Source organism: Lemur catta, chromosome 7, assembly GCF_020740605.2.
Source record: "Lemur catta isolate mLemCat1 chromosome 7, mLemCat1.pri, whole genome shotgun sequence".
In the NCBI taxonomy this organism is placed as follows: domain Eukaryota; kingdom Metazoa; phylum Chordata; class Mammalia; order Primates; family Lemuridae; genus Lemur; species Lemur catta.
This window is the reverse complement of record NC_059134.1, coordinates 91,190,454-91,478,811: the sequence shown is the minus strand read 5'-3', so window position 1 is coordinate 91,478,811 and position 288,358 is coordinate 91,190,454. Positions and strand designations below refer to the sequence as shown.

Below are 288,358 nucleotides of genomic sequence, written 5' to 3'. Positions count from 1 at the left end.
ACTCAAATTTAGAGACATTATACAAAGTGACTGGTTCATACTCTTTAAAGATGTAAGAACATGAAAGACAAAGGCAGACTGAGGGACTGTTCTAGACTGGAGATCTGACAACTAAGCACAACATGTGTTTCTGGGCCAGAACAGGAACATTACTGGGACAACCGGAAACTACGAATGTCTATAAGTTACATCACAGTATTGTATTCATGTTAATTTCCTGAATTGATAATTGTACCGTGGATATGAGAAAGGATGTGCTCATTTTCAGGGATACACACTAAGGGGTCCTCGGGGGTAAAGGAGCTGATATTTGCAGCTATCAAATGGCCCAGAAAATAATCATCATAATCTGTGTGCACAGATGCGGACAGATGGATGATTGATTGATAGATGGAAAATAATAAAGCAAATAAGGTAAACTGTGAACATTTGGAGAATCTGGATTAAGGACATACAATAGTTTTTTGTAGTATCTTTGCACACTTTTCCTCCTAAATCTAGGATTATCTAAAAATTAAAAGCTACCAACACATCAAGAAAAACTCCAACCCTCCCCCATACCTATCTGGGAGGAGGGGGACAGGGTGTGTGGGGAGACAGAGACAGAGATTGGACGGAGAGCGGTGCCTCTCTGCAGACAGAGTGGTTCCTGGCTGGTTGGTGCCAACAGTGAGCAACATTATTTCTGGCCGGTTTCCAGTGAGGGAGGAAACAACAAAGGAAACAGAGAAAGCTCTGTAGGCTGAGGGGCTGGTCGCTAGGGCAGGGAGGGGGAAGCAGGCCTGGGTGTCCTGGTAGCTCTGCAGTCACTGCCCCAGGGCTCTCTTCCCCCCAGGGAGGGGGCAGGAGAGAACAGGCTGCGGAGAAGGGAAGGGAAGAAGCCAGCATCCTAGTTAGTTTCTGCTAACCTACTATGTGCCAGGCACTATTTTGGGCAATTTACATATGCTACCTCACTCATTCTTGCAAACATTTCTGAGATAAACTCTGTTATTATCCCCATTTTAGAGATGAGGAAACAGCAGCTTAGACAGGTAAGGGCAGAGATTCCATTTGGAGCAGCATAGCGGAAGAGATACGCTATCTGACCCACATGCTGACAGCAACTAAAAACACTGGTTATTGATAAAATAAGAATTTTTAAAAAATAATTGATGACAAGACAGTATGGGACATTCAGAAGCCAAAAACTAAGTGAAAGTGGGAACCCAGGGAGGGAGACAGGGCAGGAAGCAGCCTTTGACCTTGAGGGCATTTGCCAAGCTAAGCAAGCCTTAGCTTTGTTACTCAGGGACTCATAGAGATTGTGTGGGACACAGGAGTCAATTCCCAGAGCCCTGGAGACTAACAGGACACCCCACCCCACCGCCTGCACAAGGCTGGATCTCCAGTAGTCTCCACCCTCAGGTCAGCGAGACACTAGGAGTGGGTCCCAACACTCACCTTCCCCACTAACATCTACAAAGAAGTCTCAGCACAGAGCTGAGAGTGAAAACATCTTCCCTGAGATTTCAGAATCCCAGCAGACTGTCAGTGATTTTGAAGCCTGAATTCACATTCCCTCATTAAACTAAAACATCTCAAGCTGAAGTTTTATATTAAAGTGTTCCTTCCGAGATTTTGGTATAGATGTAGAAGCAGAAGGCGGCAAATTCCCTCTTCTTTTCCTGGATGTTCAAAAAGCAGAAAGGTAAGCAGAAAAATAGTGCAGACTCCGTTGTACAAACCACAAACTCAAAAACACATGAAGACTGGCAAAAGCAATTCACACAACAGCCATGAAGGTGAAGTACACAGAAATTGCTTAGGGTAGCGAGTGAGGGAGGGGGGATGTTGAATAGCAAAGTAGCTCAGGAGTGGCCAATTTCAGAGAAATTCCAGCAAAAATACTTTACCTGTAGCCGAGGGCTCACTGTAAAGCAGAAGTCCTCAACCTTGGCACTATTGACCTTTCGGGCTAGATAATTCTTTGTTGTGGGGGCTGTACTATGCATTGTAGGGTGTTAAGCAGCATCTCTTAATGCTGGGTTCTACCTACTAGATGCCAGTAGCATCAAACCCCACCCCAAATTGTGACAACCAAAAATGTCTCCAGACAGTACTAAATATACTTGGGGGTGGGGGGCAGCAAAAATGAGCCTGGTTGCCAACTACTGCTCTAAAATAATAAACCTATACCACAAGCTATAGGTCAGAGGAGCACGGAGCAGAGATGGAGAAGCCTCATTGTGGCTGAGGGTGGCTGGGGGCAGGGAACAAATGTGCAGAGAAAATGGCACAATAGCCCAGGGCAGTGTATCTCAGAGAGCACCCGCAGAATTACACTCCCTTAAAGAAACTACAAATAGCTGGGCATGAAAATCCAGTTCATTCTATGATGTTTTAAGTTGAATTAGCACAGAATCAATACAAACATATTAAAGGAAAACTGTGAGAAAGGACAGGAAAGCCTACCAGACAGAGAACACTGGCCAGAAACAAAATTGCTACCATGGAATAGATGAAAAATCTGACCAAACAGTGTTCCATGAATTAATAAATCTTAATTAAAACAGTTGCCCCTGTGAGGGGAGGCCATACAGCAGAAATACAACAACTCGGTGAAGAAAGGCCAGACAATGGGAGGCAATGAAATGAGAACTGGAAGAACTGAGGGAAGAAGTATAAGAACAACAAAACTATTTCAAAAATGAAGACACCATTGGAAGGAGAACCTAGACACAACACAGTATGGAAACAGAGGATAGGAAAAGAAAAGTGAACAAGATGAGGCAGAATGAAGTAAATGATTTTTTTTAACTAGAAAGAAAATAGCAGATATAGAAAAAAAAAGACAAAAGAGAAACAACGGATACACAATTGGAATCTCTAAAGAAGAAAAAGAAAACAATAAAATACAATAAATACTTAAAAAATAGAAGGTAACTCTTTAAAAATCAAAGATGTGAATCTACCTAAAAGGTATTCTGTGTGCCAGGGAAAGTTGTCCTAGAATAGTCAACTCCTAGGCTCCTAATAAAAATCATTAGAAAGACAAAGAAAATATCATTTGAGCAGCCAGGCCAAATTTAAAAAAAATCAAATCATTTATAAAGGAATTATTCCCAGCAATATTCAAATATCAAACAGTGGCACAAAACTCACAGGATATTTAAGCCATTTGTATTTCTTCTTTGGATAAATGTCGGTTAAGTCCTTTGCCCATTTTTTAATTGGGTTGTTTGTGTTTTTGTTGCTGAGTTGAAATGTTCTCCATATACTCTAAATACTAGACTCTTATCAGATTTATGATTTGCAAACATTTTTTCCCATTTTTTGGGTTTTTTACTTTCTTTACAGTGTTCTTCTATAAAGAAAAAGAAAGCTTCTTTAATTCTGATGAAGTCCAACTTACCTATTTTTTCGTTAGTTGGTTGTGCATTTGGTGTTATATCTAAGAAATCATTGACAAATCCAAAGGCATGAAGCCTTATCCCTATGTTTTCTTGTATGAGTTTTATGGTTGTAACTCTTATATTTAGGTTTTGATCCCTTTTGAGTTGATTTTTGTATATGATGTGGGGCAAGGCCTCAACTTCAATCTTCTCCATGTGGATATCCAGTTGTTCCAGCATCACTTGTTGAAGAAACTATTCTTTACCCATTGGATGGTTTTGAGACCCTTGTCAAAAAACAACTGGCTATCAATGTATGGGTTTCTTTCTGAAGTCTCAATTCTATTCCATGATCTATATGTTTATCCTCGTACCACATTGTTTTGATTATTGTAGCTTTGTAGTAAATTCTGAAATTGGAAGTGTGTCTTCCAACTTTGTTCTTTTTCAAGATTGTTTTTTCTGTTCAGAGTCCCTTGCAATTTTACATGAATTATAGGATCAGCTTTTCCATTTCTGAATAAAAAAAAAAAAGGTCATTGGTATTTTTATAGGTATTACATATATTCAGGGTAATTGGATTCATTGTAATATAATTCAATTACGGATTCAGCAGATCAATTTCAGGAGTATTACATTAAATCTTCCAATCCATGAACTTGTGATATCTTTTCATTTACTTAGGTCCTCTTTAATTTCTTTCAGCAATATTTTGTAGCTTTCAGTGTACAAGTCTTGTACCTTCTTGCTTGAATTTATTTGTAAGTATTTTATCTTTTTCATGCTATTATAAATGGAATTGTTTCCTTAGTTTCTTTTTCAGATGGTTCGTTGCTAGTGTATAGAAATACAACTGATTTTTGTATGTCAATCTTATATCTTGCAAATTTTATGAATATGTTTATTAGCTCTATTGTGTTTGTTGTTGTTTCTTTAGGATTTTCTATGTAGAAATAGGATCATGTTATCTGTGAATAGAGATAGTTTTACTTCTTCCTTTCTAATTTGGATGCCTTTTATTTATTTTTCTTGCTTAATTGCTCTGGCTAGAACTTTCAGTACAATATTGAGTAGCAGTGGCAGAAGTAGGCATTTGTGCCTTGGTCCTGACCTTAAGGGGAAAGTTTTAAGTCATTCATCATTGAATTTGATATTAGCTCTGGCTTTTTTGATAACTGTGCTTTACCATATTGAGAAAGTTTCCTTCTATTCCTAATTTTCTGAGTGTTTTTATTATGAAAAGGTGTTAGATTTTGTCAAATGCTTTTTCTGCATCAATCGAGATGATTATGCGGTTTTTTTTTCCTTTGTTCTCTTAATGTAGTATATCACATTGATTGATTTTCTTATACTGAACCACCCTTGCATCATAAATCTCACTTGGTAATGCTGTATAATTCTTTTAATATACTGTTGCACTTGGTTTGCTAGCGTGATGTGAGAGACCAAAATAGATGCACCTATATCATTTAAGATGGACCCTAACATTAAGGAAATCAAGTTCCCTGTGGGTTAGGGGCTCAGGGCCCAGTTAGCATGGCAAATTTCTAAATTCCTATGGCTATAAGAAAAACCACACTTGCTAAATTCCCTAACACTAGGAATTATCAAATTCCTCCTAACTCTAATTTACAACCCTGACCATTACAACTCTGGTTGGACAGAGGACCAGCCTTACAAACATTTTTTCTGAGGAGTAACTACAGACCTTAAGCCAGTTTCAGCCAGCTTATAGAAGTTGCTCACAAACTGTCTTTGCTGATAGTTTGCCTTTTGATGTAAAGAGCCAATTCCATCTCATTTTAATGTTAAACCCTGCCCTAAAGTGAACATGGGTTGTATGTTACACATATGTTTACCCATTTTGCATGTGCTCAGCTCCTCTCATAAATATGTGTAGCTTCCCGTCCCAAACCTGCTGAATATGTATGACTCTATTGTGTAATACGGACCTTGTGAGTCATAAAAACCCGACCTGCCCCTTCCCTCCTCAAAAAGAATGTACCTTCAGCACATGCCGAAAACTGTCTCTTCCTGGTATATAAACAGATACAAACAATAAAGCTCTCCTTTTTACTATTTAGCCATCCTAGTGCTCTTTTGGATGCTACTAGTAATTTGCTAAGGATTTATGCATCTAGATGCATGAGGGATATTGGTCTGTAGTTTTCTTGTGGTGTCTTTGGCTTTGGTATCAGGGTGATGCTGGCCTCCTGTAGCGAGTTAGGAAGTGTTCCCTCCTGTTCTATTTTCTTGATGATTTTGAGAAGTATTGTTAATTCTTCTTTAAATGTTCAGTAAAAATCATCAGTGAAGCCATCTGGCCCTAGACTTTTGTTTGTTGGGAGGTTTTCGATTACTAATTCAATCTCTTTAGTTGTTATAGGTCTATAATGCACTTGGTTTTTAAAAAGCATTTTCAGATTAAGTCTCAAAATAAAATCCAACTCTACACTGTGTGCAAGAGACACACCTGATACAAGCTCAAGAGGTTGAAAACTAAAGGACGAGCAAAGGCAGACCAGGCAAATAAAAATAATAATGATGTCATGATGTGATTATCAAACAAGAATCAATTCAAGCCAAAAAACACTGATCAAAATGACAAGGTACTATGTAACATATCAGAGTGCCACACAAATTAAATGCAGATATGGCTGCTATGAATATCTGTGCAACAGGTAACCTAGTTGTTACATTTGTCAGGATTAATTATAGCAATGCAAGGAGGATAAGAGGAGACTTGAATTCACCTTGCATGGTGAGTCACACGGACAGCTCTGCTGCAACACAAGAGACCCACAGCCCAATGCCTAAGAGAAGACACAACTGTATTTTTCTCTATTACAACAGTGCAGAGAGGCAGACAGCTTTGTTTCACTCGGTAGGTCAGAGACCCAGGTTCCTTCCAAGTTGTGGTCCCATCATCCCCTAAGGCTGTGTCATCATCTCCTTGATAGAAGCCAAGTTACCACCTTATCCAAGTTATTCCTGGCAGGGGGGAGAGGAGATTGTGGAGCAGGAATGCCCATGATCCTGGGCCTGGTCCAGAGTGGCAAATATTACTTGCACTCACATATAATTGGAGAAAACTTGCCACTGGGTAAACCTAAATGCAAGGAGTAGGGTGGGCTGAGAGTGGTCTAGCTTCATGCCCAGGAAAAAGGATAGGACAGATTTTAGGGGAGTCTACCAGTCTATGCCCCAGTCTCTCCCTCTGGCCACTACACAACTGGGCGTGCTCATTTCCCCAGGAATAGAACACACCTGACCGTTCTCCCTGGGGGACAAACCGACATCCATCCAGCTGTTGTACCCATGGTCTCTGTGTGATGCACAGACCTTTCATAGGTTCAGACATGGTTCCTTGTGGTCTGATGACCTATAAGCTAAAAAACGATTCATCTGTCCCACCCACCTGCCAAATACACGGTGGTGGAACACGGAAAGGAAACCCACAGTAATACCCCCATTCGGAAGCAAAAGCATGGGCAATACAGAGTAGTCTCTGGGCAGGAACTGTGAGGACCCCTGTCCTGACAGGGGAAGATGTCTGGCTGCTCTGGTTTTGCCCTCTAGAACATTCTGCCTTGTTGTCTGTTATACTCATCTGAAGTAGGTATCAGAAAATATGTCTTCCTTGAGGGCTGTTTGGGAACCTAAACAATTATGGGCTTTTATAGTTTCTTTGGAAAAAACAATTCCCTGGAAGATTTATTAGGGTGCAAGTCTATTTGCTCCCAGTCATTGCATGAGGCAGTAACCACAGGTTGTGCTATTTTCTCACATATTTCTCAAGCCTGCTTCACTTCTTTGCTTCCTTGTCTAGCCACACCTCTCCGCCTCACATTAATGACAGCTATTTTGAGAACTCCTGCATAATAGGCTTAAGAGAGAAGCAACACCTTTAGTCTAATCCTTGCCTTGGGGCTGGATCCCTTGTATAGATGTTTTGCTTAATTGGATAGTGTTTGAGAAAGGCTCTGGGCCCAGACTCTCTGATCTCCTGCTGTTTGGGTTACAGAAGCAGTAGGCTTTTTCAAGGAGCCCCTAGATTTCTAGACACTTCCCTTTCATCTCTGTTTGAAATCTGGCCAGTACTTGCAGAAGTCATCTCTTTTCTTTGCATATCTTCCCGAAAGTATTGAGAAACAACTGTTAATAATACTTACTAACTTTTTAGCTTTTCCCAACTTCTCCCTGAGTTACAGCCTTGGAAGGCACAGGATCTGCCTTTCAGGCTATTGCAAGAGAGAATTTCACCTATTATTTGGCCAAGAGTCCCCAGATTTTTCAGCCAATAATATCTGTGTGCCTGCTGCCTGCCTGCCTGCCCGCTAGGTTTCAGTGAGGCAGCACCTCACTCTTGGAGCCAATCTTTAGATTTGTTAGGGTGAGGATTGTTGACTTTGAGAGAATAAGAGAGAGCGAGACAGACAACAAAACAGGGACTTACAGAACAAAGAAGTTTCCCTCTTTCTCACTTAGTAGAAGGAGCTGAGCATTCCAGGCTGGCGGGTTCCTTCCAAACGGCCAGTGCACCATCTCTAGGGCCGTGTCCTCACTAGCACGGTGGAATGAGCCGCCACCACATCCGGTTGCAGCTGGTAGGAAGAAGGCAGGCAACATGGAAGCGGCATATTTACAGTCGTGAGACCTACTAGGTCTAGAAATGGTACAGGTCTTTCTACTCATATTCCATTGAACAGAACTTAAGTCTTGAGAAATAAAAATAAAATCCTAAGCCTCCTATAAGTGACTGCACAGACCTTCTTTTAGCCAAGGGGACCCCAGAAAAATCTTAAGAACAGCTCCCAGCCGTAACTGGAGAGGAGGTCAGACGTGTACCCCTCTCTTGCTCACGGCCATTAGGTTTTCTTTCCTAAGGGCCAAACAGAAACCAGCCCTTTGGAAAGACTTGCCCACCGCTGATTTCAACCAACCTCGAGACTGCCCCTCCCTTGTGCAGGTTTGCTCCAGCGAACGGGCATTCCTTCCTGGTAGGAGACCACCGACCATGCAGCGGTTGTGGCCAGTCTACAGAGGCTGCACACAAAGGGTTTTCGTGTCTTCTGCTTCAGCTTTTGACGTCAAAGGGTTGAAAACTCCACCCTGGTATCATGCTAATGCCGTCAAGCATATGAAGCCCAATTGCGCATGCCCATGTTTCTCTTGCCATCAATATTCATGACTCCTCCTGTAACTTACTAAATATGTATATGCAGGCACCCCACTCAGCATAAATTCCTGAATTACCCCTCCCTTGAAGTGCCTGTCTCTGGTCTTTGCTTTTCTTCCCAGCCTGCAAGATGGTCAGCCTGTAGGCTCCAACCCTTTATGAGAAATAAGGCTCTCCCTTTCCAAATTTATGAACGTTGTCATTCTTCAGTTGACAGTCTCACGGGCCCACCAATCTATAAGAAGGGCTAGTAAATGTAATCTAGTCCTGTCCCAGGAAAAATATGAAGGCAGATTGCAGTAAATATCTATCGGTCTGTATCGCAGATACATAGGATATAAATAATATAACTTATTAGGTAGATCTAACATATGAAAAGAGTAAGCACACCATTATTTTCATGTGACCATGGGACTTTTACAAGGTCACAAAGAATAATCTCAATAACTATCCAAAAAGAGTAGTACTATAGAAAACATTATCTGCCATAATGAAACCAAAGAAAAAATAATAATAACTAAGAAAAGAAATATATCCCTCCAGTTGGAAAAAAATTACAACTTGCATTTAAACAACTTTTGGGTCAAATAGAAAATACAAACTAAAACTTCAGTATTCCCATAAAATAGTAAAAATCAAATATACTTAAAGAAGTACTTGGAGGAACAGTCATAGCCTTAAATATCTACATCAATTAAAACATAAACAAAGAATAGTTCAAAGCAGGTTCAGCTGATCCAGCCACTTTCCGTGGGGTTTGCATCCTATGGCAGACCAAAGGCAGGTAATTGATAAACCTCAGAACACACAACAGCCAGTAAGATGGGTATCACGGGGCATGGGCTGGGGGTTGCCGGCTCCTGGGTCTGGCCTCTCCTGGAACATCTCCCACATTCTGGACAATGGGGGAAGGGAGCATCTCTGTCAGATCTTCCCCGGAAGAGAGGCAGCCAGAGGTTTCCTACAGGCCAGCCAGCTGGTCCCAAAGAGCTCCAGTGGGGGCAGGAGCAGGGCTGCAGGGCAGGGGCACATTGGCAGGGGATCCAAGCCTGCTGTGGGATGGTGCTCAGGCTGTTATTTTGAGTTTGGCATAAATTACTCAGCACAGAACAGTCCAGCTCAGTTTCTGGGGCTCTCCCCAAGTCTAGAAAGAGGAGTGGGGTGGGGATGCTGCAGTTTCAGAGAAGGTTCTGCCTCTGCCTCCTCATCTGTACATGAGGGGGCCTGAATGCCTGATCTCTATAAACACTGCCTGCCTGCACGGTCCCTAGGGCCAGGATTCTAAGACTTTAAGTTAACTGCAGAATTTAAAGCTTGGAGGGCCCTCAGGGAAGGAGAGCGAAAGTGATTTGTTCAAGGACACACAGGAAGGGAGGAGCAGAGCCTGGGCTAGGGTCTGGCATGTCCCAGTCCCAGCCAAGACTCTTACTGTGTCACTTCCATCTCTCCTGCCCCCTGCCCCTACTGCCAGTAGAGAACATCCTCCTAGTCTGAAGCAGATTGAGGGAAAGGACTTGCATTCGTTATGTTAATTCCAAGTGCAATAATCAAGAGACCCAGCAGGAATGCACCGGTTTGGAAAGAAGACAAGTGTATTTCTCTCTCAGCTTGAGACCATTCCACAGCCACAGGCAGCTCAGTGTCATGAGGCCCTGTGGGCACTGTCATCATGCTTGGTCAAAGGCAGGCCACAGATATGCCATGTTGTGTCTTTTGGGAAGAACAAGAGCATGAGGGCGACATGCACACAGTCTTAAGGCCTAGGCTAGGCCCCTTCCCCTGGGGGGAACTTAGTCCCACGCTATGGTTTGAACGTGTCTTCTTTCTCCAAAATTCACATTGAAACGTAATCCCCACTGTGGCGGTATGAACAGGTGAGGCCTTTTGGGAATCAATTATGTCATTAGTGCTTCACCCTCAGGAATGGATTAGTGCCTTATAAAAGGGCTGGAAGGAACTAGCTCAGGCCCCTTTTTGTCCTTCCCTTTCCATCATGTAAGGACAAGGCGTTAATCCCCTCCGGAGGATGGAGCAACCAGGCACCATCCTGAAGCAGAAAACAGCCCTCACCAGACCCCAGTCCTGCAGGCACCTTGATCTTGGCCTTTCCAGCCTCCAGAATGATGAGAAATAAATTTCTGTTCTTTATAAATTACCCAGTCTAAGGTATTTTGTCATAGCAGCACAAGTGGACCAAGACAGCCTATGACCATGCTCGCCACAAAGGAAGGAGGCTGTGGGACTTAGTCTAGCCTTGTGCGAGGAGGATGGATTTTCATGGACCATTGGCAGTCTCCACTGCGGTTGGCCCGACTGGCTACCAGATATCCGTGTGATCCTTCTTCTCACAACAAATCACTCTTGTCCCTCTTCAAGAAAATCAATCTCCAAGTCCGCCTAGTCGCACGCCCAGATCAAAGCGCAGGACATCTCAGAGACAGGAAGTGCTCTCCAGAGCCACAGGTGGTTCCTCGTGGTCCAGTGACATATAAACTGCAGTACGAGTCTCTCCCCACCCCCACCCCCACCCCCACCCCCTCACACACACCCCATACAGCAGTGGACAGGGAAAGGAAAACCACAATAAAAACTTTTATTTGGAAAAGAGAGGAATGGAAGCACCCAGAAGGCCCCAGTGCACAGCCACAGGCAAACTCCGCTGGCAGGAATGGTAAGGACCCTGTTCTAGCCAAGAAGGACATTCCCCGGGTGGCTAATCTGGCCAACTGCTGCTGGGAGATTCTTTTCCCCTCATCCTCTGTGGCCACATCTGCAGCGAAGCAGATACTAAAAGGCCTGGCCTCCTCAGGGTTTGTTTGGGGGTCAGTCATAATCACCAGCTCCTATTCCTAGTTTCCTTGGCAATAAAATTCCTTCAAACGCTTAAAAGGCTTCTTCTGGTCTATGTGCTTCCAGATGGTTCCAGGTGCCAATAACCACACCCAGAGATGTCTTCTCTGCAGAGGTCTGAGGCCTTTTATATTACTTTGTTCCTGCTTTGGCTGTCTGCATTTTGGCTACCTTGGGGCTATTCTAAAACAACAGATTTGAGTGGGAAGATAATGCCCTTAATCTAACCTTGCTCCAGGCTGGATCTTTTGCTGGGCTTCTTGGGTGGCCTTTGAGAAAGGCTCTGAACAACAGTCAGAACTCCTGCTGTGTGGGTTACAAATGGCTTTCTGTAAGGACCCAGGTTTCTAGATACTCCATTACTTTTTATCTCTCCTCTCTTTCTTCTAATAATTTACTAAAAGCCACAAAAAGCAGCTAATGCATACTAATATTCTGGTTCTAGGCTGAGCATGGTGGCTCACCTGTAATCCTAGCACTTTGGGAGACAGAGGCAAGAGGATCACTAGAGGCTGGGAGTTTGAGACCAGCCTGGGCAATATGGCAAAACCCCATCTCTACAAAAAATTAAAAAAATTAGCTGGGCATGGTGGCACATGCCTGTAGTCCCAGCTGCTGGGGGCGCTGAGGAAGGACGATCACTTGAGCCCAGGAGTTTGAGGCTGCAGTGAGCTATGATCGTGCTACTGTGCTCCAACCTGGGTGACAAAGCAAGACCCTGTCTCTAAAAAGAAAACAAATTCTGGCTCTTTCCAACCACTTCCCCTAGATCTACGGGCTTGGTTATCACATGATCAGCCTTCCAAAGTGTCATAAAAAGGGTTTTACCGAATGCTTTGCCAAGGGAAAATAAGGGTCTCCAACTTTCCAGCCTGCAATATGTGTACCTTCCCTGCATGCAGCAAAGCCACTGTCACTGCCTTGTATTTTAGGGGTTTTCTCAGGACAGCACCCCACTGCCAGAACTGTACTAATTTCTGTTTATATGTCATAAGCGAAGTCTATTATAATAAAGACTCCCCAGTAGTGGCTCAGAGAAGACAGAGGCGTAAGCTGTCATGTGTCTATGGTGATCATTCCTGACTGACAGGCTGTTCGGTTCCACAAGGTCACTCAGGGGTCTGAGGCCCTTCCACCTTGTTTCTCTGACATCCCCTCATTGGGAGAACGAGCTTGGTCACCGCTAGGTTGCAGGCACAACTATGTTCCTACTTGTGGGAAGGGGAAAGACGGCCAGGCAGGGAGGTGGGTACCCCACAATCTTAAGGCCACACAAGAGAATCTGGCACAGGGCCAGCAGACCATCATGACACAGATCTACTTGGTAAACTTTGCCATCTCCCTATAGCCTCCCTATAATAGTGCCCACCATCCTCCCCTGTGCCAAGTGGGCATGGAAGCACTGGGAACCTGCCGGGGGTTGGAGGGTGTGCTAGACCCGGTTCTCCAGGAAGCAGACGCCAGGATGGGATTAAACATGCAAGGATCTCATGAGGAGACATGTCTGTGTGAAATGACATAGGGAGGGAGCCAAGAAAGGCTGCGAAGACCACAGGCTGCGGGGCAAGTGTGACCCTGAGTCATGCAGAGAGGGAGAGAGGTTGTCTGTAGACTGCTCTGCAGGCTAAGAAAGCTTCAGCAGAGCCACTAGGAAATCTTTGAACCAAAGGCCACCAACAAAGAAATCTAAGAAATCTCATGTCTCCCAGGAATGGTTCTGCCTCAGTACCCCAGCCATGCACAGGTTGGTAGGGAGCAGCCTGTGGAGGTTCAGCCTTAGCCAAAGGAGGTAGTGGGTGTCAATGCCAGGCCGCTGTCGGTCAGTTACACTCCTTGTAGCAGGAGATCTGCAAAGCTCATTATCCTCATAGCTACCACAAGGGGTTACAGTAAGAAGTTGGGGTTTATATCCTAGAAAGAGCACAGACTTTGGGATTAACAAAATACTAGGTTGCAAGACAGTTCACCCCTGACTACCTGTGGCTATTGTCAAGAAACTTAACCTCTCTGATCCTCAGTTTTCTCATCTGTAAAATGCCTGAGAAACTTTATCAGGATGAAGGTGGACTACCAACAGGAGGTGCTCCCTGAATGGTGGCCTTCATCCCCGCTCCCATGTTTCCAGAGCCCAAAGGGGCTAGGGGCTGCCCCAGATGTGCCTCAGGAGGAAGGACTCCCAAGCCCACAGCGGACACGATTTCCTGGGATGGCAGACGGCCCTTCCCTCCCAACCCCACACCAGGTGGGCCCAGAATCGGACACAGTGGCTGCAAAGGCCGAGCTGGCTTTTAAATCAGTCCAAGACAAGCCCTGCTAAACATCTCCTCCAGGGCCAAAGGGAAATATTTAGGAGAGGCTGTGGCCAGAGCTGGGATGGCCTCTTGTTACCTTTGCCTTGCCTGGGCTCCAGCTTGTTTGAAAACTCATCACCCAGGAGAGGATTGTGGGCTGAGGCCCAGGCAGGGAAGGGAAGGAAGCAGGCCTGTAACTCCAGACGGCTGGGCAGGCGTCCACCCACCCAGGCTCATGCCTGCTCTACAGCTCCTGACCCTCTCTCCTCCAGCCCCCATTCTCCCGAGCACTTCTTTCTACTCCTTCCCTCCTTCCTATCCACATGGGCCTCTCTTTCTCTCTGTCTCTCACTCTGTCTCCACCCCAGGGTGGTGAACCAACACCAGTGAGCACCTATCAAGCTGTCCACCCTAACAGGCGGTCCTCGTGCTTCTCATCTCTTCCCGTTCTCTGGTTCCTGACTCTGTCTCTCCGTATCTCCACATCTCTTTCCATTGACTTCTCTCTGTGTCTCTGAGTTTCCCTGTCTCCCTGAGAGATCTCCTTCCTCTCCACCTCTCTGGCTCTCCTGCTCTCTCTTGCTCCTTCACTGCATGTCTCTCCTGTGCTTCCCTCCTCTTCCACCATTTGGCCACCCAGCCAGGCCCAGCCCACCTCTCCCTGGAGCTGTGCACTCCCGTGGGATGCCTTAGGGCACAGGGAACAGCCCAGCCCAGCAGTTCCTCAGGGACCTGGTGGGGGCTCACTACCCCCCAGTCTCTCCTGCCCCTCCCTCTGTGCAGGGCAGCGACATTCAGAACCAGAGAGCACCCCCAGTGTCATGCAGGGGCCACAACCCCTCTAACTCTGCAGTACCCCCCCCCACGTCACTGCTCCCACCAGACTTCTTTCCACTTCAACCCTTAGAACTGCCAGTTATAGGCCAAACTAAGAAACTGGGACAAATAGGACATCACTTTTATACTAAGCAGTGGAGCATTAGCTTAATTAAATGTGGAGTATCTATTCAACAGAATTTGTAAAAATTATGATGAAGATCCTTACATACTGACATTAAATACAAATGCAATGAAGCAAAAAAGCAAGTTGAAAAATAGCATGTAGAACATAAACGCACCTTATAAAAGAAACTAAACATGCATATATAGGCATAACTTCCAAAATGTTAACCTATTTATCTCTGAGTGGTGGGAGTATAAGTCACTTGTTTTAAATTATAATGAACAAATATTTCTTGGGCAATAAAAAATTAGAAGAATAATTTAAAAGCAAACTAGGAAGTAGGCAAGATGGTTGCTGATCTTTCTCATTGCCTCTTTGTTTCTTCTAACCCAACAAACATTTCAGAAGCACCTCGTCAGTGCTGGGCCTGCCTGCAGCTGAGCAGGGAGTCGAGTGGCGGGACAAGGTCCCAGAAATAACCCTCGATACTGGCCAGGGTGATCCAAGGAGACCCTAGGGTAGGCCGTCAGCTGGGTAGGGATGAGGGCCGGCAGGAGGAGGAGGTTCTTCTGCAGGAGAAGGCTGTCCAGAGGGGAGGATCTCGGCCTGAAGGGTCTAGAAAGCCCCCTGGGGGGTGTTCCAGATTCTTGGGGCATGTGGCTGTTGAAGAGTAGAAACATGAGCCACTGCGGAAGAGGTAAGCGGGGGAAGGATGTCGGGGTCCTTCCCTCTGCCCTCGGTGAGTCTCTTTGGGGAAAGAGCCTGGGGCTGGGCTCTGAGGGTGTCCCAGCCCTTCCCCCCTCCTCCTGCCCTAGGGAGCTCAAAGCAGCCCAGTGACAGCAGCTGGGGACTGGAATAAAGCATCAACCTGAGGTGGCCTTTGCAGATAAGGACCTCCTGTCACGACTCCCCTCCCCCCCCCCACCACAATGGAACCCCGTCGTTGGGGACTGCTGTGGCCGATGTGTCCTCAGGGGCTGGGACAGGGGCCAAAGACTACAGCAGCCAAGGTCACGGGCCTGTCCTCTCTCTGAGCAAGTGGGAAGGACATCCTCTCAGGCCCTGTGGTTCTATTTTTGTTTCTTTGTTTTATTTCCTCTGCTCTCTCTTCTTCTGCGAAGCCCAGGGCTGCCAGAGGTGCGGCGTGACGGAGACGGCCGTTCCCACGGCGGGTGGCGGAGCTGAGAGGACGGGTTTGCTGGGGAGACGCCTGCGCCCCCAACCCCACCACTAGAGGGCGCCCGAGCACGGAGCCGCGGCAGCCGGGACACGGAGTGGCAGCGCCTCTGCGCTCTGCTTCAGTCTCCGCTCCTCAGCCCACAGCCTGGACTGGGGGGGTCAGCCTGGAGAACTCCCGGGGGGGGACGGTGGGCTGGGAGGGGGCCCGAGGTGTGCGGACTCGCCCTCCTCAACGAGTGTTGTTTGTTACACCTGACCACCTGCTGCCAGGTGACGCTGCTACGCTGCTAACCCGGAGGACGTAGGGTGCCGCTGCTAACGAGCACTGCAAAGACACTGCTGTGGTGCAAGGAGCAGGGGACCGGGAGTCGGGAGCACTGGCTGAGCCTCCGCTCCTGTCCGTGTGATCTTTCCCTTGCCGCTGGCTTTGCCTCCCCATCTGTAAACAGAGGCAGGGGCGGCGTGGGGCAGGACTCGGTGGCACCCAAGCACCCTTCAGGCTCCGACCCAAGACAAGCCCCACCCTCCTCGAGGAACCCCAAAGTGGGCAAAAGAGGACTGGAAGAACGGACCGAAGGACAGAGCCGCCGTTTGCTCCCGCAGCACCGCTGTGGCTGAGTTAGCTGCAGAGGCACCTGCAGGCGACAGTGAGTGCGCACCCACTACTCCCGCCCAGCCCAGGGGGGTTCCTGGCCCTCCCTCGGGTCCCACGGCCCAAATAACCCCGCCCGGGTCTCGGAGTGCTGGCTCCGGCATCCCCCCACCCGCCGCCAGAGCGAGTGGTGTCTTCTGCGGCGGGTGTGGGGCGGGGACACTAACCCCCGGCTCCCTGAAAGGTCAGCTGAGCCGAGGAGGGCGCTGTCCAGCCTCACACGCCCACTTTGCCCCGCCAGCGGCATCACTCCGTCCCGGACGCGGGCGATGGGGGTGGGGGATGGGACAGGAGCGCTCTGGGCCGGGTGTGGGTCCATTAGAGGCAGGTGATGGACCCGCGCATTGGGGCGCGACCTCGTTCTGGTGACTGAAGCTAGTGGAGGCACCTCCACCCGGGGCTCCCCAGCTCCCTGGCCCCATCACCACCTCCCTCGCCTCTCCCAGTCTTGGGAACCTGGGCCCCGAGGGTTCAAGAAGTCAAGAGCCTGGAGAAATGCACTGTGCAAATATATTGACTTTATTTGTCTCCGTTCGGGAGCCTCACAGACATATTCAGGTAAAAAGATCGTTAAATAAACGCCTTCAGCCATCGCAATGCAAAAATAAATATCAATCCTCCGGCCGCAGCAGCAGCTGCGCTGCGCCCAAGTCCCATCGGCTGCGCCTAAGAATTATAAAAGTGTTCAGCGAGAGTGTGTTGGCGTGAGTGTGGACGGGTGTGCGCTGGGGCCACGGTGCGGCGGTGTGCAAAATCGGAGTTGCAAACCACTAAACAAGGGCGTGGAGCGGCGACCCGGGCGGCCCCGGCGACCGCGACCCGACTCAGCGTGGGCGCGGCTCCCCGCACACACTCACGGAAGAGTTCGTACTGGGAAGAGTTAAAAAATAAACATTTACAAGGGCAAAGAAAGCGGCCCCCCTCCCTGGCGCCCCGCGCGCTCCGAGCCAGGGCGAGCGCAGTGGAGGACGCCCCGACCAGCTCGCAGTCGGGCGGTAGGTAGTCCAAGCGCGCTACAGGCGGGGGTCCCCGGTCCTCAGGGGTCCCCCGGGGCGGGGCGCGGGCCCTCTCGGGGTTCGCCCGCCGGTCCCCTGGCGGGCCGCGGAGGCGCGCGCGTCCCCCTTCCGGGCGGAGCCCCTCACAGGGCCGAGTCGGAGTCGCTGGAGTCCAGGCTGTTCCTCAGTTTGCAGCTGCTGAGCTGCTCCCTCTGCAGCGACAGGCTCTGCGTGCTGCGGCGCAGGCACTCCAGGCTCTGCAGGAACGACTTCTTGGCCTTCTCCTCTTCCATGGGGGACACCCCCTCCTCCTCCACCTCCTGGATCTCGTCGAAGGTCACCGGCTGCGTCTTGAAGCGGGACTGGCGCGGCCGCCGCAGCCGGCCCTTGCCCTTGGACAGCTTGGCGGGCCGCACGGGCTGCGGGAACTCGTCGGCCAGGCACACGAAGTGCGGCATCACCGCCTGGTAGCTGGAGCAGATGCCCATCAGCTCGCCGGGCTTGGCGGCCGCCATGGCGCCGCCGGCGTCTGCGGGGCCGGGCGGCGGGGCTCCGGGACTCTCCGGGGGCGGCCGCTGCGCCGGGGCCCCCCGGGAGGCAGCAGCCTGGGGCTCACCGGGCGGGGGATCCAAATCTGCTGCGGGGTGGCGGCGGCCCTCGCGGGCCCGGGCCAGCGCTCCTCGGGAGGGCGGGCGAGCGGGCCCGTCGGGGGGCGCGGGGCTCCGGGGACGCTGCTCCGAAGCGCTCGCCGCCGCTGCTGTCGCCGTCTGCCCCGCGGCTGCCCGGCTCGCGGCTTATATAGCCCGCTCCTGCCCACACGGCTGCGAGCTCGGATGACAGCGAATGCCATTTAAAGCGTGCGCGCCCCGCGCCCTTCCGCCTGACGTCGCCCCGCCACTCTGGAAAAGTATCGGCCCCTTCCCCGGAGCCGCCCGCCCCCTGCCAACCCGGCTCCGGAAGGCAGGCCCCGCCCGCGGGGGTTCCGGGCGGATCCGAGGCCCCGAGAGCACGCGGCGCCGCCGAGCTGCTCACGGGCCAGGGGTCCTCGGATGCGCAGGACTGGGCGGGCGCTGTCCCTTCTGGGATCACCCCACTCCCCACGTCTGTAGCAACCCAGGTGTCCGCGGGGACGCAGGTCCCCCGCCCCCAACCCCAGATGCACACACTCAAGGAGCTGGTTATTCCGCCGCGGGTTCCGCGCGGGGCGCCAGGCAGCTACTAGCTCTGCTTGCAGCCAGGAGAACCGGGGCGCCCGGCTCCCCAGAGCTGAGCTCGGAGGAAGGGGCGGGCTTCTACTCTAGATCCTCTCCACCCCCTCCCCAGACACGCACACACACAGACACGCGCGCCCGCGCACGAATGCAAACACACCCCAATTATTCCACTCCGGTTCTTCCCTTCCCTGGATGTCTTCTCTCTGTCTCCTCACTCCTCCTCCCACCAGGTCACCCCCATTCATGCTCTGAAGAATGACACTTAGATAAGGCACTGACAACAACAACAATAGCTACCATCTGGAGAGCTTACTCCAAGCCAACCAGTGAGCTCTGTTTTACATATATCATCCTATTTAATCTTCCTAACAGCCCTGCGAGGTAATTGGTATTCTCTCAGTTTTACCTATGAGCAAACAGAGGCACAGGGGGGTAAGTAGCTAGTGCCCTAGTCACTGATGGAGCCAGGGGGGTGGACTCTAAAGTCCGCGCTCTTACAGCCCCCTGCTAAGGGCTGAGACGCCTGAGCAACATCCTACCAGTGCCCCAGGGTCTCTAAGTGCAGGTCCAGCGGGCGGCCCCTGCCCGGTGCCCTGGGACTCCCAGAGCAAACTGGGCCTGAGACGCCCAGCGCACAGAGAGCAGTGCCCTCCCTGGCACCCAGCAAGGTGCACAGCGCCAGCCACCGGCAAAGGAGGGAATCGGTGGGGTTTGGCCTCCCTGCCTTCCATACCCACTCAACAAAGACTTACCAAGAACCTACTGTATAGCGGCTCAGCCTGGAAGTGAACAAGAAAGATAAAGTCCCTGCCCTCATGATAGTTACATTCTGGGGGGGCAGGGGGCGGGGGGACCAGACAATAAACACATCAACAAGAACATGTGCAGTGGTGGAAATCAAATAGCATGGTGTGACAGGGGTGCAGATGGAGAGAGTCGCCGAGCAGGTGGCCAGGAAAGGCTTCCCAGAGTGGGGGATATCTAAGCTGACACCCGAAGGACAGCAATAACACTGCTAAGTGCTTAATATGTGCGATGCTCTGAGTTACAACCCTGGGTAACAAGGGCCGCACATTTATCATTGCCGCTTGCAGACAGCAAAACCAAGGCACAGAGAAGCCAAGCAGCCTGTCCCAAGGTCCCACAGCTAGTAAGTAGCAGAGCTGAGCTTCAAGCCTAGGCAGCGCCGCTCCCGAGCCCACACTCTTGCCCACTGCGCTGAAGTGGTTGCCCCATGGTGGACAAAGGAGGAACCGTCCATGTGGCCAAGTGTGAGGAGAGTGCTGGGCACAGGGAACCCTAGTGCAAAGGCGCTAAAGCAAGAACAAGGTTAGATTACTCAAGGAGCTCCAAGGAGGCCTGCGTGGCTGACGCAGAGTGTGTGACGGGGATGGGAAGGTCACTTAAGGCCTTGGCTGCTGTGTTACCAACATGGAGTTTCATTCCAAGGCCCAATATAAGGCACTGGAGGGTTCTGAGCACAAGGAGCTACATGCTCCAATTTATGTTTTTCAAAACACTGTGGCTGTCATGTGGAGAGGAGCCAGGGAAGAAGCAGGCAGCCCACTTTGAAGATTGTTACTGACCCCAGAGACAAGACAGTGGAGGCTTGGGGTGGGGTGGAGGCAACAGAGATGTAGGGAATGTCAGATTTGGGATTTGTCTGCAGATAGAATTGAGAGAACTTGCTGACAGATTAGATGGGGCGTGGGGTGGGGGAGGGGGAGGAATCAAGTTTGGCTTCTGTGTATTTGGCTTGAGCAAGTGCTCTACGGTGGTGCCACTGATAGAAGGGAATGCCTTGGGGAAAAGAAGGGTGGCCACCCATGAAAACCTGCCACCCGCCTGGGTGAGGCCTGGAACGCTCATGTCAGAACTATATTACATGAGAGAAAAATCACCTTCTATAATTTTAAGACCACTGTATTTTGGAATTCCTTTTCTTTCTTTCTCTTTTTTTTTTTTTTTTGTTGAGACAAGGTATTGCTCTGTTGCCCAGGCTGAAGTGCAGTGGCATCACCCTCAATGCCTGGGCTCGAATGATCCTCCTGCTTCAGCCTCCCAAGTAGCTGGGACCATAGGTGCCCATGCCCAGCTACTTTTTCTATTTTTTGTAGAGATGGTGTCATGCTCAGGCTCAGGCTGGTCTTGAACTCCTAGTCTCAAGCAATCCTCCCACCTTGGCCTCCCGAAGTGCTAGGATTACAGGTGTGAGCCACCATGCCAGGCCTGGAGTTCCTTTTAACAAGAGCTTAGCAATGCCCTAACTAATACAGAAATTGGTACCAGAAGTAGAAACTGCCATGTATAAAACCCCTAAAACATGTGCCATTGGCTTGGCCCATAGGTGGTGAGCAATATAAAAACAGATACTGGAGGATGGGAAGCTGGTGACCCTTGTTATGCTGGGACAAAACATTTATTGCAAACATCACCTGTGATAATTTGGAAGACAGCCCACATGCCTATTGAGCCTATAATTCTAGAAAAATGGTTGAAAAGAGAAAACATTTGCATGTGTTGGCTGCTTGATGCTCTTTCGGGAAAATATTACAAGAAAGACATTGGCTAGTTTGCAAGAAAAGATGGACAGAAACAAAAAGAATCCAGAAAACTGGTGTCCTCTGGGTTGAAAAAGCCAACTGGTTTTTTTCAAAGGACAGGAGATCACACTGACATGGCTCAGAGCCTCTCTCAAAGCTTGTCTATTAGGCCAAACATTAAGCCAAACGAAATTATCCCTGTGGCAAAGTATTATGTTAAGGGCTAGCCTTGCTATCCAAGTCTGTTATTTCAATGTCCTTAGGGTAACCCTTATTTCTAATGAGTAAGAAAGAAATAGGTTGGGCAAGGAAGACAGACTTAATAACTGTCAAGAAAGGAACTACCTGTGTGGTTTCTGGCACACAGAACTAACTAGAACCACCTGGAACTGAAGTCTACTAAGTTTTTGAAGGAATTGTTGTTGCCAACAAAATTGCAAGGGGACTGCAAAAGCCCATGATTGTTCAAGCCCATGGCTGTGGAGAATGATAGACAAGGAGGAATTCTCAAAGGGCAAAGCCAAGGACCAAGGAGACAGGGGGCAAGGGGGTCACCCCCAGAGAACTTCCCCTGCTGCCAGGGCAGGGGAGTCCTCACTGTTCTAGAGGGCAGCTGCAGCAGAGACAGCCAGCTGCCCATCCAGCTGGGTCATGTTTCCCAACTTCCCTTGAAGCCTGGTGGGCCATATGTCTGAACTCTCATCTGTGGAACACAAGCAGAAGTGGTATTCTGCCTCGCTTGGTTAAGAAGACATTCCTGCCCTGGATGTCTGTGTTCTTCCCTTCACATTGGCCGGAGAGTGATACCCAGAGAGACCTTGGAAGCATCATGCCAAAGACAGCCGTCATTAGTCTGGGTCCCTAAATGACCACATGGAACTGAGCTACCTGCCAACCTGAAATGCTTCCCTTGGAACTATTATATGATGGAGGATTCAATTGAATATTTTAAAACTACTCTGATTTGGGGTTTCTTTATTATATCAACTTAGCATTGTTCTAAGAGACCATTAGACATCCAAGTGGAGCCGTTAAGCAGGCCACTGGCACTCAGGGGAGAGGGGAGGGGTAGAGGTGGAAGTTTTTGAGTCTTCAGGGTATATATGGGGGTTCACACTGGGGGGCAGATAGAGGAGGGCTGGGATAAGCCAGCTCTGGGGGGAGGGCGAGCCAGTCAAGGACTCAGCGAAGCAGCATCCAACAGGGTGAGAGGGAAACTGGGAGAACATGTCAGAACCCAAGAGATGGATGTTTCTAGGAGGAGGGAACTGTTAGTACGGGAGTCCAGAGACGGGTCCTAGCCTGGCTCTACCCAAGCTTACTGTGTGGCCTGGACAAGCCACTTGTCTGTCTGTCCTGCAGGGCTCTTGGCTCAAATGCTCCCTCCCTGGAGAAGCCTTCCCTGGCCACATGACTTAAGGCTACCCCTAGTCACTCTATCCCCTTTTTCTCTGAAGCATGTTTATCACCATCCAAAGGGTCCTCTTGTTTATTGTTGACTCTGTAGTGTCTGTCTTGCCCACTGCCTTTCCCAGCACCCAGCACAGAGTTGGCACACAGAGGAGCTCTTGGGTCCCTGTGGTGTAGACTGTCACCATGTTCGTTCTGCTTCCATGGCTCTTGCCAGACCAGCAACGGGGGTACATTGTCTTCAACACACACAGTTCCTCTGGACCGCAATTTCCCAGGCCAGGGACTGGCGCTCCCTAAGTCATCTCTCTCCACTCCCCTGGATGGGAGGCTCCCCTACCCTGGCCCAGGACAGTGAAAATAGGAAAAGAGGTGTGTACTCCACAGCAAGGGTCCCAAATTAGCAATGAGATCACCCCTTCCTTGGGCTTGGGCCCTGCTCACAGGGGAACTCTAAGAAGAGAGGGGGCTGGGCACTGTGGCTCACGCCTGTAATCCTAGCACTCTGGGAGGCCGAGGCGGGTGGATCTGGATCGTTTGAGCTCAGGAGTTCGAGACCAGCCTGAGCAAGAGTGAGACCCAGTCTCTACTAAAAATGGAAAGAAATTATATGGACAAGTAAAAATATATATAGAGAGAAAAAATTAGCTGGGCTTGGTGGCACATGCCTGTAGTCCCAGCTACTCGGGAGGCTGAGGCAGACGGATTTCTTGAGCCCAGGAGTTTGAGGTTGCTGTGAGCTAGGCTGACGCCATGGCACTCTAGCCCGGGCAACAGAGTGAGACTCTGTCTCAAAAAAAAAAAGAAGAGAGGAGAGACCCAAGCTCCCACACTGCCTAGATCCTGGTCCTGCTACCGACCTTCCCCATCTATGACCACACACCCCCAACCTCAGGAGGGCTCTAGGGCCAGCCCCCACCCTAGGTGGCCTTTTTGTGCTTTCTGTGCCCTTCCCTATTTGCAAGAGCCAGCTAAAGGCCACTGTCAGGTTAAGAAAACACAGACCTAGATTCTAACCCAAGCCCTGCCAGGGACTCATTCTGTAAACTCGGGTGGGTCACACTCTTCAAGACCGGTTTCCGCACCTGGAAAGCATAAATAATGCCCCGGGAGTCAATGATGTAATGTACGAAGCAACTAGCATAGTGCCCAGAATGTCTTAAGCATAAAATAAAAGTTCCTTTTGCTTTCATGATCTCATCCTCAAACCTACCCAGCCCCCGACTTGGTTGAGAATATATCAGGGAGAGGTTCCAAGAAATTCCTGCTCCAGGGGGCATTTGGGAGTTTTGGTGGCTTGTACCTCCTCGTCTGACTCACAGTTTAAAAGCAGCAGCCAGACAGAGCAATGCTGAGCTCGAAGTAATGTCTCCGGGGTGGAATTCCACATTGCAGAGGGGAACCACTGGGGTGTTTGTTGTTACTGCTAGTTCCCAGAGGGGGTCCCAGAAGGCCTCAGGGGGCATCAACCCCTCTTTCAACAGACCCTCCCCCACACCTATCCTTCTTTCAAAGGCTGGAGGGCCAAGACCTTCCAGGTGCAGGGGGTGAGGAGAGTGGGCAGGGGGTGGGGGGCTTGGTAGTGGGGTCCTCCAGGCATCAGGTCCTGGTCTCTTTTGCCTCCAGGCCTTGCTGAGTTCGCAGAGGCTGGGAGGGGTCAATGTCAGCTTTTCCTGCCTCACCGGGCCATCCTGGGGCAGGGGACGGCCATTAAAGGGGAGGCAGGACAATCCCTCTTAGCAGGCCTGTAGCCCTGGGACTACAGAGAAGGAACAGAGAAATGTCACCTGTTGAACACCTACTATGTGCCCAGCACTGTGCCGATCATGTTTGGCACACACTGCCTCATCTAAACCATCCCCACTGCATCCTTTGAGCAGCATCCTAGGATCACCCCTATTTTACAGATGAGGACTCTGGGTGCTTGGCAGTTTGCCAGGGGCACACTATGTACTAAATGCTGAGGCCGGAATGCAAGGCCAGGCCTGCCTGACTCAGAAATCAGTGCTCACCACTTGCACGCCCATGCCACTGTCTCCCTGATGCGGTGGGAACAGCCCTGGGCCGGAGTCAGACACCCAGGCTGAGGTGGCAGCTCCATCCCCCACGCGCTCTGTGGCCTGAACCAGCTGCTCCCCATCTCTGAGCCGTAGTTTCCCCATCTGTGAAGCCAGGAGGCTAGACTCTGATCTGCTTGGGGTCCCTCTATCTGTAACATTCTAGAATCCTCGGGAGGGTGAGGGGATGCGGGGACCCATTCACAGGATGTAGATGCTTCCCCTCAGGCGAGAGAGTGGCAAGCAGCCGGGCTGAGGCTGCAGGGGAAGCTGGCCTCCAGTGGGGGCTGCCGGGGAGAGATGGGGTGGGAAGATGGAAGCAGGTGGGGTGGGGGGCTGTGCACCTCCTGCTCCACCATTCGCACCCATGCTTTAGCTTTTGGGCAGAGCTGGGGTTTTAAAAAAGCAACCACCAGTTCTTCACCCATTAGCAGGGCTCTGTCTGTCTCCAAGCGAGCCTGCGGTACCCTGGGCCCGGGTCGGATGGAGACAGGGATGCAGTGGGTCCAGGGATGCAGGGGCCATGAGCACAGAGGACGCACGTCAAGGCAGGAAGAACGGGGCTGGGTGGTTCTGTTCACAGGGACTCCTCTGCTTTTCCCTGGGAGGTGGGCAAGAGACTCAGGCCCCTTCCCCTGACTGCTCTGCTGCCCTGGCACAGACCCATTGCCAGCTAGAAGCCTTGGGCAGCTGGCTGTCCTCCTGCCTCACCCAGAAGTCTCCCCACAGTGGGTCTCAGGGGTCCAAGCACTGAATGAGGGGATAAAGATTCCAGATGGTTCTGTTTGGGTCAATCTGCACTTTGGGTGTTTTCGGCCCTCCACCACATGTGTGTATACAATGCAAATGTGAATGTGGCACAAGGAGTGGGGAAGGGACTGTGGCGAACATATCTCCATTGCTGGCAGGCCAGTGACTGGGCCTTTTCAGGATGGTCCTACCTCCTGGCCGAGCCCTCACCTCCCACTGTTGCTCACCCTGCCCCCAGAGGGCCCTCCACACAAAGCCTGTGACTTCAGCATCCTACCACCTGCTTCAGCCTTACTCAGAATTAGCACTTCGTCTGGTATGACTGGGAGCATAAAAGTGTTTTGATAATTTTGCTGGAGGGTTGCCATGACAATCCCCAGCAAGCTCCAAGAGGGGGTGTCAGTGTGCACGAGAGGGAGAGACAGAGAGGAAGACAGTCCAAAAGACACAGAGAGGGAGGCGGAGAGAGAAGGGAGAGGGTCCAGGGAGGCCCCCAGTGAGATGCCCCCCATCGGGCCACCAGTCCCCGGCACGGCCCCATTCATGCTGCGATGAGCTCACTGTCTAATCTGGGCCACACTGTAACAGTGCAACGGATACCAGCTGCTGGCACGGAGGCTGCCGGAGCTGTCAGGGCAGGGCTGGCCCCCTCCCCCCAGGGGAGGCACCCTGGCACCCCACTCCCAGAATGAGTCCCAGGGAACACCAGGCTGAAGTCGGGGGCAGGGAGAGTCCTGGGGACTCAGAGGGAGCCAGAGCCCAGGGAAACCTCCCGAAAATCTTGCCCAGCCTGTGCCCAGCTATGGTGACGTAGTAATGGGAACTCATTTCCCTGCGAAGGGCCTGCTTTCTGGCCCAGCTCTGCCAGCCCAGGGTCCACGGCTCGGTCCTTCCCACAGGCTTTCTTGCAGGCCTCAGTGTCTCTCTTCTGGCCCACCAGTCTGAGAGTCATTAAATGGCTGAGGATAAAAATCCCACACAATCTACGGCCCTTGAGCTTTGCAAAATAGTTTCCTCTCTGCGACTTCTGCAAAACAGGTACATCTTTGCTGTCTTTTGAGATGAAGACAGAGAAGCCCAGAGAGAGGAGAATACTAGACCAAGGTGACACAGCAAGGCATGGCAGAGGCAGGATTCAACCAGTCTTGGACTTTACCCTGAGCCTCACTGCCTCCTAGGAGGACAGGTTTTCCGGAATAGGTCCATCCGACACTACACCCTCATACATGGACAGGGAGACTAAGGTCCAGGGACATCCCCCAGCTAGTAAGCAGAAAGCCTGGGCTTGCAGCCTCCGATCCTGAGAAGTTTTGCTGCCTCTACTGAACCACAAGCCGGTACCAGGTCTTCCATAAATAAAGCCCGAGTGACTTATCGTATGCTCCATGGTTAAAGCACAAGTCTCTCCCTTGGAAGCACAGCCGTCTGGTTACTGGCAAAACAGAGCAGAGAGCAGCTGGAGCCAGGAGCAGTGCCAAGTGCCAGTGGTGTAAGGCAGGCCTGCAAAGGGCCTCCGGCCTCCCTGTTAGAGCTGCGTGGCCCTGGGCAAGTGCCTTTGGCTCTCAAAGGCCCAGGTGCTGCAGCTGTCAAGAGCTAATGTGACAAAGCGTGTGGCTACTGAGTCAGGAGCCCTGGAAGGAACTGCCTTCCAAGGCCTTCCAAGTTCTGGGAAGCGTTGACCCTGGAACAGCAATATCTGGTGATGGAGGTGCCCTCATCCCTCGTCTGTCTCCAGCCTGGTTCAAATCCACATTCCAATAATTTACTGTCATGGGCGGCACCATAAAGAAAGTGCTGTGGGCTCTGAAGCCACCTGCAAAGATGACTTTCGTGCAGCCTTGGTAAGGGGAAGAGAGAGAGAAGCAGTCTCAAGACTGTCTGCTTGGATATCCTGCTCTGCTGCTTGCTGAGAATTTCTTGCTACCCTGGCATTGCAGAAGTGTTGTGCCAGCCCCCTCCTTCTGCCAGGGTGGTGGTTATGAGGATCAAACCAGATGATTTATGAGAACACCCTGGGGTAAAACTTGAGGCCCTGTAGGAGGGTGAGTTTTTAGATGGATTCCAAGAATTAGGGTCAAAATGATGCCCTGTCACATAACGTTCTGTGCTTGGCCGTGGGATAGGACACACCATCACCTGTGGAAATAGCTGCTGGCCCACTTTTGGGGGCCCAGAGAGTCTGTGCCCTCCAAGCCCTGCGTCCCTCCCCAGACACTGCCTCAGGCTGCCTCGTGGACACCAGAGGTGCCTGCTGCACCCCAGTCCCTGCACTTTTATGACATGTTGGGGTAGTTAGGGGTTACTCCCAGGGCACCCCGCTTAACAAGCCTCTCTCTGATGTTGCCCCACCTGTAGAGGCATCTCCCCCTTCTTCCTTCAAGGTGGCAACAGCTGCCATTTCTCCAGGCATCCCCTTAAAGGGACACACAGGGGATGGGATTTAAAAGGATGAGTTTTTCCTGAGCACCTAATGCATGCCAGGCACCAGTGCAAAGCACTTTGTACCAATCATCTCATCCTTAGGTTTATCCTCCAAGATGAATATTATCATCTCCAAGCTTTTGTTGAGGAGAGAGGCTCAGAGATGTCAGGGAACTTTCCCAAGGCCACCCAGCTAGGCAGGGGAGGAGCTGAAATGTGAACTCAGGTCTGTCAGCTGCTAAAGCTCTTCTCACCCATCAGCACCTCCCATGGGGGTGAGCCCTAGGCCTGCCCAGGGAAGGGTTCATGGACAGGGTGAAGAGAGAGCTGGCTGGGCCTGGGAAAGGGCCCAGGAGTCTAAATGGCAGCCAGACTCCACTTCCCAGCATTCGCAGGGACTAGACTGGTGCAGCAGAGCCTTGGGGTGGGGCCAGGAGGGGAGTGTGGATGACATCCAAGCCCACTCCTCCTTTTCTCACAGTGACGGGAGGAGCACGGGGGCCCCTCCCTCCTCATGATGCCCCAGCACGTGAGAGGGACAGGCAGCACCCCGCCAGGGGACCTCCGGCCTTGAACTCAGGCAGGAGGGGTGGCCCCCCAGCACCTGGCCTCGTGACCATGCCTTCAGACCAGAGTCTCTGGCATCTGAGATTGGAAACCACTGTTTCAAAGAGTACAACAAAGAAAACCACAAAGGCTCAGCTGATGGGCGTTGTGAGGCCTCAGGAAATGGAACAGAACTGTAGGCTGCCAGAGCGGGAAGGAACCTTCCAGATGAGCTGGGTCAGCATTTTCAGACCATGGAGTGTGGCTCATTAATGGCCCGTACAATCAGTTTAGGGGGCTGGGACCAGCATTTTTAATGATATACAACCGAAGACAAAATATCACAGTAAATATCATAAAGTATTGTTTCATGAAGCTTTAGTTTTAGTTGTGTGTGTATGTGAAAACTTTTTTTTTTTTTTTTAACCGTAGGTTGTAGTCAAAGAGCTAAAACACAAAAACAAAACAGAACAAAAAACAAAAAATAAAACCCATTAAGTTGGTTCCCCCTGGATTTTACATGTGGGAAAACCAAGGCCAGGGGCAAGAAAAGGCTTTGCTCAGGAGCCAGGGATGGGACGAGGACCCAGACAGTCTCCTACGCCAGGACACAGGCCTGATTTCTGTCTTTACCCTTAGACACCAACCACCTTTCAACCCTTAACCCCGGCTGGTTCCCAGACTAGAGTGGAAGGATCCAGGGCTTTGCATGGGGTTGGGGATGGGGAGGGCGTCCAGTACTGCCTCCCTCCTCTCTGCACTGCTCCTTCTCTGTCTCTTTCACTGCCTTTCCTCCTCCTGTCCCTCCCTGTGGGAGCACCCAGAGTCAGGTCCCCTCCACACCCCTCACACCTGTCCACACAGCCCCTGAGCACATGCCTCCCCAGTCTCTCTTGGCCAGATTGGGCCCACCCTCCCCACAAGTCCTTGTTCTAGACACATCTGCACAGAAGTTGCTCCATGGCAGTGAGACCTGCCCAAAGCCCGCACGAACTCTTCCCTTCCCATCTACATGCCGCTCCATAAGAACAGCTGCTGCTACTGGGACGGACATAAATGGTCTCACTCAATGTTTTCCAGGTAGAAAAACTCAGGCTAAGAAATTTGCCAAAGTGGAGGAGCTGGGACTAGAACCAGGGCCACAGCACAGCACCAGCCTGCCTGGCTGGTTGCTGGATTGGGCCAGGGGGAGGTGAGAGCACCAGGGTCGGGCAGGGGGCGGGGAGGGGGGTGCATGGCTGCAACTCCCACCTTACGTTGCAATAAGGAGAGGAGTGTTCCACTGCCAGGAGGGAAGAACATTGGAAAGGCGGCACCCACCCTTCTTCCAGCCTCCTCCCAAGAGAGGAGGAATGATTTGTCTGATAGGGGACATGGGGAGGCCAGCCCTTTCCTGCTCCTCAGCTCCTGTGTCCCCCACGGGTGAAGGATGCCCGAGAAGGGCCGTCAGCCTCCACCCTCTGGAAGCAGGCCTGGAGGCCCATGTCCTCTGCTCCCCACCGCAGCTCAGTGGAGGAGGCAGTGACCCCCTGTGCCTGCAGCACAGAGTGCTTCCTGGGACAGGGTGCCTGAGGCCCAGACTTGGCGAGGGGGTATCAAGAAGTCTGACTGTGGTCGTGGAGATAAGCCAAGGTCTCCCAGCTTTATCAGTAATAACCTTGATATTCTGACCTTGTGTCTGTTTTTCTCTTGCTTCAGCACTCATGGGAAGAAGGGACGTCACCAGCACCAGAAAATGCAACATCTTTTCTCCTCGACATTCCCAGAGGTGCCCACCAGGCCACATGGCAGACCTCGCACTCAGGCTCCTGCGATGGCCTCCCCCAGGTCCTCTCACCTCCAGTGCCATCCTCTTACTCCATCTGATAAATCCATTTCCCTAAAAGTCACCCTCCCAGCCCTCAGTGGCTCTGCACTGCCAGAGCCAGCTCCTACCTGTTCTGGGCCGATCTTCCTCTCAGCTCGACACCAGCCACTGACAGCCCCTCCCTGTCAGCCTTGCAGCTGTCACTTCCCAGAGTTCTACCCCCCGACCCCAGCCACCGTTCTCCAAATGACTCCTCCACCCCGAAGCCTGCCCTGACCACTACCCCACACATTCTGCCAACTCCTGTCACTCCCATTGTCAGAATCCCTCGTTCCACTTTCATCTCATTATTGAGGTTCTTCAAGTGTATGTCTTGTTTTCCCAACAAATGACACAAAATATAACAAATAACAGCAACGATGCTAATACTGGCTGAGACGTACAGAGTTCTTGCTTACCCTGTGCCAGGCGCAGGACAGCTTCTCCTTCAAGAAGGGAGGCATCATAGAAAACCGAGCCTGGGACCTGGCACACAGTAGGTGCTCAAGCATGGCAGGTGTTTCTCGGATATGCTTAAACACTGTTGTTAAGAGGATAAATTGGCATACTCTTTCTGGAAAGCCATTTACATTATGTATTCAAAGCCTTAAAATATGCATAGCCTTCCGGATCTGGGACAGTGACCCCACTTTTAGGAATTTATTCTAAGAAACAATCCTAGATGTGCACAAAGGTTTAGCTACAGGACAGCTGCACTCAGCCATGCTGCTGATACGTGGAGGTGCTATGCCTCTGTTTCTTCACTTGTAAAATGAGAATAAAAACAGTGCCTTGTCCAAAGGCTATTGAGAGGATTAATAAATCAGGCATCAAGATATGTAAAAGCACTTAACGCAGTGTCTGGCATATATCCCGGCGCTATAAAAGTGTTACCTGTTCTTTTTATGATTAGAATTGAGGTCTGAATGCGGCCAAAACCTGAACTCAGCTATGACACCTTCTTTCCTCCCTCCATCCATTCTTAAGATTTCCAAAATCAACAGAAGGGTTACTAACAGCAGAAACAACAACATCAACAACAATCTAAATACTCAACACAAAGGAACAGCTTAAATAAAAATTTGACTATATTCAACACTATGTAGCCACTCAAAATGATGTAGAATAATTAACGTCATGCACCAACGTACATAAATAAAAAAAGGCAGTATAAGACTGTAAGTTCAGTATGATGTTACTTTTATAAAAAAAAAAAAGCACACAAATGTGTAGAAAAAATATACTGCAAAATCTGAAGAGTTGTCATCCCTAACTCGTGAAGTTATAAATGCTTTTTGTTTTTCTTTTTATCTTTCTTTTTAACTTCTTGCAAAGAACACATACTCCCTTTGTAATAAGGAGAAAAAAGTAATTTTGCAAAAGAAAATAAAAGCCATGTTGCTTTACTTCTATCTGTAATGGAAGGGATTGTGTCTTCCTTTTATATATCTCCCCCACTGCATCTGATATACAATCTCTAGACATAAAAGCCCTGGTTTGGAACAGAATTCCAGTCTGGCAATCTTGTTTAATCTTCCAGGCCAAGGTGTTCTGTACAGAGTTTAGAAATGGCCTACAAGAACAAGAAAACAATGCAGGCTGGCAGGGGTGCACCCAAGCCGGATCGTGACACAGTCACTGGGCTAGGAAACATCAACAACTGACCTCAAAGGACAAGGTGGTGGAATCCTGGAATCTGTCCAGGGACGGTGTATTAGGACACCAATTACCTGGGGAGCATGTGGCGGGGCTGCCGAGAGCGAGCTGAGCATCAACACGAGGCCACTTTGGCACCTGGGAACCCTCTTCAATTTGGCCTCAAGAACTTCTGAGGGGAAGCTTAAGTGCAGCTGGATCTTAATATGATCAGCTCCACTCGTGCACAATTTTCATTTTGGCCCTCCTCCCGAAAGCCTCAGGGGCCCCCCTTGCTGACTGTGACAGACTTGAGGGCACCAGGGGAGCCTGCCAAGGGGAAAGGCAGGGTCACAGGGCCATCCGTCAGCCACAGTGGGACTGCCCACCCAGGGTAAGGGTCAAGGTTGGGGTTAGTTAGCAGGGCATGTGAAATGGTGCACTTAAATTGTTTACTACGTATGTTAGTGTCAGGCATGTTTACATGCAAGATCTCAAGCCTCACAAGACCCCTCAGGAAGGGGCTGCTCCTGAGTCTATTTCCCAGCTGAGGAAACTGAGGCTTGGAGGTGGACTGGTCCAAGGTGACTCCGCTAGGAAGGGCAGAGCTGGGATTTGAGCCCAGGTCCACCTGACTTAAGCTGAGGCTCTTTCCACATCGCTCCCCACAAGGGCTCTAACAGTGACCCCAACAGATATGGAGGCTGGGCTAGGGGTGTCAGAGGTGCTCCCTAATTTTACCCTTGCAGGCAGCACTGTGACTATGCGAGGGTGCCAGTCTTGCCAGAGGTTGTCCAGGTCATTCCCCTCAGCTACTGGTGCAGAGCTCAGCCGGCACTATATTCAGCAGGACGACGCTACCACACGCTGCAGCAGGGATCCTGGCCACATATCGAGCCACCTGGCTGGTGCGGTGCAGACACTATCGATATCACTGCTTGAAGGGCTGCCCCAATAGGCACTGTGACCTTCTGCGGCTGCATGTCCCTTGTGTTCCCTTTTGTCACCAGGTCTCTCAGGGTGGCAGAAAGAACACTGGCGAAGGCACTTAATATGAGTCTTCCTCCTGGTGCTGCCTCATTCCCTGGGTGGGTGGCCTTTAGATGCTGTGTACTTAACTCCTCAGTTTTCTCATCTGTTCAGTGGGGAGAGTGGTCCCTAACTGACACTCCCACAGGGCTTTGGGGAGAAAAAGGGCAGGGTGCACAGAAGAGTTCACCAGCTCTCCTCTCCGGCCACCTCCTCCCAGCGCAAGCGGAGAGGAGGGCTCCCTGGGCAGAGTGCAGGGGGAGGCCCCGCATTCAGATCTCCAGGTAAAAACCTCCCCTTCCCTCTCACTCCAGGTGAACAGAGGCTAAAGGTCAGAGACAGAGGATGCTGGGAAGAAATTGGTGGCTAATCCCTTGATGTATTTTCAGAGGAAAAACCCCGGGAGTGGGCCTGAGGAAGACACCCCCGTGGGGTTCCTGTCCTCCCCCTGAGAGTCCTATCGGGTGGTCCCAGTAGCCTGAATACCCCTGGGCTGGAGTCTGGGAAGTCGCCGTGGCATCCTTCTTCCTGCTATCCTACATTCTTTAGGCAGGGAGGACACAGCTGTAAACCCAGAATCGCTTTTGGAGGGTGTGGATTCACCCCCTGGACGGTCCCCTGGCCCTTGTCCAAGTGCAGACTGATGGCAGAGGCTGGTGTCCCGATGGGAGGCGCCTGTACCGGCAGCGGCAGCGGAGGGCCCAGCGCCTCCCAGGGTGCGAGGGGCTCGGGGCTCCTTCCCGCGGCCCTTGGTTCTTGCCGCCAGCGCCTGGGGAACGGGTTTGGCCAGATGCAGCCCCGGCGGCTCGCGGCTCCCTCGCGGGCCCGGATCCCGGCAGGCGCCGCAGCGGCAGGCGCTTGTCACAGCGCCCGCCCACGCCCTTCCTGCGCCGCGGCTGATGGCAGCTCCGCGGCGGCCCACCACTTCCTCCGCCCCCGGCCCTGCCCCGGGCCCTCGGCGAGCTTCTGCCGAGCTTCCCGGGAAGGGCCGAGAGGGCGCATCCTCCAGCCCTGGAGGCCCCGCTGCCGCCCGGTCCTTGTCTGCTGGCAAAGCCGACCACTCAGGGGTCTCCCAGCCCACCAGGGCCACCGGATCCCAGGATCTGATAAACCCTCAGGGTACCTCAGCTTCCCTAGGTGTTTAGAAACAATCAAACAGACTCAAAAGATTGCCTTTAGGAATAAATCAGATTGTGGAGGTAATGGCCCAACACAGTTACTCTGTAAACTCCCTCCTGACTCCCACCTTTCCTTCCCTTTCAGATACCAGAATTTGCCTCCAGAGCTAAGGTCAGAGGGGTCAGAGGCCAGAAGGCACATCCACACTCCCGAAGGCCACATGAGAACAGGGACTGTCCCTGTGCAGAGGGAGTGTGACATCACCATTCCAATGAGGGGGAGTGATAGCATAGACATCACTCTAACAGCATCACACATACATACTTCTGCCAGCTCCAAGCAGCTCATTTGAGAAAACAATCTTGTTGGTAGTGCTGGCCACCAGGTACTATCTAATTTATCCTGTTTTCCTACACTGTCCTCTGAGACCGCCCGTTGCCCCCAGCTTTATGGCTAACATGGCTCAGCCCAACACAAGCTGGAGAAGGGCTTTATAATACGCAGGCGCATGAGTACCAAGCCAGCTGGAAAAGGCACCATTAGTCTGTTCCACTCTGGTAAATAAACATCGAAGTCATTTCCCTACTGACACCCAGACACAGCAATCATATCTGAGAACGGATTCCAGCGGTACAAATTTGACAGGGGTCTCATATGGGGGTTCCTTCCAAAGAAAAAGTGGGGAGGGGAAAGAGGACAGTTGTAGACGAGGTCCCTCTGAGGAGAGTATGTGGGTGGAATTACGTACAAGTAAAGACTTAAATAAACAGAATGCATCACTATGGAAACATTCGGCTTTATCAAAGGCACCCTTAAGAAAAATAATCAAGACTTCAGATTCAACACCACAAGTGTTTATGACCAGAAAAGGCAAAGCGGGTCTTAGATATTCCGCAGCCAAGTAAAAGTTGCCAGAACTCAAGGAAGAAATATTCCCAGCAGGGCAGGAAACCATCATTTGTCGGGACTTTCTCTGAAACCCTCCAACTGGAGCAGTCTGTTCACTGCAGCACCTACTTAACTCTTTGGGGTCTCAATGACACAATTCAGGAGACAGTTCCAGTTACTGACCAGGTTCAGACAGACCTGCCATGCACTAGGGCAGGATCTCAGCCACAGAGGCAGCAGGGAGAGGGTGTCACAGGGAAATGGCAGGTTTATTAGCTGTGACCCAAACTTATTAGGAAGCATCAATGCCACCTGAGCTGGTGGTTAATTAATGAAGGATCAATGAGGATCCTGATTTCAACACTAGGGACACAATCGGATACTGTGTGTCACAGTGTTCCAACCCTGTGCTTGGAGGCAAGTTGTCCTTGTGAAAAAAAGACATTTTTAGTGTTGAGCCTGATCTGTTTCTTTGGGCTCTCTGCTGACTGGAGTAGTGCTATTGGCAAATATTGTGAAGAAGCCTCATACTGAGTTTGGGTGTCATTCAGGGTCTGCAAAAGGACTCGCAGATAAGAATGGGGGAGAAGGACCACAAGGGAAAACTCAATTACCTCTGAAAGTTTCCAAGTGTATCTACTCGAATACGGTGAGGATATTGCCAGGAAGTCACTTGCCAGGAAGGTTGGCCAAGAATTTGTCATAACACCAGAAATTGCATTCTGTCCCCCAAAAATGAGCTTCCCCAGTTAAATGGCCAATTGCCACTCCAGTCAGCAGTAGTTTCTGACTAGGGATGCTAATGTTGATTAAGGGGAGATGAGATGCAGATGCTTGCCCTGAAGCACAGGAAAGCCAGGAAACAAACGGGTGGCCTGTGGGCAGCTGTGACCAGCTCTGCAGGAACAAGCCCTGAGTGAGGCTCAGGCTTCCAGGGACGTCCAGCAGACTATTCCACCAAAATTCAGCACAGCAGAGGAAAAAGCACACAGGTTGAGGGACTAGCCTGTGGTTTGAATTCTAGCTCTGCCACTACAAGTCCTGTTAAATTACTTAACCTCTCGGAGACTCAGTTTCCTAGTCTCTGTGAGGGGAGTAGTATCTCTTTCTTGCAGGGCTATGGGGAGAATTAGGAATCATGTCTATAAGCTCCAAGGACAGTGCCTGGCAGGCTGCTGAAGCTCAGAAAAAGGGCAGCTAAAAAAACCAAACCTGATTTTCTTCGTGCTATTGCTGTTACATTTGCTTCCTCTGCTTTACAGGTAATGTAAGCAAAAAATACTTTACCCCTAATTCCCAGCTCAGATCTACCATCAGTAACATGTAGCAACAAGCTGATGCAGTCACTGCATAGGGCTGTCTTTAGCCATGGACTGGAACTCCCGTCCATTATTAAACCCTGTAATTTTACTCCACAGCAAGTACCTACTTGATGTTTCAGAAGGGACATTATCTCAGTGGTGGAAAAAAATGTCACTTCTGGCATATGGTATTTACAGTGACAGCAAGAAACAAAACCTAAGATTTGCTGCTTTCAGACCAAGAAACCCAGGTGGCAGCCCACCCTGTCTGCTGTAGAGTAAGCATTTGTTGCCCTGAGAGACAGGGGTGTGACAGAGCAGAGAGATCAAACGCACAGCTGACGCAGGAGGAGATCATGACACTCCATTAGGAGGGAGGGAGGCTGGAAGACTTGGAACCATCTGCCAGTTCTTTCATTTGTAAGGAAGGGAAGAGAAATCTCCCAGTGTCACGCATCAAGCTTAGAACCAAAGCGGGCTATGCCACCTGGCCAGGTGTTGTCTGCTTTAGTAGAAGAACAGCTGGAATTAAAAAGACGCTTTATTTTATTTTTATGCAGATTTGTACCTCCGTCACTGGAAGGCTTAGTGTGATGCTCAAATTTTATAAAGCATTTAGTATTTTTTAGAGAAGGAACATATTTAAAAAAAGAAAAATAGGGACTACGACGCAAGGAGCCAGAGAGCTTGTGAGAGAACAGTGTGGCCAGGCAAGGCGGTACACCTGAGCTGAGTAAGGGCCTGTAGGGCCTGCGGCACCGTACCATGACAGATTCAATCCCACAGCATGGGATGGAAGTAGGACAGAAAGCAAGAAGGTGCTGTAAATTTCCCTCACAGGCAGACAGGGGAACTCTAACTCTCTTGCCCTATTTTCATCCATTTAAATTCGTTTTCTTTCTCTCAGGTTTTCCATATCTTGGTTTGGAATGAATCTAGCACACTGTTCCTGAGTCCAGAGGTCAAGATGACACGTGCTTTTATGATGCAACAAGGGGCAGCACTCTGTTTTGTTTTGGGAACCTCACTGACATCACAGCCTAACCCTTGTACCTTGGGAAATTGTATGTAAGAGAACACTGAGTCAGAAGAGAGCCTTAGTCATCAGGCTACTGAAATTGAAGGTGACGAGAACTATTAGGCAATTGAGTGTATTCCCCACAGGGCTGCTCCCACTTCTATCTGGTTGAGGTTTAAATGACTCAAGTGATTCTCTAGGGGGATCTAATCTGTGTGGAACAGCTGTCATTAGCAGGGCATGTGCTGCGCTTCTGCCTGTATTTCAGCCTGCTCCTTATCATGACATCACCCAGTTATTCCTCCCTCCAAGGGCACAGTGGGCTCTCATAATACAAGGAGTCCAGGTGACTGCTTGCAGGTGGCTGGACTCGAGCATCCTGCCTTCACTCTTTATTCAGAGGCCTGTGACCTGTCTGAGTGTCGCAGGAAGACTGACAGGCAAGGAGACTCAGTTAAATCCTGTGTTCCCTGAATGTGCAGCTTTTCATTACAGCAGCACACAAGCCAGGGTGAAACCACCTCTGTTTGGGTTTCAGCAGCTGTCTGCCTAGGGAAGGCTCCAGAGTCACTGATACATATTTACATCTCCACTAAAGTCACATGGAACAAACATGTGCAGATTTTCCCCAGAGGCACAAGTCCATTCATATTTCCTCAAATGAAGGGGTAGGGGAGGGCAGGAGAAAAACTGCTTATGGACAAAATCATCCATGAGCACAGCCACATGGATTTTAATTTGCCTAAAGATAATATGCAATTTTGCAATGTGATTAGTGATAACCATTCCCACCATAGACATAGTACCAATATGAACTGCTGGCTCTCATTTAATAGGAGCTGGGAAACAAACCCCACCATCTTCCAAACAGCCACACCATGAGATCAGTGGGAACCGGCCTCTTGAAGTTTCTTCTCCGTGGAAGGGTTGCTCAGTCTCAGTGCGGCTTCTCTCTCAAAGATCTCACATCACTGGGGTGCCCCTCTAGGGTCTGGATAAACTGTCCGAAAGGTCAGGTTGACTCTCGGGTCTCTAGAGTGGTATTCTTTGGGCACTCGATGCTATATGGAAATATACATAGCTCTCTGACATAAATACACACACACATATTTTAGTTGAAAGCAATTTAAGACTTATTTATAAGAATACAGAAATATTTCCATTTTATCCCCCTTTAAATGAGCCGCAATAAGTTCTTTACATTCTTGTGGACACAGGTCTCCTTCCCTGAAACAAATTCCCATCCCTGCCCCCACGGTGCTATGCCAGCATCCCTGCAGTGAGATATTTTCATCTTTCCCAATTGTTGCTCTTCCTCTCAGACTCCTGCCAGTTTTCCAAATATCATAAGGAAAACATAAATAGATGAGACCAAAGAAAGGCATGTGATTCCACTCTCATGCTAAGTGTTTTTACATTAATATGCACACCATAGAAATGATCTGGCCTAAAAATGGCCTGGCCTAGCTGTGGAACTTTTGGTCCAGTGACAAAGTCACTAGCTACCTGAAGCTATTTAGATTTAATTAAAATTAAATTAGAAATGCAGTTCTTTATAGCACGCTAGCCACATTTTAAGAAGTCAATAGTCACTCATGGCTAGTGGCTACCACACAGAATACTTCCATCATCATGGAAAGTTCCACCAGATACCACTGCTGCAGAGGTGCATTTTGATTGTCAGTAAGTATCAAAATTCCTTGGAAATAAGGCCGCCCTATTGCCTCTTGCTCATTATAAAAGGAACCTACTTTTCACGTTTACTTAGCAACTGCTAATCCTCAGCCAGTCAGGAAACCGCCTTCACGCGAGAGTGACTCCACATTACGTGTGCATTCTCACCTGCCAGTCAGCTTGTGTGGCGCCCTCCATGATTAACAAGGTCCCGTGATCCAAGGGTATCTTCACTCTTTCCACATACGTGTAGTCTCCATTCTCTTCCTAGAAAACAGCATTCACTGCACTGAATTTTTTCCTGGCGTGATCCAGATGCAACAAACCTGACAGCGGTCAAAACAATGGAACCCTCTACTCCTCAGCCAGACTGCGGGGGTTCACGTACTGGCTCTGGCATTTGGCAGCTGCTTGGCTGTGGACAAGTTATCTCACCTCTCTGTACCTTGGTTTACTTATTTGTAAAATGGGGATGATGACAGTATCTGCCACCCAGGGCTACTGTGAGCCTTGATAGAATATGTGTAAACCACCTGGAGCCTGGCACATCGTAAGGACAGCGTAAGTGCTAGCTATTATCACCACCATCTGAAACCCAGAAAAGCCCATTTTGGCCTGTGAAGGAATGAAAAGTCACATACACAAGAATTCTTTGCATCTGCCTATTGTGTGCTCTACATTTTAACATAGTCAGTGTGGAAAATACGGCCTTTTAACCAAGACTTGATGTGATGAGTTCTGCTTCTCCTTGTCACAATTTATGCTAATTTAATAATTGGCACCCATGCTAAAAGTAGGCACAACTCTTCCATGGCTACTTTGCTGTTTTGGAGATGTCCTCTTGCCTCTTTCTAGAACAGACAACAGAAATATTTCCTCAAAGAAGGGAGCTCTGGCTTGACCGGAACAGTGCTGCCAAACGGAGATTGGCTAGTTAAGCCTTTAAGGATGGATCACAACTCCTGAACAAATGCCGTGTCTTTACACTGCCACTTTCTTCCAGAGAGCTCAAAATCAATTTGTGTCCAATATTATCGTGAGTCTTCACAGCATAGCCTGTGAAGCAATCAATAGGTGGTGTTACTCCTCCTTCAAGCTGACAAAGGGGTATGTTCAACAACTTTCTTGCCCAGAGCAACAAAAAGCATGTCAAGGTTGAGGCTAGGACAGACCTGAGCTTCCATTTCTTCATCTCCATTCAGGCCAGAACTGACAGGCCGCTCCATTCATCTGCTTCACTTCCCATGCAAGGGGTTACCTTTGGGTTACTGCAGGATTGATGTCAGTGCAATACTGTGTTTATGTTTATTACTGGAGGGGTGCTTCTGAGAACTTAACTGTTTATAATGATTTCCCCCAAGAAAATCAAAATCAAAACAATAATGAACTTGCATAAACAGTCTAAGTTCCAGGCCCCAACCCTTGGCAGTGACTTTGTCAAGTACAGTCATAATTTTTACAGGCAGAAGACAGAAGCAATATTTGAAATAACTTTTGGCTTCAGTGATTGATTTTAATTGTGTCTGCCACCTTTTCTCTTACAATAATAAGCAGGCTCTAAAACATTTACATCTGGCCCCTCAGCCAACCAGAGAACAGTGGGAAGGTGACCCTGCCCTCAGGGTAGCCCAGCTCCATTGCAGAAAAGCAAAAGACTACCTTCTGGAAAAAAATATGCCAGCCACAGGAGCTATATGTCCTACTGGAGAAGAGATATCAGAAGGGAGTGCATTGTATCGTCCATGAGATTAGAGAGTCCAGGGCTCCTTAATTTAGGCTGTAAAGTCAGTTACCAGATCAAGGTTTAACATAGCTAGAAGCAGAAGAATTTCTGCTACCCTCCACATAATTAGGGAGTGCAACAAGGCCTTAATCCATAAATCAAGTATAGACACTAGGACAGGAGAGTAGAATGACGCAGAGAAGAAAGACTTAACCACATGAGGACAATTCTGAGATGAGGATCTCTTAGAACATTAAAAACATTATTGGGAAGGAAGAGGTGCTAACACCAATGGAAGAGAAGAGGTGAGCACTGTAATTCCTGGAAATCTGAAGCAGGCGTATCCCTCACAAATGAAAAACAATTCCAAATGCAAGAGACAAGTATCAGCACTGGACGGAAAGTGATGTTCAACAGATCCACATTTCACTGAATGTTCCTAAGATCTGAAATTTTCAAATGACAGAGAGCCTCAGGTTGGTTTGAATACATTACACCCAATAAATAGAATGATTAGTCATACCAAAAAGTAGAAGAGAATGAGGCTTCATCTGGGAGGGAGCCACTTGAGTCAGTCCACAGAGGAGACAGTGATACACAGTCCACCCACTGTGAGAGGCGATGTCATTAATTTGCTGCTTGTTTATTCCTCCCAACACCCTTGGCTTAGGAAGTGCATTCCTAATTTGCAGAAGGAGGTGGACAGGAAAGAGGACAAGGGATCCTACCAACACAACAGACCTCACAAATGCATCGTTCTCTGGAGGCCAGTGACCCCAGACCATAGTGCCACCCTTTAACTTACCCAAGGTGCATGGAGACTTTTTCCACTTAGGAGGCAGATAAAGGTCAGAGGAGTTTACGTGGCTACGCACAAAGGCTCAGGTTGATAAATGGATAAGCAACAGTGGAAGCACAGGTCAGACTGTTCAGAGGAGCGCCTTCACAGTCATTAAGCATGGCTAAGTTCCCAAAACAAGTCTCTGTAGACCTTTTGATTTACTCAGGACTTTGTTCAAAACAAAACACAACACACCCCCGGAAAACCATGGCTTAGGATAAAATTTTCCATCCTTGATCCTGGTTAAAAGAAGCTTTTGGGATCACAATGAATCAACAGGATAGGTTTTGGTGTTGGTTTTCTATACATTGAAACCTTACAAGTACATGGAAAAAGCAAATATATATATATATATATATTTTTTTTTTTTACATTAATGTTGATCAACATTCTCCCTCTCTCTCCAACCACAGTCAATTCATTTGAATGTTTAATTCTGCTTTTCTAAGGCTTCCCACAACTCTTACCTCCACCTCACCAAGATATTATCCTCCTCAGTTTTCTTTAGTAAAATGCTATTTAGGAAAAAAAATCTGGGTGTATTTATTGTTGTCATTACTACCCATCCAACAGACAGGAAACTAAAACATTTTTCTTTTCATTGGAAGGGTAATTCATATTGTATGAGATTTGGATTTTTCTTATAATCACCCCCTTCTTGTCCTAAAAGGGTATCTTGGAAATTACAAATAATCATTGATGCTTTAAAATCATCGTCATAGTTTTTCTTTCTAGAATATAAAAGTAACGTAAGTTCACTAAAGTAAATGATGCATTTGTAATTACTTATTCAATGTCTGGCTTCCTACTCTCTTATAAACTCCATGAGGAAAGGCCTATGTGGCCCTGCTCTTAAGAAACATATACAGTGTCTACTACACATATCAAGAAATATGTGCTGAATGACTGAGGAAAAGTACCCAGAAAATATTTAAAAAAATCACCATTAGGCCGGGCGCGGTGGCTCACGCCTGTAATCCTAGCACTCTGGGAGGCCGAGGAGGGTGGATCACTGAAGGTCAGGAGTTCGAGACCACCCTGAGCAAGAGTGAGACCCCGTCTCTACTAAAAAAATGGAAAGAAATTATCTGGCCAACTAAAAATATATATGGAAAAAATTAGCTGGGCATGGCGGTGCATGCCTGTAGTCCCAGCTACTCGGGAGGCTGAGGCAGTAGGATCAGTTAAGCCAAGGAGTTTGAGGTTGCTGTGAGCTAGGCTGACGCCACGGCACTCAGTCTAGCCCGGGCAACAAAGCGAGACTCTGTCTCAAAAAAAAAAAAAAAAATCACCTTTAATCCAGCATTCACACAAGCACACACATGGAATATTCTATGTTCTATATTGTAGGGTACAATTGTGCAGTCTACATTTTTAACATTATATTGTGAGCATTTTTCTACATATTTAAATATACACTCTTTCAAAAATATAGTTATATAATATTCCTTCATATGAACATATCCTTCCTTCTTTAAACTCATAAATACTTTGTGACCACCTGTATGTGTCAGGCATTGTGCTAGTGCAAGGATACAGCAGTAAGGAAAACATTGTTGGAGACTGAAATTTTAATATACTAGTATTATTTTAAAAAAAAAAGAAAAGAAAAAGCTACTGCAAGTAGATTTGAGGGCAAAACATTTCTGACTATATTTATAGAATATATATGTATTCTAGAAAAAATATATATATATTTAGACAGCGTCTCACTCTGTTGCCTAGGCTAGCATGCATTGGTGTCATATTAGCTCACTGCAACTTCAAACTCCTGGGCTCAAGCAATTCTCATGCCTCAGTCTCCCAAATAGCTGGGACTACAGGCATGTACCATTACACGCAGCTAATTTTTCTACTTTTTGTAGAGATGGAGTCTTGCTCTTGCTCAGGCTGGTCTTGAACTCCTAGCCTCAAGCAATACTCCCACCTTGGCCTCCCAAAGTGCTAGGCATGAGCCACCATGCCCAGTCTCTAAAATATATTCTTAAAGAATGAAATTACTAGAGCCAAGGGTACAAACTTTAAGGCACTTGATTTATACTGCCAAACTGCTTTCTTGGGAAGGCTACGGCAATTTATAATTCCATCAGAAAAGAATGACAGTACCTATCTTCTGGCTGACAATGATGAAAAAAATTAGGGGAGAAATGGCAACTCATTCAAACTTAGAATTCTTGGTTTACTAGCCCAGTTCAACTTTTTCTTACATGCCTATTTGCTGTTTGTGTTTCTTCTACTGTGAACTCTCTTCTCTGTTCATGTCCTTTGTCCATTATTCTACGGGGATGTTAATGTTTTTTCTTATTGATCTATAACCATGAATAGTGGGATATTAGCCCTCTGTCATACTTTTTGCAAATACTTTTCTCATTTGCTATCTTTTAACTGTGCTTATAATATTTAACATAGAATAGCTCAAAAATTTTAGAGTCAACTCTCCTGACCTTTCTTTGGCTCTCCTTCATGGTTTTCATGCTTAGAAAGCTTTTTCTCATCCTGAGGAAAGTTAAATATACAACTGCATTTCCTTTTAGTTAAAAAAGAAAAAAGATACATTTTTTAGATTTAACTCTTTAGTCTACCTGAAGTTTTGTGGGGTTTTTGTCCCCTATGCTTCTTTTTATAACAATTTCCAAGTACTTAAACCAAGGTGTCCTGTTGGACTTTTTGGACAGGATCAACCATGGAATGTGCTCAGGTGCCAAGCATGTTAGGTAACTATTACATATACACATTATGGCTAATCCTCACTACAACCCTGTAAAAGTAGTGGGTGGGGGGCAATATTATCCATTTTATAATCAGCAAAGGGAGCTAGAGGGAGAATACCTGTCTAAGGCAAAAGGCTAGCTGGAGGCCAGGCTAGCATTTGAACAATAGATCTGCCTGGCTCTAAAGCTTATATTCTTTCCACTATACTGTGTTCTCCAAAGTGAGCTCTATTCCTTCTGAAACCCTATAATATTTCCTGTCCTAATTATATGGCACCCCAAATATACTGTAGGGGTCACAAACACCAGCAAGTAGCATAAACAAGAGGCATGGGCCAGGTGCAACACATAGGGAGTGGGGGCCGTGGGGAACCAGTGGCCTGCATAAAGTGGTAGCTGCTCTGCCAATGAGCTGCTCCAGCTCATTGCTCCGCAGTGTTGTCTCATCTTCTGGGTTTTCCAGGGAAATTGATCAGTGGGATTTTCATGTGAAATCTCCTGAGTCATAAATTTTAGCAACGAAATTCGTTTCTTTAAAAACACTGGGGGCCAGGCATGGTGGCTCACGCCTGTAATCCTAGAATTTTGTAGAAAGTGATGACTGGAAACTTGAGATAAAAGTTTAAGCTGCAGATAAGGGACATAATGATAAACAAGAAAGGGACCTTCCCCATATGGCATTTACAATATACTGCCAGTTTATAATCTCTGAAAAAATAATGTACAGAAAAATAACAGAATGAAAAAGTATGAGAATACCAAATAAAATAGTATTTCAGAAGCCAATGGGAGGAAGAAAAGGCAGCAAATAGAGGCCGAGTTTCATGCACAGTGGTGACAGATCCTGGTGACTGGATGCAGCAGAGGCTCTCCCTGCAGGCACTGAAAGCACAGCACTACAGCCCAAACTAGTAGATACACTCCTGCCTTCCCTTCTGGATTGTACACATTGAAAGGTAAATGAAATTTAGAGTGAAATACCTGCTGACAGAGTATATTGTTCAGATTTATTGTTAATATAGTACTGAGGGTAGGATGGGAGTGAGAAGTTAATGAATTTAAGCAAAAACAAACTCAGCTCTCCACCCACATTGTAGCTGTTCCAGCTTCACTGAATGTGCATTTGAAATCAGAAGAGTTAATGTGATGAAGATCCATTCTTGGTAATATAATATTTCCAAGAAATGCAGCTTAAAAGAACTGCTGTCTTGAAAGAGCTTCTACTCCAGACCATAGCACCAGAAATAAACACCCTCCATCCTCTAAAAGCATATGAGAACAAATTCCGCCATTCCTGACATCCAGCTGAGCCCAGTCATTAGCAGAAGTGCAAGCCTCTCCAGCCATCTGTTAATACCAGTATACTCATTCCCAAACTGTTCCTGGGCATAATCTGATTACACATAACCCCTCACTACTTTCCCTCTGTACCCTTCCACTGTGTTCTCTGGAATTCTCATTCAGAGATGAGCAAACTCACCTATATCCTCAACCTCCATGAGCTCTGAAGGCTCCCTCTGCTTCCTTGTCCTAGCTGAAATCTGGCTATCTCCAGAAGATTGCAAATTCCCTGAACCCTTTCATGTGGAAGGTAAACATGTCTCCTAATCCAGTGGATCACGGAGCCAGGTGACAGAGTATTCTCCTCCCTCCTCATTAGCACTTTCAGATTATTATTCCCATGACTCCCTTAAAAATCCCTGCTCCTCTTATTCCCATGACTCCCTTAAAAATCCCTGCTCCTCTGAGCTCATGATCGCTCTCTCTCCTTCTCAACCTTGGTCCCAAGTATACATAAGGTCTAACAACCTCCTAATTGATCTCCTTGTTTCTACTCTTGTTCCTTTCTAGTCTAGGCTCCATGCGGTAGTAATAGTGACCTTTTAAAATTGCCAATCAGATCATGTCACTCTTCCACTTAACATACCTCAATGGCCTCTTCATGTATGTAAAATAAAACCCACTCTTTCCGGAGGCTCCCAAGTCTCTGCATGACCAGGCCCTGCCCACTTTCTCGATCTCATCACCTGCTACGCTCCTCACACTGGCTCACTCTGCTCTAGGGCAGGGCCTCCTTTCCCATCTTCAAACACATTTAGCTCTTTTCTGCCTCAGCTAGGCAGCCATCCTCCATGAAAATGTGACTTCTGAAAGATGAGAAAATCACCAGAAGGCTCGAGAATAGTTCTTAAAAAGTCTGGCAAGGGGAGAAAAAAACTCTACCACTGGGACAAGATCTGAAAGTCAGGTTTGCAAGCCAACCCCATCATAATCACGGCACACACAGAAACAGAATGAATCACTTTGCAAAAGGTTGCCCTCCTAAAGCTAAAAGTGCTGTCACTAGCAATACAAAACTGGGAGGCTTGTTGCAAAAATTAATTATTCCCAGTGGGAGTCAGGGCGTGAATTTTAGCCTGAGACAAGGCCGCAGGGAAGCAAATGATTCCAACTCCCAGAGGATCTCAAGTCGGAAGATAATTCAAGTCCTACCAGGACTACCTATCTTAATCTGCCTAAACACACATACATATATTCACTTATCCAATCACTCTCACATTCTCCAAACCATTAAATGGTCCTAGAGATAGAAGCTCAAAAACTTAATCATCATTTCTCATCCACAGGCCGCCTCACCCTCCCTGAGACTTCCCTGTACTCTCTCAATGAATACCCATTTTGCAGACCACTGGTACCTTGGAGTTTTAGGAAATGCTATGCATTTCCTTTTTCAATTTCCACACCTGAAAAGTCACCATGGCATCTACCATTTATGATAGCTTAAATATTCACTGAGTACTGCAACAATTTTCATGGGAAAACTTTTCAATGACTCCCATGAAGTATCTACCAAGTATCATTCCCATTCACAGAAAAGGAATAAAAATAAATGAGGCAGTTAAGTGCTTTTTAAACATCAGGGACAGAAACAGGAAACAAAACCTGATTTTTAAAATTTCATTAGGGTATGTTTTAAAATGATCATGGTTATCAATAATTTCTTCCAAGTATTTCCTGTGCTCTCTCAGAGGAGAGGCTACAATCAGCAGATGGATTAATAAGGGTGGATGATTGGACTAGCAGCAGTAGGAGCTGCTAAGGTGGAGGTTCAGTCGCTACTCTATGAAATGCTGCACAGTTCTAGCTTATTCAGTTTCCAAATTTAAGCTATTCAGTATCATATTGTTTTGGATTCCAATATCCTCATTTTTTCCAAAGTCCTAGAAAAAAATAACAATATTTATAATCAGATTGACCTTTTTATATTCCACTCTTCCCAGTAGTGTGTAAAGAAAACCAACCAGGCTGGGCGTGGTGGCATGTAATCCTAGCATTCTGGGAGGCCAAGGTAGGTGGATCATTTGAGCTCAGGAGTTCGAGACCAGCCTGAGCAAGGGCGGGATCCCATCTCTACTAAAAATAGAAAGAAATTAGCTGGACAACTAAAAATATATAGAAAAAATTAGCTGGGCATGGTGGTGCATGCCTGCAGTCCCAGCTACTCGGGACGCTGAGGCAGGAGGATTGCTTGAGCCCAGGAGTTTAAGGTTGCTGTGAGCTAGGCTGACATCACAGCACTCTAGCCTGGGCAACAGAGCGAGACTCTGTCTCAAAAAAAAAAAAAAAAAAGAAAAAGAAAAAAAAAAAAGAAAACCAACCAATTAGAAAGGGAGGTCCTGGGACCGACAATGCACTGGGTGCTCTCAGAGTCTCTACCACCAGATGTGCTTTCACGGCCATCTCTTCCAGTGATACGAACAGGGTTCACATCCTTCAGAAGGACTAGAGTGAGAAGTGGTTAGAGAAAGGCCCAACTTTCCTCAGCAAAATCACTTTGAGCCCCTCACATTCCCAGGATTCAGCTGATGAAGGACACAGTTTATCCAGCGGTAATTTGCTAGAAAAACAAGGCTTTTGGCATCTAAACCTCCAGTGCATCACAAACTTCCTGCTATTATCTAATAATACCCCCCCAGCCATCACTGTTTCCATGGTAACCGACAGAGAAATAGCAGCCTGCCAAATGGCTTTTGTAGTTCCTTTTCCAGTTTGTTTTTCAGTAAAGAATTAAAGCTAGCTGGGAAAAGAACCAGACTAATCTTTGCAAACAGGGACACAATGTGGTTTGGAAAGTACAACTGGGTTTGGGAAAAGAAGCGTAGAAAAGCTCTGATGAACCCCACCTGACAGAATAATAAAGGTCTACTGCAATGTATTTGGTAAGCTTTAGCTTGGTCTTAAGACAGTATAGCCTGACTGGCCGGAATACAGATACAGAAGATCACTTAGTCTTTGATTTGAACTAAACAAAATAAGGGATTGGACAGAATGGAAAAGCAAGCTCCAACAAGTCTACCATGTCCCCACATGCTTTACTATCATTAAAGGAAATGGCAACTTATTCTAAAATCAAAACGAATACACAGGAGTTGGCAGACTTGGACTACAGGACAGTGAAAAAAGGATCAGCACCTCGGAGGAGTAAAATATTTAATTCCAGGGATGATGTATGCTGACTGAGCCAAGCGTATGAATCAGAGGGGCACTGGTGTTTAGGAAACAAAGATCTCCTTACCATCTCAGCACAGGGAGAGATTGTTAGGAATACAGTGTGTGGAACTGGGGCAGCTTTCAGAAGATAAGCAGCTCTAGAGATGTGCTCAAGGTGCCAGATTGCAAAACAAATAGCTGCTGCAGGGATGGAGGAGTTTGAATTCTTTAAAAATCATGACTAATTCTCTTTGAAAGTGGCCCAAAACAAATGCTTTTCTGTCTCAAAGCTGCATGCTTAAATGAAGTGCAGGAAATCTCATGACTCTTCTATGCCCGCTTCAGATGAGAAACTGTGACTCAAGTCAGCCAGGTATTAGCTTCTCCTTTGATGGGCCAAAGCTAATAGGAGTTTGAAAGATTCCCTCCCACAACCTTAACATACTCCAAATGTCTTGTCAACAGACATGAAAATTACAGTCTATAGTGGCATACTGAGACAGGTCCCTAAGAGTTACAGGAAGTCAGACTCCCACAAATCCCACACAGAAGACTAACCTAATTTACAGTTTTTAATTTATGCTTTTACCTTGAGTTGTATGAATCATGAGTTATGTTCTCAGAGTTAGAGTTTAGGGAAAAAAGTAGACAAAGACTTGCAATAACTATTTCCTTTCAATCCTTCAGAAAAAGGATCATTTATAAGATAAAGATGATGTACTCTAAGATACTTCCAAGGCTGTCAAGTCAAAGAAAGGCTTCTGAACTTCTAGTTTAGCTACATTTGTGGATTTGGATTTTTGGAATCTATTAATGAAACTTGAAGGAATCTTTTCAAAAGTTTAAACCTGTGTCCTGTTTACACAAGAATGGAACTTACAGGTTCTGAAAAAAAAAAAGGCATTTTAAACTGTATTTACTAATGTGTGATTATCATTTCAAATATAACATTCAACTTCTCCATCTTAAACAAAAGCCAGAATTGAGAGGATATACAAAAATTGCCTCAAATTCATAGTTAAGACTAGATGAGAAGCCAAAACTTACTAGAGTCAATAACCTGAAGTACTGACATGTTTATATTTCTTTCCAAATCTGTTTCCTCAGCCAACTTTATTTGAAAATCTCAGACAAATTTTCTTACTTACTAGATCTGTATTTTCAACAACTCAGCTACCACAGTTACTGTGCGTATTCCTTTGCTACCAGTAAATAATTAAGGGGACTTTACTACTTTTTGAGTGTTTCATGGCCTGTGCTTTTCATTTGTGTTCATCAAAACAGACTCCAAGAAGGCTGAGGAGAAGAGAAAGCTTTAGTGTGGGGTATGGGCAATCTCCCTCTTAAACACAGAGTCTGTTCCAAACAGTTGCTCACAGAAACAGTGCTGTATGTGGTAGTTATGTTCTCTGTCTGCACATTAACTTGTAACATAACTGAATTACCAAAAAGTAGCTCTTGATTACCATGCATTATATATTTATATGAGAAAATGAAGAGCTTCAGCTGCCTGGAGGGGAGACGGAATGGGGTATTTCTGGGCACCAGAAGATAGTTAATGCTTAATAGTTGGAAACTGTTTCTATAGTAAAACTAATTATCCAGAAAGCATACTTTGGGGATTCTTAAGCTCTCAATCTATAAAAAGGCCAAAAATGTTTTTAAAAGGGGGTAGTAGTGGTGAATGTATGTGTGTAAAGAAATAGTAACTGAATATTTAAATACTTAGCAACAAAGAAAATAGCTGCAAAGGACCAAAGACCAAGATTATACCAAAGATTATATACACTATAACTTGTTTGCCAATCAGAAGGCATGAAGGCTAACTCTAGGAGGGAGGCACAGCACGAGCATGTGCTAGATGAGCTCCAGGAGGAGAGCTCATTCACTGCTAGAGTCTCAGGCCCCATGACCACACCTGGCAAAAAGTTGATGTTCCGTATGTCTGGCCTGAGAAGAAGGTCTGCACTTAAATAATGAGACATACAGGGTTTCTCTGCTTTTCTATAACATGAGCTAAGGGCAGGATGAATTCTTCACATGTGTGAACTTGCTATTTAACTGAGTGGAAGGGTGTGTACAGAAATATAACCACACCTAAAAAGAATATAGCAAAGGTTGGGTTGTCTCATTCTCAAACAGTGCTCCTTGCTACATGAGAAGGCAGGTTACCAACGTAACCGTGAAGGCTACTCAAAGTGCCCAGGGAGCAAGTTCACTCAATATGACACGGCAACTGACAATCACTACTAACAATGACCAAAGTTTCTGTGTAAACAAAAGCAGAGAAAACATAATCAAGGGAAATTATACCAACAAAAGGAGCTTAATGGCATATATGCAAAATAATGCAATATGCTTCAAAGTACCATGCATGGAAACTCAAATACACATGAGGGAAAGACCCAGTCTGTTAATGGTATTCTCAGAGATGTATATCCGATGAGGAACAAACATGCGCACTGACTGACTAATAATGATGTGGTCTGGATTAGGTCATGGACAACAAACAGCCCACTGGTTGGCCTTCCACACTGACTGGGTCTGGTATAATGTTATAAGCCAGAATGATCAGGAATTTTGGTTAGGAAAATTCACAAACCCTGGAAATAAAATAATTTGGTAGAAGTTTGCTCTTTTCTTGGAGTTCTTTCTACCTTAGTCCTAAGGTACTACACTGTTGATTCAAAAGAATTAATAACCCTAGTATCCCTCAAATGTCATGCAATCTAGGTAAGAACTGCAGTGGAAAACTGAAGTTACTATATGGTAAGTTCAGTCATGGCTTTTGTACCTGACTGTGGACAGACCATCACCTCTGATAATCTGGCTTGAGTTTGCTCTCTCTGAAAGAGTTACAGATCCATCTGTGTTTCAGGAGAAGGCTAAGAAGGAATGAGGATGCACGTGATGCTCCCTTACAGAGAAGTGGCACATCACCATGAAGAATACTTACAATGAAGACTTCTTCAGGGGCATCTTCCTTGTGCCTCCTTTCTTTCCCTTCTTGCCCCCACTAGCTTGAGTCATCCTTCTATAAACTTTCTTTCTTAGCATTTACCACGATTGCAGTGATTTGAGTAATCAGCAGTATCTGTCCACCCCCACTAGACTGTATCTCCATGAGGACAGGGACTGTGTCTGTCCTTTCCTTCAATGGAAACGAGCCCCCAGCAACAGGGGTACAAGGGCAGGTAATTCCTGTTGAATAAGTAAATGAATGGGCACTTTGGAAGCCAAAAGTTAACCATGGGGTAAACAATCAGTTGAAAATGTTTTATCGATGAAACGTGTATTCCCATCCTCTAAATCTGAAAGTAGGAGCTTTTAGGAGCTCCACTTTTCACAGAATAATGGAAGGAAGAAAGAGCATAAGAAAAGGAGAGTACTCACTGGCGGTGGCTTCTTCCTCATCTCAAAAGTGCGTGTGGCACCAAAACTGAGTGAAGCAATGATGGGGCACCTCCCGAGTGAGGGTTCATCGTCGCTATGCCAGTCCACACTGTCCTTCTCATTTCGGTAAAGATTGCAGAGCAAGGAGTTGAAGGTGTGGCCGGTGTTCTCCTCAATGCGGTGCTTTAGTGTGCTCAGCACAGGATGCCACTGCAATCAACAGGCAAGCAAAGGGCAGAGACAGTCACATAAGACACAGGGTGGCAGCCACATGGAAAAACAGAAAGGGCAAAATCATTCAAGTTATAAACTGGGACATGAAATAAACTGCTTGGAGTGCAATAAACAGAAGGCAAGAAGAATAGTTCAATTCCCTCCTATCATTTCTACTCTGAAGAAAGTTGAACTCTTCAATTTTATAGAAGTACTAAATTTGGTATAGCAATGTCATGAGGACCAGGGTCTATTTACCCATCTCATCCTTTCTATGATGCTTGCAAAGAAGATGTCAGTATATTCAGGGCAGTGACCTTGATAAGTCCCCAAGGTGGTAGGTGCAGCAGTAAAGCGGACACGTTGCCAGGTAGTTAGCAGACTCAGAGTGACGTCTAAAGAGTGAAACAACTTTCCTACCGGATGGCTCTCTGTTCAGTCTATTTCTATTTTATTCTGAACGGCAGAATTGCTTTTTTAAAAAGATATTTAAAACTTCCAGAGTGGCTAACTTCCTAAAAACAGAATCTGAAAGGGGAAAACATTCTTTTCTACAGAATGGGAATCATGACACGCTCTTAACAAGTGCATGGACTGTGAACTACAGAAGACGTAAACAGATTCCATGGCCCCACCTCCTGGGCATTGAGTTCACTGATGCAGTTTATATTTTGAACTGTCTTGCCAGGTGTACTACAGGAGGCTGGGACCCCTGACCTTGGGTTGTACTTGGGAGCTACAAAGAGAATAGCTACTATTGGTTCTAACTAGAATTCTGTCTTTCTTCCCAGAAATCAATTGCTTTATAGAGCTTCCTTTAGAACAGTGGTTCTCAAACTTCACACTATTAAAAATTATTGAGAACCCCAAAGAACTTTTGTTTATATGGGTTATACCAATTGGTAGGTGCCATATTTAAAATGAAAACTCAAAAAAATTTAAAATACTGGTTAATTCATTTAAAATGCAATAACACAAATATTTTTTGAAAAATAATTATAATTTCCAATACAAAAAATTGATGAGAGGAGTGGCATTGTTATGTAAATCTCTTTAATGTCTGACTTAACAGAAGAGAGTTGATTCTCATATCTGCTTCTGCATTCAATCTGTTAAAATAGGTTGTTTTGTTGAAGCATATGAACAAAACTGGATTCACACACATAGTTTATATCCTTTTTCAAATAATTGTAGATATTTTTCTTTGATATTATACCAAAAATCATCAAGTGGTGATTTTTTAGAGATTAGCTGAAATGTGGAATCTAAAACCATATCAAATTTTTCATATTTTTTACATTTAAATCCACTGGTCCAGCTTGCAATTTGAAAAGATCTTTAACCTTGTACGGTTTTATAACATCAACCATTGGTCATCTGGAAAATATTAGTTCACCGAATTACAGGGATCTTCTAAATGCTGACGCCATTTCATTACACAATAACAAAAAATCACATCTGTTATTACCACTGATCATCAGAAAAGTATAAGTAATGGGAAGAGATCAGGCTCACAGTGGCAGATACCATTTTTCTAAAATTCTAATTTTTGCTTGAAAACTCAACTTTTATCATTAGTAACAAATTCTGTCCATTGTTTTCTTGAAGTGACATTCACTTCATTCATTTATGAGAAAGTATCTGCTAAATACTCAAGTTTTAATAGTTACAAGTCTGTTTGCCAGTTGTCTTTTAAGTAAAAACAGTCCATGAAAAAAGTAGCTACTTCAGCATACAGCTCAAACGATCACACCTTGATTTGTATCACGAGTGCTTTAGGCATACTTCCAATTTTATCAGAAAAACTATTAAGAAGACATTTGTTCAAAGACTGAGATTTAGTAAAACTAATAATGTTTACTGCTTCATCAAGGGACATTCTTAAATCAAATAATCATTTTAAACATTTTAAACTGGAAGTGCACGGTGATGAAGAACACAATGACTACTAGTATAGTTTGATGACAATGACTTGATTCATGCTAAGGTGCCAGTGGTTTTATCCGTTATTACTTTTGCACCATCAGTGCAAATTCAACACAGTGAAAATGTCCTATTTTCTTACTATTGTTACAAAAATAGTTTTACTTACAGATTCCAAAAAAGAGTTTCCCATCCAGGGAATCCTAAGATTACACTGTACGAACTGCCACTTTAGAGAACTCCTCCAATGTCTGACTATGTTGTATGTTTGGTAGTGAAGGAATGGATGTTCAGCAAAGGAAAGATAATGTTAAGGATGTCCCATGGCTGCCATCAGGTAAAACTGCCGGGGAAACATGTGAGAATCACTCAGCTTTTCTATAATGTGAAAACCATGCTTAAAGCTGGAATTCTTGTTGTGGATATTAGTATTACATTCTAAGCAGAGGATTTAAACCTGGAAAGACTCACGAAGGCTCTGGAAGTTGGAAGTTTCTGCATCTTTCTCTATTGTGGTAGAAAAAAATATAACATGAGATCTACCCTCACAAAACAAAAATGTTATTAAACTAACCTATGTTCAAGAGAATAAATTCCAAAGTGAAATTCCAATAATAATGTCAGCAAGCTGTATTTCCTATTTATTTTGCAGCTTTAAATTTATCTTCATGGAGATAAAGATCAGATGCTACAATTATACACTTAAGGAGAAAAACAAGAATGAAAAAGAGAAAGATAGCTTTTCTACAATGTGACTGTGAATCTAATTAGCACTTCCCTGTCTTGCTTGGGGACTAAGCACTATGATAACATCAAGTTTGCATTATGTTTCTAAGTAGGTATTTTTTCTCTTGGTTATTTTTGGTAGTGAAGTACAGAGAAAAGGGAAAAAAAGGGGGGGGATAATGAACTACAGGATTAATTTAGACTCTCCAACCAATACTCTATATACAGATCCCTCAGAACTGAATGTCTAAATTAAAATTCAGCATCATCTCACTGTTCAGTGAAGACATTCTATCCTTAAAAGACATTTGAGGAAAAGAGTACAAGAAAATATGAATCACAGAAGTAAAAGGACCTATTCAGTGGATTTCAAACAATGTTTTATAGAGCCCTGGGTACCACAGTGGTGCCTCCAGGTCGATAGCAGGAGAAAGGAGAGGTCAAGTTGGTGAACTCCCAGCCAGTAAAGGCTTTGATCTGTTTTATACATTGGGTTCATATAAGATTTAGTTTGAACAAAGACTAAAAGAAATTTAAAAACCTATGACTGAACCTGTTCCTCTTCTATGGCATATTAAGCTTGAGGTAGTAACAATTTTTAAATTAAACAAGTGCCCTCAACATACATACAGACAACATCCATATACACTAGTGTGTCCTCCTTTAAGAAAATCTGAGAAGGGCAACTCTTTTGATTTTGTTTAAGACAGCATATAAATGAACTAAATCTCTTAACAATAAACACAAAGTTATGAGCCAGTCAAATCCAAATTAAAGAACTCTAATTTGACCACCTTAATATCCAACTACAGATGGTTGTTTGAATAAATTACGGTAAACACAGATTACAGAGTACTATGCAGCTATTGAATATGATGTTGCAGAATATTTAATGATACTATAACATGTTAATGACACATAATTAAATGAAACATAGTATACAGAATTTAATTTTATAGAAAAAAGATTCTCTAAATATATTTTCCTAAAATAAAAAAGATTAGAACTAAAACATCAGGTGCCAGCATTACCAAAAATTTTAATATTCTTCTTTATGTTTATCTGCAGTTTCTAAATTTTCAATAATCACATATTATTCACATTTTTTTTTAAGACAGGGTCTCACTCTGTTGCCTGGGCTAGAGTGCAGTGGCGTCAACACAGCTCACTGCAACCTCAAACTCCCAGGCTCCACTGATCCTCCTGTCTCAGCCTTCCAAGTAGCTGGGACTACAGGTGGGCACCACCATAAATGGTTAAGTTTTTTAGTTTTTGCAGAGATGTGGTCTTGCTACGTTGCTCAGGCTTGTCTTGAACTCCTGGACTCAAGTGATCCTCCCGTCTCAGCCTCCCAAAGTGCTGGGATTACAGGTGTGAGCCACCGTGCCTGGCCATTATTTATATTTTTGAAAAAGGACTATCATAAAAAAATTCTTTTGAAGAGCTGTCAAAATGTTCCCAAAGTGTCAGAAAATAAGGGGTTACTTTACTCAGCAGATCCTGTGTACTTTAAGTTTATTCTCAAAGAGTGGATCTTAACCAGGGGCAATTTTGCCCACCCCAGCAGATATCTGACAATGTCTGGAGTCAGTTTTAGTTGTCATGACTGGGTGAGAGGTGCCACTGGCAACTAGTGGATAGATACTGCTAAACATCCTACAGTGCACAGGACAGCCCCACAAGAAAGAATTATCTAGCCCAAAATGTCAACAGTACTGAGGTTGAGACATCCTGTTCTAATAGCTAAACTAGAATGAATGAGAAAGGACTTCGTCCCCACATGCCTGTTTAATCCTCAACTTCTCTGCTATGACTGTTGACAAGATGATAAATTAATTCTGACAGGAACAGGGAAGCAACCTATGCTGGACTGGCCTAATTCAATTCTCTCTGTTTCCAAATCAATCACAGATATAAAGGGTCTCAACACTTCCCTGGATCAAATTCTAAATGCAGCCCTAGAAACCAAAGCACGCAATTATCTCCTTATGTGAAAAAGCCATGCACTTTCAGTGAATATTTTATCCCTGAACATCTTAGTAAGGTGGTAGTCTGTGATTACAGATTACTAGAAGCTCTGAAATGTGTCACATTTCTGTGTATCTCAATGCCATAAGCAAAACTCCATTTTCTTCAAAGTCTCTTTCAATAAAGCATAACACTGTTTGCCAAAGGCAAGATTCCAGAGACTAAACAGGGAGCTATTTCTTGGACCTTAACTCCATCCTCTGGACAAGCTTAATTTATATACTAGAATATCTTTGTCTACTGTCATGGAAATTTTTAAAAACAAAAGAAGCAGTAGAAACAAGCTAAAGCAGTAATAAGTTGGAAGTCTGAGAACTGCAGCCATAGAATGAATACAGTGTCAACAAGAAAAACACTAGATTTTTTCTCAAACAGCAAAAGAGCCTGAGAAATGGAAAAAGACATTCTGACCTTACTGGCCAGTCATAAGGATGTAGCCCCACAGCAAACGCATAGCACAGTGTACACAGGAGGATTGCAGCCAGAAAAGCCTGAGGGAGGGGGATATTAGGAGGAGAAATAGTTTCTTTTCCTGAAATCCTGGACTCTGTTTCCTGTTTACTCTAGTTCCAGTTTTTTCTCACCCTCCGAGTTCATGTGTGGATCAAAAGCACATAAAGGATGATGAGCACAAAGACTCATGCTTGAACTCAGAGGCTTTTCTGAACTAGGAACCAGCATGCATCTCTACAAGGTAATTTATTGTTATTTTATAGCACTGAACACTTATAGTATATAGTCTATAAAACCATACCAACAACAATATTTCAACATACGTGAGGGTTTGGTTCCATAGTGACTCTTGAATAAGTGTAAGGAAGTTCTCCATACCATGCTGTAAGTCTTGGTTGCTGATAAGTTATATCTAAGAAAGAAAATACAGGGCCTTTGAAATGGTTTAGTGCTATTGAAGGTATACTGAGTGCCAACTCTGTGCCTTGCAATGTGTAAGAAATTATGAGAAATACAAAGGAAAAGTAAAGATAGTCTCTGACCCAAGGTTCCACCTCCACAGAGGATATGAAAGAAAAGATAGAGAAGGCATGGCAGTCACAGCATGGGCAAAGGCTCCAAGACGAGAATGTGTGTGACTTGCTTACATCAGTGATGACATAAACAAAAGAGAAGGAGTCACACTTGGGAATAGTAGGGCTCAGATTAGGGATGATCTCAAAAAGCAGGATATGGAGCCTGAACCCATGCCATAGGAATTTGTGGCACCAACATTCATACGAGAAACAAGAGGAACCATTCATCCCTGTGTCCAATATTGTATAAGGCCTTTTGATCCCAAGCAAAGGAAATAGTGCTCTGACCAACTGTAGCATGTTGCCAATTTTAGTCAGAGTTTTTGATGTTCAAATTTGTGTAGAGAGGGAGTTATCTATAGATCTTCTATTTTCCCAAAATTGTTTTGTTTTGTTTTTTTGAGACAGAGTCTCACTCCACTGCCCTGAGTAGAATGTCATGGTGTCAGCCTAGCTCACAGCAAACTCAAACTCATGGGCTCAAGCGATCCTCCTGCCTCAGCCTCCCAAGTAGCTGGGACTACAGGCGCACACCCTGATGCCTGGCTAATTTTTCTATTTTTAGTAGAGACGGGGGTCTCACTCTTGCTCAAGCCGGTCTCGAATTCCTGAGCTCAAGTGATCCTCCGGCCTTCGCCTCCTAGGGTGCTAGGATTACAGGCATGAGCCACTTCATCTGGCCTATTTTCCCCAAACTGGAATTACTCAGGACAACAATAAGAACAATAATAATAAAAGCAGCTAATGTTCACTGAAGGCTGACTATGTACCAGGCATTCTGTTAAGCACTTATCATGCATTATCTCATTTAATTAGCACAACTTTATAAGGTAGAAATTATTATTAGCTCAGTTTTACAGATAAGAAAACCAAAGATCTGAGAGTTACTTAACTGTAATTTGCCTAAAATTAACAATTACTTAGAATGACAAGCCAACAATCAAATAGAAGTCTGTCTCCCAAAGCCCTCTAAAGAAACTGCTGGGAGTTGAGAGAAGGCTGCCCTGAAAAAGCTAACACCCATTCTGACGTGTAACAAAAATGAAGCCAGTACAGTTGGCCCTCCCAACTATGGACCGACAATATTCAAAAAAATAAAAATAACAATGCAACAATAAAAAATACAAATAAAAAACACAAAATAACAACTATTTATATAGCATCTACATTGTATTAGGCATTATAAGTAATCTAGAAATTTAAAGTATACTGCAGGATGTTCATAGGTAATATGCAGATTCTGTGCTGTTTTACATAAAGCGACTGAGGATCCTTGGATTTTGGTATCCACAGGGGGTCCTGGAGCCAATCTCCCATGGATACCAAGGGACAACTGTATATACTTTGCCTCTTTCTTTACAGAAAATTTAAATTCATTCACTGTGCCAGAAAAGAAATTCTATGCTAGAGTACAGACGCCCCCCAGTGACCATCTGGGGTATAACAGGCACTGGTGGCTTGTGGATGCCCACAGAGGAGCAGGTTTAAGTCAGGTAATAAACTGCTGTGTCACCTTTACAAGCTCAGGAGCGTACAGATGCTGAAGCTAAAGAAGACTGGATTTTTCTGGTGAAAGTTACATAAGAATAAAAAGTCAGTAAGAAGGATCATGAAAGAATGTATGCAAAACAGGATCAGAAAAAAGAAAGCTCTGGAAGTTTCTATAAAGAAAGAGGAAAGTTGGCACCATTTGAACTAATAGAGGCAGTGAACAAATGCAAAGGGAGATAAGTATGTTAACTACAGTTTAGCCAAACCGGACTTCCTTTGTTTCCTTGAACTCTCACCTCTTCATTTTTGCCAGGTTCTCTCTGATCTCTGGGCCTTTCACCTGTTGTTCCTTCTGCCTGGAATATTCTTCCCTGTCCCCTCTGACTGGCTAATTCTATTCATCCTTAAGGTCTCAGGTTTTGAAACACTGTTTAAGACTAGCTGTGGTGAGCAGAGGCAATAGTATTAGAGAACATTTTGGAGAAGACCAGCAGCAACAACTGCAACCTCAAAAATCTACTTACCCTCTCTGATGCTGGTCCTCTGTTTCCAGGGAACATCTTGACAAAGCTGTTTCAATATCCAGTCTGCTTCTTTTAAGTCAACAAAGCCAGGATACAAACACACCCTTGATACAAAAAGAACCATTAATAACCAAAGAACATGGAAAAGATGAGTTAGACTCTTATTGTTAGTGGAAAATAAGTTAATCTGGATGTATCTTCCAGTGAGATGATGAAATCATCTTACCACAGCTCCCATGGTAAGCAGAGCCTAATATCACCCAGGTCATGATGTTCCTGATGTAAAATAAGCTCCTTTCATGTTAAGACAAATAAAAGAGGCAGTGAAGGATAAAAAGATGATGCATCATGGCCTCTATAGATCATAATTAAAATACTACTCCAGCACTGCTTAGCTGTGAAACCTTGGGCAAGTTACTTAACCTCTCTGAACCTTGGTTTTCTCATCTGTAACCTGAAGATGATATCTACCTTACAGGGTCACTGTGGAGAATAAATAGAGTAACTAATAAGATGCATGGCCCTGTGTTATTTAAATAATTGGTAGTCTTCTGAGACTATGCTGATTCTAGGGAAAGTTCGAGATCATTATGACTGTATCAAGGTAAACATTTCTGATGAGGGTTCTTTTTTCCCACTAAATATAAGCTTATTTTAACAATCCCAGTTCAGCTTAAAATCATTTTGGATATCTTTCTTAAGAAATGTTCTGAAAGCCCACAGAACATTCTCTTGAATAGTCTTCGTGGTAGCAAATCTTCACTTTCTGAAAGTGCATTTGATTTTCTGAAAGAGCCAAAGCTAACTGAAGCCATATCAGATTAACAATGACATGTGACCAAAATAATGCAACCGGTTTTCATGTGTGACTTGCTTTAAAGGGGAATTCCAAAAAAGGTTATAACAATGGCAGTGCCAATGGACTGCACAGAGCCAAGTCCAGCAGAAGCTTTTTAAAAGCAATTCATTCAAATATGTAAGTTCTAATATATTTATTTTAAACGTCTCATTTTATAGTGACAGTCAGTATACTCGTGCATAAGATGATGCTTTCAAAATGTTTTTAAAACAATGACTAATGCTTAATATACCCTAAATAGTATATACTTTAATTTTATTGAAATCCACCCTAGTGTAGCAATATAATACACTATATAACACATGATTAATATAAAAATATATGTATAATAATACATGCAATATAATAAAAATATAACATAGCACAACATAGAAGTCCAGGCTAGACCCAACTCTAACATAAAACTACTATGTGGCACTTGGGAAAAAGTACTCAATCTCCCTAGGCCTCATCTCCTCTTCTAAAAACCTGGGAAGTAACAGTTACTATATTGACAGCCTGCTAAAATGTTTTGAAGCTAGAAATAGTACATAAAAAGGAGATATTACCAAATTTTTGCTTCCCAAGAATTTAAGGGGCAGAAGTTACCTTTTTCAAATAAGAAAGTAGACTATTTTAAGAGAATATAACTTGGTGATAATTATAATCACTTTTTTTTTTTTTACTTTTAAAAGACTCCATTCCATTGTAATATGATCACTTTCTAGTGAGGATTCACTTACCTAGATACGCCTGTAGGTGATAGGCTGATTTCATACACACCCTCTCTGCTAAAGAAACAAAGGAAACGGACATGTTGGGTTTGAGGCAAAACAATACACTCCAGTTTTGGTCCAGTGGAAAATTCTAATTCACCCTTCAAAAAACCCAGCTCCGCATCACCTCCTCTAAACCTTTCCTTACCTTTAATCCAGGCAAGTCACGTTGATCATCTCATCCTCTGCGCTACTACACCAAAAATATAGGCCTACTGTTTCATAATGTACAAGATTACAATTTATCTGTTTACAGGTCTATTTCATTTACTAGACTGTGAGCTCCTTAGGAGCAAGGGTTATTACTCTGTTTCCTAGTGCCTGCACATAGTAGATAGCCAATAAAATCTTACTGAATTACATCAAATGTAGAAACATATAAAACTGTTACAAATGTGCCAGGTAGTGAGGTCCATGATGAGAAAGTGACACAGACTGGATAGGTTCATCTATCAAGAACACTGTGTCAGATCCTTCTCAGAGAGAGATTACATTATAGAGAATAATATAAACGGACAGTTTTCATATCATCCTCTGTCATGGGAGTTAGCAGTTCATGATTGCTGAGCTAGGTTCTTAGGTAGATGTGTGGACCTCTTTGAGCCAAAATGTAGGCATAGTTGTCATACATATTTACCACATTTCTACATAAGTTGTACATAAAGTTTCCCAGATTATACAGAGAATACAACACTTTAATGTGGTATATTTTGGCCCACATTTAGAAACTTGCTCACTTCAAATGTGCAGAATGTTTCTGGCTATTAAAAAAAAATCTAGCATAGTTAACTTTAGATAACCAGAACTGACAAACTCTAAGGCCAAGTTAGAATGGGTTCTTTCATTTTTCTCTGACTCGCAAACTCACAATTGTCAACTTTTTCAGCTTGAATGTCCCATCTATACATTGTAACAGGCATCATGGTTTTTGTTTATTCTCTTTATTACCAATGAAGGCAATACCACATTGCCTTAAAACAGTCAAACACTATCAGAACTAAATTAAGTCTTAAGTGATTATACAGCTCAAACACTTAATTTCACGTATAAGGAAAATGAAATCCAGAGAGATGGAAAAAACTTACTGAAGGACTAGTTATATAGCTAACTAGTGGCAAGGCCAAGACTAGATACTCTCTTTGAAAGTATGTTGTCATTTGTGTTAGTTTCAAATTTTTCTAAGGTACACAATTCAACCTGCAAACAGCCAAACAGCATGACAGATTGCTCATGGGCAAGAACATACACCTAATGCTAATTTGCTAAAATAAAAGAATAGTTTCTACTAACAATTTATCTATGTCAGATGGAAACTGACAAGCAGGAAAAGAGCAGGCAAAGCATCTCTCATCAATTCTGGACAAGGACATTTTAGACACAAATCAATATAGGAGGAATATTTACTATCATTTACATTGTTCCCAAACAATTATGTGGTTTTAATAAATGGACTGTAAGGTCATCTACATTGCTAGCAGCTTTCATAAGCATTGCTAGTAAAATTACCGGTATTTAAAGGCTTCTCATACAGCCATGCTTCAATGACTCAGGAAAAATCCCCTTCTGTCTTTACCAGAGATGTGTTAGCTTAGTATTCACAGATATCCTGACATAGGGCCAGGAAATTTACACCAGAATCAGAGTTTGACGTACAGAGACCCAGTTATATTTTCCATACTATAAACAAATTCAGAAAGTCTTCTCAAAAAATCAAATTTAAAGACATCTCAGATGGGACTATCTCAGCCTAAAATTAAGACACTTATTGGGTCATTCTCTTCCAGATGGAGAAAACAGGGTGAGGGAAAGAATCCAGGCTTTCCATTTCACTGTGGGCAAGTTACAGGAAGGCAGCAAATTACTTACTCAATCACTCGTGGCTCTGGGGCTCTACGTACTACCTGCAAGGAAATAGGCAGATCTTATTTCTAGAATAATTCCTTATCCTCAGGGAGACTGATTTACCATATCCTCCCATTTCCAGTCAAAATAAATCAGGTTTAAAATTATCCCTTTTATTCCAACTTCTCACTACCTCATTAGAGACCCTTGTTTCTGCTCTTCTTAGAATTACTTCACACTTGCTAACAGACAATAAAAGATGATACAATTAATCAATTTTCCTAGCAGGCTGCAGCTCTGGAAAAACCTTCTTTACATAAAGAAGATTTTTTTAGAAATAGAAGATAAATCAAGCATTTTGCTGTAATAACTGAAATTTCAATCCAATTCCAAAGACGTCTGCTGCAGTAGCACTGAAGGCAGCATGGTTTCAGGACTGTCAGAACTTAGATAACCGATGTAAGCTCTAGTATTGTACTGCCTCTAGCCTGTCATCGTGGTATAGCCTCCTTTCCAAAAATAAATGGTAATAATATATGACCATAAACTGGGGGCAGATTAGGAAGAATCCTCAGACATATGAAGGAACTGAAATACATCACATTTTTTTATTATTATAGTCCTTTTGCTCTACTATTTATTAGTGAATTTATTCAGTCACTATTTGAGCATCTACTATGTGAATACAGTTTTTATAAGCAAATCTCTGTTACTATTGAAGGAGAAACAAGAATTTACCTGCTGGGGTTCTTTGAACACAAATTCTCTGTTAGACAGATGGTCCTTGTTCCTCCAGGTCTGACCAGGCATCTGATGGAGGTGGCTCTTAGCAGTGGTACCTAAAACAGGAAAGAACAGCCTCAAACCAGGGGAAAGTCTGTTTTCATCACTTCTGCTGAGCAAGGGCCAATGAAATCCACTTGGGGATGACCTCTATGACATCTAGAAACTAACTCGTAAACTCAACACACACTGAAAGATTTGAGGGTATTAACTAAATATGAGGATCACTGAAGACCCACCCTAGCTCATCATCAACAAAATCAGACAAAATACCAGTTACATTTTAAACAATTTTTTTTAAAGCAAGCATGAGGTGAAATTTATTGAGGGGGAGCAAGACAGGACTATACAGCAAGAGCAAGGTATAGGTTTAGAGAGCACGAGCGTGATACATATACCACAGATGACGACCAGACCCCCTGTCACAGAAAAAGAGCCCCTTAAACAGTTCTTTAACATCAGTTGAAACGGGAGACTGTTATAAACCAAAAGGATATAAATAAGAGGACAGTTGTAGACACACACGCATCCCCGCCCCCCGTCCCCGGTTCTGGCCTGGCTGAGCAATGGCCTGGCTCTTCGCAGGGGCAGCCCAGGCTCCCTGCACTCGGGCTCGTCGTCTTTTTTCCTCCATGTTGGCCAAAAAGGCTTCTTCTGTTCTGAGTTTTCAGAAGATGTCGCTCCTCAAATTACACCATGGTATCTGTTTTTTTTTAAAAAAGTGTTTTTAGTTAGGGTTGTAAAAGTTTATTTAATACTTTTAGGCAGAAGAGATGAGTCCATGGTAATCAGAGCTTCCCTGTAAAATCAATTTCTCTCATCACAGTATTTCGATCAAGAAACCTAAGTCATTTGGGGCTGCTGGTTTTAGCGGTCATCTTTTGTAATCTTGTCATAGCACTTTTGCTTCTTTCACAAGAAAGGGCATGTTAAGAAATTCCAAAACCAGGATCTATCACAAACCACATTATTCATATTAGTCCTCAAGGGCCTAACATAAGGGAACTGTAATACTCCCATTTTCACCTCCATGGACATTGAGAAATAAGCTAAGACTCAGTTTCCAAGTGTAGTTCCATACTCCATTATCACTGGCTGCATTAAATTTCCCTGGAAGCTTGTTAAAAACACCCATGGCCCACCTCCAAAAAATCTGATGTAGGATGGATATAGGCATTTGTCTTTATAACAAGCAATGTAGGGATTTGACAATATTCAGGCATGAATGGGGACCACAAGGTTTAGTGACTCACCCAAAGTCATTCAGGAAATCAACAGTAGGTAGATTAACGTACTATTTTTATAAAATTCTTGTCTTCAGCTAACTGAAAAATCCACCTCATAATGGCCAGTAATACTAATTCGACATTTTACCAATAAAAGTTTAGCCCACAGCAAATACAGAAGCATGCACAGCTGCAAAAAAACAAAACTGAGGCCACATGTTCCGAATCTATAATCCTTTTCTTTATGGGTCTATCCAAGAAAGCTTCATATCTCAAGTTCTCAAAGGTAACAAGCTCATTTCATAGCTTGTTTAGCCTATAGATTCCCAAGCCCTACCTCCCACCTCTTCTGATCCAGGAGAGCTGAGCAAGGCCCAGGAATCTGTATGTTTAACAAGTTCCCCCAGGTGATAAGCATGTAATTCATCTCATTTAATTGGTGGGGAAATGACAGAAGCTGCCAAGCACCCAAAAGAGTTAATGACAGAATCAAATACCAACTCTCCAATCCCAGGAGGCCCCGTTTGTTTTCTTTCGATTGAGGTCTTAAAAGCTTAACAAGACAATTAGCTATAGTCCCCAGAAATGCTATCACCTGCTCCCCTTCTTGTTCTGCTCACTGGGGAGCGATATTTTATCTGTCAGGCAAAAACTGTTGGAAAATAGATTCCAGAGCCCCATCTCAGTCCTACTCGATTTGTGGAGTCCCACAATTTGTTAACTAACGCCACCCTCCACCCAGGAATTTTTTATGCGGATAAAGCTTGAGAATTCTGCTGCAGTGTAAAGAGTAAGGACTCTGGCGCCAGCCAGGGCTCGCTTTGAATCCAGATCTGTCACTTCCCGGCTGCATGACCTGTGTCAAATTACGTCACCTTTCTGAGCCCCAGTTTCTTCCTCAGTAAACAGGATGATCAATTCCTCCCTCACGGCTGAGGTGCAGATTGAGGGAGCCTCGCAGGTGAAAGAGCCTGGTCCTGGATAAGGGTTAGCTCCTTTCCCTAATTTAGATTCTTCTTCTCTTCCAGGAGGCGCCGAAGGTCGCCTGGAAAGAGACCTCAGGGGCGGTCCTCACCCCCCCAGCCCCGGTTACGTAGCAGTAAGTCGGGAGGGCGAGTCCAAACCCGCTAGGCCTTGGAGCAGACCCCGCTGCCCCGGCCGGCTCTGCCGCCGGTGGACGGGGGAAGCTTAAGAGTGAGGCACCGACTCCAGCAACTCCACCCACGGGCCGCGGCATCAGGCACTTCCTCCCGACGACGCGCGCCGCCGCCGCCACTTCCGGCGCGCCGCCTAGAGTCCGGCGACTTCAGTTTACCCGCTCCCGGAAAACCTGGTCTCTTGGGTACCGATGAGGGGGCCGGGCTTGGAGCGGAAGACAGGGGTGGAGGGTGTGGTGGAGCAGTATGGGGCGTCGGCGTATGGCCCAGGTGGACGTGAAAACGTGCCTCCTAGGCCGAGGTCCTCGGGACGTGAGTTCCCTGAAACTGGAGACATCCAAGCACTGGCATCTTTGGCCTATGGAGGAAAGAGCGATCCCAGCGGGGCTGGTGGAAGGGCGAGGGAGTTAGCGGGTGCAGGTCGTGATGTGCTAAGCAAAAGGATTTGCATTTTATTCTGGAAGCCATGGAGAGCCGAACATACGCCTCCTTTTTGTTCCCATTGCATCCTGTGCATAGTTCCCATCACTGCACTTACAACAGGGCATAGGACCACGCCTTAATTCGTCTTGGCTCTCCAGTGCTCAGCAAATTTTGCTTCAGTGAACAGACCTACTTTTCACTCCGGATCCACCATTTACTAGGTGTGTAATCTAGGGCAAGAACGTAACTCCTGTTGGGAAGATTAAATGAGATAATGTATTTAAAGAATTTAGCACAATGCCTGGAACACAATAGAAACTCAATAAATGTAAAGAGTGTCTTCTCTTCACCCCAATTGAACTCTTGAGAAACATCTTTGAAGTGGCCATGTTAAATCATGTACCTCACAATGTGAAATAGCAAAAGTAGTACTGAACTTATTTTGTGCAAGTCATTCTCTAATATCTACCAAACCATAATCACTGTGGAAATCTTTAAGCCTGGTATTAGATAGTGCTTACCTGCAGGAAAATCAGTGTACCCCATCAATGTACCTATATTGTTGTTACTATCAAATCCATTTTCACAGCATATATTATTATTTATTCTACTTTGTGACATTGAAGAAAAAATGATTTATTCTAGAACTGAAAGGAGAGAAAGTGGTAAGTCCAGACTACAGTTTTTATCTTTTTTTTTTTTCCTTCCATCAACTAGTAATTTGTCAGTGTCTGCCTCTGGCTCAAAAACCTTGTCTGTGTCTTCCGGGAGATGTCATTTCTTTCTTTTCTTCTTTTTTTTTTGAGACAGAGTCTCACTCTGTTGCCCAAGCTAGAGTACCGTGGCGTCAGACTAGCTCACAGCAACCTCAAACTCCTGGGCTCAAGTGATCCTTCTGCCTCAGCCTCCCAAGTAGCTGGGACTACAGGCATGCACCACCATGCCCGGCTAATTTTTTCTATATATATTTTTAGCTGTCCATATAATTTGTTCCTATTTTTAGTAGAGATGGGGTCTCGCTCTTGCTCAGGCTGGTCTCAAACTCCTGAGCTCCAACGATCCGCCCGCCTCGGCCTCCCAGAGTGCTAGGATTACAGGCGTGAGCCACCGTGCCCGGCCCATTTCTTTCTTTTCAATGATCATAGTTTTGGGACAGGAACAAAGAAGTCTGGATTGAAGAGGTCCTAAAAGTAGTGATTAACACCTCTTCAGCCTCCAAGTATAGCATTTCTCAAAAATCAGTCCATGACCCACTTTCATCTGAAATCATTGCATTTTTTAACAGGATCACTTGCATTTTTAACAAGTACCCAAGTGATTCTGATGCACAGAAAGTTTGAAAACCTCTGGGACACATGTGGGTTGACAAATTGCTCTGGTTTGTCTGGGACTGAGGAGTTTCCCAGGACACAGGACTTTAAGTGCTAAAGCCAGGACAGTCCTGGACAAACTGAGATGTCTGGTTACCCTGGATACATGTGTGTATGTAGTATTAGAAATATGTTCTTGATGGTCTTGGTATCCTCATTTGGGTCTTGGTTGCCTTATTTGTGTTTGCAGTATTTGAGTCTTCATCAGGAGGTGGTGGTAAAGACCATGGGAGAGGGAATGAAAGTGAAGTGCATTGCCAGTTATCAGCCCATTGATTCTCCATTCCAAACCCACCCTTCACTGCCCTGATTGCAATATTGGAGCATTTCTCCCTTGCCATCTGGCCCAATGAGTAGTAAGCTTCATCAGTGGAGGGTGCTGGAGGAATATTAGAATAGGAAGGGGCTTTTTCTGGTTACAGTGTGCTCCTCTCAGCTGGCTCTTCAGTGCACAGTGGCCAGCAGTGTTTGACTACTTGTGGGCTGAATTCGAAGGTTAGTTGAATTTACAGCCTTGCTGAGTTTCTCTTGTGAAAGTTAAGACATGAATTGGGAAGGAATGGAGTCCCATAACTTGAAATAAGAACTCCACTTAGACCCAGCTAACTGACAGTTTTGAACAGCAAGTCACCCTGTGTCTTCTTTGGCAGTGGAAGTAGCTTGTCCTCTTATGTCTGAGGATACAAGTCATCCTTTGCTTGAAAGCACTGCTAGACCCTCACCTGGAGCAGATGACTTGGAAAGTGAGGCTCATTCTCCACAAGCCCCACCACAACTTACTGCCCCTCCTTCTGCCCCATTGCCACCAGACCCATAACTAGGTTCAAATCTCATAATGCTCCAGGTGGGCAGGTACACACTGTGATAGAGGACAAAATAGCTTGCACACCAAAAGAATTATACTACTTTGCTAATGTATATCAGCAGGAAACTAGGGAACATGCATGGAAATGCATGTTTTAAACAAAGGAAGGCAGTTTATAATACTAGATCAGGCCAAATTAATTTATGTGGATGCATTTACTAGAGATGCACTTAGAGACATAGTGTGTTGACTTATGCAACTAGATGTGACTCCAACAGCTTACTCGGTGGATTTACTGAACCTTTAATTCAGTGGTGGTCTATAGTTAATGTTATTGAGATACCAAACCATGATGCGGAGGAGGGAGACCAAAGACTTCGGGGGTGGGCAGAAATGTTGGACTGGATTTATCATGTATGACCTTGACCTGCACACAACAGATACAAACACAAAAACTGTGTCCCACAAAAGGCCCAACAGACACTCCTTTCTCTAAGGCATTGAGAAATACTTCGGAGAAGGGAGCACCTGCATCCTTGAAAAGCTCTGTGGTTGCTCTTCGTAGGCCAGGTGTGACCATGAGGGATGTCCACCAATGAGTTAGGCTCCCTGGTTTTAGTGGAGATGATGAGGCCAAGTGGCAGCACTTAATTGTTAAAGGTGGGTACATCAACCCTATGAGCAGCAGGGTCATATCAGTAATCATAATACCTTGGCCTGTAAGGATCTTTTGTAGTGGCTTGGTATCTCTAGGAATGCAAGAGATGGGCAACCTACTAGAGAATTGTTCAATCTATCAAACAGAAAAAATTCTAGGACTAGTGACCAAAAACCTGACCTGAGTTGCCACAGTGGATAGATATGGTCTCTCACCTGATTTCCAGACCTGAGTCATATCACAGGCCCAAGCCTCTAAATTGAAGGAGAGGCCAGATCTCCTTGAGGAAGAATCTTATACCATTGCCACAAGTTTATACTGTAAATTTCCCTCCAAGCCTTCATCCAAGTAAATGTAGCCACTTACTAGAATTATTGCACGTTGGGGAAAAGTAAACACCCAGACCTTTTAGGAGTTAGTAGACACTGTCTCTGAACTGTCATTAATTCCTAGGAATCTAAGATACTGTGGCCCACCAGTGAAAATGAGGGCTCATGATGTTCAGGTGATAGATGGAATCTTAGCGCAAGTTTGACTCCCAATGGACCTATTTGGTCTATAGATCCATGGTTATTTCCCCAGTTCCTGAATGTATGCAGATGCACTCTAATAAACTCATTGTAAGTTGAAAACACCATAAGTTGAAAATGTATTTAATAAACCTAACCTATAGAACATCGAAGCTTAGCTTAGCCTACCTTAAACATACTCAGAGCACTTACATTTGTTTATGGTTCGTCAAAGTCATCTAACACAAAGCCTATTTTATAATAAAATGTTGAATATCACATGTAATTGATTGCTGTACTGAAGTACGATTTCTACTGAATGTGTATTGCTTTCACACCATCATAAAGTCAAAAAATCATCAAGTGGAATCATCATAAGTCAGGGACTGTCTATAATTGGATTAGACATATTTGGAAACTGGCAGAATCCTCCCATTGACTCTCTGACCCATAGGGTAAGAGCCATTTGGTAGGAAAGGCGAAGTGGGAACTCCTGGAACTTCCCCTCCCTACCAAGATTGTAAAACAACAATAGCAATACCACATCCTAGAGGAATTGCAGAGATTTATGCCACAATCAAAGACTTGACAGAATCAGATTATGATACTTATCACATTCTCATTTAATTTTCTGTTGACCTGTGCAGAAGTCAAATGAATCTTGGAGAATGACTGTGGGCTATTCTAAATTTAATCAGGTGGTGGCTTCAGTGCCACTGCTATCCCAGATGTATATCTTTACTGATCCAATTAACATGACCATTTATTTGCATTTGGTGTGTAGCTACTGATCTGGCTAATGTCCTTTTCTCCATGTCAATTTACAAGAAACATTTTGCCTTTACTTGGCAGGACCAACAGTGTACTCTCACAGTCTTGTCTCGGAGGTACTTTAATTCTGCTGTTGCCACAGTAGAGTCCACAGATCATTCTGATATTCCACAAAATATCACACCAGTTAACTGTAATGATGACATAATGCTGATTGGATATGATCAGTAGAAGGTAGAAAGTGGTTTAGATGCTTTAATAAGACAGGTGTGAACTAGAGGATGGGAGATAAGCTCCATAAACATTCAGGGGCCCACAACCTCAGTGAAGTTTCTGGGGGTTCAATAGGAGACCAATCCTGAGCTCTCCATATGTCACCTTCCCGCCAGACACTCGGTAGCAGATTGATTACTTTGGACTATTCCCATCATAGAGTGGGTAGAGACTCATCCTCACAGGAATATACACATTATCTGCATGGGAATTTACCTTCCTCGTCTATACTGCTTTGGCCAGTGCCACCATCTGTGGACTCACCAAATGTCTTATTCACCATCACAGTATTGCCCATAGCATTGCTCCTGATCAAGGAACTCATGTCACAGCAAAGGAAGTACATAAATGGGCTCATGCCCATGAAATTAACTCCCCACCAACTGGAAACAGTTGGACTAATTGAAAGATGGAATGGCTTACTGAAGACAGTTATGGCCCCAGTTGGGAGACAACACCTAAAAAGGAGGAATTCATATTATGGGGTGCAGTGTATGCTTTGATCAGAGATCATGATATTGTGATCTCTGCTGCTTAACCAGAATACATAGCTCTGGGAATTAAGGATGGAAATGAGAGTGACTCCTCTCATTAACATACTTATTAATGCACTTGCTTCTCCTCCCAGCAACACTGAGCACTGCTGGTTTGGAGGTCTGAGTTCCCAGGGTGGGAATGCTTCCACAGGGAGGACCGTGCCTGGAACCAAGGGGATTTTCTGGGGTGCCTCTTAGTACTTTGTGTCCAGCAACAAACATTAACAGAAAACTATAGCAGCAGCAATAACAACAAAAAAGCAGAATGATTAATAACTGGGATCAGGAATGAAGATTTGTGTTGCTCCACCAGGTGAAGAAATCAGTCAGCTGGGCTTCTGGCTAAGGGCAAGAGAAATGTGGAAGGGGCAGCGGAAGAAGCAGCCATAGCTATCAACTATGGTCTCATAGCCAATAACAGAAACAAATACTGATCTTCGTGTATTTTCTCTTTGCTAGTTATATGTATGTGCTTATTTGTATGTGAGAACCACCTTCTTTTCTTGTTTCACCATTGTTTCATGTGCACTTTGTTGGACATAAAATAATGTAACTTTTACAATTTAGTTTTAGGTAACAGAATATTCAGGAGGATTATGATTGAATTTGAAGAGTATTTAACATGGTTAGCAGTGAATATAGTGCCTGTTAGAATTTCATTTTGGGGAAACAATGAGAATTTCTTCACTTAAATGAAGCATAGTTATATCTTATTAGGTGGGAACATAGAGTTGTGTTGTCCTACAGAAGTTCAGTGTGGGTAGAAGGGTGCTAAAGGAGTGGGCTGTGTGGGTTATGAACCCACATTGACTCTCATCTCCAAACTCACCCTTCATTGCCTGCTTATGATACTGGAAGATTTTCCCCTTAGCAGCTGACCCAATATTAAGCTTCATTAGTAGAGGACCCTGAAGGGAACCTGAAGGAGGAAAGGGCTCTTCTTCCTGGTTCCTGTGTGCTCCTCTGTTCTGAGTTGAACAGTGCCCCCCATTCATGTCCACTCAAAACCTGTGGACATGACCTTCTTTGGAAACAGGGTCTTTGCAGATGTAATCAAGTTAAGATGCGGTCATGCTGCATTAGGGTAGGTCCTAATCCAATGATTGCTGTCCTTATAAGGAGAGAGAGATTTGGACACATAGGGAAAGAGGAAGACACAGGAGAGGATGCCATATGAAGGTGGAGGAGAGATTGGAGTGATGCTGCCACAAGCCAAGAAATGCCTGGGGACACCAGAAACTGGACAAGGAAAGGAAGGATCCTTCCTTAGAGGCTTTAGAGGGAGCATGTCCCTGACAACAGCTTGACTTTGGACTTCTGGCCTTCAGAATAAATTTCTGTTGTTTTAAGCCACCCCATTTGCGGTAACTTGTATGGCCACCCTAAGACATGAACACGTCCTCTCGGCTGGCCCTATAGTGCACCGTGGCCAGCAATGTTTGGCACCTCGCCCTGGATGCCTTCCCAAGCACCGCAGTGAGCTCCCCGGCACAGCACCTCAGCAAACTTCACCACCATCCAGAGAATCACGGCCGTATCTTCTCCAGTGAGGTTTGGATCTTTAGCCCTGGCAGGCGGGAGCTGTTCCAGATTTGTTCTTTCCTTGGTGTTCTGCCTCAACCTAGAGGTAGGTAGTGGCCGTCCCCTGCATCTGCTATACCTGTGTAGTTGGAGTTCTCCTTTTCCCCTTGTAGGTTATCTCCTATTATGATTAATAATTTTTTATTTTTTTTCTGTCCAAATTACTATGTAGTTTCTGACTCCTGTTTGTCCTGTGATGGTGTGATTGTCATACCAGGGCTTGGCAGCAATGGCTAACAACTGGCCGGCCCAGGGCTGGCCTCCACATATCATTGATTTGCCTCTGGTTTGGGCCTTTACTGTCCCTGGCCCTTCGTGCTTATATTGTTCCCTCTCATTTCTCCTTCCCTGAGACCACCCTCTTAAAGTGGATGTTGCTGGTGGCCTCACCTCCACTTTAAAACCAGCATTTCTGAGCCTGTGGTTGGAAGATCATTTGCATCAGAATCACTACGGGATGCTGTAAAAAGGCATATTCCAGGTCCCCATCAAGATTCTGGGTTACAATACACAAAAAAAATTATAAAGGTTTGAGATTATGGACATGCTAATTACCCTGATATGATCACTATACACTGTATCAAAACATCATTAGGTACCCCCATAAATATGTATGATTATATGTCAATCATATGTAAACTAAAAATCAAATAAATAAAAATAAAAATTTTCAAAAAGGATTCTGGGTTAGTAAGTCTGGGGTGGGGCCCAGGAATTTGCATTTTTAACAATGATTTGTTTCATTTTGTGAGAACCTGCAGAGTTCTCTGTAGGTACTTTTCCAGGTGCCTGTTTTCTGCAGGTGATCACTTTCCATTCCACAGTTATCTCATCCCCTGGATGGCAAAACTGATAGATGCTTTAAATGCTGGTAGCTGATTCTGAGTGAGCTACACACTGCAGCCTATTTTCAGTTGCCGATTTTCACACCAGTCTCTTGCCACACATTCCCTGTTTCCATCATGTGCAGCTTGTGGAGCACCTGCTGCTATATTCCTGAGAAAACCCAACCCAAGGAAAATAATGGCACATCATGCTAATATTTCTCAGTGAAGGTGTTGCACAGAGAAATTCCCAGCCTGTGTCTCACTGCCAAAGGTTTAGCAGTTCCCAGCATGAGGGAGGAGGGTGGGAAGGGAGCCTGCCAACTCTGTGGCATGTTTGCCGTGAGACTCTCAGTTCTCTGCCAACTTCACACAACATTGAGGGGTAGAGGACGCTTCCTCAGACGAAGACAGGAACACCTTCTGCTCCATGCCCAGCACAATTATAGATGCTGCAGGAGGTAACATCTCCTTCCAACGAACTACAGGGTAAACTATGTGAGGTACAATTTAAAAACAGCATAATTGTGAAATTGTGACGAGCAGACAAAAATCCAGGGAACAGGAGAGATCACTTGAGGTTATAGTCATTAGTAAAGGCTTTATGGAGAATAGGGAATTATGTCAAGCTTTTAAAGTATGTAGCATTTCGATGGCTCAAAAATATTCTGATAATTATGCTACCCCTAAAGGAGTAGGCAACATTTGCACACTCTTATTTCTAAACAGTAGCAAATAATATGAGTTAACATTTCTTGAGAGTGTTCTGTGTGCGAAGTGCTGTTCCAATCACATATGTGCTGATCTAATTTCAGAACTTGATTGTGTAGGCATTATTAGTATTAGTCTCATTTTACAGACAAGCCTGTACCAAAATGCCATAGGATACCACTGTGGCACTTCTCTGCAAATACATAACAGAATGAAAGCCAAATTAGGAAAGACAGAGCTATTCCTAAAGTACTAGATAGAGCCATTTCCTGAGACCTTATAGCTGGTGTCTTTCAGTGACTTTAAAAGTGAAGGGCTGGGTGAAGTGATGTGCCTAGGTTGTCTTTTGCACTGAAAGAACTAAACACAGCATGACTGTTAAATTGAGTATCCACGTGAGGTCATTCACCACTTTTCCACAGGTTGTGTGGTGCTTGGCAGTCACAACCATTGGTTTGTCCAATTGTTGAATGCAGCCAGAGTAATCCAGCAGACCCTGGGTTATAAGTCATTCTTGATGGCTTTATCTAGACAGCTTCACAGATCCCTCTTTAGAGCTACTGGAACCACGGGAACTGCATCATTTCAAGTGTAAAAACCGTGATATCAGACAAGTCTCAGTTCAAATCTCAGCCCTATGAATCCCTTGGTGGGTAACCTCAGACAAGTTACTTAAGGTCTGGGAGCCTTAGTTTTCCTTATCTGTTGGGCTGTGTTAAGATTCACTTATACAGTCACTGATTTATTCATTTATTCAACAAATACCGAGTACTAGCACTGTGCTAGATGTTTGGGACAAACTAGTGATCAAAACAGACTTGGTTCCTGTTCTTATGGAGGTTATAGTTTAGCAGGGAAGATAGACATTTCACAAAACAAGTATTACAGTTGTCATATTTGCTATGAGACTCTACCATGGGGACCTAACTAGTGAAGTAATGTCCCCAGTGTATGCTGAGTCCTAGCTTGGCTAAGAGTTCTGCTGATCTGGGTCAGGTTCAAGAGGTGGGTCAGCAGCTGGGGGTTGGCTGGTCTAGACTAGCCTTGACTCCATATGGTCTCTCATCCTTGAGCAAGGTCACCAAGCAGCTTCTAACTGTGGTGGCAGAGAAAGAGAGGTTGATGGAGGGAGGGGGCTTGTGTACAAACACGAGAACTCTTGAGGCCCAGGCATGGAAGCCCATCACTTCCACTTCATTTATTGGTCAAAGCAAGCCAGCCCAAGGTCAAGGAGTGGAGAAAATAGACTCCACCTCTTTTAGTTGTTGCAAAGTTACATTGCAAAGAGTATGAATACTAAGAGCAGTAGAGTATTAGAGCCATTTTTGCAATCAATTTATCAAACTAAGTGAGAAGCCGAAAGAAGGTTCCTGTGGGAATACAGGGTGAGAGAAAGAGTTGTGAGATGAGGTAGAAAGGAGCCAGATCCCCCAGGCTGTGAGAGGCATAATAAACATTGAATGTTAACTTACGTATGGCAGGAAACATATTAATAGGATAAGCATAAAACACTCATTCTCCTTTCCTCCTGTCTTCCATCTCACAGAATGATGTTACTTTGAAATTGTTGTCAAGTCCATTAGTTTTAGGTGTGTACCTAAGACAGGGATTGTTTTCTTTCAAGTGGTTAGGATGCTTGTCAACAAATATTCAATCAGTTTATTACTAAATAAATAAAGTACCTGAGATTATTAAGTTAATGACTACTGGACCATTTCTCCTGTGCCTTAGGAGTAAATTATCTACCTTCTGGAAGTAAATCCATATGTAGAGAAGCGTGGAAACTAAACTGATGCGCCTAGGTTGTTTTTTGCACTGAAAGAACTAAACACAGCATGGCTGTTAAATTGAGTGTCCATCCGAGATCATTCACAGCTTTTCCACAGGTTGTGTGGTGCTTGGCAGTCACAACTCTTGGTTTGTCCAATTGTTGAATGCAGCCAATATCTGCACTATGGTGGGTGCGTGAATAAAAAACATCACAAGCCCACATTATTCCTATGCATGCAATAACACTGTAGATAAACTGGAGATTTTAAAAAGTGGCCTTGTATCTTTCAGAAGGTTTCTAGAACCACTTGCTGGGAAGAAACCATATTTATAAGATGTGAGTGTGAAAGGATTCTTCCAGGTCTTGCATCATGATCCTCTCAGGGACAGAACAATGGCTTTGCAATGATGAACTAGTCAGTGATCCATTACATAGGAGAATCTGACCTGATGTACTGAAGCACATAGAACTTCCACTTCTAGATATGAGATAGGCTGGCAATACTGAAGATTGTCTGATACAAAACACCTACAGAAGAGAAAATACCCTTTTAAGGAAATGCATTAGCCTATGCAAAAGATACTTTCTCTGAGACCAGGACCCATATGGGAACATGAGTCCAGAGAGATGAGTAAGCTGGGACATACAGTGCTCTTGGGTGGCCTAATTGCTTGAATATTCCTGGAGGAGAGGGTAGATGGGTTGGGATAGAATGGGAGACAAAGCCCACAAAAGGGAGTTACAGCAGAGACACTCTGTGTAAGCTGGGACCCAGGAAGGGCTATGTGCACAGAAAAAGGATGGGCCAGGGCAAAAGAAAAAATAAATAAATAAAAGAAAGGAAAGGGAGGGAAGGAAAAGGAAGGAAGGAAGGAAGGAAGGAAGGAAGGAAGGAAGGAAGGAAGGAAGGAAGAAGAAAAGTAAAGAAAGAAAAAGCTGAAAGAGGCAAGCAGCAAGTAAATTTCTCTCTCTTGGCTTTAACTTGAGGTAGAGGGGAAAAGTCTCCCCTGAGAATTCATGGCCACCAGCCTAACTTTACCTAGGTTTAGGGGCTGAATTAATACCATTTGCACAACTTTTCCTCCACCCCTAAAAAAACAAAAACAACAACAAAAACCCAACACCAATGACAAAAACACAACTGCACAAGCTGAGAATTTTAAAGCAAATCAAAATTGGTAGTGCCCCGTATCTGATGCAAACACAAATCCTCCCATGAAGAATTTACACTTACTAAGACCTTGAATAATTCACATATAGTTCTAATGAAAATAAACTCACAAATCGTGAAAAATACAGGGAAATAAATCACCATTAGTAAGAGTCAGCAGAAACAATAGAAACATCTACAAAACTCATTAGATTATTGGAACTGTCAGATCCAGAACATAATATAAGGATGTTTGATATGCATAAATAAAAGAATGAATTAAAAACATGAGTATAGTTCAAAACCATTAAAATGACAGTGTGTTTTTAAAAGAATCAAATATAATAATTAAAATTGAAAATTTAACATGGCTTTTGCTTTGGGGACATGGTAATAGTACGCTATTTCTCCATTATAACTTAGGAATTAAATAATTATAATTTTTTTTCTTTGAAGACACTACAGATCTGTGGAAGCAATGAGAACTAGCTTAACTAAAATTCTTGCTAAGGAAGAACATCTCTTAAATGAGCTAGCTATATTCTTCTCTGGGGACATTTTCCAAGCATGAGAGCTAAGGACTGGGCTTGCCAAAGGCAGTGGCATCTCTACTAGGAGAAGGAAACCAACAGACCTTTTGACAGCCATTGGGATGGCATGATGGATTGGAATCTAGAGGAACTCCCAAATGCATGGCCAGTTTGCCCTATGAGGCATTTGCTGAGTATGAGGGCAGCATGGAAGGGTGGAGGCCAGGGCTGGAAAGTCAAGGTGAAATCTTCCATAGTCTTGATGTGCTTAAAAACAAAGTTCTGAGAAAGCCAAGCCCACAATAAACACATGACAGGTCTCACTCCATAGACATTTGAAGGTACAAGGGTACTGAGTCTAATCAAAGTGGCATCCTAACCCTAGCCCAGCTCAATTTCTAACTGGCTTGAAGTGATCAGTCCTCACCATATTAACAGGGAAAGGACAAACTATCTCTGGAGGAAAATAAGATTGACTTCAGTTTTTATGGCTCTTTTAAATTATAATGTCTGCCACACAATTAAAAAAAATTATGGGACATGCAAGGAGGCAGCAAAATATGACTGATCAAGAGAAAAAGCAGACACAGAAACAGATCCACAGATTATCCAAATGTAGGAGTAAATAGACAAGGATTTTAAAACAATTATGAATATTTATAAAAATAGAGGAAAATTAAGAACAAAATGTGTGAAAATGGGAGAGTTCTGAAAATTTGAATTTATGCAAAAGAATCAAATGAACATTCTGGACATGAAAAGTACAGCACCTGAAATCAATAGCTTGTTAGATGCATTTCATAGCAGATGGGACCCTTAATATGATGGGACTAGTGTACTTAAAATACACAGTCAATAGAAAATAAGCTAAACTAAGTTAAACTGAACAGTCTTACCATATGATCCAGTAATTGTGCTCCTTGGTATTTCTATAAATGAGTTGAAAACTTTTGTCCACAAAAAGCATTGCATGCAAATGCTTATAGCAGCTTGGTTCATAAATGCCAAAACTGGAAGCAACCAAGATGTCTTTCAACAGGTGAATGGATAAACAAACTGTGGTACATCTGTACAATGGAATGTTATTCAGTGATAAAATGAAATGAACTATCAAACCTTAAAAAGACATGAATGAACCCTAAATGCATACTGCTAAATAAAAGAAGCTAATCTGGAAAAGCTACATACAGTATGATTCCAACTATTGATACATAACATTCTGGAAAAGGCAAAACCATAGAGACAATAAAAAGATCAGTGGTTACCAGGGGACTGGGGGTGGAATGGGAAGTATAAATAGGTGCACAGGGGATTTTTAGGGCAGTGAAACTATTCTATATGACACTGCAATGGCAGATGCATGACATGCATTTGTTAAAATGCATAGAGAAAAGGCTGAACCTTAATGTAAACTATGTACTTTAGTTGTTAATGATGTAGCAATATTAGATCATCAGTTGTAACAAATGTACCACACTAATGCCAGATGTCAATAGAGAAAACCACAAGGGGTGGGGGCAACATGGGACTCTGTACTTTCTGCAGGCCTAAAACTGCTGTAAAATATAGTAGAGTTTATTAACTTTTTAAATGATCATTAATATAAACTATCCAAACCCAAAGCAGAGAGGGGGGGGGGGGAGGGAGGGAGAGAGAGGGAAAAGGAAAACTCAATGGAGGCTTCTGGCAGTACAGCTGAATAACACTAGATTCTGGCTAAATTAGAACAGACATAAAGAGTGGCCACAAAGTCCTTATGAATGATAGTTAGAAGCTGTCTGTATTTCTTCTGTGTTCTCTGTAGAAATTTAAATTTCTCTGTTGTTTTATCATGTCTGATATCATACTGAATCCCTATCTAGAAAAATGTAAAACAAATAATTAGCTCAGGACCCAAATTCCTGCATAATTAGTAACCACTTTATACATCTTAATGTAAGTCTGGATTCACTAGAAATAAGTGAAATCTCCAAGGACAAGAAAACAAACCAAACCAAAAAGGAAAAGGAGTATAAAAAATTGAAATCTGAGCTAGAGGCAGTGAGCAGCAGCAGAACAGGAAATCAGTGGTTGCCCTTGGGGATAAGGCCAAAACCCCTCAAAATCACTAGAAGGTGAGAGAACTAGGCCTGAGACTCCTGCATTGGGGTTAAAGTGGTGCCTGGCTGATAGAGGCTCTAGGCTGCTGAAAGAAGCAAAAGAAATTAAGTGTATATCTGAAGAAGAACATCCCAAGTTAGCCCTCAGGATGTTTCCCCAGATTAAATAAACCAAACAAGACTTCAAAATAAAAATATCAGACAAAGAAGAAAATAAACCACCTTGAGTGAGAGCCATCAGAAGTACAAACAATGGATTTAGACTCCTACGAATTTAAGATACTGGAATCATCAGATATGGACTATAAAACACCAATGTTTTAAACAGTTACATAAACGATTAACGCTGAATTTTAAAAATGAGCAAGAAATAAGAAACTATTAGGATTGACCAGGCAAGTTTAAATGAGAATCAAATAGAACTTTTAAAAACGAAAAATATAACTGAAATTAAAATGTCAGTGAATAGCTTTCACAGCAGATACAGCATTTGTGAAGAATTAGATAACTGGAATGTCGATATGAAGAAATTATGTGGCAAGCAGCCCGCGAGACAAGGATGGAAAGTATGAAAGAGAAATTAAGAAACAGAATGAAGACATGGCACCTGTAACTTGGGTCTCAGATGGAGACAAGATACTGTCTAAAGTTTCCAGAAATGATGAAAGACATGAATTCATAGATACAGGAAACATACTGTAAACCAAGTAGGATAAATAAAGAGTTCCACACTTAGATATGCTGGTATGAAACTGAGGAACACCAAGTCAAGAGGTATCATAAAAGAGGCCAGAGACGTTATCACCTACAAAAGAAATCCATACTGATACGGACTCCTCAAACACCAACAATGGAAGGCAGAAGTCAGTAATATGATCCAGTATTTCAAATCATGTCACTACTTTATATAGCACCAACAAAGATAAAAAGGTGTCAGTTAAACTATGATATGCACCAGAAGATCTGAACTGTAAGAAGGTGTATAAAGAAATTGATAAGTGGGTGGCAATTTATTTTATACAAAGATGTGTGTATAAAATAATGAAAATGTCTAATTTATAGGGTTTTAAAAAACAGATTAGAATACCTGTCCACAATAGTATGTAAGTTAGGAAAGGGTTGATCAGAATTATAATGTTTTAAAGTCCATTATTATTAAAGAAGGGGTTATGATATAATAACAGATAATTTAGATTGTATTTAGTATGCATTGAAAAAATTCAGGAGAAAACAGAAGAAACATATAAATAGAGTGTAAAACTTCCAATCTATTACAGAGAAATGGAATTAAAAAAAAATACCAGCCAATCAAGAAGATAGAAAAAAGAAGCATAAAAGAGAAACAAATAGCACAATAGAAAGAAGACTGTTTTAGAAATTATAATAAATAAAAATGGAATAAAATTGCCTATGAAATGTAGATTGCCAAGTGAAAAAATAAAATCCAGGTTTATTTGACTTAAAATAGACAAAGCTAAACCACAAACACATGGGAAGATAAGAAGTAAAAGGATTGAAAAATAAACATTACTAAATACTAACCAAAACAAAGCAAGTGTAGCTATATTGATATCACAGAAAACAGATTTTAAGGCAAAAAGCATTAGCAATAAAGAAACTACTACATAATAAAAAGGGTTCAACTCACCAGGAAAGCATAATAATTATAAATTTTATTCACTCAATAAAATGTGTAAAGTAAAAATCAATAAAACGGGAAATTAACAAATCTATCATTTCAGTGAGAGAATTCAAAACACCTTTCTCAATTATTGATAGGTCAGGCAGACAAAAGTTAGTAAAGATATGAAAGATTTGAACAACACAATTAACAAGCTTGATTTAATGGACATATATAGAAAACAACAATTAGAAAACAAACATTCTTCTCTTTTTAAATTTTTATTTTATGTTTTAGAGTCGGGGGTCTCACTATGTTGCCCAGGCTGGTCTTCAACTTCTGGGCTCAAGCCTCCTGAGTAGTTAGGACTACAGGTGCGCACTTCTGAGCCTGGCTAGAAAATAAACATTCTTTTTTCTTTTTGAGACAGAATCTTGCTCTTTCGCCCTAGCTAGAGTGCAGTGGCATCATCATAGCTCACTGCAACTTTAAACTCCTGGGCTCAAGCAATGCTCCTGCCTCAGCCTCCCCAGTAGCTGGGACTACAGGCGTGTGACACCACGCTCAGCTACTTTTTCCATTTTTTGCAGAGAGGGTCTCGCTCTTGCTCAGGCTGGTCTCGAACTCCTGGGCTCAAGCAATCCTCCCATCTCAGCCTCCCAGAGTGCTAGGATTACAGGCATGAGCCACCACACCTGGCCAAATATTCTTAAGGACACATAGAACACTTAAAAAATTGGCCATATTTGGATATAAAACAAGTCTCAAAAAATTTCTAATAGGTAATAAAAAGTTTACATTTGTATTAGTTTCCTAGGGCTGCTGTAACAAATACCACAAACTCAGTGGTTTTAAAACAACAGAAACTTATTCATAGTTCAATGGAGGCCCAAAGTCCAAAATCGGTATTACTATGCCAGAACCAAATTGTCGGCAGCGCCCTTCATCCTCCAGAGTTTCTAGGAGAGAATCTGTTCCTTGCCTCTCCCAGTTTCTTGTGGCTGCTGGCATTCCTTGGCTTATGGCTGCAACACTCCAATCTCTGCTCCCTGGTCACACTGCCTTCCCCTGTCTGTAATCTCTCTGCCTCTCTTATTAGACACTTGTGATTTAGGACCCACGGGGATAATCCAAGAAAATCTCCCCATCTCAAGATTCTTACCTAGCCTACTACATTTATCTGTATATGTATGTAAACATAAATACATATACATACACACATGTATTTATACTTTGTGGCAGGATGGGTTCTAAGTAATTTAAATGTGCTAATTTACACTCACAACAGTCTCTGAGACAGCTGCTATTATTATTTCCATGTTTCAGATGGCAAAGCTGAGGCAGAGAAAGGTTATAATTTACCCAAGCTATATCACACATGTTCTTTGACTACAACGCAAGTAGTTAGAACCAATAACAAAAGATATTTTTTAACTTTGTATTTTGAAATAATTTCAGATTTACAGTAAATGTGCAAGACAGTGCAAAGAATTCACACATACCTTCACCTAGATTCTCCAGATGTTAATATTTTATCACATATACTCTACCATTTCCTCTCTCTATAATTTTTTTCTGAACCTGTTGAGATTCAGCGGTTGCTATAATTTGGATGCTTGTCCCCCAAACCTCATGTTGAAATATGATCCCCAATGTTGGAGGTACGGCCTGATGGCCTAAGGTGTAGAAGTTTGGTTATGGGGGCAGATTCCTTGTGAATGGCGTGGTGCCCTCCTTGAGGTTATGTGTTAGTTCTTGCTCTATTAGTTCCTGCAAGAGATGGTTAAAAAGAGCCTGGCAACACCCCCCGCCTTGCTTCCTCTTTCACCATGCGATCTCTGCACATGCTGGCCCTCTTTGCCTTCTGCCATCAGTGGAATCGGCCTGAGGACTTCACCAAAAACTGAGAAGATGCTGGCACCATGCTTCTTGTACAGCCTGCAGAACTGTGAGCCAAATGAACCTTTTTTCTTTGCAAATTGCCAAGCTTCAAGTATTCCACTGTAGCAGCACAAATGGACTAAGACATGTGCATATATAATGTTCCATCATCCCTAAGTACTCCAGCATATATTTCCTAAAAAACAAGTACTTTTTCTTAAATAACCATGATACAATTATCAAAATCAGGAAGTCACATTGACACAATGCCAATTAATTTAGAGACCTTAGACACAAATTTTACCAATTGTTTCAAAAATGTCCTACAAAGCAAAAGTTAAAAATATATATATATTTTCTTGCCTGAGTGCAGTGGCTCATTCCTATAATCCCAAAACTTTGGGAGGCTGAGGTGGGAGGACTGCTTGAGGTCAGGAGTTTGAGACCAGCTTGAGCAACATAGTAAAACCCCGTCTCTACAAAAAACAGGGGCAAGGTGGTGTGTGCTTGTAGTCCTAGCTACTCAGGAGGCTAAGGCAGGAGGATCACTTGAGACCAGGAGCTCAGGGCCACAGTGAGCTATGATTATGCCACTGCACTCCAGCCTGGGTGACAGAACGAGACCCTGTCACCCTCTCCCCTGCCACACCTCCCAAAAGTTTTCTTGATCAGGATCCAATCCAGAATCATGTGTTTCATTTAGTTGTCACATCTCTTCAGTCTCCTTTAACTTGAACCTTTTGACTGGCTGGTAATTTTGTACAGTACTCCTGAATTTAGGCTTTTCTGATATTTCTTCTTGACTATGTTCAGGTTATGAATTTTTGGCAGAAACATAAGTGACGCTGGGTCTTCAGTGCAAATCAGGATGCACAAAATATAAAATTGTCTTTTTTTAATTTTTTTTTTTTTTAAGACAGAGACTAGCTCTGTCGCCTGGGCTAGAGTGCAGTGGTGTCAACATAACTCACTGCAACCTCAAACTCCTAGGCTCAAGTGATCCCCTGCCTCAGCCTCCCAAGTAGCTGGAACTACAGGCGCACACCAGTACACCTAGCTAATTTTTTCTACTTTTTGTAGAGATGGGGTCCCGGCTCCTGCTCAGGATGGTCTCAAACTCCTGGCCTCAAGTGATCCTCCTGCCTCAGCCTTCCAGAATGCTAGGATTACAGGAGTTAGCCACTGCGCCCAGTCAAAAGTTTTAAAATCTAACATTTGTATTCATGCTAGATACAATGTTATACTTCTAGATCTCAATACAAAGAAGAATTACATTTCCACAAGGGAATTTAGATTGTTCATATTTCTATGTTTTGTGTCATGACACAAGTGCTATAAATATGTTGATCTAAAAATAATAGAATATCACAAAGTAAAAAATTATAAACTAAATTAATTTCCAACGTACATAAAAAAAAAGCTTTGATCATTTGTTTTGACAGTGGTAAACTACAGAGCAAAGCAGAACCAACCACCAAAAACTCAGATAATTTTTGGTATCAATAGAGCTAAGAAATTATAGCCCAACTTAAGCTCACTTCATTTCCACATGGTATTATCACAATAAATCTCTTCTACACTGAATCAGCACCACTGATATTGGTATTGGCATTAATGTTCGCTCTATATAAAGTTCAGTTCTAGCGTATTGCGATACAATTAGCACCACATGAGAACTCAGAATTCCTCTCTTCAGGGCAGGACCAGTTGAGGAAAGGGATACCATCATATTTTTAGCAGTTACTTATTTATTTTAAGTGCATGTGGTGCTGGCACAAGGGCAAATCAGAATGGTACAAATCATTATGTGTGTAGGACAATTCCTCTAATGTTCCCCCATGTTATTTCACTAAAAGGACAATGAAAGAATAAATTAAAATACAGCTTTCTGTGCTGTGAGGTCAGCTAACTCTACACATATAATTAATACTATCTTCTACGCTATTCTTTTTTGGGTTCAAATCTTTTTTTGTTTGTTTTTTTTTTTAGACAGAGTCTCACTCTGTCACCCCAGCTAGAGAGCAGTGGCATCATTGCAACCTCAAACTCTTGGGCTCAAGGGATCCTTGGGCCTCAGCCTCCTGAGTAGCTGGGACTACAGGCGCACGCCAAGATGCCTGGCTAATTTTTCTATTTTTTGTAGAGTCGGGGTCTCACTCTTGCTCAGGCTGGTCTCCAACTCCTGACCTCAAGCAATCAATCCTCCCACCTCGGCCTTCCAGAGTGCTAGGATTATAGACGTGAGCCACTGCACCTGGCCTGGGTTCAAATCTTATCTAGTGCACATCAGAAGATAAAATCAAGTCAACATAAAGTTAAGTCTAAACATTATGCTTCACTATTTGAAGGTTTGGAGTATATTGTTTTCTCCTTTAGTATGATTTTTCATGTTCCTGGAAAAATATTTTCATGTCATCATCTTGATCATTGTGTGTCAAATACAAGAGGATACTTGCCAAGTTGAAGCAATCAAAGCCATAGCACAGAAGTTTTAAAATTGCTATGGGATTTTCTAACCAGAATTACCAGTATTTTCTAACTGTGATAAAAGAAAAAGCATATTGTATCCTTGCAAACCAATCTCTCCCCATCTGTCACCTCTCCACCAAAACCAACCACCAAAGCAAGCAAGCAAGCAACCAACCAACATGCGAGAGCAGATAAAATACTGCACAGGCCATTGTGGTATCACCATTTCTACAACCAAATGAGAAGAAAAAAGGCAAATAATGTGTTTTTCAAAAAGCTAAATTTATTCAATTTAAATGACCCTCCTTTATTCTGAGATTATGTTCTTGCTACTTTTTTGGTGCTAAAATATATTTTCTCTCACATAATGATGCTGATAGCAGATGGTAGTTTGGGTTTTGCCTGTTTTTGTTTTATGTCCTTAGCTGGCAAAATTAAAAGCCAGGAACACTTAAACGTCCCAATTAAAAAAATTTCTTTGATAAATTTACTGGTGCTTAAAACTCAGAGCCTAGGAACCATGGCCTAGGTAAAAGCCAACCTTCTGTGTTGCATGTTTCATGGTATTGAATTCTTTTTTGGCGCTCTTCCCATACAAATTATGTAGCAGGATAAAAGTCAGTCTTAATTTATATCAAGCCAGTATAAATATGGCCTTAATTTCAAGCACCAAAGAAATATATTTTCATTCAATACCATGGTTATATCATGTTTTAATATAATTATAGCAGTACCTAGAGGGGACCAATTTAAAAAACATGCCATTTCTATGATATCATTACTTTTATAGAGATCTTTGTATATTATAGTGTGTCCTCCCATAAGCAAATCAATTAATCTTCATTCCCGGCCGGGCGCGGTGGCTCACGCCTATAATCCTAGCTCTGGGAGGGCGAGGCGGGTGGATTGCTCGAGGTCAGGAGTTCGAGACCAGCCTGAGCAAGAGTGAGACCCCGTCTCTACTAAAAATAGAAAGAAATTATCTGGCCAATTAAAAATATATATACAAAAAATTAGCCGGGCATGGTGGCTCATGCCTGTAGTCCCAGCTACTCGGGAGGCTGAGGCAGTAGGATCGCTTAAGCCCAGGAGCCTGAGGTTGCTGTGAGCCAGGCTGATGCCACGGCACTCACTCTAGCCCGGGCAACAGAGCGAGACTCTGTTTCAAAAAAAAAAAAAAAATCTTCATTCCCTCAAAGTGTTATAAACAAAAAAGAATATCTATACATTACTTTTTATAATCAGTTTCAGAGAAAATACAACAATGATCAATGGCATTTTGGAACAGATAAAACTGTTGAGTTTTATGTTGGACTCTACCATTCCGTGATTTGCTATCATCATCTTCCTTCCTATTAAGTGTTTTTGGTAATATTAGTGCTATATTCATTTGATATGAGCATTTGTATTGAACTTCAAAATTACTCCTAGTAGTAGCCAGAATAAATGTTAGAAACTTCTAAAAACAACTTCTGTTTTCCTCCCAATTAAGACAATATTTAGCCATGTTAGTATGGAAACTATTCAAAAGATAACTGCAGGTTTTAAAGACCAGTGGGGTGCTTTGCAGTGAACACACACAGGCTGGAGCACGTGGCCAAGTTACTCAACGCAGTTATCAATGCTTAGTTCTTCTTGTTCTTCTTCAGATAGCGAGCCCGTGTGGACTTGTTGACATCCATGTTTATTTTAAAATAGATCCAAGAAGGCAGGATCGACAATATTGAGCCCTAGGAGAAAAAAAGGGACAGATATGTAATTAAAGCTTATAATTTAGGCTAAACTGAAGCATGACTTAACATTTTATTATATTGCTGTTTTATTTATAGGTAAACTTTAAAGTTCTTGAGTATACAGTTTAAAATAAAACACAGATGCCTTGTTAGTATGTCTAGATAAGGTATATGTGCTAATGTATCATACACTATTTTGTGACTCAATAGGAAAGAAAACCCCAAACCAGAAAGTACTGATTTGGGGCTCAAAAATGTACATACCATAAGAGCATGGATCAGGTATCCATTGGTCCGGGATTGCAAGCCTACTGTTTTAATCGCAGACTTCACAAACGTCTCCGAAGAGGGTTTATCAAAAGTTGGCTTCCGGATTTTAGCCAGTTTTGTGGCTACGAAGTATGGCAGGACACACTAGAAAGGCAACACCCCCCCCAAAAAAACATGCCACAGATTAGGAAGGCCACAAACTCAAAATTCACAGTGGTGTGTGATTGTTCTTAGTGGTAGAAACATCCTGAGGAAACCTAACGTTTGTATCTTTAGAGAGAGAGAAGAAAAGAGAGGCACCTCTCTAAAGCTAGCTTGATAGAACACACGATAGCTTAAAACAAATTCTAACAAATCAATCTATCAATAAATCAGAATTTGAGATTACGGAAAGTATTAAAAATAAGCAGAAATAGGCCAGGTGTGGTCGCGCATGCCTGTAATCCTAGCACTTTGGGAAGCCAAGGCGGGAAGATCGCTTGAGGTCAGGAGTTTGAAACCAGCCTGAGCAAGAGTGAGACCCCATCTCTACCAAAAATAGAAAACATTAACTGTGTGTGGTGTCACATGCCTGCAGTCCCAGCTACTCAGGAGGCTGAGGCAGGAAGATCACCTGAGCCCAGGAGTTTGAGGTTGCAGTGAGCTATGATGATGTTATTAACACTCTAGCTGGGGCAACAGAGCTGTCTCAAAAACCAACCAAACAACCAAAAAAAATCCAGAAATATACCTTTTTGAAACTTTAAAAAGGAACACATTAAATAGAAATCTAGAGAACAGAGATTCAAGATAGGATACCCTTTCTACCCTGACCAAACTGAACATTGCTACAGAACCACCAAGTAGAATTTTGACATTTTATCTTCCTAAAGAGATAATATCAATTTTCTCCATAATTTATGGTTAATTAAACTTGTTCTATCAGCTTGGTTCTTCTAAAATAGATATTTTCTCAGCCTTGGGCTACTAGTTTTCTTCCCTAGTTACTTACCATTTCTTTCTGCTTCTGAGTTTTATAAGCTTTGCTACTGATAAGCTAGAACCACCTCCCTCTTTTTTTTTTTTTTTTTGAGAGGGAGACAGTATATCAATATGGAAACAGACTGGGTGCAGTGGCTTATTCCTGTAATCCCAGCACTTTGGGAGGCTGAGGCAAGAGGATTCCTTCAGGCTAGGAGTTTGAGACCAGTGTGGACATCATAGCAATAACCAGTCTCTAAGGCCTTGCTATATATTTTGGATATGATTTGACATAGAATATAAGGAAATCCTATTACAGTGAGTCCTGAGTCATGATACGAGAGGTCCCTTCTGTCATCTGAAATGTTAATAACTTGGGCATGGTAGTTCATCAAAGAGTGAATATATTCTGTTTATCTCACATGTGTGAAAGGAAAGGGTATAAATTACAACGATACTTCTATTAAAGAAGAGGATTGGTTCCAACACATGGTGGTCAAAATCAAAAACTTCATTACTAGAGGCAGAAATAAAATGGAGATCTGTTCCATACAATGCATTTCTTTCCTACTGAGACCTAGATAGAGTGCTCCCATGTCTCTTTGGGTTTTATGAGTATGTGTGGCTTTTTGTAATTTTGTGTTTTGTATTTTTCCCACTCCAAGTAAGAGTCAAGGAACACAACCCACCCTCCTTGACAGGTGGGCTGAAACTTCAGCTTGCTAGTTAGAACCAAGAACTCAAGGGCCTAACCGCTATCATCTTCCACCTTTCTCTTTCCCAGTCCCTGCAGCCACAAACCCATACTAAGCATACTGATGCCATGACATACTTCAACACCTGGGCCAACTCTGATTAGGTAACCTTGGAGTTTTTTAAATCTGTTTGTTGGAATGATCGCTATACATTTATCCCTCATTTAGTAAGCAAAGATTTTTTTTGTCAAAAGGTCTTTAATTTTAAAACCATTTTGCTGCAAGGACATAGTATGAAAGCATAGACCAAAGAGAGATCTCAGATTCATAACAGTATGAAACGCAGTTTACTGAGGCTATAACAATGGGTAGGGAAAAGTTTGTTCACCCAGCAAAGCAAAGCAAAGCAGAGCAGCAAACAAAACACAACAGAGTACACACATACACTCTGGTCTCAAATAATGAAGGAACATAAGCAAACCATTTCTCATCTCTATGAGTCAGGTTTAAAGGTCACAAAAATGTGAAGATTAAAAAACCATTTCTATATTTAGATCACAAGCCTGCTAAGTATCATAAAGTTTTGAGCTTCTTGAGATAGAGATGGTCTGATAATTATACCTTTCAATTGCATTACAATTCTTTGTTCCTTTCTTCCATCCTTTCTCCCTCCCTTAATGTTCAAGCATTATTATTATATGGCATAAATTGGACTCTTCGACCTTGCAGGAGAATTAAGTTGCACCACCTGACTGAACCACTTGATGGTGCCACAAGTCAAGTCATCATTCAGCTAAACTGTGAGCAGCCTAGAGAAGCCGCTGGCTCTGGGGGTGGGGAAAAGAGAGGCATATTCTCAGGAATTCCAAGTCAGTTATGTTTTTCCAGCTAAGAAATGTAAATTCTATTCTGCAAAGGGTATTTATTTCCAAATGGTTTAAAATCAAGGGGTTAACATGGCCTAGCAGAGGATGGGAAAGATGCAGAGATGAAATAGCTTTTGAGCTTAGTCTTAAATGAAGTGGAAGTGTTTGCCAGGTAAACAAATAAGAGAACAGCAGGAGCCAAAAAAAAAGGAGACATAAAAGAGCATGATGTTTTCAGGGAACTGGCTGGTTCAAACATCAGTAATGTGTGCAGCAGTGGCAGGAGGGAGGCAAAACGGCACAGAAAACGAAGTCTAATTACTGGACAATGTCACTAGAACACAAACACCATAAAGACATGATCTTATTTGCCACTATACCATCACTGCTTAGAACAGTACCTGGTACGTAGTAGGGACGCAATGAAAATCTACTGAATAAAGTAGCCAAAGAACACTTCACTATGGACAGCACTAAAGAAGTATTGGGGTCCCTTTTCCACTGCTATGGTCTAGAAAATCAATTACACCAGGAAGTTGATAATATGAAAGTTTAAGTGAAAATTTTAGATACTCTGAAGCTTAAGCAAGATCATCTATTTAAACAAATGCAAATTTATAGATCTTGCTACTTGCCAAGAATTTAAAAAGGAATACTTCAAGTTATATAAAAGTAAAGAAATACTTTACATGTCAAAAGGTCATCTACGTACATCCTTAAACTGTTAAACAAAACCCAACAAGTGATAATTAATCCATTTCTCCTGCTTACTCAGGAAAACATTATGGGAAAGAAGTCAAGAAGACAGTCATACTTTTATAGGAAGCATTTTGGGCAGAACAAATCTTTAAAGTTTGCTCAAGCTCAACAAGTTGCCATTACAAATGTTACTAGCTTAGAAACAGCTAGAGATGTGGGCAAGTGTCCTGGTCTGCAAATTTAGAATCCCAAACTGAAAATAATTAATTAGTTCATAAAACAAAGCTGTTGGTGCTTTGTTCTTGCTCAGCCTATTAAAAAAAAGAAAAATCACTGGAGACAACTTGGTATCTTTTTCTCACCCACTGGAGCATCTTGCTTAGATATCCGGACTTCATAAAACCATTTAGGGGGTCTTGAGTCAGAACAAGAATCAATTCCATGGAGTAGTGGAAAGAAGGATGCCCAAAGCTGCACAGTAGATATTCAAGAATCAAACAATGGACCTTGGAACTTCACATGGTAGAGCATCTTTCACTGGTGGTCATCTGTGTACTAAACACACTTTCTCAATTTAAGAATGAGCAGAACAACTCACAACAATGATTTGGGAAAATGTAGGTCCAGAAGACACCAGGTTTCCATCTATTTGTACAGTATGGGATTCTAGACGTGGTGTGTAATCTGCCTTTAATGAGCATTAAATTTACCAGTGTAGGCAGAACACATTCTTAAGGCAGAGGTTAGGGCTCTCGTGAGATATATTAGGGAAATTTCACTTCATTAAATCTGAGTATTCATTTACCATTCAGGACTTAATATCCTCCCCCAAATCTGAATAATTATATACATATATTCTAGTTTTGGAGTTTGTGTTACTTTATTTGCAGACCTTAAAACGAGATTTTCCACAAAAAGGCCCTTGATTATCTAATTGGTAGACACCCCAGGACTTTCTAGAAAATGTTAGGAAAAACGAATTGCTCTGATGTTGCAGAGATCCCTGGTTACATAGCAATGACAAAATGCCCTATAATAACAATAGGCATAAATCTTAGCACCTAAGTCCAAAATGAAGGAGTTCAAAATATTGTGCTCTGCGCAAAGAAGATCCTTGATAAATCCTGGCTGATGGATAATCCTATAAATGACCTAACTCCAAACATGTGGAATTTATATGTTAACATTCAAGAAACAAAGGAAGAACAGTATAATCTTACAAAAAGCATTCACTCAACAACAAATTATTTCCTGAGTACCAGGTAGAACGTCTTAGGAACTGGGAATACAGCTATGAATAAAAACAGAGTCTCTAATCTTACAGAGCTAACATTTTAGTATGGGCACAGAGGCCACAAACAAATAATTAAAAATGCATACAAAATTGGCAGGTAATGACAAAAAGGAAGAAGAAAAATAAACCTGGATAAAAAACAGAGGTGACAGAGGCTGCTGCTGTAGTTGGGTTGATCAAGAAAGGCCTCTCTGATGTGGTGACACAGAAGGAAAGCTCTGAATGAGGAGAAGGAGTTAGCCAAAAGGATATCTGGGGGAAGAGCCGTTTGGACTAAAGGAGCAGCAAGTGCAAAGGCCCTGAGGTGAGAGTGTGCTCAGGGTGTTTCCAGAACTGCAAGGAGGCCACAGAAGTAGTGGGGTGGGGAGGGGGGCAAGATAACATGAAAGTTTGAAATTAGCACATTGTGGGTCATAAGAACCCATGGTTTCACTCTGGAAGAGATGAGAAGCCATGGAAGAATTTTTAGCAGAGGGGTGAAATAACAAGATTTTGTTTTAAAAAGACCACTTTGGCTGCTGTAAGTAGACTGGAGGAGCTATAAGCCAGGATGTAGGGATGCCAAAAGGGGAGATACTGCAAAATGTCCAGGACAAGCTGTAATGGTGGCTCAGACCACAGTGGCAGCAGTGGAGGTCATGAGAAGTGGTCAGATAGTGGATGTGCTTCAAGAATTAACTAAAGTCAGGAGTACTTCCTGAAGGATTGAATCTGGGATGTGAAAAAATAGGTATAGATAGGATAATAGGGGGAAAAATCAGCATTGGTTGAAATCAGACCAACTAGGATTCAAGTTCCAGCTTGACCACTTACTAGTTGTGTGATCTTAAGCAAAATACTCAATGACTGAGCCTTAGTGTCTTCCTCTGCAATTAGGGGATACAGCATCTTCCTTACTGTACTATTATGAGAATTAAATAAAATACTGTCAGTTAAAGAGTGTAGAGTTTGAACTCTAGTATATATTAGCAATTACTTTCTAAGTTTTCTAGCATTTGTATTTTCAGAATGAATTTGGCAAGAAGAACTTGGCTGAATTTTTATATTCTGTAAAAGGTGTAAGAACGCCATTTTCCATAGAGAATCTCTAACCATCTGGATAGTTTAGTACTTCTGGACACAGATTTAATGGTTTGGAGGGACCTCTTATGTTTTTAGATCTTACACTGCTGTAAAGGGCCAAGAAAAAAGATATTATCACTGAGAAAAATGTAGATTCACCTGGTTGGAAGGGGTCAAAGTCCAATTATCCCAACAGGACTAATTTTACTATTCTTAAGGCATTTCTCAAAGTTGGTGCAGTTGACCAGAAATGAATATTTCCAGTGAAAATCTTTATATTGCTTTAGTTCTCCCTATTTAGATTCCACTTACCCTTAAGACACATTCTGTTACCTCCTTTTATTTTCATTGGCAATTAACAAGAAGAATGGATAGAGACTTGTATTTTCATTCCCAGTTGCCATTTCTCGATACTTACCTTTCTAGCTCTTTGAAACCCAATAGAGCTATATGATCACTCTAAGTAATAACATATTGTAACAAAAGATAAAACAGGAATACCTTCCTCCAATAAACAAAAATTGAGTTTTGTTTTCTCTGTTTTTCCTATTTGTTTTCTAAATTTCATAGATTAACCCAAATCCATTCTGATTAAAAACTACAACTGAAGTAACAAAACCACCAACTCTCATCACCAAAGAAGACAAAAGTACTGGAAGGCAGCAACTTAAGGGAATGGGGCCCAAAAGATTTCTTCATGATGGCAAGTTCAAGTTTAGATGGAGTATTGTAATCTCGTGCTAAGAATGAGAAAACCCACTTCATCTCAGGGCAGCTGAAACCTACTGCTGCCCTCGCTGGGTCTAGGTGGCTCCACCTGCATCCCCACCCTGCCTCTGGTACAGTCAGGTAAGTAAACCCTAGAGGATGGTTTCGGTTGGCAAATTACCTCCTTGTTGACAGCATTTCCAGACACCTGGCTCGCCAGGCCAAAGGAGGATGACTGCACGGCACACAGCCACAGCTCTGTGAGACGCAGGATGGCACCGCAGGCAGAGCACAGGCCTTGGCGTTAATCAAATCCAAGTCACAAACCCAGACTGGTGCATCCCCTACGCTTCCCCACATTCTTGAACATATCACCTTCCTTTACTTTCTTTAGCAGTTATTAGTGTATAAAATCATCTTATGCACATATTTGTTTACTGTCTACCTCTCTCCCACTAAATGTAAATTCAACCACAGCAAGCACTCTATCTTTTATGCCATGGTATCCTCAATTGCCAGACTATTAGGTACCTTCTAGATATTTCTTGACAGAAGAAATGTGGAACATGATGTAGACCTCTAGTTTTGGACTTACTGTTCGTATAATGTATTTAAACATCTGTCTTCTCTCTATGTGCATGCAGAGAGGACACAGACTGTGTATTTTTTTTTTTAAGGGGCAGGGTCTCCTTCTGTTGCCCAGGCTACAGTGCAATGGCACAATCATAGCTCACTGCAGCCACAAACTCCTGGGCTCAAGTGATCTTTCTGTTTTAGCCTCCTGAGTAGCTGGGACTACAGATGCACACCACCAAGCCCAGCTAATTTTTTAAATTTTTTTGTAGAGATAGGGGTCTTTCTTGGCTGGTCTCGAACTCCTGGCCTCCCAAAGCCCTGGGATTACAGGCACGAATCACCATGCCTGGCCTGCGTTTTATTTGCCTTTGTTTCCTCACTGTCTAGCTAAGCACCTGGCAAAGTTTACCCAACTGTCTGGTAAACTGAACTGACCTCAGGCAAGTTACATGACTGTTCTTGATCCTTAGTGTCCTATTTATAAAATGGGACTAGGTTAACATTGATCTCAAGTGAGATAACAAAATAGGTGAAAACTTGGAGCATATCATAGTTATCCAATAAATGTAAGTTTCTTCCCTCCCTTCTTCACACTTCCATATCATCTCCCAGTTTGCAGTGTTTTTATATATGTCACATCATTTATCCTATTTGCCAGAAGAGGAGATTAAGGCTCAAAGTAATGAAGCAACTTTCTGTACATCAGATGATACCTGAATGGTGAAAGCAGAACTCAGATCTTGGTCTGCTGACTCCAGGCTCAGTGCCCTTTCCTCATTGCCTCTACATACACTGGTGACTGATGAGGTCTGCATAAAACCAGTCTGGATTGAGGAAACTGATCACACTTTAGCTGCAACTTTTTGCTTTGAAATGACTAAATATCCAGGCAATGACTAAATGACTTTGAAATAACTACATATCAAGACAAGAATGTCATGAATTCTTTAGCATCAGAAATCTCTTTATAAGGCAGGTTTGTGAGGAGACACCACTGGATGCTAAATCTAGGGGACATGATGACAGGGAGCAGGATATGTGCATGGCCTCAGTGTCTCCTAACAGACTGCTTATTAGTGCAGGGGGACAAGAGTAACTATACAGAGAAACTGGGTAGCACCTGGACTGGAGAGCCAGAATCAACCACCGATGAGGGCAGACGGATCTATGTGTCTCCCAGTGTGATGCTCTGAGAAGGACAAAACACGATGTATGTAACATTTTGGCCAGGAAAACATAACCTGAACCTCACCATGAAGAAGCATCAGATAAACCCCACAAGATAAATGTATAATTAAAAAGAGCGGGGGAGTACTGTGCTCTTCAAAAATGTCAATGTCTTAAAAGACAAAGAAAGGTTGTGGATATATTCCAGATCAAAGGAAACTAAAGAGACAGAACAACTAAATGTAATAACTGATCCTAGGCTGAATTCTTGACTGAAATACAAAAAATTCTATAAAGAATATCATAGGGTCAAAAATTGGGCACAGATCATATATTAGATAAAAATACTATGTCAATGTTAAATCTGAGTTGGTAACTGTCTTGTGGTTATACACAAGAATATCTTCATTCTTCGGAAATATACACTCCAGTATTTAGAGGTAAAGGACCGTGATGTATGCAACTTACTACCCCAAAATAAGACAAATATGGTAAAATGTTAACAATAAGTGATTCTAAGCAAAGGGTACTAGAGTATTCTCTGTAATAATTTCATTCTTGTAACTTTCTATAAGATTTGAAATTATTTCCAAATAATTTTTTTTTTTAAATCAAGAAGGCTTGAGAGTTTTGCAGACTAAGAGTTCAAGAGGTATAGTTTTAGGATTTAGTCTTAGTCTGAGCTGCTTCATACTTTCTCAGTATTAATTGCTAGTCAGTACAGGGCAGACAGAAGGAGTCCTGGAGTAGGGCTCACTACCCAGCCAGCCTGATTACTTTGCTCTTTGAAAGATTTAAGCATAGTTTTCTTTTGACTGGGCTTTAATTATAAGGTAATAATGAGAACAAACCATCCTCATCAACAAAGCACAGTTTTGATAAGGTTCGTTCAAGAATGGGCTTCTTACCCTCTATTCAAAATCAATAGACAGAGTCTATCAGGCCCATAATTCACCCCCAGGGAATTTACTAATATATCAACTTGTTGCTACTGTTCATTGCATTTCTAGGAAATACTTATATAATGGCAAATCTGAATTCTTGAAGGGAATTTTAAATGCCCTCATAAAATTAAAAAGAAAGAAGTTTAGGGAAAGATGGGTAGAGAAAAGAAAAGGAAAAATATTAATGAAGGAAGTAATGTAAAACAATCTAGAACTTGAAAAATATACTCTCTTCCTCCCTGAAAAGAGTGATCTGAGGTACATTCACATGGAGGTAGACCTAAAAAGATAGCTTTCCTTCCAAAGATGATAAAAAAAATTAAACTTGATCACACAGCATTAGTCTAGAAGCCATTTAGATATAGAGGTTGAAAATTCAAGACCATGAGCATCTGGAAGCAACAGAAGAAGTTGAAACAGCCTGTGTACCACAAAGCATGACCATGCACCACCAGAATCCTCAGTGATGTCATGCAAAAGGCAGGTCTCCAGTGTGCTATGAATGACACGTGCCATTAACAGCACAGAGACAAACATGATAAATGGCCCTGTGCTCAAGAATACACGGAGGAGGGGGAGAGAAGGAAAGGCCTGAGAGTAGCAAGCAGAAGTATATAATATAGCGAGTACATAATATAGCGAGAACAGACGGAAAGGCGTAACCAAATGTGCCAAGGTGCTGAGAGAACATTTCCCAGGGCCGGTGAATGGTGGCCTTAGCCCTGAAAGATGGACAGGATCATAAGGCTCAGGTGCAGACGTGGCTGGGAGGAAACACGGCAGGCAGATTCACAGAGAAGTGAGGAAAGGGATGCCAGCAGAGGAGCCAGTCGTGGATGCTATACTTCACAGGACAGAGCACGTACTGGACACATAATGTCCACTCTGGCCTGGAGACAGGGGAGGGTGACGGAGTGGCAAGAGAGGAGATGGCCTCATGGAGTCTGAATTTAATTCTAAACCTTATGGGCAGCTACTGGAGGATTATGAAGGAAAGCAACATTACCTGATTTGTATTTTAACAAGATTACCCAGGAAAGGTATGTGGGATGGAATAGAAAGGAGTCAGCTGATAAATATTCCTAGCCCCAAAAATTTGTTAGCATAAACCAATCATTTCTAATACTGAGCTTTATTTGATCAAGTTTTTTTTGCCCTTTTGATCAGAATGAATATGAGGTTCTCTTTCTATCTGCTTCTGGTATGTGTCCACAGAGAATGACAACTGCACTTTCCTTCACAAACATTTGAGTCTTTATTTTTTCACAAAATTCATTGTAAGTTTAAACCTAGAATGAACTCCTATGAAGAAAGACAATGATCAATGAAATTACATAATTTATAATTCATTATGAGGGAAAAATAAAAATTTATTACAGTAAAAGATTTCAGATTACAAATGCTAATGTGTTTTTATAGTAGCTTCTAGTCATAACGATTAATTGACAGAGAATCTGGAGAAAAGATCTTTGAGGGAAACAAGCTGTGGGAATGAGAGAGGACACTCACTTGTCTATCAACAGAATTTCAGAAATCGCCCATCTGTGCTCACAAGGCCTAATGCTACCTACCTTGTGTCATTGAAACAATTGCAGCTTCTGGTCACTCCCACCAATGGAGCTTCAGGATTCCTGCCTAGTCTCAGTAGGTGTTTATAAATTATTAAATTAATAGCTTGATTACAATGGATTCATCAGAAAGAAAATGGTATAATTGCAGGGGATTTGATACCTTCCCTCCCACAAATGCTTTACTGGTTTCCGTGTTACCAAAATACAACATATTCTACATAACAGATTCAAGCTACTGGCTTTACAATGACTGGTGTCAAGGAAGCGGGAAAAGGAGAGTACAGTAGTTCAGTATAAAATCCAGGATTCTAGAAAAGCTTGTTCTCCCATATGTAACCTATACGTATGGGATGCCACAAGTCAGAATAACACCAAGTGGCTATAGCATCTAAGGGTCCCTTGGGTGAAAGCTCAGGTGGGGGTTTAGAGGAAGCAGACTCTAAAGTTGACCTTGGAAGAGGAAGAAACAGTCACCTCATTCTTCCTTTCATTACAATTTGATCTCACAGGAGGTGATTTAACTCCCACCAGTATCTATCAGAATAAAAAGGTTTAAAAGCTAGATCTAGATAATACTTAGGCCCACCTTGACTGTCTACAGATATAAAGGAGAAAACAGAACTTAGCAACCAAGCACCTTCGGGTTCCATCACTGCCTGAGCACAGATGGATCCAGTAAGTGTTTAACACTCTCCTACAGGCCTGGAGCAAGTAGCCTAGTGGTTAAGAACAAAGGCTTTGTTGCCAAATAGGCCTGGATTTAAGTCCCGGTTCAACATGGGTAAGTGGCTTACCCTCTCTAAGCACCAATTCCCACAACCTTAAAAAAGATGACAATCACACTATATTGTGGAACTGTTAGAAGATACAGTGAAATGATACATATAAAGTGCTTACTTAGCACTGTGCCTGAAAAAGTATCCACTCAAATATTCACTATTATTTTGATGAAACATTTGGGGTTTCAGGGTGCAAAAAGTGAAAAACCAGGCTTACAGGAATGAAAGCCACGTGAACACCTGGCATGTGTAGAGGTGGAGCAGGTGATGGGCAGGAGCAGAAAGAGATAAGAAATGCAACTTCTCCCAAGACATTTTAAAAAATGTGTCTAAGCATGGCAATGCTTATTATTTCTTTGGGTTGAACAACAACTGATTTGAGATAGGTACCCATGAAAACTCTTACATTTGCTTCCTCTCCTATTTTGTTTTTTTGGATTTTTTTTTTTTTTTGAGACAGAGCCTCGCCCTGTCACCCTGGGTAGAGTACAGTGGCATAATCATAGCTCATTGCAACCTCAAACTCTTGGGCTCAAGTGATCCTCCTGCCTCAGCCCTCAGCCTCCTGAGCAGCTGAGACTACAGGTGTGCACCACAACATCCGGCTAATTTTTTTTTAATTTTTGGTAGAGACAGGGTCTTGCTCTTGCTCCGGCTAGTCTCAAACTCCTCACCTCAAATGATCCTCCTGCCTGAGCCTCCTGGAGTGCTAGGTTTACATTCCTCCCATATTTTGTATTGTATTTTCACAGCATTGCATCTGCTAGCTACATAATGCACTCAAAATTAACTCAAAATAGATCAAATACCTAAACATAAGAGCTAAAACTAAAACACTCTTAGAGGAAAACAGGCGATAAGCTTTAGGACATTGGATTTGGAAAAGATTTCTTGGATATGACACCAAAAGCATTAGCAATGAAAGAAAAAATAGATAAATTGGACTACATCAACATTCAAAACCTTTGTGCATAAAAAGACACCAATCAACCAGAGTGAAAAGGCAACTTGTAAATGGAAGAAAATATTTGCAGATCGTATCTTTAATAAGGGGCCAATATCCATAAAGAACTCCTACAACTAAATGACAAACAACCTGATTTAAAATATGGGAAAAGGACTTAAATAGACATTTCTTCAATGACGATATACGAATGGCCAAGTAAGCACATGAAAAAATGCTCAGTCTTACTAATCATCAGGGAAATGCAAATCAAAGATACAATGAGATACCACTTCACACCCATTAGGATGGCTATTATAATAAAACAAGCAAGCAAACAAACAGGAAATAACAAATGTTGGTAAGGATGTGGAGAAATTGGAACCCTTGCACTGCCGTGGGAGTGTAAAATGGTGCAGCCGATATGGAAAATAGTTTTGCAGTTCCTCAAAAAATTTAAAATATAATTTCTATATGATTCCGTAATTCTTTTTCGGTGTACATATCCAAAAGACTTGAAAATAGGGTCTCAAAAAGATATTTGTACATCCATGTTTATATCAGCATTATTCACAATAGCCAACAGGTAGAAGCAACTCAAATGTTGAGACGAGCGGATAAACAAAATGTGGAACACACATACACACGCTGGAATTTTATTTGGCCTTGAAAGGGAAGAAAATTCTGACACATGCTTCAACATGGATGAACCTTAAAAACATGCTAAGTGAAATAAGCCATTCACAAAAGGTCAAATTATTTGTATGATTCCACTCATTTGAGGCATAAGAGTAGTCAAATTCATAGAAAATGGAATAGTGATTGCCAGGGGCTAGGGGGAGGGGGAAATAGCAGTTAGTGTTTAATGGGTGCAGAGTTGCAGTTCTGGAAGATGAAAAAAGCTCTGGAGATGAACAGCGGCAAAGATTGTACAACACTGTGAATGTACTTAATGTCCCCCCGAACTGTATACTTAAAAATGACTAAAATGGTGGGATTTTATGTTATGTATATTTTACCACAATTTTAAAAAAAGAGAGATGTTGATGGTCTCAGTTTCTTAAAATAAAACCATAAGAACTTAAAATAATTATGCTGTAGCTATTTATAATGCATATAGTTCTATTTTAGATATCCCTACCTAAAAATTCTAGAGAATAATTTTTTAAAATCTAGACTTGAGTGCAAAAAAGAAAAAGAAACCATGTCTTTAATGATGTACTAACGTCACATTCACTTACTTAGAAATGTGACTTTCTTTCGTTGCCAAGACAGCAACAGTTGCTCTGGAAACCACACAAAAACAGGGATACTTAACTGAAACAAACTCCACTCACCTGCACAAAGATGCCCTTGCTCCTATACTCCTCGTGGAGGCACTGAGAGAAGAAATCTACAAAAGCCTGGGAGGGTGGTGGGAGTGAGAAGAAAACACACACATTACATCAATCTGCTTGATTTGTAGCCATGGAAACAAAAAATAATAAACTAGCCATTTAACACTATCATTTCTAATCATTCTTTTTCATTTCACATACAGAAGAGACCTTAAAAAAACATCAAAACCTCAAGTTGTTTTTAATCTGCCAATAAATGAAGTATCATATTACCAAACATAATATCCACATCAAATTTTGATTTAGCTGGAAGAGGCTCTTCTTATCCTTTTTTCTCCCCAAAAAATTACACAAAAAATTTTTTATGTTATATAATAAAGGATGCATTTCTTCTCTCTACTTGCCACTCAAACAGAAACAATATGAATTCTGTTAAACTCTGTTCTATGGGGATTTTGTTGTTGCTAAAATGAAAAGAGCAAGCATTCTCTTGATGTTTTGGGATGGCAGGATCCAAGAAATGTAGAGATGAATGTGACAGGCCATTTTCTTCTGATAACACAACCTTAAATCTATGTGTAAAATATAGTGTGCCATTCTTCAAATGTGGACTCAACCTCAGGCTTGAAATGCAAAGTATCAATAATGACTCTATAAGGGTCCTGATTAGTAATAGTCTTGTGTCCATGGAGCAGAACAGATAAGTTGGAATTCACCAATCCCTTCAAGAGACATGGCATCCATTTTAAACATGCCTACAGTATGTGCCAGAGATACAGAAAGCAAGTAGATTGCAGGGGTTGGGGGGTGGTGCCAAGTTTTTTCAAAAGATAGTAGTAACTGTTTTTTCAAGTGAAAAAGAAGGCAGATGTTTTGCTCTTTTCCTTCCCTGACATAGTGCACATTCTTACTGTACATTATACTTTGCTTATTTTTCCCTAAAAGCTTTAAACATCTAAATGGTCATTTTCCCTTCAGAGATGTAGTCCCACACTTCAACAGTGTATCTGAAGATGATGCTCCTGACCTGCAGGCAGTAGGAGATGCATTCTAAATTATATTCCTAGTAGTAATGTGAAGAGATGAATGGTAATGTTGTATGAAATTATGACATCTTACCAAGAGTTCTGGAAAATCCTTGTCTCACCCCCAAAGCAACAATGAATACCTATGAATTCTGGCTAATGTGGCAAAATATTCACACTCTCACCTAGTCTATCTTGTGCCTACTGTTGTACACTTATGTGCTGACTGGATGCCTTACTTCTATGCTGTGTGAAGTGGATTCATTTATCTATCAAATCTCTAAACTTAGTCATTAACATCATGGTCTAAACAACTGAGCTAACTGACCTAGGCCAGCTCTCTGTGGACAAGTATCACTTTTAAAATCAGTAAACTACTGGGAATTTAAAAAAAGCCATCTGTGGATGTGATATCCTGAGGTCCCATTTGTAAGTTTACACGCATCAGTATGTCTCCAGCTGTGGGTCTCCTAAAACTCATGTGGGGTATTTTCCCTCTCTTCTCAGGCCCCTGGAAAACTGCCAAGAGTATAACTTCAAGAAAATTAAATCCATGTTAATTTCTGAGGCTGAAAATGATTCCTCATCCTTACATGGAGAGGATTTACTAGAATATCGCTCACCTTGGTTGCAGAGTAGACAGTCAGCAACGGGATGGGAAGCATGCCAGAGGCAGATGAGATGTTCAGAATCACTCCTTTTGATCTAAAAGGGAAATGTACCAAGTAAAAGGAGTGAAATAATATACACAGTTGTTTGTGAATTACAGATGGAGATATTAATATATAATTATTTGAAACAGAATAACAGCTGTTTTTCTAACACATGTCTCTCCCTGCATTTCATCAGTGTGTGATCTGCCTGGTCAGTGAATGAGGCATAATTCAATCAACTAAAAATAGCTCTTCTTTATGATCAGCTTATGTCCCACTCTTAGAAATCCAGGCCGTGACCAGATCACATCTCCAGTCTCCTCAAGTTGATCTCTTCCCTCTGAGGTCTTTTCTGGTCCTTTCACTTAGAGATACTGTTATATTCCTTGCATGCACTTTTATTTTAGCACATCATCACGGATGATCTTGCTATAGTATTTAATCATGCTATGTCTATAAACATTTTTCCCCCTCAACAAAACGATAAGCTTCTGGACATAATAGCAAACACTCTGCACAGTAGTGAGCATGTAACAAACGGGTACTCAATAAAACCTTCTGGCAATGAGTGAATGGCTGTGTCCTGCCCTCCTACCTTCCCTGGGTTGTAGATACCTGGGCACCAAACCAACAATTGACTCTAAAACTAAGCAACTCTATGGTTTATCAAACTGTATACTTTTGCCAAAAGGCAAAGCTCAATTCCTACTGGAATTTTTAGAGACGACTGAAACTTAAAGGTCAGAAAGTTACCCTTAATTTCTTATTCTACAAGTAAATGAAAATTGCATTGAGAAAAGAAATGCTGTAAATATTAATATATCAGCTGTTAGGAAGCATATATAGGTTATGTAAGAGTGGGATTATAGTTTAGGAATGTCAGAATTACCATCCCTTCCCCTCAAATCCATTCTTCTCAGAGGGGTCCCCTTCTTCATCTAGTGCAACCTGACCCACCCACCTTCTTTCCTCTACATTAGATTCCTTTCCTCCAACCCAGTTTCTCATTGTTGTTTGTCTGAATTTACTTCCCCAAGGCCTATTTTTTTTCAGAATTAAAAAAGGAACCATGTAGACCCCTTTTATGCAAAATAATGAAGGAAACATGATTAAATGGCATCTAAGTTATTTTAGACATAAATCTGAAAAGAAATAATCCCCAAAGGTCACCCGCTCCATCTGCCAGCCTCTAGGCGAGATGCCACTTCAACCATCAAAGGGAAGTCTGGATCCTCGGCTTAATGTGTGTCACTGGAAACAAGTTGTTGTTTTTGTTTTTTTAAAACAGAAGTCCTTATTAGTAATACATACTTTCCTAAGCAACGAAATCCATTTACATTTTCATGATAGAAATCAAATTTAGAATTAAAAAATTTTACTAGGGTTTTGAAGAAAGTTGGAAATAAGTAGTCAATGGATTAATCACGTCATTCTTGTATTTTTTGTGTCTCTCTCAGAAATAGAAAAGCCTTTTCTTTTTTAATTGTAAGGTAACAGTTTGTATCGGGAGTTAGAACCCAATCTAAGAAAAGGTGAATTAGCAATGAATATCTAGTTATTTCATTTTATCTATATTTGTGAGCAATTCCTTTGATAAAAATGGAATAAAAGCTACTTTTGTTACAGAAGACTTTTAAAACCATATTAATTTATAATGTTTAAAGTACCTTATTCTTTTGGGGATGCTGAAAATGTTCTAAAATTAGATTGTGGTGACAGTTGCACAGCTCTGTGAATATACTAAAAACCACTAATGTATATACTTTAAATGGGTAGACTTTATAGTATATGAGATATATCTCAATAAGTCTATAAAAGTGGGAGAGAAATATATTTACAATATATTGGAATGGATCACCTTTAAGTTGAGAGCAGATACCAATCAATTGGAAGCAAAGAGAGCTATTGTATCTTATGCAACACAATATGCTTTCTGAGAAGTAACCCCAAATCCTGACAAGTTAACCCCCTCCTGCATCCCAAGCATCCTGGTAGGTGTGGGTAGTGTTTTATTTTAACCCTTTCTCATATAACCAGGAATTGCTATGTCTTCACTCTATGAGAGCAAGTTAAGTAAAAGCCACTTTGAAGTAGATGCAGAAGGTGATGTTTCCTACTGAACCTGTAGCCTGTCATTACTGGTTTTACCAGGTGGATTATATGCTCCGTTATACTCAAATTAGTTGGGGTGGTTATATGTGCCCTTGAACGAAAATCTTACATTTTTTATTTCATTCTCACAAACGAATGCAATTTAGAAGTCTTTAAAAGTTAAAGTTTAATGTTATCAAATACATTTTAAAAATTAAATCTTGACCTCATCAAAACAGACTCTTAAAACTTCACTCACCAAAGCAATGGTATCAATACAGGAAAAGATAATAAAGGCTTCTTTCCCATTTTCAAAAATAATACAGAACAATAATCCAATATGTCACACTTAAATGCAGTCATGCTCCTTGAGACAACCTACGATCTTTGTTTCTCAAGTATTCTACCCTGATTTCTAGGGGGTACAGCTACTTTGAATTAGTGAAAAGTCAGAATTTTAGGGTACTTTATGCAAACACAGTATTTGCACTCTAAAATGCATTCAAACAAATCTAAGACCAACAAAGAATAGAGTGAGAATGTACTAGACCTAAGTAAATAAAAGGATAGCATTTATAACTATGCCAAAATGACAGAGGGAAAATAGCCCCCCTACAAATCTCTGCCCTACCATCAAACACACATATTTGTCAAGCAAAAACCTTCCTCCCACGTCCACACACACGACAGCATACAAATCTCCTGCTCTTTCTTTCCAAGGATAATAATATTCAACTTAGTTTTCTCTGAATCATAAATAACACACTAGTCTAACCTGTCTTAATCCTTGTACTGTATACAGTATCTACTCTTTATGTAGAAATAGGGCTGAACATTTGGGACTGTGAGGCACAAAGGACTCGCCTTTAAAATCAACCGCATTGTCTAGCTCTAATCCTCCATCTAAGCAGAATTAGTGACGTCAAACCAGTTTCCATGGCACAGCCAGATTCCTGACAACTCTGTTATATCAAGCAGAAGGACAAAACGGGCTGTGCTTAATTGCACACAGAAACAAACATAAAACCAAACCCTGGTTAATCTCTCATTTTCTGGGGACTTGGGAACAATTCTAAGATTGAAAAGTACATTAGAAATTTTTGCTGAAGTTCTATAATGAAGACTCAGTTGCTCATACTTCAGCATATTTCCTAGTTTGTTATGACAAATATCCAAATAAACAAGTAATATTTTCCGTGATGCAACATTCTTAATTCATCATACTGCTTACTTGTTCACAGCCACACAATGGTGTCTCAGTGGTACAAATTATTGAGGATCTATTAAAACTAAAATACTGCAAAAAACAAAGCAGAAAACACCAATTGCTGACAGGAAAGCACTTTTTCATATAAACAAATTCTCTGTAATTACTAGTCTCACAAGCCAAACATCAAACTCACCCAGTTCTATCAAATTCAGTACCTTGCATTTATAGCTTCCTATAGCTATGCTCTCGGGTAGAATTCCTCAGACCTGTGAAATTCCCAGTAAGACACTCTTTAATTGCCACCTGGATAAAAAAAATTGCCAAGCCTTTCTTTTATAAATGCTCCACTATTCCATCAGACTGTTGCAGTACCCTTGTCCACACCTGTATAAAAATACCACTGTCGTAGAGGAAGTAATAGATCTTTGCAACAAGTCACTGATTTCTGCCGTCCTCAGGAACCTCATCACTGCCCCACACTGCAGGTGACAAGGGGTGGGACCAGGGGTTGGGGGGGGGGTGGTGCAGGGGGTTGGAATAAATGCTGCTGTGAAGACCTGGAGCCCCAGGGTCAATAATCCTAGTGTAGACAGCTAACTGTATACAGAGTTTGATGGCAGACAAAGGAGAATGTGCAAAAAAGACTCCACCCCAACTCTTCACATATTTCCACTTCTTATTAGGGAGTATATAAGCATGCTCTTGGAAGGTCATTACCCTTTTTTTTTAAAAAAGCTTAAACATAATACTGAAATTGGTATGGACAGTTCTCTAACAGACTCTCAAGAAGACTGAGAAACATATCAAAATAGAACTCTATGTCAGAAAAGAATCCTAGAACACAGGGGTTAGGTATATAATTAGAATCAGCAATTCAAATACTTATATTATACAAATATTGCTTTGTTGAAGAAAGTTTGCAAACATTTAGCACATGAAAGAGAATTACCTGCCCTAAAACACCATAACATGTCATAATTCCACCTTAAGCAATACAGTATGAAAGAGGCTATTTTTAGCTTTTCCATGGTTGTTATGGCAACCACCTCCTGGCTCCAGCTGTACACAATGTTTATAATTCCAGGGAAGTGAAAAGAGCAAATTTCCTCTATAATGTAATTATGCACTTTCTACTTCTATGGTAATAATACCTTAGTTTGATTATAGATGCTTGTTTAGTGATAGTCAGTTGGCCCTAGGCTATAGTTCTAGAGGGTTTGGAAAATCTCATACATCAGAGGTAGAATCAGTGAAAGGAAAACAACAACAAAGGATATTTATAAAGGACTCTGCTGTTACTCAATTGAGATACCAATCCCACGGGAACCAACCACAGGAAATATGCCATTTTGGGGCAGTATAGAGAGCAGGCTCTCATGAAACCACTTATAACGTGTAAATAAGAATGCTTTCAGGGTGGGTGTGGTGGCTTATGCCTGTAATCCCGGCACTCTGGGAGGCTGAAGCAGGAGGATTGCTTAAGGTCAGGAGTTCAAGACCAGCCTGAGTAACAGCAAGACCCTATCTCTACCAAAAATAGAAAAAATTAGCTGGGTGTAGTGGCATGCATCTGTAGTCCCAGTTACTTGGGAGGCTGAGGCAGGAGGATCAATTGAGCCCAGGAGTTTGAGGTTGCAGTGAGCTATGATGACACCACTATACTCTATTTGGGATGATGGAGTGAGACTCTCTCTTAAAAAAAAGCATGCCTTCAGATGATTTGTTAACTTGGGAGTTTTTCTTTCCTGTTGGGCACACAGCTAACATTTCTGGCCTCCCTTGCAGTTAGCTGTAGCCTCTGACTGACTGAGGCTACAACTCTTAGGACAATGAAATGTGGGCAGAAGGGACATACACCACTTCCAGGCTGGGCCATGAAACCTCTCCTAAAACCATCCTTACTCTCTCTTCCCTCATCTGCTAGCTGAATGCAGAGGAGAATGCCAAGACCCTAGAGAATGATAGAGCCCCCAGATGGCAGAAGCCTCAGAGCCCTGAATGACTAGGTAGAGATGTGAGGGAGAAATAAACCTTTATAGTGTTATGCCACTGAAATTTGGAAGTGGTCTGTTACAGCAGTTAGCCTCCACTGACTAATACACCTAGTAACTCCTTTAATTCAAGTGCAGATAGATGTTCCTTCTTCTCCTAACTAAAAGTACTGATTTATAAAATCTACGTACATTTCTTACTTGTTCTTAGCAAGTACACCCCACAATGCCAGGTTCAGTACATGGCTTCTTATGGCTTTCCACCAGATCATTCCTCAACCACACCTTAAAATCAACTTGCTTTCTTAAAAGGTAAGGATCCAATTCATTGTCTGTATGCTCCATGATAAACTTTTCTCAGTGAATGTCTGTTGAATAAATGGATTCTCTCCTTTGCATCATATGTCTAATGCCCTTGCTGTAATAATGGCTGCCAGGTTGACAGAGATACTGGTGAAGTTCCTAGCTCCTTCCATTTGTATTATTTACTAACTGTGTAGCTTCATAGTACTCTATGTCTTTGGGCCTCAGTTTTTTCATGTCAAATACGGAAGGTTATTTTCAATTAATTTAAAGTACTAGATTTCTATTGCTCTTTGAATCCAATACTTTATGCTCTGCAAAATGATTTCACAACTATTATCTCTTTTGATAGGGTTTTTACCAACACAATTAAAAATTCCTCTTACAGTACCTCTGTGGTTTTTAACTATTTCTTTTTTAAAGGATGGATGTACTATCCTGAATTAATACCATGTCACCTGCAGTCATCAAAACTAGAATTAAGGTGGTGGCCCAAATTTTCATCCCTACTGGGTTCTACTTTGCCCCAACTCTGCTATCTTCTAGGGTTCTGGTTTGACCACTGCCATTTCCATATCTTACCTTCAGAGGCCCACTCCCACCATCAACCAACATCAAGCAGTTTGAAGGTTTTAAAGGGCGATGTTACTAAATAAACCAATTAAAATCTACAAAATAGCTTGAAGCTCTGACTCGGGGGGATGGGTGGGACATGGGCAATATATATAACCTGAACTTTTGTACCCCCATAATAAGCTGAAATTAAAAAAAAAATCTACAAAATAGTGCAAACAAAATTACAAAGAGCCTTGCTGAGAAACAGTTTCTTAACCAGTCTCTGTAGATGCTCAACAAATAGATTCCTAAACCTCAGTTTCCTCATCTGTACAATGGTGAGAGGCTATCGAAGATAAATGAGTCAACACATACTAAGTTCCTGGTACACAGTATGTACTAAATAAACATAAACTGTAATCCCTGCCTAGAGCTGGTCATAGCGGTTTCTTAACAGAAGTAGGGCCCTCAGGTCTTCCCTTGTCAAAACTGTGATTCCTCTGAGTCTCTTCCAAACTCAAAGCTATTTTGCAGATGAAGGATGACTATGAAACTCTAAATTTGGAAATCATCAAGCTAGTTCAAGATGCAAGCACAACTTTCAGCAGGTTAGCAGGTTTTCTTTGAAGGTCTAGATATCATTCAGGTTTTCCCAAGGAAGAAACAGAGCTTAATTACAATTTTACACTTCATTATATTTCAAATAAATAGAACTCTACAACATATTTCTCAATAACAAATGAAGACATCCTGCATATCTTAGTAGAACCCAATTCAATCCGGAACACAGATGGGACCAGTGGACATCACCTTTTCCTCCAAGGATTAGTCTGATATCTTGTAATCACTTTATAACATGCCTAAGTTCCTCACACATCCATTCTCCCAATAAGAACTGAAAACCTGAGGATGGGGGTCTTGCTTCACGAAATTTCACTGATTTTGGATGTGAGACGATACAGCTTTAAGAAGGTATTCCCGGGAATATCCCAGGAACTCTATCTGCCCCCTCAGAATAGCAGGCAATTGAGTTAGTGACGGTGACTCAGGCAGGCTTTTTAATCCTGAGCTAAAGGAACCACTACAACCCTAGAGAGGGAAATAAAAAGGGAATCGAGTGGAAAAGGCCTCCACCACCGATGACTCATGCTCCACTGTGTGACTCGCCTGGCACATCCCTCTGTGGCTAAGACATGGAGGCTTGGTTCATTAGTCACTTCAGTGAATTTTTCAAAGAAAGGATTTTCCCTATAAATAATAATGAGCTCTGCCTTTACAGTGTTTGTGTGTAAGTCTGTGACTCACCTTTCTACCATGCCAGGCAGCACCAATCGTGTCATCTGCAAGAGAGAAAACAAAACATTCACGATGGCCGAGGATGCAGGCAACAGACAAAGGTGAAGAAAATCCACCCACACAAAAAAGAAGAGAATCACGAAACCACTCACGACCCGCACAGACAGCAGTTTATTTTATATACTCTATATAATGTGGCCGTGTCAAGAGTGCATAAAAAGGAATCAGATGAAATTACTGGAGGTAACACTCGAAATACTTTCAGTGAACTTGGCTAAAATTAGTCTTGTCCGAAATGTAATACTGGCACAGGGATCTTCAAATAACGAAGGGTGAAATCTACATCTCCCAAAATGCATTCGCAGAAAAGGACATATGTTATCACAAGAAATATCCTGTCTACCAAGACTAGGTAAGCTTTCTAATTTCAAGAGCCCAAATAATCTTTTCTAATCAAAAAAAGCCTTTAGAAGAACACCATAAAGCGATGTGTTGGTAAATATTAAATGTATCTTATCATTCATTTATCTTGCTGGTCTAGCTAGTTTGAGTAAAACTCATCCTTAAAGAGAATTAAGGTTACTGTGATCTCTAGTAACCAACAATGAAAAAGTGACACCTATATTTTTTAAGGACTTCATAATTATTAACTAATACATATAATGAGACAAGCTGCTTCTAAACTCTGTTTTGAGATATTATTAACCAAGAAAAGTCCAATGGGCTTAGTCAAGATCACATTATAGCTAAGTACTGAGGTTGGAACATGAATTCCTGACTCCTAGATATCATCAGTTCCGTAAGAAACAGATGCTGTTTTGGAATAATAAGGTTTGAATGCATTCCAAGCATAGAAATTTTAATCTTTCTATCTTGAATAATACTATGTATTAAATAAAATAGTATTCTGATGAGAAGAGAATTTTTTTTCCTGGAAATATTTTGAAAAAAGAAAATGCCATCCAGACTTTACCGAGGTAAATTTTGCCATGTGGACATCCAAACCAGATGTCAACTCCAGAGCTGTCACGTTATTTTCAGTAAAAACATGAGTTCAAGCGGACACTGTGGCATAAAAGATAGGCTGACACACTGCCAACTTCGAAACAAAGAAGTATCTTCAACGTGTAGGGAAATCATTTCAACAGAAGTATCTGGATTTGGCCAAATCTTCCAGCCCAGATAAAAAAAGAGAAACCATAAGAGAGAGTTTGGCCTAAAGCATTCCATATCGCCTTCCTTCTTACATACAAGTGTGTGTTTTTCCATATTAAACTCACCTTCATAGAGTGATGGGGCAGAGATTGCCAACTGTTCTCCAATATTCCTTCCTTCCTTAATACATAGTAGTTGATTTTCAGTTGGACATATGGCCTCTTCCCCACCCCCAGTGCCCCCCATAAAAACACTTTTTCTATGACCCATCATGCAGCTGCATGAAGCTCTATGACCACGTTCTATCTAATAAGATGTGAAGAGAAGTAATACATATGCAACTTCTTGGTCGTCACCTTAAAAGGGGGAACAATCTATGTTTTCTCTTTCATCTTTTCTTCTTCTTGGTGGCTAGAACATGGATGTGATGGAAGGAGCCAAACCAGCCATCTTGGAACCCAAGATGAAAGCCACGTGCAAACGGTGGCAGAGCAGTGAGATGAAGGAGGGCAGGATCTCTAATGACTGCAGGGCTACTATGCCAGACCTTGATTACATACCAAGCTTTTTATCTGAGAGGGAAATAAATTTCTATTTTGGTTAACCCACTACTTTGTCTCTGTTACAGAAGCTAAACCAATATTCTAACTAATACGATTGACTATTTGTGTTGATAAAGACTGACCAATGTAATCATTTTAAGACTTAAAAGAAAAAAAAAAAATCCCCAAAGCAAACTCAATCAGAAACTATGCCAAAGCCCAAATAACCTTGATATTTTATTGTTTTTGCAACATGGTCTTATCTTTCTTCTTTCTAGGTTTGCTTGACCCAATTCAAAATATGCCCCCTGGTTTCAAATCCAACTTTAAGAACCAAGTCAAAGAAAAAGCTGATTTCAGAGTTTGTGCTTTCAACAGGCACCTTTTCTCTTCTTCTTAAATAAAATAACTCTTCAAATTTGCTTACATATTTCTTAAGATTTCTCTTTTCATAAAAGCACACAGTAATTGTCCAATATATAGCTATTGGATGTTTAAGGTAAGTGTGGTATGTAGCCAGGCCAAAGTTCTATTATACTTACTAGTGGTATGACCTTGACTTAGTTCCTTATCCTCCTCCATAGAGTCCTTATGTATAAATGAAGAAGGTGTCCACATTACAGGTTATTATATTCTGAATCTCAAGTGCAGTAATATACATAATGGACTTAGCATAGAGCACATCATGGAGAAGATTCTGAAGGGAAATCAGTGCCCCTTACGGTCAGCCTGCACTACCCTTTTAGGATGCAGCAGCACTAAGTATCCAGGCCTGCCTTTCAGCATGGTGTGCCCAAGACAGTGTAGAGCCAAAAACAGTGACACACTTTGAGGTCATCCAGTTTGACTCGCACATGAAGTTTCTGGACAGTTGTGTCAATATTTTAAAATACCTCAGTTAATATCTTCTTGGGGTAATAAAATTGTTCTATTATAAAATTAGACTATAACGACCATTATATAACTGTAAATTTACTTAAAAATCATTGAATTGTACACTTAAAACAAATGAACTTTACAATATGTAAATTATTCCTCAATAAAGCCATTTAAAAACACCCAAATAATCACATGGATAAGAATTAAGGAACCAGAATCACAAAATACATTTGATGTCACTTCTATCAAACCCCAGAGATAAAAGAGCACTCAAAATGCTCTATGCTTTATGCTCTATTGCCTGGAGCAACATGTCGTAATAAAGAGTCATTCTTCTGTTCGGTTGAGGCCATGTTATCTGCCAGAACCCGGGAGGGTGGTGAGAGCATACCATCTAGAACAGATATACAAATAAATCATTACAAGACAATGCTGTGTGTGGAAAAGAAGACACTGATGCTTAGGAGAAAGCCCATTTATGTCTGGGGAGTCAGGTAGAGCTTCACAGATTATGTTTCAGTTAAGTTCTGAAAGAATAAATAAAAGTTTACGAGGCAGAAAAGAAATTTCAGTAGAAGAAATAGAATGCAAAAAGGCAAACAGCTGTGAGAAACCACAATGTATGTTATAGAATTGATGCATTTTTAAAAACTTTGCTGGATGAACGAGTTAAACATATAAAAAAGTAAAAAGTATGTGCCTCCTGTTACATACCTCATGCAACTAGCATTTACATACAGTACTACATCATAGACAGCTTCTCATGCTAGTACAAACAGATGTACACTGGGCATGTTAACAGTGGTAGGGTATTTTATTGCAAAGGATAGATTACATGAATTAACAGTATTTAAAAACATTTTTTTATTTAATACATTTCATCAGGGGACCATAATGCTTAACTATTGTTACAAAGAGGTCCCCAAGCATTTTGTGAAGAGGAGCTATTATTCAGTTCCTCAAAGCCCTGAGATCACCAGAAACAGAATGAGGAAAGAGACTGGTAATAAAAATGTCCTTACCCAGGAGAGACAGAGAGAGAGAGAGAGAGAGAGAGAGGGGGGGGGGGGGGAGTGTGTGTGTGTGTGTGTGTGTGTGAGCACAGACACACTTGTATTAAGGAAATGAGATTTGTTAACTGCAGCTAAGTGGAGTCCAGAAGGGGTAGCCACTCCCCATTGAGCTCTCCTAAATAGGTTCTCTTAAATTTTTAGTTGGAATATTGAAGAAATATAAATGCACATATCGGAAGCTAGTTTTTCCCTTTCACCACGTGCATGTTATATATTAAATGTCTCCTTTCTGAATGGTAAAAATTATCCAGACAATGATCAGAGACCAAAGAAAACTCCATAAAATGTAATCATACTTATAAAATTATATGATTAGCATGTTAAGCATTAAATGTTTTCTTGATGGCCTTTTATATATGGATATGTTTAAAATATATTCTTTATACATGTGACTTAAAACTCAAAAAGTTTCAATAATGTAACACAAGGGAAGAAACACTACTTCAGATGTCTGGCTATTAAAAGAGCAGAGATACTTGTTGAATACTCAATGACCAAATGATCCATCAGCAAAGACACAATCTTCTCATGTAAAAGTTAAATTCTTTCTTACAGCTCATTGATTTCCCTTTTTAAATTCTGACTCTAAATTATTTCTCCTTGTCATAAAATGTAACTTTTTTTTAATCTGTCACATATTAACAATGAAAAGCCTAAGAAAAGTTCATCTGAAATCTACATACATTTATAACATTGATTGTCTTCGCCTATATTGAATTTATCATTCCTTCTAATCAGACTGTAAGTCACAATAAATTCAATTTCAAGCCTTCTTTGCTTGGGTATGTATATATAAACTGGTCTTAATATTCTATGCATAAGTAGAGGCTTCATTATGTTCACATCAAATTAAATTATCTTTAACACCAAATTTAACACAGGATATTTTAACTAAGCTATTAGTAGTCTCATTTGTATGCATCGATTGGTATCTTGATATCTGGTTATTTATACCAACATACCAAGCATCTCTGTGAAATCTCCCTATCTAACTGAACTCTATTTCACAGCTCACAAGCTGTTTCTGGAGTTAACTCAATGCTAATTTTAGGCCATCTGCAGGTGATAATTGCTGTACCAGGAAATTTTTTGTTCCTCTTAACATAATTCTAAAATAAAGCTACCATAACTTGTAAGTTCAGTGGTTAGGAATATTAGATTAGTGGTAAACATTAATTCGAGACTAGTTTTCTTCCATGTTGAGATTATTTCCAAAAGTATACAACAATTTTAATTTAATTCTTTCCTAAGAAGTAGATAAAAGTTGCAGCAATATTACTTCTACAACAATAAGAGCTTCAAATCCTTGTGGGAAAAGTATTTCTTATATATATATATTTATATATGTGTGTGTGTGTGTATATATGTATATTTTTAGTGACAGTTTCACTAATATTCACCATAAAAAAGTCCTAGATGCCTAAAGTCTAAGGAGGACTGGTCAATATATGTCACACCATGCTTAGATAATATGTTACTTTATATACAAGCTAGCCATAAAGTATACAAATATATAAACAAAAGTCTTGATGACAGCTCAATTTAGAATTCTTCCAGGGGATACCACATATTCAATTTCAAGAGTGAAATATCTACTGGTATTTACTAGAACAGCTATGTATATTCTGGCTGGGAAATAAATAAGAGGCCCATTTAGCACATGCAAAATCAAAATTAGTATTAATAGAGCATTTAGTTGAGATACATAACTCAAAAATACATTGGCTGGCCTAGAAACTCCTTGAAAATGTTACATTAAAATGTAACCATCTGTGGGTAGGATTAAAAATGATTTATTTTCTTCTTAGTGCTCACATATATTTCTCATATTTTTGGCAACAATCTCACATTGCTTTTACAATTCGAAAAGCTCCCATAATCTTATTTCTACAAAAAACCCCAAAAAACCTAACGTGAGTATAATTTTTTCTCTTTTACTTCTGTAGCATCAGTATTTAATAGTTTGTAGAAAGAACTTTATTTTACACCCAGGAACCAATGTAGATTCTCCCACTCATTAGGTTAATATAAAAATGATCTATACTAAAACAAACTAATTATTTTTGTATAATGCAACCTCTGGCATTTGGTCATTTTTTGAAGAGAATAGTACAAAGAAAACATTACTACATAATGTTTGAAAAGATAACCAAAGATGCAAATGAAAAGATTACATTAAAATTTAAGATGGTTTGATAAAATAACAAGTATTAATATTATCACCTGTATCACCATTTTATATATAAGTAGAGAATAAAGTGTAACAACTTGCCCTAGAATCCAGGGAAAGCCCCAACAATACAGGCTATTCATACACAGAATTGGAACACCACAAAGAGCCATTTTGCCTACCTCTGTCCTGCCTCTACCCCAAAGAAACCTGCTTACAGTAAACAGGATCCGAATTCAAGTAACTGAAAATGAACCCACACAACTTAGAAGGAAACAATTTCTAAAATGCAAATACCTTAAACGAGTTTTTCAACTGTAGTCATTAGCAATAATCTTTCAAAAATCACAGTATAACAGTGAAAAGAATTACAGAAAGCAACAACGTTATACAATGCCTATTTTGCAGAAATTATTATAGATGGTAACTCCATTGGAAGTCATACTAGAATGTCACAGCACACATTTCCTGTGGCAAACTATATAATTTGAGCTCTGTAGTACTGAGAACACAACTTAATTAGAAATTCTTAGAATTTCACCTGTATAGCTAACAGAATATTTAGTGCACAGAGGGTGGAAAGCTTAATTAGATAAAGTTTTTAGAGTGGTTTGAGATCTCCAATTTTTATTTGATTTTCCTTTCTATTAATGTTAACTCTTTATGGAAGTTAAGAGTCCTTCTAGCCATTTTCCCCACCCATTATTCAATGTGAAATACAACCCCATACCACAAAAAACAAAGTTTTTCCTTTTGTAATAAATTCTGGTTTGATCTACATTAAAATAATTTAACAAAAGAGAAAGAAAAGAACTTTCTACAACAGAGAGCTGCCTGCTGATTAATAATAATGAAGCTAAAGCCAAAATTTAGAAACTCTAAACAAAAATTTTAAAAAAGAGAGCATATACCATTACACATTGTTTTTCCAAGTTTAACATACTATAGTATGATAAGTAATAGCTTAGCTTACAGTACTTATATTTTTCCAAAATAAGCTGATTTCTCAAAAATGACTGGTTTGGGCAGAAAATAATCCTTAAAGTTCTCAAAGAGATTTTTACATTTTCACCCATATATAAGGTATTTCTCCTCTAAACTAGCTTCACTTTGAGCTGGAAAGAATCTTAAAACCAATCTATAACTATTTCCTCATTTTCAAAAGAAGAAAACCATGGAAAGAGTGGGGCTGTCATGCAGTTTGGCAAAACCATCATCTTGTAGTTACGTCTGAAGCAGCCCGTTGCTATGAGGCTTTAATGTACCCAATAAATTGGAAATTTTTAAGAGCATAATAATAGCTGATTTCAAAATGGATTAAAAGATTTTAGACATTAACTTGGAATGTCTTCATCTAGAAGAGCCCTGGGTGGGGATCACTAGTGAGGATCATACACTTCTACCCACAATTTATTAATTTCCTAATGCTGTTAACTTAAATTCTTGGGGCAGGGTGCTGGGATGCATTCTAAGCATAATCCCTCAATTAAATACAATTATTAATAGATTGCTGAACAGAGATTATTCTTATGGATTTTCAAATTAATAAAGGGCTCCCCCTACTGGTACCATGTCACATGCCAGAGGCAAATCCATATAAGAAAAAGAAAACAAATGTTTCTGTGCTTTTCATCCACCTGTCTCTCCACTCAAACATTTATCATCTACTCCAAGACACAGCATTAGGCACTTCTGGTTAAGTGAGATAGTATTAGGAAAACAAATGAGCTTTTCAAAAGCATGCAAAGGGCCTCATACTCTGATTTCAGAGAATCACAGGGGTAGAAGATACTATAGTCTGAATGTTTGTGGTCCCCCCCATTCATATGCTGAAATCTAATGCCCAATGCAATGGTATTAAGAGGTGGGGCATTTGGAAGACGATTACATCACAAAGGCTCCACCCTCATGAATAGGATTATCAATCTTAAAAAACAGGCTTAAGAGAGCTTGCCTGCCCCTTCTTCTGCCATGAAACAACACAGCAAGAAGGTGCCATCTTTGAGGAACGGGGCCTTCACCAAATACCGAATCTGCTGAAGCACTGATCTTGGACTTCTCAGCCTCAGAACTGTTAGAAATAAGTTTCTGTTCTTCATAAGCTACCCAGTCTAAGGTATTTTGTTACAGTAGCCCAAACAGACCAAGAAGAGATTGATTTAGTCAATGCTATTCTAATCCCTCACCTTTGCCAAGCAGTTCGAGTAGACTGAACACCTGGAGTCCCCTGGAACAGGGGAACTCTAACTCAAATGCCTAAAAGGTCCAGGCAGGGAACGTAAATTAGGGAGATAAACAATAGGGCCTAGTGGGAATGCAGTGATCTGGAGAGTTGCAGGCCTAACTGCTTATCATATTCAGAAGCTACTCAGCTGTAGTCACTTGTTGCCATGTAGTAGTTCAGGTCAGTGTTGTCCAATTTTCAGATATTTCCTAAGAGAAGCTAGAAATCTGGGTGTGAAATTTCCTAATTTTGAAAACTGAGCTGCCAGAATATGTCGATAGGCCTATGTGGCCAACAGATCATTGCTTTGCAACCTCTGTCCCAGAATCAGAAAGGGAACTCTCCTACCCATTCCACTTCTGGCAGATCCAAAGATTAGGAAGTTCTCACAATTTACTTCAGTGTATATATCAACTGAGCCAAGTTCAACCTTCTAGGGCCACATATAACCAGTGTGATCCTTATTCCCAAATAACTTGAATTTTCAGTTTTTAAAATTCATTCATTTATTTCTTCAAAAAACATTTGTTGTACACCTGACATGTGAGCCCCAGGGATAGGATAAAGCAGGAAAGGAAAAGGACATGGTACCAACCCTCATAGAGGCTCGAAAGTGAAAGACAGACTCAATCTAACAGAGACTGTAAACTAAAATCGAAATGCTCAGTGAAGGGAAGACAGGCAGTGTGCATTGCAACTACATGAATGAGAGACCTAATCCAGTCTGGAGGGGTCATGAAGACTCCCTACCCAGCCCCACCCCTAATAAAACATGGTTTCAAGTCCCCACCTTGGTTGAATATCTGATGAAGGAAAAACTAAATTACAACTAACTGCCTACTTGAGATTCCTCTCCCCCATCCCCCTTATAAAGTGAACAAAACTCAATGCTATTTCGCTATAAATGGAAGTTGTTACATTTTACTTTGGGCCACACTCCCAACCATTTCCTTCTCTGCTCTAAGGAAGTTAATAAGGAAGGTCAAAACACCCCTACTATTTGTCAGAAAGGCCAGGATATATCCTAAGAGGTGCCGCTGTAGGCAGGGCCATTCTCTAGCTTTTAGCTTATTCACCAAACCCAGTAGCAGCTTCAGAGTTCAGTATCATTTGCAGGAGTGGTTTTCGAACTCTTGCGTAGGGGCTGCAGGCAGCTCAGCTAATATTGTTTGGGCAGTGCTCATGTGAAAAGGAGTGAAGAGTCCATGGTCTCTTGAGGTCCAAAAATTATGATTAAAGGAATCAAAGAACAGCCTGGCCCAGAGAGGGAAGGCAACCCCAAATTTGCTAGGTGTTAAAACAAGTGATCTCAAATCAGAAACAAACAGTACAAGTAAGATCTATTTTAGAACTTGTCTTTGGACTGATGTGAAAATCAGTATACAACCTGTTTGAAATTAGACCTATATTTGCTTATCTCTGGAATTGTGGTACTTCTCCAATTTTCCATGGTTTCTCTAACAGTAATCAATACCAATTCAACTATTTCATTAGGAAACTCTCTATTTTGGGATGGAAATCCCTCCAGGCATAAAACTGGAACTGTTTTAGAAAAGTGTGGTTCAATATCTTGAGTTTGTCTCTACACTCCACCATTTCTGGTGTGAAGATCATCGCTTTTGATGAAAAATAAGACTTAGATTTTAGTCACAGAGCATCTGTAATCATAAGAAGAAAACCCTGTCTACAAGAACTTCTCTTATAGTTGAGGCTGATCTACCTGCCATATTGATCACCTAAAAAGAATTTCTACACCATTTAACTTCTCTGCAGGGAACAAGAACAAGACTAAATTTATTCCTGAAGGATTTGAGAGCAAAACTGGAAAAGCAGGCAACAAGGCTTCAAAAACATCCCTGGTAAAGGGAAAGCCCAGTTAAGTAAGCCACTGAGAGAAAGAAATAAACCCAAAATATTGGGTAAGGTTAAAAAGTGAAACAATCAAATGGAACTGGAGAGGTAAATGACCTGGAAGAGCTGTTTATGATTAAACATCAGGGCTAGCCCGGGCGTGGTGGCTCACACCTGTAATCCTAGCACTCTGGGAGGCCAAGGTGGGAGGATTGCTTGAGCTCAGGGGTTTGAGACCATCTTGAGCAAGAGTGAGACCCTGTCTCTACCAAAAATAGAAAAAAAACCAGCTGCGTATTGTGGTGCATGCCTGCGGTCCCAGCTACCCGGAAGGCTGAGGCAGGAGGATCTCTTGATCCCAAGAGTTTGAGGTTGCAGTGAGCTACGATGATGCCACTGTACTCTACTCAGGGCAAGAGAGTGAGACTCTATCTCAACAACAAAAACAAAAAAAGCCAAGGAAACTGAACAACCCTCCTCACAACCACCCCCACAATTTAAAAAAAAAAAAAAAAAAGGGAAGACTGTTTCTCAACATCTACAAACCAATGAAATTGAAAATGCTTATCTTTCTCTCTCTCCTCATATATCCATGTATATATGATTATAAACTATTTATTAAATGTATATAGAGAAGTGACTGGAAAGGAATACATTTTAAAAAATCGGGGAATATTTTTGGGGAATAAAATTGGGGAATATTTCTTCCCCAATATTCCTCTGGACCACATCACCACCACTTATCTGGCAGTGACCTGTAATTCCTTTGGTCTCAGGATATTTCACTTTTATCATTCTTCTACTGGAATGTGGGACTTATACGATTTTTATAATCATCTGACCTACTAATCTAGGACAGGAATAAGTGGACCTGAAGGCATGTAAAGCCAGGACATTCAAAGCTCAGGGCACAGCACAGACTTATAATAAGAAGCAGGGCCCTACCCAGCAAACATCTCCCAATTTGGGGTACAAGCTCAAACCTTCAAGGGCAAGCTGACTTTACCAGTCTCTCCTTAGCCTGTCCTATCATGTGGTTTGGTGAAAAGATAAAACTTGGACCAACATTGATGGTGAGAAGAGGTCTTTTGTATATAAGACTTTTTCAGTGACTTCATTGTGGCATTGGGCTGCAGACATCCATGCCCTAGTTCCCCTGATGTCCAGCCACCATAAAACCTTCTAAGATTTGGTAGCAAGACCAGTTTCATCTTTTTTTAAGTTACCCTAAGGCTCCAATCAGCCGTTGCTACTGAAAATGTGGTCCTGGCCCTGGGAACATAACACAGTCAACTAAAGAACAATTGGCACAATTCATCCAAATATACTGCAGGGCAAATCACAGCGGCACCAAAGAGCCCTAAACCTGGGAGCATCACACACAGAAGGTAGAAGGCCTTTCTCTCAGTATGAATAATATAAAAACACATACCATACAACACATATTGCCATGTCACTCTCCCACTAGAACTGTCTTTCTAAAACACAGATTAGATCACACTTTACCTCTACTTGAAGGCTTTCTACGGCTCTCCATCCTTTGGAGCCCAGCACCCAAGGTCCTGTACAATCAGGCCCTAATTCCTCTTCTTGCCTGCCGGTTAGTCACTGCACATTGCTTGCCCCACTGCTCCACTCAAACCATTTGCGTAGCTGAAGCATCACTAGTCAAGTGTGTTCAGAGATGACAACTACACTGATCCTGCCTATAGTACAACAAAAACTAATTGGCTATCCCCCAGATGGTATTACTTCCATGATCCATTTATTCTCTAAGTCGAGAGTTTTGAATTGTTTTTCTATTAAAAGTGCACATCACAAAGGTACAGGAAAATTCAGTTTCATATTAAAGATAAATTAAGAGATGATTATTTGGCTTAATGAAGAAATATTTTAAATAGCAATCTCCCTTAATACTTTAAAAATGTGATTTAGTTTGGAAGAAAAAAAGCTTACGTACAAAAATTTGAAGCACATATCCAGTTCTTCTGCCAATGATCCTTCCTATCAATATGGCTCACAAGTGTTTAATAAATTACCGTTTGTCTCAACTAACTCATTTCATAGGAACACATGCGTATGACAATGTGAAAAAAGAAAGGAGGAGGAGGAAGAATGAAGACGTGGGAGAAGCACTTTATAATTTGTCAAGATATTAGGAATGATACCTCATTTTTGTTTCATCATTTTTTTTTAAAAAAACTGAAAGATACTCTATGGTGCTTTTGGATTTGTGCTGTTTTATTCACACCTTCCCTTTTGCACTATTTGGTCTTTGCGCAGGGGCATGATGTGAGGACCACTGCACACGCTGATCTGTGCTCAGGTGCTGCTTGAAGGATGCAGTCTGTGGCCATGGAGCACAGCAGGCTGACTGATTCTCACAGATTAAGGGCAGGACCGTGGCCTTTTATCATTCGTATTCTGTAGACTGCCAACCAAAAATGCATGTTTGAGGAGACAGAGGGGGCCACTGTTTTACACCATAAGAGTAAAAAAAAAAAAAAAACCACAAAGGTGCAGACAAGCAGGAAGTTATAAGAGAAAATACTAATGGATCTAGAGTAAAAACCTTACACAGTTTTTCTGACATAAGAGTGAAAATTATCAGGAGACTAATTTTAGCTAGTATTAATAATCCTATAAAATAAAATCGAAACACTTGAACATATTTTATCATTAAGTCAGTACAATATATTATGAAACACATGCACATTGATTTAACACTCATTAGTTTCAAGCATTTGGCCAAATGTACCAGCAAAGATATATCAAAATAACAGTACATATCGGTCATTTCAAATGGCAAAAATCATAAAATATGTAAATTGTAGGCTAGAAGTGATATTAATTTTGATCAAAAAACTTTGCTCGCTAAAAAATAAAGTCATAGTTGCAAATGTTTACTAAAAATGTTTATGAGTCCTGAGTTTAACAACATTTTGAGAGGCCTTACTATATGATCTGGGCACTATTCTAAGAGCTTTACACACATTACCTTGTTTAATACCTCACAACTCTGTGAGGCAAAGAGAACTATCATCCTCAATTAACAAACGAAAAGCTGAAGTACATAGGTTAATTTTCACAAGGTCCAATATAACTAGTAAATGGTAGAGTTATCTAATTAATGTGAAGCCTCATATGGATTATTGAAGAATAATTGCATTTCTATAAATATGCTAATAAAATACCTTTGAAACTATACAGATATATTCACATTAACCATGTTTTAAAAGCATCAATGTTGTGCATGTGGGTCTTGCTGCACGGTTCCACTTGTACCTCGTTTACCTCACTTAAACTGAAACTTCCATGACAAAAAAACTTGGTTAATACAACAAAGGAAAAGATACAGTAGGAGTGATTATTTGTTTTACAAAATTGTCATTTTATAATATAATTCATTTGAAGTACCTTTAAGTAGCAAGCTACCAAATGTTGTTTGTCTTCTAAAATTGAATTAGCACTTTGAAACCACATATATGTCACACAGGCATATGTGTATACACAGCCATACATGAAAAATCGGGCAAGGCGTAAGATTGTGTTCTTGGATTTGAAATAAACACGTAAGGGTTATTTATAGTTTCTCTCAGGAGATGAAAACACAAGCAAAATTTTTCTTTAAACGTTCACAATAGAGAAAAAGACCACAATGCCATAAAGTGAAAATTAATAATTAAGTTCTTATTTATATTTATCTGGTCAATTATAATAGTTTTGAGTTAAACTTATTTTTTGATTTCCTTAAATAAACTAGTATGTATGAGTAACTGAAAATGGATTTCGCTTTCTATAGGTATGCTCAAATTTAAAGTATCTGACACTACCCGTGGGAATTCTGTCTTAGGCAATATTTTTCACTGCTCTGGTATGTATGATCAAGGTATGGTATCTTTTCTGTAGTTATTGTTAAAATATAAGAAAAAATGGTGTGAAGATGCTCATGTTTGCTATGTATTCTTTCTTTTGGCAGATGCTGACTGTGTTGTCTTTGGTTGGCATATAAAGTTATACGGCTATAAAGCATGCTTATCAACTAGCAACTAGACTAGTTATTATGTGTGGCTTTCAAAACTCACCCTCGTTACTTTATAGTCCCATAGTCCCCATACAATGCTTCATCACAACATTTACCAACTCAAATGTATCACAGGGGAGATAATATAATTTCTCAGCGATGAATAACATGTAGATGAAATCTTTGTAAAAATCCATCTCCAGCTTAAGGTGGTTTTTGTAGTCCCTGTGCCTACCACAGTGTTTGCATATAGAAGGCATTTAATAACTGTTCAGTTTTTAAAAAGCAAAATAATACAGACACTGTTTGGTGCTCAGTTCTTTCTACTTTCTGAGGACATAAGTAAATAGACCACTGGAATGCATACACACATCTAAACAAGAGTAGACTGAAGTGAACAAGCTGATTATGTCAGTGTTTTTATATAGAAAGAACCAAAAGAGGATGGCATATTTATAAAGAAGCTGCTTACCTTACAAACAGAAAGAACATTAATATTTATCAGTTTCTTGATGGTCTGTAAAAAAATTAATAATTTTATATAGATTTTATCACGAAAGTGACCCTATTAGATATATACTTAAGTAATCTAGAGATGCACTGAAAGTCTCCCCAGATATTACAGAGACCTTGCAAAATGACAAGTTGAGGTGGAGAGGCAGATTTTATTTTACTCTCAGTGTTACAGCATTTTTCTAACAAGAGTAAATACGCAAAACCCAAGGTATATATGAAAGTAAAACCTGGAAGGAAAAAGACACATTAAATCTAAAATAAACAGAACACTTTGCAATTTCCTCTCTGCTAATATGGAGAATAGAAATTCTTGAACCTAAGATTTTCTATAATTTAAAAAAATTTACATAGTCCTTCAATGATATGCTTTTCTAGTTTTTGGTAAAGGATTATGCACACAGCAAGGATGTAGCTTTCATTTTGGTAGAGCTGGTTTACCTGAATCAACCACGTTGCTATATATTAACATATCTGCAATTTTTAAATTGATGTTTAGAATCATATTACTTAAAGTAGAGCTGTTTTGCTATAATACAAATCAAAATGAGAATAAAACTAAAGGTATTATTGAACCTGGCACTGTATAAATGAGATGGTAAATATTTTCTCATTCAATCCTTCTAACATCCCTATTTGCCTATTTTATGAGCAAGGAAACTGAGACTAAGTATGGTTAGGATCATCCCCAGGGCTACTCAGGTAGTAAGTAGAAAAGTCAGGGTGTGAACCTCAGGCAGTTGGCATCTAGGGCTCACAGTCTGAATCATTATACCATGTTGTCTCTCCATGACCTGCATATATTATTTTTCCTACCATAATATACAAAGAAAGACTTACATTGTCCAAGTCAGGAATGTCCAGAAAGTATTCAGGATACTCATATGACATTCCCACGTTGTTCACTGAAATAGGATAAGATCATTAGCTGACTAATATGTGTATATTTTAAAGATTTGTTGAAATAATAGCATTAAAGATACTGAGGCTAAAATGATACATACAATTATATAAAATACCATTAAAGATACTGAGGCTAAAATGATACATACAATTATATAAAATACCATTTATAGCTGGAGTGACCTTTTCCATACCTTTCTATCTAAAATCTATCCATCCTTAAAAGTCCAGTTCAGGCTGGGCGCGGTGGCTCACGCCTGTAATCCTAGCACTCTGGGAGGCCAAGGTGGGTGGATCGCTCAAGGTCAGGAGTTCAAGACCAGCCTGAGCAAGAGCGAGACCCCATCTCTACTAAAAATAGAAAGAAATTATCTGGCCAACTAAAATATATATATATAAAAAATTAGCCGGGCATGGTGGCGCATGCCTGTAGTCCCAGCTACTCGGGAGGCTGAGGCAGTAGGATCGCTTAAGCCCAGGAGTTTGAGGTTGCTGTGAGCTAGGCTGACGCCACGGCACTCACTCTAGACCGGGCAACACAGCGAGACTCTTGTCTCAAAAAAAAAAAAAAAAAAAAAGTCCAGTTCAAATGTCTCTTCTTTCCTTAAGTCTTTCTGTACCTATCATCCAACCCTGACGAAAGAACTTATACTTGCCTCTCACTTTTCATAGCCCCTTGGGATATGTGTATTCTACCTCTGTAATAAGTCATTTGTAGATATTGCTGTAGATCTTAAATTTTCATAGTGTACTAGAAAGAGCAGAGATAACTGTGGCATAGGAGACTCGAAACTTGAGTTCTAGTTATAATTATTTTCAGAAAATGCATGAATTGGGACAGGTCATGTACAATAAGCATCTCAGTTTGTTCATATCTAAAATGAAAACTCATTTAATCATTCAACAAATATTTACTATACACTTTTGGGCAAGACATGCTAGGAACCAAAAGAAGCAGGGAAAAAAAAAAAGTTTTGGCATCATAACATATAATTTAGTAGGAGGAGAAAGGCACTCAACAAAAAGAATCAAACAATTTCATTCCAGTGCAGAGTGCCTGGGGAGCCCATCTCTGAAAAGCCTGGCTTCATCTGGGAAGCGAGAGAAGGCATCTTTCTGGTGGCCGAAAGAGTGGGTCACACTAAATGTCTTTAAGAAACCATCTATCAAAAGTTGAGATAATGTCTTAGCTTTCCTTACACCCTGCCATTCGCAATCACCTAAGTTTGGGGCTATAAGACAATTGACAAGATATGAATTTATATATAATTAAGTATGCAACTTTAATACTCAAATATCCTATGGCTTTCCCTAGCCCTGGAAAGACAAAGACAAACTTAGAATAAAGAACGTCTGTAGGAATCAAAAAATAAATAAAATATCTTGGAATTTAACTAAATAAATAACTCATGAAATGTATTATCTATCTAGCTAGCTAGCTACATTTAATTGTCACAAACAGCCCTATTAGGTAGTTCCTATTATTATTTCCCTTTACATATTAGGAAACTGAAGTTCAAAGCAGTTAAATAACTTGCCCAAAGTCATAGAGCAAAGCAGGCCAGGATTCAAACTCAGGAAATTTGACTTCAGAGGCTAGGCTCTTAACCACTACATTAAAGCATTCATATGCCTTCATCTAGTAGTCAACTCAGAAAATCAGTAATAATTGGATAATAAACAGAAATCTGATAGCAACATTTAATAAAATTGTGAAGTATTTTTAAAAAGAGAGGTTTTGGATGCAAAAAGATAATGAAATTATGATCTGTCTGCTAAGGCTTATAAGGAATTGTGCTAGATTAACCTGATAGTAGTAATAGCAACTTTTGAATAGACTAACAAAATTAATAGTTCAAAGAACTCAATAAGGGCTCTAAATTTAACTGCAAGCCAGTCACTTGAGGCTCTGAGTCTCAAGATTCTACTTGCAAAATTCAGTCAGGATGCCTTGATCAATACCACTGAAATCTGTCTGACAATATGTAAGCAAAGAACAATGCCAAAGCAAACTGTATTTAATTAGTACTCATGCTTATCTGAATAGGGATAGTATCTAAACATAATTAATAACTGCAGGTCCAAATCCATTTTTACTTTATTCAATAGGTTCTCCATCCACCAGGGGTCCTAAGAATCAATACTATGAAAAAATCTGTTAACAACTAAGCCAAAACTAGTTGAAGGTAAAGCTTTATGTTCATTTGACTTTGCTTTAGCTACTACAGAATTATAAAGGATGAATAATTTATTTAGAGTATAACTAAGAGAAATGGAACACTCAAAATACCTGCTAAAATGTTGCATATAAACAAAATATTCTTTACAAAGTCAGTTTAAGATAACAGAATCCTCGAAGAAAGGCTTTGCCAAATTATAACATTCTTCAGGATTAAAAAAAAAAAATCCGTCACGTACAGCAAATTCTATCTCCCTCCACTCTTCCATATTTAGGAAACTTACTTACTTTCTTCAGATTTCTTTCTAGCCCATGGAAGTATTAATGCTATATTTTAAAATGCTAAGGAAAATTGAACAGTATAATTATAAATTTTTTAAAGTCCAGATTTGGTTTTAATAAAAACAAAAATCTGAGAACTTGGTAAGCAGCAGTTGTAATCTTAACACGTACAAGTACAAAGTTAAGCTAAGAAAGTCCACAAATAACTAAGCAAGCAGCAGTGTTATTCTGGTGAAGGCTGTATTAACAATACAGAGTCTTCAGATCTGTCTGCTAATTGAGCAAAGAAAAGCTATCAAAGCTATCTATTCACACAATGGAAATGTGAACATCTATTTAACATAGCTCTATAAGAAAACATGTTCAACTAGAAAGCTTCTGTACAGCCACGGAAACAATCAACAAAGCAAAGAGACAACCTGTTGAATGGGAAAACATTTGCAAATTATTCATCTGACAAGAGACTAATATTCAGAAAATCAAGAATTCAAACAACACAATAGTAAGAAATCAAATATTCCCATTAAAAAGTGAGCAAAGGAAATGAATAGACATTTCTCAAGACATACTAATAGCCAACAGGTATATGAAAAAATGCTCAACATTACTAATCATCAGGGAAATGCAAATCAAAACCACAATGAGATATCATTTTAACCCAGTCAGAACAGCTATTATCAAAAAGACAAGAAATAACAGATGCTGGTGAGGATGCAGAGAAAAGGGAACTCTTATACACTGTTGGTAGGAATGTAAATTAGTACAGCCACTATGGAAAACAGTATGGATGTTTCTCAAAAAACTAAAAACAGAACTACCATACAATCCAGCCACCCCACTACTAGATATTTATCCAAAGGAAAAGAAATCAATATATCAAAAAGATACCTGCACCCCCATGTTTACCACAGCACTAGTCACAATAGCCAAGATATGGAATCAACCTAAGTATCTATCAACAGATGAATGGATAAAGAAAATGTGGTATATATACACAATGGAATACTATCCGGCCATAAAAAGGAATAAAATCCTATCATTTGCAGCAACATGCACGGAACTGGAGGTCATTATGTTAACTGAAAAAAGCTAGGCACAGAAGGACAAATATCGCATGTCCTCACTCATATGTGGGAGCTAAAAAAAAGTACATCTCATGGAGGTAGAGGGTAGAATGATAGAGACCAGGGGCAGGGATGGACATGTGGGTAGTATGGGGGTGAGGGGATGAAGAGAGGATGGTTATTACAGAGGAATATGAAAAATAAAAATAAAAATAAAAAAAAGAGAGGTTGGTTAATGGGTGCACATATACAGTTAGATAGAAGGAATAAGTTCTAATGTTTGATAACAGAGTAGGGTGACTATAGTTAACAATGCGTTATATATTTCAAAATAGCTAGAAGACAGGACCTGAAATGTTCCCAATACATAGAAATGATAAGTATTTGAGGTGATGGATACTCTAAATACCCTAACTTGATCATTAAACATTCTAGGCATGTAACAAAATATCACATGTATCCCATAAATACGTACACATATATCAATAAAAAAAGAAAATGTTAAACACTGAGAACTTCAGATCAAAGAAATAAATAATATCATGTAGAGGGGCTATGCTTTTATAACCAAAAGTACCCACAATAAAACAATGTTAAAGCTGGAATAGGCCATTCAGAGCATCGTGTCCAATTTTATCAGGGGAATTATATGCCAAGGTCACACTGGCAATTTGTCCTACACTGGGGATTAGGACTCTTAAATCCCTTCCTGCTTTATTAGTTTTACCTTTTGTTTGTGGAATGTATGCTACCCATAATCTCCCCACTATAGGTAATCATTTTAGAGTGCTATTACTTTTTTTTTTTTTTTGAAACTAAAGTCTTGCTCTGTCACCTGGGCTAGAGTGCTGTGATGTCAGCCTAGCTTACAGCAACCTCAAACTCCTGAGCTCGAGTGATCCTCCTGCCTCAGACTCCTGAGTAGAGTAGCTGGGACCACAGGCACATGCCACCACATCCAGCTAATTTTTTCTATTTTTAGTGGAGATGGGGTCTTGCTCTTTGAGGCTGGTCTTGAACTCCTGAGCTCAAGCCATCCTTCCGCCTCAGCCTCCCAGAGTGCTAAGATTACAGGTGTGAGCCACCGTGCCCAGCCAAGGATGCTATTACTTAAGAGTATAAAGCAAAACAACTGTTGCTCTCAAATAGTTATTTTCACAAACTGCAGAATAATGCAAATCTTTTGGAAAAGGCAAACCCACTGCAATTTTATTTTGAGACATTAGGTGGCAGCAATAGCCAAACAGCAGGCCAAAAGCCTTCGGGGAACTGCAAAAGGAAGAGAACAGGCTTTGGGTGGGAGTGAAGGATGAAAATACTCCCATTGTAATTAAATCTCATTACGAACGGGTGAACGCCATGCCATCTCTACATATTACTGGATTCATTATAGGATTCACCAAACCAAACAATGCCACAAGTTGTTCCAACATGATTCAGATAGTTGAAAATCTCCTCTAAATGGTAGCATCTTAAATTAGCATTAAACATGTTTATTAGTGAGTTTGATTGAATTCTTCAAATGAGGCACCACAGACAGATTACATTTTTTTTCAGTGACTTGCAAACCCTTTTGTAACACACTACATCTTTCAGAAAACACAGGATATCTGTGTAATCTCAGAATTTCCACCAGCATCCCAGTAATCACTGAAGGACCTTGAACAGTAATAAAATCTTGCCCATCAGTTTCTGACTGGAGCTCTAAGACTGGGAAGAGTACATGAGAAGGGAGAGACAGAGAACAGAGGTGAAGATAGATCAGGAACAAGGACAAAGGAAGTGCAGAGGAAAGGTGGTAGCAGGCAGAGGAGCCATCCCCTTAGAGTTGATCCTGGCAGGGAAGAACTGACAGTGAGCTGTGCTTAGCCAGGCTCTCCTCCGCCCCCAACCACGACTTCACAAAACACTAAGTGCTGCATTTTAAAGACTCAGAAAATCCATGGAGTACTTCTGAATGTTTTGTAAATATATATTCTAAATTATATCAGACTACCTTTTAAAAATCATTTCCACAGCTCTACTTAAAAAAACAAAAGAATATACACAAGACTGCTGTTTCTTCTAAGTTCATTTGCTGCTGATCTCACTGACTTTGAATCCTCTATCATAACCAGCTGCTCTACACATATAATGATGTCATCAGAAAATTAGATTTTTAGTATATGGGTTGGGCATGAGAGAGGAGCAAACAAATAAATTTCTAGAAATTAAGAATCCATTTGAACAAACACAATAATAACAGATACAGGTAACCCAACACAGACCACCTTCAACCTGCTTCTCTTTCCAGAGTAAAGACATAAGAAATTAAGGTGGTTTAAAAATACTTTGTCTAATAGTTGGGCTTCCCAATATAGTAATATATATCAAATAATGCAAAGTATTCTCCTACATTTCCTTCTCATCACACCAAAGCAGAAAATGTTAACATTTCAGTCACATTTATGGTTATATACACCAATCCACTTCCAACACTCACATTACAGTTCATTAATAAAAACTGATTTGAAAAGAATGCTGTCACCTCATTATATTTAAAAATAAACTGAATTTTTAAAATGTAGACTTCAGTAATAGTGTATATACCAAAAGTAGGGGAAACCCTCCTGTCTTAAATTTTGGAGCTAAAAGGGCACAGATTTCAGAGTCCAATGGACCCGGGATTTAGTCCTGGCTCCACTACCACAGGCTGCTACAAGAGCAAATGATTTCGCCCTGATAAACCTCAGCTTCCTCATTGTCCTTACATATAAAATAGAGATAATAATTCAAGGATTACATGAAATAATATGCATAAAATCTTTAACCCAATGCTTGGAACATAGTAATAGCTAATAAATGGAGGAGGAGGAGAACTTGTTATTTTTGTGTGGTCATTTATTCAACAAAAATTTATTGAACTCCTCATTTGTGCCCAACACAAAATGCCCTGCTTTTAAATATGACCAACACCAAAGTGGAGAGATCTTTCTGAAAGACAGAGCTCTGGGCAGCGGTTAACCAGAATAGCTGTTTATACTGATTAAATTTCTCCTAATTGCTCTTCTACCCTCTTTATTTCATTCAAGTAGATCTATCTAGTTTTACAGTCTATAGAGAAGAGTTTGGAAAGTGATGAAAATTCCTTCTTTGCCTTATTTAACATATTGCTGTAGCTAGCACATGTTCATACTCTGACAGATGATATTTGGAACACCATGTAAAACATTTTGCAAACTTTACAGTTTTCATATACTTGTGAGTAGCAATTTCCAAATAAAAGAGAGTTTACAAAGCTTTAAATTTGGAGTGCCTTTAATCAGAAATTGAAAAATTAAGATTGAGTCAGAAGCAACACAACAGAACATTTCATTTCCACTGTTTAATTATAAATGGCTATGTGATACTCATTACAAAGCTAGGTAAGAGTTGTCATACATAAAATTAGAAAAGGGGATGAGGAAAGAAGGATGACATGAGGTTGGTAGTTAAATGTTAGCTAATAGGAAGAACATTTATCAATTTCATGACTTATGGTTCTATTTACATTTCTGAAATCACAAAGCTAATTATCTAGTTTTAAGTTAAAGGTTCTGCTTTAATTAATACCATTAGTGGTTTTTCAAGCAAAAAGAAATAAATTTGGATTTTTAAAACTTTTATGCTCACTTTACAAATCCAATCTCAGTTAACACATCTAATGGAATTACAAGGCACTATACTTAGTCTGATAATGTTTTTGATGAATCTCCTAGTGTATGTGTACATATACACATACACACATATATGGATAGATAGGTAGGTAGGTGGACAGATAGAAAACTCCATGTACCTATTCTGTTTGCCATGATTGTCTACACTAGGCTTCTGCCTCATTCAACACCAAGGCGACTCCCTTCCAGCAAAGAAGGACATTTGTGTCCAGTGATTCAACTGTCTGTCTGGATCTCCACTCGGATTTCTCACAGCCATCTCAATTTTAACACCTCCCAAAGTGAAATCATCATTTTCCTCTATAGCATTTGCTCCCGATCCAGGGTTCCTTGTCTTAGGGAAGTGACATCCAGTTGTTCAAGTCAGAACCTGGAAGTTGCTAATTACTAGTTGTCTAATTCTGGATGGTGTCTTTAACCTCTGTAACTCTGTTTCTTGTCTGTAAAATGGGTATAAAAATATTAGCATCTACCTTATAGAGTTGTTGAGGATTAAATGAAATTCATTAGCCTGGTATCTGACATATAAAAGGTACTCACTGCAGGTTGGCAGTAATGATTTTAAAATAAAACAAACTGTTATTATCATTATTTACTCAAGACCTCTGATGAGGACCTTCATCAAAAATAGGTCCTGTTTCTATTTCCTAAACATCTCTCTTAGTCAATCCATTTCTATCCTTTCCCACTGCCGTCCCACCTTATGCGTCATTGCTGAAATAGCCTTACTGGTCTCATACCAAATGTTGCCTTCTGAAATGCTTAATATGTTGTCAACTCATGCTTAAAATTCTACAATGGTTTCCCATTGTACTTCCAATAAAGTCCGAACTTATTAACTTGGTTTTCAAAGACTTTCAAGATTTGGCTCTGCTTAATCTCCAGACTCATCTCTTGCTACTGTCCCCTTTGAAATCCTTGCTCCAGACTCACAGGTCTTCTGTCAGTCCCTCCAACACACCAAGCACATTGACTTCAGTGCTTTCATACATGCTGTTTCTTCCACCTGGAAACCCTTCCCACATCTCTTCTCCCAATGTTAATTAGGCTTCAGGTTTCAATTTAAACACTACTTTCTCAGGGAGATCATCTGTGAGAACCTTACCCTTCTCAGGAACATACTCTTTCATTATATACAACACATTTCCAAATACTTGTTCAATGGCTATTGTCCATAAAAGCAGAAACAATGTCTGTTTTGTTTGGAATTTTATCTGTTTACTAAATCAATATACAGTTCATTGAATAAATCAATCAATAAACAGGAAAGGAAAGGTGCCGTATAATAAAAAATTTGTCTGCTCTTTGTTCATGGGATGGAGGTTCTACATCATTGGAATTTCCTGAGTGATAGGAGTGTCTTTGTTATTCATGGCAGGCCCATGATCACACCTGATTTTTTTTTTTTGAACTTTAAAAAATTGATACATACTAGATGTACGTATTTTCAGGGCACATATGTGATCATTCAGTATATTCATATAATCAAATCAGGGTAATTGGGATATTCATCACCTTAAATATTTATCCTTTCTTTATGCTAGGAACATTCAAATTACTTTCTTCTAGCTATATTGAAACAATCAATGTTAACTATAGTTATCCTACTGATCTACTGAACACCAGGTCTTATTTATTCTATCTAAGTGCATATTTGTACCCATTAACCAACTTCTCTTTACCTGCCCCTCCCCACCCTTCTTAGCCTCTGGGTAACCACCAATCTACTCTCTATCTTTATGAGATCCACTTTTTTAGCTCCCACATATGAATAAAAACATACAATATTTGTCTTTCTGTGCTTGGCTTATTTCACTTAACATATTAACCTCCAGTTCCACTGATATTGCTGCAAATGACATGATTTCATTCTTTTTTAATGGCTGAATAGTCCAAATTTTCTTTACCCATTCAACCACAGATGGACATTTAAGTTGATTCCATATTTTGGCTATTATGAATAGTACTGTAATAAACATAGGAGTGCAAGTATCTTTTTGATATACTGATTTCCTTTCTTTTGGATATATACCAGACAGTGGAATCAAGATAACTCAGGATGGGGATTGGTCACCAGAAAGATCAACTATGTGACTAGAGGGCTGGGGCTTTGAGCCAGACCAATCCCCAGAAAAGTGAAGAGGGCTGGAGATTGAGCTAAATCACATGGTCAGTGATTTAATCAAGCATGTCTACATAATGAAACCCCAATAAAAACTCTGGACACTGAAGCCTGGTAGACCTTCTTTGTTGGTAAACACTCAGATGTGCCACGAAGGTGAGGTGTCCCAACTCCACAAGAAGAGAGCACAGATGCTCTGTATTTGGGACCTTCGCAGACCTTGCCCTATGTGTCTCTTCATTTGGCTGATTCCAATTTATATCCCTCATAATAAAACTGTCATCTTTAGTACATTGCTTTCTTGAGTTCTGTAAATTATTATAGTTAATGATTGACCCTGAAGGGGTCATGAGAACCTACAAATTTGTAGCCAGTTGGTCAAAAGTGTGAGTGACCCGGAGACCCCCAAACTTGTGGCTGGTATCTGAAGGGAGGGTAGTCTTGTTGGGGACTCTGTCCTTGAAACTATAAAGTCTATGCTAACACTGGGTGGTTAGTGACAGAATTTGATTGTAGTATTACAAAAGGGAAGTTTTGGAAGTGTCCTAAGCCCTTAAAAGGCACAAAAGTTGTATCTTGGCATAACAGAGAAACTCTGCCTCCTTCCCAAACCACCATCCTATCACCTATATCACCATCCTTTCCTATATACCTAGGCTAATAGCCTCTGCCCTATGTTAAGTCTGAGCCTTTTATACTAGGGCTACAGAAGAAAGGGGCAGGGGTGATATTTCCACATACATGAAGTTTATTTTTGATGCTCTCCCAACTAACTTTATTTTGCCTTTCTGCTCTTCCCCCATCTGAGCACCCCATTGATCACCAACCTACCACAGTTTCCTCTTTAAGCCTTTCCTTCTCCATTTCAAAATGAGTTTCCCATGCTCTTTACTAACTAAAATAGCCATTTTCTCGGGGTGACTGATCCAGCAAGAAGTAAACAGGTAATAAACTGAATAGACTAATCCCAATAAGATACAAATGATAGATACCATCGGCCCTTTCAGTGGCATTTAAATTTCAAAAGAGGGCAATTTAAAACTAATTTTTAATTTGTAAAGTTCTTGAGAACAACGAGAAGATAATCCATAGCTCTACATATTTCTAAACCCTCTGAAGAAGTAAGACTCTTCTATTTGTAACTTCCTTAATCAATTGAAATGGGGAAGCTGCATAACTTCCTGGTATGCTCAATCTCCCTTCCTTCCAAGCAATCCCAGAAAAGTTTTCCTCAGCACAGCTCCTATGGCCCCTTGGCTCTCTCTCCTGGGCCTACCCCTATTCCTCCTTCTTTGATCCTTTGGGGATTGAACTATCAGGAAGCCCTCTCTGGATCCCAAACCAATTAACTAGCAGTTTGCCATCTGGAAGTTAACTAGTTCTTTCCCCAAGAAGCTAATAATCTCTGAGGTCTTGTGTGAAGAAGCTTTGAAAACTTTAGCATACACAGAGACAGAGGTGACTGATCTTAACTCTGATGAGTATCTTTGTTCAAACTATCATTTACTTTAGTAAATACAACATTTATATTCGACTACTCTCTTTCCCAGAACATTCTGAGAAACACTAGGTTTTAGGGGAGAAAAATGGAAGACAAATGCTTCCCCAAATCCATAAACTTTAATGAGGAAAGTGGGAGCATGGGCATGGAAAACAAAGAGTTTGCATTTAGCTGAAAAGGGAAGTACACTAATTAAAAAAAATAACTCACCAAGTGTATTAGTGGAACAAGCATCACTTATAAAGGGCATAGGAAGTAAAGAGAATAATAAAGTCTATTCCAGCTTTGGCAATTAGTAATTCTTTGCAATCAATTGACCTTTATTATCTATACATACTGTTGTTAAGATAAGGCCTCTTAATATTCTGGACAATGTATGGATAGGACCAAAAATGTTGATTGCTGACAAATAGTTCTGAATACACTTAGCCAGCACAGCAACACAGGCCATCCTGTACCAACAGATTCTCTTGATGCTATAGCTCATAGACACCACGACACTATGGGTGGAGACTTTGACAGCGTTTGGCATGGGGAAATTCTGGTTCAAGATGAATTAAAAGTTTACATAAACCTATGGTTGATTATCTTTAAAATCAAATCACAAACTAAGTAACTGTATTTTTCCAAGAGGACCTTTCTACTTCTAGAATAAAGAATATCACTCTTTTTTAAAAGTTAAAAAAGTCACAGCAGAATTTGAAAAAAGCATTATCTGTGGCATACTTCAAATCCAAGGCTACTCCTTTGGCCTTGGTAAATTATGTCTCCCTGCAATGCATTGTGCAAAGCTCTCCAAACCAATCTGGAGCACACCTGAGAGTCTCTCCTGAGGAATCAAGTAAGCATTATAGCAATCACATTTTGTTAACCAATTGTTTGCTTATTCAAAGCAGTAAGGATGTCATTTTCTCTAAATAGTTGAAGTTTTTTAAGCTTTCTGAAATCTGTGTTTCTTGGCATTTGCCTGAAAGAAGACAGCAGATGCTTGTTTTTTTTTTATATAACAGGGTTAAGAATCCAACTTCTCAACCTTAAGCATTTATAGAGTCTCATCAAGTTATGGTGACCTTTCAGTATAAATTCACACAATTCATGGCTGTTTTCTTTCCACTTATCTTATTGAAAACCTAATGTTTCTTTCATGACAAAGGGCTTTAGCATTTTCCTTTGTAATTCTGAAAATATTAATTTTCCTTATTAAGTACTGACTGTAATTTGGTGTGTAACGTTATTCAAACAAATGGGGTGTACCTTGGTGATGTATTTTTCTTTTTATCATTACTAGTTTCATTAAAATTCAGTAGAAAAACATTACTTCCTATGACTTAATATGGATCGCTAGGTTTTACCAGAAGTCAATCTATACATAGAATATTTTAGGGAATGTTATAAAGGTGAGACTTGCCTTAAATGGAAGAGGAAGGAGAATAAATAAGATTATTTTGCCCTTACTAGACAGAGGCTAGGGTATGTGGGATCTGGATGGGGATGAGGAGAGAGGAAAGAAGCGGAGGGGGCTGGAAACCTAGGTAGTCATAACAGAAAAAAACATACAAACATCAGATCTCCCCATAAGTTCTAAAGGGTTATACCCACCCTAGAGAAGGAACTATAAGATTAGAGTTGAAATATGACTTAGTAAGAAGATTAAATTTTAGCTCACAAAGGTGTTTTAACAGTTTCCTCAAAAGTCTTAACAAATTAAAATTACTGTATATAAAATATTTGCTAATAAATGTCAATAATAATCAGGTAAAGCTTACAGTTAAGGAGACAGTTGTGGTAGAGTAGGAAGAAAACTAAAATTACCACCCAGCTAATGAGATAATATACATGAGAGTCCTACTATGCACTTCAAAGGATTACATAAACATTAGCTATAATTACTTTTTTTATTGATCTGTAACCAACTAGAAATCAAAACCAAAGTTGTGTATGTTTCAATAAGTATTCAAACAGAACTGTCTGATGACAATATAACAAAGCAAGATTTCTCAACCCCAATACTACTGACATTTTGGGCCAATAATTCTTTGTTCTGGGAGGCTATACAATATGCACTGTGGTATGTTTAGCAACATCCCTGACCTTTACCCACTAAGGGCCAGTAAAACCACCCTGCCCTAGCCAAGGAGGACAATCAGAAATGCCTTTGAACACTGCCATACATTGCAAAATTGCTCTTGGTTGAGAACCACTGCTTTCAAGCATAAGAAAAATCTAGAAATTATGGCTCTCCCATACAAACTGAGAGTGAGAGATGGCCAAGATGAACTAGAGCTGAGACATCAAATATAGTAGCCACTAGTCACATGTGGCTATTGAGCACTTAAAATGTGACTAATCCAAATTGAGATATGCTGTAACTGTAAAATACACACTAGATTTCGAAGACTTAGTATGAAAAAAGAATGCAAAGTATTTCAAAATTGTTTTATATTGATCGCATGTTGAAATGATAATATTTTGGATATAGTAGGTTAAAATAAAATAATTACAATTAATTTCACTTTCTTTTTAATGTTTAAAAAATGAGACTATTAGAAAATTTAAAATTACATATGTAGCTTGTGTAATATTTCTATTGGACATGCTGAACTTATGGAAAAAACTATCCCTCCTTGACCCAAATACTCCAGGCAGCTTCTGATGGGAGGGAAGAGAACTCAAAGGAGCTCTGTCTTCAGTTTTCTCTGTATATTCTATACATTCTCCTTGTATCACCTCCAGTCTCACTGATTCAATGAGATCACGACTCATAGATGGCTAATCTCCAGACTGTATCTCCAGTCCAGAGCTCTACTGAAATCTAGACCTATCCATCCAACTGTCAACTTAGCAATCCCACTTGGACATCCTCAAGGAACCCCAAACTGAAGCGATCCTCACTCCCTACAGAAGGCTCCTCCTCAAGGATTCCCCATTTCAGTCAATGGCAATATTGATGCAGATGCTCAAGCCAGAAACCTGAAAGTCATCAGTGAATCCATGAGTTCTCTCTTCTTCATCACACTTGCAATCTCTCATAAAATCATGATTTACCTACTTCCTAAATATTTCTGGAATCTTCCTTTTGCCTACCCTGCTGGGTAGACCAAGTCACCATCATTTCTCCCTGTATCAATTCCCCTTTCTCTTATACTCTTATTACACCCTGCCCTTCCCTTTTCAAAGCACTTACCCCACAGATAACTATTTTGTTCAGTGTTGCCTTTCCTATTTTGTATATAGCTTTCTTGTACATTGTTGTATCTCCAGTTCATTGGTTGTTGAATTAATTAATTAATTAAATGAATGAAGAAGAGTATAAATTGCTAAATCACAGCAAATTACTAAGGAGCTGGACCACAAAAACAATGGTTCATTTAGCATAGAAGCCTGTGAAAATATCAGTCCTTCTGTCTAAATATCAGTGCTTATGTATTGACACAAGTTCTAGGATTCTAGAAAATGGGAAAAAGTGCTTGGGGATCATGTGTCCTATACTCTCATAGTTAACAGATCTATCTATCATGCCCAAACTCAAAGTGAAGCTTTTCCATACACTGGGTCAAGAATGAACAGCTAAAGAGTGCCATGTATAACCCTCCAGCCCTTCAGCAACCCAATACTCAATATTTTCCATCTCCAATGTCATAGTTCCACAGCATCTACAGTTTCATGGTCACCTAAAAAGAAGCAGCTAAAATTTATGCAAAACTAAGGACAACTGTGATGAATTGAACTATTTCTGAAAGAAAGTCATTCCCTAAGAACACAAGTTCTAGACCATAAGACTTTCTTCCAGTCTCCTCTCATTAGGGATTCTCCATCCAACCTCCTGCCTAAGCCAGCCTTCCTTACCTAGTCCATCACTAGATTGAAAAGAGGTTAAGATGGACCATGGAAGTGTCAATACCGACTAGAAAGTTACGCTGCTGATTTAAAAGTTTAAAAAAGTCAAGATTTATGCAGTTGTCAGTGGTACTTTATGGATTCCAGACCTAGGCTAAGGAAGAGAAACTTTGAAAGACTCTCAGCAATATATGTCTTTATAGAAGAATGTGTAGACACAAAGGCAAAAACTAGACCTGTGTTTTCATTCATGTTTTGCCTACTGGTTCTCATATAAGTAGGGGATTAGTGGTATGGGAGTATGCAGCATGGTGATGTATGATATGGACCAGACAGGAGCTGAGAAAGGATAGCATGTCAAAAACAAGGTTAACCCAACATCCAAGGGTACTATGTGGGGCTACACCTGTTCAATTGATTTTTTAAAATTGCCTTATCTATAAATTACATAAGAGACCATTCTTGCCAGACATGGTGGCTCATGCCTATAATCCTAGCACTTTGGGAGGACTAGGCTGGAGGATCGCCTGAGGAGTTTGAGACCAGTCTGGATAACATAGCAAGAACCCCTATGTACAAAAAATAAAAAATTAGTTGGGCATGGTGGCTCATGATTGTAGTCCCAGCTACTTGGGAGGTTGAGATGAGAGGATCACTTGAGCCCAGGAGGTCAAGGTTACAGTGAGCTATGATTGGGCCACCACACTCCAGTCTGGGCAATGGAGAGAAGCCCCTACTTCTTAAACAAAACAAATAAACCACAAACCATTCTTTTATAGTATGAGGAAGGGAGGTGGGGTCATTATGACTAAAGAAATGTTAGGAAGTATTGAAAAAATTTCTCATTTTATAGCCCAATAAAGAAAACAATGGCAATCAGCAGGTTCCCACCATTTTAGGGAGTGGGATAAAGAGATTTAATGAGAAAGTGAAGTTTTTCTGAACTAACTGCCCTCCCTATTTCTTTCTAGAAATGACTCAGAGAATGGTGGAAACTTATCAAAGCCCCTTTTTCCCCTTAAAATCTTCTGGTGAATCTTTTCTCTAACAAAGTTCAATACTACCATTATCTCAGCAAATGCATCTATTCTTGGTAATAAGAGCAAGGCAGCTGAGGTATAACAAAAGAGAGTCACAGACTTAGAAAAAACAAATATAAGACTGAATCCCAGTTGCACTACTCAATCTTTATGTGACCTTAGGCAAATCACTAATCTCTCTAAAGTATGCATTTTGAACCAGGGCATATCTCCATAAAGGGGACAAAATTTGGTGGTGGTGGAGGGGGATTTTATTCTTTTTTGTATAAATCACAGATATACATACAGTAAAGTACCTAAACACATACAGTGTTTTTCTATAGTATTAAAATTTCATGGGAGGGTTATATTGGGGGAAATATCTAAAAAGGTTTCGCACAGGGGCAAAAATGAACAAAAGGCTGAGAACACTTTTCTAAGTCTTCATTCCTCAACTGTAAATGGGTAGACATCACCCACCTTAAAGGACTCAACCAAGTGTAGACTGAAAATATTCGGGGAAAAAAAATTTCCACAGTTCCAAAAGGCAAAACTTTAATTTATCACACGTGTAGTACTACATTAAATCCACACAAATAAAGTGATGTATAGGCATTGTACTAGGTATTAAAAGTAATCCAGAGATGATTTAAAGTACTCAGGAGGATGTACATAAGTTATACGCAAATACTACGTCATTTTTTATAAGGGACTTGAGCATCTGTGGATTTTGGTATCAGCAGGGGGTCCTGGAACCAATCCCCTATGGATATTGAGAGATGACGGTAACATATACAGAGAGAATGAGATTGGAAATAAAGCAGGAAGGGAAAATTCCCAAAATTGTACATCATTAACATATAACTAAATCACAAAGATTCAATCATATATAGATTAATATCATCTAATGATCAATTAGATGACCATTAATGATCAATAGGACAATTTTCTTCTCACTAGTCATTTTACTCCTAAACATCTAACATCCAAAGAAAAAATGTAAAGTCATAGTAAAAGTTAAATAATAATACAAGAAGAACCTATAAGTGTGGCAAGAATACAAACCTAATACGCCAATTTCAAGACCAGCCAAGCCTGTTTTAATTTTATCATAAATATCTTCTGATGCAAAGTCAACAGCAATGGTTCTTGTCTCCACTTTGAATTTTTCTTCTATGGGGAAAAAAAATGGGGAGAGAGAGAGGGAAAATTAATACATGGCAATTAGGACTAAAGCATTTGATAACATTATCCTTTTAAACTCTTTCCCCCTGCCCCAAGTTGATATGAAACTTAGATCAGGATAATTTTAAGTAGTCATGAGACCATCTAGGAGATGATATAGTGTCAACACAATAGTTCTGCAATAAAAATTCCAATGTTGTCACAGAACTGGCTAAATGTTCCTCTATCAGTTTTCCTTTTATAAATCAATAATGACAACTACTTTTTAGATCCTTAGGTACAAATAATAAATTATGATTCATATCATGTTATATACTCTTTAAATATCATCACTTGCTTTGTGATTTTAACTGTAAATAGACGTTTCATAATTTCAGGAAGAAATTTTATGTTATAAAGTATTTTAAAGTATAATATATTTTAAAAGTTTATCTTATTAAAATAGAAATAAAATGTGATCTTATTGTAATTTGGGAGCTTGGTTAACAGTTAACATGTCACTACATTTAAAACTCCACATAAAATGCACAGTAATAAAGCTATAAAGTGAAACAAGAAAGACCTCAGTGTTCTACTTTGCACAAGATTATTAAAGTCCAAACAGAGCTGATGAAAAAAATAGCTTCAGAAATGAGACCCTGGAGAAACAAACCTCATCTGAGGGAAGGTATAACGTTTACTTCTCCCTTCACCACTCAGCCCCTTTGAAGAGAGAGCACGGGCATTGAGGTCACACAGACACGGGTACCAATTTCATTTCCACACTTATTTGCAAAATGACTTTCAGCAAGTTGCAAATCCTCTTTGAGCCTCAACATTCTCTTGTGAAATTGAAGTTAATTCTACCCAATTTATGATGTGAGGCTCGCATAACACCCATTGGCACACAGAAGGCACTCCATAAGTGCAGGTCTCTCCTTGCCCTCCTCAGCCATCTCCACTCTTGCTTCATTTGGTGAAGTCCAGAAGGCTAGGAATGCTTATTCTTTGGAATTTGCTGAGAATTCAAAAGAATTAACTTAAAAATCCTGCTTCCAAAAATAAATCTTACTTCAGTCCTAGTCGATGTCAGCTCATCACAGAGCATGCAGGATTAAGCCTCATAGGAAGTATCCACTCTTGATCTAAAAGGATTTCTGTCTAAACCTCAAGAGCTGGTCCACAAGAGATTGGATTCTTAGTTAGATTCAAAGAAAATTATTGACCCTAGGTAGAAATCCATGAATAATCTGGAGAAGAAGAACTGACCTAGAAAATACCTTATTTGGTGTTAAAGGTATACTTCCTGTTCCAATGTAAATGAGTGATTGTGTGTTCGTGTAATGGAGAGTCAGATACAGAGCTGTGATTTCACAAGAGCTGGTCCAGCATGGCATACTATGGTTCACAGAATTTACCACCAGTAAGTACAGAACACTGACCCTATTACAGCCACAGGTTCACAAGGAAAAAAAGCCCCCAAACAAGAGGCTGAAGGATACTATTTAGTAAATGAAAAACTTTATTCAAGAATAACATGAGATAAATTTATCCATTTATTTTAAAAAGCAAAGTATTTTTCCACACTAGCACTATGTACTGACATTTAGGAGAATTTCTCTTTAGTTAACAAAAACCATTTCACAACCCCTAAACCAAATTCACTCTTTTATATCTCAAATGGTTTGCTGAATGTACTTATATTGTAGAGTCTTGTATAGATGTGCTGCTAAGAAAATTCTATGACACTTTTGGAAAGAATGTTATTTAATAATGAACCCCCAAGTACGCTCTTTCTTTGTATTCATATTAGGACAAGTAAAATGGCTTCAGGGCAAGTTTTCAAGATAATTAAAATTTTTGATCTTGTACCTGGATTACCCAGTACCATGTTCTAGTTCAGTTAACATTTTTTAAAAAAAACTTTACTTTTACTGCCGCTATTGTGAGCGTTTCCTTTTTTAACATAGGTCAGATCATGTCACCCCTCCTCCTTACTAAACCTCCAAAGATTTCCACATCACTCAGAGTAAAAGCCAAATGTCTTTGGCAACAGGCTAATACTCCTTTGAATTCATTTCCAGCTACTCTCCCTATTGCTCATCCCTTGTCTCTGTTGGGTCCTTGAGCAAATGTTAAGTTCTCAGAGAAGCCTACCTTGCTCATCCTTTAAAAAAATGCAACCACCCCTCCCCCAGCATTCTTCATCTTCTTCCCTGCTTTATTTTATTCCATTATTCCATTGCATTTACCATCTTCTAATATACTATGTAGTATATTTTAATAATACACATGTATGTTGTCTATCTGCTCCCACTAGAATTAAGCTTCAAGAAGACAAGGAGTTGTCTCTGTTTTATCCAGTTGCTCAACAGTGTGTCACAAATGATTGGGGATCTTTCCACCCTCCTCTCTCATTCCCTTAGATTGGCTTCTCTCCTGGTTTCAAGAGGGCCACTGCTATTCCATACACCACATGTAGACAAACAACAATGTTCACAGGCAGAAATGATATGTTTTTGTGATACGTCCCTTTTATAGTATGAGGAAAATTTCCCCAGAAGAAGCCAGCAGACTGCCATCATGTCTCCTTTCTGAGGATTATGGTGCATGCATACTCTTGTCCAGACCCATGGATGGGCTTTGAGGATTCCATGAAATGCCTCCAGCTCCACCTCTACCATCAAGTCGTATGAATCAAAACAGCAGTGCTTATGTAAGAATGGGACAGGAACTGTCTCTCTCTGGACTCAGACAATCAGATGAGAATTATGACTGGTGTTCTCAAAGGCAAATGTGGGACGTATCTGGCTTCCTTAGGAACTGGGGAAGCAAATTTAGGTGTCTTCCTCCTCCTCAAAGCCTATCACCCTGCATGTGACCTTGCCCACAGAAGGCAAGACAAATGGACAAGAATCTTCTGACTTTAAACATCAGCACAGGGTGAATTAAACACCTGGAACAGAAGCAGATACCGGACACACGTAATACAACCCTTGTTTCTAACTTTACTACCTCTCCAACCCAAGGGTTTTCATAAGACCACCAGTTTACCACTCAGCAACAACCCACTACTGGGGAAGAATAAGCTCTTTACCAAAACCTTTGCAATGGCACCTCTTCTGGGACTCTGATCCTTACCCCACCACAAGGGCCCAAAAAATGACATAGCTTCTGTCTATTTCCCAGAGTAGGAGCTGAAATAAGTTAAAATCAATACCCTATAGGTGTGTAGGATAAAGATACACAAACAATTGAATCTGGAAGTTGCAATGAACACAAGATAAGCCACTCAACTGTCCCTTCTAGGAAACTCTTGTTGCCCCAACTGTGGAAGTATCACCATCAGACAGCTTTCAGGTGTCAGCCCCTTTGGGACTGTCTCAGCTGCAGAGTTACCTTGTCCAAGACTCTGCTCTTCCTGTGGCATCCTCATCCAATGGCTGATCAAGGTAGGGGTATAAAGCCATCAGACACCTTGTACCTACCAGGTTCTGGTTCCAGAATTACAGTCTGTTTATTATCCTATTTTTCTGTTCTTTCACAATGTCCTAGTTTTAGCTATTTTATCTTTAAGATAGGTTTTAATGTTTCTAGTAGTGCAAGTGTCCTTTGTTGTTGCTCTTTTTCAAAAATTAACTGCTTATCCTCACCTGCTTAGTCTCAGTTTTTACTGGTGTTGCATTAAACATTTCAATTAAATTTATAAAGGATGACAATGCGGCATTCCCTCCAGGATCTCCATTTATTCAAATGTTTTTTAAATGTCTCATAGTAAAATCTTGCAGTTGTAAATACTTAAAGAAAGAATTAAAGAATTCCACGATTAGAATACTACACACCATTATATAAAGAGACTTGATACTGTTGACGTCTATTGACAAATCATTCAGTATTTGAAATTGGATAGGCTGACGTCCTGCAATTTACAGCTGTGGCAAAATACAGTCAGGCCCTCTCCCCACTTTTTTTTTCAGATTGAAAAGGTTTTCAGATGGTCTTAAGAGGCCCAAAAACCAAGAAGCAAAAAACTCTGATGATTGGTATGAACTGTTCAAGGCAGTCAACTCATTAGAAATGGAGGCGGAAACTCAGCTTTGCCTTGAAAAATGGGCAATGAAGCTAAGAAATAGCTGAGCTGATACTGTTTATGCTCTTTTTATCTATTGCTCCACTGATAACCACATAACTACAATTGTGGAGAAATAGAAAGCAAATACTACTTAGAACTATAGAGCTACAGAATAATGAACACCCTCACTGGCCTCGGCCATCCCATCACCTCGAAGCACGGGTGTCCTATTCCTATAGTCACATTGCTGTTTTTGACTCAGAGTGTCCCAAATTAGTTCAAAGTCAAGTCTGGAATTGACAGAGAAGGAACTGGACCCACAAGCAGTCTCAAGATGCTGCTGAAACAACCTCTCAATGTAAAAACTAACACATTTTTAGGTTCGAGCCAAGAAAGGTCACAAACATATTCAGAATAGCTGTATGTTTACCAAACATCTAGGCCTGGACATTATTATTTTGATTTTGCTCAACAACTTGGCATTTCCTTTTAAATTTAAGTCTCTAAGAATTATTTTATAGATTTTGGAAAGGTTTTCCTCAAATTTTTCCCCTAGGTGGCTGGGAATATTAAGTCTAAGAATGCTAGAAAAGAAGTCTAATCTACATAAGCTTGTGTATATTTCTAATTTTTCTATTAATAAAAACAAACAAAATGATTCTCCTTTCTTCCCATATCTGCTCCAAATAAACAACCTGCTTTCCCCCGCTAAGTTTCAGGTACTATCCATCACGAAATTCTGTTATATTCACCCTTCCCCATCTTTTCCATATTATAACATCCTTTAAGATTCAAGTCATGTCACTGCCTCTGTGGACATATTTTTCATGATTCCCATTTCCTCCAGGGTAAAACGACTTACTCTCTCGGCTGTATTCCTACAGACCTTCTGTATAACCCTATTACACACTTACCATAATAGAAAGAGTCTCTATTTCTCAACAGGGATCATGCTTTGTCATCTTAGTGTTCCCTGCACCTAGCATGGTCTGGCACCAAGGAGAGGTCACTCTGCTAAATGTCTGTTAAATGAGTAAATAAATCCAGGCCAATACAGCTGATTTATTAAAATCATCCTCTCAATACTTCTTGAACACCTACCCATAGAAATAAAACCACATGATGGTAAGAAATGTCTAAGATATAACCACATAAGGTATTATTAGGCACTTTAAATGTAAGATAAATTGAGAGACAACGCAGTTCTTCCATTTGTCCTGCATGGGTTTGGACTATCAGTCTCATAAAAATTCAAACATTTTAGAGTTATAAGAAGCCTTAGAAACTGTCCAGTCTCATGAACAAAGTACTGTAGGAGCTTAATTCAGGGGCACACATATGAAGGTTGGGGGTATTTTAGTCATGGACCACTCTCCCTTATCCCAGTCCTGAAAAAGATAATAGGGGGAAAGGAGAGACTCTTGGGGAAACAGCATTATATTCAATGCTTACCAATTTTAGCTTCTTAAATCTAAATTCATTAAATTCAGTTTACAACTATAAAAACGTCTTGCATGTTTTTAAAAAACCTCTCCATTTTCACATAAAATTATCATGTTTTACATTATTTAGAGAGATAAAAAATGTACGAGTCTTTTGTACTTTCTCTAATTTTAAGTAGAAAACAAAAAACCCAAAAAGTCCCTTAATCAAATTCTCACCACTTCCCTCCTTTTTCTGTCTTCTTTCCCTCCTACCCCCAGCCATTACCATCCCCTTCCATCCCTACCCCTTGGGGTGAGACACCCCCCCACAGAGAAAGCCGCCTTATCTAGCTCTGGAGAAAAGGTGATTGTGCCCTAGAAGGGAATAATTGTTCTGACTCTGTTTTTTAAAGGCCCATTTAATTACAATTATCAGAGATGCTACACAAATAATGGTCCTTCTTTTTTTACATTGCCCTTGAAAATATATTCATGATAATTTTAACCTCATATGAAGAGATCCACTTTCAGTCAAGCCAAAAAATTAATCATAGCTCATCAGGATTCTATCCCAAACCAAGTATTTCTTTATTTTAAGCCAAGGTTATTATATTTTATTCACCACAGCCTCTTTAACTAGAACAACCACCTGCAATAAATGAAAACCTCATGCCATGTGAATTTGTTCTATTGATAGGACATGAATAGGTTCTATTCTTTTAAAAGCTCTGAGTTCTACACTCGGTTCAGATAAGGATGTGTATTTTCTTCACAAACAAGAGGCCTGTCAATGGATGCAGCACCTGAATTTTATTTATTTATATTTTTGAGACAGGGTCACCCAGGCTATAGTGGCATCATCATAGCTCACTGCAGCCTCAAACTCCTGCCTCATTCCCAGTAGCTGGGACTCACAAGTGAGCGCCACCACACCCAGCTAATTTTTCTATTTTTAGTAGAGACAGGGTTTGATCTTGCTCAGGTTGGTCTCAAACTTCTAGCCTCAAGTAATACTCCTGCCTTGGCCTCCCAGAGTGTGAGGATTACAGGCATGAGCCACCATGCCCAGCCTGAATTTAATTTTTCGAGGGAGAAAAAAGCAAAAAATTATGTGTACATTACCACACTTAAGATTCCAAGATGATGTTGCTAGTAACATGGAAGCAGAGTTTATTGGGAAGAGCTGGGACGCGGTCAGACGTAAGCGCCAGTTCATTTGGTTGTTGGCAGAGGGCCCCTCACTCAAGCATTTTAACTTTCAAGAATTCCATTTCTTAGCCAGTAAACCACAAGAAACGATACCCACCCTAAGCAGTTCTTATGAGGATTACATGTGAGAATACATGAGAATGTATCTTATGAAACTGTAAAGTGTCATACAAATGTTTTCTTATACAGTAGTTCTCCCTTATCTGTGGCTTTACTTTCCATGGTCAATCCTGGCCTGAAAATGTTAAATGGAAAATTCCAGAAATAAATAATTCATAAATTTTAAATTGTGCATCGTTCTGAGTAGCATGGTGAAATCTCACATTGTCCTGATCCAAACGTGAATTATTCTTTTGTCCAGCATATCCACACTGTATACGATACCTGCCCATCAGTCACCTAGTTGCCCTCTTGGTTATCAGATCAAAAAAACATAGTATATATAGGGCTCAGTACCACACATTTCATTCATCCACTGGGAGTCTGGTATCCCCCCACAGATAAGGGGGGGACTACTGTATCTGCAATATCTACAAAGATGGCTGCTTGACATATAGGTATTTTTTCCTTTATAGTACAGGCTGCTGTATGTATTACCTGTACCATTAACTCTTATCTCTTTGCATCAGCTGTGTAAACATTCTATTTCAAGCTGACCATGAACATCCGACTCTAAAAAGTGGTTTGTTACCCATATCATCCATTCAGTCAGTGGTCATGATGTACTACTTTTAGCCTTGCCTTTAGTGCCCACGTATTTCTTTGACTCAATTTGCTTGTGATTAACCTTTGAATTACTATATTTTATATATTCCAAGATATACATTTTCATTCACTTTTTATCTTTGAAATCAAGGTGTTTTACAATCAATGGCATGTCAGTTTAATTGGCAAATTTTCTTTCTAAATGGTTATAAGGTGCATCGATGTTTCATGATCAACGGTGTCTGAGATTTGATGAAAGAAGCCTGGGAACCCTGCTGACATTCTTCCCCCTTTTTTTAATGTCACAAAATGACTGAGGACAGCTTCTAAATGCAAAATTCCCAGTATCTTAGGGAGAAGTGGAAAGGAAAATTTTGTAGAAGGAACCTCGTGGAGGTTGTATGTGCCAAGATAAGAAGCAGGACCAGCTATGTAATTTGCAGGGCCTGTTTGTTCAAAAGTTATTAAGAATTGCAAGATGGCGAGAGCGGAGCATTAAACCAAGTATGGGCGGTTCTAAGTGTGAGGCCCTGTGCAAATGCACAGGTCACAGGCTTACGAAGTCGGCTCTATAACAAGTTTACGTTTCATCCTGTGTGTTTTAAGTACTTAGCAGAGGCTATTAAGCTGGAGGGTGAAAAGATCACACTTGTTTTTTAGGAAGGAAATGATAGTGACAGAGTAGAGGATACACAGCCTGTTATAAAAAGTGACAGGTGGCAGGGAGAGGACAAAGCAGCTGCCTCATTAGTCCCATGAGATAGGAGGGCCCGAAGGAGACAGACAGTATTGGGAACAGGGAGACAGGCCAGGCTGGGAGGGACTTCTGAGTGACAGTCTGCAGGACTGTACAACCAAGTCGATAACACAGCTTTAGGGAGAAAGAGGACACAATGGTTTTATCCATTTGCTTTAGAAATCTGGTTAATAAACTATCATATCTTAAAGCCAAAACAGTCTTTCTAGTTTCACACGTGAAGCAATGTTCCTATGATTATGTCTCAGTATTTTTTAAATCATGAGATGCTTCTCTGTTATTCTGGAGTAAAATGAGTCTTTTCTTAAAGTATCTTACTTCTGTCTGGTGGCTTGAAATATTAAATGACTACCAAGGAGATTTGGGCCAGAGCTGACCAATTTTCCATGCCGGATAACCATGACCTACAAATCAAGTTAGAAAGCAAAAAGAGATATTTTTGTAACCCGCCGTAATTTTCCTCCCTTCTTCTTTCAAACATAAAGCTAGCTAAAATTAATTAGAAGCCAAACATCACACAGTATCTTTCTTCTAAAAATGCTGATTTACCTATCTTTTTTTTAAAGCAACCTCTTTTTATTTTAACCTGTCACTTTGTTCTTACAAGATTCTATTTTGGTTTTGTGAAATCTAGCCACAGGAAAAAAGTATTATTTTCAAGACCTGGGTCTCGCACTTGGGTATTTAGAAAAAAGAAGCTTAACAGCTGATTTTATTTCTTTTTTTAAAAAAAGGAACTTTTGAAAAAAAAGCCATAAAATTTAAAATAGCTATTGAAATGCATACTTTATTGCAATTTATAATTTTAACAATACAGTTCAATAACATTTTGCCAAAAGTAGGACCATTTTTCTGTTCAACATAATAAACACCCCTCTTCATTTAAATTGTTAAAGTAGCACAGTTTTCACAAATTAAACCAAAATAAAAGCAAAGGTGATTGACACACTGTCTTGTTCTCCAGTACTTTTAGAACCAAGAATAACAAGTTGACACAAATCATTCTGACCCTAGGATGCCCCAAAGGACACAGAAGTACTATATAAAATGTGTAGAAAGAACTATAGTTAATATTCTATCAACAAAACAGGAGTAATAATTATTATAGTTATCAATTACTGAGCAACAATTATATGTCAAGAACTGTACTAAATGACATTATATCATTTAATCTGCACAATAACTTACTGATGTATTGCTGAAATTTGCAAATGATTATTCTCATATATGTCAGTTTTCAACATCTGAAAGACTATAATTTGTGTATATTTTTTATACTCTGAAATAATCTCAAACAAAGAAAGTTGCATATACCGTATAAGTAGCTTTTGTCCCCTAAATTATTTTATTTTAAATTGCTGCTATATGTCCAGAACCCAAAAATATTTCAATGTAGTGGTTCTTAAAATGTGGTCCATGACCCCTGAAGGTCTCTAAAAGTCAAAAATATGAAGACATTCTTTGGCCCCTTCACTGTGTTGACAAAAACAACGGTGAGTAAAACAGCTAGGACCTTAACATGAATCAAAGCACTGGCACCTAACTGCATTGGAAGTCATTATATTCTTCTAGTAAAAAAGAAAAAAAGTTAATTTAAGAATGTTCCTTGATGAACCAGTACAAATCATTAGTTTTATTAAACCTCTACCATTGAGCACACATCTTTTTAGTGTTCTAGGATGACAAAATGGGAAGTGTACATGAAGCACTTTTTCTGTGTTCTTAATACAATGGCTGTCTTGAGGAAAAGCATTTGTGCAATTGAGTTGTAAACTGAATTAGCTCTTTTTTTCATGCAATGCCATTGTACTTGAAAGAATAATTGACAGAAAAACTATACTTATTTAGATTTGGCAGACATATCCTCAAAAATGAATGAAGTGAGTCTGTCATTTCAAGGAAAACAAGCAACAGCATTTGTTGTCTATGATAAAATCTAACCTTTTAAATGAAAATTAGAGTTTTGGAAAACTTGTAGCTACTACCATGGGCTCTGATGAGACTGGAGGTGATATTAAGAATTGTGATTTTTTTTTTTCCTTGTAATGTGTCAGCATTCGGAAGTTCTGCAAAACTCAGGAACTAATATTTTCCAAATGACCAATGCATAAAGTTATAAAATCATGATGGATAAAAGATATATTCAAAGGGCAAAATAAACTAAAGGATTTTAATGTAATTGAGTATGAAAAATTCATTGATATGATTTCAGATTCCATATTCCAACTAACCTTTAAGAAACTTCCACTTATGGAATTCTAATGTACCAAAAGAATATCCACAGTTATCTGAAGAGACTATTAAAATACATTTCTTTTTTCCAACTACATATCTGTGTAAAGCCATGTTTTCTTCTTATACTTCAACCAAAATAATAAATTGTAGCAGATTGAATGCCGAAGTAGATATGCAAATCCAACTATCTTTTATTATGCCAGATATTAGAGAGATTTACAAAAATGTAAAACAATGCCATTCTTCTCATTAAATTTTATTTTGTTCCAGAATATCGTTATTTTTCCTGAAAAATGTATAATGTTAACATGCAGTGGTTAACATGTAGTGGTTTTATTGTTATTTTTAAATGAATTAGAAAATTATTTTTAAGTTTCTCAGTTCAAGTTTATAATATAATAAACAGTTGTATCCCATATAAACACTGTGGTCGTTAGAATCCTCAACAATTTTTAAGAGTGTAAAGGGGCCCTGAGACTAAAAAGTTTGAAAATGCTCCTTTAGTATGTATTTCCTACAAAGACAGTCTCCTAAATAATATGACCATCAGATTCAATAAATTAACATTGATGCATCACTACCTTCCAATCCTCGGGGCCTGTTCTATTTTCATCAATTATGCCAACAATATCCTTTACAGCAAAAGGGATCCAAATCAGAATCACCTGATGCATTTACTGCCATCCTATTCAGCCTCCTTCAATCTGGAGTAGTCTTTCAGTCTTTTCTTGACCTTTATGTCTTTGACTTTATGTGTTTGAAGATTACAGGCCAAGTACTTTGCAGAATGTCCCTCATTTTAGCTTTATATGTTTCCTCATGATTAGATTCAGGATATGCACCTTTGGCAGGAATTGCATATTAGTGCACCTCTCACTGCATCCCATCAGGTGGCACACAATTTCGATCTGCCCCATTATTGATGATAACTTTGATCTCTTATTAAGGTGGTATCCGCCAGTCTCCTCCACTATAAAGTTACTATTTTCCCTTTTTAATACACAAGTTTTTGGCATTTTATAGGGAGGTACTTTACGACTACATTAAATCCCAGTACTGATCTCACGGTTTCCTATTTTATTCAATAGATTATAATTCATTTCCATCGTTTTAATTTTAGTGCTCAATTTGTTCAGATTTGGTTAGTGGGAGTCCTGTCAGGCTGGCTTCTGTGTCTTTTTGACATGTCCCCATTATTCTTTGAATATTTTCCTGCTTTCTGGCATAATGAGTTATTGCAGGCTCATTTTCTATTCTCCCTGCCCCAACCTAGAACTGGCCGTTTCTCCAAGGAACCCTAGTTAGAAAACAGTTTACGGAAACCAACACCTGGGTGCTGAGCTTGCTCATTGTGATTGGAGTATTGCTGCTCCCAGAAAGACCAGAAGCTTTAGCACCCAACCTTTGCAGTGCCACAGGCACAGTACACATACATATTGGGTAGTGTCCCAAAGAATAATTAGTTGCTGGCTGAGAGAAACTATCTGAGAAGCTTTGATAGAGAAACGAAGATGCAGTGGGTAGGCTTGGGGTCCCTCTCGAGGCTGGGAACATTGTAAATCATCTTAGATACTAAACACACAAATATCTTTGAGATATATATATCACATAATAAAGGCTGAAAAAATACTGTAATTTAAACCTTGGTTTGAGAAGGGATAGCTTTCCCTTCCCCCCTTTCCCTCCCAATAAGGAAGGAGTAGAGAAGGGATAGCTTTATTTGTGACATTCAGTTGGTGGATAAAAGTCTAAATAAATATTTGAGCTTTGTAGGGCAAAACAAGCTCCTGGTTACTTACTGAGTTTCACGCTAATGATAGATAAACAACTCCGTATTTTGCCCAAAGCATTTCCAGAAAGTGTACCAAATAGATATTAGAAAGCAGATCCTATTTGCCCATAGAAATAATTTTATAACTGGAATTTGTCACTAAAATCAATTGTAACTAAGTGCAATAACCATAGCATAAACACACACACACAATACCATCAGCCTCTATTATAAAATATTAATAGTAAAATTATGTTCACAAATACTAATTGTCTTCAGGGCCCAATATACTATAAAGTATATACAGCATATAAAAAATGTGACTATCATATCATAAATTTGGCCTTAAAACAGATTAATCACACTTAATCTGCAATAAAATTGCCTTCTTAGAATTCAAGAAAATAATTTGGGCAGTAAGGGAGGTTCCTGAACTCCCTAAAATTATTGGCAAAATATCCTGTACATATACATATTTTTTGTAGGAACATGCTTTATATTATTTGGATTTACAAGAAGGTTCATGACCCTTGAAGAGTAAGCAATTTTGGTTTCTATACTCCTAGAGATAACCACTATGAAAGATCTATATTGTAATCTTGCAGACCTTTTATGATATATATCTACATATTATCTATACACAGAATTGGTTCACCAATTTTGTTATCTGTGTGTATGTACTTTTCTTTTTAAACAAAAGATCAGACTTTTTCTAAATATGCTATACTGGCAACTTCCCTTTGTTCACTAAAGATGGCCTGCCAGGTCAATAAACACAGGAAACATAATATTACATAGAATAGCTGGGCCATAATTTATTCAAACAGTCATCAAAAACATAGTGTGAGTGAGCCCACATCAAGGGAAGAATTCATTGCATTGGAGAAAGCATTTGTATCATGGCGAGTTAAGAGAAACAGAATAAGTGAAGCTGGTGAATTCAGAAGAACTTTTATTGGTAACCAAAACATAATGGAAAAAAGAGACAAAATAAGGACAAAGAAACTGCAGAAGTGTTTGTATTTGTTACCACCAAAGCCAAAAGCACAGTCTGAGCAGAAGGAGTTATGGGTGCAACTAAGGCTGCCCATCCATATGCCCCAGCCTCCAGGACTCCACGTGGTGCAAAAGAGACACTATAATAATATAGAAAACAACATACACACACAAATAAAGCATATAAAATAAATCATAATCCAAGGCAGGTCCACATGTAATCTAGCTAAGACCACCTTGGGGAAAGGTCCAGGATGAAATTTGGGAAAAACTGTACCACAGGCAACTGACAAAAGCATGAAGTCATACAGGAAAGAACTGAGTAATGTATTAAAGAGCCAGCCTGAGCCAAAGCATTCAAGAGCATTTGTGTTCCTTGTCACCTACTTTATTCCAGTGACAATGGTCAAGACAGGTGATAAATCATGTGGCTGCAGTTTTAATCACCCATATCTAGGTCTGGAATGACACACTGACCCCTGCCCTGTGTATCAGACGGTCTGGTGACATTGGTGACACAGAGTAAGCTAGGAGCTCTTACTATCCCCACTGAGAGTTGGGCCCATGCCTTGTCTCTGTTCCAAGAGGGGAATGGAAGAGGGAGTCACTGGCAACAGACATTTAGTTTCCTGGTTTTTCACTACTATAAACAATACTGTGTTGAATATCCTGTACATAAGTCTTTCTGTATTTACCTAGTTTTTTCTCTAGGATAAATTTCTAGAAATAGAAAGGTCAGATCAAAGGATAAGTGTATTTATGGGGTTGGGTATAGGAGCAAAGGGAATCAATCAACTTTCACTTTTTACAGTCCTGTACAGTTTGAATTAATTGATTTCAGAAAACAAGTTGTACTTTTATAATTTTAAAAGAAAAAATACTTCCTTTGGTCAGGATTCACTTCCAGGCCTATAAGAACTAGAAAGAGAGCCAGGCTACAGGTAGTAAAATATATAAGAAAGCCAAGTATTGATTAGAAGATAGGTGTGCTGGACATACCTGCATGTAGAAAAAATGTTGGAAATGTTCACCCATGCACAGGTAGGGGGAGGTGGCCAGAGCTATCAAACAGTCAGGAATCCTGGCAAGGCTGCTCCCACCATGGATATGGAGGCATTAGACTCTCTTTGCTTGATGCCCTGAAACCTTCAAACTCTCTGGGTGGAGATGGCCTAGTTGTGAAGTAAGCTTTTGATTTTGTTCTTGCTTCCCTTGTACATCTGCCAACAGGGACCTGTACTACAGTTTTAAATAAAACAAAACTTTTAAAAACAAAAACAGAAAGTAAGCATTTCATTTATCAACCTATAAAACTTGGTTTCATGCAAGTTCACCCTTGAAAGACAGTTTCTCTCTGAGCATCCTGACTAAATCAGGTTTTAGGGCCTGCGAAGTTTTATACCAGTTCCTAAATCTTCATTAACTCTCTAGGAGCTCCTGTTGAACCTAACTGTGGAATTTAAGCTTTCTGACTTGGGCATGAAGGCACATGGACTCTCTCTCCCACAACGAGCTAGTGCTCTCTACCAGCCTTCATGAGTATATCACTACACAATAATTCTTTTAAGATGAGAATTTTTTCAGCAAAGAAACTGTCTATTCCAAATTTGTTAAACTGGTGCAACCTTCTGTTTAAATTCCTATGTCAAATCCTAGTGTGCAACAAGGTAATCAATGGATCAAATTATATAATTAATTGAATGCTGAAACCCCTTAAGTAGCTCATGCCTAAATCCCAGCACTTTGGGAGGCCAAGGTGGGAGGATTGCTAGAGCCCAGGAGTTTGAGACTAATCTGGCCAACATAGTGATACCCTGTCTCTACAAAACAATATAATAATTTTAAAAACATTTTTAAAAAAGGCTGCGTGTAGTGGCTCACGCTTGTAATCCTAGCACTCCGGGAAGTTGAAGCTGGAGGACCTCGAGGCCAGGAACTCAAGACCAGCTTGGGCAATACAGCAAGATCCCGTCTCTACAAAAAGTAAAAAAATTAGCCAGGCGGGGTGGTGCGTGCTTGTAGTCCCAGCTACTCAGGAGGCTGAGGCAGGAGGATCTCCTGAGCCCAGGAGTGTGAGGTGGTAGTGAGCTATGATGACACCACTGCATTCTAGCCTGGGGAACAGAGTGAAACCCTGTCTCAAAAGAAAAAAAAGTGAATTTTTATTTGTTTTTGCTGTACTTTTTGACTATTTCTATGCAAAAAATGAGTATCTGGAATTTTTTATATTGATAAATGTTACAAAATTTAATGTAAAATATAAAATATAATGTATCATTAATAAAGTCCATGTCTCTACATATGTATTTTCAAATTTTTAAGAAGTCTGACTGGTAGTTTAGAGGAAACCAATTCATAAACCCTAAAGATAATAATAATTACCTAAAGGTAATAAACCTAGGTAGCTTCCTCGTAGTCAACAAACTGTTCTCTCAGCCAATATCTTTCTGTAGCAAAATATCCTTTTTTCCTTTATAAGCTTCAATAATGACCATAGTATCACTCTCATGAGGGGTTCCCTTGAAAAGTAAGGACCAATATGTATTTTCTCCCTTTTATCCTCTCCTGTTCCTCATTATTAAATGCCACCAGCAAACAAGAATTAAGAACTATATATGCACATTACATTTCATTGGGAGGTTACATAAAGTACTTCCTTATAGAGAGTTTTGCTTAAAAAAAGAGAAGCTTCTAAACATATTCCTTCAAAGATTAAGATAATACATATGAGATGATATCCAGAGCAGCCTAATTTGTGTATAATTATGTATCATATGTATGATATGTACATATATTACATAGGTAACATATGATAATATCATACAAGATGATATGCTGAGCAGCAGGGAGTATATGAAGCAATATGATATGAAGTAAAGGGGAGGAGGGAGGGCGATTGAGGGATGGGAGGGAGCAGATCACCTGTATCCTGCTCCCAATACCTCCCAAGAAATCTCACAGATTTTATCTCACATATCCAAGTCAGCAAAATTATTTTGCAAATGTCAATAGATTTCCAATAATTCTTAAAGTGGCAGCCAATTAGGAGCAGAAATGGGAAAAGAAGCAAGTTTTCTTTATCAGTAGGATAAAAAGCAGAAAGATGAACAATACTCAGGAATACTCCTCGAGCATCCTACCCAATGGGAAACCAGTGGTGCATCACGTGGAAGACGTTTTGCAGACTGTCCAGGGCAGGCAGCTGTTATATTTCTCATTCTGCCCCAAGAAAGCAATGGACATATTGTACATACAAAGGCAAAGGCTGAAATTTAAGCTTTCACCTTACATTCAAAAATTTCTCAAATATATTCTTGTTTGATCCCTATAACAATCTTCTCCATTATCTATAACAGATATTCTTCAATCACAGATGAGAATATACATGTTTTACACAAAGTACAGTAGACAGTCAAGAGTCTCAGGTCACAAAGATTCACAGTGCAAGACCCAAAATGAATCTGGGTCTCCTAATGACTAATCCACGGTTACATTATTATGCTCTGGTAACAGTTCTTGGTATTTCAAAGAGCAATCTTGAAAAAAACCAATGTTGTAAATTTATTTCCCATTCCAAGATATTATTTTTTTTTAGTCTGGATTTCAGCCCATTTAAGAATCTCAATAAACCATTAAAAATTAATAACTATGATTCATTCAAATTAATGCCTATAAAAAGAACCGATAAATGCCTGTTAGGTTTTCTTAGGGTTTTCATTGCCCACACAGTAGATTATACTACCTGCCATGTCCTCTCCATTGCTTTGGGCAGCTCTCATTTCACATTCACATATTTAAAGGTAGATGAAGGTAAAGTGAAAAATGAGAAATTCAATCTCATGATTTTGAAATGTAAGGCCAGCCATAAATTTTGAAGGTCAAAATCTTTGAGATGAACTTCATTAATTAAACTGCCAAGTTCTAAAATATCCCATCATCTTTTAAAAATTTGAATCAAGGCCAGACACAGTGGCTCACGCCTGTAATCCTAGCACTCTGGGAGGCCGAGGTGGGAGGATTGCTTGAGCTCCGGAGTTCGAGACCAGCCTGAGCAAGAGTGAGATCCCATTTCTACTAAAAATAGAAAAAATTAGCTGGGCGTGGTGGCATGTGCCTGTAGTCCCAAGCTACTTGGTAGGTTGAGGCAAGAGAACAGCTTGAGCCCCAGAGTTTGAAGTTGCTGTGAGCTGGGCTGATGCCATGGCACTCTAGCCCCGGCAACAGAGCAAGACTGTCTCAAAAAAAAAAAAAAGAAAATCGGAATCAAGGAAAATAAGCTTTCTACAATACCACAAATAGCTTTCAGTAAATACTTTATTTACATACCCTAAAATGCTCAGTATTATACTTTTATACCAAAGAGATTAGACAGAAAATATTAAAATTAGTTTAAAATACAGAAAAAAAACAACTTTCTAATACACTAATTTTTTTAATATATTATATGCAATTTAGGGAAAAAAGTGAATAGAATAGAAATAGTGAATAGAAAACTTCAAGAAATAAGTTTGAGTTGCCATAAAAAAGTGGATTTATGAAGCAGAACTTCATAGTGGAATATATACCTTGTGTTCACAAAGGACAGAGATGAAGCTTTAAAAAAAATTCTTACAATTATTTGTTCAGAGAGGTCTCTGGATCAGGAGCCACCAAATGATCTCCTGGAGGCAGTGAGCTCTGTAGGTGGGCTGGCTGGGTCCAAACCCAGGTTCTATCACTCCATTCTATTGCTATTCTATTGCTATATCACAAATAAAACAACATTCACTTATGGTCTCACAGTTTCTGTGATATAATCGGCTCCTCTGCTTAGGACCTCACAAGGCTGTGATCTCATCTGAAGGTCAAGCCCCTCTGAGTTTAACTTCAATGATTACTGACCAAATTCAGTTCCTTGAAGTTACAAAACTGGGGCCCTTTGCTCCTGGAGGCCTCCTGCTATTCCGTGACACATGAACTTCCCCACAACATGACAATTTGCTTCTTCAAGGCCAAAAGAAGAGCATTTCTGCTACTTCACGTCTCTAACCTCAAGGAAGATTTAGACCCTCTTTTAAAGGGCTTGCCTATTAGGTCAGGCCCACTAAAGATAATGTCCTTTTAGATTAACACAAAGTCAACTGATTAGAGACCTTAATTATATTTGCAAATTCCCTTAACCTTTGCCATATAATGTAACTAATCACAAGAATGACATCAATTATACTCGCAGTCCCACCTACCCTCAAGGGAAGGGATGTGTACTGCTCACTCTTGCCTCACCCCAGCCTACTGGGTTCATTCCTATCACGTGCCGAGTTTCTATAGGCATATGCATCTCTGACCTAGAATCTATACAGATCCCTTTCAGTCTATGCCCAATGTACAACAGAGAAACAGAAAAGACAGGCATATAGTAAAATACACTTTATGAAGACATTTAATGTTAAACTTAAAAAAAATAAAAGGGCAAAAAGCAAAAAAATATACTTTTCTATGACATTTTCAAACAGTCAAAGGAGGATAAGCTAAGGAATCCAAATGCAGTCTAGGAGAAACATTTTATAGGCATCATATAAAATAAAAATTTAAAATTTACTCCTTCCAGAAGCATTAAAAAATTTACACTGCATTACAGAATTTACGTGTTAATGATGTGTCAATATAGGTTCATCAATTCTTTTTTTTTTTTTTTTTTTTTTTTTTTGAGACAGAGTCTCGCTTTGTTGCCCAGGCTAGAGTGCCATGGCATCAGCCTAGCTCACAGCAACCTCAAACTCCTGGACTTAAGTGATCCTACTGCCTCAGCCTCCCGAGTAGCTGGGACTACAGGCATGCACCACCATGCCCGGCTAATTTTTTCTATATATATTTTAGTTGGCCAGATAATTTCTTTCTATTTTTAGTAGAGATGGGGTCTCATTCTCTTGCTCAGGCTGGTCTCGAACTCCTGACCTCGAGCAATCCACCCGCCTCGGCCTCCCAGAGTGCTAGGATTACAGGCGTGAGCCACCGCGCCCAGCCTAGGTTCATCAATTCTAACACATGTACCATTTGATGTGGGATTTTGATAGTAGAAGAGGCTCTGCATATGTGGAGTCATGAGGTATATGGGAAAATCTCTGTACCTTCTGTTCAATTTTTCTGTGAACTCAAACTCCTTTCAAGAATAATGTCTATTTTTAAAATAAACAAACTACAAAATATTTTTAAAATCTGGTAAGACAAAAAGTTCTTAATATTCTTCAAGAAATTTCTGAACATTTTCAAAATGGCTTTTTCCCCCCAAAATCACAGAAGAATCTGTTAATTTAAAGAAAACCCATTCACAAAAAAGATGAGAAACAGCTCACATTCCCAGGATGCTCTCATGATGATGAATAGAATCAAGAAAAAATAATCACTTCTATGGATTTACTCTCCATTCATACAAGATCACAAGCTAGTACATAGAGATTCTACATGATTGTTAAATATATTAATTCACCTAAAAGGCAGTGCAGCAGTACTTGGTTTCATTCATCTACCATAAGCAGCTGCATTGTATAACAGTCCCGGAGGCAATGTTGCTATGTAAAATGACGATTTAAGTAACATGAAGCTCTTCTTGTAATTGTGCCAAGAGAAAATTCAATTAATAATGTTTATCATTGTGTGAATGGGTGGTGGAAAGAAAGCAGTGCCATAAAAATGACAAAAATATTTTAGTGCATGATTTGCATAGACAGCACATGCCAACTTACATGAACACACCTATCTGCTCTATGACATTTTCAAAAATCAACTTTTAAGCAATAATAGGGGTGAGGAGCAGGGGGATTTTATGATGACTTATATTCTAATTAATGCAGTAAACTGCAGCATATTTAGTCTCCATCATTAACATGATCTTTAAAATGTACTTTATTAATATCTCCCCTATTAACGGCTCACCACTCAGAACCATCCCAAATGAAGGCAAACTTCTAGGTGAACCAACTTATAAAAACTTTCCTCTTAGTACTTCTTTTGCTGTATCCCATAGGTTTGGCTTGTTGTGTTTCCATCTTCATTTGTTTCAATTAGTTCAATTTTTAAATTTCCTTATTAATTTCTTCATTAACCCATTCAGGAGCATATTGTTTAATTTCCATGTGTTTTTATAATTTCCAAAGTTCCTCATTATTGATTTCTAGTTTTATTTTATTGTGGCCAGAGAAAATACTTGATGTGATTTCAATTTTTTTGAATTTTTAAAGATTTGTTTTGTGGTCTAACATATGGTCTATCCTTGAGAATAATCCATGTGCCAAGGAGAAGAATGTGTTTTCTGCACCTACTGCATGAAATGTTCTGTAAATATCTACTAGGTCCAGTTGGTCTATAGTGCAGATTAAGTCCAATGTTTCTTTGCTGATTTTCTGTCTGGAAGATCTGTCTAATGCTGAAAGTGGGGTACTGAGGTCTCCAGCTATTATGGTATTGGGGTCTATCTCTCTTTTTAGCTTTAATAATATTTGCTTTATATTAATATATCTAGATGCTCCAGTGTTGGGTGCATACATATTTAGAACCGTTATATCCTCTTGCTGAATTGACCCCCTTTTATCATTATATAATGACCTTCTTTGTCTCTTTTTACAAATTTTGTATTGAATCTATTTTATCTAGTGTAAGTGTAGCTACTCCTGCTCTTTTTTGGTTCCCACTTGCAGGAAATATCTTTTTCCATCCCTTTATTTTCAGTCTGTGTGTGTCCTTATAGGTGAATGAAGTAAGTTTCTCGGGTTTTTTGTTTGTTTGTTTTTGTAGTTTTTTTTTTTTTGTTTGTTTGTTTGAGACGGAGTCTCACTCCATTGCCCTGAGTATTGCCCAAGGACTGCAGTCTTTGTGGCCTAAATTGCCTTTCAAATTTATTCTGGGCCCCAGGCCACTTTTATTAGCTGACGGTGGAGCTAGCTGTAACACAGGTTCCTACCTATAGCGTGGAGGATTCCCCTCTGGCCTGGGCTGCTCTAAAAGCTTCCTCCATGGGGACCACCTTAATTCTGCCATGTGTTGTGTTCCCCTGTGACAAACCGGCCCTCAGTTCAAATGCAAAGTCCCACAATCACTTCGCTCTCCATGCCCCAAGCACACAGATTCTCTTTCCACATGGCACAGGCATGGTGCTGCCAGGTGATGAGGAAGGGGTGGTATAGGCAATGCAAGACTGTCTTTCCTGCCCTCTTCAGTGCCTCTTTCCTTGATATGATGTTAAAACCAGGTACTGTAATCACTCACCTGATTTTTGATTTTTATAAATTTGCTATCTTATGTGAAGAGCTGTTCAATTTGGTATTCCTGTGGAGGGATGATCACTGGAGAGTTCTGTTTGGCCATCTTGCTCCGCCCAGTCCTCAATTATTATTCTGACATATCCTTTCAATGATCCAATGATAATAACTCTAATAGGCAACCACGTTCAGATATAGTTGTGCTGTAAATTAGTGTATTTCTTATTCTTTTGATGTTATGTAATTCTGACATTACATTTTTGGAATGTACCTTCCAAAAATTACCATTCAGTTACCCAGGTACAACATTTAAAGTATATTTAACAGCATGGAGTAAAGGAGAACACAGCACAAGATCCCAAAGAAGATCTGGACTCTGTCTACCTCTGCCATTAACTAGGTTTGACTTGGTCTCTCAGACTTAGTTTTCATATTTATAAAATGAGAGTTTTAATCCATTAGTACTGTGGTTTCTAAACAGGGATGCCCTTTAAAATCATGTGAGGAGTGTTTTTCAAACTACACAGCCTAAACATGATAATTTCACAAAAGCGAATATGTTTACATTCGTGGCTTAATACTTTTATCAGAATCATGTTGTAAAATGATTTCATCTTAGATTTTGTGTGTCTCTATAGCATTAAACAGAATGAAGGCACAATAAAGCTAATTCCATGTCAATTTTTTCTCCTAGTAGCAACCTGATATCATTAAATAGTAATTCCATTAGTTGTTTTATAATAGCAATGGAATAAAATCATTCAACATCTGTGAAAATTCCTCTTGGTTTTAATGGATTTATCTTCTTTTTGATATTAATATTAGATATAGTGCTAGGTCACTTAAATCACCTAAATAATTGGTTTGTAGTTATTTTAAAAGTTAGCATGTAACAAAAAATGTGCATTTAATAAATAATGGTAAAATGAAATTATCAAAACAACTGATAATTGACAAGAAAATACATAAGTTCACTTGAAGGAAAAAATCAAGTTCAAGTGAACCTTTTCAATCAAAGTTTCAAAGTATTCTCTCCAAGATGAAAAATGAAGCAATCCCTACATAAAACTACTAAACTTTATAAATGTTTCCAAGAATATGCCTTTCTGCAAATTCTTTTACAGCTGAAGGCTGTGCTCCAAATTACAATTATCCACTTAGAACAACAACCAACAATTTAAAAGTGGGAGGAGAAACACTAATCATCTACTTAAATGGTACTCATTTCATAACACCTTGGTCCTGCATTTCCCAACCAAAAAAGGTGTTTTCTATACAAAAGTCACTGAACCATCAATAATCCAACTAGAAAGACCACTTACTGTTTTAAAGAAACCATACATACATAGGCAAATATGTTAATTAAGAGGTACAAGCTAGTGTCTGGCCATGGTGCAGAACGCTTGCTCCCACATGCCTAATGCCAGCTGTAGAACAGCAACATTCAAGCAGCTGCCTTAATTGGAGATGCAGACCAACACATGCTAATTTAGCTGGGCCAACTAATTGGTAGGTATACTACATTTCTAACAAAATATCCACCCATATTACAGATGTTGTTCTTTATCAGAGTAAATGATTGGTAACAAATAGTAACGAAGCTGAAATGAGCTACACTTGGGGAAATTGTTTAGTTGGACAGCTTTAAAACAGGGTCCGACATTAGCTTAGAAAACCATCTGTGCCAAAATTGGGAAATAAGCTAAATTTGAAAAGTATTTTTCTGTGCAAGATTAAGCATACGATGAAGTTTTACAACACCTCTTCAGTAACCAAAACAATATCTTCTAAGTGCCCTCATCCTTCTCCTAAACCATGGCAGGCCTGGTTCAAACACATGCAAAAGAATTGGGTACTTTTCTGTCTTTAAAGTCTGATGTGGACCAAACATCTGTAGACATGTGTAAAGATATAATAATAATTATATTTACTAGCAAATCTATTATAATAAACAAAAAAAAACTAGAGAGGGGGACTTCTGCTTCCAGCCATAATGTAACAGAGCCCAGATTTACTCGTTTGCCTTAAACTGAAAAATTTGACATCATTTGACTAGCCTAAAAAAAATACCGGACAAAATATGTGGAACGATGGTTTTCAGACATCAGACAACAGACAATGCAGGGAAGCAATCCCTAAGAGAAGGGAAACAAATGAGGTGAGCCCCATGACTGCTCTAGTTCATAGCCTGGTGAGATTTTCTAGGCCATGATGAACAAAGGAGGAACTCAAGTAGAGCCCTGCAGTCCCCCCTGAGTTGAGGAATCAGTATGCAAAACATTAAGACAGTTATTGGTAATTCTACATGTTCAAGAAATTAGAGAGTGACCATTTTAAGAAGAGATAAGGAAGATATAAAAATGGCCTAAATTTTTAATATAGAGAAAAAATACGACATCTGGATAAAACATACACTAACAGGATTAATAGATTAGACATTGCAGAAAAAAGGTTAATGAGTGTCAAAGCACATCAATAGACACTACTCAAAAATGAAACAGAGAGAAAGGAAACCAAAAGAAAATTGGAACACAGTGTGAGGGACAACTTCAATCAATTTAGTATATGTATAACTGAAGTCCCAGAAAAAAGATGTGAGATAGAAAAAAAAATTTAAAGAACTAATGGCCAACATTTCTCCAAATATGATGAAAACTATAAATATAAATTTAAGCTTAAGAAACTCCAAGTAGGGGAAACATGAGGAAAACTATACCAAGAGGCAAAAATAATCAAAAATCTTAAAACCAGGGATAAAGAGAAAAATCTTAAAAGTAACCAGAGGGGCCGGGCACGGTGGCTCACGCCTATAACCCTAGCACTCTGGGAGGCTGAGATGGGTGGATCGCTCAAGGTCAGGAGTTCGAGACCAGCCTGAGCGAGACCCCGTCTCTACTAAAAATAGAAATAAATTATCTGGACAACTAAAAATATATATAGAAAAAATTAGCCGGGCATGGTGGCACATGCCTGTAGTCCCAGCTACTGGGGAGGCTGAGGCAGTAGGATCACTTAAACCCAGGAGTTTGACGTTGCTGTGAGCTAGGCTGATGCCACGGCACTCACTCTAGCCCGGGCAACAGAGTGAGACTCTGTCTCAAAAAAAAAAAAAAAAAAAGTAACCAGAGGAGAGAAAAAACCCACATTATGCATGGTGATAAAAAGATAAGAATGCACCTGCGCAGTGGCTCATGACTGTAACCCTAGCACTCTGGAGGCTGAAGCGGGTGGATCGTTTGAGCTCAGGAGTTCGAGACCAGCCTGAGCAAGAGCAAGACCTTGTCTCTACTAAAAATAGAAGGAAATTAGCTGGACAACTAAAAATATATAGAAAAAATTAGCTGGGCATGGTGGCACATGCCTGTAGTCCCAGCTACTCGGGAGGCTGAGGCAGAACGATTGCTTTAGCCCAGGATTTTGAGTTTGCTGTGAGCTAGGCTGACACCACGGCACTCTAGCCCAGGCAACGGAGCAAGACTCTGTCTCAAAAAAAAAAAAAAAAAAGAATGACAGAAAACTTTTTGTAAGAAACAATGAAAACCAGCAAAGTACTAAAAAACAAAACAAAACAAAAACTGTCAACCTAGAATTTTATACCTACAAAAAATACATTTCAAAAATAAAGGCTTTTTTCAGACATGCAGAGAATTCAACAACAGCAGACCAGTTTATAAGAAATGTTAAATTAAGTCCATTAGACAGGAAAAACAAACAATATTCCTGATTGAAATCATCTACACAAAGGAATGAAGAGCATCAGAAATGGTAATATGTACATAAATATAAAAGACTTTTTAAAAGAAAGATATACAACCAATAAACCATGGAAGTAACTAAAATGGAATTATAAAAAGCATACAATTAATCCAAAAGCAGGCAGAAAAGAATGAAAAAAGGGAAAAGAACAGATGGGACAGACAGAAAAAACAAGGAGCAAATGGGTAGATTTTAGTCCAGTCAGCACAACAATGACGCTGAATGTAAATGGTCTGGACACCCTAATTCAAGGAGAGAAATCATTAATTTAGATAAAAAATAATAAAAAAAGCCCAACTCTATGCTGTCTACAAGAAACCCATTTTAAATATAAAGCACTTATAGATTTAAAGTAAAAAGATATACCATGCTAACACTAATCAAAGAAAGCTAGACAAAGTAAATTTCAGGCAAAGTATTAATAAATTTCAGAGCAAAGACTATTACCAAGAATAAAGAGGGTCATTTCATAATGATAAAAAGTAAATTCATCAAGAGGACATAACTCTAAACGTTAATAAGTCTAAGAACAGAGAAATACAAAAATTGTAAAAGACAAATCTATAACTATAGTTGGGAGTTTTCAATTCCTTTCTCCCAATACTTGATGGAGCAAGTAGACAGAAAAACAATAAAGATACAGACTACTTGAACAACACTGTCAACCAAAACTCTCTTTTAAATTTAAAAGAGCCCCTGTTCTGGATAGTTTATAGAGACTTATACATGCTTATTTACATCTAAGAAGAAAAAACTGAAGAATTATCAGAAAAGGTCAAACTTCTGGTGATTTAAATATGCTAGAAATTTCAGAAAAAATCATTCCTTCACAGAAAGGCCAGCTTAAACAGTGATAGTTTAAAAAATTCAAACAAATGTTTGGCCAACAACTAATAGTTATTTTAAAATGTATTACTACCAGCACTTTAGGAAGCTTAGGAGGGAGGATTGCTTGAGCCCAGGAGTTTCAGGCTGCAGTGAGTGAGCTATGACCTTGTCACTGTACTCCATGCCTAGGCAACAGAGATAGATCCTATCTCTAAAAAAAATAATAAAAAATAAAAATGTACTAATATAAACTTTTGAAACATTTTAATAACTGGTAAATAAATGCAGAGTTATATAAGAATCTAAGTTTCATATAATATTCCTAATTAAGGTAAATCTTTAGCCAAATTAGAACTGGTTTGATAATTTTAATTTTAAAAATAGCTATATGTATTTTTTCTGATCTTATCACAGTATGAAATATAATGCCAGTGTGACATTTCATTCTTTGAACTTTTAAATTTTCTACATAGGTTTTGCCAGTTAGATATATTATCATTGCTTCCACAAACTATTTGAAGTTGTAAGAATTGATGTCTTTATAAAAGGCTTGACTCTTCTGAACTCTGAACAATGCCCAAATCATTTGAACTTAATAACTCTTTCCTCCATGTGTGGAAAGATTTCAAATGTCATCTCTCTGACAAACATTTTACCAATAATGATTGTGCTCCTCTACAATGTCAACTTAAATATAATTCCTATGATTCTTAACTGACCTTAAGATACCATACAAATATGGTGAGTTAAATAATGAGGAATCGTTAGTTATCTGGACAGTTTCTAAAGATTAAAATTTATGAGGAAAATTTCACTGAGCTCAGGAGTTTCAGACCAGCCTGAACAAGAGCGAGACCCCGTCTCTACTAAAAATTAGAGAAAAATTAGCCGGGTGTCCTGGCACAATCTTGTAGTCCCAACTGCTCAGGAGGCTGAGGCATGAGGATAGCTTGAGCCAAGGAGTTGGAAGTTGCAGTGAGCTATGATGATGCTACTGCACTCTACTCAGGGCGAGACAGTGAGACTCTGTCTCAACAAAACAAAACAAAAAACAAAAAAAACAAAGAAAGAAAGAAGACTCCAGTTAGCATGGCAAACTCAGTGTGGTATGTGTATTATCTTATAACATAATAAAAGAACAAAAATTTAATATATTTTAAATTAAAGTTGGAAGCGTTAACTTGTCATCTAAATATAAGTATAAATGGGTATGTAAAATATATTGAAATAAACAAGAAAGCTTATGAATTAAACTGGTCTGTAACCAGTTGTTGAGAAGAAAATTGATCTTTGAGAATATAGTCTTCTGTTAATAAGAAAGCTATAAAACATTATTCTGTCCCTTCAGTATCCAGTCTGGCTAGCAAAGGTTCCTTATCTCCCAAGAACACTCTTACTTCCTAAGAGCTTGTTGACTCTTCGAGCTTTTGTATTGACTTTTGTCATGCTGTTGAATGATTTTTTAACAAAAGTTTCTTGTTTCTTTAAAAGCTAGATCTCCTAATAATTATTGTTTCCTATAGCTATAGCTATGCTTTACTTTAATTATTGCCATGCTAAACCAGGACTGTGATCATTTCTTGTCTTGGACACCTATGAATTATGCTTGTATTTTAGTACAACAACAAATCTTCTGGCAACTCTTTATGATCCTGCCTTCACAAATTTGGGCCTCAAATTAACAAAAATAAAATTGTTAAGATATATTTCTTTTCTTTTTTTTTTTTTTTTTTGAGACAGAGTCTCGCTCTGTTGCCCAGGCTAGAGTGAGTGCCATGGTGTCAGCCTAGCTCACAGCAACCTCAAACTCCTGGGCTTAAGCGATCCTACTGCCTCAGCCTCCCGAGTAGCTGGGACTACAGGCATGAGCCACCATGCCCGGCTAATTTTTTCTATATATATATTTTTAGTTGGCCAGATAATTTCTTTCTATTTTTAGTAGAGACGGGATCTTGCTCTTGCTCAGGCTGGTCTCGAACTCCTGACCTCGAGTGATCCACCCGTCTCGGCCTCCCAGAGTGCTAGGATTACAGGCGTGAGCCACCGCACCCGGCCTTAAGATATATTTTATACCCAAACTCTCTTCGGTGCTTCTCAGCCACTATATAGCACTATAGAGCAAGGAGGATATTAAGGGTAACTAGATATTAATATGTAGTGTATTCTCTATATCTTTAATTAGTTCAACTCTCTTATGAGAGCTTCTCTGTTTATCAAGCCTATGGTGTGAGAAGAGCTATTAAATCAATAAGAGAAGTTCAACATCCTGGCCAATTATAAATAGTCAAGGTGTAACTAATAATGAATATGGCTCAACACCTGCAATACTTTTCAAGATGTGCAGAAACATATTCATGATCCTGTGCAAAGATTAGCACAACTGTGAACAAAATTATTTCTAAGATTATGTTTCTAAGTATAAAATACTCTTAATTGGGGGTAATTTTAAAATGTACTTTATGGAAGTCCTGGGAGATTTATCAGTGCCTTTAATGTCCATAATAAGGTTCATGCTCCCAGGATGATCACTGACTAAATCATATTGATTGGTTCTATATTATACCCCAGTAGGGGATTCCATTCTGACACTGCTAATTACTATAATAAATTAACCATCAGTCTTATTAACAGGTGGTTCCTACTTTTCTTTTAAGCTTGCCTAAAGGCCCTGACCATAAACTGGAGGTTAGAAAATTGACTCTTTAAGAATCATCATCAAAAGAGTAATTAGCCTCAGTAAAGTCTGTGTCAATACTCTTGGCTATTATTGATGCTGCAGAGAATCAACTCATGGGTCAGGTTTCCTTTCCCATGTAATTCAACATTGTCGCCAAGAGCAGAGACAGATTATACCAGAAAACTGAGTCAGTATTTATAGGACTCTATATTCCAAAATTAAACATTTTATAAAGGCATACTACTGATGAATGCAACAAGAATTAAGTCTGCAAGACTGAATGGAACTGATGAGAAAAATGTAATGGTTATTTTGAGAAAGCAACTTTTCCTAATTTTTCACTAACCCTCATTGTGGCTAGCTACACTTCAGCAAATTAGAATGAACATTCTTTGAATGATATGTTGTTCCTACTGATCCCTCAGAATTCAGGAAAAATATTTTCTGGGAAACATGAATATAGCTCATAAACTATAGCAGATTCTATTTCCCAAATCCAGACTGTATTTTCCAACAATATCTCCCCCATTTTATATGTTCTTTGCCTAAGTTACTATGCTACTTCCCCATCAAGAGGTAGAATCTATTCACCTCTCCTTAAATCTGGGCAGACACATGACTGATTTGACCAACAGAGTATGGCAGCAGTAATGCAACATGAATTCTGAAACTAGGTCATAAAAAGACATCAGCTTCTGCCTGGTTCTCTTGGAGTGTTCACTCTTGGGGAAGATAGTTACCATGTAAGAAGTCCCATTACCCTGAGATAGCCATGCTAGAGAAGGTGCATGTATAGGCACTCTAGTCAATAGTCCCAGCTGAGTGTAGCTTTCCAGCCATCCTCTGCCATAGCACCAGACCTGTGAGAGAAGCCATCTTGGATCTTCCAGACCAGGCCATCCACCAGTGAAATATCACTGAGTGACTGCAGTAATTTCATGAGAACAAAAGGATTGTCCATCCGAGTCCTGGCAAACTTCCTGACCAGCAGAATTTGTGAGCATCTAAAATGGTTGTTGCTTTACCTCAATAAGTTTGGGATGGTCTGTTATGCAGCAATAATAACTGGAACACAAACTAGTAAACTGTTAAACTTAAAGATGATGATTGTGTAGAAAATATGACACATATTGATTGTTCTTATCTGTAAAATTAATCAGAACAATGGACAAATATTATACAACATGTCTTTATTGAGTTCTTTACTTTATATGGCAATGTAACTATTTGCATTGGCTCAATAAGAATCTATCCTTCTCCCTACCAGGATATAATTAGATAAAACAAATCTGTAACCATGACTGTGCCAGAAATGTTTCAGTTAATGGTAAATCTCATTTAATTAAGCATGACAAGCCCACTGGTAAGGAAAAAGGATTGCACTCTCATATGTGGAAACAATGCTTCAAAGACCTCCCAGAAAACTATCTTGGGACTTGCTCTATGGCTTGTGGAGTCTTAGTCTTATAAGTAGTACAGAATGTCACTTTCTGGAAGGCCAGGAGTACTGACAAATTTGGAGATCTTGGAGTTACAGGATACCTCTACAGTTACAGGTACTTTAGGCAAAAGCAGTAGAGGCAAATTGGATGGGTTGTGGTTCCTGTCCTTGGAATATATGAACGAACTCTAGGGGCAATAAAGATATTTCTGGCATTACAGAAGTGATTTAAAAAATATGACTCTAGGGACTGTATCAGATGAACTCTCTAATCCTACCATCATCTGGATCTAGTTTTATTAAACATAAAACAAAGAGGTCCTTATGTGTTTACACTAATGCTTCTTCTTGCCCTTATGAAAATAAAACAGGCTAAATATAATAAGATATCACATTAATTGATACTGTTACTGCCTCAGAAAATTTTGGAACAAACTTACTTGGTCAACTCCACATCTTAACTGCGCAGATTTGATCATAAGGATTGAAAAGGTGGAATGGACATTTTTTTTTTTACCTTACCCTATTCCTCTGTTGACTACAGACCAATAAGATTTACATTTCTAAAGTTTTATATTTCAAAAGATGAAGCCATGGAGTTATAGGGCCATTCAAAAGCTTTATACCCTAAGGCAAGTTATAAAAAAGAGAAACATTATGGTTTGATTTTTTTTTAAATCAAAGACAGAAACATGGGGTTTTTAATCAAAGCTGATTAAACTGCACCTGATCAGAATTACCAACTAATGCATATCAATAATATGAATTGTAAATATCACCATCTCTATTTTCTGCAAGCCAAAAGGTTGTTCTGAAAGATAGTGTCCTTTGTATTATGCTTTATTGCAAATAAAAACTCAGCTCAGCATTCAAAAATTATCTAGAAGGCATTTTTCTTTCACAAATCAAAATGGACAAAAATACCTAATATGTGAATCCTGGCTAAGAATGATAATAAAATAAGCTTATTATATGTGCGAGGGCTTTCAGCTTGTCTTAATTAAATGGGTGACAGGTATCCTTACAAGGAACTGTTAATTTCATCAAAGCAGTCAGTCAATCTTGACAAAGTACTTATCCATTTTTGGTGAAACATTTAGTTCCCCACTAAACAATACATAATCCATTTAAAATCTGTCTGAAGAACTTTGACATTGATGAGTAGGCTACCTCCCCATTCATACGGAATTACTTCTAAAGGCATGAAAGGCTGAAGTTTACATGACAGGAGAGTTAGAAAATTACAGCAGCCATGAAGAGGTCCCCTACTTTTTCGTAGGTGAGAAGTAGTTTTCTCTTCAATCTCCTCTTTTCCTATTTTCTGCTTTCAGTCAGACGTGGAAATAGGAGGAATGAATTTAGCCCACTGGAGTGAGTATAAGTGCTGGACTAGAAAAGACAAGTTAGCCTAGTTAAACTAACTGGTGTGACTTCTGTTTCCTGACTGGACTCTGACTGATAAATTAGTACCGAGAGTGGGATCCCAAGAAATAGAACTCAAAGGATTTTTGTACTGGTTTGATTATGTCCTTAGGCTTACACATCATGCCAAGTTCCTTCCCAGTGGGAAACGAGATGCTAGTGATCTGTGATGCAGTAAGTAGCATCACGATTAATCAAATTAACCCTGGTGGCTGTTGTAAACAAGTACCTATTGAAGAAGTGTCTTGGGGGACCAAGTGGCTGCTACATTGGAGTCTGGCAGACTGTGGTATGGTCTGGCTTCTTCTGAACAAACTGGAACACTTACAGAATGACAACGATAAGCTCCAGTCATTAAACTTTCGGTTCACATTGACCATGAGAGAACCAGAGAACTTCTATGGTTACCCTAATAAAAAATTTTATGCCTTATAGTCATAGAGCTTACCTTGCTAACAACAGATTTAAATGTAAGTTGAATTCCACAGACTCACTATGTCTCACATGTGAAAGTAAAAGCACTGAATGAGCAAAAGTGAGACCCTGAGATTTGGGATGGGTGGCCTCGCTGAAACAGAGAATCTTGAATTCCCAAGCTACTTCTGAGCCTCCTGTGCCAGTAGAAATAGAAATAGCTTGTTCTCCTTCCTGTGTCTGAGGAGATTAGTGTTCCCTGGCTTGAGGATCCTGTAACAGCCTCACCGTAACAGTAAGGGCAGTTTCCTTGCAAGAGAATTCCTTATCTCCTCAAGATCCAGTGCAGCTAGGCATGGCGGAACACGCCTGTAGTCTCAGCTAGCTACTCTGGAGGCTGAGGCAGGAGGATCCCTGGAGCCCAAGAGTTCAAGACCAGTCCAGGCAATATAGTGAGACTTTGTCTCAAACAAACCAAAAAAACCCCAACTCACATCCCTTACTGCCATCCATAACAGGACTAGATCGCAGTACAAAGTCTGATTCATAAACCAATAACTTATACACAAAAATTATCACAAAATTTGCTAATTTGTATGGGTAGAAATCTGGGAAATACGTGTGGATTCTAAGAGTGTTAGACCAAGGGAAACAATATAACACCAGAGTGAGCCAAATTTTTTTATATGATTCACTTACCAGAGATTTAGGATTTAAGGCTAACTGACACTTGCACTCCATGAGCCTACACTTAATGAGACTGCAAGGCCACAACTTGCCTGGCATAACATGGAAGCAGTATCCAAAGGCTTAAGAAAATAGAAATGTTGGAGTGATTTATCAAGTGCGACTTGCACATACACAATCCCTCCACCATTACACTCCCAAAGGGGCCCAGAGGATATGGCCTTCACTGAGGCTCCAGCTTCATTACTGGAGTGCCATTATGGGCAAGAGGCCATTATTCTGGCCCCCTTATCACCGTGCCAATCACAAAACTCACCTTGTTGCCACAAAATTAAGAACCTCTTTGTTATTAATATTTTCTCTCTAGCCCTTTGTTTCCTTTGTGGCATTCAATGTAGACTGCAGTTATTTACTTGTCTGATGTTCTGTTTTGTTTTTGGGTTTTTTTATCCATTTGTTTTCTCTGTTTCGTCCACTAGAATGTAAGTTCCATGAGAGTAAGGACTGCATCCACCTTGTTCACCTTGACAGCCTAGCACAGTACCTGGTACACAGGAATTCAATAAAGATGTGCTAAAGACATAACCAAAGAAATGAAGAATTAATCTGTTTTTGTCAACCATTAAATCCTGGTCCTTCCTTCTCCTGGAATAGATATGTTCGTGAAAACATTATCCTCCCAAAGAGATGATTTACATCTCAGATAAAAACTTACCCTAACTTAAACATCTCCTCTGCGCATTTCTTCAGCTTAGAACAGACGACATAGTCTCCTGATATCACCTCTTCTACTGAATGTATATTATGCTCAGAAAAACATTTTTCATAATTTTCAACAAGGAAAAAAAATATTCCTTTTAATAAAGGTCAATTCAGTGCCTTTACCATCTGTTCCTTCATAAAAATGTTTGAACAGGATCCTGTCTTTCTCCAGAATCACATTTCTGCCAACAGTCACATGTCAGAGCATATCACAAGTTAACCAAATTCTCAAATATCATTAAAGTATATCTTCTGACTCATTAAGCAATTTTTGCACAGACTGTAGTACTTGTGGAAAGTGTCATGAGATAGCTTTTCTGGTTTCTGTATCAGGTAGATGGCAGATTCTTTCATATAGCATTTCAAAATTCAACATTCCATTTAATTAAAAGTTTCTGTTGTCTGTCTATGAACCTTTACCTCTAGCAACTAGTAGTTGCTTTCATTAAGAGCCAATTTCTGCAAACACACAAACACTTTTTTATCACTTTAAGAGTTATTCTATACATGACTACAATTAGCTAACAATTAAATAGTCCTACGGTCCAGGCGGTATGTTAAGTTCACCTACTATCTCAGCAACTACTTTAGGCTCATTAGTAGGATGGCTTAATTCAAATTCACACCTCAGCAAAACTGCAAAATACCATATGTCCTGGCCTTTCAGGGTTGCATTTACACAGTTGAAACCTTGAATGTTAAAATCCTTAAATGCCAAAGATCCATTGTATATCTATATACTCTATGCTCAGCTCTGTAAAGATCTGTGCTCTCAGCAAGGCTAAACAATTTTTCTGTTTTAATCTAAAAAGATTTAACATACTTATTAATAATATTGGGAATCTTCGAAAAAGCTCTGTTCTAGATCTAAAAATGAAGTGCACTTATATGTAATCTGTCCAGTAGGACCAGCTAAATAGTAATGAAAACATGCCTCACAAGGATGTTGGAAGGGTCAAAGGAGATAACACATATGAAGGAATGAATAAATAATAAAGCACTATAGAAATGTTAGTAGTAGGTGGTAATGTTAATAATAAAATAGAAGAAAGCTTCTCTCATGGGAAAGAATTGGGACAATTTGTTAGTTGGCTACTCAGAGAAGTTAGTTAAAGCAAGGAGTCATAGAGATATAATACATGGTGTAACCATTTTCATTTAAACCATATATAAATGTAAGTCATTCACCAATCCTCTGTGTAGAGCCAAGCCCTTGTCTTTGAGATTGGATCTGGAGACTGGAATTCCATAGTCTTTCTGGCATGCACCACATCCATAATGTATCATTTATGATTGCAGCTTCAGTTCTTATAAAAGTACAGCAAAAACTTCAACATATATGAATCAGTGGAGCAAATTTATTACTACATTTTATAAGTTTTTCCAATATTTTACATTTGTCTTGTTCACCACTAATTTCACAGCCAATTTCTGAAAGAACTCATTTTACTCACTTTTCCCCAGAACATTCAACTTAGTTTTTATAGAAATAACTCCTCCTCTTATACTAATGATTCATCATTTTACTGAATATCTAATAACAAATGTACCCAGCAAATGTAAGTTTGGAAACAAACACAATTAACTCTTAATAAGTAAACAATTTGACTTGTGAGGGTTTCATAAGCATCATACCATACCAAGAAGCTTCTCGGTCACAAATAGCATACTGGGGACATCAGTCAGTATGTTTTATCAAGGACCTGAACAGCATTGGCTTATCCGTTTGGTTAAGTACAAGTCAGTTAAGAGAATCTTTGCCATACTGTTATGCAAGTCTCAATCATAGCTAAGAAGAAAGTTCAAAATAGTTGCTTTGTCACAAGTATATTCGCTGTCTTTTATATTTTTCATCAATCATGTATGTTATACATTTAGAGACACTGACATCAAAATGGTAAAACAAAAATTCAAGAATATTGAAATGAAGCAACAGAAAAGGAATTCAGATGTTTCAGTAGAACATGATAAAATAATCAGAGAATCTGACTCCTGACAATAAAAACTAAATGAGTAAGTAAGATATTTTAAGCAAATTACAATGGGCCTAAAACAATTTTTAAAAATTGATGATCCATCTTTAAAACATGCCATGAACAGCATGAACTATAAATAAATGTCAGTGCTAGATAACATTAAACTTGTCAGTGCTTTAAAACATTAACCTCTGATTAGCTATATTCCTTTTGTAATCATGAGGCATTTGATGTGAGAACTTACTTATTTCACCAGAAACCTGGTTCAGTTTATCCTGTGATCTGCTGATAAGGACAATCTTCATTCCACGCTTTGCTAACTGAAACAATAAAAGATTTGAATCACACCTGTGTATTTCACTTGAAAATATAAATTAGATATATCCCCATTTTAAGAAAACCTGACTACATAATTCAAATTAAAAAAATAAAAAATAAACCTGAGTGTATGAATAGGCAATCCAAAATGAAGACTTTACCCAAAGGGCTATCTTTCTAAATAAAGCTAGTATTTAAAGGTCAAAGGGTTTTCTAAGAAGGGAGACTTTTACTTCTCATTTTGTACCATCTATACTATTTGGCTTTTTTAAATTGTCTATTACTTCATAATTTAAAAAAAATTGGCTCTAAAAAAATTAGCTTTAAGAAAGTTTTTGTTGCAGACCAGATATATAAAATACAGACCAAAGGAATGGCAAAGAAAACTACAGTTAAAATGTTAGGAATTTCTAAAAATATAATTAGTTTTTAAATTTAAATTTGGGTATTATACTTTATGGATAACCAAGGCAAACCAAGGTAGGAAATTGAATAAATTAATACTATGCTTCCCCATCACTACATTACAGAGAACTTAAATCTTTTGCCTGTGTCTGTCAGTATCTTTCTGTTAACCACAGTCCTTCTTGTGAAAATTATGCCATGGACTAGCCTGGAAATATAATCACCTATGGTAATATTTCTATTTTTTTAGAAAATAGTTTAAACTAATTGACTTTAAAAACTGAGGACTGTCCACACTTACATGATATAAAATAAAATTACACTAAACTTTTCCTAATTTCAACTAATCAGCATAGAAAGTTTAATACTTATTTTGCACAGAAATTTGCTTAAAATATTTTTATTTAAGCAAACATGGTATTTCTGACAAGGTAGAAACAACATTTATTGTATTATACAACATTATATTTGTGTTTTTAACTTCAAAAATCAAAACTATTCTAAGAAATCATTTCATATTTGTTCTCTTTTATACCAAAAAGAAAGATCTTGAAAATCACCTACCTCTTCTGCATATGATTTTCCAATTCCATCAGTACTACCTGTGACAACTGAGAAAGGAAAAAAAAAAAAAAAGTAATAGTTTATTTTAAGAACTACAATGAAGAACTGGTCATAGTTAGGACTCACCAATTATATACAAGAGGACGTGTGTAATACTTTCTATATCTTTTCAGAGTGACAGTTACCACTGTGTGTGTGTGTAAATCCACTGCCCTGTACCGCTTAAGCACATATTTACTGTGTATGCTATACCTTAAAATACTCATTTTTAAAATTAAGGGTAGTAAAAAGTAATTGAATAAGATTTAATTCTTCTGTGAGAAACAATATTTCTTTTATAACCTCAAAAAGTTTATACGGCAGAAATATTTGAAAATTATAATGGGTCACCTTATACACCATGGTATCTTACCTCTGGAATACCGGAATCATGTTTGTTATAAGTTCAGAGCACAGGTGCCTGCTTGAAAAGATGAGGGACACCCCCCCAATTCTCTAAATATGAGTTTTCCAAGCCATTTACAGATTATAAAAAACAAGCTATGGGTAAAATAGGATTTTCTTATATTTTTCCTAGAACCACTTCTTTCAAATTACAAAAGAAGGTCTCTAATTTTTCTATTCAGAAATACGGCAAACACATCCATATTCTTTTTGGCCATATCTTTCATAATCTCATAGACTTTCATTATGTTCTTCTCAGCTGTCATCTTTACAAAATTTTTTAAAACTTTAGATAAAAAAAAATCAAAAATATCCAGAACAGTATGACAAACACCCACATACCATGGCCCAAGCTTCACCAATGATCAATCTGAGGTTAATCTTGCTTCATCTATACCCTCACCTGCTTCCTCTCATATTATTTTGAAGTGAATTCTGAACATCACATCACTTCATCCATAAATATCTCAGTAAGTATCTGCCATTAAAAATAACTATATCGTTATCATATTCCTGAAATTATAAACAATTTCTTGAAAATAAATATCTAATCACTATAAATTTTCCCAAATTTTCCAAAACTTTTAACAATTTGTTCTAATCAGGATTCAAGAGGTTTCATACCAAAACTGGTTAAGATGTCTATTGAATGTTTTAATCTATAGGGTCTATTTACCCATCTACCTACCTACACATTTCTCTCTGCCCCACCCCTAATTTATTTGTTGAAGATATTAGGTCATAGCTTTGTGTTTTTTCAGCCTGGCATTTACTGAATGCATTCCTCTGATATCATTTATCATGTTCCTCTGTCCTGTAGTAGTGGATATAGATGCTTGATCAAAGACAGGTTTGATTTTTTTGGTAAGAGTACTTTATAAGTGATATTGCATGTTTAGAAGAGGAAGCACATGTCTGGTTATCTTTGTTATATTAGCAGCCACTGATGATAGCTACTGAGATTCATTATTTCATTAGGGGCTACAAAATGGTGGTATTTGAATTCAATCATTTATCTTAGTTTATTAGCTAAAATATTTCCATAAAGAAATTACTCCTTGTTAGTTGGCTACCATGATATATATAGCTTGCACAGGAACAAAAAATAACTGTGATTTTTTTAAAGCTTTATTTATCAGTTTTCAGAATAAATTGGTTCCCTGGCATCTTCCAAAGGTAATCCATGCGTTTTATCGTTACAGTTTTATTTATAAGAACATTATTTACTCATAGATTTAAACGATTCTGTAGAACCTAGCTACATGAAATTGAGCACCATATGAAAGTTCCTCCAACCTCATAATCAATTCGATTGTGCTTTTCTGTAACTTTTTGTCTCCCGGTTTTGGAGGCATGGGAATCTAATTTCATGCTATATTCTAGTTAGCTGATTCACTAATGTTTCACAAGCGAAGGATAAACATATTCTAATTGTATTCAATTCCTTCCTCTTCCTTCTCTCTGTGGTAAACTTTTCTCCTCTCTCCAAGACCCCAGAACCTCAGTGCCTGCCTTCTTCTGTCAAAGCCTTGTTGAAGATGCACCAACGCCACTGTTCCAGATCACTTCAAAGAAAACTTTCTCTTTTCTAAACTCCTACAGCACTTTAAACATCTTTATGTTTTATGGCACTTTACCACTCTATATTTTAAACAGTATTTCTTTACATCTACACATCTTAATTCTTCTATCAGATTCTAGGTTCCTTGCTACGTGACATGCTCAAGAAGGCTGCTCAGCAGACATTTGCTGAGTCCATGAATGATGCTCAAGATTTAATTGGTCTTATAAACTGCAAAACACACGGTACTTAGACTGCTTTCCTGAGAAGCCAGCTTCTCAAAGGTCTTCACTTTACAAATACAATATCTTATACTTTCCTACACTAACACCTATTAGCCACTGACCTACCTATTTACAAAGCCTTTCATACCTAGATTATTCTGTTTAAGTCTTCAACAGAGGAGCAAGCAAACCACATACAGTCATGAGCTGCATAATGAACAACTTTTGGTGAACATTCTACAAAATTACCAGCCAGTCAAAAGTTTCAAGTTAAAGGAGACAAAAGAGATGTGACAACTAAATGAAACACATGATTCTGGATTGGATCCTGGTCAAGAAAACTTTTGGGGAGGGGAAAGGTAGGGAACTGGGGGTACAGGATCTCTCTCTGTTGCCCAGGCTGGAGTGCATGATCACAGATCACTGCAGTCCTGAGCTCCTGGGCTCAAGTGATCCTCCTAACTCAGCCTCCTGAGTAGCTGGGACTACAAGCATGCACCACCTCGCCCAGCTAATTTGACTATTTTTTATAGTGATAGGATATCACTGTGCTATCCAGACTGGTCTTAAACTCCTGGCCTCAAGCAATCCTCCCACCTTGGCCTCCTGAGTAGCTGGGATTACAGGCATGAGCCACTACTCCCAGTTTATCTTCTATACCATATTTTTACTGTACCTTTTCTATGTTTAGATACAAACATACTTACCACTTTCTTACAATTGCCCACAGTATTCTGTACAGTAATGTGCTTCTAGGTTTGTAGCTTAGAAGCAATAAGCTATATCATATAGCCCAGGTGTGTACTAGACTGTACCATCTAGGTTTGCACACTCTATGATGTTCACACAAGGAAATCGCCTAACGACGGATGTCTCAGAATGTATCCCAGTTGTTAAGTGATGCATGACTATATACAATTACAGCAATGAACTGATGGCAATATCAGATTTCTCAGATTAGGGGCTTAAAATCTCTTAAGAATATGCTCAAGAATTAAACTATAATAAAGTCACTCAATATTCTGCATTTAGAATTTTTGGCTGAAATGTATTTCAAAAGAATACAGACAACTGTTGTATGTGCATATCTACTTTTAAAATTGCCAACCCCAGACTGACCTAAACCAGCATACCATAATTTCAAACTAAATCAGTCCTAGCAAGCCCAGAATATGCCAGGTCTAGAGATTCTGAAATCTGCCTAGTGGATATCAAGTCTTCCTTTTCCAGATTCTCCAGTTTTTGGAGTTTGTAGTGGATACAGTTAAGTACACCAGCCAGATCCTACCTTCCAGCACAGAGGTACTCATTCATTCCTCTCATCAGGAGCGTTACATGCCGTCAGCTCACAACTGAGTCTTTCTCAGTAACTGCCCTCAGCCAAAGAGAGCTTGCCTTGCTGCCCTGGGCAGTACATGCCTAATGACTAGTCCACACTCAGGGTCAAAGGTCAGGTCCCTTACCTCACGTGGGCGTCTCTGAAGGGCCATCCTAGGTTCAGAGTTTCCAGTGGTATCAGCTATGCTTTGCTGTAGCTACATCACAGTTCAACTTCTCCCTCTGCTCAACTCTGCTTCTTTCATTTCCTCACAAGTGTTATTCCTAAAAGTATTCTTCAATACATCTCACACACACACCTCAACATCCAACTCTGTTTCCTGATCAACTTGACTTCTCATAGAGGAGAATTACTGAGAACCTACAGTCAAGCTCCCTTCTTTTTAAAATTGATCTTATTTATACCAAAGTCATACATGCACATAGTTTGAAAAATTAGTTATAAAAGGTTTAAACTGAAAAACAGCACTACCTTACCTCATCCTTCTGTGCCCTCCTATCCCATCCCCCAAAACAACTACTTTTATTTCTTTTAGTTGTTTTTCCTTGTGTTTACATACATGTTCTAAATCCTTTGTTTACACTATTATCTCTTGATTGGTCAACTTTTATACTACTTGTTGAATTATTATATTTATAGTTGATGATAGCGCCCCTCCCCTTTCAATTTCCCTGTCCTTTGACTAAAGTTATATCACAACGTTCTGTCATTAGTCAGTGTTTACATTATTGTAATACTATAACTCAATGCTGATGTTCACCATCCAGAGTTAGTGCAGATCGCACAGGGAATGGGCATGGTCCCCAACAAGACTGCCCTTACTTCAGATGCCATCCACAAGTTCAGAGGTCCACCAGGCCACTCACTCTTCTGACCAACTGGTTACAAATTTGAGGGTTTACACAACACTCTCAGGTTTGATAATTCACCAGAACAACTCACAGAACTCAGGATAGCTTATGGTCTTATTATAGAAGTTGGAAATCAGGACCAACCAAATGAAGAGACACATAAGGCGAGGTATGGGAGGATCCCAAATGCAGAGCTTCCAAGCCCTCTCCCCATGGAATGAGAGCAAGTCACCTTCCCAGCACATCAATGTCTTAACCAACAGGGAAGCTCCACTGAGCTTACTAGGTTTCATTACAAAGGCATTATTGATTGAATCATTGGCCACATGATTGAACTCAATCTCTAGCCACCCTTCCCTTCCCAGCTATTGGAAGATTGGCCTGATATCATGTGGCTCAAAGCCCCAATCCTCAAATCACATGGTTAGTCTTTTTGGCATGACCAGCCTCCATTTTGAATCTGTCTAGGGCCCCACCATGAGTCATCTCATTAGCAAAAACAATGAAGGCCCACCATAAATAACAAAGACACTCCTATCACTCAAGAATTTCCAAGGAAGGGACAGGTATGGTGGCTTGGCACACATCTATATTCCCAGATCCTCAGGGGACTGAGGCAGGAGGATTGCTTGAGCCCAGGAGTTCAAGGTTATAGTCAACTATGATCCTGTCACTGCATCCAGCCTGGGTGACACAGTAACACCCTCTCTCAAAAAAAAAAAAAAAGAAAGAAAGAAATCCCAAGGATTTATAGTCTCCCTCCCAGGAACCAGAGACAAAGGTCAGTAAAATTCTTTATTATAAAATAATTATTGTGGTTAGACAAATATACAGTTTACCCTTGAACAACATGGAGGTTAGGGACACCAACCCCACACATAGTTGAAAGTCCACATATATCCTTCGACTCCCCCAAAATTTAAGTACTAATAGCCTACTGTTGACTGGAAGCCTTACAGATAACATAAGTCAATTAACACATTTTGTGTGTTATATGTATTATATATTGCATTCTTACAATAAACCTAGAGAAAAGAAAATGATATTAAGAGAATCATAAGGGGGGAAATGGCGGCTTCAGGAGAAAGCCGGACTTCGGGCGGCGGAGGCAGCACAGAGGATGCATTTATGACCTTTTACAGTGAGGTCAAACAAATAGAGAAGAGAGACTCAGTTCTAACATCCAAAAATCAGATTGAAAGATTGACCCATCCTGGTTCCTCTTACTTCAATTTGAACCCATTTGAGGTTCTTCAGATAGATCCTAAAGTCACAGATGAAGAAATAAAAAACAGATTTCGACAGTTATCCATATTGGTGCATCCTGACAAAAAATCAAGATGATGCTGACAGAGCACAAAAGGCATTTGAAGCTGTGGACAAAGCTTACAAGTTGTTACTGGATCAGGAGCAAAAGAAGAGGGCCCTGGATGTAATTCAGGCAGGAAAAGAATACATGGAACAGACTGTGAAAGACCGAAAAAACCAATTAAAAAAGGAAGGAAAACCTACAATTGTAGAGGAGGATGATCCTGAGTTGTTTAAACAAGCAGTATATAAACAGACCATGAAACTCTTTGCTGAGCTGGAAATTAAAAGGAAAGAGAAAGAAGCCAAAGAGATGCATGAAAGGAAATGACAAAGGGAAGAAGAGATTGAAGCTCAAGAAAAGGCCAAACGAGAAAGAGAGTGGCAGAAAAACTTTGAGGAAAGTCGAGATGGTCGTGTGGACAACTGGCGAAACTTCCAAGCAAATACAAAGGAGAAGAAAGAGAAGAGAAATCGGACCTTCCTGAGACCACCGAAAGTAAAAATGGAGCAGCGTGAGTGACCACCTACGGTCACAGCCACAGAACCTTCCCTCAGCTGTCTCCCTTCCTGCTTTGAAGGACTCATTCTTTCCTCCCACTTCCACCCCAACATAGAGTAGTGTTTGCTTTTTAGCCCATTTTGTTTTCAATACAATTTAATATTAATCAGAGTAATTCTTTTGTACATTGAAATGAGGGGCTTGGTTAACAAAAGATCTTCCCCTAACCCCTGCCCCTAGAACAAACAGATTGGAAGGTGCCACCATTGGTGCTGCCTTCTCTTCCCACAGCCAGTAACTTAATGTTTTGTACTTCACTGAATTGTGATGGTTAGAAACTTCATGTGTAGTTTGTGGAAATCATCCAATTAAACATATTGCTTAAAATGGTGTTGCCGTGACTTCAGAGACAAGCCTGAGCCACCTTAGGGAGCCCCTTCAATTCAGTTGCTTGCTTCTGGGTGTGCCATTCTTGAAATCACCAGATCAGGCAACATGGGCACCCAGAGCAGTCACTTGATGCCCTCGTGTCCTGTGGTGTTTGGCATGTGCCCTCCCATCTGACTGACCAATCAGTGTGTCATGAGGCCCCAAGCCACCTAAACCTGTCCACTTTCCAAAGAACTAGCCATCTCCTTCCTTCAATACCATGGTGTCCTAGTCTGTCTGCATTCATTAGTGGTAATGTTCTTTATGTATAATAAATTTTTATACCCCCCCAAAAAAAATCATAAGGAAGAGAAAATATATTTACTACTCATGAAGTGGAAGTAGATCATCGTAAAGGTGTTCATCCAGAAAATCCACATATAAGTGGACTCGGGAAGTGAAATCTATGTTGTTCAAGGGTCAACTGTACAGAGAGTTACCTATAATCCAAGTCCAGTTTCTCCTACTACTAATATCTTACATTATGGTGGTACATTGTCATAATTCATGGATCAATATTGATATAATTAACTAAAGTCCATATCTTATTTGGATTTCCTTATTCATTACTGAATGTCCTTTTTTCGATCTAGGATCCCAACCAGTATATCATATTGCATTTGGTCATCAGATCTCCTTATGTGATAATAGTACAAGAGATGACATTTTTAAATTTTGCGTTTTTTTTTAAAGTCTATGTTCTAACGTCACACATAATAGTTTAACTGGGTATAGAATTCTAAGCAGGAAATCATTTTTAATAAAAAATTTTAGACAACTCTCCATTGTCTTCTAGCATAAGTATTGTATAAAAAGTGTTTCACTATTCTGATTTCGGACCATTTGTATATGGCCTGCTTTTTTGTCCCTGGGGTTTTTAGGATTATTAATCTTTAGGACTCTGTCATGATAACATATCTTAGAGTAATCTTTCAATTTATTGGTGCTAGGCATTGATGGGCCTTAAAATTCATGATCTTCAATTCTAGGAATTTTCCTATGTTAATTCTTTGATTATATGTTCCCCACACTTTCCTCTTTCTAGAATTCCTATTAATCAGAATGTGGACTTAACAATTTCCCTATTAATCTTACTTTTCTTTTTGTTCTATTTTCTGTAAATCTCTTCAACTGTGTCTTCCAAGTGATTTACTTTTTAAATTTAGGTTGTCAATTTTTTAATTTTGAAGAACTCTTTCATATTTTGATTGCTGTTTCACATGCTCCCTTTTTTCCCTCTCTCTTAACAGTATCATGTCCTTATTACAGATCCATTATCTTTTATCTCTGAGGACATTAATCATATCATTTACATATTTACATTTTCTTCTACTCCTTAGATTCTCTTTCCTCTAAGTTTTTTCTTGATTGTTTTGGTCTGTCTCATCTTGGAGGCATTAAAATGTCGAATAGAGTGCATAGATGTGGTGATTATATTGTGGTCCATACTACAGCGCAATCAATGGGCAAACCAACTTTTTTATCGGGAAATCCACAAAAGTCAGTATCTGTCTTCTCTGGGGCCCCTCACTGTCTCTTAAAAAGTGTTCCCCGATTTCCAGTCTTCTGGCTGCTGGCTAGTTGGGCAGCCATTAGTTTGGAGACATTTCACTCATGCCCTGTTCTCAGACAGGTAGTCGTACCTCTGCCTTCTTCTCTCAACCCCCCTGAGTCTGAAACACATCTGGCTCTGTGCCCTGCCTCACTTCTGTCTTCTCAGGGGGCAGATACTTCCAATTCTTGTGTTGTTCCAAGGTCCAAGGGACAAACTTGCTTGTTTCCCAATGGTGGCCCCTCTATGAGCACTCGGGTGTCTGCTCTGTGAAGTCACTTACCACTGTTCTGCTTTCTATTGCTGTGACTGTAATTGAGGGATGACAGAAGCTCCCTAGTTGCATCAAAATGGAGCTTTCTGTTTCCCATTCTTCTATTAATAATTTTTAGAGAGGATTTCCAAAAAAAGGCCAGAAGTATTGTTACTTTGTCATTTTTTAAAACTAGAAGGTCTCCAGGTTCCTCTTAAATATATTATACTAAAGTAGACTAACTTTAGTTGAGAATGAGATACTAAATACACTTCTCAAAAAGATTTCACTTTATGCTCCCAGCAAGGACATTTTTTCCTATCTCTTTCGAGCAACTATCAAATTTAAATCAAACTAATAGTCTTTAGAAACTATTATGTGTGTGACTGTGGAGAATACAATGATGTATAAGATCCACTCTGGATATTAGATATTCTACAAATCACCCATTTCATGGTTAGGACTTTAAATATTCAGCAGAAACAATATGACTTTAAATTGTACAGATAAATAAAATTACTTTTTCATTTTCTAATAGTCTCAAAACTAAATCCAACACTGCACAGTTTCATGTAAGTCAAATATTGCCTTTCAAGTAAAATTTTTCTGAGAAAATAGAAGTATAAAAATTAGTTATGGGCACAAAGAAATAAAAAATAAAATGAGAAACTCAGAGCCTCTCTTAGCCATCTCTATGGCTCCACTGTAGTTCTATAATAATCAGAATTAAACACAATGGCCAGGTAATGGGGACCAAATATCACTTCCCCAGCAAAGGAAATGACAAATCTCTTAGTTCTCCAAGTCACAGGGTATATAATGTATTTGCAATAATGTACAAACATAACCAAGTTATCTGTCAAACTTCAGTCCGTTATAAAAGAAAAATTTTACTCAGTGAATGTGGAAAACATGTAAATTTGTCTATTTAAGACAGGGGTCGGGGGGGTTTGACCTGCTTTTGTTTTTAAAAATATTTCCTTTGTTTTAAAGCTACGTATCTTCCAACAGTAGTAGCAGAGATAGCAGCTGTAGTTGGACAGAAAACCTCTCAATCAATTTCAATAATTTTTTATTCTTATAAAATAATAGTATGACTCCTACTATTAAAATGAGACCGTATTATCTGGGGAGTTAATTCTTCATCCTTAATTTTAGAAAGCTAACCAAAGCATACCATCTTAAATCAAAAGTCTGTTGGTAGTTGCTTTTGGGGGATTAGAGAAACACAGGAAAGAGATTTTTTTTTCTGTTTACTCTTTGCATTTTTTCTAACCATGTGCATGGACTGCATTTCCAAAAAGAATTCCTTTCCTATTACAAATGGAAAGATAGTGTAAACTGAGCCAGTAAACTCTTCATCTACTCCAGTTTCCCCCAAATCAGGGTAGCATCGTGTAAATCAGTGCCTCCCAAGCTCACTTCATAATTTCTTAAAACTCACCTTTTCCTCTTAAATAAAATTTAATAGAAAACTTGATTACATAATTACTATTTAATTACTTGATTCTTATATAAGACCACTAGTTTCAATTAATATGTACTATTAGTATAGACAAAATATATATAAATATTAAAATTTAAAAATATTCATCAATGTAGAACCTAAGATCATCTCTTGGTTTATCTTTGGGAAACAATGATCTAAACATTCCCAGCCTAATATTCCAACTTCCAATGAAAACCAAATGAAACAAATATCAGCTTCCAAATCATCCAAATTAGATGTACTGCTTGTTTTCGTGGTTTCTTAAAATGAAAAATCTAAGCATTCACAGCAACACTGAAATGATAAGATACAATGTGCAAAAACTATCCTGGGAACCTCATCCTTCACGTGTTAAATGGATGTTTGGGCCAAAGCTTGCTAGCTGCCTTCCTTAATATCCATTCTCCCTTGCCCCTTTGCAAGAGAATACTGACTTTTAGCCCAGCACACTGTGTGGTCTGGAATAAAGACTCTTTTCTAATCACCCTAGCAGCTAGGTATGGCCATATGAGTAAATTCTGGGAATAAGAAGCACACGGGGTTGTGAGGGACTTTGAGACAGGCTGCTTAAAGTTGACTCAGCAGAGAGAGGCCCCCTTTTGCCCTTCATCTGGCCAATTCAAAAGTGATCGCTGTAGCTGCAGCAGTTCTTGAACCATGAAGTAACCTTGAAGGTAGAAGCCATGAGCTAGAATGATGGAACAGAATCATAGGAATCAAGGTCCCTAATGACACCACTGAATTACCATGCCATTTTTAAACCAATCATTTCTTTCTTTTTTTTTTTTTACTGCTTAGCATAAAGAATCAAACATATATAAAATTCTAGTCTTTAAAGTGAGTAGGAAAAAAAACTTCTTACTAAAGTCACTATATATAGGCCCAGAAAAGTAAGAATAAACTATCAGTAAATTGAGAAAACAAAATATCTAGTATTCACATCATTATAAGAATAGTTGCTCAAGGTACTTCATTGATAATATCTAGTTAATTCTTACAACTACCGCCCCAGTCTAAGCTATTATCCCAAGGACTTCTGAAAGGAAACTTTCAGTCCCTCTTCACTCAATTCACGCTATTCACAGTCAATTCTCTTTCTCAAACACCATTTTTAGGATCTCATTCCTTTGCCAAGAAGTGATATTTCCCTATTGCCAATTATATAAAACCAGAAACAGAAATCTATTCACTTCGTCCCACTGCCACCACCTGGAGCTACCATCATTCATATCCTATAAGAACTACCTATAACAGCCTTCTAATGCATTTGTCTGGTCCCATTCTTACTCCTTTCCTATCCATTCTCCATACTGTACCCAAAATGATCAAAGTGCAAATCTAAACATCCCTTCCCTGCCTAAAACCTGTCAATGGCTTCCCACTCCCCTTATTCTTTACAAGGTCTTCCATGAGCTCACCTAACCTCCCACCACTTTCCTCCTTCTACGTAAGCATGCCCAACAGTCGTGCTGAAATTTTTCCATTCCTCCAAGGTAACATGCTTTCTCTTCACAAATGTTGCTCCCTAGACTCTCAATATACACTCTGCTATGGTTTGAATGTGTCCCTTCCAAAAGTCCTTTCCAGGTGTTGAAACTTAATGGCCAAAGTGATAGTATTAATATTAAGAGGTGGGGACTTTAAGAGGTGATTAGGCCATGAGGGCTCCTCCCTCATGAATGGGATTAAGGCCCTTATAAAAGAGTCTTCGTGAAGCATTCCTTCAGCCTTCTTGCCTTTCTGCCTTCCATCATCAGGACACAGCATTCCAAGGATGCAGCAACAAGTGCCATTTAGAAACAGAGAGTATTGCTCACTATGTAACAGTACCTCCCAGTGCCTTGATCTTAGATTTCTTGGCATCTGAAAACATAAGAAAACTAATTTCTGTTCTTTGTGTATTTTGTTATAGCAGCAGAAACGGACTAAGACACACTCCTACCTGTGTTTCTCTACCATCCTTGACGTTTTCACTTGAACATCTTCTCTCCTGCTAAGCCTTCCTCCTTGACCTCTAGACTAATTTAGGACCCATAATTCTCTGCCCCCACAGTACTCTGTACATGCCCTTAGTGACATTCATCACACAGGTTTTCAAAGGGCAGTCTATCTGGGTTACTACAGTCTAACTGCTAGCACAGTGCCTGGCAAAAAGCAGACGATTAATGAGGTTTTGCTGGATGAATGGATGAGTAAATGAATGAAAGGAGATTATGAATGGAAAACTAACCTCTTAGGACACTATCCTGCTTTTCCACATGGTATTTAGAAATACTGTACAACCCTATACACTCTTCAGCCCCCTCTCGACATAAAAAAATCAGTGCTCTAAAATAAGATCTAAGAAATTCAAAATAAGTTTAACTTTGTTTATGATGAACCTGTAGATTCACACTTTCAAAGGATTCCAAGAATGTCCTTGAAAAGATATGATTTTCAATGCCAGAGAGAACCACTTCACTCGTAATGTGCCAGGGGGAATATGAAGTGAACTCTAGTCCAAAACAAGATCAGGTAAAGAGGAAATGAACCACTTTGGTTTAGTAAAGCATGCTAAATGACTAAAGTAGTGACAGTTCACTATTCTTGTCACTAAGATTTACTTCTTCAATTAACACTGAGTGTCCTCGGATTCCATTTTGCTATGGAGTAAGTGAATAAGTTAAGGCAGCCGTTAACAGTACACAGAAATAAGCTACAGGTATCACCCATAACCCAGCAAGTTGGGGGAGTACATATGACGATCATGGGTGGAATCGAAGTAGAGGAAGAAAAAAAGGGAAGAGGGGAAAAAAGAAGACTAAAAAAGGCTTATGTCTTCTTATATAAATATAACACCAGAACCCAAATTTACAAGCTTTTGAGAAGACAGAAACTGACAACTATAAAGAATATCCCAACTTGGCATCCAGAAGTGTCTAGCTTGTTACAGATTATATAAAATACTGGCAACTGACGAGGGCTCCACTTCCAGATTTTATACAGTCAACAAAAATACTTTAGTTTGTGTAGGTTAAAAATATTCTACTCTTTTTGTCCTCAACTTGCTAGGAACAGATATTTTTAGTAAGAACCCAATCAACCTTATCAAAATCAAACATCAAAAATAGACTAGAGGAACACTGGAACCAAACACACTATTTTTAGCTCCTCTGTCTATTCCCTGCCACTACCCACCAAATCTGACTGCAGAGCCCATGCATAAGAGCTTAGTTATTCCAAGCAGGTTCTTTCGTGACCCTTTTTCTTCTTCCTGAACACCTGAATGCAGAAAACACTTGATTGATTAAAGATTAATACTGCCGCAAACCATGACAGCTGCCTTTCCTCTGAGTGCTTGGGATGGGGTGGGGGTGGTGGGGAATAGAAAACGACAGAGAGCTTGCATCAGTATTCCTCTTGGGGATCTATTACATGGAAAGAAAATTGCTATTTCAATTCCCTTTTGTTGCTAAAAATAGCAGTCTCAATTGATTCAAGCAAACAGTGTAGGGGCTTAACAGTGCTGAATTTAGAAACCACTGAAGTCCCTGAGAGCAAATGCTAACGTAGTCTTAACATATGCCAGCTCATATTTAACAAAGAACAAAGAAGAGAAGTGTGCAGGGTGCAAGTTAATAAAACAGCAGCAACTTCCTACATTTTTATTAAAGACAAACAGTGAAAGTGATGCAAAATAAGAAAAGACAACTATAACTTGTTCTACTAATCATATTTTAATAAAAAATAATTTTACATAAAAATATAAGTTTATGCATAAATCCAGATATTGTGGGCATTTTCCCACATGGTTCAGGGAAGTATACACCTTTTTTCAAGGACGATAGATTACTACATGAAAAAAATGCCCAGTTTACAAATGTCCTGTTCCAATATGGAGTCCCCTTTATCCCACTCAGTCTTTTCAGGTTCCCCACTGAGCAGCCCTCTCCCCTAAACTTCCCTTCCTACTCTTGACCCAATCAGATACTGTAAACAGTTATACTTGCCACTTAAAAAACTAATAAACAAAACCCAAACCAAAACAAAATAAAATTCAAAGCACCTATAGGTTGAGAACAGAGAAATGTTAAGAAACTGTGAAAAGCAGGATTTAAAGGCAGCTACTCCCCTGGGACAACTTCCAGGCAAGGCTCTGTGATTCCTTCTGGTGGCACCATAACCCAAAAATATCCTTTGCCTGAATTTTTCACTTTACTTGGTTAACTGAAAGCCTTTCCAAATAATGATTCATTTCGGTTAATGCCACATCTTCTTTAAAAATGCAAACCCTTGTATAAGAATTAAAAGGCTATCAATCCTTATGCCTCAGTGTGATTTAGTTGATTCAAACTACTTTGTGGCTTCCTTTGGGAATACCCAAAATGTGAGGGTAACATGGAAGGGGCCTCATGAGAGAAGGAATTCTGACTGGGGACAAAGTTACTACTTTTTAATTGCATGGCCTAGTAAGACACCATAATGGAAAGATGTAGGCTTTTGCTATTCTACCACAAATACAGTATGAGGAATGGTTAAGAACACAGGCACTAAATATCAGACCAGCAAGGCTGAAGTCTAGATTCAGATCCCAACTTTGCCAACTATCAGAGGCTAGTTAACCTCAATTGTCTCGGTTTCTTTATTTGTAAAGTGAATACAATACTATCTGTCCCAGACAGTCATTGTAAAGATTCAATAAAATAATGTTAATAATAGTACCCACCATACAGGACTGTTTGAGAATTAAACAGAACAATGTATACATAACGTATTTAGCCTGAGACCTAGCACAGCGCAAATTCTCAATAAATGTTAGCAATTAGACAAGGAGTACTAGAAAGAAGGGATATAGAAAAGAAGATAAAAAGCTACTAAGGTTAGATACGACTCCAAAAGCACAGCAACAAAAGAAAAAATAAGTAAGTTGAACTTCAACAAATCTAAAATTTTTTGTACATCAAAGGACACTATCAAGAAAGTGAAAAGATAATCCATAGAATGAGAGATAGTATTTCCAAATCATATATCTAATAAAGGTCTAGTATCTAAAATATATAAGCAACTCCTACAACTCAACTAACAAAGACAACTCAATTTTAAAATGGGCAAAGGACTTGAATAGACAGTTACCCAAAGAGGATACACAAAAACCAACAAGCATGTGAAAAAAGGCTCAACATCATTAGGGAAATGCAAATCAAAACTACAATGACACACTAGGCTGGCCATCATTTTTTAAAATGGAAAATAAGAAGTGTTGGTGAGAATACGGGGAAATTAGAACCCTCATACATTGCTGGTGGGATGTAAAATGGTACAGCCACTGAGGAAAACAATTTGGTGGTTCCTCAAAAAGATAAACAGAATTACCATATAACTGGCAATTCCACTCCTAGGAATATACCCAAAAGAACTGAAAAGCAGTATTCAAACAGAAACTTGTACATGAATATTCCTAGCAGTGTTACTGATAATAGCCAAAAAGTGGAAACAACTCAAATGTTCATCAGTTGATGAATATATAAACAAAAAGTGGTATACCCCTACAATGTAGTATTATTTAGCCATAAAAAGGAATGAAGTACTGATACATGTTACAATGTGAATGTACCTTATGTATTAACGTCATGCTAAGGGAAAGAAGCCAAATACAAAAGGCCAAACACTGTATGATTCCATTTACATAAAACATCTAGAATAGGTAAATCCATAGAGAAAGAAAGCAGATTAGTAGTTGTCAGGGGGTGGAGGAGGAAGGATAGGGAATGACTGCTTAATGGGTATGGTGTTTTCTTTTGGGGTTGATGGGTTTGATGGTTGCACAACATTGTAAATGTACTAAATCCTACTGAATTGTACAGTTTGAAGTGGTTAATGCTTAATGTTATGTAATGAGAATTTTACCTCAATTTTTTAAAAATCCCTTTTAAAAAAGGTTACTAAAGACTAGCTTTTACCAAGGCCTAGACCAGGAAAGGAACAGAAATTGCTATTTCTCTTGCTGCATTGTTCCTTGAATTCAGGAAGTAAAGCTCTAATCAATATATCATCCAATTTACACTACAGAATACAGAGGAACCTAAGTATGGATTGTTCCCATGGATGGAACAGCCTTCTTACATATATCTAGATTTACTGAGTACCTAACAGGTGCCAAACACCGTAGCAGACACTTTACAGATGCCATCTGTTTAATTGTCCCAACACTCTACGAGGTACAATCAGTAGCTGCACAAACTACTCTATGAGGGTTGTAGATAATAAGACCTGATTATAGTATCTAATTTTACAGATGAAGAAACAATCTCAGGTTAAATGACTTGCCAATTGTCACATCATCCTAAATCTAATCACCAGAACATAAACAAACTATACAATAGAGTATTGCTTTCACATTTAGCAATGATGCACTGTGCATACACGAATACTCCAAAGTGTACCTTCCTCATTAATATGATAATGCGGAATCCAGCTTTATTTTGCATTATTCCTTAACCAGCCTCTTACCTCTGGCCAGTTTTGTGTTTCCCAAATATAACGTGCCCAGTAATCAGCTCCATGTCGTGCCCAAGTCACTCCTCACCATGGAGAATGACATTTTTCTTTATCTCCCATTCCCATCCCCCAACTAACATTTTGATAACTTGAACTTCTAGGCTTTATAGACCACAACAATCATTAAATCTGGCTGGTTATTTGGCTTCTAGCATGTCAAAGTCCTGAGTAATCTTCCTATCAGTAGAGGCTAAATAATGTACACAAGTTAAAAATAACTGGAAGCAAACAAATAGGACCAAAGATCCCTGACTTTTTATCTGGTTCTCAGTCCTAATGATTAATTAAGTTATGAAATATAGCAAGGAAAAAAAAATGAGACGATGATGTAGTTGTGAGACTCCTATCTCTGATAAGTTATAATATATATAATCCTTGCTTTATTTTCTTCTTAATGTGGAGTGGCTAACTTTTAAATGACAATTGTCCATTCTATGCAACTGTTTAATGTTCAACATAAACCATAACATTCCTTCTACTCCTATGTAAGAAATTTACACCTAGTTAATGCCTACAGGCTTGAAGTTACTTCCACCAAGTCCAAATTGGAACAATATTATAGCTCAAAATACTACTAGCTTTTGACATATCTCATGATCATATACATTTAACTGGTAGAGTAATAACTAAGTTAAACATTTCCTTAGCTTCTAAACAGTATGCAAACACACCAGTAGGACAATAGTGCCTACTACTAAGTATCCTTGAAATACTACATACAACTTAGGTCTGATAAAAGTAAAAGAGATGTAATGAGATCTACCTGGTAATTCCACTAATTAACTTATTTTCAGTGATCTGAATTTATATACACCAAGGTAGATAAACATATAGGGAGGGTATTTGGCTTATTTCAACCTCATTTATCCAGTTTAAGATTTTAATAATATTCTTCAGATAAGAAGTGGGTGAAATCTCCAAAAACAAAAAGATGCTGGATTTTATTTACCTCCTAAGAATTTTATTTACCTCCTATTTACCTCCTAAGAAGCTATTCTCCTTTAAGCCACCAGGCTTATCACAATTACTACAATAAAATCCTATTTTGAGCCAGAGTCTCCCAGTGAATATAAAAGCATGTATTTAAACATACTGATGGCGCAGCTTGGGCCTCCCCCTATCCCTAGATATTTTACACCTAGGAGAAATCAAGTCAATCTACTTGTCATGCCTAACTCAGTCCTCGTCAAGAACTTCAAAACAGCTTCCCCCAAAAGATAGTTTGATAAACAATTTACTATATATTTAATATATCTTGAAACTGAAATAAATAATGGTAGTATCAACAAAAAAATTGAGGAAGAAAAGGAGGAATACCCATGTATTCTTGCCTAAATTTTTTTTTCCCATCCCTACAGAGCCAAAACCATGGAAGCTCAACACAATTTCTTCTTGTTATAGAACATCTGGATGGATCCTCTTGCTGCTTTTTAGGAAAATCCAAGACTGCCAATGAAATTATGCTAAGCAACTTACAACTAATACACTTTCAGAATAAACACCCAATGAAATTCACTTCCAACTGAATCTTTTTAAAGAAGCTTCCTGTAATCCAACACAATTTTCCTTAGTTACAGAGATTATACTCTTACACAAAAGAGTGTGGGTTAACTAGCAGTCAGAAAACCTATGTTCTAGTCCTGATTCTGCTAGCTAAATGAACCTGGACCAGTGGTTAACATTTCTGAGCCTTACTTTCAGCATCTTTAAAATGTAGTCACAAACTAAATGAACAGCCAAGACCCTATGATTCCATGACTATGATGAACATAAAATCATAGTAATGACTTATCTTTAAGTCTTTTAATTTCTCTAAGAATAAATCCACAAGTTTTAGGAACAGTATAAGTGAAGTCATAGCTGTGGTTTAAAATAATAATTTTAAAAAACCCTACAGCTAGCTCTTCTTCAAAAATTCAAGACAGAAAGAACATGGGTAACTGATTTAAAAAATAACTTTTAATTATTTTCAACTTCTCTCCTATAGACCTTTAACAAGAAAAGAAAACTTGAGGTTAGTTTCTCCTATGAATCTTTAGGTGGAAGTACTAAAGACAGTGAAACAATTTTCTGCTTGTCATTTGAAGCTTGTCTTACTCAAATTCATAGATAAGCTACTCTCCTAGATGCAGTGGGTGGGTAGCAAGTACAGCTGACTGGGAGCATTACTGAATCAAAGGAAGCTACCTCCCTTCTAGAAGCTACCTCTTACAAACAGAACCTCTAATAAAAGGCTGATCTAAAATGTCATCTTATCTACTTTTCAGTGATCTCATTTATTTACTTACACTTCTCTTTATTTTACAAAGGCATGGTAAAAACTTACTGATCTATAAGGAAAGTTTCAAATGTAAATTATTTAGCAAAGTTTCACTATCTGGACTAGAGCTCAAAGAGAAATTAACAAGTCCTTTGATGCCTGAAGTTGTAGCTGTACTGTTGACTGACTACTCACCTACCTTGCAGGTATGTTAAAAAAATTAATAATATCAGCTATTTAAAGTTTTGAATACACTTTCAATTCCTCTCAAGATTAGGACACTGCTAAACTTACAAATTCAGTATTTTATTAGATTCTATTAGATGTACAGTAGTCCTTGTTTTTCTTAATTTGTCATTGATCTTTAAGATGCAAGGACATCTGAAAAAATTCTTTAAATGTCACGTCTTTCTATGCCATCTGCCAGATCTTACTAACTTACTACTCTATTGCCTTTCCTTTTTAGTTTTTCAGAATGAACATGACCTTTAAGATGCAGGTATATGATAACACCGTTTACAAGAGCAAAATTGAAACCATCTAACAATAAGAGACCACTAAATAAATTATAATATATAAGTATAGGACATATATAGTATATATATAGCATCTATAGGATATAATTATGTTATATATGCTAATCTACAGTATATCCATACCTATATTGTATGTAGTATATCTATATATTATATTAAATATTATATATTCTAGCATATCAATACAATGGAACACAGTGCAGCTATCAAAAATTATGGCATCAAAGAATAGTGACTGGCAATGAACACTGTCTACGATACATTGCTAAGAGAAACCGGAGCAAAATAGACCATTTTTATTTATTTATTTATTTATTTTTGAGACAGAGTCTTACTCTGTTGCCCGGGCTAGAGTGCCGTGGTGTCAGCCTAGCTCACAGCAACCTCAAACTCCCAGGCTCAAGCAATCCTTCTGCCTCAGCCTCCCGAGTAGCTGGAACTACAGGCATGTGCCACCATGCCCGGCTAATTTTTTTTTCTGTATATATTTTTAGTTGTCCAGCTAATTTCTTTCTATTTTTAGTAGAGACGGGGTCTCGCTCTTCTTGCTCAGGCTGGTCTCGAACTCCTGACCTCGAGCAATAATCCTTCCACCTCGGCGTCCCAGAGTGCTAGGATTACAGGCGTGAGCCACCGTGCATGGCCAGACCATTTTTATTTTAACAATGTTTATTTCTTCAAAAGACCCTTCACTGGAATTTCTAATGACCATTATCTAATGATGAACCAAAAGAAGCTTACCAATAATCTAGTTTATAAATTAGCCAATTTCCAGATGCAATAGGAGGAGTAACAAGTACAGTAGCCATTTTTTGTATTTGGAAAAAAAAATCTAAAGAATCAAAAGGGTCATACATAGACCAAAAAGTTGTTTGTAGTTACCTCTAGGTAAAGGAATGTAAGTAATCTTCTTCTTCTTCTTTTTTTTTTACTTAGCTGTATTTTCTAATTTTTCTGTAAGTAAATGCCTTTCCTTTTTTTTTTTTTTTTTGAGACAAAGTCTCACTCTGTTGCCTAGGCTAGAGTGTAATGGCATTATCACAGCTCACTGCAACCTCAAACTCCTGGCCTCCAGTGATTCTCCTTCCTCAGCCTCCCAAAGTGGTAGGATTCCAGGTGTGAGCCACTGTGCCCAGCCTAAATGTCTTTGTTATATAACATTTTTATAAAGTTTAAAATTCAAATAAAACTATATTCTGTAAATGCTAACTTAAACAGAATTACACTATGCAAGCCCCCGTGTGATTACTGCCACAATAGATGTTTGTTTAATTCAATTAGCTTTGAAGCCTAGTACAGAAAAGCACTTAAACTAAACCTATTCTACTACTTCTGGAGAAATGTGAGGCCATTTTCCACTGTATGCCATAGTCCATGGTTTCCAACCTGAGACCAAGAGGTACACTACGCAAAGTGCAGGAAAAAAGGTTTGCTCAAAGACCAAAATGGATAAAAGGGTAGAGAGAGGGCGAACAATTGTAGTTTTTCTACTGCTTTACCCTAACACAAAGTACTTGGAGAAAGAGAGTTGTTAAGCTCAGCATTAAGAGAAGGTGGTTTATTCTATAAGGGGAATTTATATCAACAAAATGCCTTATAATCATGAGTTATTCCTCTAGCATGCTAAAGATTCAAATGACTCAAAGTTAACACAAAGTTCCCTCTAAATTGGGTCTTCCCTGAAGCCTTTTAAACTCAGATTTTATTTAAATACAACAGAGCCATTTTCATTGAGTTTGTTGATACCAATAACATAATAGTTAGGGAAATATCAACTGAAAATAACAAGGACTGCTGTAATATTTCACATTGGATGTTGTGTGATGGAATCTACTATTCCTTCTGACAAGAGCTCAGTCTAGCAGGACCACCAAGGCCACACTCAGCTTTAGCAGACCTCTTGGCCTGTCACAGGCCTCGATCCTTTCTATCATACAATATCTGACTTATACAACTGTCCCCTTCTCTGAGAATGAGCATGACATTGTATCACAACTAAATCCTTAATATAAAGTATACTGAAGCAAGTTTACCTTTTATGTAATAACTATGGTATCACATTTATATACTGTATAAATAAAATCTGTTCTTTGAATCATTATGTAATGCAAACTTCCCCAATTAACTTAATGGAAGCCTTAAGAATTTTTTTTTTAGGAATGCATATATTCCCCCCCATTTTAACTATTTTTATAAATTTATTTTTTCTTATACCAGGTTTTAAGAGTAGACCACACCTGTATTCTGACAGACTGGCAGGTTCTAATTTGGGACAGAACATGTACAAAAACCTAGATGGAAATTTTAATAGACAGGATGTGTCATAACATTTGTTCTATAAGAGCTATTCAGATGTAACCTAAATGTGCTGAATCTTGGGAATGCGGTCCATTTGAAGGCCTGTGTGGAAAGTGGGAAATTCTTTCATTTAAGTCAAGAGATAGCCATGTAAAGAAACGAAGAACAAAAGGTACTTTCTTCATAAGCAAAGGATTCGAATGGCACCTGTTGAGTAAATTAAAGTACATGCTTAATGTTTAGCAATGGGAAACCTGTCTCTGAAATATGACAGAGCTGTGGTCCAAATCACATCTAATGGTAAAATTCAACCAGGCTTGTGGAAATCAGGGGAACTGTTTATAGGAGCCGTCTCAAGCTCAAATAAACAAGCTCAACTCACGCCCTCAATTTCTCCTTATTTCCCTTGCCCAGACTTTAAGGATTCAACCTACTTATACTCCTTAAACATTACCCCACCCACTCTATCCCCTGAACTATGGAATGAGATGCTATTTCTCCAGTTACCTCTTTTCTTACTGTCCTCAGAGACAAATACTCCTGGCCCAAGGTACTTAACTACCTAAATTCACTCACCTGTAAAATGGGACTAGCATTAGTACTTGACTCAGAGATTAGGATATGAATATCAAATCCTTAGAACAGTTTCTGGCATGTAATTAGCATTGTAAGTGTCAACTATTAATAGTATGTTTTTATTATCATTAGTATTATTAAGTGTTTAGAACAATGTCTTAAAAAAGCACTACATATTAGTATCATTATTATTAGTTTTAAGTATCAGATTGCTAATTGTTATATAAAGTAAACATAATAACAATAACAGAAAAAAATTTAATTTAGAAATCTAACAAAAATCTTGCATTCATGGCTCCTGACTACTTGATGACTAACACAGCACTCTCACCAAAGTTCATTTTGAGATGGCTCCTCCATCCTGTCTTACATCTGGTCCTCTGTTGTGCTTTTCATTTATCTAGCCTTCGTTTACTAAAACTCTAATGTTCCCTTATGGCCTAACTTAAATGGGCCCTCCTTCAAACATAGTAATAAACTTATATTTTTATATTAGTTTTCTTTTTTACCACTCTCCCCAGTTAGAATATAAGCTTCATGAGAAAAGGAATAATTGCATTTTATTAAAAGATGAATCCCCTGTGCCTAGAACAGTACCTGGCATATAGATTATCAATAAATATTGCTGAATAATGAATATTCCATCTGGCCTACCCCAGACTTCTATGTTAGATAAATAAATTCTTATCTGTTTAAGCCACCATACTCATGTGCTTTGTTACTTACAGCTGAATACATACCTGACTGTTAAAGCACTACAGAATACTAACAAAATACTTGTTATCATCCCCACCATTGTTATTACTATTGTGAATTAACTAGAATTTATTATGTACTTACTGTGTTCTAGGCATGATGCTCAGTATTTTTAGCGCATTGCTAAATAAGCATCATCTTTTATAACCTTTACAGTAACTTCTGAGGTTAATATCGATTTTATAGATGAAGAAACTCAGGCTCAGAAAAGCACTTGCCCAAGGTAACACAATTTTTTTTTTTTTTTGGAGACAGAGTCTCACTCTGTTGCCCAGGCTAGAGTGCCCTGGCGTCAGCCTAGCTCACAGCAACCTCAAACTCCTGGGCTCAAGCAATCCTTCTGCCTCAGCCTCCCAAGTAGCTAGGACTACAGGTATGCGCCACCATGCCCGGCTAATTTTTTCTATATGTATTTTTAGTTGTCCATATAATTTCTTTGTATTTTTAGTAGAGACGGGGTCTCGCTCTTGCTCAGGCTGGTCTCGAACTCCTGAGCTCAAACAATCCACCCGCTTCGGCCTCCCAGAGTGCTGGGATTACAGGCATGAGCCACCACGCCCGGCCCCAAGGTAACACAATTAAGAAATGACAGTTATAAACTGTAAATCCAAATTTCTGGCTCCAGTGCCTACACTCTTACCTAGCATGCTATACTGCCATGTATGTGAAATATCCATATATAAGTCTTTCCTTCTTAAAATAAGCTCTACAAGTAAGGAATCCTGTTCTTCAAGCCACGCTATCCACCAGAGCAATTAATTAATACATTAGGCCCAAGCAACTACTCAGTAAATGTTTATTACACAGATAGACAAGTGAATACCAATCCTGCTTTGGAAATCTGAGCTTTTATAAAAATGAGATATGAATAAACGTTGTTAAAAATTTTACTCTTTATGAGTATGTGTTCCTACTTTCTCTTGATTACAGGGATTTTCCTTCTGTTTTGATTGTATTTGTCATTCAAGCATCTGGAATCTAAAAACTGTCTTTGCTATGGTTTGAATATTTGTGTCCCCCCAAAATTCTTATGTTGACATCCTAATCCCCAACCTGATGGTTCCAGGAGGTGGGGCCTTTGGGAGGTAATTAGATCATGAGGTCTAATCCCATTGATGGGGGGATTAGTGCTCCTTTAGAGGTCAGGGAGAGTTCATTTGCCCCTTTGGCTATGTGAGGCAACAGCAAGAAGTCACCATCTATGAATCAGGTCCTCATCAGACACCAAATCTGCCAGGGCTTTGATCTTGGACTTCATAGTCTTCAGGACTATGGGAAATTAATTTCTGTTGTTTATAAGTCACTCAGTTTATGGTATTTATAGTTATAGCAAAAACAGTCTCCTAACAAATTAAATGATTGTTGTTTTATATTCTACGTATTTAAAGGTAATGACAGATGTATTTTCAACCCAAGCCAGTAGGCTTTCTGCCACATATAGTAACCCCTAGGCCCTTAGGCAGCTTTTTTTCGTGCAAAATAATGCCAGTCCCTTGTTGAGTAAGACAAGTCAATAATTGAAAACACATACACACAGAGCATATACATACACATAAAATAACTTATGTAGAAGGCAGTCAAAAACTGACTGGACTCATGAAGACAACTTCCAATGCATGCATTTCTCTTTTCCTTGCCTTCAGCTAAGTGATCTACAACAGTTTCAGGTATCAGACAATAAGCAGAGATATACACACAGCTGCAGATAGATGAATGAACTGTGTGATGCTGAAAATCTGTGAATTGAAGTCTCTAATACATGAATTGAAATAAAAAACATTCTCCTCCTCCAAATAGTTGTATGAACAAATCAAAGGGAAAAGAAGAGTTGGAGGGAAAATGAGATGAAAAAAATCTGGTCTATGTGACACATTTATAAAACTGATGGCCTGTCAGCAAGATACTGATGAATTTTTTACAGGATAAAAATGGCAACCCAGGTCTAAAAATAAACCACTGCGCTGCAGACCTGTCTGGCTGAGCTACACCACTGGAATACAAACATCTCACTCACTAGTACATTTTGACTCAAGGTTTGACAAAGAAGGAAAAACTGAACAATTCATTAATAAGATATTTTACATGTTTTTTTTTTTTTTTTTTTTTTGAGACAGAGTGTCACTTTGTTGCCCAGGCTAGAGTGAGTGCCGTGGCGTCAGCCTCGCTCACAGCAACCTCAAACTCCTGGGGTTAAGGGATCCTACTGTCTCAGCCTCCCGAGTAGCTGGGACTACAGGCATGCGCCACCATGCCCGGCTAATTTTTTCTATATATATTTTTAGTTGTCCAGATAGTTTATTTCTATTTTTTTTTTTTAGTAGAGACGGGGTCTCGCTCAGGCTGGTCTCGAACTCCTGACCTCGAGTGATCCACCCGCCTCGGCCTCCCAGATGGCTAGGATTACAGGCGTGAGCCACCGCGCCCGGCCTACATGGTTTTAAATCACTTATGTTCTCTCTGTATATACTGAGTTTAAGTTTAAATGATCTTCATTTTCTAAAAAAGGTAAAATAAATGGTAATAGCAATAAACCATTAACCCACCTTTTATAAAAGATTATTTCCTCCCAACCCAATTATAATAAAAGAGTGGTATTATCACCATCTCATGATAATATCCTAAAATAGGAATTTAAAAATAAAATTATAAATTATTTCTAAGCCATGCTGAGTTGAATGGCAGATCTAGTCAAAATGCTATCTCCAAATGACTCTGGAGATAGGATGTAAAACCTATTATCTCATTTTGTATCCGAACTTACAATAAAAAGCTGTTAGCTAAAATACAAGAGTGAATTTACTGTCCTTTACAAGCAGCACTTTAATTCATTAAATCCATTCACCTTACTGAATCTTGCCTTACATAGTTATCACTCTGGTCTTAGCTAAATGATGATTTCGATTCTAAGAAACCTCTGGAAGGCTCTCCTAGAATATTTTGAATACTATCATGCTACCTGTTTTAATAATAAAAATGAATTAATTCTCTATCACAATAAAATATGAATAAGTTACATTTGATCCTTTATGACCATACCCAACTGGAATAAAAAGAAAAAAGGAAAACAGATCAACATTTCAAGAACCAATGAAGTTCTCACAATAGTACAACAAACACTAACTCCTGACAGTAGGTACTACACATTAAAATATAAATATACCCTCTAATATACATCCACATACTCCTTCTATTGCAGCTTGTGTCTCAATCTAAATAATGGCAAAGTTTTCTAATAGGGAAAAAATATATAAAAAGCATAAGATAAAAACAATTTCATTTTTAGGGGTTTTTATTATCATCAATCTTATTTTTGTAGCAGGTATCACAAACTTAGTAACAGTCAAAATAAAACACCTGATTTCCACTTCAAACTTGCTCCTCTCTCAGAACTCCCCATGGGACCCCCCATTTATTCAGCTGCACAAGCCAAAAGCCTCAAAGTCAGCTTTGATTCCTCTCCTTCCCATAGCCCATATTCAACCCATCATAAGACCATCTACTTTGTCTCTCAAATACACACCGTGTGTGACCACTCCTCACCCACTAAAGCTCCACCCCCTAGTTTGAGGCCCCATCACTCATAGCTCCCCTAAATGACTAGAAGCCTCCTTAATGTCCATCCTGCTTCCACCCTTGGACACTACAGTCTATTCATCACACAGCAGCCAGAGTCATCTTTGCAAAAAGTAAATGACATCACATCACAACTCTTCTTCAATTCCTTCAAAAGACTTTCCATTACTCAGAATAGAATCCAAAGTTCTTTCCACATCCTAGGAGGATCTTTCATGACCTCATCCACGCCCTTCTACCACCTTCTCTTACATACTCCACCTATTCACATAGTGTAGCCAAAGGCTTTGCCTTTCCTCAGACACACCAAACCCAGTTTCACCTCTGGGTCTTTTCACTTGCTCTTCCCTCTGCCTGAAATGGTCTTACCCAGAGCTTCGCATGATTGGAAGCTCCACTCAAGGTCATGTCTTCAGAGAGGCCTCTCTGACCACCCTATCTAAAGTATCCCTACCCCACTACTCACATACCAGTTACTTTCTATCCCAGATTCTTGCTTATTCCATCTCCACCTGCAATTATATTACCTGTCTAGTTGATTATTGTCCATCTTCCCCTATTTGAATGTAAGCTCTAGAGCAAGATAAGTGTGTTGCTCATCGTTGTATCCTTAATAAAGCTAATGTATAAATTAATCATCTACGGCAACAAAGATAGCAAACTCAAATACCTATAGGAGCCAAAGAGGTAATGAAAGTGAGAGTCAAGCAAGCAATTTCCAGCTAAAATAGAAATGCAGTCTCAATACAACAGCAGCTTACTATTTTTCAAGAGAGGTCTGATAGCAGCCTTCTTGGTGAAATCTTCCATTTGCTTAATATTGGCAAATCACTGTGTTGGTTTTTTAAATTAAAACTCTACACAAGTAAACCATATTTGTAAGTCAGATACATACACAGGCCAACACTTGTTAACTTCGCACTTATAGTAAATCTCCCAAATTTAAATTTATTAGGTGAAATAGATTATTCTAAAGATGACTATAATAATCTCTCCCATTTCACATGTCCTCTTGCAATGTGAATTTGCCATTCCTCCCCTCAAGAGATGGAATCTATTTTCCCTCCCTTGGATATGTGACAGTTTTGATCAACTTGCTAAAGGGAGGTGTCAAAAACAACCACCTAAAATATGCAGCATTGGTTCTGGGACCCGATGGAAGGCAGAAAATGGAAATGTGGCAAGTAGGTTGTTAGCAAAGGCCAGAAGAGCCATGAGAAAATTGCTATCAGAGGCAGGAGAAAGAGTAACTCATGTTATATAATGGTGGAATAACTCAGTAAGACTGTTGCCTGCAATCATATTTACCTAATTTAATAATTATGTAAGATAGAAATTTACTTAATTAACTTATGGAACTGGCTAACAATATTTCCAGGCAGAACATTAAAAGTGCCAATTGGCTCCTTTTAGCTGCATGTGATAAAGTACTAGGAAGAGAGAAATAAACTAAAGAAGGTCCTGGACTAAAGAAAAAACAGAATTTAGAGGAAGTACAGAGGGCTGAGGACAGTCTCTACAACTGGCAAAAGATTCTCAATTTAACAAATGGGTACTATGGGAGGCCAAGGTGGGAGGATGGTTTGAGGTCGGGCGTTTGAGACCAGCCTGAGCAAGAGCAAGAGTCCCCCTCTTTCCCCTCACTAAAAATGGAAAAATTAGCCAGGCATGGTGGCGCACACATGTAGTCCCAACTACTTGGGAGGCTGAGGCAGGAGGATTGCTTGAGACCAGGAGTTTGAGGTTGCAGTGAGCTATGATGATGCCACTGGACTCTAGCTGGGGCGACAAGGCAAGACTGTGTCTCAAAAAAAAAGAAATGGTCTCCGAGTAAATATCAATTCAAGAGTTTGTCCATAGATCTTTTGTTAAAACCTTGAAAATACAGATCTCTTAATTAAAACAAAGCATCATGAAAAAAAAATACAGATCCTTCTCATCTATACAAAGGGATTTCTAAAAATCTTAAGGACCTTTTCCAACAACAGACTGATATATCCAAAGTAAAGAGATGTCTGTCTTGGAAAGGAACTATGGATATGGCTTTTAAGACATAAAAATCAATCCCTAATAAAATTCAAAGTAAACTCTCAAAGTTTTAAGGAAAATTACAGTACTAAAAGTATCACCAGTTTAGACTAAAAGAGACCAAAACAATTCAAAATGGAAAAAAAAAAGAGTTTCTATGGATCCTCAACTTCACATAGGTAGGAAGCAGGTTGAAAAAGCTACTCAGCTACAAATATGACCTATTGCTTATAAAAAAGAAAAAAAGCAGCAGAGGAGACAGCCAAAAGTCTAAAGGGTAGAGCTAACAGTCTTAGAAAACAATATATTAGGGAACAACTCCCAAGGGAGCAGAACTGGGCAGTAACCAAGGTTCAGTCTCAATATATGGGGCAAGATATAAGGTAGCATGTCCTCAGCTGAATTTCAAAATTGCTATGGAGCAGTGATGGCTACATTCTTCCCCTTCTTCCTCTTTTCGAATGGAAGGGTCTAAAACAGTTTTCTTGTCCCCGTCTCACCACTGTATGTTGGATAGTGTGCGGTGCAGAGGTAGCAGGGGTAGTTAATTTGTCTTTTTAGTTCACAGATTTCTAGATCCTAAAAAGCTGCACCAGAGCAGCTGTGCCTGAGAAACTCCATAGGCATCTTGATTTTAGTTAGATGGTAAGACACTGGACTCTAAGTTAATGCCATAAAAGGATAAGACTTTTAGGGGAAGTAAGTTTATTTTGCACATGGAAGAAATTTCTTTGCTTAGAGGGCAGACTGTGGTAGACCATTTCCAAAGATGGCTGCAACAGTATCTCCTGTCTTATGACACTTTGCTATAGGAATTTGACATTCTCCCATCAAAAGGTGGAAACTTTTCCCTTCTGCTTAAATCTGGGCTGTCCTGTGACTTTCTTTGACCAACAAAATATGGTAGAATTCACATTGCATGACTTTCAGATGAAGGCTTTAAAATACCCTACAACTCCTGTTTTTATTTTCCTGGAACAATCTCAGTACCATATAAGGAAATTCAACCTAGTCCAGTGAATGATGAGAGACCATATGGAAAGGCCACATGGAAGAAAACTGAGGCTTCCCAGGTAACAACTGGTATCAAGGCCCCAGACATGGAAGTAAGACCCTCTTGAATCCTCTAGCCCCAGGGGAATTGCTCCAGCCAATACCATGTGGAATAGAGAAAAGTTGTCTCCACTGAGCCCTGCTCAAATTCCTGATCCACAAAACCATAAACAATATGTGATTGGTTCCTTTTTTAAGCCACTAAGTTTTAGGATAGTTTGTTATGTACCAATAGGTAACTGAAACACTGGGGAAAAGGATAGTCTGAATAATGGAAATGTTTGAATTCTTGAATTTTTAAAAAATGCATTTTTAATACACTTAAACATTCATAGTGACTTTTAGGATAATAACTTAGGATTCATTCCTTCATTCACCAAATATTTATTGAGTTCCTAATATGTGCTGTGTACTGTTGAGGCCCTGGGAAAACAGCACTGAATTAAAGCCCTTATGGAGTCTATATTCCAGTGTGGGGAACAAGGATAGGCCTCCAGGAATCTGCTTTAAAAAATAAAATGATTTTCTAATTAGCACATCAATATTGTAAGTTTTTTGCCAAATAACTAAATCTAGTTTTAACCTTCTCCTTGAAATTGTTACTTGTATGCTTTATCACTGTACCAGGAGCTATTTTTAGATCAGCCTTTCCTCTGACTGAGCTAGAAGAAAAACAAGGTCAAGATGATATAAGACTACTAGTAAATTTTGTGCACCTGAATTTTCAGGTATCTCCTATGTACTAAATTTATTGCCTGATTTAGAATGTTAGCACTTTCACACCTTTGCTCTGCTGGAGTACCCTTCCCCTGCCTTCCTCACCTGGGAAAATCCTGGCTCCCTCAGGTCTCACTGCCACGCCCGGTGTTTCTCCTTGTTCTCCCACTGCATCCTATGCACACATATAACACACTATTGAGTATTGCAAATTATTTCTTTTTTCCTTGTTGAATTGTACACACTAGATTATTAGTTCCTCCAGGGAAGGAACTGTTCTTTCATTCATTCCTGGCATAGAAACCTACATGAATACTAAATGATAATAAATGTTTGTTGAATGGATGGGCCTTAAAACCTTAATTAAGCCATCGTTCCCTCATCAGCAAGATAGGGCTACTATCCCAAGGAGAAGATGGAATTGTAATTGCCTAGGAAACTATAAAGCATTACTATTACTCAAATATTTTATCATTATTTATCAGATATGAGCACAAATTGCCTATTTCCAATACTCAAGTATACCCTCAAAGTAGGAAGACTTGCTACATTTAAGGACATTTGGAAAAGCATACCAATTTCCAAAGTTCCTATGCAGGTACATGTAAGTTCTGGTTTGTTGTTGCTTTTGTTTTGTTTTCATCAGTCATTCCATTTTGCAGTCACCTGTCATATCCTGTCTATCTATATTTTAACTCAAAAGCACAAAAGAAAACCTTCAGGCTTTGAGACACATCCAAAGGGTAAACACAATTTAATTTGTGGGTTTTAAGAAAGTCACAAGATTCTGCATCTAGACTTATCAACTTAGTTTTCAAGACACAATTTCTATTTTCCCATAAATGTGGTTATTTGAAAACAAGGTGTTTACATGTTATAGTACTTCAGGAATGATTATACAAGTACAGAGGACTAGAGAGACGCATATGTACCATGAGGGTCATAATTCTATCTCTGATATATCTATCACCTGGCCAGAGGGACTTAAAATCTGGGCTTTTCAACACAGTAGCCACTAGACACATGCGGCCATTAATTTTAAGTTAAAATTAGATAAGATTAAAAATTCAGTTCCTCGGTCACACTAGCCATATTGCAAGTGCTCAATAGCTGGTGACTACCAAACTGTACAGTGTAGATACAGAATAGTTCCATCATCACGCAAAGCTCTACTGGACAATACTATCTTACATGAGTGAAACATAGGTTTCATATCATATTACCGAGAGTTTTAATATGGCTGACTGCAGTAATGAAAACAGTGTAATATTTCAGAAGAAATGTTAAACAGAGACATAGTCTCTGGAAATACATCATTTTTTATAGGTTGATAGTATGGAAAAGTTTACATTAAAATTCATTCTTTGAAGTGACCAACATTCCAATAAAGGATGATTCATTTTGTTTAGCAAAGTTTAGTCTCTGTACCATAAACCTTTTTGTTAATGTACATCTTTAACATCACCATCTTTGGAGTTTGGGTTAAGGGAGCACTTTTCTAAAAGCCCTCCCATCTTAAAAGTCTAGAACATTTTCTTCAAATTAATATATCACACTATAGTTTTAAAGTATTCTACCTGCTAAAATATACAAAGCATACATTACTTGGGACTCTAACAGCTAAATCTTAATTCTATAAAATCTAACTTTAGAGTACACTTCTTGAATAGCTTCTAAAGATAAAATAAATATCTCTGCAAACTTAACTAAATTTAAAAGATGATAAATTATAACAGCACTAAATTTATATTTTATATCGATGAAACAGGTTCTTTTCTTTTGAAATATTAAAGAAGCTTTCAAAAGCAGGATTCAAAGGTAGTATACAGAAATTCCACAAATTCAATGGAATTTTCAAATAGTTTCAAAGTACAATGGGAAATTAAACAATTTAAAAAAAACCAAACAATTATTTTTGCTCAGAGCCCTCTTGGGAGGCAAAATATTTGTTTATTTTCAAATAGTAGACTAAACCTCAAAGGAAATTTCATTGTATTTTATTTTATTTTTTATGTTGTCCAGGCTGGTCTTGAACTCCTGGCCTCACGCAGTCCTTCCAATGGGGCCTCCCAAAGCACTGAAATTACAGGTATGAGCCACTGCACCCAACCAAAACTTCATTTTAATAAAAATCACCTTCAATATAAATTTTTAGAAAGTCTTTGGTGCTCATCAGCACCCTCTAGAGTCAGTTATAGTTCAGAATGAACCAAATCTTAAAACATAGTAATACATTATTAAAAATAAAAACAAAATATAGGTAAAGAATTTTTAAGTAATGTAAATCACAGTCATATCATAATTTCCCTTCAAAAACTTCAAAATTTGGGCCAGGCACACTGGCTCATGCTCATAATCCCAGCACTTTGGGAGGCTGAGGCAGGAGGATCTCTTGAGCCCAGGAGTTTAAGACCAGACTGGGCAACATGGTAAGACTCTCATCTCTACAAAAACATAAGAAAAATACCCAGGCATGGTAGCATGCACCTGTAGTCCTAGGGAGGCTGAGGCAGGAGGATCACTTGAGCCCAAGAGGTCAAAGCTGTAGTGAGCTATGATTGTGCCACTGCACTCCAGCCTGGGAGGCAGAATGAGATCCCATCTCTTAAAAAAAAAAAAAAAATTAAAAAAGAACCACTTCAAAATTCACCTCTAAAAGTCCACATGTCATGCTGGGTTTTTTTTTAAATATTTATGTTGCTTTGCAAAAGATTGTTCAAGTGAAAGATACTATGCATTTGAAAGTTTACAACGCAAGGATTCCTGCTTAAAACCCTTTAAGTTATACATTTTTATGTCTAATTGTCCTGCTTATGCCTAAATTTTAAGAATCACTCTAACTCTAAAAAGGTTTTCATAGTACATACTCCATTAAAATAAGACAAAGAAGGACGCTTATATTTCTGGAATATATAGAAAACTTCAAGTGATAATTCATTGTAAAGATAGTTGGCCCAAGTTTTTGTAAGCACTAAGAAAAAAAAAGCCCCTGCTTACTGTTTCTCAAAAATCACCCACTAAATTCTTCTCCAAATTTCCACCAACACAAAACTATCAAATCTCCTTTAACATTTCAGCTTCAACTGAGTGATCCAGTTCTCCCTCCCTAGAAGGGTAGAGGCACACAGAAGTACCTGTGCACAATGTACACAACGTTACTCTGCAGAATTCAGCATGCCCTAAGGCTGACACCATTCCCCAGCCCAGAGTTGCACATGTCGCTGCCCACGTTCTGAGCATGTGCCTCTGCAATGCTCTCAGGGTCTCCGTCACAGGCAGTCACCACTCATGCCAATGAAGCTCAGGGTTCACTAAGTCACAGGACAACAGCTCTTCCTATTTAAAAAAGAGGGGAGCAGTACTCAATTCACAATCTTCTGAGTGCTTTGATTATACATAGGAGTAGCAGCAAAATGTTTCTACAACCACTTATTAATCTGGGGTTTTCTTTGGTCTTTTCAAAAAATCTAAAGAATTAAAAGTCACCATTTGAGTTCATTCTAGGGGGCAAAATCTAATTACTCCCTACTCTCAACTTCTATTAGACTTGCCTAACGTTTCATATACCGAATATGTCATAACAGAAGGGATCAAAAGCTGTAAAGCATTGCATCAAAGGCATTAAGTCAAAGTACTGCTTTGGATCATCAACAAACTCATAAAGAAGAGGACTTATGCATAATAGTCTTGCTTATAAAGGGCAAAAACTACTTCTTTCATGTAGAAATTAGTTGTGTAGCTTGAATCTTAACCTAGCTGTGCTACATCTTCTCCTCCCTGCTGCTTACTACCTGAGCTATTTCACTGTCCTGTGTTTTCTCCACTGGAGGGCACAGTTAGCTAAAAAGAAAATTTGGTGACATCTAATTTCATCTGTTGTACAGTTCCAGAAAAAGTATAGATGAGAAAGAAGGTTAAAGCTGCTGTTGGGAAGGATGTTTCAGTAATATTTTGGAATTTCATTTATCTCTGTTCTCCTTGAAAACCATTATAAAAGATAATCACTAATTGGCTAGTGGCCAATTACGCTCCAAATACCACTATCTATAAAGTATAAATAAAAGATCAGGTGGAAAGCAAAGGAAGATAAAACATAATGGTAGAAATGACCCAGTTTAAGCACAGACTTACCTAAAGAATACATAAAAATAGAAATTCTTCTTTTCAACAATAGTACACCTGGCTACCACTGTCCCCGTAAGACATCTCCATGAACATGTGGTGTGAAACCACTCAGTTCTTTTGCAATGACATAAATTATATACTCAGCAAAAAATAGGCTTATTTTTGTTTTTTGCATAATCATTTTAAAGTTAAGCCAACAGGGGATGCTATTCAGCAGCAATTCATTCAGAACTGCTTTTTCTTTATAACCCTAACCAGTTCTAAGGGTGTAGTGCAAAATATTTTCAAATGTTTAGGAAAAAAAAGATTAGCAGAGACACATAAATACTGCACTTCTAGATAAAGTCAATAAATGTACAATTTTCAGAGAAGCTTAAAAAACAATAGCCTTTTGTTGTTTTAAAAATTGCTTTAGTATAAAACTATCAGGCTTCAACTTACCAGTAAGCTTTCTAAGCTTTTATTTGTGTAAAAGTAATGTAATAAGACAATTCTCTATGGCTATTACCCAGGATATCATGTTTTATTAGGTCGACAAACTATTGTAATTTATGCTATGGACTGAATGTTCGTGTTCCCCCAACCCCCAATTCATATGTTACATAATAGCTTAAATCTCCAATGTGATGGTATTTGGGGGTAGGGCCTTTGAGAGGTTATTGGGTCATTAGGGTGGAATCTCCATGAATGGGATTAGTGCCCAAATAAGAAGAAACACAAGCATGTGCAAATACAATGAAAAGATAGCCATCTACAAACCACGAACAATGCCCTCACCAAACATTGGGAGCTTTGATTTTGTACTTTCCAGTCTCCAAAACTGGGAGAAATAAATTTCTGTTGTTTCAGCCCTCCAGTTTATGGTATTCTGTTATAGTAGCCCAAACTGATGAAGACAGGTCAGTTTTTTGTTATAATAGTCAAAGTTAATTTTTGTAAAGTAGCAAGTGGGGTGAAATAACTTGGGTGGGATTAAGTCTTCAAAAAGATCATCTAGGCTGGGTGCAGTGGCTCACACTTGTAATCCTAGCACTCTGGGAGGCCGAAGCAGGAGGATAGCTTGAGCTCAGAAGTTCAAGACCAGCCTGAACAAGAGCGAGACCCCATCTCTACTAAAAATTAGCCAGGAGTGGTGGCACGTGGCTGTAGTCCCAGCTACTCGGGAGGCTGAGGCAGGAGGATTGCTTGAGCCTAGGAGTTTGAGGTTGCAGTGAACTATGATGACACCACTGCACTCTAGCCAGGATGACGCAGTGAGACTTGGTCTCAAAAAAAAAAAAAAAATTCATCTAAACATAGTCTATATTTAAACAAATTATGCATGTTATTTTAAAAGTGACTCATTAAAGAAACCCAAAAGTCCCAGCTAGCGTCTTCTGCATAATTCAATGGCAGCCAGACTTATCCTCTGCAGTTGTAAGGGACTAAGGAATTCTATTTGCCTGATAACACAACTGATCGTTCCCAGTCCTTTCCCCTATTTAAATCATGGCAATCTATAAAAAGAGTATTCTAGGCAAAGGGATAAGTTAATATAAAGTTTGTGCTGTAGGTGCACAAGAAACAGCAAGGAGGCCTGTATGGTTGGAGTTAGTGAAGAAATTCTATATAGGTCTCAGCCTAAACATCACCTTAATGAGAAAATCTTCCCTAATTACCCTATGTAAAATAGCAGAGAAACAAACTTTGTCCCCATCTTCCCCTGTCATTTTCTATTATTTACCTTGCTTTATTTTTCTTCTTAGTATATCTCATACCAGACTTACCAAATATTTGTTTATTGTCCATCTTTCCCCATTAAAATGCAAGCTCCATGAGAGTGAGGACTTTGCCCATTTTGTTCATAGCTACACCTCTAGCACATTGCAAAGAGTCTGACACACCAAAGATGATCAAATATTTACTGAATCAATTAAATAACAATAATTATGGGAGCATGAAGAGAACCTAATAGATGATATAATCTCCCTGATGTTCTATCCTATCCTTGACAATGTATCTGATATATGTCATATCTCTATATGAGGTACCAGTATCAAATAAAGGACAGAATTGATAGTAATATAAAAAATGTAACAAAAAATAAAGAGGAAAAGATGAATAGAAACTCCAAAATTAAACCCCATAATAATAGCTTTCCTAACCTTGTATTTGCCTTTGACCCATTATCAGATTCTTTTATTAGTCAACAATAATACTGTACCTTAAATACAGAAGAGTTGTCTTTCCAAAACCAGTGAGTGCTTCTCCTATAAAACAGGAAGGCAAGAAAGAACCTACCCCACACACCCCCCTTCATTATCAGGGCAAAGTTTGACTAAATTATTGAATCTCTCTTATCAGAAGAGATACTCCCACACAAAGCAACCACAGTTTCCCTTAAACCCCCAGTGATAGTGAAAGATCAGAGTCTTCACAGCCTGAGAGGATTAATTTCATATTGTCCTTTTAGATGTTGGCCTTATATTACTGGTATTCAAGATAAACAATCTCTATCTCCTTTGTAAAGCAATATTTATACACATACATTGGGCTCTCCTGGTTCTTAAAACATACTCAGCATCAGGAAGGCCACATCCCCAGCGGGGATAAAAAGCAAGTCCCTGTTCCTGAGCTCCATATACTTTGCTCCCACTTTTCAGTAATCCATATGGCACATTTCTCCATCATTTCAATTTTTAAAATAAAGGAATTTAAATACCATGGAATCTCTAACCTTATACTTTCTAACCAGGAATATCTGAAATGGATTACATATCTTTTATACTTAATACATTAATATGGGGAAAGGGCAGGGTTAAGATTGTACCCCCAGGCTAATGAACATTATTAAATTCTTAACGGCTTTGGAATGTAATTAGACAGAAATATGCACTAAGGACAGTAACATACCCACACATACATGTACCCACCCTGCCATCACTTCTTCATACCCTGTCCTGATCCTTTTCAAATTCAGTTGAACTACATTGGGCCACAGTCCCCAGATTACCAGGCACTTGCAAAAATAGTTATTTAGAGTAACTTAAAGTAGACCATCCTAAGAAACTTACTTCAAGTTAATTGAAAAAAACCAATATTTCTGAATCATTTGTTAACAGTGCTCAAAAAATAATGGCAATAAGACAATTCCCACACATCCCTACTCTTTGCTTTTATAAACTGTAGACCTGGGCACTAAAATAATTTAATGACCAGCATAATCAAGAATGAGACTTTGTTTATTTAGTGAGACTTGCAACCGTATCCCATACAAAAGTTTTCCTCCTTTCATCCATTTCAGTATTCAAATGAACAGTTCACTCAAAACCACAGGACTTTAAATCAATGATAAAATTTTATTCAAAACAAGAAAATTTCCCCCCTCTTCTACTGAATCTGTAGCTTAAGATGCTTTCAGCTGCAAGTAACAGAGATCACTTAAGAAAAATGGGACTTATTATTTCAAAACAACAGGAAGTGTAAGGCACTTCCAGAGAGTGAATTCAGCAGCTCAGCGACAGCATCAAGGTCCCAGCCACTTTCCCTCTTTCTGCAATCCTCAGTGTGTTCGTTCTTTCCCCAGGTTGTTTCCTCTAGTCTCAAGGAGGGCTCCAGGGATCACATCCTCACATAACACCCTTTCTCCTGCCCTTTTTAAGGCTAAGGAAGCGCTCCTTCCAGCAGATCTCTCACGTTTTGTTGGCCAGAACTGCAATACTGCCCATTCCTAAACCAACCACTAGCAAGGGGAAAGGAATCTCCAAGGTGGGCTTAAACTAATCAAGATTTGGCCCTTGGGGTTGAAGAGGGGGCTAACTTCGCCTGAAGTATATGGTTATCCAGTACCTATACAAATCTGGGATTCTGTCAATAAGCTATCAACTATTAATATATCTGCTACACCTTCCCCAAGTGTTGTACTCACTCTGTACTGACCATGTGGAAATTATCGTCCATTCGGTAGATCAGAATTAAATTATGAAGAGGAAGAGATTAATTCATACTTTAACACAAACACAAACCTATAGGGTCCATTCAATATTTAGTCAGCAGACATCTATATTTATAGAAAATGTTAAAATAGTTAAAATAGGCCAACCCATCAACCACCCTGAGAGGTGGCAAAACCTCCACCCACATGAAAGATTATAACATACATCAACTTATGCCTCAAATATACTATATTTCTTCTATTATCTCCTAGAATTAACTTCTTTTCTACCTTTTCCTCAGGCTTATTTTGTTGCTTTGTTTAAAGAAAATGAAATCAAGTGCAAATATTGTGATGGGACTTATAGCTAAGCTGGTGGTGCCTTGCCCATATCCTCTCTGACCAGACCACTGGGAACACATTCCAAATGCATCTCTGTGGCCAAGGACTTTCCCTGATGACTGATGCTGCAACACCCAAGTGCACAGTAGACTAGAAGCACTAGGGAATTAATGCTCCTTCCTACCAGCAGCCCTCATCCAATGACTAACGGCCACTGGTGTATAAATACCTAAGCTTCCCGGCCCCTCAGGTGAGATAACTCTGAAACTTGTGTTCTGCATTAGCTCCAGAGTTCCGCAGTAGGATTACGTGCCAGTGGACCACAGTGTTTGATAATGCCCCCTTTATTGGTCAAATTCCCTTCTCTGTCTCACTCTCCACTGGTGTTTCTTGGGATCACGTTTCAAATAAACTGCTTGTACTTGAATGAGTCTCAAACCTGCTTCTGTGAGAACCAAAAGTAAGACAGTAACACAAAAGGTGAAAAATTGAGTTTCCATTTGCAGTAATATTAACAAATAATTTGAAAAAATAAAAAGTAATTCACAATTTTCAAAGAAGTAATATATGTATTTGGAAACAAATATATTATGAGATTTAGATATTTATATATAATCCTAATCCTTGCTGTATTTTTAAAAATTAGATTCAAAGTACATTCTGGAAGATATTCCCTCATTTCAAAGATGATACTTTTGCTATAGATATCTAAAGGATATTGTTATGTCGTAACATCATAAGAACTTTGCTTAAATAAAAATGAAAACAATAAAAAATCTCTAAAGAAAAAGAACTCTCTAAATATCTTTTACCCTGAGAAAGGAATAGTGGGGTATTGAGTGAGAAATGACAGGAACTTATAATCATCTCTTATAATAATGCTTATAATATAATATGGGACTTTAAACAGTTATGTCAAGCTATTAAAGTCTTCCAATTATACCACAGTTGAAATGACACCCCACTAGCAATAATTTAACTATATCCTTAATCCATTATAGTACCTAACCATACCTTTTGTATAGGTTAAAAATAAATTTGAGGCCGGGCGCGGTAGCTCACGCCTGTAATCCTAGCACTCTGGGAGGCCGAGGCGGGTGGATCGCTCGAGGTCAGGAGTTCGAGACCAGCCTGAGCAAGAGTGAGACCCCAGTCTCTACTAAAAATAAAAAGAAATTATCTGGCCAACTAAAATAAATATACATATATATATATATATATATATATATATATATAGAAAAAAATTAGCTGGGCATGGTGGCGCATGCCTGTAATCCCAGCTACTCAGGAGGCTGAGGCAGTAGGATTGCTTAAACCCAGGAGTTTGAGGTTGCTGTGAGCTAGGCTGACGCCACGGCACTCACTCTAGCCGGGGCAACAAAGCAAGACTCTGTCTTAAAAAAATAAATAAATAAATAAATTTGAAGCTTAAGGCATTTCTTTAAAACTAACAATTAGTGGTTAAATCAGATTAACTTTTAATTTAGAAACACAGCTTACATTAACAAAATTGTAAAAAAAAAATCTGTTTTAAGTATATTCTAAAATTGACATATACTAGATAATCACATCAAAAGAGACTTAAGTGTTAATCACAACAAAGTTGCAACAGATCCCAAAATAAATCTTGAAGCAATCTGAATCTCACACAAACAATCTGATCAACTCAAAGGGCAATTCTGTTTCTAGGTTCCTAATTGAAACCTTTTGTACTTTCTACTGTGCTTCCAAAGACTCTTAACAACTTAGACAAAGTGGGCATTTTTAGACACATTTGAAAGATGAAAAAAACAGAATGGCTGACGAAAGATTCCACAGCTAATAAGTGTTACAGGTAGAAAGGTGGGAAAGCTGAGATAGGAATTCAGGTGATCTTGTGACAATCCACAGCATTTGCCACTATACTTCTTGTCCAAAAAAGAAACAGCAAACTGATTTACCAAACCATAGCACAAAGTGCTACGTGGGATACACTCAAACTGTTCAAAAATAATGTTTTCCCTTTCCTAAACTATGACATGCTGAGGCACCAAACTTTTCTATAGACTATAAAATATAGCATATAATTTAGGACAGCTATAAATGATGGCTGGAGAACTCAGGCAAGGAATTTAGAACATCTGGCTCAGTTTGGCACTAATTTATAGTAAGGTTGCCTAACGGCCACACAGAACCTGTCAGAAATCAACCTCATTATTTTCTTCTCAAAGCTGGCTGCTTCTCCTTGTGTTTATGTCAGTGCCCAAGGCTCAGACATCTCACAGTCCTTCTGGACTTTGCTGCTTCCTACACCCCCACAACCATAAATTTATGACAAGGACCCCTGACTGCCACCTCCTCTCTTGCCTGACTCCCTCTCTCAGTCTCTACTGCCATTACCTTAATCCAAGCCGCCATCACCCAATGCCTAGTTTACCACCACCAGTCTCTTCCTGCTCCCCTCACCCCTGCCCCCCGGTCCTGGGTTGCTACCTTCACATCCATTCTCCAAAATACCAGAGGAAACTTTCCAAAATACAAATTTGATCATGACACTTTACTGCTTAAAATCTTTCAATGGTTTTCCACTGTCCTTCAGATAAACAAACCCCTTACTATGGCCTCTAGGTCCTGTAGGATCTGGCCCCTGCCTGCATTTCTCTAGCCCCAACTCTTGCTTCTCTCCTTTACCCAAGTTGTTCCCTTTGCTTGAAATACTCCCCTGTCCTCCATCGTCCCTCACCTGCCATTCTCTAATTCATCAATGCATTTAGCATGGTGGTTGAGAGAGGAAGCTCATGAGACTGATTTGAGTTCAAATCCCTGGTGCTCCTCCACTTACTAGCTATGTGACTTTGGGCAAATTCCTGACCTCTCTCTATTTTAGCTTTGTTTCAGTAAAATGGGGATATTCATAGAACCCACCTTATTGGATTAGGTGCAGATTAAATGAGTTAATTCAGATATACAGAGAAGTACCCTTCTACTCTTTCATCACCATCTTTCTACTCTTCTTCTACATCTTAAATTACTTCTTCCAGAAAACCTTCTCTAAACACTTGAACTGTGTTAGTGCTCCCATAGCTGGCTCCTAGTACACTTTCTGGAGCTGCTTATGTAATGTCTGTGTCCTCTGCCAGACCAGTGGAGACAGAGATTGTGACTTTCTTGCTCACCACTATATCCCCAAACCCAGCACTAGGTCTGGCACATAATCAACACACAATAAATAATTATCGGCTGAATGAACAAACAACCCAATTCCACTCTATAATCATTACAAAGGTCATTCAGATAGCCAGCTAAAGTCTAAATTTCTTTTGGTTGAACCTAAGCCCATTTTCCTTCTTCCTCATCATTTGGAGGACTTACAAAAAAAAAAAGAAAGAAAAACTAACTAGAACATCTTCTTCAGTCTATCGGCTCTTTAAGAATCATCATCAAAAAGTATCATTAATATTATTTTCCCAATAATTTGTTTCAAGTTCATATATTGAAACAGTAATTTTTTACAACCCGCCTCTAAGAAAAGAAAGCAGACTTAAAACTTTCTTTTCTCTAAATGTAATAAAAATGAACTAAGATATGGGACCACTAAAAAATAAATAAGAACAAAATACTATTCTCTACATTATTATAGTTAAGTTTCTGAAGTCTGCACCTATGCTTCTATGGACCTACTTAAACCAAAAACAAATTAAAATCCTATTATTTTGCATTTACCAAACCCATTCTTACTGACTCCCCTACCTTCACCAGCAATGTCCAATTGGTGGGAAATACTGCATGTGCTGTGTGTGGCTCTCACCTGCACAAGCAACATATTGAAGTTGCAAGTGTTGTGTTTTTGATCAATTTCAGAGGCACACATACTGAACTGGCCTGTAGCAGAATCCCTATATAACTGTCAAAATTATGAGCAAATATTTAGTACAGAAATCATTGGAAGTTTTTGTTTGTTTGTTTTTTGTGGGGTTTGGGGTTTTGTTTTTTTTTTTTAGAGCACTGGAAGTTTTAACACTATTATAAATCACGCCCTGGTATCAAGAATAGATATCTGGCTAAAAAGCCTGCATGGATAATCCACTGTCTTCTTCTAGGGCTACTCCAGTGTTTCCCAAAATGCGTGATGTTAAGACTCATCTAATTTGTTAAAAACGCATGGTACCGTGTTCTTCTCTTAGATTCACTAAGTCTGTAGTGAAGCCCTACAATATGTATTTAACAAGCACACTGAACTGATTCATATGATCCATGTGAGTCTGGATACTGCCATGACATAAAAAGATTTTAACTTTCAAACAACATTTGAGGAACTCTCCGACTTAGAAGCTCTTGTGCAACTATTCCAAATTGCCTTAAAGTCATTCTTATTCAGGAACTTTGGCAGTAAATTGGAAAGAACCTGGAGCCTAGAGTCAGAAAACCTAGATTCAATTTCTTCTGCTATTTACTAGCTTTGTAATCCTTACAGTGTCACTGTATCTCCATATCGTCTTGGTATACTATGTGGAAATAACAAAACCAATCCGAACCTGCCTTGCAGGGTTGTTGTGGAAAGCTTTCAAGAATACTTGAAAAGGACTTTGTAAATTAAGATGTCATCATTACAGTAAAATTTTATTAATTCAGGCTCTCTAATTCAAAATGTGTGAATGTTGTTGTCTAGCCCAATGTGGTTTTTTTCCCACATTATCTATAAAGAGATCATCACCTCCTTTCACATAACAGGCAATGATAGGCATTGAACACACAGATAAGCACTAGCTCACTGATCCACAGCAAAATTATAAGGTTGAATGTGCAAGATCATTGTATAAGCACTATTTGTGACAGGACTAGAGTCTCAGCTATCACTAAAGCAAGGCTGCAAATATTGCTACTGGAAGGTAGTTTGGTTGTAAGCAGTTCACGCCAGTCATTAGAGCAAAACCAATCTGGGGAATGAGTTTTCTACATACGAGGAACGTTAAGGGAACTTTAAAACTGGTATTTAAATTTCTAAAAAGTACTGCACCCTTTCCTGGCCACCTTGAGAAGCATATAGTAAAACAATACAATAATTCCTTGGCAATTCAGTGTCAACATAAACAGCAGTTTGGGGTATAAGCACAGCTGAGACTATAGGTAAGAGGTATTGGATCAACCAACTTAGCTTATACCACTATAGACAATGAATAAGTGCCCCCACTCTTAATGTCTATGTAGGGTGTACTAAGAGCACAGCATAATGATGCCCTCAAGGGCGACAGGGGTACTTGTCATTTCTTTCAGAGTTCAGGCTCTTATATAGAGAGGGCTGAAGGATTGTGTGCTGAAGTCCAGTTCTGCCAGCATCCTCATCGTTACTACTAATCACCTCTGCTTTTCCTCCTCGCCAGTTTTCCTCCAATTCATCCCCAACAAATCTCTTCTACTCTGTTGTCAGCCTGCTGCTCATCACTCCTGTCACTGCTTTTAATCAATCTATGCTACATGCATCCACCATCTTCTCCCCTTTGCCACTGACCTGTCTTGCCTGGCCATTCTGTAACTGGATGCATAATCTTCAGCAAGTCATTACCTCTTTCAGCACATATATCCGTAATATTTGAAGAGGTTGCTAACATCTCTTCTGGTTTTGCTATTCTATGATTATTCTCTTCTGCCTCCTGATGAATTTTCCATAGTCTCAAGTTTGTCACAAAATGGCTTTTGCAAAGATTGTCAACCAACTGTAGGATTCATTTCTTTCCATAAGGCAAAGAAACTATATACTCAATGCTCTGTGGTTAACCTTCTATCAGTTATTGGTTCTAAATACTTACCATTCAATGCCTTTACCAAAGATTTTCCAGGAAATTTGGTTCAGTTGTCTCCAACAATGCAAAAAATTTGACACTTATAGAATGCTTGGATTCATTTTATCAGGACTTCAAAATTAAAAACTACATTTTGGCCAACATATCCTAGAATTTAATCTTTCACAAATTCATCTCAGTCTCACCAATTAGCAAGGTTTCACTGAAACTTTAATTGGAAAAATCTTTCTTACTAAAAGAAAACTTACTGGCAACAATTTTGTAAAGAAGACTTGGGGATGAATAATAAATATATTACCAAAATTCTATGAATATTTAAACGTTTATTATCTGTGGCCGAGTGCTCAGTTCCCTGTAACAATTTTCTAAAACCACAGATGAAGAAAGGTCAGTTTGTTACCAATGCTACTCAAGGACATCTTTTCGATCTCACTGCATTTCACACTTTCAAAACTATTATCATGGCTGTGCTATCAGAACCCCGCAACCAGTCTTTTGTCTAACCAGCCTTGGTTTATTTTCAATCTAGCCTTTTAAGGCGTGTGGCACTTGAGGTTTTAAAACAAACAGGAAAAAAAGGTGTACAAATTATCTTGCAAAGTAAAACAAAAAATACAAAACCAAAGCCAAAACACCCCATCCCCAGTTGAAACACACCAGAACTTCAAGGAAAAAACATTCATTCACTAAATACTATAGTATACTCTGGAACAAATGAGTTAAAACATGTGCACACACATTTCTAATAAAGTGTGAAAAGGCCCACAAAAAAGAACAAAACAAGTACTATCAGAGTTCCAAAAGTGCATAATCAGTTCCATCTGGGCAGCCTCCGAGGAAAAAATTCATAATCTACACTCTGAAAAGTAGGTAGAATTTCACGAACAGAAAGAGTGAAGAAGAGTGTGGAATAGGAGAAAGAGGATCTCAGGCAGAGTGAAATCCACATTCAACCACCACTGAAACCTACTAAATGCCTCCGCACAAGCAAGGCCATGGAAGCAGGAAGTAGGAAAGCACAAGCACATCTGGAACACAGGAAGTCATCCAGGGATGCATCCAAGGAAGGTGCATAAGGAGATAACACCAGAAATAGACATAGGAGCAGGATCAAAAAGGGCCAATGAGTTTGATGTTTGCAGAAACACGAAACTTCTGAAGTTTTTGTGTAAGATAAAAGGAAGGGGTAACTTGGTTGGAGGCTTTACCGGTAGATTAAATTTGCATAGGCATGCATATAAGATTTGGTAGGGATGTGATATATTAGGGGAACATAGATGAAGGGATAAATGTCAGAGAAACTGCAGGGGTAGATTCAGTAAGAGTTGCGAATTTCCTGTCTAGATGTGGAACACAAAGTGTGATTCTAAGACTTAGAAATGAGGGAGCAAACTGGCCACTTGCTGCATTTGGCCCACTGACATAATTTATTTGGCCAACAGAGTAAACTTGAGAAATCTGCATCAACATTAAAAAGAGAATTCCCACATGAAAACCTAAATTTGAGACTTTAATGAAAAATCTCAGGGGACTATGCCAATATCGCCTGAACAGCGTCCCAAAATGCTTTTATACCAGGCCCACTTCGCTCACTCACTTTATCTGCCTGAGACGTTTGAATTTGCCATCCCTGATTTAGGGCTGGATGACTAGCAAGATGATGACATAATTAGCAAAAATAAGTAAGTCCAGAGCAGGTTGGAAGAATAGAAAAGCTAAATTTTAGACATGCTAAGATTGAAGCCTTTGATAATCATCCAGAAGGGATACACAGTAAATCATTAGAAATTTGAAGAAAAATCTGGAAAAGATGGATATAGATCAAAATAAGAATCATCCCCACAGATAAAAGTGACAGCAGATATAACAACAATAATAATATCAGTTAGCATTTCTATAGCATTTACTACAGAAATGTCAAGTACTTTCTAAGTATTTCGCACCCATTAAATAATTTAACCTCATTTAATTAGTACTTCCAACCTGTTATTTATCCCCATGAGGAAACTGAGGCACACAGAAGTTAAAGTGATAGAGTTTGTAAGTGGCAGAGCTGGGATTCAAAACCAAGTAGAGCAGAACCTTTGCCAAATAAGAACCACAGCAGACAGCCCACAGAGGTTGGCCTAATTGCCATGAAAAAACACAACAAAAAAACACTGCAGGCCAATCACTGCAAAGTGATGAAATGTTAAATCATTTAGGCAAATATACAACAAATGAAAACTATAACACTCTAAACACTTTCTGGAGACATTTTTTTAAAAAGTTTCTTCTGTACTTACTATCTATTAATTTATAGATCAAATCCCTGATACCTTGGCAAATAGTTTATTCAATACTTTGTAAAGTCCTACTCATATATCAGCACTGTGAGCAATGATGCCAAGAAAATGCATTTCATTTCTCAGAAAGAAATAAAATAGGAGATGATTTTTGCTCTTCAAAGTACAAAAAAAAAAAAAAAAAAAAAAACAGGTAGAGCATAGTTCCAGAGTCTATGTTAAGAGAACTTCTTTCTGAGGTTATAGTCTATTTTGGTTTTAGATAAATAATTTCATTTTTAAAGGATGGAGTACTGCTATATTTCTTTGATTTGTAATAACTTAAGATACTGTAGAAAGGGAAGATAACCCACAAAAATACATTACCCCATAATCTCAAAAATACTGGAAGCCAGATGCAGTGGCTCATACTTACAATCCCATCTACCAGGGAGACTGGTGCAGGAAGACTGATTGAGCCCAAGAATTGGAGGCCAGCTGGGGCAACAAAGTAAGACACTCCTCACTTATAAAACAAAAAAACAAAAAAACTGGAGGCTGGGCACAGTGGCTCACACCTGTAATCCCAGCATTTTGGTAGGCCAAGGCAGAATGATTACTTGAGGGTAGGAGTTAAAGACCAGCAAGACTCTCAACTCTACAAAGAAAATAAAAACATTAGCTGGGCCTAGTAGCATGTGCCCATAGTCCCAGCTACTCAGGAGGCCGAAGCAGGAAGATGGCTTGAGCCCTGAGGCTGCAGTGAGCTATGATTGTGCCAGCACACTCCAGCCTGGGCGACAGAGCAAGACTCTGTCTCTTTATAAAGAAAAACAAACAAACAAAAAATTAGAATACTTTACTTAATAGATATTTTCATTCATTCAACCAATGCGTACTGGTACTATGTGTAGGCCCTGCTCTAGGTGCTGAAGATATATAAGTGAACAAAAAGCCAAAGATCCTTTCATTTATGATACTTTACATTGCAACAGGGGTAGACAAACTAGAAACATCATGAGTGAGCAAAGTATACAGCAGGGGAGATGGTGATAATTGCTACGACAAAAAGGAAAAGTAGGGTAGGGTATAGGATTGGATTGGGGGTAGCGGAGAGAGGACTATGAGTTTAAAGGCAGAAGGGTTAGTTCTACTGAGAAGGTAATATCTCAGCAAAGACTTGAAGGAGGTAATAAGGGTCAGCCACATGGACATCTGGGAGAAGAGCATTTTGTGAAGAGGGAAAAGCAAAGATCCCAAGGCAGCAATGCCAACCCGTTCAAGAAACAGCAAGAGGTGAGTGTGGCTGGAAGGGAGAGAGGAAAAGGAAAAGTGCGCAGAGACGAGGTTAGAAGTAAAAGGAGGCAGGAGACAGGTGGTTTAAGCCTTCTTTAAAGCACGGAACAAATTTTGGGTTTTAATCTGAGTGGATGAGAAGCTGCTGGAGAGATCTGGGCAGAGCAGCACATGAGCTGACTCAGGTTTGTCAAGGATCACTCTGGCTGCTGTGTAAGAACCAACTGTAGGGGAGCCAAGGTGGAAGCAGAGAGACAGGAGACTGTTACTGTTGTCATGGAAGCAAGAGATTTTGGTGGCTTAGAAACGACTGCATTATGGATATTCTGAAGTTAGAGTCAATGGTATTTCTTCACAGACTCTATGTGGAGAAGATGCAAAGGTGACTCTAAGGTTTTTTACAAATGTAATTGAAAAGTCCATCCTGTCTTAGATTCACTAAGGAGAACCAAATATAAAGAAATTGCTTAGTAAATCTTTTCAACCAAGCAAGGAATTCTTTTGCAGTTGTACTAATCACCTCCTAACTGATCTATTCATAACTTTAGATTTTCAGTAGTATAACTGCTGACTGAACTACGGTCAACAATCCCTTTTCATCAAGTAAGAGTAATTTATACAAATAAAAGATGTTCTTGGCTAAGAGTAGTGGTTCATGCCTATAATCTTAGCACCTTGGGCGGCAGAGGCTGGAGGGTTGCTTGAACCTAGGAGTTTGAGGTTGCAGTGAGCTATGATGACACCACTGCACTTTAGCCCAAGTGACAGAGTGAGACTGTCTCAAAAACAAAAAATGCTCTTTTAAGTACATCTTATTTGATATCCATAAAAACATACAAAAGACTACATTAGAACTTCATTTACATCTCATTTCTTCATAGTAAGAATCCTGATGAAGAAAATTATGCTGAGAGGTTAACTATCTTTGCCTCAGGTCAAATGGCTTAGTAAGCAGCAAAGCTTTTGTCCTTGCCCAACTGACTCCAAAGCCAATCTGTTTGTTAGCTGTACTGTTTTCCAATTTAATACTCTTTAGGTACACTAATTGTTCAAATTCTTAAATTGTCTAGCCTTTCCACCCTTCCTGCAATAACTAGGTTATTTAAATAGAAATAACTTCACTTAATGGTGGCAAAGATAACTTTCCAGAAACTGGATAGTCTCCCTTAAATTACCAGTTAGAGAGAAGACAAAAATGCCTTGTTTTGCTAGATAAAAATCAATAAATAAAACAAAGCATTCCTTCTGAAACAGATCTGTGGCAGGCTTTTCAAGTATCACACCATGGTATTATGTTACCATGAGAAACAATAACCCAGTTTCAGGGTTCATTCAACAACCCTATCACTCAGTCCCTGGTAAGAGAAGAACTTCTCATACCATAGTGATTAAATCCTTCCCCCAGAGAGAAATGGTCTCTGAGAGGTGATAACCAAGAAGTGCACAAAAGTGGCCACCCGGGCCAGGTGCGGTGGCTCACGCCTGTAATCCTAGCACTCTGGGAGGCCGAGGCAGGCGGATCTTCTGAGCTCTGGAGTTCGAGACCAGCCTGAGCAAGAGCGAGACCCCGTCTCTACTAAAAAATAGAAAGAAATTATCTGGCCAACTAAAATATATATAGAAAAAATTAGCCGGGCATGCTGGCGCATGCCTGTAGTCCCAGCTACTCCGGAGGCTAAGGCAGGAGGATCGCTTAAGCCCAGGAGTTTGAGGTTGCTATGAGCTAGGCTGACACCGTGGCACTCACTCTAGCCCAGGCAACAAAGCGAGACTGTCTCAAAATAATAATAATAATAATAATAATCGGTCAAGTGTCCAGCACACTTCAAGGATTCACTCAATAAATGGTAGTGATGCTGGGCACAGTGGCTCACACCTGTAATCCTAGCATTTTGGGAGGCCAAGGCAGGAGGATTGTTTGAGACTGGGAGCTCAAGACCAGCCTGGGCAACATAGCAAGACACTCTCTCTCCAAAAAAAAAAAAAAAGTCTTATACTCAGAGAGGGTCTGAGGCAAAAAATAAATAAATGGTAGTTATTAATATTTCTTCTGGGTTTACCAATTTAAATAATTAACATTTCACACATAATTTTTCAAATCATGTGATACCTCAAAACCTAAAGAAAGGCATCTACTATTAATAGTTACTCAAACAGTCATCAGCCATTTGAGGTAAACCCTGTGCAGTTATCCAATGTGAAAATAGAAATTGTGATCACACCTGTGATTTTGAGAATCCTTTCATTCTTGGAGGTTGGCTATGCAAAGCATGTTTTGATGAATGGCTTTTCCAGGAGAATCTCACCACCCTACTCCCTTTTTAAGACATTATCCACTGAATTAGGGAAACCATGGAATACTACAGAGCCAAATGAGTTCCATCAACACCCAAAGCTGCAACATCTTAGGGATTTACTAATGTAAATGTGCAGAGGGCAAAATGCAGAGAAGACCATTTGTAAAATTTAACCTCACTCCACAGAATGGAATATTATCCAGCAATGAAAAGGAAATGGAAGTACAGATTCCATGCTATGATGCACATGAAACTTGAAAACATTATACTAAATGAAAGAAGCCAGTCACAAATCTACATAGAAAGTAGATTAGCGGTTGACTAGGGCTAGAGTGTGTGGGGCTTGGGGAGTGAGAGCTAATGGGTACGGAGTTCCTTTTGAGGAGGAGAAAGATGTTCTGAAATTAGATTTGATGATGGTTGCACAACCCTGTGAACCTAATAAAAACCATGAATTGCACACTTTAAATGGGTAAATTGTATGGTATATTAATTATATCTCAATAAAGCTGTTTTTAAAAATCTAACTCACTGATTAATGAATCCTTTATTATGAATCCTTTATTATTTGCTGCCTGGAGCAATATCATCTCCATTAAAAACTAAAAATAAGTGCTCAGAGTCTTGTGTTTAAACTTATAAAATATTTTGACTTTGGAAGCATACTTACCTTGCCTTTGCATCTATCATCTCCACTTTATTTCGACAGCAATCATTTTAGATGAACTCCAAAATGTAAACTGCTCAAATAAATGCAAATTTTATCTATGCTCAAAGCAAATTTTACAGATTACATTCTTTATTGCTCTGTAGGAATGACTGTTCTTTGCTTTATTTTGTACAAGCTGCCTTTGCTAGCAATCTTCTTTTGATTACTTGCTACTCTGACCTTCAAACAACTGACACTCTACTTTCACAGGATCTTTTTGTTCTCCTAAGAAATACAGGAAGCACCTATATAACAATGATAGGCAAAGGAGTCTTACCTACTAAATTGGCTGTACCCACCTGCTAGGGGTCTAAACCAAGCTGATTCACTTGAGGGGGAATGTTACTGGAAAGAACTTGGAAAAAGAGATGACCTAGCTCTTGATCAGAAGACAGAGATAAATTAGAGTATGGGCCAAGTAATAGATGGTCTTAAAAACCTAACCAGACTAAGAAATCTGTCATCTAGAATATTTTTACTAATGCAAAGCATACCTGTATTTCAGGTTTATTCAAAGTTTTTTGTTCCTAAGTTTAGAAGAGCTTATCTGATCAATATGCCAGTTACTGTGGGAAAAGACAAAAAGTGAGAATCCATGGTCCCTGCCCCTTAGATCCTAAAATCTAAAATAAAGATCCTAAAATAAAGTGAAGGCGATAGATGCAAATTAGACAGACTCACATGAAGAAACTAAAGAATAGCAAGAATAAAAATATGCTATCAATTCAACATATTGGTATAGAATACTTAAAAACATTTAATTGGTTATGGAGAAGAAAATATTAAACAAACATTAGTACTAGAAAGGAGGTAATGCCTCCCTTAACACTGCTTCACACTAGCATTTATTCAAGAATCTACATGGGAGTAAACAGAGCCTCGAGAGTAAGATAGCAATTTAATAGGGGGAAAAAAACTTACTAGTGCTATTTATATACAACAATTAATTCCAAAATCATAACTTTAGTTAAACAAATTATCTATTTTTAATCACATTTTAATCCTAATTATTCAAGTGTCATCTCTGCTAGTTTGTTTTTTTTCTAATTATTTCAGTTCACCCCTCCAACTGATACAAAGAACCTGTTTAAGATGAGCTGCTCTTAATTTTCTTTGTTTTTGAAAGGAGTCCCTGAATTTAGAGAGATAAAGACAGCATTTTCTTTTAAGATCCAGGCCACTTGCAATATTCTAAGTAACAATTTGATCACTTCTGCTTAAGCACTTAAAAAAGAAAGATTTTCCAAAAATCCAGGGTAAACTGAACTCATCAATACATCAATATTTCACTTCAATTATGACAATAGGATCCTCTCTGCCGTCCCAGCGTTCTAGTTCAAATTTTCTATCTAAATCTTATAGAAACACTTCCATTAACTTATCAACTATCCCACCTCTAGGGCCAAATCTTTTCAACACAAATGTTACTTATGAGATGACAACGTCACATCACTTGACTTTTAAGAATCACATATACATGACTTGGACTTACCATTTGAACAATTAGCCAGTAGATAGATAGTTAAAAAAATAATTATAATAACATCAGTCTTTTTTTTTTTTTTTTTTTTTGAGACACAGTCTCGCTTTGTTGCCTGGGCTAGAGTGAGTGCCATGGCATCAGCCTAGCTCACAGCAACCTCAAACTCCTGGGCTTATGCGATCCTCCTGCCTCAGCCTCCCGAGTAGCTGGGACTACAGGCATGTGCCACGATGCCTGGCTAATTTTTTCTATATGTATTTTTAGTTGGCTAGATAATTTCTTTCCATTTTTAGTAGAGACGCGATCTCGCTCTTGCTCAGGCTGGTCTCGAACTCCTGAGCTCAAACGATCTGCCCACCTCGGCCGCTCACAGTGCTAGGATTACAGGCGTTAGCCACCGCTCCTGGCCTAATAACATCAGTCTTTGCTCGCAAATTACAAAATGTTACCTTGATACAAGTCCCTATGGCATTACTGTCTTGTGTAACTATTGCAAAAGACAATAAATTTTCCAAAGCTGACAAAAAGAACTTGGGCAAGTCAATTGAGAAATCATACATAATCTTGATTATAATCAAATTGAACACATCACTTCCTTTATCAGAGAATATCAAAAGGTAACAGGTGATTGTGAAAAAGAAGTATTATGTTAATAGTGGCCTCACATAATGGAAAGATCTCACATATGTATGCATTACTATTTGAGATGTTTTCTCTTAATGTTTATGCTAATATAAACCCAAAAGGTTAAAGTATTAAGTCTCCCCTACTAGCCTGTTTAAATGTTTTTGAATGAACAATGTAAAGAACATGGAGTAACATTCATGTATCTTACTTGAGCCTAGTCCGCAAGCTATGCCTAACCACCCCAAAATTAAATAAAATGCTTAGGAAGTGAACATTCAATTATAAAACATCAAAATAAATAATCACATTAGAGAACAACCACAAGCATATACTAAGCAATCACTTAATAAAAAAAAAAAAAGCCAAAAGAGACAAAAATAAAGCAAAGAAGTAAACAAAAAAAGGCAGAAAAAGAAGAAAAGTGAGTGCAAAACTTCCCTGCTGGTAATTTTCCCAATTTCTCCAGTCTGACCTGTGTCCTCCATTTTTAAAACCCTCCGACTAGATAGAAAAAGATCCATACGTTTAGCTCATTCTTCGTGAGGATACTTTTTCCTACAAACGTCCTTCCGCAAAAAGTAGTGTTTTTGCTTTCTACAAGAGTTATCACTTTGCGGATTGTGACTCCAGAATAGTTTAGCGAGGATTTTCTTTTTAAGGGCTTTGTAAATTATATGAAATAGCCCAAATCCATGTAACTGGAGGAAAGGTTCCACAGAGCAAAATGACTTTTGAAATTCCACTAACCCCCCAAAAGCCAAGAGAATACTATGCATCCTTAACGCAGGACCAGTATTCACACCAAGGAAAAAACTTTATTTTAAAAACACAAGTGGCGAACCAGAAAGGTCGCGTGTGACTAAGGAGGAAGCAAAGCGACTGACTCCGGGCCACGAACCCGGAATGCCTTAAGGGACACAAGCTCCAGGGATTTAAGTTTTCTCCTGCACCCACCAAGCAACACTTTAGACTCCCGGAGTTGAGCCACCAATGTATTTGGTATTTTAAAATTCCACAAGTAGTCTAAGCAAGCCATAACATGACTAAGGGAGGAGTCAGGGTGGGTACGCGAGACGCGAAGCCGCAGAGAGAAGAGAGGTGGGGAGAGTAAGGCCAAGCGCCGGGTCCGAGCCGCGAGCCGCAGCAGGAGGGAGGTCGCGGCGCTGCATCCAACTCACCTGCCCATTCACCGAGCCCGGGGCCAACCCCCGCCTCGTTACCCACGCCCCAGACCCGAAGGGCTGTGAAGAGCGAGTACGAGATGCGCAGGGCCAGGTAGGCCACGGTGCCCGCGCCCACCCAATACAGGAAACCGGCGGCCGGGACAACGCTCTCCATGACTTTCGAGTAGGCCTCACTATCTTCGTGAATGAAAGCAGTGAAAAATGATGAATGAAGCCAGAAGGAGGCGGAGGCGTCGGCGCCGGCTGTGACGGCGAGAACGGTACTAATAGGCGCAGCTCTTACATCACTTTGGGTCGAAACCCCGCCCACGTCGCCATATCCGTGTCGCCATTGGTGATTGCGCGTAGTGCGTCAGGCATTGGCTGACTCCATTTCAGTGCCCCGCCCACGCCTGCTCCCGCGCGCACCGTTCTGGGTTTCCCTTCTGAGGCGGTGGATGGCCCACCTGCCAATCAAGCTTCTGTCCCTCCTAAGCGCGTCACCACTGCCCAGGATTCCTCCAGCCAGCGGTCTGTCTCACCCCACCAAAGTGCCCTGATCTCTCATTGGCTGTAGCGCCCTCGCGACTGCGGAAGATTGCGCTCCGATTGGCCGATCATACCCAGCCTGCTTTGCGCTCTGGTTTGAAGAGGGAATGGGATTAGTGAAGCCGCTAATGAATGGGAAGGTGGTAGTAAGAAGTGGGCGTGGACCCTTGGTTTTGTTTTCACTTCTTTATTAAACACTAATATATCACTAAGTGTGCTGTCACTTGTCCCATAAACTTTTCCGAAAAACGCTTCAGTCTTCTGTCTCCGTGTCTTCCCTGCCGCACGCGTTCGCTTGGGTTACACTCGCTCACTGACGGCCCTCTTAAAGCCGGGCCTCCCGCGCTGAGCGTTAACAGCACTGAGTTCCCAACGACTTGGAGTTCAGGGCAAGTAACTTGATGGAGTCAAATAACTATAATACACAACGGCATAAGAGCTGAAAGATGAATGAAAAGTAGACTATAGGAACACAGCTTGCTGAACAATTAGTTTTGGAAAGAGAGTCTATCTGTTAACTGTTCCTTAAAGAAGGATAGAGAATTTGACTTTTTTTTTTTTTTTAATTTTCGTTTGGTGCGGGGAGGGGATTGTGGAATGGAGTTTCGAGTGGGTACAAAAGTGTGCAGTCATGAGCACTACCTCAGCAAAGTTCCAGAGGAGGAAGACTACAAGGTAAGTTTAACAATTGTATAAGGTAATGAAGTGCTTCACACTTACTCTCTCACCCTCCCTTCAGGAGTTTTTGTTTCCTTTTCTTGCATGTGTTTGAACTCACATAGGTACCTAAAATTTATTCTTAGCCAGTAGGAGCTGCTGATTCAAGATTTAAGAGTTTTTGTAAAGCTATAACTTAAGGGTAATAATTCTAAGGGTAACAGTTTTAAAATATTTAGTTTGAGTGCTATCTCTTCTTGCCCAATCCCCCGTTCTCCATTATGTTATCAATTAGGTTCAATCCTAAGGCTGTAAGTGTTCTTCGTAAACTGCCAATTGTCCAGCAGAATACACCCATGTGAGTTGAGCTGCTCCATATTTTCTTTTAATTGAATTTAGTACCTTTGGCTGAGGCTGCCTTTTCAATTTAACCAAAGTCCCACCACTCCTCTCCCTCAGCTTCTCCCGCTTCCCCAAATCTTTGCCTACAGTATTGCCCCAAATTTATATATCCCTGCTCATCACTACTCACCAAAACAGTGCCCTCCGGATATTCAGGCCCATTTTCCTTAGAATAAGGTAGAAGAAGGATAAGAGAATTATTATAAATGAACAATATATATTTTTGTTACATAAGTATGTATGTCTGTGGCCCCCACTAGAATCTATGATTACTGGGGACACTATGCTGTGAATCCATAGGACCTAGAACAGTGCCTGGAACCTGGAGGAACCCAACAAATAGCTGACAAATAAGTAGAAGTGCAGATTCATTCATTCAATAAATATTATTGTGCTCTGTGTGCCAGTCACTGAGCTAGGCACTGGGTAAACAATAGTAAGCAAATGGTCAGTTCTCAATCCTAATCCTTCTCTACCATTCAACAGTGGGTGGCCACTGTTTTCTTCACCAGCTGCTCCTTCTCAGTCTTTGCTGGCCCCTCCTCTTACCCCTAAACAATGCAATGCCCTTGGGCTCAGATCCCAGCTCATTACTCCTCTAAGCAGTCTCCCTATGTGATTTTATCCAGTCCCTTGGTAAGCTGATGACTTCCAAATGTCTCTGTCTAGGCTCACCTTCTGCTTTGAGGTCCAGGCTCCTATACAGTATGTGTGTGTGTGTGTGTGTGTGTGTGTGTGTGTGTGTGTGTGTGTGTATCTCCACCTGCCTACTCACATCTCCACTCAGATGTAAAATAAACATCTCAAACTTAACATGTTCAAAATAGAATTCTACCCCCAACACACACACACACACACACACACACTCTTTTCTTTCCCATTTCTGTTAATGGCACTGCCATATACCCCCTTTCTAAGATTAGGGTTCAACCTTGATTCTTTCCTTTCCATCTTTCCATAACCAATTCTTCAGCAACTCTTGTTCACTCTACTTCCACAATATATCTTGACTGACCACTTCTCCCCATCTCTGTGACTACTAACCTAATCCAAATCACAAGTATTTCTAGTCTGGAATGTGGCAATGGCCTCCTAACTGGTCTCCCTGAAGCCTGTCTTGGGTTTGTTCTCCAGGCAGCAGCTAAAGTGTTCATTTTGTTTTATTTATTTATTTATGAATGACAGGGTCTCACTTTATTGATTTATTTATTTATTTTTTGTTTGTTTGTTTATGACAGGGTCTCACTCTGTCACCCAGGCTAGAGTGTAGTGGAACGATCATGGCTCACTGCAACCTCAAACTCCTGGGCTCAATCGATCCTTCTGCCTCCCGAGTAGCTGGGACTGCAGGCATGCACCACCACACAGCTAATTTTTTCTATTTTTTTGTAGAGATGAGTTCTTGCTCTTGCTCAGGCTGGTCTTGAACTCATGACCTTGAGCAATTCTCCCGCCTCAGCCTCCCAGAGTACTAGGATTTACAGGTGTGAGCCACCGCGCCTGGCCAAGTGTTTATTTTTTTAATGTAAATTAGATATTGTTTCTTCTACTTAAATCCCTGCAAGGACTTTATGTCACATTGAGAAAAAAATCCACCAAGACTAGTTTACCTGCCCTGACCTCTTCTGCAGCATCAACCACCCTTCTCCTGTGCTCACTTGATTCCAGCCACACTGACTTCTTGAAGTTCCTCAAATAAGTCAAGTTCATTCTGGTCTCAGAGCCATTCTACTTCTTGTTTCCTTTACCTGGAACCTCTTACCCTCTATCTTCCCAAGGTTCACTCCTTTATATTATTTAGGTTTTTGCTTACACATCAACCCCCTTAGAGTGGTTTTCTCTGATCACCCTTCGTTAATATCCCAAATCGCTTCCTCTCCTCTGCCCTATCAATCCTATCCTCTTACCCTACTTTGTTTTCCTTAGAATACTTAGTGCTTTCAAACTGTCTACCCAATGGAATATGAGTTCATAAGGACTGTGACCTTTTCTTGTTCACTGTGTCTTTACCTAAGATGTGCACCCAAGAGTCCCTGACACTTAGTATAATATGTATGCAATAAATACCTACTGAATGAATAAATGAAAACAGACTGTCTAGTGGGAGAGACATTCAGCAAACTTCCAACTAATCATATGATAAAAACTGTAATAAATACATAGAAGAAAAGAATAGAACCTAAGGAAAAGGATAACAGGAGGATATAATTTAGATAAGGGAGAGGAGACTGCCCCAAAAGGCCTTCCTAAGGAAGCAATATTTGAGCTGGGATCAGAGAATATGTACAAATCAAGTGGGGTGGAGTAGAGGAGACAGCAACAAACACCCAGTGGAAGTTCTGTTGTGGTTTTGAAGAATATTCTAACGTGCCTCTTGCAAATACCATAGCATCTGGCATAAAATTAAATAGGCAATAAATAATAATTGTTGATATAGGATTTTTTAATAAATGAGGACGTGTACTATGGAAATAGACTTTCCCTTGCTGTTAGAATTTATTTTGAGTGTATTGTTTTAACTAAAAGGAATATTAACAATTGAAACCATCTCATTTTGGTATCCACTCTTTTTCTGTAATGTCTAGATATAACCCACGCAATTAACAAGAATATTTTTTATAAAAATTGTACACACTTATTCTGATTACCTCAGCCTGTTTTTAGGAATATTAATTGTTTTACCTACTAAAAGAAAAAAATAGTAACTTCCAGAAAGTGAAGTGGTATGCACCACATAAACCTTGGGATTTCAGGTGATTATACACTTTCAGAATTGAACAACAATCCTTCCTGTTTGAATAAATTTATGATCCACTGAAAACTCTAATGCATACAGGACCCTATAATGCTGTCCCACTCTTACTGAACAGTATTCTGTGCTAAAATATAACATAGAAACAAGAGTTAACAGAGCCATACTAACCAAACATGTGAAATCATTAATAACTCTCCAAAGAAGAACCAACACTATGTAACTCTGGGCTTTAGTGTCAGGTAAATCTAGAACCAGATCCTGATTCCAGCTCTTATTAGCTGTATGATCTTGTATAGATTTAAGCTTTCAAACTCTACATCGGTAAAATGGAGGATAATACTACTTAAACATTTAGCAGTGATTGGCAGATATTAAGTGTTCAATAAGTTAGGTACTAGTCTTACCCCCACTTTACAGATGACAAAACTGAGGCTTAAAGCATTTACGTAACTTTCATATAGAGAGTAAGTGGCAGAATCGGGATTTGAACTAAAAGGTGTGGCTATGAAATCATGTCTCCAGAACCAGCTCAGAGAAGGCAGCATTAAAAAATGGCCAAGGGAGAGTAAAAGAGTCTCTAGTAATATTTTGTTGTTACACAAATAACATACTCAGACACAACAACATTGGATTTCAGTCTCATTTATTAAAAATATGTAGAGTTTCTAATAGTCTTTAATATAAAAAATTAAGCAACAATATGGTATCATATTAGTATACAAATGTTCCCATTTGAAATTCATTTTCAGTATTTCTGTAAATCAAGTTTCAGATCAGATTTTTGTGATGAAATTATAAATAGTTCAATAAGATGAAAATTTCATAATTAGGAAATTTTATAGAAGCTAGGAATTTTTAAGCATACCATCTTGGTCAATCTTTTCAGACCCAGAGCTGAATCCTTCATTTGGCTATATAATAAAACTTTTTAACAGTTGTGTCTTCTTCTTTCTCATCTTCATTTAAATGCAGTTCAAAATATTGAACTTTAATTCACTTTTAACTTCGGTTGTCCAATCCTAGGTTAAAAAAAAAGAAGTGCTGTGATGAACAACCAATTTAAAAGAAACTGAATCTTCAGCATTAGAAATTGGGAGGTTTCCAAAAAGCTAATATTTAATTTCTTTAACAAACCATATCACCATAAGAAAGGAACACTAACATTTATTATGCTTCAATATTGCATTATCATTTTCAAAGTGATTTCACATGCATTACCCCATTCAAACATCACAATAATACCCCCATTTTTCCAACAAAGAAACAGGCTCTTTAACTTGAACTTCTTGCATAAGGACCACTTTAGTACAGTAGGACTGTTTCTAGAACCAAGTCTGCACTAAAAAATCCAGGGCTCTTTCTATGCTATCACCTAGTTTATAACCAAACTTATGCTCACATTTCATGGAGTCTTCAGTAAATATATTCCTCAAATAAAACAGAAATCAGTCATTTTCAAACAAGTAATTTAAAATTATAGTTTTATCTTATTTTATTTTTCAGAAACAGGGTCTTGCTTTATCAGCCCAGGCTGGAATTCAGTGGAATGATCATAGCTCACTACACCCTCGAACTCCTGGCCTCAAACGATCCTCCCGCCTCAGCCTGCAGAGTAGTTGGGACTACAGGTGTGTGCCACCACACCTGCATAAAATTATAGTTTTAATATTTTACTTATTTTTGAGTTGCAAAGGCTCACAAAATTATATAAAATGAAAAGATATCCCACCCCATCTCTTATTCCCACTAATCATGGTTGGCAATTTATAGTGTATTCTATTTCATTTTCTATGTGAGTATAAAACTATATGATATATACAACATACTACACACACACACTTTTTTTAAACTAAGAACTGATCATATAAGAATAATCCAACAACTTTCTTTCTCCACCCAATAATATACCACAGAAAATACCATAGTGAGGCCAGGAGCAGTAGCTCAAACCTGTAATCTCAGCTACTCGGGAGGCTGAGGCAGGAGCCCAGGAGTTTGAGACCAACCTGGAAAACGTAGTGAGACCCATCTGTACAAAAACATTGAAAAATTAGCTGGATGTGGTGGTACATGCCTGTAGTCCCAGCTACTTGACAGGCTGAGGCAGGAGGATCCCTCGAGCCCAGGAGTTTGAAGCTACAGTGAACTACAATGATGCCACTGCACTCTAGCCTGGGAGACAGAACAACACCTTGTCTCAAAGAAAACAACAACAACAACAACAACAAAACCATAGTGAAATCATGACATATCAATATTACACATTAACTGGTTTTCTTTATTGCATCAGCAGATCTAATAATCATCCAGCAAGCCTATTCAGAATACTTTTGCTTAAGAAATTAGTGCCATGGCAAACAAACCAGTTCAAAAGTAGGTGAAAGGGAAAGTAAACCACAATATTTTCCCAACATCATACTTCCAGCCAAAAATAAGAAAACCTAAAGATAACTATGCAAGCAAACTTAAGGTAAATAATTTAGCAGAATTTCAGGAGAAGATTTTCTTTGCTTGAATGCTTACTTCAGCAATGGACTCAAGATTTGCTATCTTTACCCATATTTTTTTCTAACAATTATAGCTAATTCAGCTAGAATCTTTTTATTACTTTTTCCTAGTTCTTTCCTTCACCTTATTATCTTTGTAAATATATTTGATGCATACAAAAAATTAGATGAAACACACAAGTTAGTTATAAAATACAATGTAATGAAAAACTGTAAATTTACCACTCAACTTAAGCACCTCCTTCTTTGCTTGATACAGTCAAGCCATCAGGGCTTCTCTACAGTCTTCAGAAGCACCATGGTCCATCCTACATCAGGGTGTTTGCACATATTGGTTCCAGTCACACTTTAAGATCCGTAAAGTCCTGTTTGTCTTATTGACCACGGTAGCCCTGATATACATTCAATAAGTACAAGTCGAGCATCCCTGATCCAAAAATTTGAAATCACATGCCCTGAAATCTGAAACTTTTTGAGCACCAACATGAATGATGCCACAGTGTAAAATTCCACACAAAAGTACTTAACACAAACTTTGTTTCATGCACAAAATCATTTAAAATATTGCATAAAATTACCTTCAGGCTTTTATATAAGGTATATGTGAAACATAAATAAATTTCCTGTTTAGACTTGGGTCTCATCCCCAATATATCTCATTATGTATGTGCAAATATTCCAAATTCCCCCAAACGCAGAAATCTGAAACACTTCTGGTGCCAAGCATTTTGGATAAAGGATACTTAATCTGTACTCACTAAATGAACAAATGGATTATTATTGTAGAAGGAAAACTTTAGTTCATTGCAAGGAGCAATAACTTCTAGTTGAAAAATAAAATCAGTCACAATTTTAAAACTACATAGTGTATCTGTTAACTCTACTTTTCTCTTAATTTATAAAATATAGATTGTTCCTTTACAGAAACAAGAACTGAAATGGTATAAAAATGGAAAGAAGCCATGGCTTTATTGTCTCACCTAGCCCAAATCAGTTTGTTTACTATCTGTAGGGAATAAAAAACAAGCTGTTAAAAAGAGAAAGAGTAAAAATAATCCCTTGTCAGATGGGTAGTTTGCAAATATTTTCTTCCATTTTGTGGGTTCTCTCTTCCCTTTGTTGATTGTTCCCTTTGCTGTGCAGAAGCTTTTTAGCTTGATGTGATCCCATTTGTCCAATTTGTTTTGGTTGCCTGTGCTTTGGGGGTTTTACTTAAGAAATCCTTGCCTGGATCAATGTCCTGAAGTGTTTCCCCAATGTTTCCTTTTAGTAGTTCCATAGTTTCAGGTCTTAGATTTAATTCTTTAATCCATTTTGATTTGATTTTTATATATGGTGAGAGATAAGAATCTAGTTTCATGCTTCTGCATATGGATATCCAGTTTTCCCAGCATCATTTATTGAAGAGACTTCCTTTCCCCAAAGTATGTTCTTGAAAACTTTGTCAAAGATAAGTTAACTGTAGATGTGTAGATGTATTTCTGGGTTCTCTATTCTAGTCTATGTGTCTGTTTGTATGCCAATACCATGCTGTTTTGGTTACTACAGCTCTGTAGTATAATTTGAAGTGAGGTAATGTGATTCCTCCAATTTTGTTGTTTTTGCTCAGGATGAATAATATTTTTAATATGTTCTTGAATGGGGTTTGCTAGTATTTTGTTGAGGACTTTTGCATCTATCACATGTTCCTCAGAGATATTAGCTGATAGTTTTCTCTTTTTGTTGTGTTTTTGTCTGGTTTGGGTATCAGAGTGACATAGGCTTTATAGAACGAGTTTGGGAGTATTCCCTCCTCCTCAATTTTTTGGAATAGTTTAAGTAGGGTTGGTATTAGTTCTTTGACTGCCTGGTAGAATTCAGCAGTAAAGCCATCTGGTCCTGGGCTTTTCTTTGATGTGAGACTTGTTATTACTGCCTCTATTAATATCTTGTTAATTGTTATTGGTTTATTCAGGTTTGAGATTCCTTCCTGATTCAATTTTGGTAGGTTGCATATTTCTAGGAATTTATCCATTTCTTCTAGGTACTCCAATTTATTGGCACATAGTTGCTCGTAACACTCTTTAATGGTCCTTTGGATTTCTGCAGTGTCCATTGTAATATCTCCTTTTTCAGCTCTGATTTTATTTATTTGAGTCTTCTCTCTTTTTCTCTTAGTCTGGCTAAAGGTATGTAAATTTTATCTTTTAAAAAAACTAACTTTCATTTCATTGATCTTTTGTAATTTTTTGGTTTAAATTTCATTTGTTTTTGCTCTGACCTTTATAATTTCTTTTCTTCTACTAATTTTGGGTTTGGTTTGCCCTTGTTTTTCTATTTCTTTGAGATGCATCATTAGGCTGTTTATTTGAAGCTTTTCTATTTTTTTTTATGTAGCCACTTATTGCTATAAACTTTCCTCTTATTACTGCTTTGGCTGTGTCCCATAGGTTCTGTTATGTTGCATTTTCATTTTCATTTGTTTAGAAAATTGTTTAAATTTCCTTCTTAATCTCTTCATAGACCCACTGATCATTTAGGGGCATATTGTTTCGTTTCCATGTGTTTGTATTTTATCCAATGTTCCTCTTGTTATTGATTTCTAGTTTTATTTCATTGTGGACAAAGAAAATACTTGGTATGATTTCATTTTTTTTTTAATTTTTAAAGACTTGTTTTGTGGCCTAACATACGGTCTATCCTTGAGAATTGTTCATGAGGTGAGGAGAAGAATATATACTCTGCAGCTGTTGGATGAAACATTCTGTAAATATCTATAAGGTGCATTTGGTCTATATTGCTGATTAAGTCCAATGTTTCTTTGTTGATTTTTTTCTGGATGATCTATCCAATGCTGAAAGTGGAGAGTTGAGGTCTCCAATGATTATCATATTGGGGTATTGCTCTGATAGTATTTGCTCTATATATCTGGGTGCTCCAGTGTTGAGTGCATATATATTTAGAATTGTTATATCCTCTTGCTGAATAGACCCCTTTATCATTACATAATGACCTTCTTTATCTTTTTTTACAGTTTTTGTCTTGATATCTATTTTTTTCTGATAGAAGTATAGTTACTCCTGCTCTTTTTTGGTTTCCATTTGCATGGAATATCTTTTTCCCTCCCTTTATTTTCAGCCTATGGGTGTCTTTATAGGTGAACTTTGTTTCTTGCAGACAACATATGGTTGGCTCTTGTTTTTTTATATCCATTCAGTCACTCTGTGTCTTTTTATTGGAGAATTTAGTCCATTCACATCCAATATTATTATTGATATGTAAAGACTTACTACTGCCATGCTATTATTTGATCTCTGGATGTTTTGTGATCCTCTCTTTCTTATGTACTTCATTCCTGTCTTCCTTTGTTAAAAGTAATTTTCTCTGACAGCATGTTTTAATTTCTTGCTTTTTATTTTTTGTGTATCTGTTGTAGGTTTTTTGATTTGAGGTTACCATGGGGCTTGCAAAAAACCATTTTATAACAAATTATTTTAGGCATATGACAACTCTGTTTATAAACAAACAAATAAACAAGCAAAGAGAAAGCTACCGGAAATTCTACCCTTTAACTCCATCCCTCCCCCTACTTTTTAACTTTTTGTTTTTTCCATCCATATCTTTTTATATAATACTATCTATCTCTCAAAAAGTTGTTGTAGTTATTTTTGATAGGTTTGTCTTTAAGTCTTCCTATTCAAGATATAAGTGGTTTATACACCACAATTGCACCAATAGAGTGTTCTGTATTTGTGTACTTACTGTTACCAGTGAGTTGTAAACTTCAGATGATTTCTTATTATTTATTAATGTCCTTTTCTTTCAGATTGAAGAAATCCTTTTAGCATTTCTTGTAGGAAAGGTCTGGTGTTGATGAAATCCGTCAGCTTTTGTTTGTCTGGGTAAGTCTTTATTTTTCCTTTATGTTTGAAGGATATTTTTGCAGGATATAACATTCTAGCATTAAGGTTTTTTTCCTTCAGCACTCTGAATGTGTCATGCCATTCTCTCTTGGCCTGTGAGGTTTCCACTGAGAAGTCTGTTGCCAGACATATCAGAGACACTTTATATGGTTTTTTTTTTTCTTTTTTCCTGCTTCCCTTAGGACCTTTTCTTTATCTGTGACCTTTGGGAGCTTGGTTATTAAATGCCTTGAGGTAGTCTCGTTTGAGTTAAATCTGCTTGGTGTTCTATGATTTTCTTGTACCTGAACATTGATATCTTTCTTTAAGTTTGGAAAGTTCTCTGTTATTATTTCTTTGAATAAAACTTCTACCCCATTGCCTCTGTCCACCTTCTCTTTAAGGCCAATAACTCTTATCTTTGCCCTTTTGAGGCGATTTTCTAGATCTTGTAGGTGTGCTTCATTCTTTTTTATTCTTTTTCTCTTTTTTCTCTTCTGTATTATGTATTTTCACATAACCTGTCTTCAAGTTCACTAATACTTCTGCTTGGTCAATTATGCCATTGAGAGACTCTGATGCATCTCCCGGTTTGTTAGTTGAATTCTTAAGCTCCAGAATTTCTGCTTAATTTTTTATTATTTCAATCTCTGTTAAATTTCTCTGATAGACTTCTTAATTCTTTCTCTGTGTTATCTTGAAATTCACTAAGCTTCTTCAAGACAGCTATTTTGAACTCATTATCTGAAAAGTCCCATATCTCCATCACTCCAGAATTGGTCACTGGTAACTTATTTAGTTTGTTTGGTGAGGTCATCTTTTCCTGGGTGTTCTTGATGATTGTGGATGTTCACCTCTGTCTGGGCATTGAACAGTCAGGTATTTATTTTAATCTTCACAGTCTGGACTTATTTAAACCTGTCCTTCTAGGGAAGGCTTTCCAGGTATTCAAAAGGAACTGAGGGTTGTGATCTAAGTCTTGGTCACTGCAGCTGTATCAGCACTGGGGGTACCCCAAGTCCAGTAATGCTGTGACTCTTGCAGGCTCCTGGTGGTAACACCTTGGTAGACTTGGGTAAAATATGGGAGAATTCTCTGGATTGCCAGGCAAAGTCTCTCTCTTTTCCCTCACTTTCTGTGCTGGGCTGCTGTAGTTGGGGAAGTAGTGATGTGAGCAGTGTCTCACCAGCACCAGATGACACCTGAAGCCAGCCAGCCCAGTCTCACACAAAGCCCATGGTGACTGTTGCCTGGCTATCTCTGAGTTTATTCAAAGCCCCAGGGCTCTTTAGTCACCAGGTGTTGAATCCTGCCAGGACTGGGTCCTTCCCTTCAGGGCAGCCTGTTTACTTCTGGCCTGGTGTGGGTCCAAAAATGCCTTCCAGGAAGTAAGGCCTGGACTCAGGGGCTTCAGGAGTCTTCTTGGTACTTTATTTTACCGTGGCTGGGCTGGTACCCAGGTTGCACAACAAAGTCCTCTGAATTTTTCCCTTTCCTTTCTCCAAGTAGAAGACTCCCTGAGCCGCACTGTCTGTAGTTAGAGGGAGGAGGCATGACACAGGCATTGGCTTGGCTGCTACTGCTGGTGTCTCACTGGGTCACATACACCCAAGTCCACTGGCTCTGAGCCAGCACAGCCACAGGAATTGCCCAAGGATTACGCCCTTTTGGGCCTGACTGCCTTATGAATTTAGTCCAGGCTCCAGGTCGCTCTTTGTCTGCCAGTGGTCACAGGGCTAGTGAGAACTCAGGTTTCAGGGTGGAGGGTTTCTCTCTGTCTGGGCTGCTCTAAAGGCTCCCTCCAGGGGCACTGGCAGAATTCTGCCTTGTGCTGTGCTGCCCTATGCCAGGGTGGCCCTGGGTTTCAATGCAAAGTCCCACAATCACTTCACTCTCCCTCCCCTGAATACACAGATTCTCTCTTCACTCCAGTGCTGGCACAGCATTGCCAAGGGAGGGGGAGGGGTGCAGTAGGCAATGCAAGATTGTCTTTTCTGCCCTCTCTAGTTCCTCTTTCCTTGATATAATGTTAAAACCAGGTAGTATGATCACTCACTTGATTTTTCATTCTTCTAAGGATGCTTGCTTGTGTGGATAGTTGTTAAATTTGATATTTGTGTGGAGGGATGATCACTGGAGGTTTCTATTCAGCCATCTTGCACTGCCACTTCCCATTCTCTTTTTTTTTTTTTTTTTTTTTTGAGACAGAGTCTCACTTTGTTGCCTGGGCTAGAGTGAGTGCCGTAGCATCAGCCTAGCTCACAGCAACCTCAAACTCCTGGGCTTAAGCGATCCTACTGCCTCAGCCTCCCAAGTAGCTGAGACTACAGGCATGCACCACCATGCCCGGCTAATTTTTTCTATATATATTTTTAGTTGTCCAGATAATTTATTTCTATTTTTAGTAGAGACGGGGTCTCGCTCAGGCTGGTCTCGAACTCCTGACCTCGAGCAATCCACCCGCCTCGGCCTCCCAGAGGGCTAGGATTACAGGCCTGAGCCACCGCCCCCAGCCCCCATTCCTTTTTACTGCTGAGTAGTATTCCGTTTGGTTATCCATTCTTCAATAGACGAATGTTTGGGTTGTTTCCAATTCTTTACTATTATGAATAAAGCAGCTATGAACATGAATGTATTAGTCTGTGTGGACATAAGTTTCATTTCCCTTGAGTAAATACTGATGAGCAGAATTATGGTTATAGGATAAATATTTAATTTATAAGAAACTGTCAAACTGTTTTCCAAAGTGGCTGTACCATTTTGCTCCTGTTGCCCCACATCTCATAATACCACAATAGGACAAAACAAAATGGAGATGTACACATATATCATCAAGAGATTTTCAACACACTGGACAAGGTAAGTCAGTAGGGAAAAGATAATCTTTTCAACAAATGGTGCTGGAAAATTTGGATATCTATATACAAAAAGATGAGACTTGTCCCTTGCCTCATACTATATTCAAAGGTTAACTTGGCATTGTTAGTCTTTTTTATCTAGTTGATATGTAGGGATATCTCAAGGTGGCTTTAGTGTTAATTCATATTTAATTAGCATTATTTTTACTGTAAAGATAATGAGGATCTTTTCATGTGCTTGTTGGACATTTGTTTATCTTAGTTTGTGAAGTGTCTGTTAAAACCATGTAGAGGGTTTGAGGGATTTGAGGGCTGATCAAGGAAAAGGACAAAAAGCAGTAACACATAACAAGCTTTATTGGGTGGTGCTTGCACAGGGTTGCATGAAAGAGGAAGTCCTTCACAGCATGAGGCTTTCTCGACTAACATGAGGGGACCAGGAACTCCCCAGGGTGAGGGAAATCACAGAGGGAGCTTACATGTCTAGGTGATATCACTCCAGCAGCATGGCAGGGCATCCCTGGGTCAGAGAGCTTTGAAGAGAAGCAGTGATATGGGGCCTCAGTCTTATCTAATGCCAGCAGGTGTGGGGTGGTTTCATGGGTTATGCAAAGCAGGCAGGTTCTAAAGTGCTAAAAATCTTGTTTGGGTTATTTTTAAAATAATTGAATGTGTAAAAAATTGACTTTGGCATTGGTAGGCTTATGAGCAAATAGGTCTCAGCCTGCTGTGAAGAAATAAAAAAAACAGAAGCCAATACACAGAAGCCATCTTTGGCTCATTTATGTAACAAAGTTTTTGCTCATATTTTTAATTAGGTAGTCTGTTTTATTACTGAGTTATAAGAGTTCTTTACATATCCTGGAGAGGAATCCTTCATCAGATGTCTTGCAAATATTTTTTCCCCAGTGTGTGGCTTGCTTTTCATTTCCTTAACAGTGTATTTGGATGAGGAAGAATTTTTAATTTTGATGAAGTCCAATTTACCAATTTCTTTCTTTTATGGTTCCCACTTTTTTTGTCTTATCTATGAAATGTTTGTATTACCTAAGATTTTTCTCCTGTGTTCTTCTACAAGTTTTATAGTTTTAGCTCTTATGTTTAGCTTTATGACCCATTTCAAGTTAATCTTTGAATATAGTATAAGGCAAGGGACAAGTCTCATCTTTTTGCATATAGATATCCAAGTTTTCCAGCACCATTTGTTGAAAAGATTATCTTTTCCCTATTGGCTTACCTTGGCAAGTTTGTTGAAAATCTCTTGATAATATATGTGTGCATCTCCATTTTGTTTTGTCCTCTTGTGATATTATGAGATGTATATATCTCCTTTGCATTTCCATATATATGTTTTTGTCCATGGATCCCGGTTCATAACTCCCATAGCACTTGTTATGGTCTTTTGTTATAATTTTGGGTCTCTTTAGGTCTCAGAAGCAGGCCTCAGAAAACAGAATCTCTCTCTCTGACCTTCCCCAGCCCACCTTTCACCAGCCCAATGCAGGACTCTAATCTCCCCCCACCTTTCTGATTGTGGATTGTAAGACTCTCATTTTGGAAGGGTCCTGCCCCATACCCTGGAGAAAGGAATGCTGTACAGAAAGGCCAAGAATAATCTGAACAGACAGGCCTTGCTGGGTTTCTCCTTGCAGCCTTTTAGTATTAGATCATATCCTTTTTGTCCAACTACATTTCTATATGGTTGTCAATCATGCCTATCCCATGAAGTCTCCATAAAAGGCCCAAAAGGACAGAGTTTAGGGAGTTTACAGATAGCTGAACACATAGAATTTCGTGGAGGGTGGTGCACACTGGGAGTGCATGCAAGCTTTGCACCCCTTCCCCCATACCTCAGCCTATGCATCTCTTCATCTGTATCCTTTGTAATACCCTTTACAATAAACCAACACATGTTTCCCTGAGTTCTGTGAGCCACTCTAGCAAATAAATTGAACCCAAAGAGAGGGTCATGGGAACCCCACCTTGAAGCCAGTTGGTCAGAAGTTCCAGAGGTTTGGACTTATAACTGGCATCTGAAGGAGGGGCAGTTTTATAAGACAGCACTCAACCTATGGGATCTTATGCTATCTTCAGGTAGACAGTGTCAGAATTAAATTGGAAGACACCCAGCTGGAGTCCACGGCAGAATTGACTGCTTGCTGTGTGGGGGGAAAACTGCCCATACATTTGGTCACAGAAGTTTTCTTTGTTGATTGTTGTGTGGTATGCAGAGCAGAAGAAAACCGGTTTGAGTTGTTTTCTCTTACTCATTGATTTACCTATCTATGTCAAAATCACACTGTCTCAATAACTACGGTTTTAAAGTAAGTCTTGAAGACCAGGTAGCGTTAAGTCTTCCAACTTTGTTTCTTGTCCTGGCTACTCTAGAGCCTTTGCATTTCCATATAACTTTTAGAATCAGCCTATTGAGTTTGTATATGTATATATATATAAAAAGTCAACTGGTATTTTGGTTGGGATTGCTTTGATGATATAGATCAATTTGAAGAATTGAAATGTTAACAATATTGAGTCTTACAATCTATGAACATGGGATCTCTCATTACTTAGGTATTAATTTCTCTCAGCAATGGTTTGTAGTTTTCGGTGTACAGGTATTGCACATAATTTGTTACATGTATTCCTATGTATTGCATGTTTACTGGTGGTATTTAAGTGGTTTTGTTTTCTTAATTTCAATTTACAATTGTTTATTGCTAGGATACGATAATTTTTAAGGACCTTGAATAAATACTGTCCTTTATAAAATAGTCTTAACAATTTACATATCCAACAAGAGATTGACCACTGTAAGTATTGATTTAAAAATTGTGGCAGCTTTAAAATAGTTCTGTTCTTCTACTTTACACTGGTTATTTGACAATTATTTTGTCTTCTTGGAGGGAGGAAGCATTGTTTGACCTCTGACACAGAAAAAGTTGATTAATCACATGCCTTGGTTCACTGCACACTATCATCATTGGCCTTTTTATTTAGTATTTTTTTTATCCTATGCTCCACTCCTATTCTCTCTCCTTCTTCTTCCATGGGCAACACTTTTCATTCTATTAGGTAACTATTCCAATGTTCTTGACACATCTTTTTGAGAGTTTCTAGATTCCATTATTATTTTCACTAAATGCTATTATTTTTTAAATGTGGTGTGGATATATGTAGTCTTTTGCTTCTATCTGATTCATAGTACAGTAGCCTCTTCTTACTCCTCTTAGAATGCCAAGACCCCCAGTGGATGTCTGAAACCAAGTATAGTACTGAACCCTATATATGTTTTTTTTTTTTCCATCTGGTAACTGAGATGGCTACTAAGTGACTAACAGGTGATCAGTGTGTACAGTGTGGATACATTGGACAAAGGGATGACTCACATTCTGGGTGGGATAGGGTGGATGGTGTGAAATTGATTTCTCAGAATGTCACAAAATTTGAAACTTATGTTTATTTCTGGAATTTTCCATGTAATATTTTCAGACTGCAGTTGACTATGGATAACTGAAACCATGTAAGCAAAACCACGGATAAGGGGGGAATACTATACTACATGTGTGCACCTACCATGTTTTACCTGTGTATTCCCCGAGGGAGAACCTCAAGTGGTACCTAAGCCTCTGCCATCAAAAACAATGTGATGAATATCCTCATGTTTGTTCCCTTAGAGAACTCCTTAAGATTTCTTGAGGCCATATACCTAGAAACAATTTAGTACCTACATTCATTTAACTAAATTCTGCCAGATTGCTCTCCAGAATAGCTCTGCCAATTTACATTCTCACCAGCAGTGTATAAGGGTTCCCATCCCCCAATCCCCACCCACACTTGGCATCATCCATCTTCCTAATTTTTGTTACTCAACTGGGTATAAAGAGATGTTTTATTTTTGCTTTAATCTAAATCCCTCTGATTAATGAGTTTGAGCATATCTGTGTATGTTGTAAGCTTAGATTTCCTCTTTTAAAAACTGCCCATTTGTAACCTTGACACATTTTTCTAACTGGAGCTCTTTTTTTGTTTGATGATTTAGGCATTCCTTGTCTATTGTAGATACCAGTTCTTTAAAATATAAACATTTCCTCCAGTATTTGTCCCAGTTACCTATTGTTACATAACAAACCATCCAAAACCTTAGAAGCTTAAAACAAACCATTTTATTTGGCTCATGTTTATATGGGTCAGAAATTAGGAAGGGCTCCACTGGGTGGTTCATCTGATTTACACAGCAACAACTAGGGCAGCTGGGGCTGGAGGATCCATTTTTAAAATGGCTTCTTCATTTAGAGTTCTGCTTCTTTGGTGCTCCTTGGCCTCTCCACTTCATGTCTCATTTGGCTTCTTCATGTGACTTTGGGTTTCTCACAACACAATCATTTCAGGGAAATTCTTACATAATAGTTGGCTTCCAAGAGGCAGGAATCAAAAGTTGTCAGGCCAGGTCAGAGCAATACCTAGAACTGGTACATCATCACTTCTACCACATACCCTTGGTCAAAGGGCCTACCCAGATTCAAGGAAGTAGAAAGACTCCACCTCATGATGACAGGGTGAAAATGTCACATTTGCAGAAAAGCATGTCGAGCTGGGAAGCCATCTTTGGAAAACACAATCTGTCACATTATTATTGCCATTTTAATTTTTTCTTTTGTGAATTGTCAGACCATGGCTGTGCCTTTCCATTTTTCCCTACCAATTTATAAAAACTGTATTACATATCCCAAACCTTTTGTACTTATAAAACTTATGTTTTTTCCAAGTTTTAATTTTAGAATACTTCCTCAAGTAGAAGAATATAATAATAATTAGTTTCATTTACTTTACTATTGGCTTCTTTTTTAAAATCTTTTGTTAGGATGAAAAAAACTATATAACCCTGTGTGTCTAAAAAATTAGTATATGGAATCTTATCTAGGAATAAGCCATTTCACAAATATTTTAAAATTAACTCCACTATAATGTATCACAAATTCAATCAGAAAATAATTATAACAAATGGCACAGAAAAGTTAAAAATCATTGTCTGCATTTTAACCCTCTAGTACAATGGGCTTTTTTTCTTTTATAAACTGCACATACTCTATACTTTTGTTAACAGTAAAATAAAAAGGAACAAGCTGGCCAAACAGAGACTTATTTCAGAGTTTAAAAAAATTATGAAAGTGGTTTACAAATAATTTTTTAGATTAGTAAACACACATAGAACTGCTTTCTTCTTTTATGTGAATTCAGTGATTTCTTCTTACACTGTGCTGAGAAAATTTTAACAGTGTATTTCATGAGACTGTCAGACAAGGAATGCTTTTCAGATTCCTCTGAAGAGGCCAAGTCATCCATTGCTCTTCATTGCTAGACTGTTAATCACAGAAAAGGAAACTACAGTCACACATCCTGGATTTTTTGCAGGCCAAACTCTGGAATTTTGTAGTGAGGTTTAAGGAAGTCATTGGCTCATTTTTTCCCAAGAAAGAAATTCAATATTTATAGCATTTTAATTATAAAAAATGTAATATAACAATAACGCCTTATTAAAATGATGTCCTTATTGTGAATATTTTAGGTAAATTTTTTTTTAAGCTGAAGCAAATAATTTGAAAAAAATTTTCCAAAATAAAAATGTTATTTAAATTCCAGAACCACACAGATACACTGAGAAAGAAAGTTGGACAAAAAGAAAAACAAGGAAGGCAGAGGACAAAGCAAAATGATCTTTTATGATTTTTGGTGCTTTAGGATATAGAATCCTTTAAATGGCAGGACATACGCATATAATCTTGCTTTCTTTCCAATGGAAACGAATTAATAGCTTTTAATTTACATTCAGTATTTTGAAGTAACTGGTGGTTTGCTCTGTCCTGCTCATGAAAATCCTATGATAAATTCTCCAAATTCAAAAATAGGGCCCAGCAGCATAGAGATAACGTATTCTGTCCTGGAAATACATGTAGGAAAAATCAAAAATAAAATTCACCATTGATAGGCATGAAAGTTTTAAATACCTTTCCCCTTTATCCCAGAAACTTTATTATCCTCCAGGAGGATAGAGCGATGGGGTGGAGATACACTCCATATTTAGAAGTATTCCAATCTAAAATCAAATGTATTTAACTTAAGAAAGCCACATACAAGTGCACAAACTACAATTAACAATTCTTCCTCTTCATGGCCAGGCGCGGTGGCTCACGCCTGTAATCCTAGCACTCTGGGAGGCTGAGGCAGGCAGATCATTTGAGCTTAGGAGTTCGAGACCTGAGCAAGAGCAAGACCCCGTCTCTACTAAAAAAACTGAAAGAAATTAGCAGGACAACTGAAAATATATATATATAAAATTAGCCGAGCATGGTGGTGCATGCCTGTAGTCCCAGGTATGCAGGAGGCTGAGGCAGGAGGATTGCTTGAGCCCAGGAGTTTGAGGTTGCTGTGAGCTAGGCTGATGCCAGGGCACTCTAGCCCGGGCAACAGAGTGAGACTCTGTCTCAGAAAAAAAAATAAGGGTCAGATCCTGAATGGGTGATTTACTATCTTGTATATGTAGTTTTACCACTTATAAATGTTCACAGATGCAGAAATGTATTAATAAAAACTGATTACTTTCAGCAAGGTGAACAGATATACGGGAAAACAAGAGATTAGAAAGTACCTGAGTAAAGTCCCCAAATATAATAGATATACCTACCCAATTCCCTTCCCAGAGTCTCCAAATTTTGGCTACAATCTAAAATGAAAACTAATACTTTGTCATCTTCCAAATTCTATTATTTGGAAGTAAGTTTGCATTTCTTTTTTGAATGAACACCAAAACTAAAGGGTTTCATTTATAATATCTTGGACAAGAAAGTTATCCTTTGGTGTTATGTCTCATTGAAAAGAGTTTTGTTGAAACCATGCAAAGCTTAGGTTTCAAAGAGACAGCTTTTGACACCTCTATATGTGTACATAACCTTAGGAATCATGTTCTCCAGAAAACATAAGTAGATCTTATCACTTTTTTTTAAAAAACAACTACTGTTGCTTTTGTATATTACAAAAAACATTTCATACCAACAGCAGAATTGGAGTAATGGAGGTGGCAAACAGAGTACCAAATAATGGCCTCAGGGATTAAAAGCCAGTATTCTACGGTATAAAACTTCACTGTTTTGTAGAGAGATACATCTACTTATAAACGTCTAGAAGGGCTCTGTACAAATACAGAGATAAGTTTATCTCTACACTTATTAAAGTAAGTACCCTTCCACTCTCATAGCACCTTCTAATGAATGGTTGGTTAGTTCTGCTTAACTAAAGTCAGAGGTAACTTGGCAATTAAAAACTTAGGCATCTTCTTTCAAAGCAAATTAAGTGTGGTTGTGGTCAGTTTTGAATGATTCTACAAATCTACAAATTTTAGCCATCCAGTCTTTCTAAGATACAAAACCAATTCACCAGAAACAACAGTATTGTACCACATTCCCAAACAATAACAAATTTGGACAAGGTGGAGCACTTATGAAGGGGGAAATTTCCCAATCTTTTTTCAAATGGAAAATTAGTTAATATTCTGAGACATATGGGGGCCAAGTCAGAGGGCAGAAAATACTTGGCTGACATCTGACTAGCAAGCCAACAATATCAGTCTATCCCTGAAATCATTTTCAACAGAATCACACATATAAACCCAGCTAGCTTTGCTCCTTTCTCTACCATTACTACATTCTATGCAAATCTAGACAAAAGGGACGGTATGAAAACCCCATTCAACACAAAACATCAAAGGGCTTTTTAATAATATGTAAAAGTGGCCCAGTTTTTATACGCTCTAAAATACCAAGAAAAACAGAATATTATTTTTTTTACTCTATAAATCATTTCTGTCATGTGGCTGCCCCTAAAACTAAAAACTCATAGCTGATTTCCAAAACCAATGTTGTACCTTATTTCAAATCCCCTACTTTACCAAACTTGAATGAAGAAACTTTTTAGATGCCACTTCTACTTGCAGGGAAAAAAATCGTTTAAATAGCTAACAATACTGTCTGAGAAATGGCTTTTCACGACCAGTTGGACCTCCAGTTACATAGACAACAACCAGACCATGGAAATAAGGCAGAATTTATGGGACAGTACAGGGTGGCAGAGATAATGAGGCCCAAGTTTCTGTGGACAGTTAAAATAGGTACTGCTTTGCTACCTAGTGTTATCCTGAGATTCTGATACATGCAGTAACATGTTAGTGCTCCATTTTGCCTCAAGTGTTGAAACAGTACCCAATACCAAATATCAGAGTCCCGACATGCAGAGAAACCCTATGAGCCAAAAGTTAGGTAACACAGCTCAAATCAAACCTGATTTTCATACACAAACCGAAATAACTTCACAGCACCAGGGAAGCCCAGGAGGCTTGCTCCCTAGAACTAAAGGTACTGTGACACTGGCGTTTGCTTTAAATTCAGTTTTGCACACATATCTTTCCACAAACAATTGCAAAAGAGTCCTCTGGAAGCTCCCAAAGGTTTAAGAACACATCCAAGTTAACAGAAAAGCATTTCACAAGTAGGAACTGCCTGACACTGTCTCTCAGCATTTACAAACAAGGAGCAAAGTTCACCAAGAGCAGGAGAAAGCCAACCACACACGCAGGGACACGCTCATGACGCATGCAATTTCTTACATCTCAGACAGACAACACCCAGTACATTGCTCTACACACCTTCCAAACTTCCAGCTCTTGCATCAGTCCCGGTAGGCCCAAGAAGAAGACCCCCACCTAACCCCAAACAGGGTCATGAATACCAACAGCTACACAGACAGGACTGAATGCTGTAAACCGTAGAGGGTGCAGGACACAAACCACAACATAAAGCACACCCCCAAACGTAGGCGCTTGTCATCCAGACATTTCGAAGGTAGAAGGCAAGACGACCAGCTTCCAGCCGGCTGGGAATCCCCTCACCAAGCCCGTGGCCGCTAAAGGCCCCCTGGCCCATCTAATGACTGCAAGTTCCAACGTTAACCAGTCAGGCCGCTCACCCATCTCCCAGGAATACAACTAACAGGCCCTTGACAACCTGGGGGGGCTGTTGGTGGCCTTCTGACGGGACAGCCAGCCCCCTAAACCCTCCAGAAACTTAGAAACCCCCAACTCCCAGGTTCAGAGGCGGCCATCACAGCAGGAAAGCAGACTTTTACGACAATTCCCACAATGCCCGCGCCCGCGGCCTACAACTCCCAGAGTGCACCGGGCCGCGGCGCCGTTAACCCTGTCTTGGCGCCGGGGCTGGCGAGCTCTGCTCCCCTCCCCCTCCAACACCCAATTGTTGCATTTACTTTCACCCTCACAATCCGAAACTAACTTCGGAAATTTTATCAAGCAGTTACAGTTATGATATGTCGTCGCCTTGCTTTACCACACAAACAACCTTAGCTGCCCGAAAAATTATCCCTGACAGAGTACTACTTGTTAATCTCCAGAGCACTCCTCTCAGTGTCAAATATTTACTATTTAAGGGGTACACTTAGCTTCAATCCTCCCCTTCGCCTTTATCACTTTCCAGTATTTTTCTAAATTATAGCCCAGAGATTCGTGTACTCCAAACTATTAATTTCAAGTCTGTTTTCTAAGTTCTGGGAATCAACAAGAGAGAAGGACTATCCTATAACTGACCACAATGTTCTACATCTCTCCATTTTATAAGACAAATTTCCTCAAATATATTGGCTCAAAAAAAAATTATGCAACTCCAAATAAGTATTAATAAGAAAAATTAATTATGGGCAAAATATTTTGTCAATTTCAAGTTCACTGTTTTTAGGGGAAAACTCTATTGTGCCCATATATTTTGCTTTTCCTTTCTATCTATTGATAGATAATCAGAAATAACATATAATGCTGCTTTATTCCCTCCTGACTTTAAAATGCAAACAAACAATAAAGAAAAATTTTACTAAAATTCGAAAACTAAACTAAGAGTTCATTCTTTCAGGAAACTGCACAATCACATACTTTATTCATGAATGAACTCCAAAGTCTTCCTCTTTTTAATTAAAAATAAGAGTTTTAAAAATGCATTTCTTTTAAATACTTTGCCCATAATTTAGTAAAGATTAACAATCACGTTTAGAGATCACTGTATCATCAGTGTAAGTTAAATATCTAAAATTTACCTATACAAACTGTAACATGCCCAGATGTGTAACTGACTGAGAGACAAAATAATTGTTTGGTATTTGATGCATGCACTGAAACAACAACTAGAATTCTCCCAAAGTATCTGCTATTTTTCTCGTACCCAAATATAAAACAAAATGTGCATAATGTCTGATTTTTCCACAGAAATATTTTGCAATTTGAAAGAGCACTGAAAATATATATCATGAATTTCAAATCACAAAACTCAGGAATCCTAATACACACACAAAAACCCACAGCCTTGTTGGAAAGATAAGTCTTCCAACATATCTTTACTGTCTTCAGTAAAACTCTACAAAATTCTATTTTAAATGTGTCCCTTAATATTACATTTAGTTTACTAGTAAATTTTTTATCTAGTAAACTATGATGAGAAAATACCTCTCCATCATTTATTTTTTCACTCATGTACAATATGTAGTTTCCTAAACAATGAAGACAAGTGATATATACCAAGATATAAAAAATTATATATACATATATATTTTGAATTTTAGTTGATTATACTATTTTAGCTTCTGTATTTTTCTAATTTTCACTTAACACTTTAGTTAGTATTTAGCTAGGCAAAGTTGCATTTTTTCCCTCTATTTTTTAATAGTTAACAGACCATAAAAATTTAATGCATATTTCATATATTATTCTCCAGATGTTAAAATATATGATAATCATAAGAAAGGCTCAAAAACAAGTCAGAAATGAAAGTGATTTGATAAATTTATTACATGCTTACAACTCTCTTTTTAGTGCTATAAGACTGTATTTTCCACTAAGAGGTTAGTCATTTTTTCTTTTATTTTAACCATCAAAATATGAGATTTAAAAACTGATACAATAAAGGGCTTTATGTAAAGATTACATTAGAAAAAAATGTATAATTTTTCAGATTACCACGATCCTTCTTTTAAAAATAACTTAGAAGTTTAGTATATCCTACGTAAGTAATTTAAGTGAGTCTTAACCTATATGTTTAAATTAACATAAATGTCTTTATAAGAAGAAAACAAATTTATTCTAGAAGTGAATACTTTAAAGTCATACCAAAAATTTAGTATTTTCCTCAAAATTTTTACATTCTATTTTACCACATAATTTTTAACGTGTATTTTTTAAAACCCTAAACTCTATACCAAGATTTTTAAAATATTCATGTATAACAGTAATAATATATTTAAAATTAGGAGAAATTTTGTGTACTTTTGAGAACATATACATGTTAATAGAAGACAAGCATTGCAATCTATTTCTTTTTCTAAATGTGGTATTGGTGACAAAGCTAGAATGTACAAATTTGCATATTTATAATATATTCTATGTATAATTTCTGTAACTACTTATTTTATTCTTTTAATTTCATACAATACTTCAAAACACTTAAAATCTTGTTTAGATATTTTAATTGCACTTTTAGTTTATCTGCTTTAAAGCATCTGATTTTCATATTTGTAATTTATACTGTTCATGCAAGTAAACTGTACTAATAGGATTATTACCAAAAATAGAATGAGTTGCTAATATTCTAATATGCTTAAAAAGTTTGTCTTTGCTTTTCTTATGTTACCAGTATAACACAATTACCAAAAACTGAAAAGAGGTTACACACAAAGTACTAGTTCTTGCCTGATTAAACAAATTGTTTATATTTACATTCTTGGCCCTACAAAACAACATTTTCCCAGCATGTGAGTATATCCCAGACTTTAAGCTTCTCTGATATTACACTAATTTTAATTAACTTTAATTCACCGGCCTGCTTTTAAAGCAATCACTAGTTTTTCAAATGTATCAAAATAGTCTATTGTTTATTATCATATTGGTTTACATTTATGTTTAGGACTATTTTAGGTGGCTGAAAAATCTCTTCTTTCTGATTTTGTTAAATCGTATTTAAAACTTTACCACCAGAACCATAACTTTTTATTTTAATTTTGTCATGTCTTAAATACTTTAAAAAGATGTATCGTGGGAATCCTATTATTATATGTCAGTCTAAGACAAAGTGCCTCATTTTTTCCTCAACAAATTGATGTTTTTTAAATGAAAAATTTCTAACTCTTTTGTTTTATTTAACTTAAAAATCTTGCTTTCTATCATCTTCATAATGTTTTACATCAGTTAGAATAGGCAAAGTTTAAGTACATGTTACTTCTTTCCTCTAATTGAAATGTTCTCTTTTCCACCCATGGATAAACAATAGAAAATGTTTCCTTACCTAAAGAAGAAAAGTTTCACCTTTAAAAGGATCTCCAAAAAAAAAAAAAAAAAATCTTCAAGGTTCTTCAGGAGATGAAATTTTTGATATTTTCCTATAGAAATAAAAAGAAAAAGAACCATAATGTGCATATTAATATTTGTATTTTTGAGTCCTACTTTTAGGTAGCAAGGCTTAAATAAAATTAAATTAATGCTACAATTAAAAAATTCTGTTTTAAATTTTATCACAGATAGTAGCTTCTTATATGCTTAGTTTTTCTGCATTTTATTCTGCCATTAACATATTTTGGGGATCTTATTTAAGACTCAATAATTTTAATACTTTCAATATATTTAAGTCACTAACTATCCTTATTTATTTTAAGATTTTTCTAGTAGATAATAATGTCTGTTTTATACATAGTTACTATAGTCTAAACTTCAAATAAACATGTGAAAGAAAAAAATCCAAACCATAAAATTTCTAATTTTCTAAAGGCTTTCCTACCCTCAAATAAATTTCCCCAAGAAGAGATATTTAAAATACTACATAATCTAAGGTAGAAATACTAAATACTCTAAGACAGAGTACAATTTAGGCTCAATTTAAAAAAACATTTATCCTGCTTCTCCCTCTCCCTCTTTCTGCTCATAATTTTCTCTCCATTTTAATGCAGGTTTACATGCATTAACACACATGCCTTCTCTCCAAAGAAACATTATTTTCTGCTTGGAAAATTTTCAGATTCGTTACACGTCCCCTTAATTTCCCATAAGGATCTACTATTAATACTTCAAACTGTAGAGCGGGGGAAATGAGTGTTAATTATGCTGTTTCCACCCCCTGCCTGAATTTTTTTCTCCAGACCTGTTTTCTAATTCTTCCCTCTGTATGATTCTACCATTCCCCACTTAGCTTTTTTTTTTTTTTTTTTTGACAAACCAAGATTTGCCCAACATACTTCTCCCCAACATTTGAGGGCACATTCTGATTTTGTTTTTATGTTTTGATGTGTAATCACAGTCTAGCTAAGGTTACCTTTCTATACTCCAAACATAAACAATTTTCACTCCCCACTAGGCACTTGTGGAATTTCATTTGCCAGACCCTGACAATTTCTCATTCTTCACCAGGGCATCCCATTTAGGGTTGTCATACAGATGAATAAAGCTGGAGAGCACAGCTGAGTCAGAATCATGAAAAAGGACAGCCACAGCCACCACCCCTCACATCACTGAAAGTATCTTGCTCAGAACTGACATTGGTGCTTTAGAGCAACATGGAACTCAAACAATCCATATGCACAGACACTAAAAAATACCTTTTCCTAATGTCACTCTTGGTGACCTTTGATTTCCTAAGCTGTTTTTTTTTCCCCCAAAGGATGTGACGTTTAGGGTACTAACAATTTTGCAAGTGCCAAGCAGAGGTTTCTTTTAAGGGTAAAAGAGTTTGCCACTCACAGGCCCAACCAAGTTCTAGGACAGAAGCAGCATGTTCTACTAAGTCTCCACCCAGACTAAAAGCTTGATTTCTGTCCTTTTGCCTTGTAAATGTTCCTGAGAGACTATAACTCCACTGTGCCTCAGTTTCCTCATCTCTAACTTTATTCCATCACGCAGCACAACAAGCAGACACTGAAATAGGAGCAGCCAGTGGAGACTGACTCAAAAGGCAAAAAGAAAACAGAGAGACCTAAACCAAGGTGGCATTTACTTCCTCAGCTCCACCCTTTCCCCCAAGCCTTTCTTTCAGCCATAGAGGTGGCTGTGCTATTAGGCAAGGTTGAGCCCTGCAATATGGAGAGCACCCAATATCCCCAAACCTTACAACAGCGCAGACAATAATATGGGAAGAAATAAGTACAATGTTTTTCTTCTTTAATAAAAAAAAAATTGCCAAACTAAAAGCCTCTTAATAAAACACTTACAGACATGGTAGGTAAATGCTTTTTATAAAGAATAACACACAAGTGGGTACAGAGCCACACAGATCTTATCTTTGCTTCCCCCTCAGTGACACTGGCTTCTTTTTCTGCATGTAAACAGACAGGAGATGCAGACTTCCACACGAGTCCTCATTCGCGCAACCCAATGCTATTGTAACTGGGGAGCGAGCACAGTGGGGAGCCTTTAAATCTTTGGAAAGACTCCCTCCAACCCCACCCTGGCTGGGGGAATTTGTAAAGGAAATTTAGCAAAGCATTTGTAGTGTTCTGAAAGAGGATTCCTGTCCCCTCCCCTGCTCAGAATTCCATGCCAAATTAACCTCATTAGTTCCTATTGAGAAACTAATGATTAGTTCCTATTAAAAAGAAAGCACTAAGCATAAACTTAGTTAAAAGTGATTATTTAAAATGCCAAGATATATTCACTCTAAACAGTAACAGATTAACAGAAACTGCTTACCAGGTTCAATATCAGCTGCAGATGGGGTCTTCATTTGCTAGAATCATCAGTGCTGCCAAACTCTCCCCTAAACTTCCTTTCCATTTAAGGAAACCAAGTTCCTGGAAATAATAAAATAAGAGTTTTCCTTATCATCAACTTTTAAACATTCCCTACAAGTCCAATCTAAAACTGTTTTGCATAAAATTAGATTCTCTCTCTCCCTCTCTTTTTCTTTTTCCCTTCCTCCCTCCATCTTTTTCTCTCTCTTTTAATTCATTTGGGAAAATCCACTGCCTTCCCTACTCTTCTCTACTCCCTAGGCATGACTCTAAAACTGAAGGAACTTTGCTTTCCCTACATCTTTACTTGAAATCCCTCTTTAAACACACCACAAACCTCCCTGGTTTCACTGTACTGAATTCCTGGCCAAATTTCACCAAACTCTGTCTTCACAGCAAAGTAAAATGGAAAATGAGGGGGTTGTACCAGACAATCTCCGAGGCCCCATTTAGCACAAACATTCTATATGCGTCTATGATGATCCAGAGAAACTGGAATAGCTCCACATAAGCACCCAAATTTGGACCTCATTTCTATATGTGTTACTGCTGTCTCTCTCAGTCTGCTTTCCCTCCCCCTCCCAAACACTGATGACTTAGCAGAACCTTCACTGAAAATCTGCATTCAGACTAATGCCACAGAGCCCAGATCTACCTGTGACTCTGCCAGAGAACCCTCAAGTGCACAGAGGGCTATGGGTCAATTTTGCTAATCATTATTCATTGGCTTGCCTCATGTTAACCTCCTAAATAGAACCCCCTCCCTAGCCTTGCTGGTATTCACATATTACTTTTTCTCTTACACATGATTTAAATTTCACAGCTTTAAAGACAACCTGAAAAATACATGCACCCATGCAATTCATGGACACTGCATTTCTGTGAATTTTTTGCTGAATTACAATTTAACACATACTTTTCTTTGCTTTGCTTCTTCAACCTAATTCATTTCTTTCTCTAAGAAGCCATTCTGTATCACTGATGATCATAACAACATTCTTTCCATCAAGATCAACATTACCGCCAGCACCTCTTTCTGACCCAACTGAAGAGGTCTTAATACTACTATAATATATTCTTCTAAGAAAAACAATAGTGTCTACTTATCCAATCATTACTATCATCATCCTCATCTTCATCATTAGCTGTGATAACATTTACTGAGAGCTTCCTAGGTGATGGGCCCTGTTCTAAGCACTGCACATTTAATCCTAACAACCTTATAATGCAGATTCTATTATTATCCCCATTTTACAGATGAGAAAATTGAGGCAAACAAAGGTCAAGCCATTTGTCCAAGGTGTATTCCTAAAGAGTGAAAGATCCAAGTTTGAAAGCCACACATTTTGGGTAAAGAGCTTGCACCCTTAACTACCAGAATGCACTATCTCCCAGATTAAATGATTTCCATGGCCTGCCACCTCTAAAATGCTCTGAATCCCCAGCACTTGATTACCTCAGAATATCTGGTCTCCTAATTGTTGTATTAGGTATAATAAGAATATCTATAGAATCGTGAGGATTAAACAAATTTAATGTAAAAAGCATCAAAACAGTGCCTGGCACAGAGTAAAAAGTTTGAAGAAATATTAGCAATTATTATTTAATGAGAGTCTCTCACTCTGCAGATGAAGACACTGAGGTCAGTCGTTAGCTAGTGAACAAACTAGGACTGCAACCCAGAAGTAGTACCCCTACTTCTGTTTAAAAATACCATTCCTTAATGCAATGGTAACTTCAGAGATACCCTTAAATTTTAAGACTTCAAAATATCCCACGTCTCATGTTTCTTAATCCGGGACTTTATCTATTGAACTATGTTCCTTCTTCTCTTGCTAAAAGGCAAATTCGAAGGAAGCAAGGACTGTGGATTCACTTGTCCTTTCCTCCTAGGATCCAGCCCATCTTTGCTACCAGTAAATCCACAGCGTCCAGCAGTTTTGGAAGAGCAAGCTTACCAAAGTCTTCGGATCTATTAATATCACCTCCATGCTGAGTATAGGTTTAAAGTCTTTCCAAATGGGGATTTTGATTTGGAAAAATGAGCCTATTTTATATTTATTAAATAAAAAACAAATAGATGTTTAGAAGGAAAGGTCTCTTTCCCTATATAAAGAAAAGTGGGGTTTAAAAGGGTTGTGCAGGTAATAGTTTTATTTATATTTTAATAGATCAGTTTTATTTATATATATTTTTAATAGTGAGATCAGTTTTATTTCTATATATATTTTAATAGATCAATTTTTATTTCAAAATATTAAGGAGCTACAAATTTTTTTTTACATGGATAGCTTTTGTTATGCTTGAGTCAGGGCTATAAATGTGCCTATCACCTGAATAGTTTTCATTATATCCATTCAGTATATATTTTTAATATAGTAGCTTTGGGCATGAATTTCTATACAGCAAGGAACCAAAGGACCTAAAGTCAATGCCACTGGAGCTGGGGCTTTGTACCCCGGAATATTGCATAGAAAATATCCCTGAGGTATATTTTCCTTCTGTATCCCCATAGCAATAAATAAACACACACACATTTTGTGATAAACACATGCTATACTGATATGTCAAAAAAGTATTACATTACTTGAGTAGAACACAGCTACTGTAGTAATAACCATTCAAAAGACAAAACCATTTTTAAGAAGCATGTTAATCTGGTAATTCCAAAGGTGATTAAAAGCAAATCTTGTCAGTATAGTTTATGTTTTCATAACTTACATCATTACGTGCAGACTTTCAGTTAGCTTATACCATGGTACTGGCTACTGCAAGTTCCCATCCATGAATTCAAGGTCCTCAAACCCTTTTGTATTTGCAGCCATCTTCAAGGAACTTTCCCCCTAGCCTTGGGGTCAGAACCCCAAACATTTCAGCATTTAGCTCAGGTAAATAATGATTATGTTTTCATTTTTTATGTCTGTTGTGCTTTTCTTACAGATTAATTCTAGAATGTAAAATACATTTTAAAAATAAAACAAATAGTACTTTTTGCACAGGATTTTCATTTTATACTAGCTTAGGTGTTACCAACCATACCCTAAGAATTCAAGCCCCACCTCAGATCACTGAGTTTGCCTATCAGTCCAGAGAAATTTTAAATCCATGCTCTCTTCCTGTGCATACACACAAAATACTATCTCAGTAAGATTTTATCTTATTATTATGTGTGGTATTTTTTAACATTAAAATATTGGATCCCAAGGGGGTTTTTTACTAGTATTATGGAAATTTTTGAACAAAGTAGGAAGAATATAAGCACCCATGCAAATATCATCTCTATTTAATAGTTATTAATATTTTGTCATATTTTCTTCATCTCTCTTTTTTTTCCTTTGCTGAAGTACTTTAAAGGAAATTACAGACATGATGGCATTTTACTCCCAAATACTTCATTTTGCACATCTAAAAAATAAGGACATTTTCCTAGATAACCACAAGGCCATTACCATATCCACAAAATTAACAATGATTCTCTAATACCCAGCGCATATCCTAATTTTTCTACTTGGAAACTAATTTTCTTGACAATATACTGAAGTCTTTATTCTGTCATCAGTGACAGTTCACATGTATTCTTAAATAGAAGCCACCTCTAAAGTGGCTAATTCCAGCCAGTTCTGCTAAGGAATCAACGCCCCACTGAACTGCTCCATGCCCGTTTTCTGTTGGAACACCACGCATCATCCCGTCTTGCCCTTATGCCTGTTGGGGATGGGATGTCACTTTAAATCAAACACAGATGAGAACTGGGTAAAAGATCCTGGGAGATTTCAAATAGATATTTTCCCTCAATAATTAGTATGCATCGGGGAACAAAGAGAGTGGGAAAGGGGGACCACAAAACCTAAATGTAGTCACATAGTTGAAAATGGGGTGGTTTTGCCTAATAGCTCAGTACTGGTGTTTGTAACCCAATCTACATTGGATAAAAAGGTGGTAATTTTCTACAGAGTCAAATTCACTGAGGCTCAGGTGGAAAAAATTCATTTTTCCTGTAGTTATTTAGTTAATTCAGAAAAAATAGAATATGTAGTTTTGGGGGATGGATCATTGGGATTTTTCTAGGGGCGAAGAATAAAGAAAAAGGTGTTGGTGGGAGAAGAACTAGAGCTCGACCTGACATATATTTTAAGCCGTGCTTAGCCGTTGAGACCAGGGTAAAAGGTATCTCTTGTCCTTTTGTAAGGATGGCTCAGAAGAACAGGGTAGGGGCCGGGTGTGGTGGCTCACGCCTGTAATCCTAGCACTCTGGGAGGCCGAGGCGGGTGGATTGCTTGAGGAGTTCGAGACCAGCCTGAGCAAGAGCGAGACCCCCGTCTCTACTAAAAATAGAAAGAAATGATCTGGACAGCTAAAATTATATATATACAAAAAAATTAGCCGGGCATGGTGGCGCATGCCTGTAGTCCCAGCTACTTGGGAGGCTGAGGCAGAAGGATTGCTTAAGCCCAGGAGTTTGAGGTTGCTGTGAGCTTGATGCCACGGCACTCTAGCCCAGGGAACAGAGCGAGACTCTGTCTCAAAAAAAAAAAAAAAAAAGAAGAAGAACAGGGTAAATAGCTAACCTAATGAAGATTATCTTTTATCTTCAATTCCATCTATCAACTACTGTACTTTTTTTTTTTTTAAGAACTACTAAGGACTCTTATATATGATTCTTTCAAAAACTGATACAAACAAGAGAAGATGTCAAAGGTTTTATAATCTCTGACACCTAAAGCTGTCTTGGCGATGATTCTTCCATGCCATTTAGGGTGAGAACACTGCTTGGAACTGCTAAACAACATTCTTTTCCCACCTCTACCTTCAGTTATTCCCCTTCTCCCAGAATCCACAAGGCCACCTTAAAAATGTGTGCTATGTTGTTGTTTTCAAATTGTGATTTTACTGATTCACATATAACGGAGCTACTTAAGGAAACACAAATTTTAATTTTTCCCTGAACTAAAACTGTATGGGGGAAAGATAAAGATACTTTCTCTTTCCATTATAACCAAAGCATACCACAGTATGCTTTTCTCTATTTTTTTCTTGTTTAATAAGAGAACTGTAACAAAAGTATTAAGTGGAGAATATTTACAGGTAGTATTAGAATTGAATGAGGCATGTCCATCAACTCTCAGATGTAAGCCACTCCCTTATAAACCTCATTCTAAAAGATATGCCAACATGCTCAGATGTACATTTACAAAAATATAAGTGTAGAATGTTTAAGTTTCTACATATGATAATTTATCTACAAAAATAGTATGTAGAATCAAAGTGAACTGCTTCCAAAATGGGACCAAAACCCAGCGTGGGTAACTAGAATCCAAAAACAGTTCTCAATATTTTCCTGTAGTCACCAAGAACTTTCCAGAAAAGTCAATAAATAAGTTAGTCTGTTGGCTACCTCCCCTTGCCCCTTTCCCAAATAAATCCTTTAAAGCAAGAAAAATGTCAAATATGCAAGTAGTAAAGAAGAGCCATACAGAGTATATGGTGATCTAAACACTAGGAAATCCACCCCTGACCAAGAACTCTGGCTGCAGAGTCACCCCATCTATGAGCAGATGGACAGACAGGCTGTGCACACGTCCTCACACATGGTGGTCATGCCTACTGATACCGTCCTGCCGTTCATCCCATCCCATTCAATGGGATGCTTCAAGAATCAACCTCAACACACACACACACATCAGAAAACTTTAAATGCCTCTCAGGAAAGGGACATTTTTCCTCTAAAAAGTGTCTTTTACAATGAAGATTACAGTATAAGCTGTGTTGTCCCACCCTTTCCGCGCATTCCACTGTCCAAGAAACAGAACATCAGTAGCATCACTTACTCATTTAGTGAATACTTGCTGATTAGCTCTACATGCCTATTGCTAGAAACATTGGTCTTAAAGTTAGAAGGGTCCTCAGAGGTTATCTAATTCAATTCATTTACTCTCGAGATGAATACAAGAGTGGTAAAATGACTTACCAAGGCCATATGGATTGCTGAATTGTTCATTTTCTTAAATAGATGACAGAGAGGGAACCGCCAAATGGTAAACCAGGGTCGTGGTAAAGAATAATCACCAAAACCCAAAGATGAAAGACTGTACCTTCTGACAGCTTTTTGGAAAAAGAAAAAGATTCTGGCCACGTGTCGCTCCCCTCCTCCCCACTGCCCACTCCCTCACACACATGCGTGCACACACACACACACACAGACACACACACACACACACACACACACACACACACACACACACACACACTGCTGGATGGTCACCAGCCACTGCCTCCCGGAGTCCTCTCCAGCCCAGGTGTGGTCCTGAGAGGAGGGATGAGAGCCCAAAGAGGAAACAGAGCGAAGGAGGCACAAGAGGAAACTGACAACAGGAAGTGGAGGCTACTAGTATGTAGTTCAATCCACAATCCAGGAAAAATGCCCAGTTCCCTATAGAGTCAGCTCTAAATCAAATACCAATAGCATAGTTACTTTATATCAGAATCCATAGCATGTTGCAATGTGTAGCTGCATGATGCCTTCAGACCAGAGCAGCTAAGGGTTCAATAGAAAATCGTTTTTACAATGAAAGAAATGAAGGGAAATGAGAGAGAGAAAGAGAGAAAGAAAGAAATGCACCATTTCTTTCTTTCTTTTTTTTTTCTTTTTTTTGAGACAGAGTCTCACTCTGTCACCCTAGCTAGAGTGCTGTGGCGTCAGTCTAGCTCACAGCAACCTCAAACTCCTGGGCTCAAGCAATCCTACTGCCTCAGCCTCCCGAGTAGCTGGGAGTATAGGTATGTTCCACCATGCCCGCCTAATTTTTTCTATATATTTTTAGTTGTCCCGCTAATTTCTTTCTATTTTTTTTAGTAGAGACAGGGTCTTGCTCTTGCTCAGGCTGGCCTCGAACTCCTGAACTCAAACAATCTGCCTGCCTCAGCCTCCCAGAGTGCTAGGATCATTTATTTCTTTATTCAGTCATTCAGCCTCCTGATATGGGTCCTTACTGTCTCCCAGCATTAACTTTAACAATCTCCTTTTACCAGATGGGTTAAAAGGAGCTGGTGTGGTGCCTATTAGGATTGACAAATTAGAAATTAGGGAAAATATCTGGGAGACCCTTTACTAACTTGGAGCTCTCTTGTTAAATACTTATAAAGAGACATCTGAGATCCCTTACGTTCTGCCCATTCTGTATTTGTTCAAAAAACCTTACAGATTTTTTTTTTCTAGCCAAACTACCCACCATCTCTTTTCCAATTGCACCAAATTTTAGTCTCCTTTGTAGTCTAAGTCATATGTCCAAGCAACCAACAGCTTCCATTTTTGAAAGACAAAATTACATTTTTTCAAAATAGAAATCTATCGGACTATTAAGATTTATCATTTTATGGCCAGTGCTTCGATAAAGATGACATATTAATTAAGGAAGTGAAAACTCAACCATATTCAACCTTCCTTCTTTTCACTCTTTCATTACCAAGCCATCCAGTTAAGTTCTTAAAAGGAAATGAACTTCACAGAAACACAGGAGTTGAGGTAGCTGAATATCCAACCTTCCCCCACAATATAAGATACCTCATTGCTGGGCATCACGACAAAAGTGGCTGTCAGGGATACCTGAATGCATGGGGGCTTGTCATGTTTTGACGTACCCTCCAAAACACCATGCCCCCCAAAAGTCAGAGGTATGAGAAGCAAACAGAAACATAGGGCATTAACCCAGCCACAGAGAAAATAAAAGGGCACCCTATTAACCCCCACTTTGAGTGTAGCTCAGCACCTTGCAATCTTGTCAATGACAGACACCTGCCATAACATTCATCATCCTCCCAAAACACAGGCTGGCAAAGCTACAAGAGGACTTAGAGATCATCTAGTCCAATTTTCACATTCTGTGGATAAAGAGACCAAGATCCAGAGAAGGGAAATGATTTGCCCAAAGTCCCACAACCAACATGCTGAAAACCCAGGACCTTTGCCTCTCCGTCCAATTTTTTTCTCCATGGACTGGAATTTCACCTTTTCAAAATGTTGACGCAGTTGTCACCTCATTTAATACTATAAGGAACCACGTGGGATAGAGTTTTTCCAGACAAAGAAATTACTGTAGAAGTTTACACCAAGAGTCACTACCAGACCCAGAATCAAAGCCGGGTCTCCTGGTATAGAATCAGATATTCTCCCAATTGGTGTCTGGAAACAACAATAATGTTTCTGTTTATTCATTGTCCAAACTGCACTTTGTATATTATAATTTTTCTTTAGTATCCCAATAAAAAACAAAAACAAATACATATTATTTGAATTAATTCCAACACTGCATCCTCCCTACTTAACATTAAGGAGAACATATTGATTTATAAATTCCCTTCTGGATCTAACATAAGGTTTTGCCATGGCTGGAAGTCCAACGTGATGGGCTTTCCTATTTCAGAGTGATAATTCAATACAGAAAAGAAGCTGCTGTCACTGGGAATTCACCAAATGAAATTAGTACTAAAGCCCATTGAACTGGTGGCTGAAGTAGCATGTCCTTCCGGACACCTGAGGAGGGGGAACTTGACCAGGAAGGCACAATAAACTCCACAAATGGGACCACCAAGTGGTTTTAACCATCTGCCATTGGGCAATTCTAGACTAAAAACCCCATAATCCATATTGGTTAGAGTCACACAATACATTTAAATGCAGAGAAAATTCAGATGCAGAGAAAATTCAATAAACATCAAGGACAAACAGAAATGTAATAGTAACTTTCTAAAGGTACATTTAGAGCTTATGAGCCACACGTACTCCTGTTATGAACAAAAATACCACAGGTAGCCACAACTTGAATACCAGGTCCTTACAGGACTCCATTAAGATCATTTGACTGTGATCATTTGGGAAATTGCAATACCACAAAAATTATATTTTGTCAGGAGGTCTATCTAAAGTTGTTCAATGTATTTGGGATCAAGCTGTTGCAAATAAGTCTTGTCAGAATCAGCAGTTAACCAGACCTTTCCAGATTGCATGGACAGAGAGGAAAAAAGATGTTTCTTCAGATATAATCACCTGTTTCCCTAGCAAAATACTCCTGGGTAAATCAACTTCCAAATCCACCAAGGTGGGGAAAAATTGGTGGGGATGGAATCATGTTTGGCCAAGCAATTGCTTGATATCAATTACAAACATAGATCCAGACATTAGGTGAAATATGGTAACAAGATAAATGGTATGGATTATTGGTTAGGGTGAGTGACATTTTTAAATGCTCATCATATAAGGCATAACACTTTTCATTAAACAGTCAAATGATGTTGCAAAAGTCAACAATGCTTGTTTGAAAATTACTTAGATGAACCTCTGAGCTTTTTGAAAAATTATTTATTTTTTAAATTAAAGTATAGTTGACAAATAAAAATTGTGTATATTTATGGTGTATACAACGTGATGTTTTGATACCTCTGGGCTTTTAAAGAGAGGTCTGGGATAGCTCTACCAAAGGCATAATACAATATTATAGTTTAGATAGAGCCATGAATACAATAAACATGTAAAACTAAAAGTATATGAATATCTGCTTCCTTGCATTGCTTCATTTCTCATTGCTTTGGCCATGGCTATATTGCAGGTTTTAAAAAAAGGTTTAGGAAGTTAACACAGCTCTGCAGACTTACCCTAATCCAGCCAATTCTGTATTAGAACACAATGTTTTTAAGTCAAAGAAGCCAGAAAAATTGGTTGGGGGTGAAGTGGTCTTGTTGCCTATTTTTATTAACATTTATATTTGCTGAACATCTGTTTGAATAGCTGATTTATTTTCTACCTGTATATTGCTCATCTGAATGGCCGACAAATCTGGAGAATTAAAAATGCTTTTAAAAATCCTAGTCAATAGTGACAGTGGACAGAGATCGAGGCCAGAATGTTTTTTGTTTGGGGTTTTTCTGTAACATTTGGACACCAAAGGAGAGAGATATAGGTGATAGTTGCCAAGCAAGAACCAATAATGATGTCATTACAAATTCTTAAATTAAATCTTTTTAATTTGGGGTAAGTTGCAAATAGAAAATTCTTCAGCAAAATGGAATATCACTATTAAAACAAGACAAAGGAAGCTGAATAACAAAGAAAATAAAGAAAAATATTTGTTTATAAAAGGAAAGAAAATTTCATGAAGATGGGGTCCAATGTCTCTAGCAATTAAAAAAAAAAGTCTATTCCTTGTAATATTTATTTTATGTAGCATATTGCAAAACATTTTAAGCCATAATTTTATATTTCTTCTTCTATGGCATTTTGTGAAAAGAATAATAATAACGTCATGAAGACAAAAACTCTGGACATATTGAGAGTTTTCAAGCATTATTATTATTCACATTAAAAATAGCAAAAAGAAAATCTTGCCAGTGCATTTAAATTCTTTCTAATAATTCTATTTCAACACAGATAAAAATTTCTATAACATTAGGCAAAAATCAAAACTTAAAAAAAATTTATTTATCATGATCAAGATTTTAAGGATTGGCATTGTATCAGAATTCTTTAGTCAAAATCTAAAGAAAAGAATATCATTTAGAGTATGTGAAAATATATTCTAGAAATAAACACAATTCAATTGTTAAGCTTTCATTGAGATTAGCAACTAAGAGATCAGAATACAGATTTTTTTAATATTATATTTTAAAAAGTTAATTAAAAATTACATGCTAACAGATCTAACATTGTCATTTTTTGAAAATTGTTTTTAATATCTAGTAAATGAATAATACTAAGCAATAATAAAACAGTAAAATGTCATTTTAGTTTTTATCTATGGCTCCTATTTAATAAGGTACCACTTTAAATTTTTTTGTCTAATCATGTTACTTTTATTTTAACTTAGAGACATAGATATATATTTTTTTTCTTAAATGCAGTTCATTGTAACCAAGTTTTTTTTTTTAATCTAGGACAAATACTTAAATATTTAGATAGCAAATTCAGGAGATAATTTGGCTTATTCCTAACATTTCTATTAATGTTGGTATAGTTCTGTGTTATCACTATAAAACCAATTACTATGCCTTCATAATGTCTATATGTCTGGATGAAAACCAAAAAAATGCAGAGGGTTATGTTGCCTGAGTGATGTCTAACAATTGGATGTTTGTAAACATCACGTAGATAGAGCTGAGTCATATAACCTTTTAGCATCTAAAACTAAGCTGTCTCTTCTTAAATATCAAAACTGTAAAATTAGTTAATTAACGTAAATGCAACTATTTAGCTATGGATTTGAAGGTTCTAAAATTGTATTAAAATTACCTTTGATTGATGATAGTTCCTATTTTCTGTGTGATATCTTTTTTTTTAACCCCATAGGATATACAACATTTATTTCTACCTTAATGTAAATATTTACTTTAGTAAGATATGATTATGAACTATATTTTGAGTTACATTTTGTATCAAAATTGTAATCGACAGCAGCTGTTTTATTTGTCTAAAAGTTGGTAAAATGGAAAGTTTATAAAGGGTAATATGATTTTCCTTTAAAAACATTACTTAAGGTACTATGGGTCCCAGATAAAATAAAAATATTTCTTTTCCTGAAATCATTGTTTTAGCAATTAAAAAAAAATAAAATGCCAGAAAGTTGAATATGACATATAGTTTCTGTTTCTTGCTACTAGTTCATTTATTTGTATGTAAAATCAAAAACCCATCGTTTTTGTATGCATTTTCAAAATCAACAAATGAATATGTGACAAGTTCTAGAATCTGTGTTTTACATTTAGAATTTATAAACAAATTGAAAAAAATAGGAGGTTTATATTCCAACTTAAAGGTACAAAAATCTGAGTAATAAAATACCAAATTACTTAAATGGTTGGCATTCAAAGTAAAATTTTGTTATTCTGCTTTACAAATCTAAAAGAAGCTTAATTAAAATAATTATTCAAATATTATATTTAGGTAAGATTGCTTTTAGGTTTTTTTTTCTCTTTTTATTTTTTTAATCTTATCCACTTTCCTGGTAGACTGCTTTTAGTTTTTAGCAAATGTTTTAAAATAGCATTTCTATCCAGAATGTATACTTTCCCATTGTCTTACAAGTGGTTACAGAGTTTTTTTAATTTGATGTTTTTTAAAAAATTTAAAAATTAAAAAACAGTCTTAAGCAATTAATGCCATCTTAGTAACTCTTTTCTTTTCATGAAAATAAAACTTTTAACTTATAAAACTGGTTCATCTTCCTTTTAGTAATTCATATATGAGTATTTCAAATATCAAGAATTTAAGCTGTTTTAAAAGGTATAAGAAGAGTTTTAAATGTTTGCAATAATTTTATTACTAAGTAGAAATATTTATGAATTAGAAATCTTTCATATGAAAATTTAGAAATTGCCAATAATTCCTTGTTTGAGAAAATAAAGAATTATATTTGGTTTTAATAGTAACATATGTTAACTATTAGACCAGAATTATTTGTTTGGGTCTTTTTAACATTTTTATGAATTATTGTAGACCGAGATATCAGGACTAAATTGACAATAAACTTCTGTTGTTATCAATTTGTCTTAATCAAAATGTTCTTACTTGGCAAAAATTTAAACAATGTAATTTGTAGGGATAGTATACTCCATATAATTTGGTTGTTTTAAAATAAAGTGCACATAAACGTGTGATAAAATGTCTTGTAAACTTATAATATATCTGATTCTTTAAAAAACATATTTTAGTCATATCTGCTTTTTTTCTGAACCATAAATCATTGGCATATTACATTGTTAATAATCAAAGTTTAGTTTTTCAGATTATTTTAGAATTATCTATTTTACTTTAATTCTGAAAATACATGAAGTTAAAAAATATAATTGTTTTTAATAATTATTAAATAATTTTTAACAATATCATTAGTTTAGCATTTAGTGATTATAGCCAGTATGTTGCCACAGGCTTTAAAAAGCCTTATGTTAAGAATTTAAAATATTTAAATATCCCATCTTGAAAAAATTCTTAAATATTATAAAATTATAATAAAATTTCTTAAAAGTTAAATTTGGAGAACATTTAATTTTTGGTTTTGTTTTCTTCTTATGTTTTGATAATTTTTTAAATTTAATAAGTTGTAGGCTTTTTGTAAATATAAAACAGCCATTTCATGTCTGATATCTGGAAGCATTGTTTTGATAATATTTTTATTTGTAGATCTGCCCTTTAAATTCTGTGTATCCAACACATGGAGGAGCAGGCAAAAAAAAAAGAAAGAAAGAAAAAATAAAAAATAAAAAAATAAAAATAAATAAATAAATTCTGTGTGTATCTGAACATTACCTTAAAGCAGCATTAAAATTAATGTGATTCCGGTGAATATATTTTATAAATCCATATTTGAAGAACAAATGAGATAAATACTAAGCTTCCTTTGTATAATCATTTAACTATTCCAGATTTAAATATTATGTTTCTAATTTTCCAATAGAACATATGACAGGCCTTGGTAGTAGTAATTTCTGGCATGAATGAATTTCAAATTTTATTTTAATTTAAATATCTGATATATTTCATAGACTATTAGTCTACTTGATTTTTACCTCAAAATTTGCTGCCCAATTTAGTTTTATTAAATATGTGAATATTCACTTTTTAAAGTTTTAAAAAATATATTCATAATGGGTTTTCAAAATATTTACAAAAGATCATCTATATTCAGTTGACTGGATCAATGTAATTACTTTAGAATTTCTGAACCATTATAATTTCATAGCTTGACTGTTATTTTAGCATCTATCAATAACTACCCTAGTGTGTACTAGATACACAGGTAACAATTCTTTCCTTTATTTAAATTATGTAATTCAGAAGAATATACAAATATCACGTGAACTGAACTGCAAGGTATCACAGCCACTTTACAGATAGCTTAATGAGTCTCTTTTCTCTTCTGTTAAATCTTGTCCTCTCATCTGAAAAAGAAAGGTACTTAGAGAGTTAGTCTTCAGAAAACTTTTTTTGGGGAGGGGGAGTCATTGCTAATACATTTGTCTATCCTTTATAAAAATAACTTTATATTTTCTCGAAAGAGGAGTCTCCAAGAGTCTTGTTTTCTTTTCCTTTATATTATACAGATTTCATTGAGACTGAATGCACAGAAAAAAAAAATGTTCATGAAATTCCTCCCTGACTCAAATCCTGTGGCTCCTTTCAAACTCTCAAGGTGAAGTGCAATTATCTGGTGAATTGATCAGTGAGGACAAACAATCCAGATAGCTCGGGCTCCCCAAATCTTCTTTTTTCAGTGAGAAGATTTTTTTTTCCTTTGAATTATCTGAATAATTGCCTCAACTCTTCACTTCAATTTGCATGTCTAGACAGGAAACTAGACTGAACTAGGCTTGGAAGGACTGTGATTTTTGAAACTGCATTTTGTTTTTTTGTTTTTTGGGGTTTTTTTGAAACTGCAATTTGAATTGTAGTTCTTACTGTCTTCCACATGTAACCTCACTGATGGCTTGCATCTGAGGGCTTCCGGAAATCTTCTGACATTTTAAGCAGTCATGATCCAGGAATACGTATATCTGCTTTAAAATTTACCAGGGCTTTACCTTTCTTCTTTTGAAAGCCCACCACAGATCTTCTTAATTTGACATTTATGTGCAGGAAATTGTGAATTACTGTCTCCTTCTTCCCTCACCCTTGGGTTTTTATGAACAAATAAAAGTATTTTACCCCCATTATACAAAAATTAAAAGAAATAAAAAACTGTGTTTTTAAAAATACATTGCTGAATTACTACTTAAAGGTAATTCTTTTTAGACAAGAAAACTGAATGCAGGAATGGTTTAATTGGTTAAACATTTGTTCAATTGCTGAAACCCTTAAAAAAAAGTTATTGATCATTGTATAAGACAATAAATACAGGTTATTTTTTTTAAAAATCATGTTGTTTGAGGAATATGCAAAAAAATTAAAGCATTATTCATCATTCTTTCAAATGGCTAATGGCAGACTAGAAAACATTAAAAATATGATTGAATCAGAAGCTCTAATAAATGTCAGCTTATTACTCCAACAGTTATTATTGCTATACTGATAAAGAAAGACATGCATGGAATCCTTCATTTACAGCCATTTTAAATAAATTATTTTGTCTTTCTCCAGATTAAAACCTGGAAAATAAAGCTTTAGCCACAAGATCTAAAAAACCATACACCTACTTGAATTTTGTTAATCAATTGGGCTTAAAACATTACTCAAGCAACATTATTTTTCCTTTTTGTTGGTATTGTTGTTGGTAGTGTTGAAACCCACAAAATGGTTGGTGAAAAACATGCTCTTTGGCATCACAAATGGGACCTGTTTATCATTAATCAAGTAGAGCTAACTCCCCCACCAAAAAAAAAAACACCTCATAGGCCAGGGGAGGTGCCTCATGCCTGTAATCCTAGCTTTTTAGGGAGGCCAAGGTGGGAGAATCACTTGAGGTCAGGAGTTTGAGCCCAGCCAGGGCAAGAGCAAGACCCTACTGTCTATCAAAAATAGGAAAAGAATCACCGAGCATGGTGGTGCCTGTAGTCCCAGCTAATCAGGAGGCTGAGGCAAGAGGATTGCTTGAGCCCAGGAGTTTGAAGCTGCAGTGAGCTGTGATGACACCACTCACTGTACTCCAGCTCGGAGTTTGAAGCTGCAGTGAGCTGTGATGACACCACTCACTGTACTCCAGCTCGGGAGAGAGAGCAACATCTTGTCTCCAAAAAAAAAAAAAAAAAAGTTGATCTTAAACCTCATATAACTGTAGTCTCCATCCCAATGTTAAAATTCATGTGGTTGCCTTTTGAAATGGTCTTTTGTTAAGCCATTTTGCTTTGGGCTCACCTCGATTATGTAGTCTTATATTCCTCCCCCCAAAAAAATTTCCTAAGGGGATTAATTTCTTTATTTTCCATGTAATGAAAAATAAATCTTTATTCATGCCCTCTTTCCTCTTCAAAGTGCATAAACTAGTAAAATCAAGGAGAAAGGAGGCGGGGTTAGTAAGTCTACAATATCACCTTTCAAAATAATTGTAGATTCTATCAATTAGTTGCAATTCTTTTCTTTATAAAATCTAGTCACCTTCTTTATCACCTCTTCTATTTATTCTAAAAGAAATTTTCAATATTCTGCCTGATAAAATGAAACTGAGATTCCAACTTTAAATAATAAAATCTATTATTGAGTAGTTGGGCCACAGGGCTCTAGGAAGTCAACAGGGATCAGTAGGGATCTAAACAATAAAACTCCTCATCCCCCCCAGTGTTGTGCAATGCCTTCAGCTCGCTCCTGTCTCCCTCCCTAGGATAATCCAACTCTGTATTACCCTCTCGAAGGACAGAGCCCATGCAACTTTACAAGACCACTTCAGATTGTTTAGGGTGCAAACCCTCTCCTATTTTTGGACAAAAGGGGAAAGTCTAGTGCACCAGCTACACAATTGATTCCGTGACTCAACCAAACCTGTAGGAAGGGGCAGATTGGTTTTCAGAAGAGCAGGCTTCACAACCCAGCAGATGGAGATCAGCTGAGACAACCTATAAGTATGGAGACCATTCAATGTGGATTACTTCAGAAAATGTTATTCTTTTTCAATAAAAACAAATGATTAAACATGCACTAAGTGTGATGCAAGTTTATAACTCTGAAAGACTTTTTCTACCAATAGACTCAATAATTTGGGAATAAAGTCATCCTCCAGATCAAATATCCCCATTTTTAGTTGGGGAATCATTGTCACCGTTAAGCTTAAGAATTTGTAAAATATTTCTTTATGAGAGATATAAACATGAATTTCAAGTTTTCAGTCCCCAGGTTCCTTAAAAGGTACAATCTCTGGTAACCAGGGTATAGATCTGCATTTCATATTGAGATATACTGGGTGACCACAGTCCCTTTACCCTTGATCTACCTGTTATTTATATTCATATCTGTCTCCACAACCCTAAAATAACCAACCACTCTAATAAACTCCATCAGTACTATGGGAACTAGAACAAGGCAAGTCAGTTGTTTGACACTGTTAGCAGGCTTGTTTGCACAAGGCTGGTTGGCCCGTGTAGCCATGGCCTTCCTGCTGATGACTAAGGGGTTCTCGTTAACTCCCTCAGGCAGCCAACAGAAGGAAGGGAGGGAAGGACCCCCGCCTTCTCTTCTACTTCACTTACCACCTGTCAATGGTAAAAGTAAAATTAACTTGACATTGTGTCTGTTTTATTGTGGTGGTGATTTAAGGAACATCATGTCTCAGTTTCACAGACTCTCATTCTCTTATGCCAAACAAGTAAATAAATAGCACTTCCTATATTATTGGTAACCTACATTATTGTTCCTGGGGGTTAGGGCTGAACTGCTGTGCAGATGTCTTCAACCTTTAGCAAATCAGTAAACCAGTGCGGCTCAGCTCAGAAGGAACAAATAGATCCGAGTTCTTTTCTTTGTCTTTTAGGCTGTTCAGCCTTCTAAAGAAGGACTCAATTTAAAATGGAATGGTCATTCATCCTGCCCGATTTATGTGACATATCATATTTAATATTTTGATGGGGTACTGTTAAGAAAAATAATTCATTCAGGAAATTCTAAGTTGATTTACATAGAACCAGTAAGCCCTGGTTTACAGGCATTTGAATGTACTTTCCATGACCACGTCATGTAACTATTTTTCAGTTTTCTCTTTTCTTAAATGATCTCATTCTAACAATTATAACACCTTGCATGCGTATATGACTCTTTTGTGCTTTTACAAACATTATCTCTTTTGATCCTCACAGTGTCGATAATGAATCTATTATTAGCCCCATTTCAGAGTATTTAAAAGCTCAGTCTCTGAAGTGAGACTGATGAGAATTTAAAATTCGGTCCTCTAATTTTCTAGCTGTATAATGCCGAGCAAACTTCACAGCCTTTTGAGTCTCAGTTTCCTCATCTGTAAAAAGAGGGTGATAACAATGTTTACTCCATAGGATTGTTGCGAGGTTTAAATGAATAAAGGTCGAATATAGTGGTACAAATGCTCAGTCGATGGTGGTGTTTAAAGGGAAGGTAAATGAAGCTTAGAGACATTGAGAAGCCTGCTCTCGGGTGCAGCAAGGGCCAAGTTCTAGGTTTGCTGACTTCAGAGCCAATGATACAGCCCTCTCCCTTTGTTTGCAATGCAGCTGCTTTAAAGTGTGACTCAGCATGGTTCCTAACTACCTTCGTACTGATCAAACACAAAAGCACTTTTCCTTTCTAACCAGTGGACTTCAATACCTTCCATAGATGCCTTCGTGAAAGTCGATTGACAACTGGACCTTATCCTGGTACAGGAAAAATGCAGCATGGTTAAAAAGGCAAACAAAGGCAAATAGCTGAGAAAAAAATATTTTACAAAGATGAGCTTCAGTGGTAGCTCATTGCACTAACAGGAAGCTGTTTCAAGAAGTAAATTTTTAAGTGAGATTGAGGAAAGGCTCAAGATCTTTACATCAACATATTTTAGGACATTCCTATACACATGATCCAGCTATTCTGATGGTTTAAAATGAAAAGTGCATTGGCTCGACTGTATGGTAAGTGCCCAGGAATTTCCAAAACATAGATACCAGTCCTCTTAAATCACCATACACATACTCTTTTCCATGTCTGTTGAGAAAGCTTATAAATGAAACTCATTTTGGTATTACAGCTCTTTGAGTTTTCTAACGAGGCTCTCTCCCTTGTGTTCTAAGTGGGGTTGTCAGAAATGAAGTCCCTTGTTACCTCTGCACGTCTTTGCTTCCTAGGTGCCTTCTGAGTCACTTATTTACCCTTTGGCTGCCTTCGAAGCACATTTGAGCCCTACTGACGTTCATGTGGAGTATGTCATAATCAAAGGCAATAAAACTGTGGTCCTCTATTTTTAACCTTGGAGCCAATACCAGTGCAGTGTAGACGTTGCATTCCAGGCCCTTGAGCCCTACACCATGAAGTTTCTGGTTGACTTCTAGTTCTGGGATCCTCAGAAACTGATGGTGATGTTTCATTATTTCAAGTTCAGCATTTTATCATGTGGAACTTTGCAAGCAGTTTGCTAGAAGGAGTGATGCCCTGTGTTGTTTTTGGAAGAACTAAAATGGTGAAAGAGATGGGATAGAAAAGTAGAAACAGAGCCAATATTTAACTAACCCTTCAGTAGGACATTTTTTGAGTTGGTTATTATTACTGTGGGTGACTCTCAAAACAATAGCTCCCAAATTTAACTAAAAATGTATAGTGCAACGTAGCTCAATTTCTTTGATGAAATGTCAGTTGGAAGATATCTTTAATATACACAGTGTAAAAGCATATTTCTTGGTTTTATAGGAGGCATAAGTTGTCAAGCACCACCTGAAATTCTTCATGAGATAAATAAAAAATAGCATCAGAGTTTGAGATTCTTCTTCAACCAGCACAAGGAAAACAAAAAATTCTAACTCAGGTTCTCTGAAGGAGACACATATTTTTCATGTGGAAAAAAATAAGGAATATAAATAAATAAAGTGAATGCTATCTTGGTGTTATTAGTCTTAGAGGAAAATTCCCTGGAACTTATGCATTTCTTTAGGTTCTTTCTTCAGCAGGAGACTCCTTCCAAAAAGAAAAGAAAAATAACAATTATACAGAATAATTGCAGAACTGTGGTTGACAAGAGAAAAAAGACACTCGTTTTCTTGTTCTAAAATTGGCCCAGGTAGATCTGTTCAAACCCAGGTCTTCCCAGTAAATAAGATGTTACGTTTCCAAATATAAACTCCACCTATTTTGCTTCATAAACTGTAATTATCTAGTGTGGTTTCATTACAAATAAAATGTGATATTCATAATACATGGCCCAATCCATGTAAAAAGATACTTAGGGAGATAATCCGCTAATCAGGAAGTTTGCAGACAGCAGAGGGAACAGACAATGGCACCTCCTGTCTGTGAGGACATGAGATTTTATGACCTGGGATGATTTCTGTATAACGGACACTTGAAGGTCCACATTCGCTGTGAGGGCTGCGTTCTGGCATCACTTCTGACCCTCTTCACTGCCGTACTCCTGCTGTGTGATGGGTGACTCAGGGGCTTGGTTTTGGCACACACAGACACTCTCCTCTGAATTTCAAAGGCAGTTTAGTTCAACAGCCACTGAATTGAGTAGTTTGTGACTCAGGGAACAACTGTTTGGTGGCCAAAGAGAAATGATCTTGCCATAATAATAGTCTGCAATCTGCTGTCTCCTTCCTTCCTGAAATCTCAGAGATCACAGGAAGAACTCATCTCAAGGAGATCTTAACTGTCAGATAAACAAGTGGAAACAAAAATCTCAGCGAGATCCAGTGCCTCCAGTTTGGATCCCTATCCACCCTCTCAATCTCACCACCTCAAAGTCAGAAGCAGAACTAGCCTGAAAGTCTCCTGGTGTAAATAATTAATTTTTTTAGGAAAGTAACTTTTTTCCAAACAACTTCATATATCTCCAAAAAATGGGTCTTCACAATTGTCATCTGGTTTCTGAAGCAGTTCAGATTAAGCAGGTAAGCACTGAAAATCTCCCTGAGGCACTCATCAATTTTTGTCCATACTTGAAGGTCACTTGACCATCAAGAGAGAGTACTGCTGACTGATGTTGATGAAATGGAAGATACTAAGAGAGCCAAATGTGAACAATCTGTAAACCAACACTGTGTCTATCTCTTCAATTGTCAAGCATCTTTCACCAGCCCCAAGTCCCAGTAAGGTTTGTATAGCTCACCAAAACTTATCATGGAATTTTTTTGGTTTGGGTATAGGGAAGTACTGTGGGGGGGATGATAAGATGACCGTTTTCTAATTTGAAGGCAGTATAGAGGTTAAAATGTAAATTTTGGGGTGCAGATTACCTGGAATCAAATGCCAACCTCTACCTCTTAACCATTAACCTTGGGCAAGTTATTCCAATTCTCTGTATCTCAGTTTTATAATCTGTAAAATGGGGATAAAACAGGCAATGCCTAGTATACAATGAAGAAATCACTAGCTCTGCAAAAAAAAAAAAAAAAAAAAAAAACAACCAGAAAAATGTGATCCATAACCAAGGGGGGAAAAACAGTCAAAAGAAACAGACCCACAAATAACACAGTTGTTGGAGTTATTATTCAAAGACTTTAAAATATATCAGGAACTAAAGCAAAAACTAGACATAATTGGTGAGCAGATGAGAAAACTCAGAATAGAAATAGAAACTATAAAAAGTACCAAATGAAAATACTATTAAAAATTATGATGAATAAAATTTAAAAAAATTTACTGAATGGGCTTAAGAGCAGATTGGACACTGCAGAAGAAGAGATCAAAGAACTTAAAGCAGAGAAAGTAAAAAGTCTGAAAAAATGGACAGATCCCAGGGAACTGAGGGACAATAAAAAATGGTCTAATATAGGTTTAACTGAATTCTCAGAAGGAGAGGAAAAAGAGATTGAATTATAACAAGTATTTGGAGACCTAATGACCATTCCCCACCCTACATTTGATGAAAAGTATCAATCCACAGATCTATGAAACTCAACAAACCTTAAGAAGGAAAACCACAAACAAAACCACACCTAGGCACATTGTAGTCACATTGATGAAATCCAAAGATAGATAGAAAAATCTTAACTAAATAGCCAGGCACACATACAGAGGAACAAAAATACAAATATCGATGACTTTTCATCAGAAACAATGAAAGCCAGAAGACAATGGAATGACATCTTTAAAGGGCTGAAAGGAAAAAATAACTTAATTGAAAATTCTATATCCAGTAAAAATCTACTTCAAAAAATGAGGGCAAAATAAAGACTTTTTAAAGATAAATATAAGCTGAGAAAATTCATCACCAGCAGACCCTCACTACAAGAACAGTTAAAGGAAATCCTTTGGGGCTGAAGAAAAACTGCATACACAAAGAAGAGAAGAGTATTGTATAAATCTGTGGATTTCCTTAAAAGCAATTGTGTAAAAGTATGGCTTATAATATATGTATAAGTAAAATATATGAAAATATCACATTGTAAAATTCTTATAGTATATAACAAGTCAAATGGCATCATATTAACACATGGAAGGCTATGATAAGTTAAGAATGCAAATAATAATTCCTAGAATAACCAGGAAAAATAAAAATAAAAAGTTATAGCCTTTCAACTGGTCTTCCTGGTTATATTTTTGCCTTTCTTCAATCCATCTTCCACCAGCAGCCAGAGAGATGTTTTTAAGCATACGTCAGAGCATATCATTCTTTTGTTTAAAACCCCTCAATGGATTTCTCATTGATCTTGATATAAACCCAAATTCCTGACCAGGGCTGATAAGCTCCTAAACACCATGGCTCCTGACTACTTTTCTGGTCTCATTGCACTTAGGCTACACTGGCCTACTGTCCCTCAAATATGCCAATCCCAATTCTGCTTTGTGGTCTTGATGTTTATTGGGACACTTGTCTCCCAGATCTGGATGTGGTTGACTCCTCCTTCTCTTCATCCAGTATCAGAGAAAATGCCACTTCCTCAGAGAGGCCTCTCTTGACCACTCTATCTAAAGTAGCCACACACTGTGCCCTACTTCTTAACTCTCTTTCATTTTAGCCATTTGCATTTTCTTCATTCCCCAGTTCAATCTGCAATTTTACTTACAGACTATCTGTCTCCTTTGCTAGACTTTACCTCTCTTGTTCACAGCTGTTTTTTCTTTGTCTGAAATAGTGCCTGGCATGTAGTAGATGCTCATTATGCCTTTGTTGAATGAACAAATGAGTCCCATCCTATCAGACTATATGTCTTGCTTGAGTTGCCACTGAACCAGGCTGCCGTTGGGACAGCCCACACCAAACCCAGACTTTCTCACAGTTTCCAGTCTACCTTTTAAAGCAAGTAAATACAATTGTGTTATGTACTATCTATCCATCTATCTCTCTATATATATGTATATATTTTTTTGAGACAGAGTCTCGCTCTGTCACCTGGGCCAGAGTGCAGTGGCATCATTACAGCTCACTGCAACCCCAAACTCTTGGGCTCAAGTGATCCTCCTGCTGCAGCCTCCCGAGTAGCTGGGACTACAGGCCTGTGCCATGATGCTTGGCTAATTTTTCTATTTTCTCACTCTTGCTCAGGCTTATCTTGAACTCCTGAGCTCAAGCTATCCTCCCACCTTGGTCTCCCAGAGTGCTAGGATTACAGGCATGTGCCACTGAGCCTGATCTATTCACAATATATTTATTAAACATCCAAGTACCTGCTCTGTGAATTCAAAGAATAAGACAAGATTCCTATCCAGAATGGCTTACAATGATAAAGACAGACCAATAATAATAATAACTATTACTATTATTATAAAAATAACTAAAATGAATTATATGATTTGATACCAAGGGAGTTACCATCTTTTTCTGTGATTATTTTCGGCCAGGAAGGAGGCAAAGGAAAGAAGATAGAACCACCCAGATATAGTGGAAAGGACATAGGATTTGGAATATCTTAGAAGATCTGTACTCATGACTTTCAAAAATAACAATAATGAGAATAATAGCAACCACTATTTGCTAAGAACCTACTATGAGCCCAAGCAGGACTAGATTATGCCATACAGTTAACTCAGAGTCAGTAGACAATGATGTACCCGCTGGGTGACCTTCAAAATGTAACCTAACCTCTTTAATTCTCATTTTTTCATCTCTGACATGGTGAATATTTGCATGGCTGTTGTCAGGATTTGAAATAATATATGATGGGTACTCGGTATATGAGAGGAACTAAAAAATATTCACTATTGTTTTTAATAATTACCCCAATTCAGATACTCTAGAGGGGTCTGTTGACAACAAAGGAGAGTGATAGCTCCAGCCCAGCTGTCACTTACTCCTGATCAGAGCAATTTTGGTTGCTGGGGAGATCTGTATCCTTGCTAAGCTAGAATCAGTGAGGCTCCACTGTCTGGGAATCTGTAGTTATGAAGGATTAAGCTAAAAGAACTAACAACTCTGTTAAACAGAAGTTTTATACAGGAAATTCTTAATTATATGTTTTCCTCACTTAATGAACAAATTAATGGCATGGAGCTGTCACAAAACTGGCCCCAAGCAAGAGCTGATCAACCAATCTGGAATCAGGGGAAGGGAGGGCTTCCTTTAAAAAGTGTCATTTGCACCAGACCTGGAAGGATGGGTAAAGTTTGTCCGTTGTCCTATGGGATGCGTAATTCAAAAGCACAGGATAACACAAAATATTTGGGATACCCCCCTAAATATTTTTAAAGTAGATTTACTTTTCTAGCACTTTGCTATTGTTTTTGTTGCTCTAACTTTAAGAAAAATGATATTAAAATAATTTGCATTCCCTGATCATCCACCCATGAAAGATATCAAATGTTTTTTTGGAGTTATTTTAGGTATCAGGAAGAAAAGAGGCTGGACTCATGTTCTGACATACTGTTTGTGTATGCAGGCCTACATACACATTCCACTGATGGATGTAACAATAAGAAAAAAAACTACTTTTTGGTGTCAATAGTTCAAAAATGTCCAAGAACAAAATTTTCCAAAGATCCCACCTGTTGCTCATGGTTTTCCCCAAGGAATCTTATGGCATTTTTTCTGAAATGAAACTCATCTTTAATGAGTCCCTACCACTTGCTATTACTATATATATCCATGACAACAAGGCAGGCATTATTATCTCTATTTTGCATATAAAGAAACTGAGGTTTGGACCACTCAACTAGTAAATGTCAGAGCCAGAATTTGAACCCATAGCTTCTGACTCCACTAGGCTTCCTCCTAAGTATCTTGTAACTTCTAAGTACTTCCTAAGACTCTTACTGAGCTAGTTGTCTTAAAACCAAGAATTGACTAAGAAGTCAGATATGGTACCTGCCATTCTGTTTTGACTCCTGTCTGCTCACCACCCTGCCTTTAATAACAACGATCATTAATCACCAATTATGTGCCCAACATTATGTAAGATTCTGGGAATATACAGATGCATAAGATATCCCTGGTTTCAAAGATTTCATGATGTAATAAAAAACTTAGAATTTCACGCTGGGTCTCTGTGACACCAAATATTTTTTATACATCTGTTTATATCTGAATTAACCTAACCAAACAATAATGGAGCAATCCAAGTGGCTAAAAGGGAAAAATACATTGTGAAAGGAATTCTTTAGAGAAAAGGGATGGGAAAACCATATTCTGAATTTTTCTTTCTAGTAGCCATTAGGAAACACGACCCTCATTTTATCCCTTCCTAATAGCCTTGCAGAAAGAAGCAGGTGAAAATGTGAAACAGGTAACTATAGGTATAGATTTAAATTTCCTACATCTTGTTTTCTTCATGGGACTAATAATTTCTGTTCTGAGTCTATCTCAGAGTTGCTAATGAGAATCATACCAAAATCTTGATGATGGAAGCCACATGGTACAACCCCCCTCATTTTACAAATGGGGAAACTAGTTCCAGAAAGGGAAGG

At 39.2% G+C, this 288,358-nt stretch overlaps 3 protein-coding genes and 1 pseudogene across 6 annotated transcripts; 1 reads left to right on the top strand and 3 right to left on the bottom strand.

The window, feature by feature from the left end:
• Positions 1 to 16,966: 16,966 nt before the first annotated feature.
• C7H11orf96 (chromosome 7 C11orf96 homolog) lies at positions 16,967 to 18,358 on the bottom strand. Its single transcript, XM_045557861.1, has one exon. The coding sequence runs from the start codon at positions 17,976 to 17,978 to the stop codon at positions 17,607 to 17,609; it is 372 nt and encodes a 123-aa protein (XP_045413817.1). The 5' UTR covers positions 17,979 to 18,358; the 3' UTR covers positions 16,967 to 17,606.
• Positions 18,359 to 38,051: 19,693 nt separating this feature from the next.
• ALKBH3 (alkB homolog 3, alpha-ketoglutarate dependent dioxygenase) lies at positions 38,052 to 66,702 on the bottom strand. Of its 3 annotated transcripts, none has more exons than XM_045557853.1 (10): positions 66,347 to 66,697; positions 64,801 to 64,948; positions 64,201 to 64,301; positions 63,487 to 63,521; positions 61,588 to 61,632; positions 60,007 to 60,110; positions 57,740 to 57,828; positions 52,074 to 52,283; positions 39,083 to 39,181; positions 38,052 to 38,301 (listed from the first exon to the last, which is right to left on the bottom strand). In XM_045557853.1, the coding sequence occupies exons 2-10, from the start codon at positions 64,877 to 64,879 to the stop codon at positions 38,209 to 38,211; spliced, it is 855 nt and encodes a 284-aa protein (XP_045413809.1). In that variant the 5' UTR covers positions 64,880 to 64,948; positions 66,347 to 66,697; the 3' UTR covers positions 38,052 to 38,208. The 3 variants fall into 3 exon arrangements, with proteins under 3 accessions (XP_045413809.1, XP_045413808.1, XP_045413810.1); XM_045557852.1 differs by having other exon boundaries at positions 61,588 to 61,635; positions 66,347 to 66,696; XM_045557854.1 differs by lacking the exon at positions 38,052 to 38,301 and adding an exon at positions 38,338 to 38,566 and having other exon boundaries at positions 61,588 to 61,635; positions 66,347 to 66,702.
• A 21,055-nt stretch (positions 66,703 to 87,757) lies between these two features.
• Positions 87,758 to 234,884, bottom strand: HSD17B12 (hydroxysteroid 17-beta dehydrogenase 12). The gene is made up of 11 exons (XM_045557851.1): positions 234,489 to 234,884; positions 180,189 to 180,235; positions 179,146 to 179,221; positions 143,437 to 143,544; positions 126,610 to 126,674; positions 125,729 to 125,773; positions 111,348 to 111,382; positions 103,863 to 103,944; positions 102,215 to 102,280; positions 88,608 to 88,757; positions 87,758 to 88,340 (listed from the first exon to the last, which is right to left on the bottom strand). The coding sequence occupies exons 1-11, from the start codon at positions 234,646 to 234,648 to the stop codon at positions 88,236 to 88,238; spliced, it is 939 nt and encodes a 312-aa protein (XP_045413807.1). The 5' UTR covers positions 234,649 to 234,884; the 3' UTR covers positions 87,758 to 88,235.
• On the top strand, positions 185,676 to 187,127 carry LOC123642613 (annotated as a pseudogene). Its single transcript, XR_006736494.1, has one exon. The product of XR_006736494.1 is annotated as a dnaJ homolog subfamily C member 8-like (transcript).
• Positions 234,885 to 288,358: the final 53,474 nt, after the last annotated feature.

Coding starts and splice junctions, on each gene's coding strand:
- C7H11orf96 (XM_045557861.1), bottom strand. CDS start 17,978: ATGGCGGCCGCCAAGCCCGGCGAGCTGATGGGCATCTGCTCCAGCTAC.
- ALKBH3 (XM_045557852.1), bottom strand. CDS start 64,879: ATGGAGGAAAAAAGACGACGAGCCCGAGTGCAGGGAGCCTGGGCTGCC. Junction 64,302..64,800: donor CCAGGCCATTGCTCAGCCAG/GCCAGAACCGGG, acceptor TTCCTGTTTTAG/GTACCACTGCTAAGAGCCAC. Junction 57,829..60,006: donor GAGGACCAGCATCAGAGAGG/GTAAGTAGATTT, acceptor TTTCTTTCTTAG/ATATAACTTATCAGCAACCA.
- HSD17B12 (XM_045557851.1), bottom strand. CDS start 234,648: ATGGAGAGCGTTGTCCCGGCCGCCGGTTTCCTGTATTGGGTGGGCGCG. Junction 103,945..111,347: donor CTGCCTGGCATGGTAGAAAG/GTGAGTCACAGA, acceptor TTTCCCTTTTAG/ATCAAAAGGAGTGATTCTGA. Junction 88,758..102,214: donor GCAAGGGCATCTTTGTGCAG/GTGAGTGGAGTT, acceptor TTGCCTTTCTAG/TGTGTCCTGCCATACTTCGT.